This window comes from Anser anser (assembly GCF_964211835.1).
Source record: "Anser anser genome assembly, chromosome: 1".
Taxonomy (NCBI): domain Eukaryota; kingdom Metazoa; phylum Chordata; class Aves; order Anseriformes; family Anatidae; genus Anser; species Anser anser.
Window position 1 is genome coordinate 169776144 of NC_139720.1, and position 288358 is coordinate 170064501.

Here is a 288358-nt window from a genome sequence, read left to right on the forward strand (position 1 = left end):
CTCTGGCTAAAACCATATGAGAAGTTCTGAGTAAAAAAAATATTTTATGAAAATTGTTGGTAAATTAATGCATTGATTTTTGAAAAGTGCAAGATTTTTTTATTACTATTATTATTTTTATTTTTTTGATGGAATTGTGTTCTCCCCTTCTTGACTGTAAAGAGAGACAATTTTTTTCTGAGCATGCTCAGAAAAATCGTTGAAGGGTAGTCATTTTGAAAAAACTTAATAATGGTCTGATCTCATTTAACTAGCAATTGTAAGAAAAGAGTCAGCCCTCTTTTAAGGGCTATTATTTGAGTATCTGATACGCTTATCTGATTTACTGGTTGGTTAACTTGTTTACTATTAATGGTAAATCATAGAATTAGGATTCTAATACCTCATTCTTCAACCATAGGATTGGGTTGGAAGGGACCTTAAAGATCATCTCATTCCAACCTCCCAACCATATGCAGGGACACCTTCCACTAGACCAGGTTGCTCAAAGCCATATCCAACTTGGTCTTGACACTTCCGGGGATGGGGCATCCACAGCTTCTCTGGGCAACCTGTCCCAGTGCCTCACTGGGTAAGAACATAGTGATCTTATGACTGTGGTCGTGTTGTCCATTGTGGAATAGCTCGTCCTTAGGCACGTGGCGCTGGGGGTGTAAGTTGCTGAGCGGGGGAAAAGAGGAAGAAAAATGTGGAACTAACCAAGCTTTGAGACAATGCTGGAGAGACTGTGGCAAGGCTGGTGAAACTTTGTGGCTTGGCTTGTGCCCACAACACTTGCATCTGGAAAAGCAGGCCAAAGGGCAGCAGAGGAAGACAATGAAGTATAAAGTAACAACCCTTGCGGAGCAAGTGCAGCCCCCAACTCAAATAGTGCACATGCGCATTTGTAGACATGCTTATACAACACCAAGAGGAGCCTGGCGGCCCTTGCGACATGTGTTGGACCCACGTGTCAGAACAGCTACCAGGTAGGAGGGATAAAACTGGGACTCCCCCAGAGGAGTGAGACGCACTACCGAGGACAACGTTGCCTCAATGGGGATGCCCGTTCAAGCCGTGTGTCTGCCAGCTCCTTCCTCCAGAAAACCAATGACTGGGAAAAGCACTGTGCTTGTCGGTACCATTGTCATCGCCCTGGGGTCAGTATGTATGTAAATAGCTCATAATAAAGCTTGCTTACTTTATACATATATATATGTATATATCTTGTCTGCTCCTTGCTGAGTGGAACCAATCAGCTTCAGCCCCTGGAATCTAACTAGAACACTCACCACCCACAGAGGAAAGAATTTCTTCCTTATATCTAATCTAAATCTACCCCTTTTTAATGTAAAGCTGTTACTCCTTGTCCTATCACTAGACTCCCTGACAAAGTTCCTCTCCAACTTTCCTGTATGCCCCTTTTAGGTACTGGAAAGTTGCTACAAGGTCTCTCCCAAGCCTTCTCTTCTCCAGGCTGAATAACCCCAACTCTCTCAGCCTCTATTCATAGAAGAGGTGCTCCATCCCTTTGATCATGGCCCTCCTCTGGACTTGTTTTAATGTCCTTCTTGTGCTGGGGGCCCCAGAGCTGAACACAGTACTCCAGGTGGGGTCTCATAAGAGTAGAGTAGAGAGGGAGAATCACGTCCCTTGACCTGCTGGCCACAGTACAGTAAAGATTTCCTGTAATCGATAGTGAGGACATGAAAGGGATATGAAATAATAAAGAGTGGGAAGAGGGGAGAAACACAAGAGAAATTAGGGAGAAGAAATGAAGAGAAACTGATGTGTAAAACATGGGGACCTCTGTAAGGGATGGAAGAAAGGAAATTATTGGATATATGCGTGGATTGGAAGGATATATCCAATGAAGACAAAAAGTTACAATTCATTGTACACATTATCTCCTTTCTGCAAAGTTAATGAAATAAAACCACTGAATTCAATTTACCTGGCCAGATTACTGCAATCTGTGCTGCTCTAGAGCATAAAGAACTGAGCAAGCACCTTCTGACTTTTACCTTCTGTGTTAATCCTACTTAAAAAAAAAAAAAAACAACAAAAGAGAATAATAAAAATAGACTGTTACTCTCTAAATTAGAGCTTTTACTTAGCATTTACTTCTTTGAAACTGATGTCTATGATCATTCTTTATAGAGTTGAACATTTACAGAAAAATACAACCTAAAATGTATTTGCACCTTCAAGATTTGCAAGTGCATAAGAGTAATTGTGAGAAACATCTATGGAAAATTTTATTGGTCTCCAAAAGAAAGTTAAATTTTTAAAGTCTGAGTATGTAAGGAGAAAAGAAGGTGGAAACCCATAAGAAAATAGAGAAAGAAATCTAGTGTCTTTCCTGCTGCTGGTCTTTGCACAATAAATCAATTTTAAAATACAAGATTTCTTCATTTTAGGACAATTGTGTGATAATTACAATATACTTATAATATGAATTTATAATTTACCCTAGCTCATTATCATAGTTCATAAAGAAGATAACCCCCCCAAAAGGAAATATAGATTTATTTTGTCCAAATATTTTGTTTTCTCTCTCTCTCTCTCTCTCTTTCTCTCCCTCTCTCTATCTCTGTCTCTCCACTCATGTTAATTGAATCAGTATTTTAAAAGTTACTAACATGGAAGCTTTATGTCTAACATGATTCTTTTGCCTCCTCTCTGTGTTACACCAATTTTAGTGAAAAGGCAAAAATTATAAGCATTTCTTACACAGTAAAGTTAAAAAATTAATGGCTATATGATTTAAATTAGCAAATTTCCTTAAAATAACTTGTACATTCATTCACCAAACAAGCCACAAAAGGGTTTTATTCACACGTAGTGAATTCTGTACTTTCCTATTTACTGAAGCATAATAACAATAAAATAATTTGCAAATAATTTTTCCAGGCATTTTTAAAATATTATTTAAAAGGTATATTTAGTGTTTTGCTTACACTTCCATAAAGTATTCTATTGTTCAACAGCCTGTAGATCAATTTCATTCTTCTTTTAATAACATAAATTGCTTTTACTTATTTTTTGCCATAGAAATAAAGGGAATTATTGTCTGAGTATTTGATGGAAGCTAAGTTGAGAACAGGATTTCATTTTTTTTAATAAAAATTTGTTTTGTTCCAGCACTTCCAGGCACCAGATTCTCCCAGCTCCAGTCCAATCCAATGGAAAAGCTTAGAACAGAAGGCTGAGTGCAACTTGCTTTGAAGACACTGCTCTGCCATCTTGAAAAATATGGTACAAAGACCTCAAAAATTAAGTAAACTCATGATTTTGAGTCAGTGCTCATGGAAGAAAGATATAAGAGTTTAAGCTCTTCCAGTTCAGGTTTGGAAGTTATTTATAAGGTGAATCTGTACTGACAAACTAATTGCAACATCAGTGATACTGAACTTGTAAAGCGCTTTTGTAGAAAACTTGTTTGCCACTTGAATTGATATCAATAACAGACAGGAGCAAACATTCTAGTAAGTTAATTTGCAAAGGGTTTCATAAGCTTACAGAATGTATTTTGTTAGAAACTTCTGCAACACCTTTTTAAATAACTTTTCTGGAAAGCTGTAATTAATATGACTAGTAAAATCAGTATATTTAAGCAATTAAATGCTCATGCTTCTGATGCAGCATGTCACTAGATGTCACTCTGGATTTCATTATTTGATATTCTGATGATTTCTACTTTTTTATGCCTTTCTATCTGCGTCTACTTTCCACAACAAACTTGAATAGACAATGCAAAATGTGCATGAATAACAGAATTGCTGACTGAATGTCAATTTTCTAGTGTGTGACTTCTATTGATCACTCATTATTGACATGAAGGTCTCTAGTGTCTCTGCCTTCCTCTTTAAACTCTTTCTCAGCTAAAATTTCCAAGCAACAAAATCAGAAGGCCTTGAAGAACGGAATGATACAGGTCTCTCAGGATGTTTTACAGAGTACTTTGACCTCAGGAAGGCATCAGAGGTACTTTTTATAAAGACTCAACAACTGCTTGGAATAAAAATTTAAACACTGGGAAAAAGAACCTCCTACTTAAATCAAACAGCTTTCATTGACACTTTTTTGGTGTAACTATAACTGACTGCTTTTGGCAAACATAAGGACTTTTTTGAAACAGTTTTTAAAATGTATACATTTCCCTTCCTTGTAGCCAATGAAATATAAATAACATTTTCCCGGTGATGAATGACATGTAGTACAGTATTCTATGATCATGATTCCAGGATTTTATTTCTTTTAGCTTTGTATACATTAATTAAGTATACACAATCAGGGCTGAGTGCAGAGACAGCTAAATAAACAAATGACACTGTAGAAAGGTCTTTCTGCATACTAATCATATCCTACATCTGCAAGCAAAAGCTCTATAAATCGATTTGCTCTTTCACATCAAAAGACAAACAGTGAGGCAAGTCAGCAGTTCCTTTGTCAAAGTCACAGAGATTGCTGTTCTTCACAAATGCATTTCTACAGAGCTGGATTCAACCATTTGATGATTAGCATTATTGGCAACTCTTCAAAGAAGATTCATCAAGTAATTTGCAATTGGATTGGTTGCCATTTTTGTGATTCTAGCCCATGAAATTGAACAAAAAATGATTGACATTTGAATTCTTACTTGGAGGACAAAGTGAACTAGCATAAGAAAAAGAAGCAATCATATTCCCAAGAGGTTGGGAAGCTTCTGTGATGTGTCTGGTGATTCCCTTGTGGACCAGATCAGATATGTCTGAAAATAAAACAAATTGGCACAGTAGAGGCAAGCAGAAATATAAAGATTCCTGTGAATACAAGAAGAAATAATTAGTTTTTTGTTTGTTTGTTTGTTTTTAATATATCAATTTATAAATCTGGATGGATGTGCTAATGTATCCCCTCTAAACATTCCATTTATTCATGTTTGAAAAAAATCTCTAAGAATGAAGGAAACTCAGTCTGTCAATTCACATGTTTGGGGTACAAGAACTGAGTTCTCTGCTATCTGCAGGATCCCATCAGATATGTGTCGCAAAATGAAAGAATAAGACAACATATTTTTGCATGCAAGTAAATAACATAGCTATGTGAGAAACTGTGAAGTGATGTGATCAAGTGCAGAATTTATGCAGCCCTCGATAGCCTTACTTGTTCACAGTTTCCCAGTTTACTAAACTAACACCAAAAAGTAAAATAAAATGAAATAAAATAAAATAAAATCCAAGAAAACCCTCACTAAAGACTTTTTTCCCTTCAATTTTACCATTAGAAATTATGAATCAAATCTCTCTCTCTGCCTTGACAAAATTACAAAGATGTTTGTCTAACTACTTGGGGTGTACTTTTGTCTGAGTCAGGGGGAGGACAGAACTTACTACAGAAAGGTGTGGATGGAAAAAAGAAGTTTAAATGAGCTCATTTGCTGATCACTCCATAGCTCTTTTCTCCAGGATATTTATAATATGTTTTGATTGTTTTGTTTTGTTGTTTTGTTTTGTTATGATGAAACTCATATTTAAGTAGCTTCATTTTTAAATAGCTTTTCTCTACAATGCTTTGATCTCTAATGCCTATAGATATTTTCAGGCAGACTGACCCTTCAGCTACCTATTTATACTGCATAAGCTCAGATAAATCTACTTCATACATAGCTATGAAAGCTGAAACTTGCAGAAGACTTGTTCTAATATCCAAATTCTCTAATTCTGCAATGTAAATAATTCTACAGAACAGAGAATGAGTACTTTTGCATCAAGGTTGTGACCTAGATAAGATGAGATAGGATAATAAACCCCAATATAAGGTAGAAAAATGGGACAATTAACTGGGAAAGCTGTTAAATGACAGTCAAGCAATTTAAATTATTTTCCACATTTTCATTTACTTTATTTTGGGGGTAAGTTTGGGATTCTTCCTGTCAGGTCTTCCTTTTTTCTCTTTGTTTCTTTTCAGAAAAAAAAGTCACCCAGCCCAAGTCAATTCCCTAATTGTGACTTTTAACAGAAGTAGACCTCCATCATCCAGAATTACTGACCCACAGATAGAGGCTGAATTTTTAAATCATGTTACCATGATAAGCAAATGCAAACTGCCTTTCCAAACATATTTGTTGAGTAATAGTAATGAAAAAATTGCTTCTCACATGTGGGAATAGTGCTCTACAGAACATATAACACATAGTAATTGAATTTCAGAAAGCTTTGTGGTTACGTTGTCCAGGATTAATTTGTCTCAAGTGTCTCTAAGTGAAGGATGGATTTTGAAGATGGCTGGATTCCCTACACATAGGATGCAGGGGCATCATAGTCTGACTCTGTTGGAAGCAGTCATTAAAATCTGTCTCTTGAAATCTCAATAGCTGACAGTATGAACAAGGATATACTACTAACTGTCTGGAGTGTAATGGCTACCTATCTAGATTGTAATACCTATTGTAGTAAATATTTTGCTTCATGATAAGATTAATAGTAACTGTCTGGTATTGTGTGAAGTCATACAAACAGCTAAGGGTGTTAACTACCTCTCCCACACTCAGGTGTTTAAGTGAGGTACTATGGCTAGGAACACGGTACCCCTAGATCCTGCCTGTCATCAGATGGGAGGATGATGGGAAGACAGAGGCTCTATTAAAGGATGAAGGGAGATAATCAGAGTTGAAACTCTGGTGATAGGGTAAAGATATTCCAAATACTCTCTAAGGGCAAACTACACCACACTCGTTTCTGTGAATGCGTGTGTATGTGTATGTGTATGGTAACTGCAAAGTAATCAAGTTGAGACAGATATCTGACATTGGTCATTTTTTTTAAATGTCTGTCCATAGTACAATGGGACATATGTTATACCCTAAAGAAGCTGATACCAGTTTTCTCCCTATCAAATTTCTGTCTCTCTTGCAAGTCATGTTATAACATTAATGGTGATAGTATTTCCCAAAGCAAAAACCCAAATCTGTCATCTTAATGAAATATGCCAAATTTGAATTGGATGGAAATGCAAAAGAAAACTAAATAAAAAAAATAATTCAGGCAGAAACTGTCCTTCTTTATGAGTGAAATCCAACAAAATCCATTCTTGCATTAAATTCTTTGAAGAAACTCAGCAACACTAAAAATTCAGAGTCTGCCACAGTGAGTAAATTCCAACTTTTTCACAGGAAACCTTACTTAAGGCTGAGTAAACAAAATAATCAGCACCACTACCTGATATAGTTATCCTAATAGCTTTTATCTTTGTGCCACTATGAGGTCCCCCTGCAACAACAACAACAATAATAATAATATAACAAATATAAATTCTTAGAGAGCTATGGCTATCATATTAAAGCCTTATGTGAAGTAGTTGAATGCAACTTCCACTGAGATGAATACGTCAGTCCCTAAATCAAATTTGGTCCATTGTAACAGGCTATGTATAAAAAATTAGAGCAACATGCAGAGAAACTGGAGACCTCAGAATTACCATCTTAGTTAGTCTGAGGAAAATTGTGTGTGGAGTATTTGACAGAATGCTGATTCCTCTATGTGCTTTAAATGTTTCATGCATTCTTGGTGGGTGCTATTCAATCATATATCTTCAAAAGAAGATTCATCACCTTGGAGATCCAGGTTTTGTGTAATGGTATATGAGCTCTTACAAAGTATCATCCTCAGTGTTCAGAAACCTAGTTCTTTGAGTATTATATCTCCAAATTATACTAGCATTAGAGAGAGATTGTTTTTACGAGCGGAAGTCAGGATATCACTCATATTAATTGGCTAGGTCATAAAGCTGTGAATTGATGAAACTAACTACCGTTCTAAGGGGAATACTATCGTAATGGATTTTAAGAAGACATCTGATTCTGGGGATTATGTTAGCCAGAGCTGACTATTCATTCAGTACCTGCTCAGAGATTAGTGCTATGTGTTTTCCTAACTACAGCAGTGCTAGCCATTTTCTATGCTGTCTTTGTAGTCTTTACAAACTCTGGACAATATTTGCCAATCATATGCAAAGCGTTGGGCCATATGAGTTACAAATGCTAACCAGCTAGAATATCCTTTGCAGTTGTGGCAGTTCACTTTCAAAAACATGTCCAGTTTTCTTGGGGCTCAGAGAGAAACAGAAATCTGCACAGTATGTAGCATTCACCACGGAAATACATAATTTCAGATCCCTGGGGCCAGTCATGAAGAATTTAGCTTTCCCACACTGCACAGGTGAAATATGAGGCAGTTTGAAATTGAAACACAAGTAATGTGCTGTTGAGGTCCGAAGAAACTAGGATTAGCTGTGCTAGAGCAGGGAATCTGCTAGTTAGTGATTAAAACTAGAAAGGCTATTTATGTATGAAATAGCTATTAGATAAAATATTTAAAGAGTGGTTGAGTGGCTACTTATTGGATTAGATTTATGTCACCTCTTTCAGACATCTTGAACACCTGTTACTGGTGGTCACCTAGCTTCAAATGAAGATCGTGTTTCCATTTGGACAAATGTATCCAACATACGGGCACTTCCTGACTAGATGGAGGTGTGGTATACCTCTCTAACTCAAAAATTTCACTTTTTGATAAAGATTCTATTTCCTGGGGAAAAAAATAAATAAAATGAACAACTGGAAAAGTTCCTTCCTTCCTTCCTTCCTTCCTTCCTTCCTTCCTTCCTTCCTTCCTTCCTTCCTTCCTTCCTTCCTTCCTTCCTTCCTTCCTTCCTTCCTTCCTTCCTTCCTTCCTTCCTTCCTTCCTTCCTTCCTTCCTTCCTTCCTTCCTTCCTTCCTTCCTTCCTTCCTTCCTTCCCTTCTAATATCCTTCCTTCCTAACTTTCTTACTCCATTCCTTCCTAACATCCTAACATCCTTCTCTCCCTCTCTCTCCCCCCGCCCCCCCGCCAACCCCCGCCTCTTTGCCAGAACTCTCCATTGGTCTTCAGCTTTTCCTTTGAATAGACATTTAACCCTGAGACACTAGAAGATGTTAACCTAGGAACCCACAGTCATTTATTTCTGTTTGCTGTCTGCTGGGCATTGCAATGTTTACTAATCAGGTGTGGTGTTAATTCATTTTCTAAATAAAAGGTGTAGTCCTTCAGAAAGAACCATCATAACTGATGTTATTGACTGTAATAGAGCTAATGGTTCTGAGTACCAGAATTATCCTTCTCAACTATTGCTTGAACTATGCCAGGAGTAGCAGTTCTGTTCTTGATTAGGATAACAAGAAACCATGAAAACAGTAAAATAAGTGAGCTGGCTTATTCAAATTAATGTTTCAAATCTGAGATTAGTGTCTTAAGTTTACTCCACTGTAGACAGACATTTGTGTTCTTACAACTGAGCATGTTCAAAGAACGACTGCAAATCATCAAGTGTTGAAACTTGGGGCATACCCATGAGAGATGAAGTGGCTGGTATGATGCCTCTTGAGTCAAGGAATGGAGCGCTATAGTTTATGTGCTTATACATTTTTATGCACTGGAGTTGACTCTGACTCTTTAATTTTTAACATGCCAGTTAAGTGTAAACATCTTAAATAGCTGTCTTCAACTGCAACCCATTGATTTATCTTCTACTGATGAATGGAGCTGTTTAACAAAAATGCTGGAAAAATAAAAGTTTCAAAATTAAAAAAAAAGTAACTTGAATCTTCTTATGGAGCTACTGTAATGGGCAAAATTAGTCTCTCCTCACCACCACTTTAAATATATGGGGCCTTCAGAGAGTACTTTCCTATTGTAGTATTCCCAAAGCAAGCAAGCAAACAAACAAACCTGCACAATTGTTCAAAAGAAAAGTTAAATCAAAGACTCTATTCTTCCTATTGTTAACTTAAGGTGGTAGACTCTCATTACAATAACAAAGGAAACTATCTGAAAATACTTAGTATAAGAATACCTGTCTTTCTAGCACTTGTGCTGAAACATGCCTAATTATTCTAGTAGAGACAATTTTGCTAGGGGGTCAGAAATTCGATTAGTAAGCATGCATAAAGATGTGCTTCTCTCTTTCCCCCTTAAGTTCTCTGCTCAAATGTTTGTGAATACCTGTTTCTGTAACATAAGTATTGACACAAATTTCTTCATTAAATATAAAATAATACTGGACTAGATCTGTATCAATACTGTAGCTCACAAAAAACAGTGTCAGAAAATGTCTATTTCAGCTGAGAATAATACATTTATCTATGACAAACAGATTTATCTAATGTCTTTTGTTTGTATTTTGATTTTTTGTTACTTCAAAACAAGTTTTCTTTTAAGGGTTCTAGTTGATTGAGGCAGTTTATCACTTAGCATATATTGTCAGGTGTTGAGACAAGGTATAACACTAAAGTATTTGTATTGCTCTTTCTTGATAGCAAAGTCATTATCTGTTATATTATATATTATTTGTTATATAAATGATATTAGTATGCCATTTCTGGAAGTAGCTAAGAAATTATGGGTAGATCGGTACTGGAAATTTTAACTGATAAATATACCATTATATTCATATATGATTTGTAAATGTAGTATATGTAGTATAGGATTTTAATGTAGTAAATGTAGTAAATTATAATTAATGTAGTAAATGTAGTATATGATTTTTCAATGTAGTATAATATTATTGATAAGAGTTATCCTATATTTTAATAATAATAATAATCTTTTAATATTTTAATAATAATAATAATCTTTTATAAACTGCATTTAGGCAATGGAGAAAAATTTGGTAACAGCTTGACTTCTTCCTTCCAACTGAGGCAAATATGAGTTATTAGAGCTTTTTCACTGAAAGTATAAGAAAATATGCTTTTATGCCATAGTTAGTAAAAATAGCTTTTCTACTTACAATTTTGGAACTCTTTTAAAAGTTTCAATTTCTTCTTTTCTTCAGGTAAATGAAGATTGCTTTGAAATAACAAAGATCGGAGAAGAATATATTGTATATCAAATTTATATTTCTACTTTCAGGGTTTGCTCCATATCTATCTTTAAAGTTCATTGTGTTTTTTAGCTTTATATATAGCATTTGACACACTGGGTATGATGAGCAGTTCATCTGGTCTAATAGCCTGTCTCCAACAGTGACTGATATGTTTTAGAAGAAACTTCAGGAAACCATTTAAGAGACAACAGTAGAACTGAATAACCTGGAAGTTGCAGCTTCTTTTTGGTTTGTTTGTGCCTTGAGGCATGCCTGTTTGTTTCTTCCTGTAGATGGTCGTTTTATGCTCAGAAGAGGCTATACACAAGTCACCATTTCAAAGAGTTAAAATTGAACACCAGAAATATTATCCTCTGCCCTCCAAAAAAACTAAGAATTTTCTGAAGAAGGTGTTTTTATTTTTTTTAATCTCCTATATAACAGAGACTAAGAAATACATGCTGTATAATGGAAACTAGTAGAAGACTCATCTGTTTCTTCATAGAAAATTCAGTGGTCAGGAGATGTCATTACAGTACAAGGCAGTGCATTGTTTCTTCAAATAAGTTAGTTGTATAAAACTGTCTGTCTCTTTAGCCATTTTATCATTTCCGTCTCTTTACCCTTGTGTTGCTGTATTCATTTATCATCACTTTCTTCACTCCCTGAGACTTCAGGATTTTTCTTTTCACTCACAAAATGTCTTCATCATTTCTCTGTTAGTCTTTAACATCTAGCAATTGTTTTCCTACCCTCTTTCTGTCATTATAATGAACAGAAGCATACTTTAGCTGCACATAGATCAAATCTATTAGAGTCTTGTTTTGAAAGTATTTTGAAAGCCACTGCAGAAAGGCTACTAAGTGTTAAAACAGATTTTTTAACCTTCACAGAGCTTACCACATGCACAACTTTCACACCCCGCTCACTTCATTCACTAACAAAATTGTACCCTTGTTGCATATTTTCCTTTTATAGTCTTTAAGGGGAAAGAATCTATCACCATAAATCTTAAATATCTCAAAAATTACAAATAAAAAATACATAAATATATGTAACAGATGCACAATTGCCTCCTGGGATGCATGTACTACGCATACAGAACTATCATAACATCCCTCACACAATCACATTCTTTCCTCTTCTCACTGTCTTTGCACCTCTCAATTTGACAATGCACTTGATTGCAATATAGATACTCAAATGTAACTAATCCTATAAAAAACGTATTTACCAAATTTGGAATGTACTTATTTGTATAAATACAGGATCAAATAAATCCACCCAGGCTAGAAAAAAGCAGTAACCACATAAATGCAATTTCCTTTACTTTTTAGCCAATTTATTGAAAATAGTATTCCAAATGTTGACAAAGAATAGTCTTCTGGACAAATGAGTACTCCATATGGTACAATTTTATAGTTTTGTTAATATTATATCTTTACTTTTAAAGAAGATCAAAATAAATGAAATGTTATTTTTATCACAATAAATCTGTTTTAGATTGCCAATAATATAGTAAGGGTTCACATTCAGATGTTGATATCATTCTGGAGTGAATTTCCATTGCAAGGCTTTGGGGGGGGGGGGGGGCAGGGTAGCTTCTGAGAGAAGAGTCCAGAAGCTGCCCGACGTCAGATGAGGGACAGTTTCAGCTGGCTCCAAAGGGCCCCACCGCTGACCAGAGCCAAGCCAATAGGTGATGTTATTTGTGCCTCTGTGAGAGCAGATTTAAGAAAGGGGAAAATAAATAAATAAATACATAAAAGAAACCTGCAGTACAACAGCAACTGGGAGAGTAAGGAGTGAGAACCAGGCCTGCAGCCCCCAAGGTCAGTGCAGCAGGAGGGCAGGAGGTGCTCCAGGCAGGCAGCAGCAGTTCCCCTGCGGCCTGTGGAGAGGCCCCTGGTGGAGCAGGCTGTCCCCCTGCAGCCCACGGGTCCCACACGGAGCAGATCTCCACGCTGCAGCCCGTGGAGGAGCCCCCGGTGGAGCAGGTGGATGTGGCCTGGAGGAGGCTGCGGCCCATGGAGAGCCCCCGCAGGAGCAGGCCCCGGGCCGGAGCTGCAGCCCGTGGAGAGGAGCCCACGCAGGAGCAGGGGGCCTGGGGGGAGCTGCCGCCCGTGGGGGACCCGTGCTGGAGCAGTTTGCTCCTGGGGGATGGACCCTGTGGTACGGAGCCGTGTGGGAGCAGTTCTTGAAGAGCTGCTGCCTGTGGGCAGCCCCCGCAGGCTCAGTTCGGGAAGGACGGCATCCCGTGGGAGGGACCCCATGCTAGAACAGGGGCAGAGAGGGACCGTGAAGGAGCGGCAGAGACAAAAAGCGTTAGGGAGTGACTGCAGCCCCCATTCCCGTTCTCCTGTGCCACTCGCGCTGGGGGGTGAGTAGAAAGGGGTGGAGGGTGTTTTGGAAGGTGTTTTAGAAGGTGTTTTTTAGTTTGTTTTCTTTGTTTCTTACTTCTCTAGCTTGCTAGTAATAGGTAATAAATTTCTCTAATCTCCCTGTGTTGAGTCTGTTTTGCCTGTGACGATAATTGTTGAGTGATCTCCCTGTCCTTATCTCTACCCTTGAGCCCTTTCCATCATATTTTCTCCCCCTTTCCCTTTGAAGAGGGGGAGTGAGAGAGCATTTGTGGTGGAGCTCAGCTGCCCACCTGAGTAAAATCACCACACACTCAAAGTCCTAAACATTTTGGATGAAATCTACTAGATTTTCTTCCAAATGCAGAGCATTTTTTTTTAATTTATTTTATTTATTTTTTATTATTATTTTTCCCTAGTTCAGGAGCAAATTGTTTTGGATATTTCTTCTACTCAGCACTGATAACCTCTGCTCAACACTGGTAAGCTGAGCATGGAATACTGTCTCTAGAGACATGGAGCTACTGGACAGTGTCCAATGGAGGGCCATTAACATGAGGGAGGGACTGGAGCACCTCTCCTGTAAGGAAAGGTGAAAAGAGCTGGGACTCTTCAGCCTAGAGAAAAGAGGGCTGAGGGGGATATCTCATCAACACGTATAAATACCTGAAGGGAGGGTGCCAAAGCCAAGTGAAAAGAGACAGGCTCTTTTCAGTGGTGCCCAGTGACAGGACAAGAGGCAATAGGTGCAAATTGAAACACTTGAGATTCCATCTGAACATCAGGAAACACTTCTTTTTTACAACGAAGGTGACAATATTGGCCCAAAGAGGTGGTAGTGTCCATTCCTGGAGTTGTTTAAAAGTCATCTGGATGTTGTCCTGGGTGGCCCTGCTTGAGCAGGGAGGTCAGATCAGGTGATTTCCAGAGGTTCCTTCCAGCTTCAGTCTTTCAGTGATTCTGGAATATTCCAGTACACAGAACCACATACCTTTATAAAAACAATGGGGAAATAGAGTTTCTCTGTTAAGGAAAAAAAAGTGATGCTGTTCTGTTACATCTCTAGAATCACTTAAAAATGCTGCCTGTTTGACGTTAAACATGAATATCATTTTTAAGTTACAAATCTGCTTTTCAATTGCCTCTTGGAAGCTAATTTTATTTGATAAAAATTCATACTCTATGTGTGAATGCAGAAAAAAAGATACATGGAATATAAACACCGATAAATAAGAAATGGTGAAGTGCAATTCCTGTAAGTGTGCGAGGAGTTTCAAACCCTGTGTGAATAAAGAGAACCAGAGAACAATATACTTGTGTACAGAGTTGGAGGTAGTGCTTCCAGAGTATAGTCTTCTGTTGCTGTATACATACGTGATTATTTCTTCTCTCCTTGTACTGTTTTGATATTTGTATCACAGTGGGTTTAACAGTGGCCAAGACACAGAAAGAGATTTTTGCTGACCAATACCCAGAAAGTAATGTTTTAGGTGTTTTCCTGAAACTGACGTTGCAAGTATGAACTAGATATGTAGTTTTCCCAGCTACTTAAGAAATTTGGATGCTTTTGCTACTTATGTTAGCTTGTATGTAGAGTTTGGGAGCTCCCTAAATCACCCCGTGTCCTACCCCGAAGTGTTTCTGAAGACTGTATCTAGGTTTCTATGGTCATGTATCACAAATGGAGAACAGCCTTAACCTAAAATTATGAATAAACTGTTAATGGCTCTTCTACTTGCTGGTCCCTAAACTGTAGTTTTGATCATGGATACTTTTATTGTCTTTTAAAAGCAGTCTGTGATACTAATGCTTCCCCTTTTTAAGTAGATCAGTTGTCTAAGAGGTGAGAGGTTGAGGTGAATCCCCATCAGCTTGGTAGAAGTCAAACACGTCCAAAAGGAGCCCCCTGGTAATAAAGTAGATTTGCAATATGTAGAGGGCTTCCCAGCTTCATACAATGAATAGACAGTGGAGCAATCAAGAATGCAGAAATCAGAAAGATGAAGAGCAAGTAAAGAGGACCAAAGGAGGCTTTGGACCTCTTGATGCAGACTTTTCTCTGTTGCAAGGTAACTAAGTAGATAATGTCTAGTAGTATCATTACTACATTGAAATTGCCTGTTGGCATTGAATTTTAATATACAGGGAGTGTCTTTGAGGACATTTCCTTTTTCAGTTAGCAGAAGTGACCACAAAGTTAATGTTTTACTTTAAAAACCAAAATAAAATGTATTGATTTGATGATCTTGGCTAGCACCTAATAAATGAAACAAGTTGCTTTGGGCTTTGGCAAACTCTCAGATGGATGGTCAAAGATTTTTAATGTCTTATGGGTTAAATGCTTCGTTAAAGTCTACTACATTAGGTAGGATATTGCACATCACTAAGTGAATAGTAGATGAGCAATAACTAAAATTATTCAATAATTTCAGGAGGTAAATATATCACTTCTTTTATGACTTTTTATTTCATTTCTCTGTGTCAGACAAAATGACTAAATGACTGTCTCTGTTCTGGCAAATTAATGTTCGTCATGAGAAACACAGGTACTGTCCTCAATATTTTTGTTTTTAATTGTAATAGATTTCTAAAGATATGTATGAGTAAAATGATTTTGAGAACAATTCTATTTTTAATAAGTATAGACACACATTGCAACTGTCCATATCAGAGGCATTGATACAATGTTAACAAAAATGTGTGGAGAAATTATAATAATTTTCACAAACCATTTCTAAGTAATTTTTCATTTTTGTATTATATTATGTATATAATAATGTGTACTGAATTCAGATTAACTGTGTTTAACATTGCAACTCTTCTTCTGCCATACCTTTCTTTCTAAGTATGTGATATGAACCATGACATTACAATCTTAACGCTGTAACAAGAATGAGTTATGTTTGTACTATTTCCCATTCTCATTATATTCGTTGTCATACAATGAATTAATGTTGTGCCATTCTCTGTTCTCATTACAATCTTCTCCTTATGAATGGGGCATCAGAATTTTAATGTCTTTTGTAATCTTTGAGTTATAGGAGTGTGTTACACTACTATGACCTTGTTAATATTTTGCTTGGTGATAGTCTAGCCACACATTGCTGCATGTAAGGAAGCAGGTGAGGTTACGCTGAGCAACCAGTCACGTGGTTTTGACAGAGGCTGAGTCAAAGAGTTCCACTAACCTGTAGTAAAGCCCAGGGACTTGCATGCATTACTGCTGCTCCCAAAGGCAGCTGACCTCAACAAAAACTGTTCATTTCCTTCCCAAATATGAAGCAAATGTCAGTATTTCAGCTTCTGCAAATTGGGAAGCACTTATAAGAACGGTAATGTGCAAGTGTATACTTTTTTTCTGATTTTTTTTTGTTCTCCCTTTACTTTTATGGTTTCCAGTTTTAAAATTTGCTGTGTGTATTGCTCCATATCCAAAAAGATATTGAGGCTTCTAAATTTCTGTTGTTCTTACATTCAAAGTAGTTGGAAGTTAAGACTTTTAACTCTTTTCTGGCTGCTGCACTGAGCATGTGTATGAAATTTAGAAAGCTTAATAAATGAGTGTACATACAATTCCTGTTTTCCACTGCTTCAACCTGGAAGTAGAATATATCCACTTTCAATTCTGTGTGCTTACAGTTAAATTTCTGAACATTTTCAGTTAGGTATATGAACAGCTTCGTGTCTTTTTAGAGGATCTCACTTGACATATGTTTGTAGATTATTTTATTTTGTTTCTTTTTTAATAAAAAATATATTTAAATAATAGAATAGTCTGATATGTCAGAACAGAATGCTGAAAAATCAGAGTGTAAATTATAAAAAGGATTCATGTTTATCAAGTATGCTTTTCATGTTAGCTGATTTTTGAAAGCATCTTCCAGTTTACCCAAACTAAATTACATGTATGATAATGAATATGTATTTTCTTTTCTTTTTATTCTTTTTCATCTTATTGTGTAGTAAATACATGTTCATAGCACTAAGAAGTTGCTATAAAAATTGGTTTGTGAGAAAAAATGTAGTTCAGTTAAGAAAATGTTAATACTGCCATGATGAATATGATGACAAGTAAATTGGCATATGTCAATCACTACTGAGTTGGAATAGTACCACCAACTTAGTCTTTTAGGGAGTGTATAATTTTCCACTTAACAGAAAAGTAACTATAAACAACAAATAGTGTTTCACTTAGGTGCTGCTGAAACCCATAACTACTAGATCAAAACCCACCCATCATTCTGAGATACATAGGTAGGTTGCTTTTGTTGTGAAACTGTCATTAAGAATTATGCAAAATTACTATGACCCTGTAGGGACTGTGGGAATGGGAACACTTAATGGAGCCTGAGAACTTAGCAGCACGTGACGGCAAAAGGTATAACACATGTAATTCCTTACCTGTTGTATAGTTTTACTTTCTGTCCTGGGGTGGTAGTGGAGTAGTATAAGAAGCCCAGGTCAGCCTTGGTTCATACACTCAGCTTTTTAATTGTAATTATTTATATATATTTTTTTGAACTCATTACCATGCTTTCTCAGAGTCTCACAGATTTAAAATTAATTTATCCCTATAATATTCCCAGTAAGGGGTATATTATATCCCTATAATATACCCAGTAAGGTAAAGAAATAGGTTACAGCTGGAAAACTGAACATAGATAAAATTATTCACCTGAATTGTCCTAGTACCAATACCATTAACTTTGTCTCTTTACACCTAGTTAGGTGCATGAAGGAAAAATCTGTTTGTTTTATTTCTGTTTGTTTGTTTGTTTTATTTACTTGAATTGATGAATTCAAAATCATACTCTCTAGAACATTCTTGGTACTGTATCCTTCCTTCTTCCTTTTCTTATACAGATTTTTATTTTTATTTTTATTTTTTTTGCTTAATACTAAAATCAGTTCAATAGTTGGTTGTATTAACTTGGCTAAGAGTTGGGATTCAATATTACATGTGTAATAGTTCAAAATATATGTGAAAGCTATGGCCAAAACCGAAGTAGAGCACTGAAATGCCAAAGCAAAGGCTACTTCCGCATCCTGAAGTCTGTCCTTTTCCATAAGGGTTTTATTTACATGATTGATGACCTTTTCTTTCTGATGTCTTTTTTCATCTGGCCTTTCTGAACTGTTACAGAAAAAAAATAAATGTGTTTTTTTAAGATAGGGGTATGAAGCACAAAAATATGTATAAACAAGAATTTGTTGCCAGCTGTCAGAAGGCTGGGCTGATTGAAGGAAAAGACCTAACCCAAGGTACATGGTAAGATATTGCACATCCTGGATGACATTATCTAACACCCTGTCTGACTGCATCTTGAAAACCTCCAGTGGTGGGGACTCTACCACAAACCTGGGGAGGTTGTTCCAGAGATTGATTTAGCTTCTGTGAAAAATGTATTCTTAGAAAATAAATAAATAAAAAAAAAGAACCAACCAACCACCACCAACAACAAACAGCAGTAGAGGGCAACAAATAGTGATCAGGAGCTTTGGCTCTCAAGTTAATAAACATAGATGTCTGCTGATTTCTGAAAGTGCTAGAATAAGTCCATCAGTATTTAAGATTTAATTGACATGACTACTGGTAAAGCATAGGTTTTACCCATTTCATCTGTTCATCTCAGCCAACTGTATAGCAGCAGAAGGTTCTGAAAGGCTTTGTAAATTATGCAAATATAAACTGTAAATTCTGAGACAGGGAAAAGTCATGGAAGTTCCTTTTGTACTTTTTAGCCTACTTTAGACAACAAGGATTTTCATTGTTTTTATTTTTATTTTTAGTTGTTTCAATTCTGTTCTGAATGCATATATAATACATATGTTAATATGTATAATATTTTAATATATCTGGTAAATATGTACTACATATAAAATTCTAATTTTATTGAAAGACATCAAGCCTTCAGGCTTTCTACCTAATAGTGACATCCAATGGCTACAAGTTCTCTTGTTTCTGATGTTAGCAAAAATTCTCCATCAAGTTCTTATACAAAGATAATTGGCCTAACATTCTCTGTAAGAGAAAGTTCTCATGAAAGTAATGAACAAAATGCATCTTTGGTTAGAAGTGCATTAACACTGCACTTCTCAGCATTTTAGGATGTGAACTAAAACAATAGATCTTATTCAGTTGAAATTGTGAGAGGAATTTAGATAAGCAGAAAGTAATTATACAGGTTAGAATCTGGCTGTAACACAGGAGCTGACATCTCCTATCAAGAGGTATGTAATCACATCGCGTGATTTTCTGCAAGAAACACTGTACAGAACAGTGCTAATTTTCAATGCTGTTGTGAACAGCATTTCGCAATATATGTTATTTTCACGACTCCCAGAAAATTGTCTGTAACTGCTTTTAAGACATTTCCCCTAGTGCAGGGATTTTTTTATTTTTTTATTTTTTTGAGAACATGTTCTGAAATGCACTGACAGCCTCTTCAGTGAAAGAGCCAGGATTGTCAGCCATTGATGTGAAAACCTGAATCTGCTTTGACACCCCAGAATAAGCTTCTGGCAATGTTATGTCTTTCTTTTAGATGTTTGGATAAATCACACAGCTCAGAAACTGCATCATATATTATGCCTAAGTTATAAACAAATGCTGCTGAGGTAAGGATATTTCTCAGTCCAATGTACTTCGCTCGCTGTTTTGAATCTCTAGATGTCACTTGGCTGCGTCAGTGAAATGTTTGCTCAAGGCTTGGCTCTGTGTTCCAAGTGGCTTACAGAGATCTTCCATGAGACGCAACCAAGCAGATGCCTGTATTACTGCTAATTCCCTTCTTAAGCACCTGCACTTCTCTACCTACAGACAGTGTTTGCAGCAGCTGCTGATCCAAAGGAGATGCATTATAAAAAGAGTGAAGAATTTATGTCAGTCACAGGTGTTGCTCTCTCTATAACCGCAGTAAGGCTTATGATCATGACAGGTGAGGACTTTCTTTCCCAATGTCTGTCCTCATACAACACCTGCAGTAATCACTGTGGATTCCTTACTTAATGTGGCTTGTGGTTACTGGCAACTGACCGGGACTAAAACAGGAGATTCACTTAGGTATAATGGTACTCTTGAAATATTCACAAACTTTGCAACAAGCTTACCCCTCTACCTAACTTTTTCACTTGCTCATTTGGACCACCAAATGCACCGTGCCTCTTTTTTTCTTGGGTTCTGCAAGGCCCAAAGCTTCAGTGTCTGCACCTAGTTGGGAACACAGGCTTGCTGGAGAGAGCACTGTGAAAGTCTCACAACAAAAACACTGCTGGAGGATTCCCAAGGAAGCCAACAGGCAATAAAAGAAAGATATATGAAATCTTGTCTTTTCCTCTAGTTTAAGACTGGAACCTGTTTGTAAACTAAATGCTAAGCACAAAACTAGCTTCACCACTCAGACATCTAAGTCTTCCTTTTACATTCTTTTTTCATAGTTATGGTGTTTAAAGTATTTAAAAGTTGGATTTTTCCATGTTTAGTGGAGAGAGCATCTCTGGAAGATGATCCATCTTACCTTGCATGCATGGCATGTGCAGTTAATGTGTTTTGGATTTTTTTCTGTCTATTCACTATTAAAAAAAATATATAGACTAATCTAGTCATGTAGGCTCTAAATTCTAAAATGTTAAAATTAGACCCATTGAAAAGCAACTATGGACAATTAAATTACTACTTACATATATATATTTAAAGTGTTATAGTGCTACCCATGTATAAATAACCATCTGACTGTTAAAACGAGTATTCAGGTTGTAGAGGATCTGTGTTGTTACATGTCTCTGCTATAAGATGCTGAAACTCACTTCTCCCACTCAGGTGATATTCACCACCCATGCTTGTGTGAAATCCATTGCAGCTGACACTTAAAAGATATCAAACATTAAATTGCTTAGGAAGTGGGGTACTGCCTAAAAACATTATTTCTCCAAGTCTACATCATACCATAACCACTAATGATGCAAAACACACTAACTACAATTTTTCCCTAACAAAAGAAAGCAAAATGTTTATTATCTTAATTTCTATTTCATACTTTGGTTTAAGCAGTGTTACTTTTTTCACTTCTTCATGATTTAATATTTCCATTTGATTGCCAGATGCTCTACTTCCAGAAGACAGGCAAGTCAGGAAAAGAATGAGAATTACAAAGGTGAATTAATGAATGCTGATGCTCATCTGGAAGATAGAATCACAGCCATCTACCACTTTTAATGACTTTGTCCAATGATAGTCGATTTCAAAAGCATGAAAGAACATATTTTTCTTGCAATGTGGAGTTTTGCTGAATGTCGCTGAAATATAATATTTTAAGGTAAATGTCAGGCATAAAAGTTGCCACTTCTGTATTCAACCCATTCAGTACAGGAAGCATCTAGTTAAAATCAGTATCCAGTCTCTGTCAATAGTAGTGGAAAGAGCTGGATATGTCCAGAGTAAATCTCCTAAGAAATTGATTTATTTCACCTAGCTTGGAAATGTGTATGGGTTGTATCACAGGCTGGAAATGTAATTCTCACTGGATTAAAAATAGAGGCTAAACACCTAAATTTTTGATGAGATACAGTTAAACAACATAAACATTAATCCTATCTGTATCTGTTGTTTGGTTTCATTTGAGAGTAGAGTGGTTCTCAGCCTTGCAAGATAGTTGAAGAATTGGGAAAGGCAAAGGAAACCAAGGCAGGCAAACATCATGTTGATGAGCAAAAGGCATAAGATAGGTACTGAGTTAAGAAATAAGAGACAATAGGTGCAACAAAAGGAAATTAAGAGATCACATATAGAACATTTTAAACTTGGTGACTCCAACAGATATTTTGTCATGGAAAAGGTAATCTTGTTGAGACAACCTACTAAGATAATTGAAGTCCCCAAATAATTAAAAGGCAAATGCTGAAAAAGAACAGAGACATCTAATATTTTTCTTGGCTCTCTAGAAAATGAAAGTTGACTTGGGGCTCGGGCAGGGTAGCATCATCCATTTTCAGATATCCAGCTAAGAACATGAAAATGAAAATGACAGGCTTCCTAAGAAATGCCAGGGAATTTCCAACAACTCAGACACACATGACTATGCTTTATGGAGTATAACTAGCTTTATAGAGTATAGTTAGAATGAGTTCAGGATTTTTAGAAGTTAACTGAAAATAGACCAATATTAATGAATGCAAGTTTTTCTTCCCATACCAGTATGGGTAAGAGAAGGGATAGATTGGCACTGATAACTATAAAAGATAGAAAAAGTTGTGGATAAGAAATCAACCTCCTTGATTTATTTAGGCTTCAATTTAAGCAAATATTTTAAAAAATGTTTCAAGTTTGAGGTTTCTAAGAATACTTTTTATTTGGTTTGGTGTGGTTTGGATTGGTCTGGTTTTGTCTGATTGCAGAAAGAAAATAGGATGGTAGATCTTAAATCAGATCTGATTTTTGCAAGAAGTCACATTGTATTCTGTGTAAGGCTGAAAGAAACAAGAAAGTACAAGAAACAAGAACTTCTTTACGTAAGAAAGTATGGCAGAAGATGGAATTACATTGAATCGAATTGAAGTATTTATATCTGTAAGAAACAGGCAAATTAATTGCATTTATAAATTCTGAAATGATGGGCACAGCTGAAGCATACTGGTATGATTCTCGTAAGTGAAAAGAAAATTGAAGGTATCCCCTCAAGTGGAGAGGTGAAAAAAGAAGATGGTGGACAGTAACATCACAGTAAAAACACAGTACCACTGCCACAGTTTCAGACAAAAAGACTGCTGTGACAGCAACCTTTTTTTTTTTTATAAAGTTATTAACAACCAATAAATAAATAAAAAGATAATAATGATGAACTTCTGCGTTAGCCCACTACACAAAAGACAAAGAATTTAAAACTGCTAGCTTAGCTCTTGTGAGACAGTCGATGACACTTGTAAGAACATAAAAAGGAGAGCTGAAACCAAATACACACAATATGTTCATATTAGTTAGGGAATTTCAAAGGCAACACACAGGGTTTATAAAGTACATTGAGAAAAGATATGCTACAGAGAAAGTAGGTCCACTAATACATGAGGGAAAGATACTTATGTCTTAACAGCCTCCTGTACCTATTCATGAGCATGCAACACTGTAGCTAAATGGGATTAAATATTTATACAGAGAGATATACCTGTTAGCACTGATACAGGGAGGGGATGCAGCTTGCTGTAGTTTATAAATTCCCAATGTTATTAGGGTACAGGTACTGTGTGAGTCTTTATTTATGTATATGAACACCAAGTGAAATTCTATATCCCAGACATAATGCCCCTTTCCCAGGATCATGAATGCTCTTGGGCCCCTACACTCAAAAGATCTCTATTGTGAAAATGAGCTGAATTGTATATTGATATTTACTCAGTGTGAACAGGGTGGTAAAACATGGTGCTGTTATTTCCACTTCCCCTAGATGAGATCACTGTTGGCTGCCTGAGCATCCCCTTTTCTCCAGCCTAAAGTCAGGCAGGTGAGCTTAGATGTGGAGCAGACATGAAGAAGCACTCAGGCAACCACACGGCAGACTTGGCTAGTATGTGGCCACTAAAAGCACAGTAGTCCAACTGGGACTGTGCCTCCCTGCACTAAAACTTCTCTGGAAAAAAACTAAAACCTCTTGGTTGGCACCAGTCTCACCTGGGAGGCAGCAGCTACCAGCTGAGAGGGAAATCCAGGGCCTGCTGCCTTCCTCTGAGACATGTGCCTGCCTGTATCCTAATTTGCAAACAACAGTGGTAGGTTTTTTGAGGTCACGCATGCAGAGTAATCACAGAGAAATATTATAGTGCTATGGAAATAGTCCAAAGGAAAGAAAAGAGAACAGCAGATGAAATGCATGCAAATTTTGGTTTCATATACAAAAAAAAAAAAAAAAAAAAAAAAAAAAAAAAAGCTAGGACCATAATCATGAGAATTACAAGCTAAATGAATGAAAATTATATGTGAGACAACTAATTGATGTTTTGTTTTTTTTTTTTCCTGATATGGGGAAATAGCTTATGGAATACTGGTGGGTTTTAGGTTCATTCTTCTATCTAACCTCTACATTAATAATTTGGAAGAGACAGTAAATGCATTGAGGGGATTAATGACAAGGACAGAAGAGTGATAAAAGGCATCCCAGAGAGATTAGGATAGAAAACAGCAAAGTCAGTTACATGCTGAGCTGGTGTGAATTAGCAAAAGCAAAATAATCTTAAATACCAACACTGAAGGGAAGACAGAAACTAAAAGGATTTTATGTGTGTTGAAGAAGGACATTAAACATGAACTGTGATGTGACAGCCAAAGAATGCCGTCCTAGTTTTGGAGCAAAGCACTTCACCACTGTGTATGAAGATAGTACTCCTTTTCACTAGGACTCTGGTGTGATCCCATCTAAGGCAGTGCATTCCTTCCTGGGTATTTCATTATCAGAATTGCAGTTTGGAAAGAGCCAAGGTAATTAGGTAACAAGCAATTGTTGACACTGGGTGGCGGGGGTGGAAATTAGTAAGCTAAATGTTGGAGACTTGGGTAGCAATGTTTAAAGGAAAAACATAACGTTAAAAATGTCCTGCAACTGCCAAGGACGGAAAAGAATTGGCTGATACAAATCCTGGCACGACTGCACTAAGACTGTGAAAAAAGTAGATAAATGAAGGCAAAAGAACCAGGTATATTTCCTGCCAATTGTCTCTATTAGGCTATCTTCCAAGGGAAGCTTTTTCACTTGGGACATTAAAAAGTGGATTGGACTGAAATCTGTGAGATGTATTGTTTTATATAGCTTAATAAGTGGTTTCTGTCACTAATATGGGCCAAATATATCAAGACTGCATACAGTTCCTGCTGCTATTAGGAGCAGGTATTCAAGCACAGAATGTGTCTCTGTGATTCTTCTGTGGTATTCTTAAGTGATGTGCCCTTGAATTTACCATTTCCTAGAGATCTTTGATCTTTTCAATGGCATGAAACTGGCTGTAGGGATCAGCGAATGCAACATTTCTGAGTGACTTGTATTTAATGTGAAATTTCTAGCTGAGAGTGGGACCATGCTTAAGTATGTGCTGTTTCCAATTCACTGGACTTATTAGCAATTTATAACCTATGTTTGGTTAAGAATGTTCTCAGACACTGTTCTAAAATGTTGTTAATCCTTTTCATTATTGTTTTTAATCATTGTGGGTATATACCTTGTGCCAAGAATAGGCTGGGCGGTTCAGTTTTCTTGCCTGATAGTTTAATAATTCTCTCTTGAATAAGAGAACTTGCTTTCAGAAAGATTTATCAGGTTAGAAAAAGGTTTTGATTTAATATTTGAAGATGGAGTTAGCCTCCTGCTGTGCTTTAAGCATTTGAAAACCTGCTGCAAAGTGGCATTTCAAAGACAGCTTAATATTAAATTCAGTTTGCAATATTCATATCTAATTGTTGTAAGACCCGTTGTTCTGTTAATAAGTGGCAGAATAACAATGTTATTATGTTTGGCTTTCACATGCATTTTTAGACCTTTGTTAAAGGACATTGTTCTTGCAAAGGCTTTCCTCAAAGCAAAGAAAAACATTTACATATACAGTAGATAAACTCCTACAGCTTCAGAGCGGTCCGGGTATTTATCATCTTGTGCAGAACTGATTTGAGTGTTATTCTGCTCAGCTATTCTCAGAGTACACATTGTGTTCTCATTTAAGCATTGGCTAGTTCTGTTATCCAAATGACTGCATTGTGAAAATAAAATATCCAAGAATATGAAATTATATGAATAGGAAAATATGACATCTTTTACAAACAGCATGCAATCTAGTCCTCTGTGTTTTCTTCTACAGCAGAGGTAATGCAATAAAGAATTTTATATGACTTCATCACTGATGTTATTGAGTGATTTAAAACCATTTTCCCATTTCAGCTCAGCTGTTCTGCATTTTTAGAGATTGTTTTTACCAATAGTACTGAAAATATCAAGAGAGCAGTTGCAGGAGTGACACTGGCTACTTGCTTCTGTTGGATGGCTTTTATCTGGCATAAAACTATTAAGCATACAGTCATTATGAATCATTAATAGCCTGACAGCAAAGTTGACTGCAGTGGGAAAATCAAGTCAGTTTTATTATTCATTAAGACATTCCTGAAGGAGCTAACTTTTCACAGGAAGAATAGACAATAGAATTATAATATTTCATACTTATGAATGTAGTCGTGTGTTAAACTACTTTACCTTCTTATAATCAGATTTTTTCAGTTACTTATGCTAATCATTTTGGTAACATTTTTATTGCATGCATTCTCCTTAATTCAAAATCTGTCTTCCAGGATATCGAAGTAATGTCTGAATTTCTTTATAATAGTTACATTATACACACCTCCCCATATTAAATTTTAGTTAGTTTCTCAAAGGAATTTTATAAACTAAAATTAGGCCAAGTATGAGTTTAAATCTAGTCTGAAGACAGTGCTTCACATTATTCTTCACACAAATTTTACTTTCTTTTCAAAATGGAAAAAAAAATCACAGGTTTTGAAAAGGTGTGTAGAGTTGTGATGCAGAAAGAGGTCAGGGAAAAGAATATAAGCTAGTGGTTTGGTATTGAGACCTTTGACTCTCTTTTAATATTTTTTTTTCTTTTTCTTCTCTTTTCATTTTAACCCCCTTTGATATGGGATAGCATCAGTAGCTCTCAAGTTAAACAGTTAACCCTGGAATGAAGTGCTGTAGAGAGATATCAGATTCCAGATCTTCTTAGGGTAAAGTTTGCAAAAGTTTCTCTAAAATTGAACTCAGCATAACTTTCAGAGATACTTTGAATATAGATCCATGAACATAGTCTGTGAGATTATACCAGACTTCAGTTGCCTATATGATGCCCTTTCAGAAAGAAAAAAGAAATAGAAAAAAAGACTTCTGTGCATTTATCCATGTACTCATTTAGCATCCTAATCCCAGTCCCATTTTGCTCTCTTCAGAATACAAATTCCAATACCTCACAAGGCAAGCTAGAAGTCTAATGTATAAATTGTCTTGATATTTCTGGTCATAAGCACAGAAACGAATTTTTCATTTTCTCTTTTCCAAAGAGAACAACATAAAACTTAGTAGATCAGACTCCCCTACATGCACGTGCAGTGTTTTACTCCTAGCTTCTCATTTGGTCCAGTTTCTGAACTTGTCTGAGTTCATATGACATTGCAGCAGAACTTATCTAAAGGGAGCTCTGTCTTAAACATTAACATGACATCTTGGGAAATCCAGTGTTATCACAGAACTATTTAGATTGTTCAAGACTGACATTTAAAGATGTGACCTATGAAAACAATATGATTCAAAACATCACCTGATATAATGTTACATTCAGAGTAATTAGGACTAATGTATCAGGAGTAGTAAATGATGACTATCTGCTTACAAACTTTGGTTTAATCAAAGTGTTGTTAAATAACACTTTAATATTGATAAATCTAGGTAATCCTCTGGTCCATATCATGCTTCCTTCACCAGTGTTCTGAAAAAAACAACACTAAAATTAGGGAAGTGCTACTGAAACAGCATTACAAAAAAGCTAGCACATCTTGAGAACAATCCGTGTCCAAGAAGGTTATGTTTTTTACCATCTAGTCTGTTACTTCAGCTCTTAAGGTCTGATGCAGAGAACTAAATCTTACAGATGACACCATTTGTTGCTTGAGGGTGTTTGGAATGAGAGACAATTCTAAAGGAAGTCTTTCATTCATCCACCTCAAACCGAGATGCTCACATGTGCAGCTTGCTTACTTCCCTCAGACTTCCTTTAGTTTTGGTCTCCAGAGTAACTCTGATAACAGACAGCTATTTCTTCAGTTTTTCATTTTCTTGCTCTTGTATTGCACCATAGAGTTAAATATTCTATTTTGACACTATACGATTTTATATATACTATATTTTACTGTAAGAATATTGTAACAACTTACTAAGAACTTCAGATGCAGATGAGCATTTCAGTGTACTGAGCACTATATGTTAAAATGGCACAAAAATCCCAGTCCCATCAAGTAGGACTTACAAGATATAGATGGATCACACACAGATACTGACAGATAGGGGAATACAAGGAAGCAGTAAGACAATACTGGTAAGTATGATAAGCTGTTTTCTTGAAAATATAACACCGTGTGAACTGGCACCTTTGGTCCACCTCTGAGAATTAAATGAAAGAGAAGATTGTGCAGGGCTTTGGAGATAAAAAGAAATACTTAAACTTTCATTTAATAGAGATGAGGGAGCCATCGAAGAATTCCAAGAGCTGGCCAAAATGATGAGCTAGGTAAATGCAGCACTTTGGAGGGGTAAAAACAGGCCAAGGAAGCATTTGTCAAGATCGATGAAAAGGACTTTTAACTTTGTGTGTGTTAGACAATGAACACCAGCAAAAAAGATGAATGGGTGGAAAAATCTGTATGTAAGAGATATTGTGCAACAAGAAACTGCTAGATCTGTTGAAGAAATTGCTAGAAGGTTAATGATACCTTAGTCATCAATGACATTGGGATTATGGGCCTGAGTGACATATAGGATGCTAGTATTCTTCACAGTGATTAGACAGCAGATAAAAAGGGAGGGATTGCAAGTGAAGAATATAAATGCTATTTCAACCATGTTCTGTCATTGTTCCCTCTGCTTAGGTGAAGAGGCCTCGCTGTCTCTTATGACTTCACAGTGTGCCTCTGACAGCTCATCCAGTACCTTCCATTTAATCATTTGCTTTATTCCTTTCATCTGCATTTTTAAGTAGTACCCATCCCTCCCTTTCCTTTCCCACATTCACGTCAGAAAGCTGCTAAAGTTCTTGACCTCTCAGCTTCTCTTCCCAGCTGACACTTCAAGTCTATTTATTCTTCTCTCACTGTCTCCTCCTGTAAGATTGTAGAAAGTAATTTTAAAGTATTTGCTGTAGTCTATACAATGACTGTTTTTAACAAACTTTCTCCTCTACTCTGACTTGGAAACTTGTTGAGAACTGCTGTGTGCAAGACACAAACGGAGGCACATGATATATAATAATTTGTGGAGCAAAATGTAAAATCCCAGAACAGAATCACCACTTTACTCCTGATGTCATCCAAAGAATCTATAAATCCCAATTTTATATCTGCAATACATAGGTAAAACCTGGACTGTATTTCTTTTTAACATACCTTCATTCTAATCATTGCTTATACTAACAGCAAGTGTCTGAAACTTGACAGCTAGTTTAGCATTAGACAACAATAGAATATTTCATTTCTGTAAGTTTACTTGTTAAAATTCATATTTGCTTGTAACATACTGAGAAAGGCTTTTAATCATTTGCTGTCAAAATGCCAAGAGGGTTTTTACATCAAGAATAGGTGAAGTCAAAAGATTCTTTTTAAATGTTAAAAAAAATATATGTATATATAAGATATATTTTCATACAGTCTGGGAAACACACACACACTAAAATATATAGCTTAAAAAAGAGGGAAGAATGAAACTTAAAGATTTATTTTGCAGATCCGTGGGATTTCACTCCACACACCTTGTGCATGTGTGGTGGGACTGGGGTTGAGCACAGAAGACAGGAAAATTTTCAGGCCTGAGAGGGGAGGAGAGCTTGGAAGGAGGAGCTGCCTGAGATCAGCTCCTGCAGGAATCACATCAGAGAGAATGCAAGTTAGATGGAAACGGGAACTACCAGATGCTGCCAAGCAGGAACAGAGATGAAAGGTCTGTGAAGGACCAGGGAGGAGGGTGAAGGAGAAGGGGAGAACAATGACTTGAAACAGTCCTTGCTGTTGGCAAAACAATCTTCTCCGCAGCATGTTCTCACAACCCTGACTGTTTCTTCACTGCCCCTCAACTGTGATTGTTCTAAGAGCTGTATAGAAAAAGTGGTGAAACTATTTTGTGGTACCTTTATTATTAATAATAATATGTTATCCATTTTTATTTATAGGGCACCCATGCCCAGTAGCCTCTGGGCACATAACAAAATATAACTAAAACACAGCTTAGTTTTAAAAAAGGCAACATGGCCCAATTAATTCCCCAATTAATTAATTTATTCTATATAGCTTTGAATTTTGGTCTAAGGATTTTATGTAGGACATTAAAAAAACGGTTCCACTGACAAGACGAGTAATTATTTTATTGAATGATTTTTCTCAATGCAAAGCTATTAATAGCTGGATCACTAGTGGGGGGCCAAATTCTGCCCTGAGGTAAATCCAGCACCATTTCACTGACTTCAAGGGAATTACTCTTTTACTGGGATCACAACTGGGATGTTAAGTGCCCAGTTATTCATAGTACTGAACTAAATTATTTTTCTTTTCTTTTTTTTTTTTCCTCTCTCTCTCTCCATTTATTTTTTTTTTTACTTTCTTCAAAGGTAGAAGTTAGCTCTAAGTCACAAAAACAAACCTGAAATATATAGGAGGCTATGGGCATATCTTACTCTCTAAGAAAAAGAGGGGGAAAAGTCTCCTTCCCAAATGTCTGAGAAGCATTCACATGCCCCAGCTGTGTCAATGTAGTAGGTTCTAGAAAAACAGCCCAGGCTTGACAAGAACTCAGATATAGTTCATATTGCCAGAAAAAAAAAAGAAAAAAAAAAAAAAAGACATATGAAAGGTAAGAGGACAAAGGAAACGTAAACGTGTTCAAGCATTTAATATTTAATGTACAAAGCTGCACTTCCCTTCCTCTCCTTCCAAACCATAGCTTTTGGGACATTTTTTATGAATATATCATTAAGTATCCTCATTCCTGCAAAGGGAGGAAAGAGCTAGGGAAAGAGGGCTGATCTGCTCCCTCTTCTCTGAGGGAAATTCACACCCATATGCTTTCATGTGCTCTGTTATTTTTAAATAAGGCCTCATTATCAGGTAGCAATAATATTAAGTTTGCCAAAATTTACTTCGTTATTTTGAACATGGATCACTAACATGCTTAGACTAATGCTGGTAACCGAACAGCAGACTGAAAGGGAATTTTTACTTTGTATGTGGTAGTGGACAAGTTGGTAGCATCCTTGAGAGAATGGGATTTAATATTTTTCAGTTGCACAGAGAAGCTCTGTGCCAGTAGTCCTGCCTTTCTCTCATATGAAAATAAACTTGTTCATGGCTCTTTATTTTATTTATTTATTTTTACATCTTAGCAATAACAGAAGGCCTTTTTATTTTCATTGTTAGCATCTTGCTTTCAATCCTTTCCATCTTCCTGCATGCGTTCATAAAACAAAGATCAAAAATAGTCCATGGACCTCCAAAATTCAAATTGGAGTGTAATGCTACACTGAGAAGAAGTGTGATTTAACAACTTGTTAACTTGGGACTAGTAAAATTCATTTTCCAGCATCATTTTAGACTGTTCAGGTGACCTTGAACAAATCCTTCTATCCCTCTTCACTTGGCACTGCAAGGATAACTACAAAAATATTATACAGCTCCAGGGGAAAGAAAATAGCATAACGAAGTAGACAGTAAGCAAATATTTACCAAAAAAAAGGCAACTTAAATTCCGATATATACTCCTTCCTTCCTTCTTATCTCCAATGTTTTAGAAACAGAAGAGCTAGAGAGTACATGAGTTCCTCACATTTTTATAATTAAATGTTATTGATAATTTTATTAAAAATTGACCTTTTATTGGGCAGGTTTAGATCAACATAAAATTAATAAAGAAGTTTTCTTCTTCATTTATTGTTTAAAAGCCACTGTAGATACCATTTTTCAAAATTGAACTGAAGAAAAATTTGCCAGCACTAATGAATTTACATTAAAACAAGCAAAAAAATAAACAAACAAAAAGAGAAGTGTATTTTTTCAGTACAAAAAACCTAAAGTAACCATCAAAACTACAAATTTGTAGAATGCAAACTATATTAAAACAAAACAAGAGTTCTAGAATCTCATTAGCAATGAGTCCAGTCATTATTTAACTGTAAATCAGGACAGCAGAATCCATATTCCATCCATTGTGGGCTGAATATAGTCTGCAATGTATTTCATTACAGTCCATAGTGGTATCAATTCAGAAGAGTTATTGCGTCAGAACATTAGCATGTATTAATATGTAGCTCACCTAAACTGTTTAGAAGGCCTATCAATGGTTATCAAGGGACAAGCCACCCTTGACATAAATAATAGATACGAAGGGAAAAATCCATCGTTTGAGTAAATGTAAAAATCACATACGGGGTGTGCCACAGTTACTACACAATACTTGCAATCCAAATAAAGTGTTGTGTTGCATGGGGACTGTGAGGCTTGCTGGGATGCATTTGTTGCCAATTAATTTTACAGGAAAAAACAAACTAATTTTACAGGAAAGAGTATTACGATATTTGTGCAGATATGTGCACATATGTGCACATATTGTGCAGATATTTGTGCAGAATGTGATACATTGTGCAGAATTTTTGCAGAATTTTTGCTAACTCACTCTGGAATATGTGCTGTGATGTTCTATAACATATTTGACACGTGGTGTGGAACATGTTGATGCTCCTGAGTTTTTAATTTATTTATTTTTAATACCTACATTGTGAAACCTTTGATGCACAACCAGTTAAATTAGTTCTTCAAGTGTTGGGGCGTTAATACTGTGATTTTCAAGAAGGAATTCTATGTGTTACAAAATGAGTATTGTTTGTATGCTACACAATTGGTTTGCAAATGATACTGTAAATATGTACTAGAATTGAAGATAATAGTATTTTACTACCCCAGAAAGTAATTAATATATTTTTGTGTATGTGTGTGTGTGTGTGTGTTTGTGTGTGTGTGGTTGTTTTACTGTTTATTGACGCAGAGGTAAATGCCCAAACTTGTTACTAAGATGACTGTCAGTGATTAGTTGGGAATCTCAAATAAAAAGTTTTAGTATCACAATACATTTTCTCTTTTTTCATTTTTATTAAATTTCTTTCAGTTGCTTATTGTGAAGAATTCTGTTTAAGGAAATATATGGATCTGGGTTGGCTACCAAGAATTTGGGATCGTTAATGTATTTTTTCCCTCTGGAGTCAACTCACTTTCTGATGAGACTCCACTTTCGTGGAGTTGAATTTCCTGAAACAAGTCACTTGAATGCCTAACTCCTATATACCTTGAGTGCTTAAAGATAAGAGGCATGTTGGTAGTGTTATCACCGATTATCAACCATACTTGAATACAATGTCACACTTTTGAGTCATTCCCTAAATGACAGTCTCAAAATATCAACTTTTCGCTGCAATGCGTCTGTCACTACTCAGTCTCACATCTTGTCAATAAATAAAGTTTTTTGAGACACCAGTAAACTATATAATCTGATGGACTATCTTCTAATTTGGATGGGTACCCGTGTAACTTTTTATACAGGAATTAAGACAGAGATCAGCCAAGGATGTCCTGCCTGACTAGTCTTGCTACACCACAGGTGGTGATCACATATATGGGTTGTGGCAAACATGATTATGGTAGGCATCAGTGATCTTACTCTTGGGAATCAGTGCTCATAAGATAACAGAAGCATGATTCAATCTAGAACTTGCATGCATTTAACATATATCACTGGAAGACATTCTCAGAACTGATCTTGGCATTTCTTGTGCTTGACTGAACTCAGAAGATTTTTATTTTTTATTTTTTTTTAGCATCTAAAAACTTTACACATCTATCCAAAAACTCTTTGGTAGTCTTAGAATATAGAAGTGGAGTTGGTAGAGACAAAATACCAAAATACTGTATCATCAGTGCCAAATGTGAGAGGAAAGATTTGATTTCCTAATGACAGCTGTGAATGATACCTATTCAGTTCCTCAGGGTTCCCTTCCTTTCACTACTGCTCAGAAAGGATGCAGTCTTCTGTACTTTCTGTGGCACACCTGCTGACTTTGTGTAAAAAATCTGTATTATTTAAAACACCAAAGATGTCTTTGGCCATGTATATTTAGTCATTTGAATAGGCACCTGCATCTTTCCTGTAGTGTCATTCATAGGATAGATTCTCAAACTTAAGCTTTCTATACATGAAGTACTGTCTTCAGGATAATGTCTACACATATGGACACCAACTTGTGGTATGAGTATTCAGCAACTTTTTCTGTATGCACAGCAAAATTTATCATTGTTTATGAATTTGAACACCTTGATTTTTTTATTTATATATATATATTTTTTTTTTTTCCTACAAACAGTTTTAAGGACAATACTCAGAAATCAGGAGGAGTAGCAATTATGAAAGCTAAGTTTTCAATACAGGTATCTGTCTATAAATCTTTGCTTCTACTTTGGAAAATCATTATGAAAGGATTTAAAAACTGATGAATATGTAACTTTATTGTAAGCATATTAATAAAATAATGCAAATTTTCAGGATCAAACAGGAATTTATGTAGTGTTCTCCAAAATGTACTATCTAAAGTATTAGCCAATAAACCACGAACTAGGCAAAGTTCACAATGAAGGTGACTTCTCTTTAAAGTGAAATATGTTGTCAGCACAAATATGTGGATTTTGGAACCTGAAGAACAAGTTTTCATTTCTTTCATTTGTGGATAACAACAAAAGAACTAGTTCATCTTTAATTTTTGAAAGATGAAAAACAAACCATGACAACCACTCATGGTACATAAATAGAACATCAATGATAAATTATAAAACAGATAATTTTCTTTAGTGAATAATGAACAACAAATGCTGAAAAATTAACCATTCCATTTTATGTTAGTAGAAAAATTAAGAGCATACCAAACTAAGTTTCCTTGTTTGAAGGGCAGAAAATGAATAATAATTTTGACCTCCAAAGTAATAATGAGTTCTGGGTTAATTTGTAGTGTACTTGTCCAGTGAAATTAAGGAAATGTGAATAATGAATATTCTACTGATTTTTTTCTGAACTTCTAATTGGACTAGAAATTTGTTTGCTTCTAGAGTTTAGCTGTGTTCTTTTAAAGGTATAAACTTATTTGGAAATTCAAACATACATTGCATTATTTAGTTTGAAGCTTGAAGAACACTCTTATACAGAGGAAGAGCTATGGAAACTAAAGGAATGTATCACTATGAATACGCATATGTATCATCACATTGTAAGGTTGTGCATACTTCAGGTATGTGTACCTTAAATGATTTTATGTTTGATGCATGTGTGCAAATTACTGTTAAAGAATTTGCACTTCTAAAATATTTTTCTTTTTAGCTTATGGGTTATATTTCACTTAAACAACAATCAATACACTGCATTTCAATGATATGATTTTGGTCTATGAAGTCTGCATCAGTTTTGTCTCTTTACACAGTGATAGTATTGTAATCAATATAACCTGGTGATATGTGGCCTATGTTCTGAAAGCATATATCCATATCCATTCCAAAACACAGCTTTGCTTATCGAAGGAGACAATTTCTATAATACACACACACATATACATGAATAATTTATTTTTGTGCTTAGTTTGCTACTTCTGTACATTCCTGTTTAAGCACGTTTGAAGAAAAAGAATCAAAAAAATCTCTTCATCTCTTCCAGAGAACTGTGGTTTCTGAAGAGGAAGAAGAGGGACACAAATTCTTCCGTGGCCTAGTGGACAACCTTGTGCCATTTTTTTTTCAGAAGCTCTTTATATATTCCCACTGAGGGTTCTACTACTAAAGCAATGCCCCAGTATGCAAGTATGTCCAGAAACTGTGGGAACTTGCAGTTTCAAAAACCTTTCGTGTTTCATAATGCCTTACAGATATTACAAAGTTTTTTGAACCAATGTCAGGGGTCAGCTAAAACATCATTTATCACTGATGAAGCATTCAATAATTTTCAGCAGAATGATTGAAGTGATATTTTAAAATTATTTATTTTTCCCTCTTTCCCCTTCACCTCCTTTTTGTCGAAAATGATATTTAGTTTTCATGATTTTTATCAGATGCCACCTCAAAAAAAAAAAAAAGACTGAACAGAAGATAAACACAATTTCTCTCTCTCTCTCTCTTTTTTTTTTTTTTTTTTTTCCCTGAGCTGGCCACTTCATTATTTATAAACTTTATCTGTGAATAAAACCATTAATGTTACCTGGTACTAAGTGGCCTACATAGTTGCAGTTCTGTCTTAAATAAAGCAGACCTTGAAAACCCATGGGTTTTAAACACCCGTGATATGAGTGCAGGCTGAACGGAAATGAGGCTTTCAATTCCATGCCAGTTTTTCAGCTCTATCTTTTTTCTTTAGAAACCATCTAACTGCCTGGTAGCTATTTTACTACTATCAGCCTTGTCCTGATAAGATAACAAGCTAGCTTCCTCACATAAGTTTGAGAGAGCTAAACAAAGAAGCTCCCTCAAATATCTGTGGTTCAAGTCACTATCATCATGGTAGTGTGGTTTACATGGTTTACTACCATCTAAGTTCATCAACTTAAGTTTTGTCTATATTGGAAACTCATCCAGCATTGCTTCCCACTGAAGTCTGTGGTTACATCGCCATGGTCATTCTGGTGCAGTATGGAGGCTGATCCCACAAATATCCCCACTTACTATGCTTGGGTCCATTTGTAACATGGAATGATGTGAATAAGACAGATACTTTTCAGAGGAAACTTAGCCACAAGCTCTGTGGCAGTGCATACCAAATACACTCTTTAGATAGGCACATGGTGAGGAGATACAGTCAAGGTCTTCAGTTTAAGCCATATCTAAATGAGAAAATCCTGAATTTCAAATAGGGAGGACGTAAAGATCCCAGCAAAAACTGCTCTGATCTACTTAACCACTCCTATTATGCTGAACTCTTGGCTAAAACAAAGGAAAAGGGAGTTTTGACAAGTTTCATCTGATGACAATTTTATATCTGAAGCCAAACAAATGGTCATTTAAAGAAATTATAATAGTTTTAAAATTAAATTATTAGTTAAATGATATGAAATAAATTTGTTTTGGACCTAACAAAAAAAAGGCATGTGCTCAAAAACACAGATGTTTTGAGAATGTCACTGATTTCTATTCTGCATAAATTGGAAATCCTGTCCTTTATTCAATTTCCTTAGGGACCATACAGGTTCATTATATATATGTACATGACTCCTAAATGGTAGGGGAAATTTTTAATATTTTAAACTTTTATTTTTATATTTTTATTTTTTAATATTTTAACTTTTTAATATTTTCCTGTTGATATATATTATTTTATTCTTCCTTCAACAGCCTGCCTAAGGCTTACTGTCATGAAAAACTGTGTCCTAGTGTACGTGTAGAGTCACCCACGTCTCTCTCCGTAGTGACTGTTGCTTTTTTTCATGGTCACTTGTAGCGTTCATCCATTCACAGTACTGAAATGCAGTGCTGTAAAGATCCTCAGAGTGGAGCTCAACCACAGCCTACCAGAAATGCAGGCTCAGGCATCAGCACCTTGGTGCAAGGTCATTTTAATTCCTTCCCTCTGTTTTTCTCTTTCTGTTTTATCCCAACGGGAATTCAACAATACAATCTTGAGTGGAGTGTTCAGACTATACCATTAACTTATTGAGTAACTGCACCTGCTTTTAAACTTTAATGATGCATTTTTAATATGATAAATGTCTTATACTTCAATGGTTTTATATGCAGGTCGAATAAACTATGAGTTTTGTTACTCTTCAAATATTACTTTCCAAAGAACAGCCATTGTATAGCTCCTGTGGTTGCACATGTGTCTGGTAGTCTGAAAATGTACCAGTGAATGCAAGCTACTTTTGACTGCAAATGGGTAGGTTTTTTTTTTTTTTTTGAGAGCAATATTACCTAGAATAATTATAGAGAATCAGAGTATTCAGTTTGTGTAGCCATTGGAGAAGGGAGAGAAGGGGTTTTTGTTGGTTGATTACAGCAGGATTCAGTAAAGAATTTTGCAACATTTTGTTTATACTGAGCTGCTGGAATACATTTGTTGTGCACATTAGGTTTTCTTGTCCTAGACAGATTCTAAAGGAAGAGTTTGAAAACTATCAAAAAAAAAAAAATTTTATAGACAGAAGCAAGTGGCTACAGTGAATAATAAAATATCTGCCTTTTAATGTAAATGCCAAGTAGACTTGATCACTAAAATACTGAGATTCAAGACAAAAATATAGAGTTTTGCTCAGGAAATCCAAGTGTATGAAACAAAATATTAAAATATTTGCTATTTCAAGTGAAATGTACCTGGCTTGGGAAATATTCCCAAATAATTTTACTGAATGGCTTGTACTTTTACTACAGAACAAATACACTTCAGCACAATTTTCTCCACCCTACCTTGTCAGATTTATTTGTGCTGACCTAGAATACTTCTGCGTGGTTAAAATGAGTTGTTTGGACTTTATGCTGATTCTCAATTGTTAATTCTCTTTAAAGACGTTTAATAAATGTGCCACAGGGATAAAAGTGTTTACTTCTGGACACTTATCTTCAAGGAATTAAACTGAGACCAGAAGTTCAATCTTGTTTTAGTCTAATGAGTTCCAGTTGTTGTGTTTTGGTATGTTTTAATAAGATTAATTATCCTTTGCCTAGGCTAATTCTTTCCTTCATTCCAGTGGCTAACATGGAATGGACAGTCACTGTATTACCTGAGCAAGAGATAGTATCTTGTATACAAATATTATCCAGCTGGCAAAGAACTGATGTTACTAGTTTACACCAGCCTCCAGGCAGAAATGGAGTCAAACATCTGTCACATTGCAGCAATTTTCATCTGGCTAATGGTCTGTTGGCTCTTTATGCCAACTAGTGTAACCACAGCTTACTTTAAAGTATTTCAGACTTCTGCAAGATTATTTTCAGAACTAAAGGGTCTTAAACAGGTCTTAGTTATTGCCCTTCCACTATTCTCTATCAGTAATTGATATAATGGAAAATACTTCAACAGTAGTAGTAAGATTTCCCTTCCCTCCCTTCCCCTCCCCTCCCCTCCCCTCCCCTCCCCTCCCCTCCCCTCCCCTCCCCTCCCCTCCCCTCCCCTCCCCTCCCCTCCCCTCCCCTCCCCTTCCCTTCCCTTCCCTTCCCTTCCCTTCCCTTCCCTTCCCTTCCCTTCCCTTCCCTTCCCTTCCCTTCCCTTCCCTTCCCTTCCCTTCCCTTCCCTTCCCTTCCCTTCCCTTCCCTTCCCTTCCCTTCCCTTCCCTTCCCTTCCCTTTCTTTAGAATAGATATAAAATCCCTGCTAAAAAAATATCTGAATTCATGTATGTCTCCAGTGGCTGAACATTTGGCAGAGGTTGCATTTAACTTTCTTTTAAAGCCTACAAGACTAATCGTCTCCTGAGTCAAAGCATAAGAGTGATTACAAATGCAGCCCATTTGGTTACCATCAAGCTCTTCATAAGAATAAGGTCAGATGTATCCTTCCTGAAGGATGGCTGACAACAAAATTGCACTCAGTGACACTGATTCTTTCCAGGACCTTGGTCATACCCTATCCCTCATTCCTCTGTCTGTAAATGATGCTTTCCTACTGAGGCTTAAAGAGTTACCCCTTAGTATTTGAGCTGTAAACACAAATGCTACCAAAACCTGCAAATTTCTCTAAGTTTAATTCTTAAATTCTCTAAGTTTAATTTAACTAATTAAGCTTAATTCTAAATAAGAGCATGAGCAACTTGCAATAGCAGCTGGTCTGGTCTATCTATGATATTGGATTAATTCCCTTTATAAAATGTTCACGGAAATTGTGAACTTGAAGACTGCATGTAGATCGGAAAAAAATGTGGGCCTGTTTTTGTTCCCAAGAGTTACTCAGTGAAACTTTTCATTAGGAAAACTGAAACTAGATTTCACAATCCAGTTCAAGCTACCTTCTTGCAGGGTTGGAATAAATTAATTTGGCCAAGACAATCTGTGAAATTAACACAGAATTCCTTCCTTCAAAAGTTTGGATGCGATATATGTCTGTTTTCATCAGACAGCCTTTATATTTTCACACTACTAATGAATGAGTGCTTAATTGCCACAGTGAAGCTGTCTGGGGTTACTTCCCAGCAGAGTCTCTTGCCAAGGCTAGCTGGAATTCTGCGTGTATTCTACAGCTGATTAATGGAGGTTTCTGGTGTTAAACATAAATAAATAAGAACCCCCCACACCAGGAAGTGTGGAGTTCAAGCAATGCATAGTGCCACCCTGAAGTCAAACAATTTTCTTCAAATTAGAAAACTTGACAGTGGATCAATACAGTATCTCCTGATATATCCATAGGAAATGGCCAGCTGTGATCAACCTAACTGGTTACCAAGTATCACCATTTTCCCACAGAAAAGCAATTGAAATAGCTTTTCCCTGACATTAAGAAATCAGTATGTGTTTATTATTATTATTATTATTATTATTATTATTTTCCACTAGACAGTCTTGAAGTGCCACTTTAGAGTAATATGGACATTATGGACATCTTTTTTATGCTTTTTTTTTTTTCCTGTTTCATGGAAACAAGAACTGTTCAGTCTGATTTCTCCCCCAAATTTTTTTTGCTCTTAAACATTTAAAGCTTGAGAAATTCTTTTTGATGTGGCCACAAGACACTTACATAAAACACTCTAGCATTACATACCTCTGTTCTCAACTAGATTCAACTCCATTATTTTTCCTGCATTATATTAACCCTGGATATCCTTAGATTTTGTCTGGTAGGAGTCATCTGTTTACTGAGATATTCTACTTGTTCGATATAAAAATGTTTTCAGTTTTGATATTAGGTAGGCCCTTTAAATGTTATCTATGCCAAGGAAGAAACAAATAGAATGTGCTCTGAAACATGTCCTTTGTATGTGGATTAGAGGAATATATCATATACACAACAATTTTAAAGATAACATCTGCCTATGAGATTTACTGATGAAGTTGGTGGTGGATTTCAGTGTATGACCAAGAGAAGATACGATGTTCTAGTACAAGTGCTGATTTCTTCCTGACTTACACAAATGAACTGCAGAAGTATGTTATGTTAGTACAACATCAATGATATTACAAAGAGAAATGTTCTGCTATGAGATATAAACTATAAAATTTATCAGTTGATTGGATATGTCTGCTGGTTTTAGGCAAAGTGAGAAGCTTTAATTTCCAAAGGAAAAATTTGCCAGAATTCTTGAACATGGCCATTCTGAGCTATTTTTGAGGCCTGTTTTCTGCAAGACGAGAAGTTTATTATAGTTCCCCTTATTATAAGCCAAATGAATTTCTCTTTTTTCCCAAATTGGAAAGTAGTGGTTTAAAGATTCATCCTACAAGCTGCTACTTTGTGTAAATATAAAACAGCTGGAATTTACAGAACTAGGCCTAAAACTACTCTCTGCTTTCATGGCTTGTCAGTTGGCTAAATTGTTTTAAACTTTTATTTGACAAATTTTGCTAGACAGTCTGACAGCCTTCTAGGTGGGAGGGAGATGCTCAGGACTTTCTGCACCATAGAGCATTCAAACCCTGGGATGTACACTGGGAGGCATCTGTATTTCTGAGTAAGAAAGACCGGGAGGGATCCCTTGCCAAATAATGCAGGATGACTGACATCCATACTGCTAGCTCTGTCTCAGACTTGCTGTGCCTATAGTATGCAGCACTGAGGGTGTGTGAGTGTATGTCTCTGTTCAAAGTATGTAAAATTATGTTAAATCTTTGTGATGGCTCTCTACAATGGTATTTGCATCAAAAAAAAAGGGGGGGGGGATCATGTATCATGTTTCAAGGGGCAAGGCCTGTTGAGATGGTGCTGGAAGACTAGGAAAGATGGAAGGAGCTGAACCTGATGCAGATTTGACCATTATGCCTTTTGCAAGTAGTCACTGTTGAAATGTCCCCAGAAGGACTGTGGTGCTTTTACTCAGGTGGGCATCCGAGTTCTACCACAGCCACTCTCTCACTCCCCCTCCTCAAAGTGGAAGGGGGAGAAAATACGACACAAAGGGCTAAAGGGTTGAGATAAGGACGGGGATATCGCTCAACAATTATCGTAGCAGGCAAAACAGACTCAGAGTAGGGAGATAGTAAGATTTATTACCTATTACTAACAAGCTAGAGAAGTGAGAAAGAAAGGAAAGAAACCAAAAATGCCTTCCCCCCACCCACCCTCTTCCACCTCATCCCCCCGAGCAGTGCAAGGGAACAGGGGAACAGGGGTTATGGTCAGTCTATAGCACTTCATCTCTGCCACTCCTTCTCGGTCACTCTTGTCCCCTGTGCTGTGGGGTCCCTCCCACGGGATGCAGTCCTTGCTGAACTGATCCTGCATGGGCTTCAGGAACTCTTCAGGAACTGCTCTTCAGGAACTCTTCAGGAACTGCTCCAGATATGGGTCCGTACGACGGGGTCCATCTGTCAGGAGCAAACTGCTCCAGCCTGGATCCCCCACGGGCAGCAGCTCCTGCCAGGTCACCTGCTCCTGTGTGGGCTACAGGTCCACCCTGGAATCGGCTCTGGCGGGGGTCTTCCACAGGCCGCAGCCTCCGTCGGTGCAGGTCCACCTGCTCCACCGTGGTCTCCTCCACGGGCTGCAGGGTGGAACCCTGCTCCACCGTGGTACTCCATGGGCTGCAGGGGGACAGCCTGCTTCACCATGGTCCTCACCACAGGCCGCAGGGGACTTCTGCTCCGGTGCCTGGAGCACCTCTCCCCCTCCTTCTTCACTGACCTTGGCGCCTGCAAGGCTGTTCCTCACTCCTCTCACTCTCCCAGCTGCTGTGTAGTAGGGTTTTTTTGTTTGTTTGTTTGTTTTTGTTTTTGTTTGTTTGTTTGTCTGTTTTTTCCCCCTTTCTTAAATATGTTCTCACAGAGGCGCAAACAACATCACTTATTGGCTCGGCTCTGGTCAGCAGTGGGGCCCTTACCAAACATGGGGCAGCTTCTAGATCCTTCTCACAGAAGCCACCCCTATGGCCCCCTGCTACCAAAACCTTGCCACATAAATCCACTACAGGGACCCAAGCTTTGTCTGAGAGATCTAGTTAAAGTTGTGCATAGCCATGTCAGGGGAGAGCTAACAATTACATGGAGTGGCTGGTAAGCATTCAAATTGTTTTCTTTCTCTTCTTTTGTTTTACAATATAAATATTTTCTCCAGCCTGTGGTGATTCTGAGGTTGCCCAGATATTGCAGCCTATCAGCCATGCTCTCTGCACCCTTGCGGTCAATCAGTGAACACAGGTGCAAAACCTGCAAGATATTATTTTTAGAATCAGCATGTGCTGATTATCAGCATGTGCTTATGCAACAATATGCTTATCAGAATTTCTCATTCATAGGGAATTTGGAGATTTGCAGTTCTTTAGACTGGAATAATAATAATAAATTATCATGAAGTGGAAACTGCTTTCAAACAAATCTCAAAAATATGGGGGAGATTTCCCATCTATCTATCTTTATTAAGAAACTATAGTTTTATAACATTAATCTAAAAATTTAAAGGCAGGAATGTAGGACTTGGCCTTTGAAGTTATATTTACATAGGGTGTTTAGTCATATGGCTTATCACATTGACTCAGTCTTACTTGTGAGACACAGAGGTTTCAGGGCTGCTCTGTTGCTTTACATACACATCTATGGAACCACGAAGTCACAGAATATCCTGAGTTTGAAGGGACTACGAGGATCATGAAGTCCAATTCTTGGGTCCACCCAGGACCACCCAAAAATCAGACTGTGTGTCTGAAAGTGTTGTCCAAACACTTCTTGAACTCCATCAGGCTCAGTGTTGTGATCTCTTCCCCGTAGAGCCTGTTCTGTACCCAACCACCCACTCAGTGAAGAACCTTTCCCTAACACCCAGCCTGACCCTCCCCTGTCCCAGCTCCATGCCGTCCCCTCAGGTCCTGTCGCTGTCCCCAGAGAGCAGAGCTCAGCGCCTGCCCCTCCGCTCCCCTCGTGAGGGAGCTGCAGGCCGCCATGAGGCCTCCCCTCAGCCTGCTCTGCTCTGGGCTGGACAAACCAAGTGACTTCCAACTGCTTCTCATATGACTTGTGTACATACTTTTCATCCTTCCTTAGGACACTCTCTGATAGTTTTATGTCCTTTTTTTAAAAATGCAGTGCCCAAAACTGCACACAGTACTCAAGGTGAGGCCACACTAACACAGAGAGGAGTGGGACAATCACTTCCCTTGACCAGCTAGCATTGGCATGCTTGATGCACCCCAGGGTATGGTTGGCCCTCCTGGCTGCCAGGGAATACTATTGACTCACGTTCAACTTTCCATAAACAGAACCCCCAGATCCCTTTCCACAGGGCTGCTCTTCAGCCTCTCATCCCTCAGTGTATACATATATCCAGGGTTGCCCCTTTCTAGGTGCAGAATCCAGCTCTTGCTCTTCTTAAACTTCATACTGTTGGAGATTGCCCAGCTCTAGTTTGGCAAGATCTCTCTGCAAGGCCTTTCTACCCTCAAGGGAGTCAACAGCTCCTCTCAGTTTAGTATCATCTGCAAATTTACTCAAAACACCTTCTAGTCCTACATCCAAGTCATTTATGATAACATTAAAGAGAAGTGGCCCTAAAAAGGAGCCCTGGGGAACCCCAGTAGTGACTGGTCACCAGCCTGATATAGTCCCATTAACTATAACCCTTTGAGCCCATTTACATTTATAAACTCTTGAATTTTCCAGAAAGTGTAAAATTTTAACCTGTTGTATTAACCATTGTTTTATTACCTTCCTTTACACATATTTAAAAGTGACCTTTTGCTGAGTCTCTGCATGTAAGCATGCCTCCTGTTGTGATCAACTTTTACTGTAATTTGAACTGGGATAAACAATGAATAATGTCAGATGAGATTACTTCATGCATAAATGAAATTCAAATTTTGCAACTTAAAATACCGGGTATTTTCAGAAAATCACCTGGCTTCTTTTTATGTTTTTGATGCTACTTTTGGGATTCACCTCCATTTACATTTGCTAAAAGCCTCGGGTCTACCTACAATGAAGGAAGAGGATAGGTGCTTCTGGAAGGTGATTTGTTCCAGCCTAAGGTAGGTGTCTGTGATAGGTTGGATTTACCTAATAGTAGTGTCTGTCTCTTCACAGGCTAATGAAGGAGTGGTGGTTCTCAACTTTTGATCTGGGAAAGGAAAATAAAAAAGTGAGCCTATTGCCAGCAGAATTGCTGACATGAGGATTCATACTGCTTTTGGAAAATTTGTGAGATCCACAAGCTGAAAAAAGTTGAAAACTGTAAATGGAGTCTGAGTGACACACTAAGACATAAGACCTGCATTTGAAGTTGTAAATATAATGGGAAATACTGATTTATATCCAATTGCTATAACTTGTTGTTTCTCTGTGAAGAATTAAGGATGGACTTTTGGGAAAAGTAAAATATTGAGAATCCATTGTGAGCTTTTTGCTGAAAATAGATGGGATATTGAGGAGATCTTCACTTGTTATACAAGTAAATGGTCTATAAGTCATTTTGGTCTTGCTGGGACTTTTGCCAGTACAATACATCATTATTTTTAATTAAAATACTAGTACTACCCAAAAGCACTAGAGCCATTATTTCTTTTCATTTTCCATCAAAAATTTCAAAAAAATATTGTCCTTGTCAATTGAAAATGTTACTTTGACTGAAGCAGGGCCATAATTTTGTCCCTGATATCGTCCCTACAAGAAGAGAGAATGTTTCACACATGTTGTATATACATGTATTTACATATATGCCTACATATTTTTAATAAGATGGATTCAGAACAATTATCTTATTTACCATGGATTGTTTCCTTTTTATGCAAGAGTTATGGAATGTTTATTTCCATAAACTCACTCCTTAAACAAATAATTTATAAAGCACTGTGTCTTAGGAACTGTGTTATGATTAGTTTGTTTAGGCACAACAGTTTTTGTAACTGCCACTGTGCATTCAGTTTCTTATGTTTACTTGAGACAGCAAACTGCTAACTACCTGCAAATGCTAGCAACTTCATACAATTTGTTTTGGCAAAAGGTCACCATGCAGAACATTTTCTGTAAGATGTGGCAAGTCAGATTTCATACATGCTATCCTCACTGGAGCTGAAGCTCAGGTTTGTTATTTCTATAATACCCGTCAAAGCTACAGCAGCAGAGACAGATATGCTAGTCAGGTTGCTCTATTCTTTCACTATTTAAGTTTACTTCATTTAATTTCTAATCTTGTTAAAGTCCTGTGTAGCTCCTACAGCTAAAGTAGGTCTGATCACAGGAAGAGAACTTTAAGTTAGATTTTAATCTCAGAGCAATTCCACCAACTAAAGTAAATATATTTACTTTTATGTAAATGAGTTCAGATTCAGACTCTTATTGTTTGTTTTTATTTTTGGAACGAAAATTTAGCAGTTCACATGGCTATCAAATAGTCCTTCTTTTATCACTACATCACTGCAGAAGCAAATGTTGTTTTCTCTTCTCTGTTGTTATGGCAGCATATTTTTCAATATATTATATTAATCTGTTTCCTGCACATTTCACTGTTTTTGTTTTTATTTTTGTTGTTGTTGTTTTGTTTTGTTTTGTTTTTCCTCATAAAAACCTTATAGATAACTTGTATGTCCAGCTTCAGGTAAATCAGATTAAAGAGATGAATGCCTTGAACTGCATCTAAAAGTATCCAGATGCTGTTACTGAAAAGATGACATTTTCTAATTCTCATGTTCTTTCTTCAGACTTCATTCCCCAATATTTTTGCTTTGTTCCCCATTACCTTCACTAACAATATACTCCTTTTGAGTTACAGTTCTTGATGAGCCAAAATTCTCTACCTAGTAACACACAGACAAAAAATTTATTTTCTTTCGCCTAGTGTAGTAGTCTTTTCTACTGACTTAAATGTGGATCTAAGGTAGAGACCTCCTCAGTATTTCTGTTGGAATTGTCCTTTTTTTGGTGTAATTTGTAATTGAGATGAAAAACAAGAGACTGAAAAATGACTTTTGGGCAGTTGATTAAACTTTTCACCCTCTTAGTAGCAGAGCTAAATTTTAGACATTTCAGAGAATGCCTTGCTGTGCACAGTCACATAAAGACACCAAGAACCATATCTGAGTCCAAAATAGCCCATAATCCATTGGATTACAGTACCTCCCTGGCATCAAGAAAAATGATGTTCATTTTTAGTTTACAGTGAAAGATGAATGATTTAAACCCAACAGCAGTAAGGTTTTGTGCTTTGCTGTTTCACATGGAATTGAAGATTTTTTTTGTGTGCACATATTTAAAGGAAGAGCATGGATTAGGTCAGTATTCTGATAGTGATGCTGCAACATTTATACTCATGAGTAACTGAATGTATGTTTAAGTAGCATGACAACATTCACAGTCATTCTTTTTTATGTCTCGTATTTCAGTTACAGAACAATTTACTCTACCAAATAAATATTTAAGCTGGAAAGTAGAGGACATTCGCTTCCACAGTAGCCTCATACCTTCTGGTTAGGACTATATCTAGGAAAAGCTACTTTGAACCAAGGTTGGCAAACTTTAATCAAGCTACCCTTTTGTCCTTGTCATGGGATCATAACCCTACTCCCATTCATAAATGGTCGTTACCACTTCCTGTCTGATTTTTTTTTCCTTCATACAAAGCCAGCTAGCTTGGCATTTCATTCAGCTGAGGAAATGAAAAAATGTTTGAAGGAATCAAGAGACAGGGAGAAGAATTAGGTGGAAGAGGAAGGAGGAGGGCTTATAAGTGTTTTGGCCAATGACAGAATAAATGTTCACATAAGTAGGAAGCCCACTTCAGGAGATTTTGTCACTCCTTCAGCTTCTCTTTCCATTCCAAGTCCTGTCAGACTTTAGTCTACTACTCAGGACAACAGATGAACTGTTTGTGTGACACTTCTGTAACTAAGAGAGAAATAAATCCTTTAGGCAGGTGAGAATAATTTATTTTTCTTGTTTTCTTTCAGATTGATTGCCAGTTGTGCTTACAAGGCAAAATAACAGTCCTCACATCGTTATTCTGAATGTCCTCAAATTGAAGTGGTGATTAAGTCTAGTGTCTACCTAGTGAATCCTCTAACCACTAAGCTATAAGATGAAGTGGAGCTTGATACCAGTTGTTTTCAGAAAGAAAATGGCGAGCTGTCCTCACTTCCTTGAAATAAAGGACAGTGACGCTTACTTTCTAAAACAAGTTATCTCTATGGATTCCCAATGGATATAGATGCTTTTCTGGAGCTCCGTGTGATGCACTTACTCCCCAGTAGTCATGCTCATAGCTATTAATTTGAGCTAGAATTCAAGGACCTGACTGTTAAGGTTAAATGACTTCCTCTTATCCAAGAGCAAGAGTACCACAGTACACACACAGTGTGCCAGAATGAGTAAGAATAAGTCAGAATTCAGGTTAGGTCTACTAAATGGCTTCCTTTTTCTCTAGTAACTACATTTCAGAGTGAAATAGCAGTGAAAGCTAAAAATTAAATCCCATTAATGCTGGGAGTTATGGCTGTGCTGTAAGAGCAGCAGAGAAGGTTCAATTGTAGGCTTTTATGAAAACAAAGCTTTTTTTTTTTTTTATGAAAACAAAGGGTGAAGTTTGTATTCTTGCCTCATCAGACCATTTTGTTTCTTCCAGCTTTGTTACTTTATATTTCCATGTCATTCAGAGGAGCATGTTTTATTGGCTGTTAGGAGTCAGAACAGTATGTTCAGTTTTCTCGTGGTCTTGCTCTGTAGGGTAGTCACTTAACAGTTTTCCACTTCCCACTCATAAGATGGGTTACTAGTACTTATTTATAGTAAGAGATATAGCTAAGTTAGGCTGCAAAGTGTTTTGATATTTTTGACTTAAAGGTCCTGCAAAAAATGCAAATTATTATTGTTTCTCTTCTCTTCATCATGACACCTCTTGGCTCCAATTTTACCAACGTATGCTCTTCTGTCTCTCCTTACAATTGTGTTATATTGTTCTCCTTGCTCCCTCCTATCACCTCCTCTTTTCTTCCACATCAAGGAGTCTTTCTCAGTAATAGTTCTGGCATTTGGGCATAAGGAGCATGCCCCACTCAGAAACATAATAATATTAAATCACTATAAAATGCAGTTATCGTCAGTTCAGCTCTGGATGTCATTTGCAAGAGTTCAATAGAATATTCAATAGAGTAGCTGATGATGGGTCTGATTCCTTTCACTAGTGTCAGGCTTACCCCTCTGTAACTCTGTTGCATTCAGCAACATTCCGCTTATTTTAAATGAGTACTAATGGAAGGAGAATCTGTTAGAAAAGAAATACTACTGTAAGAAATAAATGTGAAGATGTGGAAAATTAATAATTTGAGGTGTTTAGGCTCATATACAGCATTTTTACCTCAACCTGAGGTTTCTCATTTACTTGTCTCCACATTGATCTGTTTTCCAGTAGTGAATTTTGCATAGAATACTATTTTACAAAACCAAATTTGCTGTCAGGATTGTGTTTTTGGATGGATAAGCTGAGAAGATCAGATTCCAAATTCAGTGTGTTCTGATCATGTGAAATCATATTTTACTCTGTTGATCATCGATTCTGGCCCAAATATATTTTTTGTTTTATAAGTTCTTTAGTCCAAGATAGTCATTACTTTCATGTCTTCTTTTGATTAGACTCAAAAGGAGAAGAAATTAGTAATAAAAATCAAAAGCTAAAACAACAATCCACTACATAAATATAGTGGAGATTATTAAAGTGTCCGTAGCAGATCGAGTGAGTACTACATCAGTGGGCTGCACATTTTCATTGTTTCATCCAGCCAAAACAATGAACTCTCTGTGGAACTCTGGAGTCTCCAAAGGCCTAGATAAAGTGCATGAGCACTACAGATAAAGCCTGCAGTGCAGGTATAATTACTGGAAACTGGAGAAAGGAGAATTTGCCAGTTTCAGAGACTACTGTAAGCCAATACTTACTGGCAAAACATTTTAACAAACATGGGTGCTGTTAATACAACATATTTCCTGTATCACAGAATCACAGAATCACAGAATCATCTAGGTTGGAAGAGACCTCCAAGATCACCTAGTCCAACCTCTGGCCTAACACTAACAAGTCCTCCACTAAACCATATCACTAAGTTCAACATCTAAACATCTCTTAAAGACCTCCAGGGATGGTGACTCAACCACTTCCCTCGGCAGCCCATACCAATGCCTAACAATCCTTTCAGTAAAGAAGTTCTTCCTAATATCCAACCTAAACCTCCCCTGACGCAACTTTAGCCCATTCCCCCTTGTCCTGTCACCAGGCACGTGGGAGAATTGACCAACCCCCACCTCGCTACAGCCTCCTTTAAGGTACCTATAGAGAGCGATGAGGTCTCCCCTGAGCCTCCTCTTCTCCAGGCTGAACAACCCCAGCTCCCTCAGCCGCTCCTCATAAGACTTGCTCTCCAGACCCCTCACCAGCTTCGTCACCCTTCTGGACTCTCTCGAGTACCTCTATGTCCTTCTTGCAGCGAGGGGCCCAAAACTGAACACAGTACTCGAGGTGCGGCCTCACCAGAGCCGAGTACAGGGGGACAATCACTTCCCTAGCCCTGCTGGCCACACTGCTTCTTATAGAAGCTAGGATGCTGTTGCCCTTCTGGGCCACCTGGGCACACTGCTGGCTCATATTCAGCTGCCTATCAACCAGTACTCCCAGGTCCTTCTCTGCCAGGCAGCTTTCCAACCACTCATCTCCCAGCCTGTAGCTCTGCTTGGGGTTGTTGTGCCCCAGGTGCAGGACCCAGCACTTGGCCTTGTTGAACTTCATACAGTTGACCTCAGCCCATCGGTCCAGCCTATCCAGATCCTCCTGCAGAGCCTTCCTACCCTCGAGCAGATCGACACACGCACCTAACTTGGTGTCATCTGCAAACTTACTGAGAGTGCACTCAATCCCCTCATCCAGGTCATCGATAAAGACATTAAAGAGGACTGGCCCCAGTACTGAGCCCTGGGAGACTCCACTAGTGACCGGCCTCCAACTGGATTTGACTCCATTCACCACAACTCTTTGGGCCCGGCCATCCAGCCAGTTTTTAACCCAACGAAGATTACGCCAGTGCAAGCCAAGAGAAGCCAGTTTTTTGAGGAGAATGCCATGGGAAACAGTGTCAAAAGCCTTACTGAAGTCAAGGTAGACCACATCCACAGCCTTTCCCTCATCCCCTAAGTGGGTCACTTTGTCATAGAAGGAGATCAGGTTTGTCAAGCAGGACCTGCCTTTCATAAACCCATGCTGACTGGGCCTGATCGCCTGGTTGTCCTGTAAATGCCACTTGATGACCCTCAAGATAACCTTCTCCATGAGGTCATGCACTGAGGTCAAACTAACAGGCCTATAGTTCCCCTGGTCTACCCTCCGGCCCTTCTTGTAGATGGGCATCACGTTTGCTAGCCGCCGGTCAACTGGGACCTCCCCTGATAGACAGGACTGCCGATAAATGATGGAAAGCGGCTTGGCCAGCTCCTCCGCCAGTTCGCTCAGTACCCTCGGGTGGATCCCATCCGGCCCCATCGACTTGCGTACATCCAAGTGCTGTAGCAGGTCACCAACCATTTCCTCATGGATAGTGAGGGCCACATCCTGCTCCCCGTCCCCTTCCACCAGCTCAGGGTACTGGGTATCCAGAGAACAATTGGTCTTGCCGCTAAAGACTGAGGCAAAGAAGGCATTAAGCACCTCAGCATTTTCCTCATTTTTTGTAACTAAGTTTCCCCCCGCATCCAGTAAAGGGTGGAAATTCTCCTTAGTCCTCCTTTCTGTGTTGATGTATTCATAAAAACATTTTTTGTTATCTTTAAGGGCAGTAGCCAGATTGAGCTCCAGATGAGCTTTGACCTTTCTAATTTTTTCCCTGCACAGCCTCGCAACATCCTTATAGTCCTCCTGAGTGGCCCACCTTCTTTTCCAAAGATCATAAACCCTCTTTTTTCTCCTAAGCTCGAGCCACAACTCTCTGTTCAGCCAGGCTGGTCTTCCGCGCTGGCTCGTCTTTGGGCACGTGAGGACAGACCTCTCCTGAGCCATTAAGATTTCCTTCTTGAAGAGTGCCCAGCCTTCCCGGACTCCTCTGCCCTTCAGAACCACCTCCCAAGGGACACTGCCAACCAGTGTCCTGAACAGCTCAAAGTCAGCCATCCGGAAGTCCAAGACAGCAGTTTTACTGGTCCCCTTCCTGGCCTCGCCAAGAATAGAGAACTCTACCATTTTGTGGTCACTGCCCAAGACAGCTCCCGACCACCACATCTCCCACCAGTCCGTCACTGTTTGTGAACAGAAGGTCTAGCGGGGCACCTCCCCGGTAGGCTCTCTAACCAGCTGCGTCAGGAAGCTATCTTCCACGCTCTCCAGAAACCTCCTAGACTGCTTTCTCTGGGCTGTGTTGTGCTTCCAGGATATGTCTGGGAAGTTGAAGTCCCCCACGAGAACAAGCACTGACGATTTCACAACTTCTGCCAGCTGCCTGCAGAACTCCTCATCTGTCTCCTCATCCTGGTTTGGCTGTCTATAACAGACGCCCACCAGGACACTTGCCTTGTTGGCCTTCCTGCTGATCCTAACCCATAGGGACTCAACCTTATTCCCAGCCTCAAGTTCCTGAACATCAAAACACTCTCTAATATAGAGAGCCACACCACTACCCCTTCTGTGCTGCCTGTCCCTTCTGAAGAGCCTATAGCCAGACATTGCAGCACTCCAGTCATGAGAGTGGTCCCACCACGTTTCCGTGATGACAACCAAGTCGTAGCCTGCCTGCTGCACGATGGCTTCCAGCTCCTCTTGTTTGTTACCCATGCTGCGTGCATTAGTGTAGATGCACTTCAGTCGGGCCATTGCCTTCTTCCCCGGCTTTGCCATTGTTCCCCCTGGCACAGCTCCAACAAGCCTTATTTCAGCCCCGTCCCCCTTCTTACCTAGTTTAAAGCCCTCTCAATGAACCCTGCCAGCTCCTGGGTTAGAATCTGTTTTCTCCTTAGAGATAGGGACCCGTCTGCGGCCATCAGGCTGGGTGCCGAGTAAAGCACCCCATAGTCAAAAAAAAACAAAATTTCTGTGTTGGCACCAGCCTCTGAGCTATGTGTTAATCAGGTGGGCTTTCCGTGTCCTCTCTGTACCCCTCCCTGCCACTGTAGGGATGGACGAAAACACCACCTGTACTCCCGCTCCATCCACTAACCGTCCCAGTCCCCTAAAGTCCTGTTTGATAGCCTTCAGGCTTCTCTCTTCAATATTATCACTGCCAGCCTGGACTATCAAAAGAGGATAGTAGTCAGAGGGGCGAACCAGGTTGGGAAGCTTCCTGGCAATATCCCTGACGCTGGCCCCAGGGAGGCAGCAGACTTCCCTACGGGTCGGGTCAGGCAGACAAATAGGGCCCTCTGTTTCCCTGAGAAGGGAGTCGCCTACAACGATTACCCTTCTGTCTTTCTTGGTGGAGGCAGTCTTGAGGCATGGAGTCGACTTCCTGTAACATCTTTCCATGAAGATTAGCTTGGAAGCACAGAGGAGCAAGAAAATTCCTGTGTTTAAGTAAATTCCCCTGGGTTTAAGTACAATGTTCACAATAGAGAGGCACTAACTTGGGTATGAATAGTGAGCTAGAGAAGAGGATGTTTGCTAAGTTTGTGTCAACTTATTTCCAACATTTGCTATTTACATAATACTGCTGAAGTTAACTGTCCAATTAAATTTGTCACTGTGATCTCAGTGAAATCACATTTTTTTCACATTAGATATAGGTGTAAACAGCTATAAATTTATTAGTTATTAAAAAACATAAAGAAGCAAACAAAGAAATTAGAATTTGACTAATTTTTGTAACCAAAATACTCAAAACCATCTTCTGGTTTTTAATGAAAGTCTCCTCCTTGGAAGAGCAATAATCAATGTGGACTTGCTTTAAAGAGGTCACACAACTAACTTACTGATTTTTTTAAGACATTACTGTCATGATAGATAGAGAAATTCAATGCATGTACTATACTTAGGTTTTTAAAAAGTATCTGACAAGGTTCTGTACCAGAGATAAACTGCTTAGGTTAAGGCATGGAACAGCAAGAATAACAAAATATGATGATATGATATGGTAATGAACAAAATATTAGTATAATAGCAGAACATAAAAGATAGGTAAAGATGGACTTTTCATCCCATTGAGAAAGAAAGAAGTGGATTAAATATATAAATTAAGAATAAACTTTAAGAGTAGTTATCTAGATCTGCCAAACTGGGTTGATATGCCTGACTAGAAAAGGGAAAACAAACTTTGAATAAATCCAGTTTTGTTCTTACTCCACTTTGTGCAGTGCAGGAGGTGTATAGACCTGCCAAGAGTGGTCACACGGATGGAATTTAGATCTGTTGTCCTTGCCATTATTGGACCAAGGTAGTGTTTATGATGATAGAAGATAAACAGTTATTCAAACAAAGACAAACAAGTTCTCTAAGCTGTCAGTGATTTTAACGCCAGGCAAGCAATGAGTAATAGAGGGGGCTTTCAACTCTCCCTGTGTACCACACAGAGCAACGATAGGCATCAATGCTCTTCTCAGGAGCAAGGAATGAGGAAGAAGCAGTGTGTATGAGTGCTGAACCACCAAAGTCATGATGCAAGCTGTGGGCTGCAAATAAATTGAAATGCAAAATGTGCACACTTACTGGGAAACTTTGTCTGTAGTGTGCATGTGAGATTGTCCTACTCCCCCAAATTCTACTCTGTCACTCCATCTTTGTGCATAGCTTTCTTCTCTATTCTGTATGACAAATATTTTCCTGTTAAAAAAAAAAAAGAAAAAAAAAAGAAATTCTTCAAGCCAAGCAGAAATGCAAAAATGCAGTGTATATTAGGAATAAATGTGAATTAATATTATATATATATTAATGAGTATTATGTTAATGCTCTTCTGATAAGAAGAATTGCATTAAAGTGATTCTGGTAGCATAGTGTAACATTGTATATAGGATAACAATGGGGAAAGAACAAAAAGCATCTGTGATATGTTTGTTTCTGGAGCAAAAATGTGGAAAAAAAAACACAGGGCAGATGTGTTGGTCTGTATAAGACTGCATATTCTTATGTTGTTATTAACTAGTTCTAGGTGGCTGAACTTCCTAAAGTATGCAAATAAAAGTGAAAAGCATTCTGTGAGTACAAATGTGAACAAATAAACAGGAGAATTATTATAAAAGTTGTACTCTCAAAGCTTAATCATGTTATTATTAAACAAAAAAGTTACATTACTGTAACATTAAGAATTAAATTTTAACTGAAAGATTTAGACCAAAGGTTTCTTCAGAAACCTTCACACTATCCCCTTTCATTATGTACAATGTTTTTGCATCAGTCACTGAATAATAATTATTGTCTACTGTAGCTTCAACCCAGCCTATCTGGAATTTCACTACATTGCAGCAGAAATTTAGTTTCTGAATAGGTTGCTCCTCATACATACAGTGATCTACCAGATGCTAAGAGGATACAAAGAAACATGAAGGAGGGTTTAAACCAGTATATGGGAGAGAAACCAGATGTGTGAGTAAAATTATACAGGAACTGTCAAAAATGAAGAAAGAAGTAACCTGAAGAAGCAGATGGGTGGACAAGGTGACAATAATATCAAACAATAAAATAGACAATAAAATGCCAAGAAAAAGAAAAAGAAGAAAAAGAGAGAAAAAGAAAGAGAAAGAGAAAGAGAAAAAGAAAAAGAAAAAGAAAAAGAAAAAGAAAAAGAAAAAGAAAAAGAAAAAGAAAAAGAAAAAGAAAAAGAAAAAGAAAAAGAAAAAGAAAAAGAAAAAGAAAAAGAAAAAGAAAAAGAAAAAGAAAAAGAAAAAGAAAAAGAAAAAGAAAAAGAAAGAAAAGGAAGAGAAAGAGGAAAAAGAAAAAGAAAGAGAAAAAGAAAGAGAAAGAGGAAAAAGAAAAAGAAAGAGAAAAAGAAAAAGAAAAAGAAAAAGAAAAAGAAAAAGAAAAAGAAAAAGAAAAAGAAAAAGAAAAAGAAAAAGAAAAAGAAAAAGAAAAAGGAAAAGAAAAAGAAAAAGAAAAAGAAAAAGAAAAAGAAATAAACAGAAAAAGAAAGAGAAAGAGGAAAAAGAAAGAGAAAGAGAAAGAGAAAGAGAAAGAGAAAGAGAAAAAGAAAAAGAAAAAGAAAAAGAAAAAGAAAAAGAAAAAGAAAAAGAAAAAGAAAAAGAAAAAAAAGAAAAAGAAAAAGAAAAAGAAAAAGAAAAAGAAAAAGAAAAAGAAAAAGAAAAAGAAAAAAAAGAAAAAGAAAAAGAAAAAGAAAAAGAAAAAGAAAAAGAAAAAGAAAAAGAAAAAGAAAAAGAAAAAGAAAAAGAAAAAGAAAAAGAAAAAGAAAAAGAAAAAGAGAAAAAGAAAAAGAAAAGAAAGAAAAAGAAAAAGAAAAAGAAAAAGAAAAAGAAAAAGAAAAAGAAAAAGAAAAAGAAAAAGAAAAAGAAAAAGAAAAAGAAAAAGAAAAAGAAAAAGAAAAAGAAAAAGAAAAAGAAAAAGAAAAAGAAAAAAAAAGAAAAAGAAAAAGAAAAAGAAAAAGAAAAAGAAAAAAGAAAAAGAATGAAAAAAAAAAAAAAAGGAAAAAAAGAAGAAAGGACTCACAATACTTGAAAATATAAAAGGTAAATTTGAAAATAATTTAAAATAATGAGTCACTGTAATTTTTTTTTCTAAGTTGTGTGCATGCACATTCAAGAAGCGTAGCAAAGATAACTATGCTTTAACTATGCAATGATAATAGTTTTGGCTCTGAATTTAGCAGGGTCTCAAACAGATCAATGACAGGTGTATCATTGTATCTGGAGTAATGTATACCTGCAAGATGAAAGGTAAAAACAAATAAATCTTTTTAGGTATTTCTTGGAAAATGAAGCTTAAAGTACATGGAAAATTTAAGACGAGTTATACAAATAAATTGGTGCAAGTTTAATTGATCTATATCATGTCTAAGCAGGTATAGAAGGATTCATGCACAAAACCATACTGATTTTCTTGGTACAGACAATAATGTTATCTTTAACATTCAATTGACATCATGCAGATTTCCTGCATCGATAAGCCGTAGTTAAGCTGATTTTCAGATGTTACTAGTTGACAACAGCTGTATCTAGTTTTTAGTGGACTCTAAGGTTCTACCTACAACATTACAAAATTTTGAATTCATTTATAATTTAGGTACTTTTGCTCAAAATTCTCAATAGCCTTTGGCAGGAATGAAAAAGATACCAGTCTAGAACAGCTTCATTGATACAATGGACTTGAGCTAGGTCTGGTAAATGTTGATACTAAGGCAAGGAGAGTGTTTCAAGAGTTTTTCTGTGGTTCTTTACATCTCATTTGCATGAATTAAACTAATTGACAAAGTACAGAGTACATTAGAGTTCAATCTACTATATCTTTGAAAGGCATAACATCTTCGGGTGACATTAGAAAAGTGAACTGGCTAATGGAAATCCCCTAATTTATAGCACGTTGGGGGCCAGGGAAAATTGCAAAGTGAACACAAACTAGGCAACAACATAAGGGAAAAACAGGAGAAAGGGTGAAAAAAAAGTTGGTTGCTTTCCTTGTTTGCACTGTTCCTACGATTATTTTTAACAGTGACTTCTGAGTTTTGTTATTGTAAAAGAGAGGACAAGCTAGGATTAAATTAGGATAAATAGACTAATAAGAACATGACATCAGTGAAAGAAAAAATAAGGCCTTAAAAAGTTAGTGAAAGTAATTTATTGACAGCCCAGGTAGGCATTGCTAAAAATTTTAATGAATTCTGAGCCTTAGTGTTCACAAAGGAGGACTGGGAACAGATGCCAGAAACAGACATAAATTTTGCAGCAGAGATGGAAAGCATACTGAAGAAACTCAAGATCGTGCCAGAAGAGGTGACCTAAAAATTAGAACATTTAAAGACTGACAAAACTAAAGGACCATAAGGTACACATCTGATGAAGCGTCCCAGAAGAGATTGGAAAACCTTTAGGAAGTTTATTTATAATCTCTTTGGAATTGAAAAGGGCAAAGTAACACATATTTGAGAAGTGATCTAGCTAAAATCTAGAAAGACTGACTTCTAAGATGAAGGGTGAACCAAATACATTAAAAGATAAAGACATTAATTTATTACATAGATTTTCTAAAGCTGTACAAGGCCATGTGTGAATTTAACTATCACTCAAATGTACATTTCTATCTTAAAATCATATGAATGTTTATTTATCTACTAACACTTTCAAGCTTTATGTTTCTTAAGCTCTGTGTTCTTTCTCTGTTAATAAGCTCTATAGTATGACAGGTGATTACTATTAGCATACATAAACAGTGGAGGCTTTACTATGCAGTTCTAAAAATGAGAAGACATTGTAAGCAGTGGATCATATCCTCTGAGAGAGAAAAATCTGTAAGATGTCAAACAACACAATTAACAATGAAATAGAACCGAAAATTACAAAAAAAAAAAAAAAGAGAAAGAGAAAAAAAAAGTAAAAAAGATGAGCCTAAACTGTAAGCTTTGCTCATCCTCTGAAGAAGTCCCACTTTGTATTTGTGATTTTGTGACTGTGGCAGGACTGGGAAGAACAATCCATTCATTTGTAATATACTGCAGTAAGACATGGAAATGAACAATCATTTGGCAAGACTGAGAAAATGCTCATAAATATATATAGCCATATATTCTTATTTTTCTGTGACCATCTAGAAGTTCTTTAGGTATTCCAGAGAGTTATCTATGTCTGTGTTTTGGCTTTTTATTTTTTTATTATTTTTTTTTTTTTTTAACGGCTGAATCTGATATTGACAGGCATTTTCTTTGTAGTCCAGAATCAACTAGGTCTGCATTGTGCACCTGCAGGCTGCTAGAGATGGCTGCAATTTCCAGTCCACAGCTTCAGAGTTGCTTCACACCTTTTCTTCAAAGGCATAAATCTGGACCTGTGTATAATTTGTTAGACCTCAGAAAAGAACAGCTCACCAAAATTTTCAATGATCTCTCATTTTAACAAAGGAATTTCCTATGATATAAGCCTCTAATCCAGAAGTTTCTGAAATTCATTACATTCAACAAAAAGAGACTATGACAAGTGTGGAATTGGAAGATATTTTGCTTAGTTTGCAAAAATAAATAATAAATAAATAAATAAATAAATAAAAATGGGTTGAAAGAATCCAAAATTGTATATGTATATATATATATACGTACATATATATATATATATATATAAAGTTATTTCTTGAGTTCCTAGCAAAGTTTTTTTTTTTCAGAGAGAACCCAAGAGAAGTTTTCTGCAAGCCTGATGATATATAGTACTGGCAGTATGTTACTTTAATGTCGAAAGAATTGACATGTATATTATAAAGGATAGTTATAAGTTCTAACCGTTGTGAACAAGGGAAGTATCAGACAAGTATAAAGCCAAAGTATCACTATTAAGACAGATTTTATTCACCTTATATAGAAGTAACCTGAAATACAGAATGTGCCATAACAGGGTGAAATTTGATGACTGTACAAAACTGGAAAATAAGTCAAAATGAAGGAAGTGGACACTAAAATAAAGAGCAGTTGGGAAGGCTGAGACCAAGGACAGATATATGGTTATGAAATAATACAGAAAAATGTAAGAGAAAGACACTGAAGATTAAAAGATTTTCAATTTTCTAATGGCAATATAGAAAATCTAGGGGTAGTGGAATACATCATGTAAACCTTTGACCCGTTGCTTATATGCAGTAAATTGTAAGAAAGTGAAACTGGAGCTGCATTAGAAGGCTTGTGAAATGTAACTGAGCGGTAATTATTTGACTAATATACAAACGGGGCCAAGAAAAGAGTGTTTTACTGGGCATAAAACCCACAAATAATGAGTTGCAAGTGTTAGATAAGGAAATTCTGATAAGTACTAAATTCTATCCTGGGAGAGATTTTGTTGAGATGAATGGGCTTCTGCATATGTATCCATAAAAAATAAAGATGACATAATCTTCACTTTCACTTGTTTTTAGCTAGCATTCTGATTACTCTAATGAGAAACTCAGGTAGTTCATTACATTGTATCGTTCAATTCAATGAATACAAGTTCATTGGAGTTCAGCTTTTTGGTTAACAAAGGCTTCTCTCAATGCCCAGAAGAAATGGGCTGTCATTTGATAGATGGCTGCAGCCATCCCTATGCCTAATCTCCCCATGCTGTTATTGTTGTACCTTTCTAGTAGGTCTCCCTCCAGGAACAAGCTGTCCAGGGGTATGTTCACTTTTGGGACTGTAGCACCTGGCTATAGATTATCCATGATCTCAGTGTTCTGCTTTCAGTTGGGGCAGCAGCATTGAGATATCTCTGCAGCAGCCAGGAAATTTGTGTCCCCAAAGGCAGAGAAAGATCTGTTTCTCAGCAGCTGGTTCTTCATCTGAAAGTTTCTGGCCTCCTTTTTTTTTTTCTGTAATTGTCCTGGGGCCACACAGCCCCTGAATGGCTTTTCTTTTCATTCCCTAGTCATCTGTGTAGCTTCCCTGAAGTCTTTCTTTATTTCTTCTATCTAGTTTATTGCCCCAATGTTGAATGTGAGGTTTACACTTCTGTTTTATTTCACTGAGATTGTCTGGTGAATTGGTGGGAGTTTGTGATGTTCATACCCCAGTACACTTCCAGTATGAACCCCTATACAAAATAAACCAAAGGCCTGTACGAGAATGTGACTAGTATTCCTGGTTCTTCTTTCTGCCTTCAGATAGCTATTGTTGTTGTGTACACATGGAAGAAACACAGAAAATAAACAAGATAGAAATCCTGGGCTGACTCCAAACCATCCACACTTACCTGCATGTCTCTCACATTCTAAGCATGTGATTTACAAGCAGGTAGTTCAGGGAATTTCAATGAAACCTAATAGACAAAGCAAAGTCATTAGACACACTGAACGCTTTGCAATATTTTTGATGCTTTAAATATAATTAATAAGTTTGGTTAACGGGGTTTTGTGAAATGTTACAGTGGACAAAAAAGAGAAAAAGAATGGATTTTGAGAGAGAGAGAGAGAGAGAGAGAGATTTGCTTTTTATAGTAATTGGGATATAAACACCTAAAATCAGGATTTTGTAGGAAAAGGGCAAGCTAACCTTACTAATGGTGATTACTCACTGTATAATAGAAAAGGAAATAAAAGCTTTTTTATAAAATGTATCAAATCCTAAGAGTGCTGTTAAACTCATTAAAGAAAAAATGAAGTTAGAGAAACTGGTCTTATTTTTTTTCACTCCCAGTAGAGTTCATTTCTACTTCAACAACTAAGCCAAGGTCACATTTAACTCACTTCAATTTCACCCAGTGCACAAGCTAATGTCAATAGTACAGCTGCCATGCAGAGCTAAAGACTGATGGTTAGACAAAGCCATTTACACAAGGCTGGGTCTTTCATCTTCTCTCAGCTAGTGACATAAGAAAGCACTGAGGTTATTCTCAACTAGAGACTAAAACTGGCATATTAGAAAAAATGTTATTCTCCTTAGCTGTCACACAAAGGATCTGAAGAAATGTAGAAATGTTTTTTTCCTTGGTCATCTAGGGAGATCACAAAGTGACTCTAATAGCCTTCACTCTGAAATTTTCACATGGTTTAAGTGATTGCCAAGTCTGATATTTTCCATTTACACTTCATTGCCATCAGAAAAAGAAAAAAATCAATATACCTACCTACTCAAGTGTGTCACAGGATGAGCTTATAAAAGAAGACATCAGTCTTTTTAGGGCATGAAAAATATACTTATTCAAATATATCTTATTTAAAATGACATAAATTGCAGTGGTTAGTCAAGATTCGATTTCCTCTAAAATATAAGACTTAAAATATTCCCTGACTTGCCAAGGAATAAGAATCCTTCAAACTGTTGATATGTACAAATGTACTCGTTTACTGTTGTAAGTTATACCCACTATGGTGTACCAATATTAGTGGCTATACTTATGAATTTTAAAGGGGAGGTGAAACCTAACATCTTTTCACATTTTTTTCTGAGATGGAACAAATAACTGGAACATTGCCAAAACATGGGTGCAATATTTTTGTATTTCAATTTTACTGTGTATAAAAATGAGGTGCCTTAGCTTGTTGGCCCTCATATGATTCCATGTGATGTCACACAGCACTGACAAACTCATACACCCTAAGCAGAGCTTTCTTTCATTCATCTGCTATAGCTGTTACATATCTGCCCTATTAAAGATTTCTAGCAATTTCCCTGCAGCAATATGCAATGCCTTTGTTTTAGATTAGTAAGTATCATAGGTACACTGGAATCTTCTTGTCAGGCAAAGAGATTTGTCTGCTTGACTGTTATCAAGTACATTTGACAAGTGAGAGCCAAATTTGTCCCTGACTGTTTTGCTCTCAATGGAGGCTGAAAGGTCATTATTCACCTTATGATGTCGTTTCAACCCCATTATCTTTTTTACCTTGTTTTAGCACCTTTCTCTGGCAAAGGGAGTGAGCAAGATCTTGAAGATCTGAGATGGTATTTCAAGCTATCTGCCAGCAAGTGCTAAATAATAATGAAATTTGTTTGCTTACAAATTGAGCAATTGAACTTAGGCATTGAACAGGTCACCTCAGTGATTTTTCCCATCTTTGCCTGGTCAGTCAACTAAAAAGGCAGAATTACCAGGGTCAGTCCCAAAACTCTCTCCCCCAAGTGGTAGCACAACATACCAACCATACAGCTACTAGGCCATCCCCCACAGTTACATGTATTTCAAGGTCAATTTATCAATTTAACAGCTTCATCTTCTTAATCACTAAACTTCTGTCTCTTTGAGCTTGTGCTGAAAGACTGTGGCTGCTAATTAAAATGGAGCTTTACTAGCAAGTACACAAATTAGATCCTGTCAGTAAGTTTATTCTAACTATTGGTCATTTCTAAATGCCTTTTTAATCCCCTAATTTTTACATTAAAATTCAAAAGCCTAACAATCTTAATCACCCCTACATCAAATTCATCATTAAGAACAGGAAGCCAGATGGTATAATTTTGATTTACCGGACTTCAGCGTGAATTAATGTACTGAGTGCCGATAATGAATACATCAAACCTGATATTGCAGAAACCTATGAATCTGGCATGTTAAATTAATAACACACTTTGCACAATGAAAGCATGTAAGCTCATATAAAACTGAGGAGTAATGGTCCCTTTTATTTTAAATGGTCTTTATTAGCCTGCAGTTTTGACTCTTTGAAAAAAAAAAAAAAAAGATGAACATTGTTCTTAAGAAAGTTCTGTCAATTTCATATCTTTTCTTCATCATGAAAGCATGAAGTGAAATATAAATAAAAATCCATTTGATAATAAAATTTTTTGTTGAGAAGGATATACTGGAGGAGAAAGATCTCCAGTGACTTGACTAAATCCATTCAGTTTATGCTGAAATTATGGGTAAAAATTGACTGGCATGATGGAATTCACTTAGCTGTAGATGTTGTAGTACAACCTTGTTTATGGCGTGGGATAGTTACTAACCACACGGCCCGCAGCAGATTTTTTCTTTTATCCTTTCCTTTCTAATATGTATTTGTTCTTGCTCCAATAAACCTTAGCATTTTCTGGTGAATAACATTTTGTTGGAAAGGAGAGTCAGTAATTGGTTTATACTTAAAAAAAAAAAAAAAGAATAATCGAACACTCAGAAACAGTTGCTATAAAAATACTGTATAATGGTGGTCTATGTCTACCGTGTATTCTGGTATAATGGTATTCTACCATTAGCTGGCTATTATACAACATGGAGATGGTGTGAGGATTAGAATTTTTGAAACAAAATGGATTGATCACAATTTTAAATATTCCAAACCTTGTGAGTAGCTTAAGTTCTAGCAAGAGAGGTTACATGAAAATACTTACAAAGGTATAATTTTAAATATACTTAGTGCAAATCAAAAATATGTCAGTCATTACATAGTCTGGTGGACCTAAAAATAAAAAGATGCAATGTAATTCCTGTTCAGACCAAAGACAAAATTGCCTGTCACTTTAGTGACAGCAGGATTAGGCCTAAACACTTACAAGAGGATCTGCAGTTTCTGTTAAAGATATGTAGTGGTAACAAATAGAAGTAGATTCTCTAATATGAATTTGAGCTCTGAAGTATGTCCGAGTTATATAACTTCTAAATGAAATATAGTTTTCAGCAGTTATATACTGAATGACCTAAAACATACAAACATAGACTGATGGACCATCAGCCAGAAAGGTAGGATGAGAGCAGTCTCTGTTTTGGAAATCACAGACTGTTTGTTATAAAAGCATTTAGAGAATTAGAAAAAGCCTAATCCAGGCCTGAACAGGATAAAGCTGACTGAATAAGTTAACAGGAGCATAAACACTTCCCCAGTTTTATTCTGTCTCTCAATCTCTGCACAGTAAGTGAATGTTTCAACAGTCCCAGCATAGCTGTAGGAAATATATTCAATATAGTGTGGGTAGGATAACATCAAGGAAAATGTTGCAAACCTGAATTAGGTGCTACTTTTCAGCTAGTTCTGCTTATTGCACGAATGTGTTCTTGCACTTAGAACTACAGCATATAATTTGTATTGCTTAGAGATCAACTGCTAAGGCTGATTGAAAAAAAAAAAAAAAAGATGCATTACAGATTGATTGCATTACAGATTTGTCTAGAGAGGATATAAAAAACCTCTTATGCCTCTTCCTTTTATATTTTACTGTTTTTATTCTTCAAAGAAGGAATACTTTACTAATATTTGGGGAGGTTGGGAGGGAGGAGTAAAATGGTGGTTCCCAAAAAAGAAATACATGTTGCAAACCACTCTAGCAACTTGAACAGAATGTCAGTCTTTCCAGGATGAAAATGTTTCTCACTCTTAAATTTATATCAGAAGCTCATTTGACAACCCTATTATAAAATGAATAAATGTAGCTCTGTGTGATTTGTCCATTGTCAACATGTTAACACACTTTATTTGAAGGTAGATTGATGAAGGGTGGCTGAAGGAGTTTACCCTCCTGAGTTAAAGAATAGAAAAGCCTTTTTTCTTAGTATTTTTTTTTCTTAGAAGTTCACAAGAGTAGATATACAATTATCCCCGACTTGCTGATGCAAAGGAACAGAGCATTTAGTTTCTTGTCACTGTCTCTGAAATTCCTAAAGGTACAATTAGCATTTCATTTGACATAATGTTGAAAGGTTCATAGATTGATCTTCCCTAAAATGCAGCAAGAATTTTTTGAAATGCAAATTTTGACATTTATTAACTTTTATTCCAGATCTGTTTATAGACTGTAAAACTGTGCATACATTTAACTCAAAGAAGCTAAAAGGACAATGTTTAGGTGGATACTCTGTGTTACAATAAAAGTCTATTTTATTGTTTCAACAATGAAATTTTTAGTATCAGAGATTTATGATATCAGCACAGCAGTTTTTACTGCATGATTCACAGTGTTTTTATAGATGTATATTCAACAAAACAAGGAGAGAAATTGTACTGCAGTGTTCTCTCTCAGGAGTGCATTTCCCCATTGAAATAATGTCAGCAGTTTTCCACCTTCAAAGCCCTATGTTTTCAAATCAATTAACAATTCTAATTGTGCTGGAACAGTTGTTCACTTAGCTTGGCAAATGGGACAGGAAACATTATTTCCTTTCTTTGCCTAAAACGAAGACTTTAATCTTCTGAACCATATTTAACATATAAAATACACACAACTGAAAAGTTAGGCAGTTTGGAAACTCACTCAATTGTAATTTTTATTTTTTTTTTCTTCAGTGTTCAGGCCTTGGTAGCAGAGTGGAGCAAGGGCACTACAGTTTCCCCTCTGGGTGCCAGCAAACCATCTTAGGATTCATTTTGAATATTTCAAGTGAGATTTGTATCTATCTGGACAGCTGTAAGAGTTATTGCTTTTGCAAGATGGTAAAATAAACACTGATTCTGACCAAACTAGTGATACCAGAATGTAGATCTGTATCGTGTTACACAGGACTGACATCAAGTAAGTAATACAACATACCAGAGCCCAGACTTAAAGGCCAAATTTACATTCCATTTTATTTATATACATATATATAGTGTGCTTGGATAGGAGCATAGCGAAAGAAATAATTACTGTGACTTCATGCAGAGACTAACACTGAACAGTTAAAATAAATGTGCCTGTTTCTTCTGCAAACCTCAAAGTGATTTACCACATGACCAAAATAATATTACTCCATTTAGCAAATGGGACAATCTCATGATAGCATGTAGAATCATGGGACAAACCTTTTTCAGAATTAAGGAAGTCAAGAATCTTGTAGTTGAACATCATGCATAATACTCTACACTAAATGTAATGAGAATCCTTTAACCAAGAAAATGTACGAATATGAATGTAAGGTTATATATTTTCATACAGCACCTTAATTATTCAGAAGTTCATACAAGCAGGAATAATGTATATGGTTCATATCACAAGTAATTTGTACAGATTATCTATATGAATGATCTGGTGAATGTTAACATATGTATATTCACCTTAGTCTTAAACTTGTATAAGAACTTGCCAAGAGTTTGGTCATATTTTGTACATGAAACTCCTGGGTGGTTAGAACATCATTTTTACCACAACTGTAGCTGTGTCTTAGTGCAATCTAAGCTGTCTTCACACGGGCAGCATTGTCCTAGTTCCTGTTTCCAATATGATATTTATTCAGATCAGTTCCAAGAAAGAACAAAGTGTTCATTCCTGTGGTTATTTTTTTTCTTTTACTGATTTTTTTACTGATTTTTTTTTCTTTTTACTGATTTTTTACTGATGACTGTGGAGTCATTTATTTCTCTGCTATTTATTTGTTTACTTGTATGTAGTGCAGTTAGACAGGAGGCCAAAGTAAAAATAGAAGGAAACTTTTAGGATTTTTACTTTTTTACTTTTTAACTTTTTAATTAATTAGGAATCCATGGTCTATGGTTGAACTTACCTTAGTATACATAGATAACTTTATTATTATTATTATTATTATTTTATTTTATTTATTATTATCATTATTTAATTTCCCCCAGGTCTTCCTCTGTTTAACACTAATGCAATTGTTTGGAGTTTGGCACACTGCTGACTAAACTTAATAGATCATTGCTGGGATGGACAATACTTTTATATTGCACAATTTTAATTATTTGCTGATGAGCAAACTCTCTCATTTGTTGCATCTGTTAGATGAATGGCATCATATGAAGATACTCTTTATTGTATTGTCAGGTTTCTGACCCAGAGTCTGAGACTTCACATAAAAGAGAATGGAAGCTAGATGAAGCTAGTGTCACTCTGGGGTGGTGAGGAAAAGGTTGTGAAAAATGGGTGGATAATGGTCAGTACCTATCGGCCATTCATGAAATGATAATAATATTTGGCATGGATTAAGTTCCTTTGTCTGCTTTATCAACATACTCTTCTCTGCATAGCTTGATATCAATTCCCTATTTTGTAAATGATGAATTAAGCCAGACATTATTCAGTGTGTTTAGTCACTGTGACTACAGCATCTAAATTCAAGAAAGCCTGTCTGCCATCCAAGGCTGCCAAATCTTCACTTTTTCTGTCCTCTCAGTGGTGATGAGTAGTCATAACATCTAAACTAGGTAATGATAGGAGACAATATTAATGTGATTTACTCAATGATTTTGTCTAAACTGATAACAGAGATTACAGTAGAATACAGATATGTGTGTGTGCTACTACAGATTCACAGACATGTTTTACCCTGGGTGACTATACTTTTGGAGCAGTACTAGTCGCAAGACTAGACTTAAGCAACATATACGGAGATTTAGGAGGAAATATGATCAAAGCAGCACTCTTAGAAATATTTGTTGCTCACTGGGCATCTTAATCACTTTCTAGGAACAGCAGGAGGCCCATTATCAAGCCCTAGTTTCTGCCTAATATTCCTTTCATTTGAGAAATGGAGCCTCTATTTAAGTTTCCTTGGGGCTCCACTCTGAGTTTTCATACTGATTTTGTCTAAGCACTACCAAGCTTCTCACAGAATACCAGAGGATTGTCTTTTTGACTGGCTAGAGCATTCATACAGGCAGTTCCTCTTCCTTCATACCCTTCTGGGAGAACACTCTGGTCACTAGGACTGTAACATTCGCAAATCTGAGTGTGAATGTTTAGAGCACCTATTTCAACGGGAGAGACCTGGGTTTCTTGCCCCTGACTGCAGTTCCATCGCTGAGTTTTAAATTAAACTATTGTAGGCTAATATGCCAAAATGCCAGATATTGTTGGAGACAGAACATAGAAGCAGCCCTCCTCACTGGGCTTTCTAGAAAGCTATACTCCCACCTTACTTTTTCCTTCTGGCCCAATGAATCTCAAATCCACCTTGGTGTAGTATGGAAATATCTTATAAACAAGTAAAAATGAAAGCTGTTTGTTCCAGCGTATATTTAGCTTTGAAGACTGAAGCTTCTACAACAGACATTTTTTAAAGTTTTTGTCCCAAAAGCTTCTTTTTTCTCCATTTCAGGCAGATGGTGTAATACAATATATTATCCCTTCTTACCAGCCTTGCCTCTTTCTTGCAAACTTTCTTATGGAGGGTGAACAATGCTCCTTCCTCCCATGCAATACTCCTGTGCTCCTAAACAAAAGATAACGGCAGAGCAGGCTTCAGCACTGAATCCTTACTGCCTCTTAACTCTTAGCTTACACCACATTTATGCTGCCTGCAGGGTAAATCTACTCCAGAGGAAACTTCTCTTAAGGAGTATAAAATCTGCCAGTTGGAGACTTGAGGCCTCACAGCCAGGCCTTGGTCTTTGGTACCCCTTTTTTTTGCCAGTATATACACACTCAGGCTACAGTGCTCTACTGTGAGAAATGGGTTTGAGAAGTGTGATATGCAGATAGCTACACAAAGCTACCTTTTTCTTTGAATTGGAGGAAAAGGCATTGCTAAATTCTTTGAAAGAAGAGAAATGAGAGCTTTTCTTCATAAATCAGTTCTGAGCTGTGGATTCTTAGCTGGCAAAATACTTTTCCAAAGCTCACAGTGAGACATCTCAACTTGAGGATGATATTGGACTTAGTTGAGTTTTGTCATTAGTGTTTCTCACTTAACCATCTTCAGTTGTTCTTGGTGCCATTCAGATACTCCTCTTCTATTATGCAAGTGTCTTAGGTACCTAATACAATGTTAAACTCTGCTCTGGAGTCACTGCTAAAATTTAGAAACCACAATACCTGTCTCTGTCCTTTAATACATATAACCTTGTTGAAGTCTGACCCTGAGTAGGTCTCTTTGACCCGGAAGCAACTGCTTTTATAGAATCTGCCTCTCATTTGCACCTCTGGAGAAGAACAAGCGGTTCCTTTCTGGTTTGCTTCAAGGTTTATTCACTTTATTATCAATTCTCAAATGCCTGTGAGAAGATCATCTCAGTTATGGATTATGTGTCATGCTTAAAAAAGCACAATTTTTTTTTCTGACTTCTTCTCATGATTATATTCTCATTCTTAAAATGTACATATATTAAAAAGAATATGTTAGTGCTTACAGTACATGTGCTTTGAGTTATCTGTGCTTAACTTTATTCAGTTATGTTGTTCCCTCCTCTCTCACTACTCTTGACAGTCTTGACAGTACTTATGCTTGAAACCTGCTCCTGTAGAGTTAAGGGTTTTTTTTCCTCTCCTCTCCTCTCCTGTCCTCTCCTCTCCTGTCCTCTCCTGTCCTGTCCTCTCCTCTCCTGTCCTGTCCTCTCCTGTCCTGTCCTCTCCTCTCCTGTCCTCTCCTCTCCTGTCCTGTCCTGTCCTCTCCTCTCCTGTCCTGTCCTGTCCTGTCCTGTCCTGTCCTCTCCTCTCCTCTCCTCTCCTCTCCTCTCCTCTCCTCTCCTCTCCTCTCCTCTCCTCTCCTCTCCTCTCCTCTCCTCTCCTCTCCTCTCCTCTCCTCTCCTCTCCTCTCCTCTCCTCTCCTCTCCTCTCCTCTCCTCTCCTCTCCTCTCCTCTCCTCTCCTCTCCTCTCCCTCTCCTCTCCTCTCCCTCTCCTCTCCTCTCCCTCTCCTCTCCTCTCCCTCTCCTCTCCTCTTCCTCTCCTCTCCTCACTTCTCTTTCTTTCTCTTTTTCTCTTTCTTTTTCTCTTCTCTTCTCCCCTCTAATACCTACAACACTGTAAAACACTCATCATGAATTTGGGATGCCTTATTCTTGACCACTCTTGTCTATTCAGCCTGTAAGTCATTCCTGCTATTCCCTTTTTCCTATTCTTTGTACCTGTGAGCCATTTATTTCTTTTGATGAAAAGTTTTATTGATATTGTCTTGGTTAGATATCTGAGCTTTTTGAGTCTTGTTTTAGTGTTTTTAGTGTTTTGTACAGTAGTAATTGTATAGCACTTAAATATTTTAGGAACCAGAGAGATGATTAAAATAAATAAAATTGTGTGGTATGAAATGTTATCCTACTTTGTTTTTCTTCATATATTTTGGTTTACTTAATTAATAGCTCGCATTTTTTCAACTGATATTTGTTAGGTATATAGTGTAATAATAATTTCTGGATTTCTATACTGAATGTTCTTTCTTTTTATACAAATTATTGTATGACGCTTATTCCAACTAAGTTGATTATTTTTCCTGTCATTTATTTATTATAGTTCAATGTAACTGTGATTACAGTTCATAATGAGAACATGCTTATTGATCTTATTTTAATCCTTCAGTTTTATCTAAAATATAGAATTTTAAAAAGTGATTGTTTTCCCTTCTGCTACCAATGCTTATTGCCAAAGTCTTATCTAATGGAAATATTTCATCATCTTTTATGGAATTTTAGTCATTTAACATCAATTTAACAATTGCATTTCTGGACCTCATGCACAATTATGCAAGTGCCTTTAATATTCTGATAAAAAAGATCAACTGTTCAGGGGAATGTTGCATGAAGCTTAATAGAACCTGTCCACCTTTTGTCTGACTTGTTCTTTCAGATGAACTACAACGGTTGCTTGGATGATGATGATGTTAGTTATTAGATTAGAGCAACAACAAAAGAAAAATATTGAAAACCTGTGATTAGGTATATAATAAATGTTTTGAATCCAGTTGAACCTAACAGATATTTTACTTAACTAGAATGTAATTTATTGTATGATTATGACAAATGTGAAAGCTTTTTCATTATTATTATTTTCTTTATTTTTCCAACATATTAAAATACATAGTAGTTTTTGTGATTCAATATTCTTACTGCATATGCTACAGGACATTAGTGCAACAAAAATCATAAAGCCTCAGGGCCATCAAACAGGACTATAGGGGGCTGGGACGATTGGTGGAGGGAGCGGGAGTGCAGGTGGTGTTTTCGTCTATCCCTACGGGGGAAGGGAGAGGCACGGAGAGGACACGGAAAGCTCATGTGGTTAATAGGTGGCTCAGAGGCTGGTGCCAGCATAGAAATTTTGGGTTTTTTCACCATGGGGAGCTTTACTCGGCACCCGGCCTGATGGCCCCAGATGGGTCTCTATCTCCAAGGGGAAAACAGATCCTAGGCCAGGAGCTGGCGGGGCTCATAGAGAGAGCTTTAAACTAGGTAAGAAGGGGGACGGGGCTCAAACAAGGCTTGTTGGAGCTGTGCCGGGGGAAACAATGGCTAGGCCGGGGAAGAAGGCGATGGCCCAGCTGAAGTGCATCTACACTAATGCACGCAGCATGGGTAACAAACAGGAGGAGCTGGAAGCCATTGTGCAGCAGGCAGGCTACGACTTGGTTGCCATCACGGAGACGTGGTGGGACCGCTCCCACGACTGGAGTGCTGCAATGCCTGGCTATCGGCTCTTCAGGAGGGACAGGCAGCACAGAAGGGGTGGTGGCGTGGCTCTCTACATTAGAGAATCTTTTGATGTTGTGGAACTCCAGGCTGGGAATGATAAGGTTGAATCCCTGTGGGTTAGGATCCGTGGGAAGGCCGGCAAGGCTAGCATCCTGGTGGGGGTCTGCTATAGACCGCCGAACCAGGATGAGGAGACGGATGAGGAGTTTTATAGGCAACTGACAGAAGTTGCAAAATCGTCGGCGCTTGTCCTCGTGGGGGACTTCAACTTCCCGGACATATCCTGGAAACACAACACGGCACAGAGAAAGCAGTCTAGGAGGTTTCTGGAGAGCGTGGGAGATAGCTTCCTGACGCAGCTGGTCAGTGAACCTACCAGGGGTGGTGCCCCGCTAGACCTTCTCTTCACAAACAGAGAAGGACTGGTGGGAGATGTGGTGGTCGGAAGCTGTCTGGGGCAGAGTGACCACGAAATGGTAGAGTTCTCTATTCTTGGTGAGGCCAGGAAGGGGACCAGTAAAACTGCTGTCTTGGACTTCCGGAGGGCTGACTTTGAGCTGCTCAGGACGCTGGTTGGCCGAGTCCCTTGGGAGGCGGTTCTGAAGGGCAGAGGAGTCCAGGAAGGCTGGGCGCTCCTCAAGAAGGAAATCGTGATGGCACAGGAGCGGTCTGTCCCCACGTGCCCAAAGATGAGCCGGCGTGGAAGAAGACCGGCCTGGCTCAACAGAGAGTTGCGGCTGGAGCTTAGCAGAAAAAAGAGGGTTTATAATCTTTGGAAAAAAAGGCGGGCCACTGAGGAGGACTACAAGGATGTAGCGAGGCTGTGCAGGGAGAAAATTAGAAAGGCCAAAGCTCATCTGGAGCTCAATCTGGCTACTGCCGTTAAAGACAACAAAAAATCCTTTTACAAATACATCAACGCGAAACGGAGGACTAGGGAGAATCTCCATCCTTTACTGGATGTGAGGGGAAACCTAGTTACTAAGGATGAGGAAAAGGCTGAGGTGCTTAATGCCGCCTTTGCCTCAGTCTTTAGCGGCAATACCGGTTGTTCTCTGGATACCCAGTGCCCTGAGCTGGTGGAAGGGGATGGGGAGCAGGATGTGGCCTTCGCTATCCATGAGGAAATGGTTGGCGACCTGCTACGGAGCTTGGATGTGCGCAAGTCGATGGGGCCGGATGGGATCCACCCAAGGGTACTGAGAGAACTGGCGGAGGAGCTGGCCGAGCCGCTTTCCATCATTTATCGGCAGTCCTGGCTATCGGGGGAGGTCCCGGTTGACTGGCGGCTAGCCAATGTGACGCCCATCTATAAGAAGGGCCGGAGGGCAGACCCGGGGAACTATAGGCCTGTCAGTTTGACCTCAGTGCCGGGGAAGCTCATGGAGCAGATTGAGGGTCATCACGCGGCACTTGCAGGGCAAGCAGGCGATCAGGCCCAGTCAGCATGGGTTTATGAAAGGCAGGTCCTGCTTGACGAACCTGATCTCCTTCTATGACCAAGTGACGCGCTTGGTGGATGAGGGGAAGGCTGTGGACGTGGTCTACCTTGACCTCAGTAAGGCTTTTGACACCGTTCCCCACAACATTCTCCTCAAGAAACTGGTTGCTCGGGGCTTGGACTGGCGTACGCTTTGCTGGGTTAGAAACTGGCTGGATGGCCGGGCCCAGAGAGTTGTGGTGAATGGAGTCAAATCTGGTTGGAGGCCGGTCACTAGTGGAGTCCCCCAGGGCTCGGTACTGGGGCCGGTCCTCTTTAATATCTTTATCGATGATCTGGATGAGGGCGTCCAGTGCACCCTCAGTAAGTTTGCAGATGACACCAAGCTAAGTGCGTGTGTCGATCTGCTCGAGGGCAGGAAGGCTCTGCAGGAGGATCTGGATAGGCTGGAGCGATGGGCTGAGGTCAACTGCATGAAGTTCAACAAGGCCAAGTGCCGGGTCCTGCACCTGGGCTGCAACAACCCCAAGCAGAGCTACAGGCTGGGAGATGAGTGGCTGGAAAGCTGCCTGGCCGAGAAGGACCTGGGAGTATTGGTGGATAGTCGGCTGAATATGAGCCAGCAGTGTGCTCAGGTGGCCAAGAAGGCCAACAGCATCCTGGCCTGTATAAGAAGCAGTGTGGCCAGCAGGTCTAGGGAAGTGATTGTGCCCCTGTACTCGGCTCTGGTGAGGCCGCACCTCGAGTACTGTGTTCAGTTTTGGGCCCCTCGCTACAGGAAGGACATGGACGTGCTCGAGCGAGTCCAGAGAAGGGCGACCAAGCTGGTGAGGGGTCTGGAGAACAAGTCTTACGAGGAGCGGCTGAGGGAGCTGGGCTTGTTCAGCCTGGAGAAGAGGAGGCTCAGGGGCGACCTCGTCGCTCTCTATAGGTACCTGAAAAGAGGCTGTAGAGAGGTGGGGGTTGGTCTATTCTCCCACGTGCCTAGTGACAGGACGAGGGGGAATGGGCTAAAGTTGCGACAGGGGAGTTTTAGGTTGGATGTTAGGAAGTACTTCTTTACCGAACGGGTTATTAAGCATTGGAACGGGCTGCCCAGGGAGGTGGTGGAGTCACCATCCCTGGAGGTCTTTAAAAGACGTTTAGATGTAGAGCTTAGGGATATGGTTTAGTGGAGTACTTAGTGTTAGGTCGGAGGTTGGACTCGATGATCTTGAGGTCTCTTCCAACCTAGAGAAATCTGTGAATCTGTGAATCTGTGAATAAATATACATTAAATATACATAAAATATACAAACACATTCAGTATCATATCTAAGAATACAGACTTGAAATTCTGGCACCAAGGTTTGGTACAGTTCACCCTGTACAAAACAGGAACCACTACACATTATTTGAAGTCAATTAATTTGATTTTCATTTAAAAAGTACCCTGAATACCATCATAAAACATTTTTCATTTTACCCATTTTAATGGTTGAAAAACTGAGGTAGAATGTTACAGTAAACTTGTGTCAGCTACTGTCCCAAGAGAAGTGCCCAAAGGAGGTGAGCAACTGGTTTTGATAGTATATTTTCAGCATTGGAATTTCCATTCAAGAGCTCTACAGCTAGCTCAGCAGCATCTTCCAAGTTTCCAGTTTCCCATGATCCCTTTATTGGGCTTTTGCAAAGGCTTTTGTGAGACCAAAGGCCGTGTTTGTGAGAAATATTGATATCTGCAGGAGGATTTTTTGGTTGAATTACTTTCATGATTATTAATTCTGTTATTTAACAAGTATGTTCAGATGCACATAGGGAATTTGATCAGTAGCTTGTACTAAAAAGATTAAACATTCACCAATATTTTCATTTACTATTATTAATCATGCAGAATGTTAATCATACAATTATGATATGTAAAACTTTAAATGTCAATAAATAAAAATGTAATTTCAGTACTTTATTACATTATGAGGGTGAGGGCTGTGGGTGTCATGATTGTTATATAATTCTGCAGGGGACAGGGGGAAGTGAGGAGAGAAGCAGGTGAAGGTTGGAGAACCAGACAATTTGGCTGGAAGACCTTCACTCTGAAGTGTTGCTTTCTGGATTACCTCTACATTACACGTTGCTGAATTAGACTGTGAGCCAACAAATAGGCACACGCTTCCCTTCTTTTATCTTCAAAAACTGACTGAATTGCAGGTGTTTTCAGAAGTAAACATTCTCAGGGACCTTTTTATCATGAAAATGCTGAGACTTTGTTACTATTTTTTATTATTTTGTTCATTTTTCATATGCACCATGAGTGCTAAAAAATGTAGTATTACAGAAAAGAGTTATGAGAAAACTTATGAATTTGTTGAATATGTTAAATTGCCTTTTCCAGTTTTATTGAGTGCAATTGTGTACCGTCTTCCTCCATTTTGGGCACCTGTTACTGCCAAAGCATTTCTGTATGTATATATATATAAAATAAGGCCATATATAACGATTCATTACTGAATTATTGTGTAGTATAGGAGTGCAGAAACTTTGCATCTGTCAGTTCTGGCTGATTTTCAAAATCATGTGGAAGTGTCAAAAAAATGACTTGCCAGTCTGTGCTAGTGATTAAGGTTCCACTCAAACTCTTCAGTGATTTTTAAAAAGGTGTTTATCCTTGAAGGGTTATTTCTGTATGAATCTGTCTATCTCACACCTAGCATGTGAAAAGTTTACTGTCTAAATGAGAGATAAAATGATAGCTCCAATGACAGTAGCACAGCACTGTCCATTTTGTGGTTAGTTTGAAATCACATAGGGTGAAATACTGGGCCTATTGAAGTCAGTATGAATTTTGTCATAGATTTTCAACCTAAATTATTTTGTTAGATTAGCTGTATCTACAGGTGACTGGTATTATAACAGTTGGGTTCTTTTTCCTGGGACCAAGCTGTTCCCTGAGGGAACAATTCACATTTCCTAATAAGTGCCTAAATGATATGCCCAGGCTGGAATTCCTAAATTCTGTATAGGTCATGGAGAGAGAGGTGGGATCCATGGTCCTTTCAAGAGGGTGATTCAGAACATCTACATTAACCTCTTTTTTCAAAGTGCCCTTTGAAGAAACCTGTTTCTCTTCTTGTTTTTTGAACATACAGAGGGCCTGGGAAGATCACAAACCTCAGTTAGGTGCTGAGTTTAGACCATAGAAATAGTATGTACGGTCAGGACATTTTGTCTGTCTACTGGGGAATGTCACATCTGTGAAGAGGTGAGCAGGCATTTCATTACCCTTTCAGCTTGAAAGTAGGATTAGTGAATTTTCTCAGTAAAGGCTGAGAAATTCATTTCCCTGAGAGACAGAAAGACCTGGAAGAGCTAAATGAATGTTGGTATCTTCTTCTACACACCATTTCTTTACTTGGCAGTCTGAAGGAAGCCATGATATTAAGCTCAGTGTTATGCTTGGAATCAGAGCTGCTGGGGCTGGCAGGGCCTCTTATCCTATTGTGCATTGAAGACATTCTATTAAATACATTTTGGAGTATGCATTTAAAATAAAGACAGTTATACCAGTTACATAGTTATAACAGATGAGTGTTTACCTAGCCTACTACTGTCTAAGCAGACCTAACACAGTATATGATGACTAAGAGTTGCTGCACATACTAAGGTCCCTTCAACTAACTGTGTCCAGAGGCATTTAAAATCAGTATTCACATAAAGCATACATCTCTGCAAATGCAGTCGGTATGCTGTAGGAAGCATAGCCTCTTGGAAGTCAACAGTGGCTTTCAAACACTGACATTACGTAGTACATGTAGGAATTCTCCACAGATCACAGTTAAGAACGGCTTGTGGGGCTTAACATTGGGTAATCATATTTTAGTTGCAGAAAGGCAAGCAAAGCCATGAATCTTTTCTATCTTCTACATTCCTCTATGCTGGGCAAGAGTTATGTATTTACAAGAACAAGTAAATGTGGCGACACTGGGTAAAATCAAGCTTGCTCTGAATAACAGAATGGTCCTTCTCTTGAGCAGGACCAACACATTGTCTAGCAGGTTTAGATACTTGCATAATGAATCCTTCATGGGACTTGATCTTGAAGGTGTTGATTATCTCCTACATGTCAGGACTAACTCCCTTTTCCTGCTCAATAGAGGTTTGGGGGTTGTAGTTTCTTTTATATATATATTTATTTATTTATTATTACTAGTAAGGAATGTCTTTCCTGGATCTTCACTCTGATGGGAAGGAATGAGCTACATGTATCATCAAGATATAAAATCAAGAACATATGAGCTGAAAGAAATAAAGGATTTTGGCCATCGCTTGCTCCAAACCATGTTGACTCACATGGGTTGTGTCTGATTACTGTCTTTTTAGCTGCATGCATTTTGTTTCCTTGGGCTGTGTTCTGATTTCTAAAATCTGGTGTATCTTCTGCAGCACTTATTTCAGGGTTTTGTGGGAGAATGGTTTGGTCAGATTTATGCTGACATTCTTTCTCCATATATTAAATGGTATAAAATTAAATCAAGTAAAATCTTTTTTATTAGGACAATTTATTTATTTTTTTTTAATTATCTCACCTGTAGTGTAGACTTTAACCATGTTCTAGACACAAATACCAAAAATCATTCAAAGTCTCTGCTTACAATTTTCCTTTAGAAGATGTGCTGATTATACCTGACTTGTTTTTCTATGTCACTGCAAAGACAAAGCAAATGCTGATTAAAGCAATTAAAACTTTCCTTTGTTTGTGGAAAGAGATGTATTCAGATATGGCTTTTTTCTTTGTAGACATCTTAATAAGCACCAGCAGATTGAAATGAAATCTGTCATCAGTTATATTTTCTCTTAGAATAACTGTCTACTTCACATACATATTAAGGAAGATTTGTTACCGAAGCTTCCTTATATGTTTTCTATTTGTTGTTGTAAAATAGTAAATGTTGAAATAACACTAGATCTATCAAACTGATAATATAATGCAATACATCTGACAGCTGAAGAGAGGAAAAAATGTAATGACTTACTTATGTAGTATTTGGAGTACTGCATTTTTTTGTTGTTATGGTTTTCTTCAAAAACACAACTGTGCTGTTTGGGTGTCTGCCACCATGGAAGGATATAAAGCATTATTGTGGATGGAGAATTCAGCTTTACAGAATATAAATTAACTGCCGTGTAAATATAAACATCAATTAAGTTCTGTCACTTGTTAAATATTTATTTACTAAAATGATTTAAGCAGAAAGGCTTGCTGAGGAGAAAATTGTCTGCTTCTATCTATGCAGTGCTTGTTCGCCTTAGGAGCCTGCTTTGTTTCTATTGTTTCCTTATTTATAATCTCTTATGTGTGATTGCACAGGTTGCTATTTCAAGCAGCTGAAAATTTAAGGTGCATTTCTCACCAACGTTGAGCAGAATTAAGTGACTCCCATTAATACTAATGGAAATTAAACATAAATACCTTCTTGCATTAGTGGATAAGTGGACTCCCTTTTTCTAAGGTGATGCAGACTTCATCTGTGCAGCTGGAACACGGTTGTGCATAACAAGATCAGTGAAGTACTCAAATGCAGAGGGGAAAAATAAAACATCTGCAATGTATTTAGTCTTCTATTTTGATTATCTCATCACAATAAATTGTCAATAGCTTTAGAATAAACTCCCAATAGCTTGCAGAGGATGGTTAGGTTTACACAAACTCATGGGGAAACATTGTTAAGTTTACACTCCTGGCTAGAAGATATGTGAAGGGATAGTTATGACGCTCAGTGGTCCCCAATTCTTTCTCATATTAACATTATTCAAAAGTGGGTTTCTTTTCTCTTCTATTGTCATAAAATAAGAACATCAGAATAAAGTCTTATGAAATAGAAGTAACGGAACGAGTAATTTATATCTCAAAAATATCCACATAATCATTTTTATTTCCCAAAAGAATAATTCTCTTACCCTCATTTGATCTCTGTGTTATGCTGGATCCCATATTTATCTGACTCAGGCAAATGAGAATTATTTCAATGAAAACCTAGCTATTCTTAACAAATGGCTATAAAAATTCAGAAAAATCCTATTCCTGTTCCACAAATAAAGATTGACTGGAAGCAAATGTGGTCCCACAATTAAACCTTCTGGTTTATGGTTCAACTTTATTTCAGGCTGGGTTTAAACTATACAATGCTTCCATCTGTGGTATAAAAATGTTTGAGTTCAACTACACAGAAATAAGAAGACACTGGGAAGTTCAGAACAAGCATTAAAATATAATATCACATGTGCAGAAAACCATCTCTTTGGAGCCATGTAGAAATTTTAAAAGGCAAATCAAATTTCTTAAGATTTATTTGATTTCAATACTAGATTTTTACCTGTTCCTAGATTTACTTTCAGGAAGTCTTGTCAGATCTTCTTAAGCACAACTAATCGTCCACAGAGAACCAAATTGGTCAATACAAACCACACCAAAGACTCTAAAAAATCATTGTTAAAAGTGTCCAAGAGGTAGGTTCCTAATTGCCATAAATACTAATTCCCAAAAGTTCTTTTTGCATCCCTATCTAAATTTTCAATAATGATAGCAATCACACAAACCATTTCAAAATCCTAATCAAATGTCTTCTCAGTGCATTCATAAAATGAAATGCTGATGCAGCACATTCCATATAATTGAGATACACTTAAACTAGGAAGTCCGCTTAATCAGGATGTCTCCCTGGGAACAATTTAAGTCCAATGATAGTTAATGGCAATGACTACTGCTTAATGGGGATGGTAATTCTGCTTAATTGAGATTTCTTCCAGTGATGTAGTAGTTCATAGCTATACACTTTTAAATAACTGAGACTAATTTTGTTATGTTTTATGTTTTACTAAATGTATTTTAAGTAAATGTGATGAATTGCATGGAATAACATTTGAAAACTGTTAGTCTGATGCAAACAAGGTCTTATAGTATTTTAAAATCTATCTGTGGCAAAATACGCAAAGCAGGAGATATGCTAGAGAATATTACATCTGAAAACTGTTGTGTTAAAGAAAATGAAAAATTTGGCCTGTGTTTCTTTTCTGTGAAATTACTAGCATAGGTAGTCTTAGTGGTAGAGGGCTTCAGAGCTCAGTTTTTTATCTAGATTAGTGTCTTCTCAAGCTTCCACTGTCAAAAACTGGGGACCAAACAAGTGGGAAGTACAACCTAACAATAGGGCCATAAGAGTAAGCACAAAAAGCAGTAGATACTGCATATCCATCATGCACATATCACGAAGGGCAAGAGGAGAGATCCCTGGGGTGTCTTTATTAGTGTTATATAACAGTGTTATATATAGTGTTATAGTGTTATATAGTGTTGTATAACAAGATCTTCTCGTATATGAGAATTGGCATGGAAGAAAGCAGGAAGGAACATGTTTAACATATAGCTATTCAGTGAAGACTGGAGTGCAACAGAAAGGGGATCAACCACATGAAAAACAGAGAGGGTAAAAAAACCTCCAAGGTGGATGTGAAAGAGAGACAATGTAAGTGAGGAAGGGGGTCCAAATCCTACTCAAGACTACTCACATCTTTAACTATGTCTTGGAAAAGAAGAAGAATGCAATGTGGCCTTCATGGGTACCTAATCTAGCAGCTACATGGAACTGTTAATGAATTGCATATTTGATCTGTATGAATAGCCACATCATCTATGCTATGACATAAGTTCATTTTAAAAAGGTGGGCCAGATTATTATCATTGTACAAACAGCTGAGGAACAGAGCTGTAAATGTTTAAGAAGACTACTGTGCACACCAAAGATTTCTGGCAGTGGTATCCAGAGCAGTATTTGGGATGTGGAACCACATAGACTTTTGTTAGAGCAACTCAGCCATAGGACACATTTGTAAAACAAGGAAGTTCAGTAAAATTCTGAGCAGATTAGGTGAAGCAACAGGCTATTATTATGAAAAGGAAAGCTTAGGAGGACATAACATTGAACAAGGGCTTCTCTCTGGGGAGCAGCTAGACATCAACATTGCAGTAGGAGTTACTGATTTTGAAAAAGTCCTTTTTCTACAGTGGACAGTGGACTCTGTATGTTGATGAAACATTGCACAGATGTGACAGTTGATAAGTGTTTTCATCAGCTTTAAATTTAACTTGTGTAAACCTTTTAAAAGCATTTGAGTAAATGTAGTGCATTTGCGACATTAAGATTGTGTGGCTAAGGAAGTTATAATGCTGTCACATTTCACAACACTGTCTGCCTATAGCTCTGCAAATAGTGCTCAGTTCTCATCTTCAGCATCTTTTCCATCTCTTGCTCTATCCCATGCTGAAACTGCAGGTCATGCAAAATTTAGTGTGGTGGTTTTATGATGTGCAGAATAACAAAGAAACTACCTATGGTCTTTAAAGAAGTAAAACCAGGAACATGTTCCCTTCTTCTTTCTTTCTTCATGCTTAATAACACAATTCCTTCCACTGTTTCTTATTTGATAGCTGCAGCACAAATTCTAAGAAGTGGAATTTAAAATATGATACTCTGTCAAGCCTACAAAAATCCTGAATAATCTGTAGCAAATCTACAACTTCCGTATCATCAGCAGAGGAAGGTGGTTCAGACTTGTTGAACCCTAGTTATTATAGGCTTGAACAACTCCTGATATAGAAGAGAGATATGCATGATTATGCAGGCAAGCACAAGTTAAGTAAGGCTGACTCCTGCTCACTGCAAATCTAATTGACAATTTTGTTGCCCTTCTCTGACTATTTAAGAAGAGTAGTGAGGTCAATGGTAATGACATGTCTCATGGTTGGAAAATGCCACCCGCTTGGTTTCTTTTTACAAGGCATTGATTTCAAACTTCTAAACTCAGCTTTGTTACAAGGAAAGAAGATTTTAAAAAGCCTTGCTGAGTTAATTTTCTGCTTGTGAAAGGTGACTCTTACTGACAACTGCAGAGACTGGAATGCCCTGTTTTCACAGAGTAGGTGCTGTGTTCTTCCTTTCAGTATTATGATGGGAGTTCAGTGCCCTCTTCCTCATGTTTATCTATTTACTTCAACCTTGATCTTGGGGGGTTATTCCTAAACTAAGCATTTCTGCATCTTGGCTGATTCTGGAGACTTACAAATTAGGGTCCCAATTAATGACATTAACCAAGATGGTAACAGATTTTTCAACATTGCTCATTTTGAAGAAATAATGATATAATTTTATTGTTATTGTTGTGTGCATCATATTATGATTAACAAAAGCAAAGCAGAGACAGAAATAGGACAGAAGTGATACAGTAAAGCCTTCCATCTGTGTAAACAATTCTCAAAACTAACACACAAATAAATGAGTGTCCTCTTGTCCTACAAGCCAGGAAAGCTCCTTGAATTCATACAGTATAAAATACTGTTAAGTAAGAAAGACATTGAAACAGAAACAGTTTCTCTGGTGGGTGCCAAAAAATAGTAGCAACAAAATATGTCAGTTACTCTTCAGCCATTAACAACACTTTCTGGGGAATATTCATTAACTGATTTCTGTATACACTTAATATTTATTAAGAAGTTTACCACCATATGGCTTCAGATGAATAGTTTTTATTCCTAGTTTGCTGAAACTAGACACATGGTTAGGAGTGGCTTAAGAATATTTTGTTGGTATCTAGCAGACATGAAGAAGATAAAAGTTACAGTGTTAATTTTTCCCTAATTAGAATACACTAGCGAAAGAGATTAAACCTTGACATTTTAGTGGTTGTCCTAAACCCAAAATAACTGTGGAGCATAAAGAAATACGACAGCTTCAGAATACCTCTCCCACAGTAAGGTCTAACTGTGTTTGATTCCATGTACTGACACTTTGGATTCAGCTGGCACTCAAGTGAAATTTCTCTATTAAGAACTTCTTTTTCCACCACTGGCTTTTAGCAACCATATAGTGTAGTATTGCTCTTCAAAGAGCTTTAGACAGATTGTGAGCAGAGGTGATGAATCAGTATTGCTTCTAAAAGAGTATATTTTACACATATTTACCTATGTAGAACTGTTTCACTGAAGGTGACATTTAGCTCCAGACTGTACACCTACATTTAGGTGTGCAAAGATAGTTGGTTATGTGTAAGCAAAGTGTCTGTCAAAGCAGTTGATGAAATCTAGAAAGTGGTCAAAAGTAAAGGGTCAATTTGTTTGGCCAAACAGAAGTGTCTAGTATTATCTGAGATGCCTCAGAGTATCTGAGATGGACATATGTACTGTCAGATAAGGCACAGAACGTATAGAAAACATATACTCTCCTGGAGTGTCAGTTAGACACTGCACAAAGAAGTTAAGTAATTTTAAATAATACTAGACATTTCTGTTTTGGCAACAAAGTAGAGCCATTTTAAGGGGAGTTCTAGGCCTTTTGAGTAGTACTTCATTGCCTACAAGAAGAATTCGGACAAATGCCTCAAATAAAGACACCTACATTTAGACAGATAAATTGAAATGTACACTGTCTGTAGCTAAATTCCATGTTGGATGTCTGAAATTTAGCTAGAAATGCCTAATTCTCATGCACTGGATCTCACCCTTATGGTCTATGAGCAGTTTAGAACAGCTGCAGTTGAGCAAATACTTGCACTAGAAAAAAAGAGAAATGCAAGAAGAGAGACGGCCTTTCAGCTTTGCTCCTTGGTCATGGTATAAACTATAATTTTGACCTCTCCTAAGGACTTGCAGAAGTAAAACTTTTACTTTTTGTTTGCTCTCTGTATCACATTCAGTAATCCCATACTTCATCTGTAGTTGGTGGAAATGCTGTAGGTACTGCCAAAAATGATTCCTTTTGTAGATGGGCTGAGCTCTCACATGGTGAAGTCTGCCTCTCCCCATTTTATAATAAATATATATATATATATATATATTAATAGTATCCTTGCCTAACACCTTACAGTTCAGTGATAAGAGAATTCATCAAAGATGTGAGTGACTTGGAATCTAGGCTTCCTCTATCTTATTTCAAATAAGGAATTGGATCTTTCGGATGAGAGCATGAACTACTGTCTGGGACAGTGGATATGTAAATGTTCGGTACAAGTAGAACAACTTTGGTAAGTGATACCTAGAACAATGCATGCCAACCTGGGAAATCAAAGATTTGGATTCACTTCCCATTCTGCACATACAGTGGAATACAATCCAAGCTTGGGTTCGAATGTCATTACCTCCCTCTGATAGGGATTTGCACTAGACCTAGTCCTATAAAATAAGTCTGGATTGGTCAGCAAAGTGAGCAGGTCTGCGGGTTTTCTCACCATGACAGAGAGCTCAGTGACTTCCGCATGTGGGTAGTTATGTGTATGGTCAGCAGAAGAAATTTAGGCAGAATGGGAAAGGTGTATGTCATACAGAAAACCTGTTCATGGACTGCTGACACCCCAGCTCTCCTTCAGGGCTAGAAGCAATAAAGACTCATCAATACAGCACGGAGACTGGACTAATGATACCCTGTTTGGAGAACCCTGCCTTGCCCTCCAATAGGAAGATTTTGTTCTCACCAAATCTTTGGGTCCTTCCAGAATAAGCTGTCACATGGGCAAGAATTTGGGGATCTATACATCAGGATTAGTTACCAAACCTTGGATATGGTTTAAATACCAAGGTTGCAGGGAGATAAACACAGGTGTTTTAACAGTGCACTAATTCCCTACTGAATCACTTCTCTCTACCCTGTGCCTTTTGGAGCACATTTGTAGGTGCTAAGAAATTTATATTAATAAACATACTTGCAAAATTTCCTGAATAAAGCACTTCACATCTTGCTTTCAGTAAACAGAGGTGCTTATCTGCACAGCCATGGGGAAAGAACTGTGACTCAGAAGAACAGATTCCTTTGGACCCCTGTTTTTGATACAGTTTTTTACAGTTCAAACAAACATTCCCAGTTCACAACCAGTAAAACACTAAGAAGACACAGCAGCTTTTCTACCTGTTCCCAGTTAGTCCCACCCTGGCACCGTAATTTGTCTACTTCCACTGAATGAGAAATCTAACTTTATTTTAGCATTGTTGAAAAAATAACAAATGATAGACAAGGTTTCATTGTAATGCTTAACACTGATGAAGATGGTCTCCTGTGGGTATTGGACAAATTAACAAATGTTTAATCGAAAGACAGAGAGAATGTATACATGCCCATAAGCATCTAGGAAAACATAGGTGCCTTCAGGGTTATGTGCCAGGTGAGGAGGGGCTACCCTATTATTCTATAGCATAATTGAATGCTTATTTTATATCTGCAGCTCTGCCAACTCTTCTTGTACTTAAAACCCCAGCCCTGAGTTCATCTGTATATGCTCAGATTTCATTTTAAACAGTAAAAGGAAGTTTCTAGCATCACAATTGAAAGGAAAGCTTGAAATCAAGAACTATAAAGACCCAAAACAAAAAAAAGAGATAGAATTAAATTGTGTGTGTGTGTATGTACATTGTTTATAAATGTAAATATACTTACACATGCACACGTACTTTTAACTAACTGGTTATTAACATGATCTTGGTTTTCTTTACGGTTTAGCTCATGATCTTTTAGAGTATGTATTGGTAAACCTGTGTCTATCAATTTCTGGTACAGAGTTATAAATGTAGATATCGCTGGTTGATTAATGTACTTCAACATATATAATAATTAAACATTACCTTAAATCATTCTCCAAACTGCAAATCCCTAATGGGATAGAGAGATATGGTTTTGATTTTACTAATGTGAACATCAAAACCTGTAGGATTGCCTGTATTATAAAAAGAAACTAAAGTCTCCTCGTTGGAATCTCTAAGAACCTCATTGAACTTCAGCAAATAAAACCTAGGCTGTGCATTTACTAAAATGAAAAATATATAGTCTACACACATTATTTTATTGTTTAAATGGTTCTCATTCATGTTTCATTTCAATAATATTTCCCCAGCTTGTAAAGCTTATGTTACATTGAGCTCCTCTTTAAATTCACAATGCATAAAACTGCCAGGTGGCCTAATAACAGAGCGCATTAACAGATTGAACTATAAATCAGATGGTTGTGTTCACATACTGTAAAAACACCACCATTTTCTTTCAGATCTGAGTTTGTACACAGATTCCTCAGAGAGCATGATTGCTCTCAAATATTAAAAAAGCCCATATAGCTAAACTTTAACATTAAGATTGATTTTATATTTGAAACATAAAATTGTTCTCTTCAATGCTACCAGAAAATGGAAAATGTGCACAAAATATGATTTAGTGCTATACTAAATAGCATACTAAATGATACTCCCATGTCAAAACCATACTGTGACAGAAATGAAAAAAAAAAAAAAAGGAAAAAAAAGGAAAGAATTTGAATGAATACTCATAATCTGTTTTTACTGATTTCACAGTAAGAATATGACTCCAAACTAAAAGTACAACTCTCAGCCTTTGTTACTATGTGAAAAATACCTGACCTAGAAGAACTGAACCCCTTGAAAAAGCATCGACAACAATCATAGATTAAGACCATTCCTGAGAGGGGTATATGAAAATAGTTTCTGATTAATGCATTCTCTGATATCCTAAAATAAACTCTTGAGTAAGCTTCATTTTTATTTTCCCTACTAAACATAGTGAATATATTTTCATGGGACTAGAAACAGAAAGGGTTTCTGAAATACTATTCTCCTTACACACCAAAAATCTTATTCTACCATTCTACCAGTAAGTGAGGAACACTGACGAACTCTGAAAAAGATAAAATTTTATTTCAGAAACCTTTAGTAATAAGTTTTATCTGTATAGGAATAGGACATTATCTGTATATTTGTATATATACATATCTTCTTTCCACATTTGTATATATATTTTTAAACAGAAATGATATTTTCCTGATATTTTTTATGTTTGGAGGAGACAAATGGATGATAAGAAACAGTTTAGGTACATAAAATCATAGGATAGTTCATATACAAAGGGAGCTAAGGAAGTCGTTTAGTCCAATCTTCTGCTCAAAACAACTTCAGCTTCAGTGAGCTCAAACCAGTTTACTCAGGTCTTTATGCAGTTTGGTTGGCTTCAAGATACTGGATTCTTCTACTACCATTTCTCATCATTTACTGTTATTATTATTATTACTATGATACATTAGTTACTAAATGATTCACATTTATGTGCCAGCCATGTGAGATACCTCTTTCAAGAGAAAATATTTAGAAAAATATAGAAACCACAGTCTCATTCAGTAAAAGAAAATTATTTTCAAGTGAGTAAAACCTATAAATCTATACCCCAGAGAATCTCATGAAGCAGAAATTTGTCAGAAGTAGGGCACCAGAAAATAAATAATGACCATTCAAATAGTGATGAAATAGCTGCTCAGGATGTTAAGAAAGAGTCCAACATTTTCCTCTATGTAGAGGGACTATCTTTCCACATGCCTGGATAAGACATAGCAAAGACCGAGTACAAATGAAAAAAAAAAAAAGTTAATAATGTTGGTGTGGTTTTTAGAGAAGTAGTTTCTATAGATTTTTAATGTTTAGTTTTTTGTGTGTGATCTCTGGGTCAAAGACTATTGATAAAATTTTAAAAACACTCAAACTACTTAATATTTTCATTTTTGAAAGCACTAAATATCCCAGATTCTATGCTTTTTCAATGTTACCTTAGAAGTTATAGCTTTTTTGTTTGGTTTTTTTTGTTTGTTTGTTTGTTTTGTTTGTTTGTTTGTTTGTTTGTTTGTTTGTTTTGGGGGGGGTGGCTTTCAGGACAGAGAATGGCATGAAAAATAAGACAGGAAATTGTTTGGAAATATCTGATAAGTTTGGTCCGTATTTGAAGAGTATCCAGTGCTATATATTTTTACAACCCCTGAAATGCTGCCTCAAATTATTTTTAAGTTTTTCAGAAGATGTTTCTCTTCAGAATATTTGTATCCTTCTGATGTTTTCCACAATGTATAAAAGTGCATTGCCATGATAAAGGTCGAATCAACCCCCAAAACTAACAGCATTAAACAAAGTTGAAACTCCTTTATTTGTGCTTCTATGTAAAAGATTATTCTAGACAAAATGAAGTTTATATTTTTTCACCCTTGTGTCAGGTCAGAGCTGGGATCCATGTCACCTCACCTGAAACACCTAAAGAATATTTTCTCAAGATAGATTTACACAATCAAATAACTGATCTTCATAGTTCACTCTTGGGTCTCAGTTCCCTGGATATTTACTTTAGTTCACTTCTGAATATGTTTTTTGTTCACCATCTAGTTCTTTCCAAACTAAAACTGGAATACTTTTAGAGATAGTTTTTGATGGGATTGATCCCGAAAGATAGGCAAGACAAGACTGAGCCAGGCTTGGCTCTCTTTGCCATGTAGAGTTCCACAGCTATTCCTGAAACACTACCTTACACCCTTCTTCCAGGCCTCAAGGTATGAAATGGAGCCTGAGTTTTGTGTTATAAACACATCACGTGGTAACCTGCAACACAGGTTTCATATTGTTTCAAACTTTCTGAAATAGATAAAACAAAAGAGACAGATAATGTTTTAGGTTCACAGGAGAAACACACAAGGATAAGGGTCACTCATTACCGAGCACAATGTTTTGTGGATGGAGACAAGCTGCTTCAGATGAGTCAGTTTGAGCAGTGTAAAATGAAACCTATTGTGCCACTTGGCCTCAATAAATAAGTTTGCTAATAGATTCCTTGGGATTGGACATGGTCATTGTTAGGAATATGTGTAGTACTGGTCTAAGTTAGTGACTCTGGCTTTCCTTTTACTCAGTGGACCATATGCTGACTAGCTGAGACTAGTGGAGATTTAGGGCAGCCCAACTACGGCTGGGCATGCAGGGCCCCCTACTCGGTTCTGCCAGCAGCACTAAGAGGCAGGAGCCCTGGGAACAGGGAGCATATGGAGGAGCTCCGAGGCCCCTTGGTCCCCAGCCCTGCTCCTCCAGCCCTGACCCTCCCTCTCTAAGGGACCACTCACCCTCACCTGGGGTCCTGACCACCCCCAGCACGGGGGCCATCTCTCCCTAACCACTCCTCGCTCCCAAAACTCTGTTGCCTCCTTCATCCTGGTGCACATGGGGAGGTCCTGTGTACCTCGCCCTGCCACAGGCAGGACCCCTGCCCATGGCCTTCTCCAAACTGGGTGTCTCCCTAGCCCTGACATGGCTGCAAGGAGCCCCATGAGGGTTCCAGACTCAGGGAGAGCCTCCCGGATGCATGCCCTGTGGGGAGCCAGTCTTTCTGTGCTTACCGTCCTTAAAGATCATGGAACAGATCCTTCTGGAAGTAATGCCAGAACACATGCAAGACAAGGAGGTGATCCAAGACAGCTAGCACAGCTTCACCAATGGCAAATCATGCCTGACTGATCTAGTGGCCTCCTGTGATGGAGCGACTGCATCAATTGGCAAGAGAAGACCAACAGTTGGCATCTACCTGGATTTCTGCAAGGCCTTTGACACAGTCCCACATGGCATCCTGATCTCCTAATTGGAGAAATATGGTTTTGATGGGTGGACCATTTGGTGGGTAAGGAATTGGCTTGAAGGTCACACCCAGAGAGTGGCAGTCAATGCCTCTACGTCCAGGTGGAGGACTTTGAAAAGTGGTGTCCCTCAGGAGTCTGTCCTGGGACTGGTACTGTTCAATATCTTTATCAACAACATAGACAGTGGGATTTAGTGCAGCCTCAGCAAATTTTCAGATGACGCTAAACTGAGTGGCACAGTTGATACAACAGAACGAAGGGATGCCATCCAAAGGGACCTGGACAAGCTTGAGAATTGGGTCCACATGAACCTAACGAGGTTCAACAAGGCCAAGTGCAAGGTGCTACACCTGCGTTGGGGCAATCCCAGACATGAGTACAGACTGGGAGAAGAATTCATTGAGAGCAGCCCTGCTGAGAAGGACTTGGAGTTCTGGTGGACAAAAGGCTTGACAGGAGCCGGCAGTGCCTGCTTGCAACCCAGAAGGCCAACTACATCCTGGGCTGCATCAACAAAGGAGTGGCCAGCAGGTCAACGGAGGTGATTGTCCCCCTCTACTCTGTCCTTGTGGTGCCCCACTTGGAGTATTGCATCCAGGTCCGGGGCCCCCAGCACAAGAAAGATGTGGACCTGTTACAGTGGGTCCGGAGGTGGGCCGTGAAGATGATCAGGGGGCTGGAGTACCTCTCCTATGAAGAAAGGCTGAGAAAGTTGGGGATGTTCAGCCTGAAGAAGAGAAGGCTCAGGGCAACCTTCTTGCAGCTTTTCAATGCTTAAAGCGGGCGTATAATAAAGATGGAGAGCAACATTTTGCTTTGGCAGAAAATGGCAGGACAAGGGAGAATGGCTTCAAACTAAATGAGGGGAGATTTAGATCAGATGTTAGGAGGAATTCTTCACTGAGAGGGCTCTGAGGCACTGGAACAGGTTTCCTGGAGAAGCTGTGGATACCCCATCCTTGGAGCTATTCGAGACTAGGTTGGACGAGGCCCTGAGCAACCTGATCTAGCGGGTGGCATCCCCAGCCATGGCAGGGGGATTGGAACTAGATGATATTTAAGGTCCCTTCCAACCCAAGCTGTTCTATGGTTCTATGACTCTATGACTTAGGCAATTAAACTATAAATTCCCAAGGTGGATGAGATCAATCTCATCATCAGTGTAAATCATGAAAATATAAGGAGCATGCACGTCATTGTATATGAGAAGAACTTTGGGAATGAAAAAATATATTTACCATTTAAAGAATTATGTAAGTAGTAAAAAGGAGAATGACTTAGGAGCAACAAGTGGGAAATAAGAGATGCAGTAAAGCACAGAATTTCTTGTTTGGGGACTGTTCTTTCACCAAGCTGTTGATTTTCACTCTCTAAACCCAGAAGCTTTATTTAATTTAGAAGTTCTTCCAGTTCTAGTCTCCAGTGTCTTCCTCTATCTAGTTAAGGGCATTTTTATACAAACATTAGATTTTAAATAAGCATCTCCTAATCCACTGTGCTGGCCCAGCTCACAGAGGCACAGGCTCTGTCACAGTGTTTCCTTTTTTCTGACTGATGGGGAAAATGATTAGGGAGCGAGGGTGTGTGTTTATACTATGGATAAACTAAGGTAACACACTAATGCAGAGAAAAGTCATGAAAAAAAATCAACTGTTTTTGTCCAACAGACGCAATCCTACAAAGGAGAAACCAGGAGCTGAAGCAATCTTATTAAATGATCCTAATACAACCACCAATCTGTGAGTTTTGAGTCACGGTTTGTATAGCTACCCCATAGATGCACACCTGCCTGGCAAAGGATTGCAGTTTAAATACTTTTACTCTCACAAGGTCAATTGTGGTTACTGCTCTTGCTGGGACCCTGAAGCATGGGTTGGAACTGCACAAATGAATCAGGTCTCTAATATGAAGTCTTCAGCTCTTTACCATCTGTCTGTATATTGTTTTTGTCTCTCTTTTGGTTTTTAAATATAGAACATTCCCATATAGAAGAAATCAAGGTAAAAAAAAATCCTAGTGTTAGAAGTGGACATTAAAATGAATATATGATAACCTCAGGGTGGTAATATATCCACCGCTGTTACAACTCTTTTTTTTTTCCATTCTTATAACATTTCACACACTTGTTGTTTCTCATTATGATGTGGGAAAACTTTTAGATCCAAAGGTATCTTAAAACATACAGCAGCTGATATTTACAGTTACAAGTGTTGTGAATTGATGCCCTTTAGCACTGCACAACAAGAAAATTAAATAATGATGATCATAAGAAAACTTCGAACAGGGAAACACAGAGGAAAGAAGTTCAATTAATGACTATAGTTTCCAGTTGCTCAAACCTTTATAGAAATTTGCTTCTTTATCTTAATTTCCATTTCCACAGTAAGTATAGGTATTTATCTCAACATACATAACTCGGGAAATTATTTAAAATCAATTTTATATGAATAATCAAAATAACCAGAATCCTCAGAATATGTTGCTGGATAACCATGACATTCAAATGGTAGCTGATGTCCACACATTGTTCTAGGGGAAATATTAACTTTCTGATGTTATTCTGTTCTTAGCACATCTATCTCTCCTTTCAATCTCCCAAAGTCCCTGACCTTTCTTTTATTATCCCTACTTTTCTCTACAGAGCCTGCACTTATTTCTTGATTAAAACAGCTAGGACTGGAGCACACAAGATTTAGAAAATTCCAGTCATAATGGGTATGATGAGTTTGTTGTTTTTCTAAACAAACAAAACATCCATGCAAAAATTAGATTCTAATGATGACACGCTGGGTGTCACAAACAAACAAACAAACAAAATAATGATAATAATAATAATTATAAAACCCACTGTTTTCACACTGGCGATGCCTGTGTGTTGGTTGTTTTTTTTTGTTGTTGTTTCTTTTGCTTAGTGTTTTCAACTAATGCATTTTTGATGTCTAACATTCAATGCAAGTATTTATTCAGCTTCATTTAATTTCTTATTATGTCCCACTCTTTTGTCAATAGTGCATTTGGAAAGCATATTTTCAATGCTCTACACAATAGGATTCTTATTGCTGCAGTCTTGACAGGAATTGGGATATTGATGCCAATTGTAGGTATTGATCTAAATTTGTTTCTTGCCCACACGGAGCCATACAGGCTGTATACAGGATGTTGGTAATAGTGTTATCTTATGCTATACAGTTCTGGGCCAGAATGAGGCTTTTAGTTATTGAACCATAGATCTAATGATCTAGAGCTTATGATGGATTATTATTATTTAATTATTTGTAATTGATATTCATGATTTGCTCTCAAGGAACAATTCAGATTAGGTGTCCCTGCTCGAGCATGGGGTTGGATGGGAGATCCCTTCCAACCTCAATGATTCTGTGATTCTGTGATATAGAGATGTACTCTGATTTGTAGTCAATAAGTCAAATAAGTATGTTTAGGCAATAAATATCCCATTCTTAAGTAAACATTGAAAACAGCTTAGATATATGATGAGAATCATGTCTTGGAATAGTTTCCTCCTTCTGATTATGGGACAAGTGACAGGTAACCAGATCAGATGAACACATTTAAATCTTAGGTGCCTAAGTTAGATAGATAAAACCCACTGAAGTCCCTGGTTTGTATTTCTGTAGCAATGACATGGTGCAGTTCTGATCATTTCTTGGGGCTTCTAGACCTCCTGCAATATAATTAAACAGAATTCAACAGATAAACAAAATAAATGGTAAGATAAAAACAATGACATGACTTTTGAAAGACCAGGTGGAAGGAATAGGCAGTAGTTGAGGCATGAAATAAAATATCCTGGACACATCTTTTCTTTGTCTTTTTACCTCTGGGTGAGACCCTTTTAGTAATAACATTGGAATTTGACTTTCATTCTGGCTCTTTATCAAAGAGTACAATGGCATAAATCTTCTTAGTTTTCCCTTGGACTGTGATTAAAAAAAAAAAAAAAAAAAAAAAGAGTTATTATTTTACATCTGTTTGTCTTTTTCCTGGAAGAGTTTCTTTTATAGAATCATAGAATGCTTTGGGTTGGAAGGGACCTTTAAAGACCACTTACTCCAATCCCCCCAGCAGAGACATCTTTCATTAGACCAGGGTGCTTAAAGCCCCATCCAATCTGAAACATTAAGATAGTGCATCCTGTCTAGTGCTCCATTACAGTATTTGGTAGGATTAGCTTCGGACAGTGTTTAATCTCAAACAGATGAAAAACTGGCACAGATGGCTTTTTGCACCACTGACAGGCAACTTAAGGTTCTTGGTTTTGATTTTTTTTTCCAGTTGTGCATTCCAGTGGGAATGTCTTCATTATTTTTGGGCAGCACATTGTTAATGGCATGTTTGTTTTTTTGTTTGTTTGTTTTTGGTTGTTGTTGTTGTTGTCTTTTGTTTTGTTTGTTTGTTTCAGCATACACTTAGTTACCTTTATTGTGTTTACATGGTTTTCTAGGTTTGAAATTTTTCTATATATTATCATATTAATAGTGGAATCTATGATATTCTGCATGAAGCCTAGTTTCTCATGGTTGAAGTAGAGATTTCAGACTACTATGAAAATGCCATACTAATACTCACTGCATTAGCTTTGATCCAGTAGAGTTTTATACATGATTCTTGCATCACTGCTTCAGCTTGGTGTCTTTCAAGAAGGGAGATGCTAAACTGATGAGTATTTTGAATATTCCTAGGGACAGGTGTTAAAAAAGACAGACTGTCATAGTTTGTTTTTGTTTGTTAACATTTCTTTTTAATTTCTAATAAGCTCTGTTATGATGATTAATAAATTGGCTCCAATGCAAAAGTCTGTAAGAAATTGCTGAATGTATGATAACAACCATTATGACGCACACTGTATCATATCACCCTATTTCTTTCTTTCAAAAGCAATATAGGATGTAACAAAATACAGTCCCTATTTAAAGGTCAATGCAGTAGAAAGTCACTGGAGTCAGACTGGAAAAACTGCACGAGCCAACCTGGCTGAACTTGTTTTGTCTGAATGCTAATCAAATCTGTATCTTCATATAAACTTCTGTGCTTGCTTAGCCTTGTTTTAAAAACAACACCTTCTAGCAGTTGGGATCAGGTCCAATTTTACACAGTTTAAGGTTGAACTATATAAATATTATTTAGCATTAAGATGAAAAGTAGAATTACACTTGTAACACTGAACATATTTATCCCAAAATATTACTCAATAATGTAACCACAACAGTAATCATTTTAATTAAAAATACCTTCTAATCTCTATGTGAATAAGGAAAGAAAATCTCTGCCACAAGTACACATGAATACACAGAATAACAACCATCTTTAGGAAGAAGACAATACAGCTCTATTGTTACTGATTATTCATTGTCTTTAAAGACATAAAAAGCACCCTATATATGGATGAGGAAAAAGGTGTAAAATTTTGGTTTTAATGTCTTTTTGATAATTTCAGTATCTAAGGTTATTAGAAATATATCTTGTGATTAAGAATCTCCGTTTCCTCTAAGTAGGTTGCATTATGGACCAGGACTTGTCAACAAAGCAGCCTCAATGTTTCAGGTTAGATATCTAACCTGAAATTTTAAAGATTGTTCTTTACATTAAAACAAAACAGAAAAACTTTTTATCAAAATGAGATGATCTTAAAATCTGAGTCTAAATGTATTTTCACAGCATTTGGAAAAGTTCAGACATCAAGGTTGCAGTTTAAGCTGCAACCTGGGCTATAACCTGGGCTACAATTGGGCTATAACCAAGTCTGTTTTGTTAACAAGATGGAATCAAACTATTTCTCATTATTCACACAGTGTGAAGAGACATTCAGAACCAAAAGAGTGAAAATTATCTTTCTCTAATAAAGTCCATATAAATTAGAGGTTAGTTGTTAAAACAGTGTGCAGAGTGCATCAGAGGAAGGCCAGGTATTGGGTAGCTAGATTAGGAAAGAAAAGTAACCTTTAAGTCTCTTGTCTTTCATGTTAATAATGTTGAATCCAGTGAGTCCTTCCCAATGTTTTACTTGCAGAGCAAATATTTTCTCATTCAGTTATGGAACCCATGGTGTGATGTCAGCTAACAACACCTTCAATTCCTTTAACTAATGAATAAAGATTATCAGAAAAGTGATGAACTACTACAAAGTTTTAAGGGATGGTGAGACAAACAAGTTTTTACTTGTAGTGCAGAGGTTATCTTCGAGCTTTTTTGATGGTAAGTAAAGAAGTTTGATTCTAGTAGAGGTAGACACATAGAGTAATTACAAGTCTAGGAAAGGTCCCCTGTGGTTTCAGTGAGACAATGTGGTAAAATTCAGCTGACCTGTCTAGAGAATATTTGGGAACTTGTGCTACAGTAAAAGGGAAAATATTCAAGAAAAAAATATTTTTGTTTTCATTTTTGTTATGTTAATAATGCTAAGTAACAACTCAGAGAGAATTTTCAAGTGTTACTGGATTTATCATGCATCTGGCAATTTTGGCAGTATTCAGTTGTATAGTTTCCTTCCTTATAAGGATCTAAATGCAATGATCAATGCACTGGTACACTTGCTGCCTTTAATTGTGACAGATATTCACAGAGGTTTACCTACCTTAACTTAGGAGTCTAATGGTAAAATTATACAATCATAGAATGGTTTGGGTTGGGAGGAACCTTGAAGATCATAAAGTTCCAACCTCCCTGCAGGGACACCTTCTACTACACCAGGCTGCTCAAAGACCCATCCAGCCTGGCCTTGGATAGGGAACCAACCACTTCTTTGGGAAACCCGTACTAGTGCATCATCACCTTCCAAGTAAATAATTTATTCCGAATATCTCATCTAAATCTATCTTATTTTAGTTTAAAGCCACTACACCTTGTCCTATCACTGCACTCCCTCACAATGAGTCCCTCTCCTGCTTTCCTGTAGGCCCCCTTTAGGTACTGGAAGAAGGTCTCCCTGGAGCCTTCTCTTCCTCAGGCTGAACATTCCCAGCTCTCTCAGTCTGTCTTCATAGGAGAGGTGTTCCAGCCCTTTGATCATTTTCATGGCCCTCTGTAACAGGTTCACATCTTTCTTGTGCTGGGGGCCCCAGACCTGGATGTAATACTCCAAGTGGGGCCTCAAAAGGGCAGAGTAGAGGGGGACAATCACCTGTCTTGACCTGCTGATTATACTTCATTTGATGCAGCCCGGGATACAGTTGTTTCTGAATACTGCACATTGCTGCACATTGCCGGCTCGTGTTGAGCTTCTCATCAACCAACTTCTCCAGGTCATTCTCCTCTGAACTGTTCTCAATCCATTCACCACCCAGCCTGTATTTGTGCTTGGGATTACCCCGACCCAGATGCAGGACCTTGCACTTGGTCTCGTGTAACCTCATAAGGTTCACACAGGCCCACCTCTCAAGCCTGCCCAGGTCCCTCTGGATGGCATCCCTTCCCTCCAGCGTGTTGTCCACACCACACAGCTTGTTGTCATCATCAGACTTGCTGAGGGTGAACTCAATCCCACTGCTTATGTCGCCAGCAAAGATGTTAAACAGCACCTGTACTGACCCATGAGGAACACCACTTGTTACTAGTCTCCACCTGGACATTGAGTCATTGATTGCAACTGTTTGAGTGTAACTATCCAGCCAATTCCTTACCCACTGAGTGGTCCATCTGTCAAATCCATGTCTCTCCAATTTAGAGATAAGAATATCACTGGTGGAGACAGTTGCTGCCTCAAATGCTTTACACAAGTCCAGTTAAATGATGTCAGTTCCCCTATCTACCTATGCTGTAACCCTGTTGAAGAAGGCCACCAGATTTGTCAGACACAGTTTGCCACCAGTGAGGCCATGATGGCTGTCACTAATCACCTCCTTATTTTCCTTGTACCTTAACATAGATTCTGGGAGGATCTGCTCCATGATCTTCATGGGCACAGAGGTAAGACTGACTGGCCCGTTGTTCGCCAGGTCTTCCTTTTTTTCCTTTTTGAGTGGTGTGTGTCCGTGTGTGTGTATGTATCCCTTTTTCCAATTACTGGGAACTTCACAAGACCACCACTACTTCTTAAATATGAAAAAGAGTGGTTTAACAGCTACATCTGCCAGCTCCTTTACGACCCTATATCTTATCATGTCCCATGGACTTGTGTACCTTCAGGTTCCTTAGATGGTCTCAAATCTGATCTTCTCCTACAGTTCTTCATTCTCCCAGTCCCTTTGCCTTTGCCTTCTGAGACTTGGTATGTGTGGCTAAAAGGAAATCCATTTTTGCCTGACTTCCTCTTTGTTGGGATGCATTGCTCTTGAGCTTGGAGGGGGTGATCCTTGAATATTAATAAGCTTTCTTTGGTGCCTCTTCCCTCCAGGGCTTTCTCCCATGGTACTCTACCAAGCAGATCACTGAAGAGGGCAAAATCTGTTTTCCTGAAGTCCAGGATAATGAGCCTTTTGTGTGCCCTCCTCACTGCCCTCAGGATCCTAAAATCCACCATTTCACGGCCACTGCAGTCAAGGCTGCCTTTCACCTTCACATTCCCCACCAGCACCTCCTTGTTGGTGAGAATGAGGTTCAACACAGCACCTCTTCTCATTGGCTCCTCTATCATTTGGAGAAAAAGTTATCATCATCTCATTCCAGGAATCTCCTGGATTCCCTATGCCCTGCTGTGCTGTCCCTCCAGAAGATATCAGGGTGGTTGAAGGACCACCCTGAGGCCACCATGAGGACCGGGCCAAACATGAACCTGCTCCTATCTGTTTATACGGGGTCTCATCCACTCAGTCTTCCTGGTCAGGTGGCCTGTAGCAGACCCCCACTATAACGTTATCTGTCCCTCTCCTCCCTTTAATCCTGATCCATAAACTCTTGGTCAGCTCCTCATCCATCCCCAGGCCAAGCTCCATGCACTCCAGCTTATCATTGACATAGAAGGCAACACCCCTCCTCGCCTCCCCTGCCTGTCCTTCCTAAGGAGCCTGTATCCTTATGCTCCAGCACTCCAGACATAGGAGCCATCCCATCACATCTCCATAATGCCAATGAGGTCATGGCCCTGCAGGCATGCATACATCTCTAACTCCTCATTTATTCCCCACGCTACAAGATTTAGCATAGAGACATTTAAGTTGGGCCCCTAATGAAGCTGATGGTGTTTGAATTCCTTTGAAACTGGAGTGTTTGAATTCCTTTGTGCTGCTCATCAGGTGCTCTCCTACTGACCCATTATATTTCTCCAGGCTCTGGGCATCTATCACTGACACTGTCATCAAACTGAGAGGAGTGGGATGGACTGAGGTTCCCCTCGCCCAACAATTCTAGCTTAAAACGCTCTTCACCAGCTTAGCAAGCCTTTGACCAAAATGTTCTTCCCATTCTCTGAGAAGTGGACCCCATCTGCTCCCAGCAGACCAGGTTTATCAAAGAGAGTAGCCAAACTCCTGTCTGTGGCACCAGTCCTTGAACAATCTCTTGTTGTGCCAGATTAAAATGGCCTTTTCAAACCGCTTCCATTTGACTGGGAGGATTAATGAAAAAACTATCTGCATTGATGTGTCCTTTACTGCTGCTCCCAGGGCTCTGTAATCCTTCTTGATACACCTCTAATAGCTTATAGTCTAGTAGCCTAGCTACGGCTCTGTGGTCTCCTTGTGAAAAGAGAAAGAAGAATTTGGAAAGAAAATTTAAAAGATGTAGAGGGTGATTCATCTGACTTAAGAACCCCTTTTTGGATTGGAATTTACATCAGCAGGTACTTAACTACTCCATTGACTATAAAAGGAACCCTGGATGAAACTATGAGATTTAAGTATTTGTAGGAATATATGATATTTATTCATGTTCAGATAAATAATATTAGTTAATGTCAAAAAGAAGCAATAAACTACAGTTTGTTCAGTTAATCTGTTGCATCTGTTGATGTCTAGGTCAAATTATTATGTATAATAAAGGTTCTGTTAAGGTGGTAGATGGTTTAAAAAACTGAAGATTAAAATCTGTGAAAAGATTCTGTGGTTTTCCTAAATCAGATGAACTCTTCATTCATCTAAACCCATACTCTAGATCCTGTACCTGTATCCTGTACTTAGTGACACATGCATAAATATGCATACAGTGCTGTTTACCATCATCAGAGGGTAAATGGCTGATCAGTCCATGAGATGAACCAAATTTTATCACTATTTTGTATTTAACAACTTCTGTTAGGCTTTTCCATGTATTAGTTTTTGTGTTAACACCTTTTTCATATCTGTCATCTTTAATATATTACTTTGAATTGTGAGAATATTTCATTTTTATTTGATGTTCCCAAGATTTTTATTGAGAAATAATCAAAATAATCATCTCTTATTCACAAATATTATATGTTTAATTCTCTACAATATTATGATTTTAAATAGCCTTTCTTATTTTCTCTCTGTCAAGTTGGAAATATCTCTTTTTAACCTATTTGTAGCATTTTGAATATGTTCTGCTTCTGATGTCTTTGAAAAAAAAGCTCATCATTAGTTATTTTGGCTTTAATGAGTTGTTCTAAAAAAAAGACCCATAGTTTCATGATGGATTTACATTTGTCTTGCCAAAATTTATTCTTTTTATTTATTTATATATATTTTTTTCATTTATACATCTGGACATGTTTTCCTTTTTTTTGACAGATTTTTTTTTTTTTTTAACTTCTAACATCTCCTTTAATTTGACAGTTAATCAGAGTAAAGCTTTAGTAAATCTTTGTTTTCTCAGTCCTCTTAAAGATTTTTTTGATGAGTATCATACATTTACTCTCTGGTCTTGAAAGACTACTCATACTATCATCAGATTTTTACACTTTTGGCTGCTCCTGCTCCTTTTAATTTTTATTTTTCTTTCTCTTTCTTTTTTTTTTTTTTAAGAAGTTAACTCTTTTTTTTTTTAGAGTGGTGACTTGAAGTTAAACATTACAATGGTTGATTATTTTTGTTTTGTTTTGTCTTGTTTTCAGTCCTACAGAAAAGTTGAATTTGTGGATGATATGGTCCCTATTAGACATGTTTTTCAAAAATAACTGTAACCTCTTTTTTTCTTACATCAGTCTACTTGTTGAAATGTACATATCTTAGCCAATATCCTCATCTACAGATGGTAGTGCCCTGAATCTGCTTTTTCTACAGATTTTCTACAGATTGTTCTATCTCATCAGGCTTTAAAAACAAACAAACATACAAACAAACAAAGTAAAATTATTTAGGAATCAGCTTAAAAGGCAAAGTAAAAATAAACATAAAAACCCAAGAGCCTATATTGTGGTTTAACCCAGCAGACAGCTAAACACCATGCAGCTGTTTGCTCATTCCCCCACCCTGTAGTCATAAAACTTGTGGGTTGAGACAAAGAGAGTTGAATAGGAAAGAAAAAGGAGGTGGAAAAAGAAAAAAAAAAAAGAAAAAAAAGCAACAACAACAACAACAACAACAAAAAGAATACACAAAACAAGTGATGCACAAGGCAATTGCTCACCGCCAGCCAACAGATGCTCAGATAGTCCCCAAGCACAACAGTAGCCTCCTTTGCCAGCTCCCCCCAGCTTTATTGTTGATCATGACACCATACGGTATGGGACATCCCTTTGGCCAGTTTGGGTCAGCTGTCCTCATTCTGACCCTTTCCAGCTTCTTGTGCACCCCTAGCCTCCTCCCTGACAGGGCAGCGTGAGAAGCTGAAAAGTCCTTGGCTCTGTGCAAGCACTGCTCTGCAACAAACTAAAACATCAGTGTGTTATCAGCATTATTTTCCTATTAAATCCAAAACACAGCTCCCTAACAGCCCTTATGAAGAAAATTAACTCTATCCCAGCCAAAACCAGGACAGCCTAACACTCAAAATAAGAACATCCAGAACTGAATGGGAGCTTTGGTGCACAGCTCTTTTAAAACTTGGATTTGTATTACTTTTATAATATTGCACTTTCCAGAATCTCTCTGCTAAACCCATTCAGAGGCTCCAGCACATGTGAAGGGATATATAAGTAATAAGCAATAAGTGAATACGGAAAGATCATTTCCTTTTCCATGCCCTTTTTTTATTTAGTAAGTTCCACTGATATCAATTGTTGATTTAATGTCATGTTCTCCAGAGTTGGAATATTGTCCTTTTTCCTTACAAACAGCTATCCATTTTCATCATTGCAAATGAAACAAATGATCAGTGGGATTAGTAAACTGTAAATTGCATCACATTTTTGTTCAGGACAGATGAAAGACAGTTATTATAATTTGGCATATGTGAGAAATGGAGTCCTTGCCTTTAAATTCGTGGCAGTCCCACCATTATTTCTTATACACCATTGCCTATGTTGGCATTGCAGTTTAGTTATCTTTAAGCGCTCCCAATGCTTAGGTGTCTGGTTTTGTGTGTTAAGAGGGGCTCCTGATTTCCTGCTCCTTGTATATCAGTATTTGAACTTTTTTGTGTGTGTGTGAAATCTTGCTAAAAGCTGTAAAATAAAATACTGCCTCACTTAAACTGCTGTGATTCTATGAAGCACTCCTAAAACCAAGATTCTGCAAGTCTGTGTGTATTACACAGGTACAAAGTTTTTCTAACATCTGGCAAATCTTACTTTTTTATTTATTTTATTTTATTTTATTTTACTTTTATTTTATTTATTTTATTTTATTTTTATTTATTTATTTATTTATTTTTATGATTGGTTAAATAGAGGATGTTTTAATGGTTAAATATTAAGTGAGGAAAAAAAATATGCAAAATTATGTATCCAGACTTTTCCGATTTCTTTTTTTCCTTTCAGAATATCTTAAGCATGCACAATGCCTACATGAATCAATATCAGTTCTTACTTTCCTGTTAAAATTTAGTTTCTTAGATTTTCTCTTGATATTTTTTGATTCACTGTCATATGTTCTTGATGTAATTAAAGGCAACATATCTAATATTAAAAAGATCTATTCAAACATTAATTATTAACTCATGATATCACACAATTTGGTTTAATGCTATATGTCCTAATTTAATCTCTTCTAGATGTATCCTAATTCAATCTCTTCTAATCTAAGTCTTTAATCCAGCTAACCTGATTAAGAATTTGACTAATTCTGTGCATCAGTTATGGATATTTATGCTCATGTTCTGAATATGTTTTTCTTTTTAGAGGTATCATAGCATAAAATGTGCTACTTATTCCCGGTCATTGTTTTCTTTTTCCAATCCTTTACCAAAACCTTTTTTTTTTTTTTTTTTTTTTGTGGGGTACAGTGTGTTGGGTCTGTCTAGGATGGAGTCACCTTTCCCTGCAGCAGCCCACACAGTGCTGTGCTCTGCACTCGTAGCTGGAACAGCACTGGTATCACTCCAGTGTTGTGTCTATTGCTGCATAGTGCTGGCACAGCATCAGGACTCCCTCCAAGCCCCCAAGAGCCAGCAAGCTGGGGGTGGGCAAGTGATGGGGAGGAGACATCACCAGGGCAGCTGACCTGAACCAACCAAAGGGATATTCCGTAGCACCTGATGTCATACTCAGCAATAAAAAGGGGGGGCTGTCATGGGGGAGGGGGCTGTCCTGACCTGAACAACCGCTATGCGTTTTGAGGCCCTGCTTTCCAGGACATGGCCGAACATCGCTCGTTGATGGGAAGTAGAGAATAACTTTTTTTCTTTCTCTCTGTGCTTCCATGTGGCCTTATTGTTTCTTCTGTTTCTTTTCCTCCCCATTCCCTTTCCCTTTAATTAAATCATTCTCATCTCAAACCTCGAGCTCTTTGTGTTGTATTTTCTCCCCCTTCCTCTTTGAGGAGGGGGGGGAGTGAGAGAGTGGTTGTGGTGGAGCTCGGCTGCCCACTAGAGTAAAACCACCACATACAGTAATGAAGATATGTCTGGAAATAATGGAGGAATTCTGCACATGAATTAGCAAAATGAAGTCCACGAAATGAGATCCTGCAACTGAAAGTAATCAAGAATAAATATAAAATTGTGTTGTTTGATTGTTTGTTTTTTAATCAAAATGCACATGTAATCTAAATTAGCATTTTCTGCCTTTTGTTAGCTTGATGACAAAACATTGAAAATTGGTATACTTTTTTGTATAAAATAATAATACTTTTAAAAAACAGCTTTTCAGGATGAAATAACCCATACAAAGTCTAAGATTCAGGATCACATTTCCAATAACGTCATTTTCAAGTCTTCAGCCAGCTTTCTTGAAATGTTGTTAGGAAACACAGAGAGCTAGGTGAGATCACAGAAACACAGAATGGTTAAGGCTGGAAGTGACCTCTGGAGGTCATCTTGATCAACCTCCTTGCTAAAGCAGGGGCAACTAAATGAGGTTGCCCAAGACCACGTCCAGGTGGCTTTTGAGTATCTCTAAAATGGGAGACTCCACAAACTCTCTAGACAACCCGTTCCATTGTACCCACTGCTCTCCCCGCACCCACCAGTCTGGTCATTTCATTGTGGAAGCTTATCAGGTTGGTCAAACATGACTTGTCTTTGGTGAATCCATGCTGACTACTCCTGATGATTTTCTTCTCCTTCATGTGCCTGGAAATGCTTTCCAGGATTAGCTTTTATCACCTTATCACTGAGGTGATGGTGACTGGTCTGTAGTTCCAGTGGGTGGGTCTTCCTTCTCAGCCTTATTGAAGATTGGAGTGACATTTGCTTTTCTTCAGTCTTTGGATACTTCTCCCAGCCATGGTGATGGCTGATCAAAGATTCTCAAGAGTGGCCTTGCAATTACATTTGTCAGCTGTACCAGGGCCCATAGACTTATGCATGTCCAGTTAGGTAAGTATTCCCTGACCTGATCCTCCTCCACCAAGGCTATAGCTTCCTTGCTCCAGCCATTCAACCTGGCCTCTGTGACATGGGATTCCCGAAGGCCAGTTTTGCTACTAAAGACTGAGGCAAAGAAGGTGCCTCAGACTTTCCCCTGTTCTGTGTAATCAAGTTCCATGTCTCATTCAGCAATGGTCTCACATTTTCCTTAGTGTTCTTTTTGCCATTTATGTACATAGAGAAGCCCTTCTTGTTGTCTTTGACATCCCTGTCTAGATTGAATTATATTTGCTCTTTAGCTTTCTTGATTTCATCCATGGATGCTTGGACAGCATTTCTGTATTCCTTCCAGTTTACCTGTCCTGTCTTCCACCTTTTGTGTTTAGTATATGTCTTCTTTTTGTGTTTGAGTTTGTCCAGGAACTCTTTTTTGTCCACACAATCCTCCTGGCATTTTTACCTGGTTTTCTATTCTTTGGGATAAACCTCTCTTGAGCTTGGAAAATGTCATCTATGAATATTAAGCAGCATTCTTGGGCCCCTCTTCTTCCAGGACCTTATCCCATGAGACTCTGCCAAGTAGATCTTTGAAGAGGCCAGAGACTCTAGTTGGGGCAGGATCTCTTCATGCCAGAAGACACCAGCTTCCATCCTCTCACATCTCTGGAGATTACACTTACCTTAACAGCAGGGGTGGAAACTGCCTCTTTCTCTCCTGCAGTTGGGTTCTGAGGCTCTTGAGGCTGTTGTGTCTCAGAGAAGAGTCTGTCTATCTCCTTTTCGTCTTCTCTTATGATGCATAACTTCACTTTCTCCTGTAAATCTTCCACTTTATGGCACAGCTCTTGCAGAACAGGGGACCATCTCACCTGGTATCAGAGAAAGATCATAGTCATTCCCCATCATCTGGGACCTGAAGGGCTGTATTTATCATCTCATGTTCTGCCTGCATCAAATCTCCACCCCAGCAAGGAGAGCTGCCCAGCTCTCCAGCCTGTCCAGGTCTCGCTGAATGGCAGCACAGCCTTCTGGTATGTTGACCACTCCTCCCAGCTTTGTATCATTGGCGTACTTGCTAAGGGTGGACACTATTCCCTCATCAAGGTCATCAATGAAGATGTTGAACAAGACCAGACCCAGCACCAGCCCCTGGGGAACACTGCTAGTCAGAGGTCTCCAGCCGGACTCTGTGCTGCTGATCACCACCCTCTGAGCTCTGCCAGTCAGCCAGTTCTCAACCCACCTTACTTGCTTTCTCAGCTTTGCTAGCAGGATGTCATGGGAGACAGTATCGAAAGCCTTGCTGAAGTCAAGGTAGATGACATCCACTGCTCTCCCCCCATCTTCCCAGCTGGTGATGCCATCGTAGAAGTCAACAAGGTTGGTCGAGCATGATTTCCCCTTGGTGAATCCATGCTGACTATGCATAATCTTCTTCTCTTCCAATTGCTTGGAGATGACATCCAGAACAAATTGTTCCAATACCTTTCCAGGGACAGAGGTGAAACTGACTGGCCTGTAGTAGATTTTCCTTGCCCTTTTTGAAGACTGGAGTGACATTGGCTATCCTCCAGTCTTCAGGCACCTCTCCTGTTCTCCAAGACCTGTCAAAGATGATAGCGGTTGATGAGAGACCTGTCAAAGATGAGAGCGGTTCGGCAATCACCTCTACCACCTTGAACAACACAAAATTCAAATTTCTTTTAAAAGTCTCTCTAAGTCCTAGCAAACTGAAGTTTTTTTTTTACTCATATAACTGAATATGCCAATTATACGTTCCTTTTATGGGAACACAGTACTCTTCTGCATGGCCCAGACTGTCTGTATAATTTATTACATTGTTTGGGCTGCTGATTTGAGGAGGTACATACTGATGAAAAATCAAGACTTTCCTTGTTCAGTACTTTCAAAGTACAGTTCGATCTAACAGAAATGGAACAATTTTCTATTCAGTCTTTCAACAGTAAGAACCTGACCCAGACAAATATCTGTTTAAGCCACATGCAATTGCTAAAGTTTATCCACTTCCATACACTTCCTTTCTGTATGACTTCTCACCATGTTGAGATGCATTTAGTCAGAAATGTAATGTAACAGTAGTTTTATATTGTACTGCAAGTTAGAATAGACACTTCAGGGGATTTGAACAATTCTTTGCATCACTCATAAAATGACAGTTTTCCTGTATCACCACTACAGAGTAGCATCTAATCTATATATTGGTGCATAAAATGTATGCAGAATATCTCTTTCTTGGTGTTAATGACAATACAGTTTCCAAAGGAACTTAAGTGTTACATGAGCAAAGACAGTACCCAGAAGTTAACTTTGTGATATAAACTAATTTTTTTAATTCATTGACTGAAAACATTGACTGTATTGGTAGCGTCATACAGGAACAGACTAAAGTAGGATATAATTTATCAGCAACATATAATCAAATACTTGGTAATTTATTTATAAACAATATAAGACAATAAATTTTTGTTGGATTTTGTTGGGGTTTTGGTTTGGTTTGCCTTTTTTTTTTTTTTTTTGTCCTTAGAAATAAGCTGTAAGACTGATACTGCAACATAGGTTAATTTTAATTTTTCAAATAACTTTAACTGATCTTATGTGACTCTTGTCTGGCATAATATTTCTCAATTACCACCAAGGCATATGTTTTTGCACAGAACATCACAGACCTTGACACACATACCCCTAAGCTTATGAAACATAATTAGTAGCTAATGAAAACAACTGACATATTAAAGAAAAAGAAACTTCTGTAAAAGGAGCTTGCAGCAGAACTAAAAAGTCTACTAAGTCACCCACAAAGTCTCAGGTTGATTATATTAAATAGTTTTGTGATTTACAAGTAAAAGTATGTTTTAGTACATGCAGTGGAGGTGTTTCTATCGTACTTCTCTTGAACAGCTCTTCAATAAAGATTTAATATGTGCTATAATAAAGGAGCTTGTACATGAATTTAATACATTTTATTTTATTGCACTCTACTTTATCTTAACCAGTTTTCATCCTACTTTATCTCAAGTGATGCCTGTAAGCATTAGGATGATAAAATCATTTCAGTGTTGCAAAGCAATTGTTAAGGAGTTCTAAGTATATATATACATTTTCTTTGTCTGTTTCTAGTCATAAAAAAAATAATGATCTCTTGCTGGTTAGATTACACTGTATTGCAGGAGCATAACTAGTTTGCATTGTCAGCTCTATAGAGAAAACCCTGTTCTACTGAAGGCTAATGAATTTATCTTCAACAGCTGTCCAAATTATTTTCTCTCTTGTTATCCAGATAAGAGATTCCTCTTCTGAAATATCACCTCCTTTAACATGTGTCACTTTTTTTGTGTGTATGTTTGTCGGTTTGTTTGTTTTAAAGCATCACATTTCCATAGAACCATAGAACAGCTTGGGTTGGAAGGGACCTTAAATATCATCTAGTTCCAATCCCCCTGCCATGGCTGGGGATGCCACCCGCTAGATCAGGTTGCTCAGGGCCTCGTCCAACCTAGTCTCGAACAGCTCCAAGGATGGGGTATCCACAGCTTCTCCAGGAAACCTGTTCCAGTGCCTCAGAGCCCTCTCAGTGAAGAATTCCTCCTAACATCTGATCTAAATCTCCCCTCATTTAGTTTGAAGCCATTCTCCCTTGTCCTGCCATTTTCTGCCAAAGCAAAATGTTGCTCTCCATCTTTATTATACGCCCGCTTTAAGCATTGAAAAGCTGCAAGAAGGTTGCCCTGAGCCTTCTCTTCTTCAGGCTGAACATCCCCAACTTTCTCAGCCTTTCTTCATAGGAGAGGTACTCCAGCCCCCTGATCATCTTCACGGCCCACCTCCGGACCCACTGTAACAGGTCCACATCTTTCTTGTGCTGGGGGCCCCGGACCTGGATGCAATACTCCAAGTGGGGCACCACAAGGACAGAGTAGAGGGGGACAATCACCTCCGTTGACCTGCTGGCCACTCCTTTGTTGATGCAGCCCAGGATGTAGTTGGCCTTCTGGGTTGCAAGCAGGCACTGCCGGCTCCTGTCAAGCCTTTTGTCCACCAGAACTCCAAGTCCTTCTCAGCAGGGCTGCTCTCAATGAATTCTTCTCCCAGTCTGTACTCATGTCTGGGATTGCCCCAACGCAGGTGTAGCACCTTGCACTTGGCCTTGTTGAACCTCGTTAGGTTCACGTGGACCCAATTCTCAAGCTTGTCCAGGTCCCTTTGGATGGCATCCCTTCGTTCTGTTGTATCAACTGTGCCACTCAGTTTAGTGTCGTCTGAAAGCCCTCATCTACAGGATCAGGGAAACAAGAGACATGACAAGCCTGACTGGCAGTGAAAACTGAGGAAAAGAATTTGTTGAGTACCTTAACCTTCTCCATGTCTGTTGTTATGAGTTCACCCTTCTCATCCATCAAAGGTGGTACGCTCTCCCTGACTTTTCTTTTCTGAGCAATGTCTGTTTAGAATCCCTTCTTGTTATTTTTTGCATCTTTTTTTCAAGCTCAGTTCCATCTATGCCTTGGCTTTCCTGATTTCGTCCTTGCACATATGGGCAGCATCCCTGTGCTCTTCCCAGGCCACATGTCCCTGCTTCCACTCCCCGTGCATTTCTTTCTTGTGCTTCAGTTTGACCAACAGTTCCTTGCTCAGCCATCTTGGTTTTCTGCCCCCCTTCTCGTTTTCTTACACAAGGGAATGGAGAGTTCTTGTGCTCTAAGAAATACACACTTAAAGAGTTGCCAGCTCGGTTCAGTTCCTTTGACCCTGAGGACAGTGTTCCAGAGGATCTCTTCCACTAGGTATTTCAATAGCTTGAAGTTCACTCTTTGGAAGTTCAGGGTCCTGACTTTGCTCTTCATCAGGCCCATATTCCTCAAGATCACAAACTCAACCAGGGTGTGGTCACTGCAGCCCAGACTATCTCCTTAATCTTAACCTCTTTAATGAGTTTGTCTGTGTTGGTGATCTTTCATTTTGCTTTTGTAAGGTCTGCATTTTCCACCTAAATTTTTGGGGGGGCTCTAGATGATTTTCTCTAAAGCTCAATCATATTCTTCTTCTGGTTATTTATGCCTGCAGATGACAATTGTAACTTTTTTCTCTATGTGGCCTTCTCAAATCAGAATCTTTTATATTGGGCATTGTTTTGTTCAGCCTAATTAACAATTTGACATTGGTTACTAGTGGTCTTTGACACCAAGCTTCATTTCAAAATTAGTGTGGCTGCAACTGAAGCTGCCATCTCATTTTCCTTGTCTTCCTTTATTTTTAAGTTCCTATGGATCACAGCTTTCTGCTGTTCTGTTTTGGCACTAGACATTCTCATGTTGTCCACCTACACAGATAAGCAGACTAAATCTCATAGTACCAGTGGTCTTTCTCTTGGTAGTTTCAGATCATCCAACAAAGCTAGCAAAGCTCAGAGATTTTACAGTTACCTTATGCTATATACCCTGAGTAACAACAGTTAACCACAGTAAACCAGAAAGCATTTAAGTTTAATTTGTCCTCTTCGTAGTCTTCATTAAAATGGGTGCTGTTATCATAATCCAGTAAGCTTGTTTAAAGCTAACTGCATGATATTTTAGTCACTCTTGTGGCTACGTGTCAAAATACTTTAAGTGCAAGCAATGTTTTCTTGGTTTAGTTTTACATTGTTCATGATCCATTTTATTTCTCTGTTTCTTAGTGAAAATTCCATACTGGCTTGGCTGTTGTTTTCATTTTATTTATTTACAGCCCACCAGGAAGGAAAACAGAAGCGTTAATATACCATAAGTGCATCTATCTTGATATTTGTGGTCCGAAAAGAATATAGACACTCAAGGTAGTTTAAAAGCGTCTGCCTTAACAAAAGTTCTATGTCAGTTTTGTTTGTTTGTTTGTTTGTTTGTTTTTTGGTCCATGAGAACTGTTGAAATGCTTTAATATATGAATTTCATCTTCATTATATTAATGTGAATTTATTGTGGCAGCACTTTTCAGTATGCTTACCTACTTTGGCAATGGACAAGAGAAATCTGCTTGCCCAGAAAACAGCCTTGTATAACATTGAGGATGAGGTGAAACCATAAGATGCATATAAAATATGACAGATCAATGCAAAATAATTTACTTTCTTAGGACAGTTTTTACAGTTTAGGACAGGGTATATTTACAGACAACCTCACCTTAAGCATAGAAAAAAATCTAACAATTTACTTTCACACTGTGCATTTTAGATTACTTTTGATGCTCAACTTCTTAAAACTTAGGTTTTTAACTTTTGCTTTTTCTGTTGCAGTGTGAAGAAACTGTGCCTGTTTGGGACTTGCGTGCCAAGCTCTCTCTAGTGTATTTGACTTCACTTAAGGTTTGTTAAATCCATACATGTAGTTGTCAACAATTCTGGGCAGAACTGATCAAACAGATACTCATTCTGGGCAACAGAAGGAAACAAATTCTTCCTGGTTCATGCAAGAGTGTGACAAATAATGACCAATATAAATTTGATGCTGCATTTTTATTTTCTTATCCCTTCTACTTTCTGATTGGTTGGTTGATCCATAAAATAATGTATTCATTTTCCCTCAGAGCTAGATGTTCTCTGGGAAGTCTAACTCCTTTGGAACTGGGCTGCCTTTTGAAACAGGCTAAGTAGGCTGTTGTCTATGTCAGAAGAAGAAAAATCATTTTCTTACTTTCTCAAAGAAGTTTGTAAGGCTTATGAAGGGAAAAGAAAAGGAAAAGAAAAAAAAAGAAAAAATGAAAAGAAAATGGAATTTGGTGGAGGAAACCATCCTGTGTTGTTTGTTTGTTTGATTGTTTTTTCTTTAGTGGTAAAGATCAAAATTCTGGGCTCTGTTTTCAATGCTGATCATGCATGCATTTTACCCAATGAGTCTAATGTAAAACGATACCTTAGATTGGAAACCAGTATTCAGACTTTCTACCACTCATAAAAGTAGAATCAAGCTTATTTTTTGTTGCTTTTTGTCTCTACCAACATGGTTAACATCACCATGGAAGTTACGTTATTTAAGATAAAAGTTTATAGAAGGTCACATAAAACATATATATAAATATAGAAAGAAAAATTTAAGCTTAAAGTTTCTTGCTATGTGAATTATTAAAATAACATTGTTATTTTATTTAGCAATTTATGCACTAACTGTGGTCATTATGATATCACAGAGAATACAGAAGATGCATTTCTTATAAGCAGAATACATTATTTAATTATATTCAAGTAGAAAGCTACTGGTCTCTCATTATTGTTAATAATTTACTAAAGCGTTGTCAGAAAACTGCTTTTCAATCTATAAAATATAGTAGGATATGGGGGCTCTGTCCTGCAAGGTTTACAGTTAGAGAAAGGTACAGGAAAGACAAGATTCCCTAAGTACTACAGTAGTAGGTAACTATTTCAGTGTATTTCCCCTGCCTTCAATTTCTGTTGTTATTTTGGTGTGTTTATTAGTGAATTTAGATTAGAAGAGTGATTACAAGAAGCTCTTGAGTAACTTTTCAGGATTTTAGTTTATATAGGATAGTTTTCTCAGTCCTCCAAACTTTTGGCTGTTCTTGATTCTGATAAACATTACGGGTTATTTGTCAACTGAATTAAGAACATAAAAAGGATATGCTTTATGTGAAAGTAGTTGTACTTATATGACAAAAAGACAATGAAGGAGAAGAAATAACTACCCAGGCAGATAGCAGCAGCAGATGGTAATTTCTACTGGGAAATGAATAAAAGGATTCAGAAATTATGTACAGTATTATGGTACTTTTAAAATCCTATGGCAGCACTAACATCTTTCAAAAAATAGAAGTTGAACTATATCTCAATGTTTTAACAGAGACAGGGCTGTTAACTGAAAACAACAAACAGTATATAGATAGCTTTGAATTAGTAATCAACCTGTTTGTCATCTACACCAAACAAATTACTTGCTGGAGAAGGCAACAACTAGCTGCAAAATGGTTGAAACTAAAAGAGAAAATTTGAATGGACATGTACTACACAAACTCTGTTGACGGAAACTCAGCACAATCAGGGACCAGTGCTGGAAGTGTACTATAGAGTCTCTAGGTCACGCTGGCTTTGCTTTGGAAGTAGAACTCCCTCCTCCAAGTTACAGCAGCTCAGGGGCTGATCCGACAAAGAAAACTGTTGTGGAGGCAAGCAGTACACCTGTGAATGGCATAAACAGTGCTAGCAACCTGGCTGCTCATTCTTCTCTCTGCCAAGATTCTCCTTCTCCTTTGATTTTAGTGACAGAGAAAAAGTGTGGCAAAAAGGCTTCAACGCTGACTTTGAAAATACACTTTTTTGGACCAACATGGACTTTTTCAGTACAGGATATACCATCATGAAAAATAAAAGTCACTAAAAGCACATGAAATCTGGCCCTTAAAGAACAATCTTCCCAAGTGTGTGTGATACACCAACTGCCTTGTGTTCTTTTCCCTGTAGTTTACTTGAGGAAAGAAAGTTATAATTAAAACAACTGCTGTGAACATCCTAAACTTTCTGTTGTTCAGAAATATTTCCTGTTAGTTTTCCAAGTTCAGAAATGGTGCTACTCTTATTTGTGATTGCATTGCCATATTCAGGATGTGACATTACCTTGCTCTATTCATTCTCAGTTGTGACCACCTTAAAATACATAATATTCCTAACAAACACAAAAAGAAGGTATAAAAACAATAATTAAAACCTAAAAATCCAGGTCTGACTTTTAGTTCTGATTACAGTGTACCTACACTTTTTACATGTTGGAATGTGTGCCTGAATATTTAATTTACTTTTATTAAAAAAATAATAATAATAAAAAAAAGAAATAACTGTCAAATTCAGTGAATTTACTTCCAATACTGTATTCCTACACATCTTTTTAAAATGATTCTTCATATAGTGAGGACTTGGTTGTTTTATTTTACACTGAAATAATCTTCCATTGCATGAAAATTGTAGTGTTCGTAGTCTCTCAAGTTCAGCTTTAACTTTAACACTGTTCCAGGTACACTAGCTTCACCTCACCTTCTTTGAGGTAGGAGTCATCTCATTGATTGTCTTGAGTAAAAGGAAATGGCTCATGCATCTTTTGTACATTATAACAAATGTCCTTTTGCATTATAATTGAATGGTGATTGTTGTGTTCAATCAATGAGAAAGGTTAAAGGAGCTTCTCTGCCAGCATTTTTAATGGAGAAGTCGATTAAGATTCAGTTTAATCATTCTGGCTGCTTCAGAATTAAAGCAACAAAGACCATCAATGGCACTATAATTACCAGTCTTTCTGTAAGTTTACACTGCTATTTATGCAGCCATAAATTTTGTTATAATGCACAATGTGACCAGGTTAACTTGCTTTGTTTGTAATGCAAAATATTTCCCTTAATTGTACTGTGGATAAGAAATTGTTGTGATGAAGTATATATAATTCAACCTAATAAAAGAAGAAAAAAAAAGTTAAAAGAGTCCTTTTGTAACATCTGACTGAGTTGAATCAGCCTGGTAGCTTGTGTTAAATAGTTTAAAGTCATGGTCTTAACCTTGGGACATTAGAGACATATTTTACTTTATTGAACATGGAGACTAGCATCACTCCCAGGTGAGTAAAAAGGGTCAAATATATTATTCTAATCCCTGTTCCAAACAGAGAAAAGGTCATTATACACTACCTAATGCATGCTGCCAAAGAGTGAAAAATTCACACTGGGGACATGGGTGCAAATTATTTTAGACTTGGCCTTTAAAATGTTACTAAAACGAATGATTAACTGGCTTTGAACAAGAAAAAAATCTTGAAATTGATCTCATTTATTAATTAGTTTGATCTTATAAAGGTCTTACTATAAATAGTTAGAAGACTAGAAATAATTGCTCATTTCAAATAAGAGTGAGGCTATCAAATAAATTTGTTTTCTTGTAACATTAGTACCTGTAAGTATGGTTATCCATTTCATTTACTTTTGCTGAAAGGAAGATGACAACATATCTTGATTTATCCAAGATTTTTACATGTCCAACACTTCAAGCTAATTAGAGGTGGTGTACCATTGTTACTCTTCCTTTTTTTTTTTTCTTTCTTTTCCCTATTTTATACTCTCAAAAGAGACTGAAGTTTTTTTTGTTTTTTTTTTTGTTTTTTTTTTTCTCCACAGAGATGGACTATTTTTGACAAAGCTTCTCACTAACACTTAGAAACACACTTTCTTCGTGCAGAAACACAATCTCCAGAGATGTGACAGTGTAAAAGAGAAAAAGAGTCCTTCAGCCTTCATAGTTAGGAAGAGGGCAAGATTGTTATTTTTATTTTTCCCAAACTCGTATTTTCTTAAAAGCTCAACTTCCCTGAAACAAGTATTGTTTTATTTATTTATTTATTTATTTTATGTTAGCTAGTAAAGCTGTTTGCAAAATTCCATCAATACCAGAAATAGGACTGTATTTTCAGAAGTAGAAAGGGTAGCTTCCATGTGGGGAAGAATTGCAGACCCAGCGTCAACTATAGGCTTCAGAGATTTAAATTGCAAACAACCTAAAATGAAAAAGTCTTTCCTTGGGATTTGAAAAAAAAAATCTGCACTTTTTCTATAATCTTTTGTGATTCTTTATTTTTATTGATAGCATACTTTACATCTTGTAGCTGTCCTTACCTAAAGATGTATTGTGTTGTCCATTAAATTTGTAGCTAGCTGTTGTCTTAGAATAACTTTTCCTTCCTTTTCAGCAGGTCCTAAACTAGTATGAGAGGACTGTCTGACTAAAAGCAGCTATTGAATGTCAATTCAAATAAAATACGACATCACGAGAAAAAAAAAATTGTGTGCAACTTCTGAGCTTCCCATTTGCTACATAATTTATGCTTCTTAGAAAGCTGGGCTTGAAGGTGTAATCAAAGGTATCAATATATACATATCTGGACCTCCTACTGGCTAGAAAACTACATGAACACATGGTAGCAAGATATGGTTCTTTAATGTATATCTGTATCAAGCCAGCTCTTTCAGTAGCAGGAAATTATGAAAAGAGCTAAAGACAATTTAAAAATGTAACTCCTAAAATCTGTCTCCAAAGAGGTAAAGACAAACATGTAAATAAGCTGTTTATGAAACATTCATGTTTGAATTTAAAAGGCATATCAGTATACAGTGAGCATCACTGATATTAAAGTCAGAAGCTTAATCCTCTAAAGAAAACAAAACACATACAGTGCGTAGGCAGCCTGGCACAGTTCCCTCAGGTTTTATACATGTGCGTTAGGGTGCAGAAGCTATACTTAATTTAAAAATAAGATTGACTAATCTATTTGAGTGCTTACTGCCTTGTAAGCAGAGAAAAGAGTAGCGTGCCAGAATGGAAATCATACGGGCCGGGAATTCCCCTTCTGTTGACCACAGAAGGTATAGGCATAATCCATCAAGAACAGAATGCATGCCATACTTTGTTCATTAGCATTTAAAGAGGCTGTTTGGCATCAGACAACAAATACAGTTCTTGCAAGAACTTGGCAGCAGACTGTCAGTTAATGACAATCCACAGCTTTTTCAAGGAAATACTAAATGTTCCCATGGCTATTTCTGAATTCTTTTCAGCATGAAACTTGAAGTGAGGATAACACATTTGTATAATGGTGACCAGCTTCCAAAAGAAAGCATCAGTTCTGAACCTGAAATGAAAACATATTTGTTGGCAACACATCAACAAATTGTGATGGAATAACAGGATATGTGATATCACATATCTTTACATTTATGCATTTCCTAAAATACACCAGTGTACTTAGCATCTCCATAGTCTGCAGTCTGGAATGTACCTTATTCAGGACTTGAATATCAATGCAACCAGTGCGATAACACAAAAAGAGAAAAAAAAAAAAAAACTAAAGCTTTTGTCTTTTTAAGTTAATTATCAACGTGCATTTTTCATTAATTGCTATGTTGTTATCAGTATACCAAATTCCTTTCATTCTCTGTCACAATCTTCACATGTGCTTAGAATCATAGAATGGTTTAGGTTGGAAGGGACCTTAGAGATCATCTAGTTCCAAGCCCCCTGCCATGGGCAGGGAAACCTTCCACTACACCAGGCTGATCAAAGCCCCATCCAACTTGGCCTTAAACACTTCCAGGAATGGGGCATCCACAACTTCTTCGGGCAACCTGTTCCAGTGCCGTACCACCCTCATAGTAAAGAATTTCTTCCAAATATCTAATCTAAATCTACCTTCCTTTAGTTTAAAAACATTACTCCCTGTCCTATCAACACACTCCTTGATAAAATGTCCCTCTCATACTTTCTTGTAGGCCCCCTTTAAGTACTGGAAGGCAACCAATTCCTTATCCACTGAGTGGTCCATCCATCACATCCATGTCTCTACAATTTAGAGACAAAGATATTATGGGGGAGAGTAACAAATGCTTTGCACATGTTCCCTTAAACTAAAAATAAATAAATATTTTTAAGATGGGATCCAATTCCAGTCATAGACAACTAAGTTTCAATTTATATAGGTGAGTCTTTCTATATGAGACATCAATGGGACTCAGTAGCCTAAACATATGTATCTAGTACCGTCTGAGATTCCCTACAGTAGCTGAGACATCCATGGAAGCCTGGCAGCTATGACACAAGATAAATAAGGAATTCATATCCACCAGAATGGCCATGTGGGATGTGTATCTGAGGACATATTGAATAGAATTAAACATCCATGTTAAGGCAGAATAATCACAGAATGGCTTGGATTGGAAGGGACCTAAAAAGATCATCTAGTTCTAACCTCCCTGCCATGGGCAAGGACACCTCCCACAAGATTACATTGCCCAAAGCCCCATCCAACCTGGACTTGAACATGTCCAGGGAGGTGGCAGTGCCTCACCTGTTCCAATGTCTCACCAACAGCACACTGAAGAATTTCTTCCTTTTATATAAAGTCTAAATCTCCCCTCTTTTAATTTAGAACTGTTCTCCCTTGTCCTGTCCTGCTTTCCTTGATAAAGCATCCCTTCTCGTCTTTCCTGTAAGCCCCCTTTCAATACTGGAAGTCTACTATAATGTGTCCCTTTCTCTATAACAGTCTTCTCTTCTTTAAATTAAACAACCCCAACCCTCTCAGCCTGTCTTCATAGGAGAGGTGCTCCAGCCCTCCGATCATCTTCAGAGCCTTCCTCGGGACCTATTCAGATAGGTCCTTGTCTTCTGCTGTGAGCCCCAGAACTGAATACATACTCTAGGTGGGTTTTCACGAGAGCAGAGTAGAGAGGGAGAATCACATCCCTCGACCTACTGGCCATGTTTCTTTCGATGCAGCCCAGGGTACAATTGAGTTTCTGAACTGCAAGCACACATTGTTGGTTCATGTTGAGGTTTTCACCCACCAATACCCTTAAGATGTTCTCCTCAGAGCTGTTCTCAACTCACTCATTGCCTGCCTGTATTCATATTTCCGATTGCCTCAATCCAGGTACAGGACCTTGCACTTGGCCTTGTACTTCATGAGGTTCACATGGGCCCACCTCTCAAGTCTATCAAGGTGTCTCAGATGACATCCCTACAACATGTCACCACACCACTCAGCTTGATGTCATCCACAAACTTGCTAAGGGTAACTCACTCAATCCTACTGTCCATTTCACTGGCAAAGATCTTAAATAATTCCAATCACAATACATACCCCTGTTGCAGAAGGCAACAAAATTTGTAAGGCACAAGTTTCCCCCAGTGAAGCCATGTTGGTTGTCATCAATCACCTCTTTGTTTTTTGTGTGTCTTAGCATAGTTTCCAGGAGGATCTGCTCCATGATCTTGCTTGGCACAGAGGTGAGACTGACAGGCCTGTAGTTCCCAAGGTCTTCTTTTTCTCCCTTTATAAAAATGAGAGTTATATTTTCCTTCTTCCAGTCACTGGGCACTTCATCAGGCTTCCATGACTTTTCAGATATGATGGAGAGGGGCTTAACAACTTCACCTGCCAGTCCCCTCAGGACCCTTGAATGCGTCTATCCCATCAGATTCCATGAACTTGTTCAGCTTCAGGTTCCTGAAATGGTTTCGAACCTGATCTTCTCCTACAGTGGGTAGTTCTTCATTCTCCTAGGCTCTGCCTTTGCTTTCTGGGACTTAGGCTGTGTGGCTAGAGTACTTGCCAGTGAAGACTAAGGCAAAAAAGTCTGAGTACCTCAGCCTTCTCCATGTTGGTTGTAGCCAGGTCTGTTTCAGGGGTGGGTACAGTTTCTTTTGTCTTCCTACCTTGCTCCATGTAATTGAAGAAACCCTTCTTGTTACTTCTTAAATCTCTGGCCAAGTTCAGCTTCAGTTGTGTTTTAGTTTTCCTGATCCCCTCGCTGCACTGCCAGGCTGTATCCTATAATCTTCCCAGCATGTGTATCCCTGCCCCTATCTATGCATTTTGGTTTTGTGTTTTAGTTTGTCCAAGAGGTCCTGACTTAGCCAAGCCAGTCTCCTGCCTCTTCTGCCCTACTTCTTTCATTTTGGGATTGAGAGCTCTTGTGCCCCAAGTGTGTTTAAATATCTCCCAGCTCTCGTTCAGTCCTTTCTCTCTGAAGTCAGTTTCCCAAGGGAACCCTAAACAGCTGAAAGTTTACCTTTCTGAGGTTTAGGATCTTAACCCTAGTTTTTGCCCATCCTGTATCCCTCAAGACTGAAAATTCTACCGGGCATGATCACTGCAGCCCAGGCTACCTCTGTTTGTCACAGAACAAATTACTAAACCCAGATGTAGGCCTAATGCATAGCTGTAATGTTATAAAGTTAGACTGCTTTATAAGTAGTGTATTGTGACCTACTATTGTAAAGGCAGGGACAATTTTCTGTCTCAGATGAATGATTTTGAATTTTAACTTTCTCTCCCAAAAAGGATATAAAACTATTACAGAGTGTCCAAGGGAGGGCTATGAAGATGGTGAAGAGTCTAGAGGGCAAGACGTGAGGAGCAGCTGAGGTCCCTTGGTTTGTTCAGCCCAGAGTAGAGGGGACTGAGGGGAGGCCTCATGGCAGCCTGAAGCTCCCTCACGAGGGGAGCAGAGGGGTAGATGCTGAGCTCTGCTCTCTGGGGACAGCAGCAGAACTTGAGAGAACAGCATGGAGCTGTGACAGGAAGGGTCAGGCTGGATGTGGTGGTTTTACTGTGCTAGGCAGCTGGACACCACAACCGCTCTCTCACTCCCCCTCCTTAGATGAGGAGGGGAAGAAGGAAAGAACAACTCACAGGTTGAGATAAGGATGATTTAATTAAAGGAAAAAAGAAATAATTTAATTATTAATTAATTATTAAGGAAAGATTATTATTAATTAAAAAATTTAACTAAACAATTTAACTAAACAATTAACAATTTAACTAAAGGGGAAAAAAAAAGGGAAAGGGGAAAAGGGAGGGGGAAAGGGAAAACTAAACAAAACAAGTAAAGGTTATGTGGAAGTGCAGAGGAAAGAAATTACTCTCTACTTCCCACAAATGAGCGATGCTTGACCACGGCCTTGAAGCAGGGCCTCAACGCACGTAGCCGGTGTTCACGAGGAGGACAGATGTTTTCAGAAGAGCACCCCCCCCCGCCCCCCCTTCCTTTTTCCACCCTTTATTGCTGAGTGTGACATCATATGGTATGGAATATCCTTTTGTTTGGTTTAGGTCAGCTGCCCTAGTGATGTTCCTTTTCTCACATTTTTGCCCACCCCCTAGGAGGGTTAGAGAGAGTCCTGATGCTGTGCCAGCACTGCTCAGCAGCAGACACGACACTGGTGTGATTCCACTGCTATTTTAGCTACAAGTGCAGAGCACAGCACTGTATGGGCTGCTGCAGGGAGAGTTAACATCCCAGCCAGACCCAGTACACTGGATGTTAGGAAAAGGTTCTTCACTGAGAAGGTAGTCAGGCACTGGAACAGGCTCCCAGGGAAGTGGTCACAACACCAAGAAAACCAAGCCTGACAGAGTTCAAGAAATGATTGCACAATGCTCCCAGACATATGCTTTGATTTTTGGTTGGTTTTGGTTTGATTTGTGGAGCCAGGATTTGGACTCAATGGTCCTTGTGGGTCCCTTCCTACTCAGGATATTTTATGATTCTATGACTCCATGATTCTAAGCTTCAAGATTTCAATATAAATTTTTTTGTTTTGTTTTAAATTTCTACAACTTCATATTTAGCCTGCAGGGGCTGAAGTCCGGTTGCTAGTAACAGTGAGCTTCAGGAAGACTGAAAAACAGTTGTTGGGCTGAGGGTACTGGCTGGTGTGATTCCTAATGACCAGTCCAAAAGTCTAATGAGACTGGAAGAATGAGGAAAAGGTAAGTACTTAGGAGGCCTAGAAAGAGATGCTTTGTTTAAAGAACCACAGCTCCTATAGCAAGTGATCACTGGATACTCTGCAAGGTAACTTCTGAATATTCGTAGTTGAAGAAATATATTAAGCAGTAACATAAGCAAGAAAACTGACAAAGGAGTTCTTATTAAGCTTGAATTGTAAGCTGCATTGCTGAAGTTGCATATTGATTGTAAACGGAAAATGTACTATTGTCAGTTTTGAAGATTTCTCTGACAGAATCTTTCCAGGGACACTATCGATAAATTATATTTGCACACACTTGAAGATACTTTTACATTTCAGTAGTTGTGGAAAAGAAAAAAGTCTGAGGGTAATTGAAGTCCAGATCCAACATCCATTAAAATTTTCTATGACAAACTTCATTTACTGCATAGATGATTTAATAAGTATACACTTTTGTCCTACAACACATGGACTTCATTGCTAAAGAGGGATGATATTTTACTGAATCTATTCAGTAATCTTCTCTCCTTCCACATTTTCTACAACATAAATATGGATTACTCACAGTTCAGAATGTATGTTGACTGTGAAATTAAAAACTGATTGTAGGAGATACTAGTATAACCTTTCTAGTTGGTCTGCTTCATGCAGCAGAGTAGTCGAGGTAGCATTTTCACTTGTTGGAAGCCGGAATATAACTAAGAATCATCATTATATACACCAACATTTAGATTACTGGTATGATATATTTTAGTCTGCTACTTTTTTCTGATTATGTTAATTGTGCTAGTCAGGTTTATCTACCACATGCTACAATCACACTTTCATTTTGCTATAGAGAAAACTCCTGTGGAGACCCACACTGCAGCAGCTATAGGACAGGATGCTCCAACTGAGAATTTAGAATCCCTATCAGCTCACAAGGTAAGACAAGTGTTCTACTACTGCATGAGAAGCCGTGCCACTACAGCAACAAAGCAGAAAGAAAGTCATAGCAAAGTCATAGCGGAGAAAATATGATGTATGGGTTACTCAGCCAGCACTTAAATGGAAGTTAACTGGGCTAGGATTTGTTCCTGATTCCACTACAGACTTCCTGTGCTGTCTTCGTAAACTGATAGTTTTCCTTCTATCTCACAAAAATAGCAGATCTTCCCTTCTGCACACAGGTGTGGAGAATAAAGATTTTAAAGACAGTGAGACACTTAGAAGTTACAATACTTCAGACCATGGATACTGATAACATAGAAAGACATCATGTACAATGCAAAAAAAAAAAAAAAAAAAAAAGCAATTAGAAATTTAGAGGTAACGTGCTCAAATCTATCCAGACAGAAATAGAGTGTCTCATTTGGAATGAGATGTTCTGCTCCGTTGCTCTCCACTGACTATAAAGAAACTGCAGTCAGACCTCAGATCTAGACATATACGCTTAGATGAATCCAGCCCTCAGACTGTAAGAGGAGATTGAGCTTTCTGTTGCCTTTCTGCAACATTTTGTTACTGCAAGGTTTCTTGTAAGTCAGCTTGCTGAGTAATGTGAGACCTGGTAAGACCTCAGTCTTGAGCAACATTTTAAACTCTGGACTGTGGAATTTGAGGATCTGTAGAGAGGAGTTTGGGAGAGGTATATTTGCCTTCATATGTTGGCAGTCAGAAAAAGCAGCACTGATAAGTTAACTTGTTATGGAATTAATGAAGTTCTATATGTATATATACATCCCTTTTAGCCCATGCCATTCACAATAAAATCATCCTTTCATGTTAATAAGAGTCCAATCGTGCACACATTGAAGTAAAAAAGAGTTGAAGTATATTATGTAGAATGATTGGCAATCATAGGCTGAGGTAGACTGATCATCCAATTAAATCATAGAATATTAAAAAGGTCAAAGTAATATACAGCTAGTCTAATTAATAGACAATGAAATAAAATTCTGATTCTCACACTCTTGAATATAAGCCCAGTCCTGAAAACAAATGACCTACTTTATTTATGAAATCAGTTCCTTTGACTTCAGGGTACTTCATAAGGGCATGTGGATCCTTGCCTATAGATTACCTTGAAGAATAAGTGCCTAAGTCTCTAGTTCTTCTATCCTGTCCAGGTAGTTTTACTAAAATATTTATTTTCTTTTTCGTTCTTTATCTGTATCTTACAAGGAAGCTCATATCATCCTTTTTGTCTTCATGAACAGTAGATAAAGATTCAGCCCTTTAAAACTTCATTAATATGTTGTCCTAATGATATCAAAGGTATAGTATAATTCAAACGTCAGTTCTATGTCTGTCTTCTGTGGTTTATGTGGATTTCTATTAATATTTAATTTGGTTCATTACCTAATTTATTGTGTGTTGGTTAAAGGAATTCGAAGACAGAGGTGCTGTGTTAGCATAAAAGTCTCCTCACACTGAAGCAGGAACCAAATATGATGCATGCACAATAATGCTGGGACTTTGTTTATAATAAACATTTTAAATGACTGATTTTTTCTCATAAATACTCTAAGTAGGATGATCTATGAGATTTCTAATTTATTCTTGTTTAAAATTTAACCATGCTTTTTTAAAGCATATCAATTTTGTTAATACCATGTAATTAAAACATGTCAGTGCACAGCAAGTTTTAGTCTAAATTAATGACTATGAGAATTATTTTAATTAAATAACCAATTATAGAAAAATCGCAAGCATGAGAGCTGACATTTAAATGAATTTCATTTAAATTGCTTCTTAACATTGTCCCATCTAGGACACTAATGCAAAATGAACTATTGTATCAACATAGATTATCACTATTTTTGTATGCACATAATGTATTCATATTCAATCACTGGAACAGAGATGAATATTTTGTATTGATCTGAAATGTCTATGAACAAAATACAACAGAATAAGCTGAAGCACAAACAAAAATCTCTTGTAGCTCTGTGACACAGTACAGCTGTATTTCTCTTGCTTGCACAAATATTTCATATTTCCATTCTTCATACACTTATAAATTTCCCATTTGATTGAAAGTGAATTTCTAAAATTACTTTGAATTCAAATGATGTTGAAATTCTAGCTCTCCTATAAACACACGTGTAGAATCATGATGGGCTATTCAGTTTTCATCCTTTCAGATTTAAAGGGAAAAAAAAATCTTCTGTTAGAAGCATTTGCTGAAATGTATCTTGCTCACTTTTAACTGGAAAGTAAGAATGGCTTACATAGTTAACCATATTATTCTGCACTGCACAAATCGTTACTGCATTTGTCTAACAATCACAGTCAATTTAGTTAGATGCATGGTGCAAACAGTGCCAGGAAACTCCTAAAGCTATTTTCAAAAAATGACTAACAGTATAATACATTGCAAATCTGTTCTTCTCTACTGTAGCTTTAAAGATGTCACAGGAAAAGGGGGAAAAAAAGGCTTCTGCATTTTTGTTCATTGATTAACCAGTAATGTTATGTATAAATAATGTATCTGACAGTATGGCAGCCCACTTGGGATATTGTGCCATTTACTACAAAATAGGATGCAACATGCGGCTGAGCAGCAAGAACAAATTAAACATCTTTCCTTGGTAACTTTAGCATTTTTATTAGGTGATAAACATCACAGTGAGAAGAAAAGCAGATGTAGATATTTCAGCAATATTAACCTTAATCTAAAGCTATCTATAGGCACGAAATAATATTTATACATTCCTAAAAAATGCTTAAATTGTGTCCAAAATATGCTGTACTGATCTCCTTATATTTTATGGGACTCCCATGGAAAACAGTTGATATGATCATGGTGTAAAACCAGGATTTTTTCCAGAATACTATAACTAAATTCAGTGAAGTGTTATGTACAATCTTATCTTGTTAACTCGTAACATAGGGATATCACTGCAATATGTACTGTAGAGCATATGCAATGTTAATATAGGTGAGTATTTTAAAACTATTGCCCTCATCAAGTGTTGGTATTCTAAGTCTAATTAAATGATTATAACTAAAAATTTCACAGGCTTTCTGTGTTTAGGTTCCAAAATGTTAATGAAAAGATTTTATCAGTAGAATATTAAATTCCTTTAAAAGCTATGATTATATCATTTTGAAAGTTACCTAAAACAGCTCAAAGTGTCTTGGGTCACTGAAAATACTTTAAATGAAATCAATGAGACCCCTAAGAAAAGCCATAGAAATTGCAAGGTAAAGAATGATTATATTGTAAAGTAAGGAAAAAAAATGCAAAGGATATTTATTACATCTGATGAAGTATGGCTTCACAAGCGTATATTTATTGGTATGTTCACACTAGATCAGTTTTCATAAAATTATTTTCCACCCCAGGCAAGTACCTGTATTCACTGATTTTGATAGAAAAAAATAATAATAATTAATTTTACTGAAATAAAAACTTTTAACATCAGTATTGTATAATTATTAATTTTGAATTACCACTAATAAATGCATAGTAATGGTATTTATATTCTCAAATTAATCCAGAGGAGTTAGATAGCCAAACCTTAATGAAAATCAATATGAGTTTTTAGCCCAAGCCCCTTAGCCTGCTGTGGTATTTCCAATAATTGCATTAAATACCGTTAAATGGAACAATTAAGTATTATTTAACATGATTCAATACCATACACCTTGAATTTGTAACTATCATTTCAAAATCACATGATCACTACATCTTTCTGTGTATTGAGCTAAATACCCAATTTAGACTCTCTGTTCATTGTCCTCTTTACAAACAGCAAAAGCTGTAGCAGTTTATTTCACATCTACACAATAATTAATCTAATATCCCCTCATATTTAATAGTTACAATGGTTAATGTTTATACCTGAGGTAATTCCCATTGCACAGTGAGGAAGATTATCCACTTGATTAAAAATAAATCTTTTCACCCCTGCACTTGATACTGTACCTCCCTGGGGAAGCTGACCATAATTCTTGCTTGCTGTACCTCATTCTACAAATGATGAGCCCATTTTCCATGGCCAATACAGAATGTAGCACTGGGGTTTAAACAGGACAGTAACTGAATGACTTTTCTATACCAACTCCATCTGGAAACAAATCCCAGTTATTTACTTACTTGTTGCCATTAAAACCCAATGGCTGCCATGTATTTCCCAATATTATGGCCCATGAGATGATACAATTAGTATTTTTATCTCAAAACAAGGAATAACTTCAGCTGGAGCAGAAATAATGAGAAGCAACAAATAGAAAATGGTTGCTGAAAGACTATTATACAGTTTCAGGTACTGAGATACCTGGAACAGGAAAGACCAGATAGCAGGGACTGAAGGGCCCAACAGCATGAGATTGATTCAGGTATCCAAAGGAGATAAGCACCTAAATTGACATCCACAACAGCTGGCATGTTTAGGCACCTCAATCCCATGCTATGCATCTCTGTGAATACTGATCCAAAAGCAGCACAGGTGACTAAGCATGTTAGGAAGTAATCATTAGTCTGCAAGCAAGCTCCTAATTGTGACTAAACAGTGCTGCAAAATTCCAAATGGTTTGTTGTACCTGGCTGCATATATTTAATTTTCCATTGTGTTAGACTAGAGATGCTACACCACGTCAAATGGACTCATGTATAAATTGTTTCAAAGGAAAGACAGCTTCCTTCTCAACTGATAGAAACCCTGTGAGTCATATCTGTCTGCTTCAGAAACAATTGTGTTTTGACTTTGACTTGTAAATTCTTTTATTTTATTTTTTTTTCCCTGCCTAGTAGACCCAATAGCTCTGGGGGAGTAAGCTGGATTCTAGTCAGGCATGTATGTCATCAGTGAAGATATTCTATCTCCAAATTTCCCGCTGGAATGCCAAATGCTGCCTTTATTTGCACCTTCACAATCCCACTGGAGACAAGGTGTCTACTCAATTGTAATAATCTGGCCTGAGAGAACTCTACTGTTGGCAGTGACTTTCAGATCCCAGAAAAAGGTTTTCATGTCTGGCAGTTAAAAAGAAAAACATTTTTGTGCTTAATTTGAGTAAAATTGATAGAAATTCACAGAGATAAAACAAATAAAGAACTCTATCGTGTTTTTGCAACATTTCTTTTCAGAACTAGAGCTCCTCCCTCATCAAAAAAAAAAAAAAAAAAAAAAAACAGCTCTGTAAATCACCTCAGGATGAACATTTGTCACGTGGTGATTTTTAAATCTTTATGATTTGTACTTTATGTAAGCTTTTGAAAGTATTAAGAAAACTATGTATTGTGCTGCTATATACTCATCCAGAAAATTATGTTTGCCCACTGAAAGAAGAACTTAATCTTAATAACAGATGAGAAAACTTTCATAATTTTCCATTATAGTTGACTATTATGGTAACAAATTAGAACAGATTTTCTGTTGAATAAAAGTGACCTCCTCAGTTTTATTACCCAGCTCTGCTATAAGTTCACATATACTGCAGCAGGTGGATGCTATGTAAAAGTTAAACAGAGAAAGTACTAACAGCATTAACTTCTGCATGGGATTCTTACATTTAATAGTTTAGACCACAATGGACAGAATTTCATGTACTTGTGCACTTCTGCATAAGTGCCAGGTGGTAGGTAGATATGCAGTGATTTTAAATGAGAAAGCTTGACAATCTTGATAACCTCTAAAGGATGCCCGAACTAAACAGTGAGCACCAGTGTTCAGGTTCATCTTATGGAGACCGAAGATTGACAAGGGCAGTTTTATGGTTATATTTGAGCTATATTTGAGTTTGTGAGGGGAAAAAAAATCTTGCTATCTCAATTTATATGCTATTCAGCTGATGTTACCTACATATTCACTGCTAAAACACTACTGCCTTGGCAGTTGTAACTGTCTACTATAGTATCCACAATACTTTGAACAGATTTTTAGTCAGTCATTCAGGGAGCAATTTCATAATTTATGGGTGAGGTGGAGAATAGACTTTAGTAAGGTACCCAGAACTAATACAGACAACTGAAGTGATAATGGGAAATATAAAAGATACTTATGTAAGTTCTCTCAAAGCTCTTAGGAAAGCGTGCTTTGTTTTAAAATGGAATTTGTCTACATTCAGGTTTCAGCTATATGATCTTTTTTCCATCTCTCCTGCTATATTAAGAATCCTCTACTTGCAAAGGTCTCTTCAACTTATGAGGAACATGCCCATTACATTCATGCTGAGTTTTACTCTTCTAGAGAAATAAAACAGCTTGAGATTTTTAAGTTTACCACTGTTTTACTTCTCTTTTGTAGCTCCCCTCAGATCTCTCAGATTGTTATTGCAACTGTAAAATGTAACAGCAAAACTGGACATTGTACTCCTCTATTATGCATTTTGTAATGAAGAAAAAAGTCTTCCCTCTTGTTGTCTGCCTGTTGAAATATTTGGGGATTGCAAGCTCACACAAAGTTCATAATAACTTCTCTCCCTCATCTGGAAATTACTGTCTTGTCTTCCTGAAACATGACTGCTCATTGTGTACATGATCCTGTTTTGTTGCAATATGGAGTAAAATACATTCATTTGGGTCAATTACTGTCTTCTGGCTGAGGCACAACTATTTTTCAGCTGTTCCGATGAGGTCACAGAAAATTATATTAAAAACTCTCAGATAAACCATCACACTGGATGGCAGCAATTGGTTGGTTTTCTTCTTTAATATCTAAATCATATCAGTCATTGGACACTGTTTTCTTTTAGGTGTGAGCTTTCTACTCTATTTCTAGATGGCAAGTTTGCATTTGACTCCACTAGACAGAATTTGCTCTGTAGGAAATGATTAATATACTATGTAATCTTACAACAGTGTTTATATTATTACTGTCACTAGTAATATGTATAGATATATAGACTACTATACAGAGAACATACGGCAGAAGTATGGGGCTAAGTGCAGTAGAAAACATACACCTTTTACTGCTCCCATCTCAGTTAATGTTGAATTATTATTAATTTATTCATTATTATTGTATTAATTCCTTTTTCCTTTCAAATGTTGGAAGGAATAAGAATCCTGCCAAGAAAAGTTTAAACAATGAGAGCCAGATTCTGACCTAATTATTTATTCACACTAAGTAAGGGTACTTGACTGTTAACTTGAACACATATTTTCATCTTAAGTGAAGACCTTGACAGAAAATTAAAAATTAAAGATTTTTCAGGATATAACTATATATTATATAACTATATGTTATAAAAATATTCTTGTAGCCTTTCCCACCTATCTGGATACCCAAAGCATAGATAAGTAGTAAGCAGTAGTCACTTCCAGGTGGAAATTCCAACTTTACCTTTTAGGGCTGAATTATCCTCTGGATTATGACTATCATTTTCCATTTATGCTACTAGTAGCCTCTAGCTAGCTTCCCAGAATCATACAGGATAAAACCAGACTCCCATGCTTAAACTTGAAAATTTTTCGTAGGTAGCTGAAAAATATATATATATATATATTTGTATGTGTTGTGTTTTTTATATATATATATTTATATTTTAGCTTAACAACAACAAGAATACATATTTAAAAGAAATTTTATTAATAATCCTAGAACAATCTTATATGGTTAAGGTAATGCAGTCTCTGACAAAAATAAATGAAATGCCCGCAATTTCCACAGAAACTATTAACTTCCACTAGCAATGATTTTTGACAGTAAAGATACTTGTTATGGATGCAGAAATACAAAGCAGGGTTGCAGCTCTTCCCATTGGTAATAAAGTATTCCATAAATAAACATTTGCTCTGTTTCTTTTTTAGCAAAATTACCTTTACTGCTTGCATAGATTTTCCAATATATAGGTCAATCTGTCCTAACCTTTTCTGAAGGAAAGTGAGAAATGTTCCCTATGAACAAGATAAGACTTACTGTGTCTAACAGCACTATTTGCAAACACCAAAGAGTAGCAGATTCAAAAACTGCAATATAAAGCTATCAATTAATTTTGTTGTAACTGTATGCACCTGTGAACAACTGCTTAATTAAAGAGGCAAACAGAAATATCTCACAATAATGCTTCAAATTACTTGCATTTATGTGACTCAATTAGTTGGAGTGGATAAATACAATTGGAAAGCTGCCATACGGACTTCTGGAAATAAAAAAAAAGATAGAACTGCAGAGATACAAAACCAAATGGGAGGATTTAGGCAGATAAAAACAGATTATTCTCAGAGGTTCATAGGCCTATACAAATAGAGAAGATAAGAGAAAAAGATTCTGTGTAAATATATATAAATATCTATCATGGTTTTGTCTGGAACAGAGTTAATTTTCTTCATAGAGGCTCACACAATGTTGTGTTTTGGATTTTTGATGAAAATAATGGTGATAACACACTGATGTTTTAGCTGTTGCAGAGCAATGCTTACACAGAGCCAAGGACTCTTCAGCTTCTCAAACACTGCCCTGCCAGTGAGGGGGCTGGGAGTGCACTAGGAGCTGGGCAGGGGGACAGAACTGGGACAGCTGGCCCAAACTGGCCAAAGGGATATGCCATAGCATATAGTGTCATGCTCACCAATAAAAGCTGGGGTAAAGAAGGGGGGGGATGGGGGGGGGGGGGATGAGGGGATGAACGGATGGATAGACATTGGTAGTGATGGTGTCTGTCCTCCCAAGAAATCATTACACATGATGAGCCCTGCTTTCCTGGAAGTGGCTGAACCCCTGCCTGACGATGGGAAGTAGCGGATTAATTCCTTGTTCTGCTTTGCTTACACCCACAGCTTTTGCTTTACCCAGTAAACCATCTTTATCTCAACCTGTGAGTTCTCTCACTTTTACCTCTCTGATAATCTCTCCCATCCCACCTGGGGAGAGTGAGCAAGCAGCTGTGTGGTGCTCAGCTGCCTGCTCAGGCTAAACCACAATAGGTCATTTACTGACACAGAGTTACTCTTTCAAAGACAGTAACATTAAGGGAATTGCCTGTTTTGGGCAGCGTACTCGTGGGCCCCTTTTCTGTCCTCTATTTCCCATCACAAAGCAGATATAGAACAAGTGGACCAGGATTTTGGGGAATTAAACTAATCTAGAAGTTCTCCACAAGCATACCAATTGTGCTTCATCCTCTGAGACCAGACTAGAGAGAGGCAAAAGCGAAAGAATGTGAGTTGTGTATGGTACAGACACTAGATCCTTAGCACTGTATGTCTTAATCGAGTGTTTCTCTTGCTTTTCGCTGTTTCCTAACATAGGAATAGCCTAAGTCATCTAAAATTACACCAGACAGAGAAGGCCCTTGAATTCCTTCTTCCATTTTCATAAGCCTGTTTTGGGATAAGATTTAGCCCTATATATGTGTAAATCTGTTACTGAAAATGTCTTTTTCTCATCTTCATATTTAGTTCAGTGTTTTTCAGTATCATCTAGAAATGTCAAAGGGGATCAGAAAGGAGAGAGATTACACTTTAAAATGCTTCAAAATGTAGGGTTCAAAATCTATTTTAGATATTTTTAAAATAACAGTCTTTTCTCAGCTCCACTTCCCACACATTCTCTTCCTTAAAGAGTGGTCGAATATTCTTGATTTTGTATGTGAGTCAATGATTTGTACAGGTACATTGTAACTTAAGTGGGAATATTCTTCCAGGTGTAGCAGGGAACAGATGGACAGAGCGGAGGAGATAACAGGACTGGCTGATAAATAAACATTAATAATAATAATAATTAATAATAATAATATAATAAATGAAATGTTTATTTTCTGTAGGAACAATTATTTTTAAGCCAGTTACCATTTTTGGACTTATATTCAACAAAGTGATCAGGTTGTTTTATTTTTTTTTCCTCTCTCTTTGGAATACCTACACATTAGTTTACAACACGCTGGTTTTCAATATTCAAATACATTCACAAGTTTCTCTCTTCAAAATTTTGAGAAGTTAACACTGAAATGAATTTTATTAAGACACAATGATTCATGGGTTAAAAGAATATCTGTTCATTGGAGGTAGAAGGGCACCAAGGGTAGAAGTTTCATTACTCTGTTCTTACAATCACTTTTGATTCCCCTCTATTTTCCACTTTTTTTTTCTTTTTTTTTTTTTTTTGTAACTATAACCTGAAGATCATCATAATAGCTTTTTTTTTCATAAGGTCATAAAATATTCATATCTGACCCTATGTTTACTTCCCTTTCCCAAAAAGCAAACATGTAGGTAAAAGCACAGGATACAAATGCATTTGTTAGACAACCCAATCTGGCTCTAAAATCTACCTGCGACCTAGAAGACAAAACTCCTCACACTTCTAATTGAAGGCAACTACCCAGCTGACAGGCAAATATGCTTCAGAGAGCTCTTTTGCTGCTGTGATGATAGCATCTTGAGGTTGTTCCCAGGTGAAGGGAAGGGAGGTAAAAGTGAGAGTCAGAGAGTGTGACAGTTGTTCATCTATCTTGGAAACACTGAGGACCTTGGAAATATGAATTAAATTAGGCTATGTTTTCATGAATACATTAATCTAACTTAAGTATAAGAAGCTGCTAAAGGAGATGATCACTCCATCCTTCTCTCTGTTGTCTCTTAATACCTTTTCCCTTGTGCCAACAGGTGAGGTCGTATGTTTACTTTGTAAACTAATCCAGAAACTGATTCAACAATCAACCTCTCAAATATTAACACTTTTCAGTATCAGTTCCTTTTGTTTAAATATTAATGGAGAGTTGGGGGTAGGAGGGGCCAAATATATAGACAGAGGAAAAGTTGAGAAAATTGCCACTGAAAGTGATAACTTCCAGGCTTAGATCATCTCAATGCTGTTGGTAAACCACAGCCTTATTCACCCACAGGGCTTTGAATGCAGCTCTGACTCAACAGTACTGAGCCAACAATGTACTTTATGGGCAATGATGATATTGCCCTATGATATCATGAAAGAAAGTTGTCACTTTCAGCAATTGATGCAGTTCTTATGTCTGAGAAAACTGATGCAAACTGCAGTGCAATTGTGATAGCACTGAGCATTTTAAAACGGGAGAAAAAAGAGCTTATTTTAAATGATTAAGGCTAAAAAATCCCATGTCTTTCTTTTTTTTTCTCTCTCTTTCTTCTGAAGGAGTCAGGCTTCATAGTTATTAAATTAACTGAGGTTGCTTCTGCCCAAGCATATTTTAAGTAAATCTAAAGATAAGGGAGATATTTCTAATCAAAATAATGTTCCATAAAAATGGAATACAACTTCCTAACTATTTTACAGTGGCAGGTGTCTGTTTTTTTTTTTTCTTTTTTTCTTTTTTTTTCTCCTTGCTAGGTAAGTATGTACTTCACATCAGTAACAAAGCAGAACTCCCATTTCAAAAAAAAATATAATTTAAAAATGTTCATCTCTGTCTTCCAACATGGTATTTGTTACCTTTGGTTAGCTCCTCATGGTCAATGTAACTGTGAAGACATCTGCATACTATCTGTACAAATGGTAACCAAAGTGATGAGAGGCATCATAGGATTGCACAGTCTTGACATGGTAACCCATGAGAGCTCTGTAACATGTCATTGTGGCTATAAGTGCAGAGTTCAGGGAGGATTTTGAACTCATAGGACAATGACCCTGTCTGATATCTCATTTGTGCTCCAGAGTAATCCCTAGGGACTGAAATGATACTATATTACTTCATTTCATTTTTTTTCTATATGTCCTCAGCCCAGTTCTGGTGTCTGAACATCCAGGAATAATGATGAGTACAATGAATATGTCTTTAGGGTGAAGGTTGTGCTTGGTTCAAAAGTCTTGAAATTGATCTTCTTTCTCTTTCTCTCTCTTCTTCTTCTTCCTCCTTCCTTTCCTTTCCTTTCCTTTCCTTTCCTTTCCTTTCCTTTCCTTTCCTTTCCTTTCCTTTCCTTTCCTTTCCTTTCCTTTCCTTTCCTTTCCTTTCCTTTCCTTTCCTTTCCTTTCCTTTCCTTTCCTTTCCTTTCCTTTCCTTTCCTTTCCTTCCCTTTCCTTCCCTTTCCTTCCCTTTCCTTCCCTTTCCTTCCCTTTCCTTCCCTTCCCTTCCCTTCCCTTCCCTTCCCTTCCCTTCCCTTCCCTTCCCTTCCCTTCCCTTCCCTTCCCTTCCCTTCCCTTCCCTTCCCTTCCCTCCCCTCCCCTCCCCTCCCCTCCCCTCCCCTCCCCTCCCCTCCCCTCCCCTCCCCTCCCCCTCCCCCTCCCCCTCCCCCTCGCCCTCCCCCTCGCCCTCCCCCTCGCCCTTCCCTTTCCCCTTCCTCTCTTTCTCTCTTTCTACCATAAATAAATTAGAATTTCTGCAAGAACTTTTCACATACTCCCATCATTTATTGGTTCAACTAAATATTAAGTCTTCTGCCCAAAATCTATTTTAAATGGCATCATTATACTAGAGGTGGATACATGTCAGAGCAATAAATGAAAAATGCATAGCAAACTTCTCAGTTCCTCAAGAAAGGCCTCTGTTAATTTTCCCCTCAAGTGCTAAGTAAAAATGTAGTTTGAATAGATCTGGCAATACAAAAAAATCTTAATTAAGACAGTTCAGCTGCAATGTACATTTTTCAAGAATATTTTCATTTCTTTTTATAAAATAGTACTTCAGACTAAGTTTTGAAATTGAAAATCAGTTTTGAATGGCAAAATATTGTTTGTTCAATGTTCTGTTTCCAGAAAGTTTTTGTGTTACAAGGGCATTTCACCATTATTCTCCCCAATTTCTTCATCTGAATAAAAAAGAAGGAGAACAAAAAAACCTTGATGTGTTGTCATGCTGTGATGGGATATGTTTTTTGAAGTCTTTGCATTGCCTTATTTGTCTTTATTATTTAAATGCCTGGTTTAAATTTATATGATGAATTGAAGTCTGGGGGGCGTACCCATATTAACTGTAATCCAGCCAGCACTTTGGAGTTTGCTGCTACCCATATTACTTTTGATTTGTGTGGCAAATCTCCAGGTTTGAAGTTTCATTGCAAGTGCCTGAAATCGGAGTAGGATGAGCGTTGTTATTTTCATTGTTTGGAAAACAAAAATGTACCTCTGATAATTTTTGTCTTTGATTACTGCTTCTTCAAAGGATTTAAAACAGAATGAAAGCCTTTGAAAATTTTAGAGATGAAGAGACATGAGAGTTATTCTGTATGCACCAGATAAACAGATGTCTTAGCTTTCAAACTAAACCCAGAAAATATAATCACAAACTTCATCAGAAGCAGATAACAATCTAGGTGCACAGTACTTTACATTTTACTAATGTGCAGTGGGAGAAATAATAATACTACTTCCTTCACTTGTCTAAATATTTGTTTCAGACTAACAGCTCAAAAAACATGTTGGTAATAGCAAACAAAATATGATAAATTCCTTTGAGGGTAAAATATTCTCAGCATAATGTCATTATAAGCACAAGTAAACACACTGAAAAGTATTTGCATGTAAGTAAGACACTCATAACGCTGAAGGTCTTAAATTGTGAATTCCCAAATTAATAGGTATCAGATGTCATGAGTGCTTTTCATCCTGTAGTAGAGTCTCATTGAAAAGTCCCAATAAACTTAAATTGAAGTTGTAATCATTCTGAGGATGGCTACATGACAGGACCCATTCATAGTATGTAGAAAAATGCCTGTTTGGAAGTATGTAAAACAGTTTAGAAATAGCTGATGATGTGTTTTACTAAGCCAACTTCTGCAAAATAACTTCCATTATACCCTAAAATATGGTCAGCTTTAAATAACCCACAGAAGAATCATATAAGAAATGTAGGCTTCTTGTATTCCTCTTGGTTCCATACACTTAGGATGTTAAACCAGTGCATACACCTTAGCTGTAGATAATGGGGAGGGTAGTGAAAGCCACAGAACCTGACTAAATTGAGCAGAAAAAAGCCTAAAGGGATTCAGATTCATTTTATGGTTTCCTTCCACCAAAAGGAACAAAGTGATTTCTATAATTCCAAGACAAGTTCAAATGCGTTACCTCCATTTATGAAACGACATGCTCCCACGTCAGAAAACCAGTTTACTCTAAAATGAAGGCAAGATAAAGTATGAATAAGACACCAGCACATTGCTTTGGGCAAGCTTCTCTGATGCCCCCCTATGTATCAGACATATTTTTCTTGAAATGGGTCCTTGTGGTTACATGTCTATTTTCACATGTGTATTTTTGGTTTGAATGCTCCGAAAGGATGTGATGACTTCTATTGCCATCAGCAAGATTAATGGTTTTATAACAAAACTGAGGGAAAAGCCTGAGGACAGTGAGGGTACTTGAGAATCAAAAGCCTTCTGGGACAATGTTGGAGGACTGCTGAGGGATAAGGGATAAAGAAGGGATAAAACATGGTGTGGTTTAGATGTTCAGGAAAGATCCATTGAGTGAATTACTCTCAGACAGATGCTTAGTCTTTGTCTTTGGTAGAACTAGTTGTAGTGCAATGTGTGAATGATCACTTGTCCAGCTCTTCGCTTGCATCTTTTGTTTTCCAGTAAATATGTATCTTTAGCCCTGATTCTGACCTTGATTTTCAGTCATGTAATCTAAGCAAAAGTCTAATTGCATTCATATCAATAGAGGAAAACAACTGCTATAAGTCAGAGCCCTACACTACATTTAGTCTGCTGTCATGTCTCAGTGTATTCAAGATTATTTTGATTCATAAAATAAATAAATCAGAAATTTTATAACGCAAATTATATCAGGTGTAGGCACAAAACTGAACAATAAAGTTCTTTTTATGCTATCCTCCATGCCCTGTTTTCTGTTTGTTCTTCTTTTTTTGTTAGTATTCGTGTGTTCTGATTTACTTCTGACTCCCCGTAGATCCCACTGTCTGGTTCCTTTTGACACCAGCTTGGTCTAACATCAGTTGAATATAAAACTGAATTCTTAAGGGAGACCTTTTACAGTTAAAATAGCTAAACTTCATTTTAAGACTTTTTTTTTGTTTTGTTGTTGTTGTTTTGTTGTTGTTGTCATATTTTTTCTTAAGTTTTAGTGGTTTTGTTTGTTTGTTTGTTTTCAAGCAAATCTCCAGCCTGTATATAGAGAGGAATGGTAACAAATAACTATGCATATAAATTCCTAGTTATCGAAAATGAAACTATTATAGCAACATAAAAATCAATGTTTGTCTAATTATTTTCCGCAGGCAGTACAGTACATTGCAACACAGTTTCTCATTAGATTAAATCAAAATTGTTCTTAAATACCATTTTACCAGCTGTTACTAAATAAAGGGTGAAACAAACAGTTTGTAGTATCGTATATGTAGCTTTCTTGCACACATCTTTGCCACCATTACAACAGCTGTATACAATGTTTAAAAGAAATAAACACCCTCAATGGTTATTATTCAGGTTTATTGAAATTCACCTCTCCTCCACTAAAGTACCATCCTATGTTTGTGCTAGTATAAAGCGAACCCACTTCCAGCAAAAATACATCAAAAATTATAAACTAATTCTTACATTTTATTTCTTTTCAATAATTAAAAAAGTGGTGTAAATATTCTTACAAGCAGTCACACTTCTTAAATAATTACTTAGGAGGACAGCTTCATATTTATTTATTTATTTTCATAAATACAAATGCAATATAATATACATAGAGACTGCTAGCGTATATTGCATGTATGTCAGAAACATATGTAGAAGTCTGTGAAGCTTGGGCCCTCTTGAGTTTCTCGGTTCTGTGACTCCCTCAACTAATCTCAGCCTTTTCGGCATATTTATACTTGTTCCCTGATTTCACAGGGGCTTCTGTGAGCTGCAAATAGCAGAAACAGCCCAACCTGCTGCAAAATGACAATGTGGCTGTTGTCTGCTTCAGCTTAGAAGGCAATATAATTGTGCAGCCACAGGAGGGGCATCCCATCAGTTTAAGAAAATCTCAGCCACAGGACAAGTTGAAGATTTTCTTCTATGTGCTAATTCCAGAACTAAACATGGAAACATGGATTCATCTTCTTGCTTTGTCTAGTTTTGCTTTCCTGTTTGTAAAGTAAGGATAATAATACTTTAGCTTCTTCCAAAGGTCCCGGTCTCCTTCCCCCCTCCCCTTCTGGAATAAAGAGATGACTAGAAGGGAGGTGAGGGGTAGAAATCTATTAAAACCAGAGAGCTGAGGAGGAAGGAAACATAAGAAAAGCAGAGACCAGAGCAACAGGGGAGGTTCGTTTGCCAAAGAAAGAACATCAGGCAGAAACATTCTGCTTGTAAAAGAAATTAGCATAACTGATGAGAAAAAATGAAACCTTAAAGAAATATGAAAAAAAAAATGAAGAAAGGGATATTGAGTAGAATGGACTGGGTTTTACACAATCAAATAAATGAAGAAGAAGAACAATGTTTTTTGCAAACTCTTCCACATTTGATGACTAACAGAATCACAGATTGCCTTGCAAAAATAGCAGTTTATGGTACAGAGAACATTATCAGCTAAGGTTGTGGGTGAAATCTTGGCCCTGATGAAGCTGAAGCCATAATTTTCTTTACCTGCAGTGGACCTATGATTTGTCCTCTGGGAACTGGGAATTCTCATAAGAAAATTAGCTGTTTAAATTAAACTAAATTAATTAGGAGCTCAATGTGGAAAGGTATTTGAATATGCATGAAAAAAATACTTAATTTGGCAAAAACATAAGAAGCAAAACAAATAAAAATTGAGCATTTAACTCAAAATAGGTTTTGATGTGAAAGTATTATTATTTTAAAATTAAGATCATTTACATAATAACATATATTTAAGCAACATTCTATAAAAATAAATAAGACAAGTTTCCTGCCCTGGAGAGACTTCATTTTTTAAAAAAATAAAAATAAAAAGACAAATAAATATAATGCAAGTTAAAACAGGTTTGAGAAAAAAAAAAAAAAGAAATAGCATGTATAAAATCAAAATATATATATAGATGGTAGAAAACTGAAAAACAAGTAGAAATATAATTTAGTAACTATGTTAGGTTACAAACAATTCCACTTGTGCAAAATTGTGCAGAAAATCCCTGTTCTTTATTTAAATTTCAAGTGCACTGGTGTCTCTGTAACTTGTATCACATGAGATAAATAATTATTAATATATTTAAAATTTTACCAACCCATCTAAGCTTACAAAATATTTTGAGATAACCTCTTTTATTTCTCTCCTGGTAGAATCATTTTTCTTAAATAATACTTTTGAAGCTTACAAGAAAAGCTGATTCTTACACGAATAAATTATCTTATACTCCATCCTGGGCAGTGGTTTTCTGTATGGGTACCAAATATTTGTATGCTTTTAAATTTCAAAATGTTCTTTTTTATTGAGTATTGAGATCTTTCAATTGATTTACCTTTCTAATCGCTAGGAAGATAACTTGTATACCTCTCCTCCTGACCTGGAAGACAAGCAGGCATAAGAAGGTGGAGACTGAAACAAGCTAAACAGTTTGAACATTACATATACAGTGGAAAAGGAAAGTAGAAGGCTGCCAGATCTTTAGATCATATGAGACTTTCTCCAAATGTAAAGCTTTGTGAAGTGGATTAATCCAGGCCAGAGGGTAGGCTGAAAGTTCAGAATGAAGGCAGATTATGATTTAATGAATGGCTGAACCAACAGAGGGGAAGACACGTGAAACCATTACATACCAGTGAGGAATTTATAATAAAATACTTCCATTAATTTAACTTGCAGACGAACTGGTTAGTGATAGATATAGCTTTTTGTACAACTGAACCCATATGCTTCTGGTATTATACCAAATTACTTTAAAATATTATTTATATAATGTAAAAAGAAATAGTCTTTGAAAGATTAATAGCTTCAAGCAGTGGCTTGATTCAGCATAAACAGAGAATATTTAGGTAATTTCACTGCACATTCATACTTCACAGAATTTATTTATCTATTTATTATCATTCTTGATGTCTCAAGATTCTTCCTTTACGCTAAATCATCTGCAACATTAAGCCTCACATTCTCAGCTACTGGATTTTTGGTGATGGTATTGCCATTTCAGTGTAGGGCACTCTTGAACAAAATCATACTGCAAAATTGTTTTACAACTGTACTTTAAATACTACCATTACAGTGATATAAATTATGCCTTTGCACTAGGTGAAAGATAATAAAAAATAATAATGGTTAAGAGATATTGAAGACATAAGGAGCATAGTGTTGAGTAATATTTCACTCCCTCCTCCTTCCCCCCCCCCCAAAAAAAAAAAAAAATCAATTTCAGAATATTTGTGGCGGTAAATATGCTAAAACAGAAAAGTGATTATGTAGGTCCTCTGCTTCAAAATAATAATAAAAAAAATCTGTATCTTCACATTTATCTTCTCAAAAGTAGAACGGCTGGATCTGGTAAGAAATAATGTTACACTTATTCTGCAGTCAGTGTACCCTTACTTTCACTATTTCAAATCCAGTCTCCTTTATCCTCTAATGCCTCTCTGTCAACCTGATCCTTATGCTTGTAATACCTTTCTTATTCCTAAGTGTATTCTTATTATCAATATCAAACTAGTAGTGTAATGAAAATAAAGAATTGCAAAGTTATCTAATTAAACCAACATATTTCACTGCAAGTCCTGCAAGTAAGGTGGCCCTACTTGGAAATTTTGTGGTTTGTAGTCCTCAGTACAATTTGCCATTATACTCTTGACTGCAGTATTTTCTTGATTGGTTTGTTCAATGAAGGTGATTAACACCATAGGCTTGCAGCACGTCTATTTAATGTTTAATAAATAAATAAATAAACAACAACAAAAAGAAAACATGCTTCATAGTATTACACTCGTGTACATTCCAGCCCTTATTTAAGCATAGTTAATGTCATACTTCTTTAGCAGAAACATTTCTGGTTTGTTTTGTTATTCAGACTTTCAAAAATCAGTTTTGTCACAGCAGAGGAATCTGATTCTGAGAGGAAGCTTTCTACTTCTTTTATTTTTTGTTTTAACATTGTCTCGGAGAACAACTTTTTAGTTTGTATTCTAATTAGACACTCCTGAAGATCAAGAATTAGAGAGTTTGCTTTATCTTGAAACAGCTGGGTTCCCAGCTGGGTTTGTGTAATGACTTCACTAATTTCCTTTCTTTTAATGTGTTTGTTTTCTATTGGTTAGATGCATTGTTTGGAGTTAAAGTTCCTTTGTAAACAGTACTGCTTCCGCTGTTTTAGTTATCCTGAAGTAGATTCTATAGCTCTGATTTATGAGCTACCCTATTTTATCCAAGTGCTTTATGATAACATGTAATCATTTTTAGGTTTTCTAGCTTTTCAGCTGCTGTTTAGTTTTCAGGGATTTGAAAAGCATTCTTCCATGATATCATTAGGAGTTAACAGAATGTTTTCATATATAATAAAGTATCTTTAGGCTAATTTGCTAGGAACTTTAGCACCCTCATTAGTAGCTTTCTGTGTATGGCTTTACAATTTTATACATTTGTTTTTCAGAAATCCTGTCTTCTGAGTAAGGGGACTTTGTGTTTGGGGTTCAGAAAACATGATGGTTTAAACGTCTGAGCAAAGCAACACAGTAAAATTGTAAGGTTCTCAGATTGTCCTTAAAATTTCTCTTTTTATGAAATTGTGTTTTTACTGCACTCCACACCAGAACTGGCTACATTATATGTTTTTGTATTTGTTGATCATTAGCAATGCCATAAGTTTTGCAAGGATAAGCTTTTACTAGTGTTTGTGGGGTTTTTTGTTTGGTTTGGGTTGTTTATTTGTTTTGTTTGTTTGTTTGTTTTCTTTGCAGGTGTCTGTCAGAGCAGAAATGTCTGCTTTTGAAAAGAAGGTTCCTTTTTCCTCCGTAGAGCTTGAATCTGCAGCTTGAATATTACCCTGCAAAATACTTCAGAATGCTCTCCAGATTTATTTTTTAACCATGTTAATTAAAGTTACTATTCTCATTTCACAGAAGGGAATACTGAAAGAACAAAAACAGTGTTTTGCTAAGTAAATAGGAAAACTCTAAAGGTCTTTTTTTCTTGCTTTTCTTCTTTGGTACTTTATTTTGCCCCCTCTTTTTCCTCTCACACAATACGTCAGGATTCAGGCAATTGCACATATTTACCTTTTAAGTAATTTGTATTATTTGGTCTCCAGGAGAGCTCCATCTTTTTCCCTGAAGTCAGAGAAGAATTCAGAGAAGACAATGAATGGAAAAGAAAGAATTTCAGGGACCTGCTGACATTTCTTAAGCCACAATCAAAACAGCAGGTCTGAAATGCCTTTCAGAAAGAAGTACATAACGCAAGTACACTGAGGCAGGATTACAGCCCTTTTGCTGAGAAATGTCCCTCATCCCTACCCACAACAATGCAGACAGCTACTCGCCTCTTAATATCACAGGCAGAGATGGACAAATGTGGAAGAAGGTTGATTTTAACACTGCCTAGGTGAAAATTGTTTATACTCAGGTTTGAAGAAAAGTCCAGGCACTTTTTGTGGTTTTGTCACTATCAGCTTGTTGCTGTCTGTTCCAAACTTCAACTGCCCTTCAGCTGCCCTTGCTTTTTTTCTTACTTCTTCCCCCATATGCCAACACTCAGCTTTCAATTTTGATCTGATGAAGGTAGATTTTTACCTGAAGAAGTTATTTTTGACTGGACACAAAGCAAAGCTGGGGAAAATCCCAAGACAAATAAAAATCCCTGTCATCCTTTTGTGGAACAAGCACAAAGGCCAGATTTTGAATTGACTTAATTTAAATTCTGTGGACCATGAGTATGCTGAATCTCATGTGTCACTCTGGAAAGTTGACTGATTTCTCATAGCTACTATTTATATAATAACTTTATAGTAAAGTTTTTAGAGATCCCTCATGGCAATGTACTCTGCTACTGTATTAAATAAGTTTATCTGGAGATTATCAAAAACTCAAGAGTGAAATCATAGAGCTCCTTAATATACACTGCAGCCAACTATATTAAGTACAGAAACACTTTTTCTCCCACATAAACCATATTTCTAAATGTTTAGAGTGGTATGTAATCATAGTGGCTACTGTAAAAGGCAGAATTCTCCTGTGAGGTATTAATGTTCTATTTATAAATTATTGTTTTCTAAAATGCACAGTAGTAATTATGTTTGTTCACAAAAAACAGATGTTCTTGTTTCAGGGTGGGGCTCTTCTGTTTTGTTTCTTTCCAAGAAAAAAAAAAAATCAGCCTATGAAGCAATAATGCTATCTTAGGCAAGAAGGTGCAACCATTTCTTCGCACAGACGCATTCAGTTTTCATTTACCTGCTTTATGGACTAGCTATACTGTGAATTGACACAACTAAGTCTGACTCTGCTAAGAGACAGCATGGATCCAGCTGGATCTATTAGCTCAGACACAACTGCAAACATGGTTAACCTGCTACCAAAGCCAGATTAGATCAAAAAATAGTAAAGCTGCTTTCATTTGGCAGAAGGAAACAAACTCTGATGATTTAAGCTGGTTCTGTGCTGGCCAGAATAGATGTTTCAACAGTTTGTACCCGAAATTAGAGGTAGAAGGTAGAGTGATAGACAACTGTATAAAGTTTGCTAGTGTTAATGTGAGTACATGAGAGTATTTGGTATATCTGCACTGCTAAATTAACCAAAGACTGAAGAGGATGCTTCAGTGCTGATCCTTCTTCATCCACACTGTTTAATTGCTAGTTTATTTCCTGGCATTGTTTATAAGGTTTTAAGATTGGTATTAAAAAAAAAAAAAAAAAGAAAAAAAAAAGGTCCTTTAGACCATGAGAGCACAGCTGATCACTTCAACCTGGCCCTTGGGTCATGCCCAGGCTGACTTTTATTTAGCAGTAGCCACTGCTTTATTACTCCCCTTAACTCAAGTTCAGCACAGCTGTGACAACCTGAGCTGGCTCTTGTAAAAAAGGATTCAAGCCTCATCTTCCAGAACAGTGCCCCTTTATCACTCCTGTTAAATTGTTTGGTGTCTAAAATAGTGCACTGAGTTAGTAAGAGTAAGTCAGTAAGACTACTTAGCTTTGTGGTTGGGACTCTGTCCTCATGGGAAAAAGATGTGTATCTGAGGTTATATTTTAAAAAATAGAAGATATTACATTGTATAGTATGTATAGAGTTTGTAACTTAAATGAGCTCTGAAAAAGGAAGGAATGCCTTGGAGACTCAACAAGAGAGTACCTAATTTCTAAGTGTTCTTTAAACACAATCTATGTGATAATGGGAACAGACTTGCCAAGTTTCATACTTACGTACTGTTGCTGTTTATGCAAGGCATTTTTACATTTTTGACTCCCCCCTCCATCAGTTTGAGTTGGATTTTTGCTGTCTGAGAATATGTATTTGTACAATCACTAGACATTAGTGTATTGTTTCAAATGCATGTCTCCATAGTTACTGTTTACAGTATCTTCTGCTTAGACTCTTGCGTCAATAAGCTTCTGCATTTGAAAATAATGTTTCTATTTTTCAGAGAAAAAGATTCCTCTCCACGCAGCTTGCTGAGTAGTTAAATATTTAGGCTGATATCTTTGGCCATCTAAAAATTAGGCATCTATCAAGACATATCTCTTCAACTGTCTAAATGTGGTCACATAGTCTAAACTGGTTACCTAGGCTCCCTCTATAAACAATGGAGAGAAATAGTTGCAAAAATGATTCATTCAAGTTATTTTAGATGGTTACCTTAAGAAGTCTGGAATAAGATCCAAGTAGAGATGAACGCATACACCTCCTCTCACAAGTGGCATCTAATTTTTTCATATCAAGAAACCAAAGCTGTGAAAGTTTTAACTGCGCAGGCTCTAAAATAATGTTTATCAAATATAGTCCTTACAGATGGCCCAAGCCCAGCAGACCTCAGAGGTGGAGCAGTATTCAGAATTTCCCAGCCCTCTGTATGACGTTGTAAAATGAAGATGTTTCTGTCATTCTTATTACCTAGATGAAAACAAAAAGATTAGGAAAAAAATTAGTAGATAAATATTTCTCTGATTTTTGTCATTATTTTTTTCTTGTAGACTAAGAGCTCTCTGAAAAATAATTTCCAGCTGATATTAATTTATGTAATAGATCTAGAATGCTATAATACTTCTGAAAAGTAAAACTAATATCAGAACTCTCTCTGTCTCCTTGTTCTTTCTTTGCATTTGCCCCATGACATGTCCTATATCTGGCATATTGTATAGCTGGCATAAATGATAGTTGTCATCGTGGCTCAGTGACTTCTCCAGAACAAACTGATCTAATAATTTTTATTTCTATTTCTGTTCATTTTGTGGCTGTTCCTCTTAGGAGGAGACTCTCCATTAGATTGAATTACACTGTCTCAGAGACTTGTGGGCTTACTAAACTGGAAAACAGTTTAAAGAATAAAAAGGTTGCCTATTGTGTTGGGTCTTCTCCACTTCCTCTAGGCCCAATGACATAATCTCTTGAATATTTTGAAATTCAGAACATACAGCATTCATTTTCTCCCAAAGCATGTAACTGTTCTGAGACAAGCACACCTCAGAGGCCATCTTATTAGAACACTGAAAAAGCTAATGCACTGAAAAACTAGCAGAAATAAAGTAAGAGAGCAGGGAATAACATCCTTGTGAATCATACAGAATAATCTTTCTATTTAATATATCCACTAACGAATAACAGCCCTTTCTCAAGGACCGGTTTGCACTGTCATGAAAATATTTTATAATGTGGTTCCACTATCAAAACCTGCTTGTGGATCTGCAACACTGAAAAACCCTCACCTACCTGATCTCTGTCTATGGCACATAGCCAAAGTCCTCAAGAGACTATGTAATGTATTTTGTACAGGAAAAAAATCAGAAAATTTTGACAATACATTTGTGATTGCTCTGTTACAATGTAAAATAGGTTTTCAGGAGGTATCATTCTAAAACACAAAAAGACCATACATGGGTCAAAATGCAAAACTCTTATTTGGAATATATTTTCAACCACCACTGTTTCCATGAAACATGAGGAAAAAAAATCAGAACCTAAAATGGCCCAAACCTGAAATGAAGAAGAACGCGTACTAAGGACACTAGTTATTAGATAAAATAAAGAAGTATCTATAGTATCAAGCACTTCTGAATGAGTGCTTTAGTGAGCTGTCGATAGAGTCAGACTTTATTATATCCTCTGTCTCTGTTGCAGTAAATCTTAAATTCATTACTGCATGGTAACATACCTCCAGCGGGGAGGGTTCTAGGTCACAATTTCCATGCATTGCATTGCACCAGTGTATGAAATTTGGCTTTACCTCTTCTATCCGTTCTTCTTTGGCATGAGAAAGCAATTGGATTAGGTCTCCCTTTTCCTAGTCAGGTGCTTTCACCTTTTCTATCTCTCTTGTTATTTTCAAAAGAAAACAGTGTTAAAATCAAGTCCATGCCATGTGTATTTTACCTAGATTTATAATTTTTTTTTATATATGTATATTTTAGCTTTATGGAAATGTTAAAAAGAACATCTATCCCCAGTTTTCCTAAATATATTAGGATAATATGGATAATTAGGATATCAGGAAATGTGTTTTTTTAAGTGATTTTTACTTGAAGCTATTTAGAGGTCCATTAGCACAGCTTAGTCTAGAATATGTGGCTTCCAAACTCCAAGTCTTACGGCATTTTTGCCTCTTCAGGGTATCTGGTCAATCAAACAATTAGCCCAAAGCTGCACTGTGTTTTTTAAGTGAGATGGGACTAGAATCCTTTTACCATGTTCACAAACCTAATCTTGATATACTAAACTCTCTCTCCACAGGACATCATTGTTAACAATGCAAAAACTCAAGTTCATTTTAAACATCATCTGTCTTAAAGCAAATAACAAATAGCTCTTTCCTAGCTTCCTAACTAAAAGTTTACTGGAAATGTTGCAGAATACAGCCACGTAGTATCTTTGAACACATGCTTTATGTTAGAGCATATAGGCTGCAACATTTTTCACTGTTCTGTGTTAAATCATGCATTCAGTTGTTTCCATTTATACCGCATCAAAGCAGTTGAAATCCAATTGAAAAGTTTCTTTAGACAGCCATTGTGCAGGAACATGATGTCAATATTAATAAAGGCTGAATTTCCCCTTGGCTCACTTCTTACAGATAAGCTTTTCAATAATACACTGCTTGCACCAAAGGTCTGATGGGACTGGGAATAGTAAAAAACACTAATAAAAGAATGTTGAATGTTTTTATATTAAATTTCCCCACAGGCAAACTGAAAAGCCTACTTAGAGTACGCCAATCAACATGGCGCTTATTAAATGTAACAAGGGTCCTGTTACAACAGATTTTTAAAGCCCCTAAATATGAATTAGAAAATAAAGACAAAAGACAATTACAGATGTATTTCTAGATTGAAGCCCTGGACACCTCACCTGACACTTACTAACATGACATTATGTTTGATCTTCAAAAAGACTCCATTTTTATCAGCCTACAGCTATATTTTACTACCGTTATTTATTGCAGTTAAGGATTTTATCTTTTTCTTTTCCAGTCTTTTAATGTGCATTTCTATGTTTGATAAAAAATACTGCAATTATTTAGAAATAAGTGAAGTCAGTAAATAGGGTAAAATGCCTACATAACTTTGAGTTGAGTAATATAAGGAAAATGAAATCATGTGAGCAAAAGTGATGATCACAGTTTGACCAATTAGAACAAACACTCATGATTTCTAATCAAACATGGATGACCGATCACCTGAAAAACATTTCATTCTGAGGATTACATCTGTTTCACGAAAGCTCATCTCTTACACCTGAATTTAAGCAATATTTTCACCCTGTCAAGGTAGTGACAAATATATTAAATCTGTCTGTCTTCTGAGATTGCGAACTCCAATCTGAGATTTTGCCTTGGGCACAGCAATAAAAAATAAATTCAATTATTAAGAATAGGTTGTTTTTGTTGTTTGTTTGTTTGTTTTTTCCTTTTCTGCAGATGGAAAGAGAAAGGAAAAAGGTTGCAGGACCTTTTGCAGGACTGTAGTTTGTCTTTAAGCAACTGGCTTAATCTAAATAACTGTGAAGCATTTAAACCTCCATGAAACTGACACAATTCCTGTAATATTTCTGGTATTTATATTAATCAGTATGTATTAATTTGGAAAATTAGGTGCATTTTATTAAATAAAACAGAAAATGAGATTTTTATTTAATCCCTGTTAATTTTAAATATTTTGTTCAAAGCTGTACCATAACATACATAAGAAAGCACAAGGCTATGGTTATCAAAGTCTGTTCTGTGAACTCAGTAGTTTGTTAAGTTTGTCACATGAAAAAGTAAATGTCATTTAAAAATGCTGACAACACACTAAATATGTTCCCATCACATTTTGATGAGCCTGCACTGAACTCCATTGGGATCTTTCAGTTGATTTACTATTTATGTTGAATCATATGCTAAACAAACAACTGCTGTCTATGTCACAAAGTTACACAATTATTAACAGGACAAAAGGTGGTGTTTGTCTTAAAATGTTAATCCAGGCTGTGAAATATTTTGAAACCTTAGGTTAGGACAGCTTTATATTTTCTGTGGCCCATAGCTCTAAAATCTATACAATAACATCTTGCACCTATGGATAAATTCTGAAATAGACAGAAATAGGTGCTGTAGCTTCCTAGATGACTTAAGAGTTGATAAATGTTTGAGTTACTGCTCTAATTTCTGTATTTTATTTTAAGAATAATATGCACATTTTAATCATAATTTACTTAAGAAGTTGCAGAGACATTCTGCCAGGTTTGTTTTATTTGTTTGTTTGTTTGTTTTTCTGTAGACTTGCAGAGTCAAATTTGCATGTATGATCTTTGTAATGCTGCTAGAGAGAAATATTTCCAATTGTTGTATTACAGGAAAAAAAATATTTCCCATACACACACTAGAGAATGAACACTATTGATATCAGCCAATATCAGATATTCCTCAGTGTAACAGCTAGCAAACTTATTCACCATCTACCAATAGAATCAGGAAGAAGTTATTCTATTTTACATGTAAATTTGAAATTAATTTGCATGTGATAGAATATTCAGTCTATAGCTTGCATGAAGTAATCGTAATTTCATTCTGTCTATTACATGGAGATATTAACAAAAACAAACCACTAAAGGTTGAAGGAGGTGATTCTCCCCCTCTACTCTGCTCTCATGAAACCTCACCTGGATCTCTGGGGCCTGCAGAATAGTAAAAACATGGACCTGTAAAGTGGGTTCAGAGGAGGGCCACAAAGATAATCAAAGTGCTGGAACACTTCTGCTACAAAAATAGGCTGAGGGAGTTGGGATTGTTCAACCTGGAGAAGAGAAGGCTTCAGAGAGACCTTAAGCCTCCCAGTACTTAAAGGGAGCCTACAGGGAAGACAGGGAGGGAGTTCAATTAAACGCACTATATTTCTGCATGGAGGATCCTGAGATCTTCTACTGATCAGAACTGGCTGTATCTCTAGTATTAATCCAGAAGGATCATAGAAAGGCTCAGAACAGTTTTGTTTACTTGTTTGTTTGTTTGTTTAGTTAGTTAGCTAGTTTGTTTTTTAATCTACATAGGTACATTGTATGATTTGCCTGGCTGCAAACACTAAGGCAGTAATTTAGGGCAAGTCTAGTACTTCTGTGCAGTGTTCAGAGGGCTATGTTTCCTTCTCCAAATAACATTTTCAGATTTTCCAGGAAAATTGATTTTCCAAGAAAATTGAAAATCTCACCTCTTGGAGAGGATAAAATGTGAGTTGACAAACTCGTTGGTATTTGGATGAAATAGGTATTCAAGATAGACAGCGGTCTAACACAGACTGTTAGGATTTTAGTCAAAATTCTGGAGCACCTTTGGAATGGAAAGAGTAGGGAGACAGCTCTGTCTTGAATTTATAATCTTTCTCTGTCAATGTTCCTACTTTATGGTGTTCAGATGCCCAAACAAGTTTGCCTTAAATATGTTGAGGGTTTTTTGTTTGCTGATGCTTAATTTCCGTGGAAATCCTAAATCAATTTTAACTGTAATCAAAGCAAAAGTAGGAATTTAGGATTTTCAAAGCCAAGAAAAAGGGCTATATTAGGAATACTTAACCAAAATGTAAGATAAACTTTTCAAGTGAGTGGGATGTCCTAGTTCTCTGTTACTATAGCAACCAGCTAATTATTCAATTTCTTCCTCCCCTGCCCTTGTGTGCAGGGAAACTTTCTTTTTTTGCATATAGGATCTATTCACCATGCAGGAACTATGTAGAGTTGGCATAATGGTTTGGTGGTTCCAGCTTTTTGTTCTGAACTATTTTTGCCAACTAAAGTTTCACTTCAATCTTCACAGTAAAGCAAATCACAGGGTTGCAGATGAAACAGTCAAATCATTTTCTTTAGGGACCAAATGCCCAGAATGCTTTTTAAGACAGTACCTGAACTAATAATGGAAATGACAATGATGTACCTCCTGATTTTACACAGAACTTCATTTCACTTCACGTTTGCAAAATCACTGATTGGCTTGAAACTGGTGGCTATGTGCCATTTTCAAAGATTTCTTTATAATTCTACTGCCTTGAGGACTTTAGGAGTTAGTATAATCAGAAAAAGCATTACTAATTATTTTATTTTATTTATTTATTTAAGTTTGAGAGTTTGCTTATACATTTACTCACTTTTTGGGGAAAAAAAAATCACCCTTTTACTCTCTGGCATGCATGTAGTGGAGGAAAGAAAAGGTGTTAGTACATTAGTGGACTCAACTTTCTCTGGCAATTAGCTGTTTTTTGTTATCTGCACAAAAATATTGCCTGGTACAGTATAGCAGGCTACCTGTTATGGCAGCGGAATCTACATGGCATAGCATTTGGCCCTGCTGCTTTGCACTTTTCAAGACTCCCTTGAGAAAAGAGTGCAGATGTTCTTAATGAGATATATTTGGCATCCTGTGTATACAAAAGGAAACAGAGAACTATGCAGTTTCCTGCTATCAATCAACAAGCAGTCCTGATAAAGCTACTGCAGAGAGATTGGCTTGCTCAGGCCTGCTTAATGTCATGGAAATACAAGCCATTTTATCACTGACTCATTGTGAGCGTCTCTTTAGAGGTCTTTTGGGACAAGACTTTTTATTTCTTTAATATTTTACAGCTAAACTTTATGAATATAATCAGATTTCTACTTAATCAGCTGTTGTGTTGACAGTTTTCATTTATTTTACTACTTGTTTTAAATCTTAGACACTGCACAATATGACGAATAAATGTAAAAATTACACCTACTTAGACTAATTTAGAATTTAACATAAAATTTAGTAGTTTTCATAAATAAGTTCAAAATTATCTATCAGAAACAAGGGATTGCCATTCCTGTTCGTTAACTGGAAGTTCATATGCTTAACTGAGGGGTAGATGAGGAAAAGGAAAGGGAATCTTGACTGAAAAACTCCCTTTTTTTCCTCCTCCAGGTTTCTGCTAATGGAAAGAGAAAGGGAAGAGCAGATAGATATCTTATTTATATATAAGACCAATGTTTTTTGGACAACATCCCTCCTACTCAGATATCAGTGTGAAGTGAGAAAAAAAAATGTTCATTTGACTGTTTAACGGCATTGTCTCTACTCAGAAACCACTACCAAAACTTAAAGTGATAGCATAAAGTAGTGGTGGAAAAGGCTAAGCCATCTTTTACTTGTTGAAAATGTGTATGCTTATATATACTCTTCGTCAAATCAAGATATTCAATCTTTCTATCTCTATTCAATTCCACACAGTGATACGGTGCCCTCTTTTACCTGGATGACCTATTTTTTCCATAGTGGGCTCTAGTTTCAGATCAGGGACGGAGAAGTAAATGTCCTCCTTAGAAGTTTACCTCAGATTTTTGTTTTTACTTCACCAGTCTTTCTTATAATGTGTTCCTGTGGTTTTGCTGGGTGAGATGATACTTAGTTTAAGAATATCATGCTAAGTTAGTGACATTTCCTTGAAGTTGTCTGCCTCCATGTACAGATAATGGAATGTTTCATCAGCTTCCCCACAGGAAATGAATCTTAACTTTTAACCTCGTTCTGTATGTGTGTGTGTTTTCCTGCTAGGACAAAGCAAAAAAAAAAAACACCAAACAAACAAACAAAAAAAAAACATCTTTCAAGTGCTTATTCAGTCTAAATATTATCTTGTCTTTCTGAAAAGTTTCACAACTTTCAGCTTCACAGAATCCAGACATGAAAGTAAAAAGGGTCTGACAACATTTGGGGGAGGAAAGACAATAACTGTTTCATGCTGCTCTTGCACAGAGGTGAAAAGTAATATCATGTTGAGTATATCACTAACTCTGCAGATAGCTTCAAGTGCTGCTTTTGGCTAAATGAATAGCAAACGAAATATCTACAAAAATATAACATAGGTATTGCTGTATCATTAGCAGCTTTCTGATACAAATGGAACTCCAGAAACAAAGGGAACAATTTGATTGATAAGAAGCTAATATAATTCAGAAGGTAACATACCTGCAATATAGACATGTCTTTGGTACATGATGACATATTTTATGACATATAGATTCTATCAGCGCGGGTCTTCCAATCAAACCAATATATTTTAAAATCTTTGCCATAGGTTAAAGAGAAGTCAGTGGTTCAGTGAAGAGATTACTGATGAGATTGTATGTATATTGGTGAGACTAGGTTACCAGAGTAGTTTCTTATAACCTTTAATCTATTGATCCAAGGATTTATGCAGTCATAGATGATTCAAAAAACATAAATTGCATTTACTCAGATGAGACATACTTATTCCTAGATAAGTGCAAGTGCACTTAAAATGGCTTAAATTAAAAATCCCTTTGGTCGGTTTATTTCATGTTTGCGCTGAACTGAAGTTATTCCATAACAGTGAATGAAAGTCATTATTACAGACTTAAAGTTGTCTTGATGGATTTCTCCCCCTCTTTCTCCATTGAAACATTGTATTTTTTTTTCTCCAGGTATATTATTTTCATTGATGAATTGATAGAAGCTACAACTGGACCTGTAATCCCACATGCTACAATTCTGGGCAAGAGAGAGAACAGTCATGTGGTTTGAGAGTATTGATATTTAGGTGTTCTGTTCCCATCTTGTTTTTAATAATTCTGTGTTTATAGAAACATTCTTATTATTCATCTGGGTTTTGACACTATAGCTAGCTACAGTATCTTTATCAAAAAACAAGGTATTAATTAATGACATCTAGTCACTAACTCTATAGGATGCATCTTTCTTCCCATGTTTTAATTTCTGTATTAGAAAACTTATTTTGTTACTTGTTTCAGTAAATTTTGCAGTGTCTTATTTAGTCTGATTTTTTATTTCTTGGTTTATAATTCTTCACCTCTTAGGAGTTTTAATAATTTTTCTGTTTTTGCCTCAGCATTTTGCTATCTGCATTTTCTTGACATCCCTCTTAACATAGATATTCATGTCAGTATGTCAAGACCATCTTTTTCCAAATTCATCCCCCTTCCCAAAGAATACCAAGTGTCCTCTCCATTTTTGTTCCTTAACTCTCTAGACCAATTGATTCTACCAAAATTTTACTGAGTTTTATTCAGAAGAATTCTCCTAATGAAATCCATAACTTGTTTTAAAATCACAGAATTACAGAATGGTTTGCCATTCTATGTCTTGGGTAGTGATACTTTCAATTAGACCAGGTTACCCAAAATCCCATCCAACCTGGCCTACACTTCCAGGGATAGGGCATCCACAATTTCTCTGGGCAACCTGTTCCAGTAGCTCACCACCCTCATAGTGTAGAATTTCTTCCTTATATCAAATTTAAGCCTATCCTCTTTTAATTTAAAAACATTACCCCTTGTCCTGTCACCGTACGCCCTGATGAAGAGCTCCCCTCCCTCATCTTAACTGTAGGCCCTCTTTCAATACTAGAAGGCCACTGTAAGGTCACCCCAAGCCTTCTCATATTTATGTTAAACAACCTCAACCCCTCAGCCTGTGTTCATAGGAGAGGTACTCCAGCCCTCTGATCATCTTTGTGGCCCTCGTCTGGACCTGCTCTAACAGGTCCATGTCTTTCCTATTCTGCAGGGCCCAGAGCTCCAGGTGAGGTCTCATGAGAGCAGAGTAGAGGGGGAGAATCATCTCCCTAGAACGGCTAGCTACAATTCTGTTGATGCAGCCCATAATATGACTGGATTTCTGGGCTGCAAGTGCACAGCCAAAAACTGTGCATACTACATGCAGAACAGAAAGATGCCAGTAACATTAAGAATGGAAGCTTGCAATGGCAAGGACTAGCAGAAGGAAGAGACTTCCCCTGAAGCCTGAGGAGCCTTTGCAGAACTGCTTTATTGCAGACTGAAGAGGAAAGATCCGTCACATCAGGTGAAACACTGGCGTTGACTAAGACAGACTACTCTTCTCCATTTAACAACAAGCGCAACCAAGAAAAGATGATCAGTGACAGTCGTAGGTGACTTTCTTCTGAGAGGTAAAGAGCCACCCATTTGCAGACTTGACCCACTCTCAAGAGTGCTTTGTTGCTTACTATGGGCTCATATTAGGGACATTGGCAAGAAACTACCAAGCCTTGTACAGCCCAAACATTACCACCCACTGCTACTACTTCATGTTGGCACCAATGACACAGTCAAGAGAAAACAGGCATATCATGAATGACTTCAGAGCCCTTGGAGCAGAGGTAAGAGTCTGGAGCACGCATGTTCTTCTCTTCAATCCTATCATTTGAAAAGGCATTGAAAGGACCAGTCAAACCCAATGGATCAATGCATGGCTGCAGGACTGGTGTTATAGACAGGGATTTGGCTTTTTAGACCATGGGACTCTCTTTGTGAAACCTAGTCTCCTGGGGTCAGGTGGGGTCCATCTGTCAGAGGAGGGAATGAGCATCTTCAGCTACAGGCTTGCCAAGCTCGTGAAGAAAGCTTTAAACTAATGCTATTGGAGGAGGGGAGCATTGAAGGTAGTGTCAGCAGTGGCTGCCCAAAGATAGTAAAAGCAGCAGAGGTTAGTGGGAGAGCACCCTGGGAGAGAATCCTGGCTACAATTGGTGTTCCCCAGGCCTCAGTCTTGGGACCAGTTTTGTTTAACCTTTTTATCAACGATCTTGATTAGGGGATCAAGTGCACCCTCAGTAAGTCTGCAGACAATATCAAGTTGGGAAGGAGATTTGATCTGCTTTAGGGTAAGAAGACTCCATGGAGGGATCTGGATAGGCTGGTTCAATGGGCTGAGGCCAACTGTATGGCATTCAACAAAGCTAAATACTGGGTGCTACACTTGGGTCACAACAACACAGTGCAGCAATGTAAGCTCAGAGAAGAGAAATAGCTCAGCAGAAAAGGACCTGGGGATGTTGTTCAACAGCCATCAGAACATGAACTGGTTAGACATCAGGAAGAATTTCTTCACATAAAGAGTGGTTAGGCATTGGAACTGGCTGTCCCATGAAGTGGTAGAGTCACCATCCTTGGGAATATTTAAGAGATCTGTAGATGTAGTGCTTAGCAACATGGTTTAGTGGTGGATTTGGTAGTGTTAGGTGATGATTGGACTTGATCTTATGAGTCTTTTCCAACCTAAATGATTCTATAATTCTGTGATGGCTGGCTCCTGTCAAGCTTTACATCTACCTGTACCTCCAAGTCCTCCTCCATAGTCCTGTTCTCTATCCATTCATTGCCTAGCCTGCATTCATATTTGGAATTGCCCTGCCCCAGGTGCAGGACTTTGCACTTGGTCTTGTTGAACTGCATGACGTTCACACAGGCCCACCTGTCACTTGCTGAGGGTGCAGTCAATCCTACTGTCCATATTGTCAACAAAGATGTTAAATAATTCTGGTCCCAGTACAGATCCCTGAGGAACACCACTTGTCACTGACCTCCATCTGGACATAGAACTGTTGACTGCAACTCTTTTAAGTGCAACCGTCTAGGCAAATTCTTTATCTACAGAGTGATCCATCCATCAAATTTGCATCTCTTCATTTTAGAGACAAGGTTGTCACATGGGACAGTGACAAATGTTTTACACAAGTCCAGGTAGATGATGTCAGTTGCTCTCTCCTTATCGACCAATGCTTCAGCCCTGTTGTAGAAGGCTACCAAATTTGTCAGGCATGATTTACCCTTAGTGAAGCCATGCTGGCTGTCCCTTATGACCTCTTTGTTTTCCATGTGCCTTAGCATAGTTTCCAGGAGGATCTGCTCCATGATCTTTCTGGGCACAGAGGTGAGACTGACTGGCCTGTAGTTCCCAAGGTCTTCCTTTTTTCCCTTTTTAAAAATGGCGGTTATGTTTCCCCTCTTCCAGTCACGTGAAACTTCATCAGACTGCCATGAATTTTCAAATATGATGGAGAGGGGCTTACCAACTTCATCTGCCAGTTCCCTCAGGACCTTTGGATGCATCTCATCAGGTCCAATGGACTTGTTCACCTTCAGGTTCCTTAGATGGTCTCAGACCTGATCTTCTCCTACAGTGGGTGACACTTCATTCTCCCAGTCCACTCCCTTTGCCTACTGTGTCTTGTGTGGTAAATGCATGATAACTGAACATCTCACAGAAATTTCAGTTGGAAACTGGAGTGCTTGGTATGCAACCAGATTTACTCTACAATGTTTCCTCAACTGATTTCCAGATCAGATATAGACTGATCTGTGCTGCTGTAGTCAAAAAATAAAAAATAAATAAAGATCACGAGACAAATAGGTAGTTCTTTTGAAGACTTTGCCTTCTATGTTAGGCTCAGTTTGTCATTTTATATAATGTTATTTTATAACAATGTCCAAGTGAGATGTTAAGACGGAAGTTGCTATAGGAATATAAGGTATTAATAGTAATTGCACTTTTATTGATAGTATGATTCTCCATTTGTCAAAAGAGGATTAATGGTGTTAAAGCAAATTCCATACTATTCTAATATGCATACCAGATACATCAGTTTTCTCTTGCTTCTTTGGTCTTTTTTGTGTCATTTTGTTGGTTTCTATTTTTCTACCTTTTCCTGGGATTAAGCTGAATATATTAAGCACTTTAGAAAATAAACATTCATGTACATTTCTTCCACCATGGTGCTATTCCCCAGTCACTGCTAAGAACTGTGATTTATCTTTGGAAATTAAACACCTAATGAAAATATTATGTTTTCCAGTAATGTAAGATAACATATGTAACTATCTAAACATGGACCAGATGAGACATATCTTAGAGAAACAAGAAACGGGAATGAAAAAAAAAGGTAGATTTGTTGATTAGTTTTCTATTTTTCAGAAATGTATGGTGACATTCTGAACATGGAGGTCAACATCAAAATATTCTTACGTTCACTGATGATGCATTACAGACAAAATTTAACGGTAACATTTGATTTACTCCAATAAGACAAAAATATACTAATGTGAGTATTAATAACCCATTCAGAAATAATCTGAAGATGCTCTCCTGTGAAAGCTGGAGGAAACAAATGTGGTCATAAAATGTATGTTATGGTCTCTTGTGCAGGAGAACTGTCTTCATTATTAATATCAGAAAGCGTGCAAATCTCAAACATTTTTAGAAGCTGGTCTTCTGATGTTCATGATTGTCAGGACATATTTTTCTGTTTGAACTTGAAGTTTATCTGCATGAAGCCAGTTCCCAGAATATTTTTGGTGAATTATCAACCATTGAAATTAAAGAAACAAATTCTTATTTTAAAAGTTATTCTATCTGTATGTATTAAAAAACGTTAAAAAAAAAAGTCATTAAAATTTTAGAGCTCTGTTCTAAGTGATACACAATTGACACATTGAGCAAGAGACAAGAAGAGCACTGGAGTCATTTCTGTTCGAACTATACTGACAGACAGGCTAGGTAACCCCAGAACAGAAAACAACCGAAGGCAGTGGTGTAAAATTGCTGCCTTTCTATGGAAGTGTTTCCACAACTAAGGTAATTCTGTTACACAAATGTTAGTTATATTATCCTTCAACTATTTTCAAAAAAATAGACTAGCCTTAATAGACTGATATGAAGCTTGGGATCTATTCTTCACATAAAACTATACATCTTTCACATCTTTCAACTGCCCTGACCTCGGGGTAGATCCTCTTGGCTAAGTAGGAGATGAACAGCAAATTGGATTTCAATATCACAATTTGGAATGCAAAAGCTTACATTTTAACTAAATCCCTCTTTGGTCACTAATGTCCTTATTAGGTTATGGCCCTGCATATACTGGACAATTAGAGCCATGAATTAGATAAACTGCTTTTTCTAACTACTGTAAAAAGATTTAGGTTTTGGGTGACTAATTGCAGAACCAAGTACGCACAGTTTACTATGAGCTATTTGTCAGGTTTCCAGAGTTCTACCACTTTACAACCATTCTTTCTGGGGGAAAAAATGCAGAAGGAATTATTCAGTATGTAAAAGTATGTTTTTCACTCTCTATTGATTCCATCTGATTTTATATGAATAGCCATACTTTCTAATTAAAGAAAGTGACAACTGTTACAGTGTTCTCATATGTGCCAATGCATCTTAGATCTACATGATTTGAAATTTAAAGTATTCACAACATTAAACTTTGCTTATCTTTTTGTAACAGCAGGAAAAAATACTTTGAAAAAAAATTAGTACAGAAAGGACATAGTTGCACATTTTCCATTCCTAGTAAGTGACTAATCAGTAATTCATTCACTTCTTTAATATTAATAGTTAAAAGATTAATCATGATGAACTAACTTATTATTAGTGTCCACGTTATACGTGCATCCATAGATATGGATCTCAATATGGCAATTAACTAATGTACCATTATTTTAAAGTTAATTATTGTAACATTAGAAGTAACTATGAAGAGGGGATTCAGGATTTTTTCTATTTTTTTTTTCTTTAAAAACAATTTTGTATTTTCTCATATTAGAAAACGATACAGGGAAAGAAAAAGCATGGATTGGAGCTACTTCATTTTATTTTCCCAGTTTCATCCATTTTAGGTTTGTGCTAATAATTTTTTAAATGACAAACACCATAGCCTAATCTTTCTACCTAGAACAGCTGTCAACTCTGAAAATGAATAGTTCTCAACTTCTTCAAAGTTGTTATGAACAAAATAAATTAAAAAAAAAAAATCAAAATTATATTATTATACTGCCTCCCAAACTAGAATGTTGCAGTGGAAGGATACAGGCGCTTTAGGAAGGCCAAGTTGGAAAGACAAGGGAAGTTGCCCTCTGTGTGACAGTGTAGTGGGTTTACATGGCAAGGTTTGGGTAGCTATAGGGGTGGCTTCTGCAAGAAGAATCCAAAAGCTACCCCATGTTTGATAAGGGGCCTGCCGCTGGCCAGAGCTGAGCCAGTAAGTGATGTTGTTTGTGCCTCTGGGAGAGCAGATTTAAGAACGGGGTGGGGGGGGGGGGGCGGAACACAACACAGCGGAACTGCTGCTGAACAGCAGGTGGGAGAGAGAGGAGTGAGAACCAGCCCTGCAGACCCAAGATCAGTGCAGAAGGAGGGCAGGAGGTGCTCCAGACACCAAGACACCAGAGCACAAGTTCCCCTGTGGCCTGTGGAGAGGCCTTTGGTGGAGCAGGCTGTCCCCCTGCAGCCCATGGTGAACCACGGTGAAGCAGATCTCCACGCTGCAGCCCATGGAGAAGCCCCCAGTGGAGCAGGTGGATTTGCTCTGAAGGAGGCTGCAGCCTATGGAGAACCACTGCCAGAGCAGATTCCGGGCTGGACCTGTAGCCCACGGAGACGACGCAGCAGCAGGTGACCTGGCAGGAGCTGCTGCCCATAGGGACCTCACTTGGGAGCAGGGGAAGAGAGTGACTGAGAAGGAGTAGCGGAGACAAAGTACTATAGACTGACCACAGCCCCCATTCTCCGATTCCTCTGCACCGCTGGGGGGGGAGGAGGTGGAAGAGGGTGGAGGGTGGGATCGTGTTTTTGGTTTCTTTCCGTTGTTTCTCACTTCTCTAGCTTGTTAGTAATAGGCAATAAATTTTACTATGTCCCTACTCTGAGTCTGTTTTGCCCTTCAAAATAATTGTTAAGCGATCTTCCCATCCTTACCTCAAACCTTGAGCCCTTTGAATCATATTTTCTCCCCAGTTCCCTTTGAGGAGGGAGAGTGAGAGAGTGGTTGTGGTAGAGGTCGGCCGCCCACCCGAGTAAAACCACCACAAACAGAGCAGCTGGAGTGCACGGGGCTCTGCCTGGGGATGGATGGGGAGCTGACAGAGAATATATGTGATAAGATGAAAGGGAGGAGAGGTAAAGGTGACATTATAGTGGGTATCTGCTATAGGCCACATGAGTAGGCAGGACTAATAGATGAGGCCCTCTACAGACAGATAGGAGCAACCTCATGTTCACAAATCTTGGTCCTCATGGGGGACTTCAACCACCTTAGATTTTCTGTTGGAGACAGCACATGAGGGCACAGGCAATACAGTAGGTTTCTATAGTGTGTTAATGATAACATCCTCCTCCATGTGACAAAGGAGCCAATAAGGAGAGGTGTTCTGCTGGACCTCATTCTCACCAACAAGGACAGGCTGGTGGGGAATGTGAAGGTGAGAGGCAGCCTTGGCTGCACTGACCATGAGATGGTGGAGTTCAGGATTCTGAGAGCAAGAAGGAGAGTGAAAAGGAAGCTCACAAACCTGAGCTTCAGAAGAGTAGACTTTGGCCTCTTTAAAGATCTGCTTGGAAGAGCCCCATGGGATAAGGCCTCGGAGGGAAGAGGAGCCCAAGAATGCTGGCTAGTATTCAGAAGTCACTTCCTCCAAGCTCAAGAGAGGGCCATACCAAGAAATAGGAAATCAGGTAAAAATGCCAGGAGGATTGTGTGGACAAAAAAGAATTCCTGGACAAACTCAAACACAAATAGAAGGCATATGCTAAACACAAAAGAAGGTGGAAGACAGGACGGGTAAACTGGAAGGAATACAGAAATGCTGTCCAAGCATCCACGGATGAAATCAGGAAAGCAAATGTAATTCAGTCTAGTCAGGGATGTCAGCAAGAAGAGCTTCTATATGTACATAAATGACAAAAGGAACACTAAGGAAAATGTGAGACCATTGCTGAATGAGACATGGAACCTGATTACACAGAAAAGGGGAAAGGCTGAGACACCTTCTTTGCCTCAGTCTTTAGTAGCAAAACTGGCCTTCAGGAATCCCACATCACAGTTGCCAGGCTGACTGGCTGGAGCAATAAAAATGTAGCCTTGGTGGAGGAGGATCAGGTCAGGGAATACTTACCAAACTGGATATGCATAAGTCCTGCGGCCCTGATAGGATGCACCCAAGAGTGCTGAGATAGCTGGCAAATGTCATTGCAAGGCCGCTTTTGATAATCTTTGATCAGTCATCACCATGGCTGGGAGAAGTGCCCAAAGACGGAAGAAAAGCAAATGTCACTCCAATCTTCAAGACCGGGGTCAATGCTGGTTCCAGCCCTATATCCTTAATTTTTAATCCGTAGAACTTTAATTTTGCACCACCTTTTTAAATAAATCTAATTGATTTGTGGTCTGGCTTTGTCATCCTGTTTAAAATTTCATTTGATTTTTTTTTCAAAACAGTTTGATGTGTAGACTTTGGTAAAAAGATACCTCTGAATAAAATAAGCAGTACTTCAAGCTGCTTGCAAATAATATTTTCTACTCTGGTCCAGAAGGCTGCTAGACCACAAACTGAGACCAGTGGGATTTAAACCTTGTTTAGGTACTTTCCTAAATAATTTTCATTTATCGTCACAGCAAAATGGGAAAAAAAAAATCTTAACTTTGAAACAAAAATAAATTGTGATACCAATATTTCAGTGAAATTTCCTTTTTTATGTTTTTGAAATTAGTTGCATTTAACACAATAGGATCTCTTGAAGTCATCCTTGAAACTCCTAATGTTGATGCTTAAAGAATTTAAGAATTTAGAGGAATATTTAAAATCTAAAAGATTTCTAAAAGACCATGCTGGTAAACATTTCCATACTCACATATTAAATATGACATAGAAAACTTGTCAAGGGAAGTATCTATATCAAAGATTACATCAACCAACTTTTGAAGAAAAAAAAAATCCCCATCTGACAGTTGTGATGATACTGATCAGTAACCAAAACTGCAGACTGTTGGCTGATGCTGAAGTTAAATGTGTATGACAGAAATAGCACCAGTGATGGATGGCTTTGGATCTGCTGAACTGACAAAATGCTACAATGCTTAGGATGCTTAGTTGACAGTAAAACAAGCAACATAGGGACATGATATTTGAAGTCTTTACATGACATAATATGAAATGATGGTCAGGACTGAACTTTGACTATTTGACATTAACATTGTTAATTTATATGTAAGAATTTGTCTACCAGTGTTGTGATACAGGTCATCTGTTGAAATATCAACATGGAGTACAAAATAACATATTGAAGTCAAACCTGATGCAGCTACACAAATTTCTGAAAACTCATACTTTTGCGCAAGCAACTAAGTACTTATTTGTGCTTATATGTGTCATCCTCTCTAGATTTCATTTCAAAAGTAGGTGTTATTAAGGAAGTCATGTCACACATACTCAGGGGACACTTAAATTCATGTTATAATTCCTTTTTTTCTACCTTCACATAAATTAGAGGATATGAAAAGGAAACAAACAAAAAAAAAAAAAACAGATAAGCCAGGCAAAAAAAGCTGGCAGCTCATAGAACATCATGAAGTGTGCAGGTTACTTTCATACACTGTCACAATTTCTGTCCATCCTTAGTGTTTCCATTCTCTCAGTACTACATAGCTGCCTATGAAACTTTTTCCCATTACATTATGTACACAACTATGAGGTCTCGGTAACTTCTTAAACTGCAGCAAACTCCCGATGCTTGTTCCGGTACAGAATCAGCACAATCGGTGTTACCTGCATGATCATTGACTGTAATGGTAAATCACTGTCACTATGAAAGCCTAGTCAATAGTATAATCTTATTTGGATTTCATCATTTATTTTTTGGCATCAGTCTACTATTTGTCACTCTAATATCCTACCTCTGTTCTGAAGAATGAGATTCACTCACACAACTTTAGCTGGAGTTAAAGGACAAAATTGCCTATACTTTGTCCAAAGTAAACAGAGGCAGACATGTCCAGAAGATTCAATCCTTCTCACTTAGGCATCTACCTTAGAATGCAATAAGTTGCTTCTGGAGATGCCTAGCTCACTCTTCAAGACCTGAAACCTATTTGATTGAAAATCACTGTAAATAATTTTACTTAATATTTATTTTCTACCAAGCAGCCAAATTTTTTTTTCTCATTCCTACATAGGTATAAAAATGGGTGTTAGATTCAGATTTTTATTTCTTCATCATATTTCTGAATATTTTTATTATGCTTATATTTCAGTGGTTAATCTGTACCCTTCCCAAATTTCATGGTGGGATTTGTAGCTGTCATCCTTACCCTAATGCTGATTAAAATTAGCAAGAAGCAGTTCTGACCTATTGATTGCAAAAAGAAACTGAATGAAGATATATACTGTTCAGTAGGTGTAAGGACTGGTAGTGCTGATAGTACAAGTGAGGAAATTAATTTTTAAGTTTAAATCTCAGCTTTTGAAAGAAAAACAAAGAAAAAAGTTCAAAGAGCAAAGCAATAGGAACTACAGATCATTCTTTCAAGTATTAGATGGAAAAAGGAGGTGAAAGAAGAGAAAGGGAGATCAGTAATAGGAAAACTAATAGAAAAACAGATCCAATGTGCCTGAATTGATTTTTGTGATTACCGTTTATTAAAATGCAGTGGATACAGATTATCTTCCTTTCAAATGCTCCGTATTTATTATTGCTTCATTTGCCTTGAAATGATAACTGCAGGCACTTAAATAAATGGATTCCAACATTGCCTAGTCTCATTGTACCATCCTTGCCTATGATAACTACCCCTATAGAAATGTTATTTTGAAACTTCTTCAAGCAATGCATCTCTATTAATCACAAAATCTTTCTTTGCATGTCTTCTGAAGTACTTGTACTGCCTACATTTTATTTCTTATCCTAATGATAGGAGAGTATTTTGTAGTGTGAAAAAAATGCTGTTCTTTTGGAAACAAGTTTTACTATGATTTTTCTTTTGCATAATTTGTAATTTGAATTTGGCATTCTAAGGAATTATGGGATTACAGGCTATGCCATAGAGTTCATAGGTGATCTTTTGCCTAAATTCATCTAGGTTATGGCCATCTAAATAAATTAAAGGTGACCTGGCACATTCCTGGGAACTGAGGCCCTCTGGCATGGAATGTCTATATCTATGCTAATAAGATTTATTTATTTATTTTTTTTCCGTGGGCAGGCTATTCATTTGCAAACTGTCTATTCAGAATGGTCCCTAAAATTACAGAATCACAGAATCACAAAATGATTGAGGTTGGAAGGGATCTCTGGAAGTAAAACCCCCTGCTCAAGCAGGGACAGCTAGAGCAGGTTGCCTAGGACCAGGTCCACATGGCCTTTGAAGATCTCCAAGGAAGAAGACAAGATCTCCAAGGAAGAGACTCCACAGCTTCTCTGGGCATCCTATTCCAATGGTCCATCACCTACACAGCAAAGAAGTGCTTCTTGATGTTGAAAGAGAACCTCTTGTGTTCCAGACTGTGTCCATCACTTCTTGTTCTATCAGTATGCATCACTGAAAACAGCCTGGCTCCATCTTCTTTGCACCGTCCCTTCAGGTATTTACAGACATTGATAAGATGCCTCTTGAAGTGCACTTCTTCTAGGCCTACCGGTCCAAATGGTCTCAGCCTCTCCTCATAGGACAGATGCTCCAGTCCCTTGAACATCTTGGTGTTCCACCACTGGACTCTTTCCAATATGTTCAGATCTCTAACTATCTAACCCCAAACCATAACCATAGAATCATAGAATCATAAAAGTTGGAAAAGACCCCCAAAATCATCTGGTCCGACCATTTTTATAGTGTACTAGTTGGATAGCCAAAATCTTGTCAGAAACTACTCTAACAGTGTGTAGGAACATTTCCAGGTGCTTCTTAATTTACTATTAGAGGCATATGTTTAAAATTCGTGCACCAATTTTCTGAAGTTTTCATGATACAGATGGGTATATATTACAATTCTAAGAAATTATATGAAATGAAAGATAGGTATGTAAATGCCTATGAAAAGCTCACTAACTGCCTTGTTGCATAGCCTAATTGCATCTTTAGATGGTTATATGCACTTTAAAATGTCTGCCTGTAAAATACAACTTATTGTTCCTCCCTTGTTTGTCTTGCAGCTCTTGGAGAATGACTACACTGGAGTCAGTAGCTATGGGATAGAAATCCACGTGCTTATGCAGACTCCGAGTCAGGTTTTACAGACAATGCTGAGCTCTGTACTACAGTGATACACCAGTTAGTCTATTTAAAGCTTACATAGGTATGTCTGTGGGTGGCTTTAATGATAATTTTTATCATACCTATAGAATCAGAATTGACTCTCTAGGGTAAAGAATGTAGGTACAATTCCTTTATTCACACAAACTATGAATTTATAGTACAGCACCTATTGTGTTAGAATTATTCTCTCCCATCTGTAAAGCAGTTTTTTATTTCACATGGTTATGGAATACTGAGTGTTGCTATTGACTAAATACTTTCAATAAGTTAATTGCAGGTGTAAATCCACTTAGAAAAGCCTACAGTGTCTGTTTGGAAATTTCCCATTTTTTAATCACAATTTAAATATTATCATCTTTCACCAGCAAGAGCTAAAAACAACCTTTCATTTTTAGTAATAATCCCATAATTGCTGTATTGTTATAATCTGTATTTTTGCTATGTATGAAGGTTTTTTGTTTTTTCTCTAATAAATTATACTTATTCATAATTTATTTAAAAAGTTCCTTTGCTCTAATTATAGTTCTAAAAGTGTTTTTCCTTACATGTTCCCACCCTTATGACTTCAAATTCTTAATTCAGGAATGCGGTTAGACTACTTCTCTGAAGGCTTGAAAAGCACTGAGGAATGCCTGATGGGTATATCAAATACCAGAGTTTGATATATGAATTAAGATATGTAGAGAGATCTCCATAATGAACACAAATACCATTGACCTCCCTTTCAGAGTGAACTATCATGCTTACAAACTTCTTATGGTTGTACAGTTGCATTTTTTTGAAGTAGTAATTTCATAATTCTCAAAGATACTTCACTAGCTACTCTATAACAGCATAAAAATACCATGGAGTGTCTTTATTAGATAGGAATAGGTATATGATTTTACAAAGTAGTTGGCAGTTTTTTGTTGTTGTTGTTGTTTTTTCAAATTAGAAAGAAAAAAAATAAACACGCAAATTCGCTATAAAAACAGAAATGAAGTAATGCTGTGTACCTTCTCCTTCTTACTAGTACAGACCATTTCCCGTGCACATTGTCCATGGCAATGCCAGTCTTACTGTTTTCAAGCTCTTCAGTAATTCTGTCTTTCTCTTCCTTCTGCATATAAAAAGTAAGATGGCATTGGGCATTTTTCTTACTTCCTATGTGCCAGTTCAGGGTATACGTTATCAAAAATGTTCAGAACTCAAGTGCTTAGTTTACAGGACTATCAGAGTGAAGAATGGTGCAGCTGTAGTACTTAGAATGAGCAACCATGTTGTGTCCATACCATGTAGTACTTTCTTTCAGAGTTCCTCTGGGCCTCACGCAGTGTTTCTGTTGGTCTGTCACTAAGCAGTATATTTTGGGTCTTGGCAACTTAAACTGTTTGAAACTGTGCAAGGGCTTTGATGCAGCTCAGCAAAGAGGTTGTAATTCCTTAACAGGAATCTGAGGAAATGGTGTTGAGCATTGTGGTATATAGCATGAGAGGATCTAGAGGATCTAGAGGATGCAAGGTTTTCCAGGGTAAAGCTGAAGCACATCTGTGGCTGGAGAGAGCTACATATGAGACTGTCTTTTGGGAGAAATCCTTGAGATTAAATATCCCCTCATCTCTGCTTAGGTATTGTTTTGAAAAGAGCTAGTCAGAGCAGTCCAGAAGACAGACAACGAGCTAACAGCTAACAGTGAAGACAGAGTGGAGACATCATTTATTCAAGTTTTTGTCCTAGATCTGTTTTGCTTAGTAAGTAGCCATACATCTTAGACTGCAAGTGCAGGGTCAAGCATTAAATACTGGGACCAAGCTAGTATTCTTTGCCAATAATATTTCAGTGAAGGTCTGCATTTGAACTCTGAAATCTGTCTAAGGAGAAAGATGTGGCTTACTCACCTGTCAGAATGCTCCCAGGCCTGCTTCTGTTCTGTGAATAAGGTCAGTGATGCTGTGCTGAGTCCTCCACTGTTTTCTATCAGCTCTTGCAGCAATGTTACATCATTAATGTTAGACCGGCCCTTCCTAAAAGGCCTGACATCATGTAAAACAGTGGTTGTTGAGATATGAAGGATGCCTGCAGTTAGTCTGAGAGCAATAGTGATCTTGCAACATTTGAATTACAGGGTACTTGGATGAGCAATGTAAATGTGTAAAGTCAGGTGTCAGGGTATGTCATGCTTTTAATACATAGGGGAGGACAATTTTCTCTCATATATGACTCAGAAAAACAAAAAGAGGTACTACCCAAAGTTCATACAATCTGATACACATTTATCAGCTGTACTGACTGTATTAGGCTTGCATTCTCATAGCTCCTAGGAAACTAAGACTAGAGAAATATGCCACAGGGAATTATTTCTTTGAATTAACAAAGTCTCGAAGTCCTTTTTTTGTTGTTGTTTTGGAAAAGGTTTGTTTGCTTTTGTTTGCTTGGTTGGTTGGTTTTGTTTATTTGTTTGTTTTCTTGTTGTTGCTTTTTGTTGTTGTACCAAGAGATATACAGCCAATCTATTCAGCCTAAGTAATTCCACAAAGAGGAAAAAAGGATCAAGGAAACAAAGGAATCAGTGATTGACTCAAAAAGTTCATTGTATTTAATGCCTTTTTTTTTTTTATGATGATTCTAGGAAATATTGTCCTGTAAAAATAGTTCTTTGTTTGCATTTCCTTTCAGAAAAGAAGTGTTTTAGTTACACTTGGGTGTCCTTTTTAAACAACAACAACAATCTTTTCTACAATTCCCAATTGCTTGCTCTTCTCTTTCTAACACTAAGCTATTTGTCTTTTGTTAAATAAAAACCTAGGTCTGTGAGAACTACTTTAAAATAAACAAAACCCACAATATACACCTGACAAGCTTTGCATGGTATGTGTTGTAAGCAAATCCAACCATATGCAAACACCTGAACCTCATTTTGAAGTTCTCAAAGGTCATTTAAATGAATGCACAATTAAGGTATTTTTATGAGTTTGATTATATCTCTCTTGCGTATGTTTTTGAGGACTGAAGAAGGGGGTCATAAAATATTGCTTCAAAGATAATTCCCTAGCAATTCTGGGAATGTCATCATAGCGTTTACAACAAATGAGTAATGGAGAAGAAGAAAAATGGCAATGTAAGCAACTTGGAACATAAATTTAATTTAAAACTGATAGTTTATGAGTTCTTCAACCACGTTTGAATGGCCAAAGGAAGGAATCCTTATCTATTTCTTATCAGTATTTTGCCTGTGTTTGTGATCTGTGGTGTAAATTCCTTAGGGCAAGTATGTTTGTGTATTGGCTAGTACTGTAATAATTTACTCTGGATTTAGAGCATTCAAGTAATGTTTTTAAGCAAAAATAATAATGTAGTCCTACCTTGATATAGACAGATATGTACAATTGGGTTTACCCCAAAATAAAAATACATGTTCTGTGTAATGTCTAACTAATAATTGCTTCTAAATTATAGCACAGTTTTCTCTGTATCAATCTCTTCTTCCATCCTATTTTAAAGAGGTTTGTTTTTAATGATGATTGGGAGGGCTTTTTGCAAGGCACCAGAATGAACACTTTCATAATGTCATAACGCCCTATATTTATTTATTTATTTATTTATTTATTTATGGAGGGGTATGTTGGCAGCAAGATTCCACTGATTAAAAGTATCTGTTTAAAATTGGTCAGATAAATACTGCGCTAAATATGGATAAATTTTCACTGTAAGTACAAGAGATACTGGTGTAACTATTCACACTGAAATAAAATCACATGAATCCCAACTTTCCTGGCTGTTTGAAGAGGAAAAGAAACTTCCATTTATATTTTGACCTTACTACTATGTAGTAATTTCTTATGAAAATGTTCTTCTCCATTTAAAATGCAAACACACATTCACAGTGTGTTGCAAATTATTCTTTTAAAGTATCATTATAACAAAATGTTCTGCAAACACTGCATATCCACACAGGAGGACAGCACACAGTCATTAGTTTACCGTCACTTTTCCCCTTCTATTACTGAATTCCAGATATTTTGTATGGACAAAAGTCTTAGAAAATACGAATTATAATGAACTCTGCTTCATTTCTAAAACATTCAGATTTCTTCCTGATTTAAAAAAAAAAAAAAAAGTGAAATGTGGTAGTTTGTTGTAAAACACGGTCTGAGTTGCAGTCTTATGCTCAAAAAGAGATACGTTCTCGTCTTACATGCCTAGCATGTACTGAGTATCTATTAAAGTGCTTAACAGCTCACATCAGGTGACAAGTTCTGAGTTCTGCCTCCAAGAACGCCTGTGTATTTTACATTAATACTCCACTTTCTTTATTTGGATATTTCTTCACTCAATAAAGAATAAGAAGGAAAACTCCTCTCTGGGTACATTCCTTCCTTCTGAAATCAATGACAGGTTTGAAGCCCAAACTGGAGTTAGGAGCTGAAACAATCTGTTTTAACCTACATAACAGAGGAGCATCAGAATAAAAAAGAAATAAATAAATAATAAAAAAAAGTCCTAATTATTCATGAAAGTTGGGGTCTTAGAATTAGGTATCTGTTGCAACTCTTAGGTTCAGAATGGAAAAAAAAAAAAAAAAAAAAAAAAAAAGGAAAGCTCCTGTCTATCTTGCTGTAGAAATACTTTGTTGTAACTGAGTCCTAAGTTTCTTCCTGGGAACTGTGTGTTCCAAGATTGCTTTAGTTCTTAGGCCAGGCAAACAGGTTTGAGTGGACTATAAATCTAAAAAATTCTAGCTATTATAGGGGAGGATTACACTGTCTGAAATTGCAGCAGGATATTATAATTTAGTGGTCCTAATGTTACAGAATTCTTTTGTATGCTTGTTGCTCCCTACATGTTAACTCTCTTACTGAATGCAGGGAATTAATAGTTGCATGAATTCCTAAAACTTTGTACAGACATCAGAAATAGCATGAATGAGTAATTTATTTCTTCTGGTATAGTACTTAGGAGTTTGGTTGTTGTTGGGTTTTTGTTGTTGGTTGATTGGCTGGTTTTTGGTGTTTACCATCCTTTGCAGAAAATTAATAATATTAATTATAATATTAAATTTGGATATGTCTTCTAATAACATGATTTTATACTTCCATATATTTAAATGTTCTTAGTTTGGCTTTATTTGTTCATTTCCTCTGTTTTTATTAAAAGAATTTTCCATATTCTTTAATGTTGTCTTTTTCAAAAGCTGAAAAATCATGTCTGGCTTCTGACAGTAATTATGTTCCCAATGGATCTTTCTCAAATTTTCAATTTCATCATGAGGTGGGATTTTTCATTCATTTATGTTTTTAAAATTTCAGAATAGTAGTAAATAAAATGCTAACAACATTTCATTTAACATTCATTTTGTGTAGGTTTTAACAGCTTTGTTGAGCTTTGTGGAACTTACAGAACGGTTTAGATTGGAAGGTACCTTAAAGATCACTTAATTCCAGCCCTCATGCCATGGGCAGGGACAAATGGAGTTCTTCCTAGTGACAGAATAGTAGGGAACCTTGAAATAAAATAGTCTAGGGTAACAACTACTTAAAAAAAAAAAAAAAAGTGAACAAATTGAAAAGCAGAATTTAAAACCCAAACAGAACTGTAACTGTGTCAATGTAAAAAGATCATGTTTGTCATTTTTCAGTCTATTTTCATATGGCAGATTTTAGGTTGAAAGAATTTTGCTCTATCCTAATCCTGGAAATGAATCAAGAAGAGTTTTCCCTTAGATTCTGTATGGCTGAACTTTTGGTTATTGTACATTATCGTTTATAAAACAGGTGCTCTAAACTATGCTTTTGATGTCTTTGCATTTTAAAATTCTATGGAAGAGGAAATATTTTATCTACCTCTGACTGGTTTTATGTAAATATCTTTACTGTTTACATATACACACAACGTAGTCACAAGATTCATTGTAACTGCAAGATTGGGCTGGATTATGAGGTTGTCTAGCAAGTCTCTACTTATCATGAAATACACTGAAGACAATTGTCTTATAGAGAAGTATGCAAACTATAATGAGGTCCAAGAGGAGAGATAAAGAAGGAGAAAATGCAAGCAGCCTTTGCATTCAATCTTCTTGTATTGTGGAAAAGAAAAAGCAGAAGGTACTGGAGGTTTAGTAGCTAGGAAGGAATTTAAGGTGGTTGTTTTTGTTGTTGTTGTTGGTTGTTGTTGTTGTTGTTTTTTAGGGGTGGTTTGTTTTTTTTTTTTTTTTGAGAATATTGGATTATATCAAGGCCATGGAGAGGACTTTTTATTTCAGACACATAGCTCCTCAAAGGAAGGCAAAGAAACTTCTTGTCTTTTGTGTGGGTGACAGGAAAAGAAAGATTAAAAATGGAATAGGAAGGCATCAATGAAGAAAATGTAGATCAAATCAGAACCTCAAGAACAAATCAAAACAATGACCAAAAGGATGAAGAAAATACATTTTTTTCTGTTGCTTATATGTTGAGGTAACAAGCAAGAAGAAATGGAAATTCTCATTGAAAGGAAGAAATTTAGCACAACTGAACCAAATGAAAGCTGTTAGAATGGTTCATATAATTGGAATACTTAAATCATTGGTTGAAACCTGTTTGAGAGGGGTAAAATAGACAAAAGAGAAAGATGCTATGATATTGGCACCCCAGAATCAAAAGACATTGAACACAAGAGGCATGGGTCTGTTCTCAGATATCTGTGACTGGGAGGCACAGAAAAATCTGCTTTCTGGGATTTTCTGTAATGTGTGGAGGGAAGAGAAAAAAAAAATAATATCGTCATGGAGAATTTCATTTTGGAAGGCTTGTATAAAAGAATTTCAAACACTGGAATAAGTTTGCCAGAAAGGTAGTGGAATCTCCATCCTCAGAGATATTTAAAGCTCAAGTGGGCATAGTCTTTGGAAACCTGCTCTTGGTGATATTGCTTTGAGCAAGGGGACTGGACTAGGTGATCTCCAGAGATGCCTTCTGATCTCAGCTACCATGTGATTCTGTGAAAATCGATGAAATCCAGCAGTTCAAAGTTACTACTAATAAAAGCTTAATAACCAAACATGATAGAGGAAGTGGAAATGACAGAAGCACCTGGATACACAGTCTTGTAGCATAATAACGCATATAATATAAGTGAGACACCTATAGAATATTATTTCAAAAGCAGGAAACAATACATTAAAAGGTACGAATGCCTGCATCTCTAGTAGATATGGGAAAGTATTAGTATTATTTTACATGCATAAATCAGTTTTGGTCCTATTTAAGGAAAATAACCGCAGTGCACAGAACTCTTAAAACAAGATTAGCTTTGCTAAAACTGACTAAGTTTTCTATTAAAAATGCCAACAGAATAAGCTCTACCATGGGAAAACCCAAAGCTAAAGAAAATAGACATAAATTCAGTTTGGAAATATGGATCAGACTTGTAACCAGTGTAAAGATAAAAGAATAAAGATTTCTTTTTTTTAAAAAAAAAAGGAAAACAGCTAATGTGTTATTTGTGGTATTTGCTGGCAATAGCATGGGCCTGGACCTCAGGACTCCCTTTCAGTAACTAAATATACAGGGAACATCGGAACCGTGAAACAAAATACACTGTCACTGTAATATCCAGCAAAAGACAATTTTACTTTGGATGTGAGTATGATGGGTAAAAATGGCTTAAACACTGGGCTGGTTTAGAAACTTCTTATTTTGGCTTAAGCTTGTTTATTATTTCTTATTATGGTAAGTTTTTTGACATACATGCAGGTAGGCAAGGACAAGACCAAACAGCAATATATATATGCTGAATTTTTGCAAAAAAAATATTTTCACAAAATTGAGTATGAGCACAGCTCACAGCATAAAAGCAGAGAAAATTAATTAAACTAAAAAATATTTAACAATTTTATATTATATCAGAATCTAATCTATTAGAAGACCAAAATCTAATTTATTAGAAGGCCAAAATATTTTGTTTCTACAGTGAATAAAGAATAACTTTGGATAATTTTGGCTAGCTGGAAAAAATAAGGTAATATATTATAAATAATACAAAATAATTATAATTCTTAACATAATTTTATATAGGCAAAATAATATGGGATGAGAACATTAATGTGGCAAAAATATTGTTTTATTGCTACATGGAGGTAATAAAATTGTTGAAAATCATGACAAAAACCCTACAAAACCTGTACTTCCAGTTTCACACCTTTGGGGCTGACATGCTAGAAAAGCAAGAACACTTAGGTGAAAGAATTTCTTAATCACAGAGACTTTATTCTCAAAAAAGTTCAGAAGCCACAAGTCTTTGAGAAAAACATTATTTGAAGATCTGTTGTCCATCACTGTAACTTTGTGCTTTCTGAGAATTTTGTTGATATTCCAGACTGGGATGAGTCCTCATGAAACTTGCTTACCCTGCTTCTGTGTAACAACAGGCTGATGTAATCTCAGCCCTGATCTAAGAAACTCTGGCCTCCATGATGCTAAATATTGAGTTAAATATTTTTCTTACTGAAATCATTCTGATTTACAAAGAATGTACACAGAAGTTCTATTACTCCAAACACAGTACAATTAAACAACAGGAGAGCATTTCCTTTCTCACAGTTCTATGCCAGCTTTCCAGACAGCATATCACTTAAAAAGCTCTCCCTGTTTTGTTTCTTTCATGACTACTGTGTTTTTCTTTGTTTTAATTTTCTCTTGGTTCTATTTTTTTGGCTTGTCTTTCAGCTTTTTCTCTCTTATAGATGCAGGTCTACATGCAAATCAGTTACATTCCCTTGAATTTGTATGCAGTGTAATCATGGGGTGATAACTTTTACTGTTTAATTATAAGGAAGATGTTAAATTGCTTCCTCATGTTTCCCTGTATTTCCATATTTTGCCATATTTCCATATTTAGCATCTCCTTTGACCTCAAGGACCTCTGTTGTTGCCCATATGTCAAAAATGCTTGGTCAAAGTTTCCTAATTTCAACATATATTGCAAGATTAATAAGCAAATGGTACTTTAAGCAAAGAATAGAACATCACTCTTTTTTCTAGTCAAATAATGTTTTCATATATAGGTGGCAAGAACCAGGAATTAGAAGAAGTTATTCAACATTCTCACATGCTTTAGTAAATACCAAAACATTTTTGATATATTACTTTACTGACATAAAGATTGGCAGAGTAGCACATAATTATGAAGACCAGAAACTTATAAAGAAAATTTGGATTGCTTGGCAAGCTGAACCCATTCAAGTTACATGCAAAATTATGCATCTAGGTCACATCTAAACTGTAGAAAACTATATTCTGGAAATCAGTAGCTCAGGAAACAATGAGAGGTGTCATAATATCATAGTTTCCTGCATGATAACATGACAAAAAGAATTGTTTTAGCTTTTTAAAGATACAAACAGGCAAAGTGATATTTAGGTCCAAAAAGATTATAGTGTTCAAATTAGGTATCAGTCTGAGAACGCAGCTCATACTTTTACCATAGAACGATTAACCAGAAGAACAAAACAGCAACAGCAGTAGTTAATTTTTTTTATTTTTATTATTTTTTGTCATCTAAAAATTTAAGACAACATGGCTCACTCAAAATATGATTTCTTCAAACACCAGGTTTCTATAATTAAACTAAATAGAATAATTAATAAAATAGTTAATAATAAGGTTATCAAAAGGTTATAAAGATTGTGATAAGGTTATAAAGTTAACATTTTCAACTTCTGTAAAGAAAACTTATTGATTTTGAAAACTTCTGGGTTCAGCCTGGTACGCTGAGAACAAATGTATGAAAGGCTCAGTCATAAGGTGGTGGCCATGTTGTGAACAAATATTTCTACTCTCATTTCTATAAACCCCGTGATCTACTTAGCTAGTATAATCATAGGGTAGTGCAGTCACTGGGGACAGGCATGTTATCCAGTTGAGGTAAAGCTCCTGAAGGGCTTAGGTGGGAGTTTGGCTGAGTATTCTGTATAAAAGTGGAAAAGGATTATAAAACAATGCAATATGTACCTGAATGCAGAAAAGAAATATATGTTTTTTTCTTTTTTCCATGATTAGGAGTTGTAGATGTCCTTCACAGCATTGTAAGTCACCACTGCCTACCTAGCCAATCCTACACATGTAAGGGAATAGTAGTGATGACATTATCATGCTTATCCAGCACCCATCAGGCATGTCAGCAGCCTGAAATACATAATTTCTGGACGGTGATAATGTTCTCTTCTGAACACATCGATATGACTGTATCTTTCTTTTGTTTGAATTGATCCAATTTTTTTTTCTAGTTTAAAGAGGGAAAAGGGAAAGGGAAAGGGAAAGGGAAAGGGAAAGGGAAAGGGAAAGGGAAAGGGAAAGGGAAAGGGAAAGGGAAAGGGAAAGGGAAAGGGAAAGGAAAAGGGAAAGGGAAAGGAAAAGGAAAAGGGAAAGGGAAAGGAAAAGGAAAAGGAAAAGGAAAAGGAAAAGGAAAAGGAAAAGGAAAAGGAAAAGGAAAAGGAAAAGGAAAAGGAAGAGGAAGAGGAAAAGGAAGAGGAAAAGGAAAAGGAAAAGGAAAAGGAAAAGGAAAAGGAAAAGGAAAAGGAAAAGGAAAAGGAAAAGGAAAAGGAAAAGGAAAAGGAAAAGGAAAAGGAAAAGGAAAAGGAAAAGGAAAAGGAAAAGGAGGTGTAAGTGATGTACACTCTTTTGATGTGAGGGGGATATATCCCACTTCAATGAGGTGTTTAATCCCAAGGAAGGTGTTCTGTCTCTAGACCCAAAATATTTTAGTGTTTTTCCTACTCTGAATGCCACAACTCTTTTAGAAGTCTGTATGTTAATTTACTGATGTACCAGAATTGTGTCAGTATTAAATATTATTGGGGATAAAAGAAAAAAAAAAGCACTACAACTAGTTAATTTTGACATAATATGAAATAAACTGTTATACTTTCATAGTTTTATAGCTACAAAGTATTGCTGACATTTTTTTAAAAAAATTAAACTCACGAAGCAGATGTCCTGTGGGAACAATCTGTTATGGTCTGGCAGCAGATTCTCTTTCACTGGCTTGAGATATTGTAACTGAAACATGTACATTAAGTTTAACTATATATGTAATTATGGTAAATAGTGTTTTATCACATTTCTACTTATTAAATATCCTCTCAAGATTTAACTATTCAATCTCTTTGTACTGCTGCTCATTGCTCTACCACTATTGTACCACTATCTTTTATACTACATACTATATAATACCTCATTTTAACAATATTTTCCAGTCTTTGTATTGCTATAGAATCTTTATGTAAAATGTTATCATCTTTATATGAATAGATATTTCTAAATCATGCTTTTTAAGAAGAAAAGCTTAATGGCTAAACTTGATTAGAAACTGTAAAGTTGGTGGTTATGCTTCAGACATCTTCATTGGTCATTAAAATCATCAACCTCAGAATCACACACAACAGATATGGGGCAAATTAAATACTTAACATCTATAGAAGACAGGTATCAGAGCAGAAGTTGTCAATGTGAAGAGAGACTAAAGTTCAAGTGTAACCTTTCAAAGAGGTGGTCTATGCTTTACTCAGCATAGGAGGGACTTCTCAATTTAGAACTATTCAGGAGAGGTCAGATTTTTCTTGCAAATAGCTTGCTGGGGGATGGATGAAAATATACACCCTTTTAGCTAAAGCAGTGACCATGGACAAAACAGATCCATTTTAACTGAAATGAGGAAAGAGGAACTAGGCATGGTTTATCTAATCGTAACTAGGGTAAGATAAGGGAGGTCTGAGGACTTTGTTGGCATGTAGAACTTGGCATTAGTATACCTAGACTGTAAATACCATCATATTTTGGAGTATGACTGTCACTATATGGTTTCTACATTGTCTGCACTGCAGTACGTGGTCCCAGGGTTGGCATATCCTTCCCCAAAATCAGCACTATAGAATCATCAGAGAATCCTCAAATGGTCTGGATTCAAAGGCACCCTTCAGGATCATCTAGTTCCAGTTTTCCTGCCATGGGCAGGGACACCTCCCACCAGAGCAGGTTGCTCAAAGCCCCATCCAACCTGGCCTTGAACACTTCCAGGGATAGGGCATCCACAGCATCTCTGGGCAACCTGTTCCGGTGCCTCACCACCCTCTGAGTAAAGAATCTCTTCTGAATATCTAATCTAAATCTACTCTCTTTTAGTTTAAAGCCATTACTCCTTTGCCTATCACTAAGGTCTCTGACAAAAAGTCCCTCTCCTGCTTTCTTTTAGGCCCCCTTTAACAGCAGTATTATTTAACATCAGTAGTATTAACACCAGACTGACCCACAAAATTTCATAAGAAATGTCAGAATCTGGAGTTCCTCAGTACAGCACAGGCAGAGCGTTGCTTGTGTTTGCTGCTTCCATGGACTGTGTATTATCACTTTCATGCATCTTGCCTCACATTGCAGTAAAGTTGAAACTAAAAAAGGAAATATTTATTTAGTGAGATTTAGGTCAGGCTTTTAATTACTGTAAATGGCTACAACCAAACCATGTAAAATGCAATCCTAGTTGATACTAGAGCTTCCTAATTACTTAGCTCATCTTATCTAGAATTCCTAAAATATCCCTCAGCCTTTACAACTGTGAATCCTAAAGCCTGTAGAGCATGGGTTTTCAAATATCCATTTCAGACACAACTTTCATTGTTTTTTCTTTTAGTTTTGAGTGCCAGTGACCTCTTTCTCACAGGGTAATCTCAATACCCCATCAGCTCCAGCTTTATATTTCTTTTGTGTCTTTTTCTGTCATCATAGAATTGTATTCTAGGTTATAAAACAGTCTAATTTTTCCTTAATTACTTGCATCTCCACTGTAAACTTTGGAAACAAATAAAAATGACCTCGATCATTCTAAATGAATCCAGTTCTCTTTACTTACATCACTGGCCTAACAAACTGTGAGCTATATAAATCCCTGGCTCTGGGTGCTCCATGTATTTAGAGACTATTACTCTTTTGTTCCTATTTAGCCCACTGGCTTATCTTCCTCCACCAATCCTGGTTGTTTAGCTCAGTGGTTTGCAAACTGTGGTGCACAGAACCCCAGGGTTTCTCCACAAACTATTTCCAAAGGGTCTGTGAAAAGTAATTATGGAAAACAAGCCTATCATTTTGTGTGCTGGCTTTAATTTGCTAGCTAAGGATCCCATAATTTCAGTGGACCTTTTTTTAGGGAAATTATGTTTTTAAAAAGCCTTATTGAAGTTACTTATACTTTACATTAAACATTATGCAAAACGTGTTATTTTTTTTTCTGTTAATCTTATTATCTCTTGGACTTTACTAATTTTGTGTAAAGATTATACATAATGTACTGATAATGAAGGTGGCAGTCTCAAGAATAAGTTGCTTTTCACAGTCATACTTAACAAAAAGTATCCACCAAAAACAATTCCACATTCCTCTATTGGGACTATTTTGCATCTAATTATAATTCCATCTGAACTGCTAATAAATATAGTTTTGTAAATAGTTCTTAGATACCTATTTGTTCATATCCCAGATAATTTGAGTTCTCAGGCATGTGCCTACTTTATTTACTATCTAGTCTTTTCTTAATAAATTGTTTGTAATAAAATCTTTGTACTTTCGTACACATCTTTAGTCCTGGTAAATTATACTGGCAAGCCTCTAAATGTGTCATGATACATCTCAAAAGAATAAATTACATAAAGTTTTTTAAAAATGAATTTAACCATTATGCATAATTGCTTAAAGTTGCATACTCCTTTCAGCCTTCATTTGACCTGTTATGAGAAGACATATATTGAAATAGTTCCAGAATTGGAGGTTACCCAAAGCTGAGCACAAGAGTTGAGAAAAAGAGAGAGAAAAAGAGAGAGAGAGAAAGAAAGTTTAAATTTGGTGAATTAGAAAAATCAGTAACATTGTCCATATCCACTGGAATACATTTAATTCTCATAAGTGCTGAGTTGTGAAACATCTTTATAGTAAAATTCATATCAGTATAGTTGCAGCTTCACACTATGGAGAAAACAGCAAGGTCTCAACCAAGCTATGAGTATGTCAGAGAACAGTCTCTCTGACCACATATCTGATCACATATGCTGAAAGTCTGTTTTATTTTTTCTCTACTCCATAAGCAAATCTTGTCCTGTACTTTGAAACAGGAGCTATTTTACCATGGGAGATTTAATACAGTATTTGAATGTTCCTTAGAAAATTTTAGACATAACCAGAAACCTCTTCTCTGCAGTCTCCTCAATATATGCCCCAATACAAAAGTGGCAAAATGTGGGTCATGTTTACTTGTGGCAACAGAGACCAGGACAGGCTTTCAATCAAGCCTGTGATAGTCATCCCTGACAAGAACTTTTTGCCCTCTGAAATTTGCCTTCTCCAAGGCTAAATAATTTTTAAAACTGCCAGCTTTGACACCTGGGCTCTGCTGCTTCAAACCATGGGTTGTGCTAACTTTGCAATTAAGGTTCTTATGCTGCAGGAGTTGTCAATTAATGCTAAGTAGTTTTGTAAGACACTGACATCCCAAAAGTAATAGTATTTTGGCTTGACAGGTTTTGATAGGGAGGTGGCAGCCCTGTTTAGCTTGTCTGTTTCCTAATTCTTATTGCTCCAGGGAGAATGGTGGTAAAGACTGTCTTCATGGCAGGACTGGGTATACTGTATTCTACTTTCTTTTACTAGTAGTAAATGATTAGGGTCCTAGATTTTGAATAGTATTTTTATCTTTCAGATATAAATTATTCCACAAATTGAAATAATTCAATTGTTTCTCTGGTTTCTAGATAACTTTTTCTTGACTTGAACATTCCCAAGAAGTTAGTGACTGTAGCACTAGGTTATAGCCTGAATAGGCATACAGAAAGAAAAGCAAGAACTTCTTTTGCTTTCCCACAGTTTTAACTAGTACATTTTCTACATTTCCCCTAGTAGGGAAAAATAAATAAGGTTTTATAGGAAACATTAATTTCATTTGGCTTCTTTCAATTTAGAATTGAATTAGTGAGAGTTCTCACTGAATTTATTTGTAAGTAATTCAGATCTCCCTGCTGGTATGGTTCTGCAAAATTTGGTCATGCATATTATCTACAGAATACACACATACATACACATATATCATAGAATCATAGAATGGTTTGGGTTGGAAGGGACCTTAAAAATCACCTAGTTCCAACTCCCCTGCCATGGGCAGGGACACCTCCCACCAGACCAGGTTGCTCAAAGCCCCATCCAACCTGGCCTTGAACACTTCCAGGGATAGGGCATCCACAGCATCTCTGGGCAACCTGTTCCGGTGCCTCACCACCCTCTGAGTAAAGAATCTCTTCTGAATATCTAATCTAAATCTACTCTCTTTTAGTTTAAAGCCATTATTCCTTTGCCTGTCACTAAGGTCTCTGACAGAAAGTCCCTCTCCTACTTTCCTGTATGCCCCTTTTAGGTACTGAAAGTTTGTTATAAGGTCTCTCCATATATTTGTGTGTGTTCTGAAAGTTGTGCTTGCTAAAACTAAGGGAAAAAGTAACAAGTTCTAATGATTTTGCAGGCAAGTATCTTAAGATTTCTGAATATTAAAACAAACAGTATTTTGAAAAATAAGGCTTTCATCTTGTCGTATTAGCTATAGCAAGACATTTCAAGACAAGCAGATGATTACTTCCTTTAATAGAAATTTCTGTAGTGAAAGGTACTGCAGAGCCGTCATATAACATCTTTGATTTTCTAACCTTGTTTTAATGACAGAAAGTACAGTTACCATTTCCCTTCAGACAAAGGAATATATACATAATATAGGGAGTTAAAACTATTGCATACACTACTCTGCTCAGATTGTGAAAATGAGGACAACAAAGGTTTTATTTAAAAAAAAGTTTAAGTGCAATAGAATATAATAGCAAATGATAAATATTCTTTAAAATTTTAAGCTGTCTTGTAATATTTTATAACAAGGATAAAACCTGATGCATAATTCCACCAATCAGTTTTAAACTTTTAAACAAAATGTTGACTGTTAGCAAAAGATAAACCAATAACTTGTTATTTAATTAAGTTCATCCTTCCAACTAGTCATACGGAACTTACTAAAGCTATTGCAGAAAATATTGTATGCCTATATGGCAAAAGCAACAAGAGATTAGTCTGTTTTTTATTACTATCTTCATATGAGTCTAACAAGAAAACCTCAACAGTTTTTTATCAGACTCATAATCCATTTGAGTTATTCAAGATGACTTGCAGGAAACAGAAACATTTTTTTCCTCTGCAAAACAATTTTTCTAACTTAGCTCCTAAACATACTGTTTCTAATTCTTGCACTATTTGTATGATTTTGTAAACTGTACTCATTGGTTTGTGCCTCAAACAATACTCAACATATCTTATTATATGACTGTTGTTCTTATTATTCTTATTACAGCATCATAAGACACATTTTAACTTCTTAAGTACATTAAAAACCTAGCCTGACTTCACTGAGGTCCTGTAAGAAAGATAGATATTTAAACGTACTTATTATGGAGTTTATGAGTATCTTGTATTTTACATATGCATTATTGTACTACAAGGTTAATTGCTTTTATTAATCTTTTTGTAAAACCATGTTTTCCCTTATATTAAAAATAAGTCATCATATATTCATTTCCATTAGTACATCACAGAAACAGAACTTTAGGCTTCTTAAAAGACTAATTAATATCTGTTTGCATATTTCCATGGCCATTGTTGCTAAAAGCACCAAATAAACAACAAATGCTTTCACAGATGTTTAAAAAGGGATGTAATTGTATATCAAATTATTTAGGTTTTAGTGTATTTTCCCTGGAACCCGAGTGGTAGACTTTCTCATTTTTATTTTATTTTATTTTATTTTATTTTATTTTATTTTATTTTATTTTATTTTATTTTATTTTATTTTATTTTATTTTATTTTATTTTATTTTATTTTATTTTATTTTATTTTATTTTTTTAATAGAGATTTTCCTGCTTCACAGAAATTCCAGGATTTCGGAAGGCATATTTAAGTTAAAATATGCAGTCTTGAGATACGAAGTCTGTATTTCCTGTTTCTCTGACACAATAAACATTGTCTACAGTGAATAAACATTTTTACTGGAAGAGGCTTGGAGAATTGAATGACCACTTTTGTCATCATGGTAAATCCTGGAAGGGAAATGCCCAGACCAAATACCACCAGGAAAAAAGTTAATTGTCAGAAAATATTTATGAGTTGTTCTGTCATTTCTCCGACAGTTTGGCTCAGATCAGTTTTTGTGAATAGGAAGCTGTAACTTCAAAACTAGGTGGGAATGATTTCAAACTAAGTGTGTCCTTAGAAAATGTTTACACTGCTGTAATATGGCTAGTTGAATCTCATTTCTCTGTGCAGCAACACTTCTAAGGTTTCAGTACTTCTTATTTTATATTCTCCCCTCCCCACCCCACCCCGAAGAGGCATTTCTAGATTATGGTTTTGGAGAAGAAAGAAAAAAGAGCCATCTTAGTGTTCAGCTTCGTAATATAGGTAAACTGATTTAATTGCTGGACTCTACTGAAGGTGGGGGTGGCAAAGACACATTTCATTTTCCCACTTTCTGCTTCTTTTTCCCATCTCCTTTTTCTCAGTATTTACTGGACACTTCAGTGATCTGCATCAGGGAGTTGGACTGGCAGAAAATTAACCCTATTGAAAAGGAAACAGAACAGAGGGCAGACAGCGGGATGGGGGAGAGAGGGGAGGGAGTGAGGGAAGAAAGGAAGGAAGGAAGGAAGGAAGGAAGGAAGGAAGGAAGGAAGGAAGGAAGGAAGGAAGGAAGGAAGGAAGGAAGGAAGGAAGGAAGGAAGGAAGGAAGGAAGGAAGGAAGGAAGGAAGGAAGGAAGGAAGGAAAATCTCAAGAGGGCATGATAGCTCTTGAGATGATTCACTGCCTTAACTGAATTAATCCAGTTGTTAGTTAAGTAGGCAAGTGGAGCAGATATGGTGGAAGAGGCAGGACTGTTGGTGGGAGCTTATAAGACATGTTTTGAAGCCATAGATATTAAAGTGGCTTAGCTACAGTGCGCAGGGTCTTGGGGAGAAGATAGTTCGGGTCACTGCTGCGCATGTCCAAAAGCCTGAGGAGGCTACTATTTCACTTCCTATGTGATCAACTCTGTGCTGTGTCTAGCTCTGTGTTGCACTGAGGTTGAAGGCAGGACTCACCTCGGTCTGTGAGACGTTGCCCAGCAGCCTGGCTTGCTATCACCCCCCTCCGCTCCACCTTAATGTATTGTCTACCTTGGAAAGTCTTTTGCTATCTCCACAAAACTGAATTTTATCACTGTCAGTGACAAGGAAAAACAAAGTAAGTGATGTTGTTCCTTGACATTGAAAGAGTACACATTTTACTTTGCCTCCACTGCTGAGAAGCCTGGACCTGATTTTGAACAAACACAATTATACTGATTTGGAATGAAAAGATATTTAAAGCTCTTTTGACACAGCATCACAAAGGGAAAGGGTCAGACTTTCCTAGATTTGAAAATGTTCACCTCTTTCCTTTCCATTGCCATTTGTGAGAGAGAGTTGAGAGAACCTCTAATGCTAATGATCACCAAGGAACTCTCTTTGTTAAGATTTCCATAATGCATACTTCTGAGGTGTCTATGTCATGATGTGATTCCTTCTGCCAGCTCAAGCGTGTCATCTATCCGTGTTCAGAGGCAGAAATCAATGGTAAAGCATGCTGAGTGAGTATAATAGAGGCATTCTTAGCCTCCAAAATTGCTGAGAGCTCACCCATTGTTGAGCCACTGAAGAAGAGTCCAGTCAAAAAAAACTCTACAAAGTATCTGGCAACTGAGACTTTTCTCTTTTCTTCCATTAACTCATTAACTTTGAAAAGCAGCAAGGGACGGAACAGAAGATATACCTGGGTGAAGAAGTGCTTTTCTTTTTTTTTTTTTTAGTAAAAGAATAAGTCAGGAATATGAACTACTGCAATGTATCGTGCTCTAACCTTCTGCCAGCTTCCTTGCCTGATGTCACAAAGGCCAAGTGAACTTTAAAACGTGGTGAAATAATGTGCCTTTATTTGCTAATATGTAAACTGCAATGGAATGTGTAGCACATTATTTCAACCACCACAGAAACTAATATTAATTGCAAATAACACTGAAAGTATGTGAATCAAAGTTTATTCTAGTCTGACTCAGGAAGCAAAGGAATTCTGTTCACAATATGAGTCTTTGTTTCCCTTACAGCAAAACGTACTTGCATTAGTCATTTATGGTATTAAGAAACATTGATAATTGCCTTTTATAGTTTTTCAAGCATCACAATTTAGTACACCTATAATTGAAAATCTGGATTTTGCAATCAAAAAGTAGAATACAGAGAGTGTTGCTATGCAAAAGTGAAGAATTTCCTCTTTCTTTAGCTTATTAATTTTCAAATATTGCTTTAGGGCTTGTTGTGATAGTTCTTTACAAGGTAGTAAATATATAACTAAACAGACTGTCTAGGCCGAAAACTAATTACCATTAGAAACTGAAGCATTTGGGCTTGTTATTTCTGCAAATCAAACAACTCGGAATACAATCTCCATATTAAATAAAATGCTCAGTGAACCATGAAGCTCTTCACAAATCTGGACCATGTTTTAAGGAACTCTTTATTTAGTTATTTTTGTATGCATGTTGTTGCATGCAGAATAATTGGAGTATTAAAATATATATTTTTTTATATTAGAGGGTGGGGAGGAAAATGAAAAGATGGCTTTGGAAATTTTTAAAAGTTACCAGCTATGAAATAAATGTCAAATAGAAAGTGTATACCTGAAAGTTAAAGTTTTTACATGTGTACAGAAATGATAATGGGGAAACATACTGTGTTCGCTATATTACAACGGCTTACTTCTCTGAACTTGCTTTCATTCCTATGTGATAGAATCATAGAATGGTTTGGGTTGGAAGGGACCTTAGTTCCAATCCCCTGCCATAGGCAGGAGCACCTTCCGCTAGACCAGTTGCTCAAAGCCCCACCTAAGCTGGCTTTAAACACTCCCAGGGAGGGAGCATCCCATGGACAGATGCCATAAGCTATAATAAAGAATATATGTTATGTGCGTCTCAGAACTACAATGAAGTGTAACATGTTAACATTTCTAAAGCCTTTCCAGAATATGTCTAATAATTAATAAAGATCTTAAGAATAAAAATAGGCAGTTTCTCTCCAAAATGTAGTGTTTTATTTTCAGAGCTGAGTTTATTTACAAACAATAGCCAAAGAGCAAACAACACGTATGTAAATGAAAGACCTTTTTGTCCAAAAATTAGAGAGAAAAGGACAAAAAAAAGAAGCCACAAAGAAAGTGACTAAAAATATAAACATCCCACATCAGTAAAGCATATAAGGGGTGAGGGCAAAAGTAAGGCTGTTTTTTTTGGAATCATTCTTCAAACTAATTGCCTGATATGCTGCCTATGTTTCTGTCAAAAAACATGAAAGGAAAGCGCTGACTGATTATAGATATTGGAATATCAAATTAGGATATACAGTCTGAAATATATGAAAAGAATAAACTACACATATAATAAGGTTGCATTCTTATCAGGGATTTCTGGTGATGATATAAGCCATGTAAGGCAGCTCAAGTACTTTCACACAGTAGCTGTCATCTGATAGCTGAAATAAAATATAACTTGATGTACAAAAAAAATAAAAGGGGAAAAAAGTCAAAATGAGAAAACAGCTTTAGATACTCACAAAGATAGACAACAGTATAGAATTGTCTGAAATCTTGTGGCTGTAATCATGGTTCAGCTCAGTATGTTTGACCATCAAAGACTGATAAATTATATCAGTTGCTTTGTAGCACCTATAACGGTTAAGAAATTAAAACTAAATATATAAGCTCTTCTTTTCATATACTCCATCCCACATGCCTTTATCCAAGCACAGTGATTTGTTTGTTTGGCTTTGTTGGAGTCTAATTAAGATTGAGACTTGATGAGAGCTCATTGAAAAGAATTCATTCTGGATATAAGAAAGGAGGAATACTTGTTGAAGAAAAATAATTGGAGGACTGCACGGAGGGATTATCTCTTTTGACTAAAGTCATATACTCACCTTCTATTACAGGGTTTCTAGACTGAATATTTCTTGAATCTTTAGCTGTTTCAAAATGTTTGGATAGGAAATTGTAAGTGCTATAATTATGGGAAATGCATTCTGTGTTCATTATACAAGATAAGAAGTTTAATCTCTGTTTGAAGCAAAAACTTGACTTAGCTATCAAGTGTTCATAAAACCTCTCCATTCCTTCTTTTTCTGTTCCTCTTTTCCCCAAAAAGAGCTTCAGTCTCTGGGAACTGAAGGCCAGATTCCCAAAGCACTAACATACAGTAACTCTTAGACACAGATTTTCATCACCCATTAGCCCTCACTGGGGGTGAAGATCTCATCCAAAAATATACAGAAAGACCAAGCTAGCTCATCAACGTCAGAGACAGGGCAATCTCATTACTGCGTAAATTACAGCAGTATAGAATTTTAAAACATCTCACGGAAAAAAAAATAAAAAAATCTAACAAACCCCAGATCATTTGATGGGATTAAAAGAAGATAAAAACAAACAAAGTAAAAAGGTCAAGCAAACAGACTTGAGGATGGCATCAGTAATCAAAGAATACAAGCTATTGCTTGATATGTTTATCTGAAAAATATGTATAGTTATAGTGATTGGCATATTATAATACCCAATTCTCCTGGGTCTGTCTTGACTTTTTAATTTGCATTTTGTTTTGTAATTTATAGCATCATTTAAAAAGTCTGACTAAGTGATAAACATTTATATACTTATATATATATAGTATCACTTACGAAATTGGAAAGCACAATTCCTTTTATCCTGTAAACTTTCCTAAACTGATACTAAAATATCTTTTAAATATCACAGTTTGAAGTTATAAAAAAAAAAAAACTCTAAAGATGAATCAAATGTATGCATTGACAAGTTAAAATGAAGAATAATGGAATAATAATAGTTTTTTCAGTCACTTTTCAATTACCTTTGATATTCATCTTTCATTCTGTTATTTTTAGATAATATTTTGTTTAGGAATCACTTGATGTTAGAAGTGGTCAGTATAAAATGCTGTATGTGATGGGTCTGGGCATAAGTAGAATGAATATTAACTGAGTTTACTTTAGTAGAGAGTTAATCTTTTTGTTGGCATATTAATATTTAGCTTCTAGTCCTTTAGGGTATGGTTTGCAAAGATGTTTTTAAATATTGGAATTTTTTTAAATGTTTATTCTAATAAAACCACAAAGAAAATATATTTCCTGCTTGAAACAAACCCTTTTCGGAATGCCAGGACTCACAAGGATGCATGACTGGATTTAGTGACAGCTGATGTCTGTACAGTGGATGTTTAATAAATGGAGACATTTTATACCAAGTTTTTCAGATTAATATTTTTCCAGTAGTGACATATGTATTGGGAAAAAAAAATCTTTTCAAAATGAGGTCACTGCTTTAAAAATGTAAGAAACATTGTCAAATTTAAAATGCTCTTTTAGAAAAGACTTCAGTAACTGCACATTAAGAGTGCCTTAATGTCAAGCAAAACATCTGCTTCAGCAGAGGAAATGGAAAGTTAATACTACAGATAAGCAAAGAAGGTTTTGAAAAAAAAATAAAAAGAACTGCTCTAAACCTTACCCCAAAACCATATGAATTCCTCTTTGATCTAGTTAGTTCAAATGGAACAAATAACTCCCTCTTCCAATTAGCTACATATCCTCTATCCCTATTAGCTTTCTTTCCTCACACTGTTTTTCACCAGATTTCTTGGCTTGATCTTTATTCTACCATGGAAAGGAGAAAACTGAACCCAGTGTGCACTGTGACCTGGCCCCACATATCCCCATGGCAAGTTTAATGTATCCATAAGGCAGAGTGATCTCTTGCTTAAGGAGTCTGTAACTCCAGATACTACCTGCCCTACTACTGCCATGTGATCTTGGAGATCTCAGTTGTCATACTTACTGCCTAACAGCCACATGTCTCCACAAGGGAAGACATTGAATTAGCTGAGTAAGTCATATCCCCTTTACACTGCTGTAAGTATATACCGGGAGCTTTTCCCCACCCATGTGTGAGTCCAATCTTTCATTCCACAATATGCCCCAAAATTTGTTTATGTAAACCTGAGAGTATGCTTGTATATAAACAGTATACCTCAGATCCACATTAGAAATAAATAGAATTAGAAATAAATCTAGCCATTGTACTCTGTCAGTATCCTTCAAAAAATTAATTGGGTGAAAGTGATTGTTTTGTTGCCTTCTGCGTTTGCATTACTAAGGCTTCCCTTGGATTTAAAGATTTGTGGTTGGTCCTGGGTTGGCTGAATCCAAATATAAGAACACAGAAACTGCAAATTCAAGTCAATGCACTTAGCACAGTGAGGCTTGCTGGACCTGCATGGAATACTTGGCTAGCTAACAACAAGGAAAAAGTACCATGGAAGGAATAGAAGTATAAAACTAGGATCGAACAATTGCAAATGAAGAAAAAACACAGATGTTTCCATCTCCACCAAAGGAAATACATTAGAGTATGGGAAATATGATTTTGACAAGAGAACAAGAAAGTAAGAGAAAACAGAGGGAAAGAGACAGAAGGAAAGTGCAGAACTGCAGGACAAAAAGGGCTTTCTAAGAGTACATAAGAACTGTAAACTTAGAGAACCAGTATATATATATTGATCAATTCTTTCTAGATCATTTTCATATTTGACATTTGTCTAAAGACAAAGTAAATAGCACAAATTTCTACAAAATTCTGTTCAAGTGTAAAAGCAAAATATAATTTCTTAAAACTATTTTCCATGCTTAAGCCTAGCACAAACTAGCTAAGTATCAGCTTGCATCAGAGGCAGAAGACTACCTAATCTATTGCTGTAAAGGTTATGGAATTCCAGCCACTAAAATAAAAGACCAAACCAATGATAAGACCTTTGCATTTACAATTATACAAATATATATAACACTATAGTTAAAATGCAAGTACACGTCTCATACACTGTGGATTATTAAACCCAATTTCACTTGGATTGGAAATTCATAACATGCTTTCTTCAGCTATTGGGTTTCCAAATGAGGTCATATAATGTGAAATGGATTTTTTATATAATCAAGTACTTAAAAGCTGCATTATATATATTCTAGATTGTTTGGTTCTTTAGAATCAATTATATTCTAAAAGTTGCTGTATAAGAAAACACTTAAACACTTTATGCACTGTATAGTGCACTTGTTGCTATGTAAAAATAATAATAGAGGTAAAAAGTCATTGCAGACTTTAGCTAAGATCTCTATTTTTTTTTTCATGTTAACTTTCACATTAACATGAAGTAGCTATAGAGTTTCTTCAGCAAAAGCCAGTTCATAGTTCTGAGTCGCAGTTACTGTTGATACTGCTATAAGTGTATCAACAGAGACACCTGGGAACAGTGGCCAACCTGCTGCCTTGAAAACTTAGAGATGGCATGCCAATAACACTTGAAAACAATACTGACAAGTTTTCTAACAGATTTTTTTCCTGTCTGCAATGGTAGTATTCAGTCAGAGGTTAAGTAACCTGAATACAGGCATCATCTACCTGTAGGCAACTATGTGCACAAGGAAGTACAGCAGTAGCCTGATCTCTAATGGATAGTTTATTTGAAATTTTGTGGTTTATCTCTCCTGGCCTTCAGGTTCTACACTAAGAGGTCATGTGTTTCCTATAGCTCTTGTGTGGTATCTACAAGCCAATGTCTTAAATGTCCTAGGGCACACAATATGGTAGTAGGTCTGTAAATAGAACAATAAAATTACACCCTAGGCATCTAAACTTCCATTGTAGCCAGCAGAGGTAGAGACCAGGATTCAGCTGTGGAAGCACATGTGTCTAGGATTATTTCAGTAGCAATAAGCTATCCCACCTGTCATCCTTTTACTTCTCTGGAGGGACACAGTCACATATCATATGTGCCATGAAGGTATCTTAGATGTCATGCAGAATCTCAGATGGTATTAGGTATATCATGTTTACATAAGTGAATTGTGCCCTTACTCAGTGGAGTCAGTGGAGTACAAAAAGAACCAATAAAATTTAAGGCATGAATTCAGCTGCCTACATTGGCACCTAATGCCATCTGAAACATCCCCAGATATTTCAAATATCCATGTAAAGTGGGCAAATACAACAGATCTGAAAGATTAATTCTTCTCTGGAAAAGCACTGAGGGCTAAATGGATATGGACATCTTGAATGTGCATAGCTGAATGAAACCCTTCTGAGAAAGCTAAATATCTGTAGGTGACTTGGTTGTGTCAACTGTATTGCCTAAAATGAGATCCTAAATGCATGTCTCACTTATTGATGTCTATATTTAGTTATCTTTCAGTTGAGATTCCACAAAATAGACATTGTGCTTACTGTAGTTCAAAACTGGTGTATGTAACAGATACTGAACAGCCCTCTTCCTGAAACCACATGAAGAAGATCTCCTGTTTGGCTCCTACACTTCTATCATGTATAAAATAATCAAAACTGGAGGGTGTGAGCTGTGGTTTCTGTAAAATTCTACATATCATTGATTGTCTTATGTACTTTAAAAAGAAACTAGAAAAGGTAATGATTTCTGGAACTTGCCAAATAACATCTGGTGTCTGATACATTGTTTTCCATTTACACGATTTCACAGGGAAAAAAAAAAAGATTAAAAAAAAAAAGTTGACCTCAACTGCATCATCTGAAAACAGGTCTCATATCTAACATGCAACAGCATGCCAGGTAGCAGATGTCAGCAATGACTACAACCCTTGCTCTGCAATCGAATCACAGCAGAAATACTAAAAGTATTTGACTCTCCTCTCTGATGAAACTGATAAATGTGCTTGATGATATCTGGGAAGGCAGAGAGGAAAAGGCTTTTTGAATAACAGAAATAAAACACCATGAGTAGGATACACTGAAAAGGTCATCTCACTGACTTCAACTGGAGAGAACTCGTGCTTTCATTCATCACAGCAAAAATCATTTCCTGTGTGATACAACCCACCAGTAAGTACACACATCTTATAGAAGCAGACAAATTCTGTTTGATAAATAAAAGAGTAGGTAAACTATTTTCCTTTAAACTATACTCTTGGTCTACAAGATGAGTCAAGAGCACTGGATGAATCAAGAGAGCGAGAAAGAGAGAAAGAGAAAGAGAAAGAGAAAGAGAAAGAGAAAGAGAAAGAGAAAGAGAAAGAGAAAGAGAAAGAGAAAGAGAAAGAGAAAGAGAAAGAGAAAGAGAAAGAGAAAGAGAAAGAGAAAGAGAAAGAGAAAGAGAAAGAGAAAGAGAAAGAGAAAGAGAAAGAGAAAGAGAAAGAGGGAGGAGAGAACAAGAGAAAGAAAGAAAGAGAGAGAGAGAAAGAGAGAGAGAGAGAGAGAAAGAAAGAAAGAAAGAGAAAGAAAGAAAGAAAGAAAAAAAGAAAGAAACAAAGAAAAAGAAAGGAAAGAAGGAAGGAAGGAGAGGAAGGAAGGAAGGAAGGAAGGAAGGAAGGAAGGAAGGAAGGAAGGAAGGAAGGAAGGAAGGAAGGAAGGAAGGAAGGAAGGAAGGAAGGAAGGAAGGAAGGAAGGAAGGAAGGAAGGAAGAAAACATCTTGATCCAAAAATTTAAGCTACACCAAAACAAGTTTTCCTGAAACTTTTATGATGAAAGGTAACTAGTGACATATTGATGAACAAAAATATCACAGAAATAGAAATACTTATCTAATAAGGAATTTTTGGCTAAATTAGTTATTTTGCTCTCCTAACCTGATACCTTAATTCTGAAAGTTCACAAACTTCTATGTCCTTAACATACTACTCTATTACATTTTGATAAGTAAGGGAAAATAACAGTGAAGAAATGAATGAATAGGTAAAGGATTACAGGAATATTTTATAAAGCACCTATGAATCAGCCTTCTTAAAACTCAATTCCTGTTTATGCTCACCAAAATCACGGTTCTATATAATTATGTAATATATAGTAGGAGACTACCTTAACTCTAGAAATCTCAGTGGAAGGGCCGGAAGAAGGACAGTCTAGATCCAGTCTGAAATTAGAAGACTTTTCTTGATCTATATAAAATTACCTAAAATATAGTTCTTATTTTGTCAATTCCAAACCATATCTACAACATTTAAAATATACAACACAAATGTTTATTTCCATTAAGAAATAAAAATGTAGCAACTCTATCATTTGCTTTGCCTTCTAAGTAGATCAAAAGATAAGTAGATCAGAGAAGTGAATAAAGACATACAAATCCACATTTTGTAGGTACAATACAAAAGATTGGTGACTGCAAATCAAAATAGATGCTAAGAATACTAAATAGAGTACTCTGAAACAATACATTTAAGAATCTCAAGTGGTTCTGGCACTAATTATGTTGCTTGAAGGCTCTTATGTATGAAGGAAATTATTAAAACTAGTCACGAACTTAAAGTTATCGGCAAATGTGTTAAGCACCAGTGCTTAGTCACATTGCGACACTTCAAGTGAAACTGAAAGTGAATTTGATTTTTTAATTTTTTTTTTACATTTCACAAGGGACTATATATATGTGTGTGTGTGTGTGTGTGTGAAATCAGCAGACTTTTGTAATATGTACGAGTCTTAAATATCTAAGCAAAATAAAGCTGATAGTGAATCTCAGAGGCATAAGATGCAGAAGAAAGCTTACATTAAGTAGGCTTTCTCACCTTAAGCTTTCTTCCTATTTTGTCTGGATATGTAGACTGTTTATTCTCAAACTCTTGAACATTTGGCAGGAAATGGACAATACTGTAGAAAAATTCCAAAGGAAATTCTATATATTACTGAGATCTGCATAATGATGAGATTGATGGAACATCCTTCAAATAGTAAAAACAGTTGCCCAAAAGGAGTATTTAGGTTTTGAAGAAGATTGAAATTTAAGACAGAGCACTCTGTTAAGGATGTGAAGTGAATGCGTGCTATTTAAGGAATGCAAAAGGAAAAGATGTTGAAATCAATATGGAACATCAGACAGAGAGTAGTAATCTGCCTTTCATATCTATTTGACCAGTTTCTAAACCACTGAAACATAACACAGCTTTGTCGACTTAGGAGAAGCTGGAAATTCATAACAGCTAGGGATTCAGATCTTTGTACAATTTAATGTGTTTTGTTTAAATTACATAAGCGAGGAGAAGGCTTGGCTGCTAGTTACAAGTAAAAGGGGGCAAGTAAAGGAATGGCAATAATAAAAAGATAGAAATATAGACAAAAATAAATAACTATATAGTAATTGCTCTGTAGTATTTGTTATGCTAAATACTCTTGATCCTCTGTAGCTAGGGAGTTGAGCAAGATGACTAATCCAATAACGATGCAGTCAGAAGGCATTAGAAGTATTCACTATATTAACAAAAGCTGGAATTACTTTAAATGCATAAATATATCGCAGGCACATGCATACTTACATGGTTAGTTAGGGATACTGTGATAGAAGTGTCCAAAGTTTAGTATGATAGTTAATGCATCATCTTAAGAATTGGCTATGCAATGGGAATATAAATTAACTGTTATTGATTCGCTCATCTGTTGTGTAAAACTCCAAAGTCACTATGTATACCTAAGAAACAGAAATACATCCAACTTAGTCAGACACTAATATGTTTGTGGTCATCACTGCAACAAACACAAAATGAAGAGCAGATTTAATCATTTTAAAACCATCTAACTTATGTCCAAACCCATATGACTTTACAAAACTTTTGTCACTGTACAGACAATGAGAAGAAAAATATAATTAAACTAAGAAAAGTTGGGCAAAAAAACCCATTACAAATACTTTGCAATGATTGACCAGTAAAATTGAAGCAATTATCCAAGCCCTAGACTTCAGTAAGACCTTTGACACTGTTTCCCACAGCATTCTCCTGAAGAAGCTGGCTGCTTATGGCTTGGACAGGCATACCCTCCATTGGATTAAAAGCTGGCTGAGTGGCCATAGGTTGATATCTGCCTGAATATGAGCCAGCAGTGTGCTGATGTGGCCAAGAAATCCAACAGCATCCTGGCTTGTGTCAGAAATAGTGTGGCCAGCAGGACTGGGGAAGTGAGTGTCCTTCTGTACTTGGCTCCGGTGAGGCTGTACCTTAAGTAATGTGTTTGGTTTTGGACCCCTCACTATAAGGACATTGAGGTGCTAGATCAGGTCCAAAGCAGGGCAACAAAGCTGGTGAAGGGTCTAGAGAACATCTTATGAGAAGTGGCTGAGGGAAATGGGGTTCTTTAGCTTGGAGAAGAGAAGACTCAGGGAGACCTTATTGTACTTTTCAATTATCTTAAAGGAGGTTGTAGTGTGGTGGGGATCGGGTTCTCCTCCCAAGCACCAGGTGATAAGATGAGTGTAAATGGCCTCAAGTTGCACCAGGGGAGATTTAGGTTGGATATTAGGAGAAAATTCTTTATTGAAAGGTTTGTGCAACATTGGGATAGACTGCCCAGGGAAGTGGTTGAATCACCATCCCTGGAGGTCTTCAAGAAACATGTAGATGCAGAACTTACTAGCACGGTTTAGTAGTATACTTTAGTGCTAGGTTAAAGGTTAGACTAGATGATCTTAGAGGTCTTTTCCAACCTGAATGATTCTATGATTCTATGAAAACGCACTCTTAAGTAATGTTGAATAACCAATGGTGAATGGGCCAGCTCTCATGTGCAAATTTACTCAAGTGTATGAATTTTTCAGGATTGGGACCAAGCGATATAATGCTAGACGACAGACCCCAAAGACAGTTGGCAGCTATTTAGGAAAAATCCCAGAGGCCACAGTATCAAGCAGATAGCTGAGTAAAATTAATAAAACTGTATTAATGGCAGATTAAATATATATATATAGTAGATGTTGCAAAATATCATTTTGCTTTTACAGTTTGTATGATCTAAAACTGGAAGGAAAGGGTCAAACAAACTACAGTAACAGGAAATAGGCCATATTTGATTTGTGTTCTACAGAATGCTCTAACAATCTTAATAAATAAATAAATAAATAAATAAATAAACAGAAAACAAATCACATATTAAGACTTATTGAGATTTACCATAGTTTTTTCCAAGTCAAGGTTGATCATGGCTGTTTAAAAATAGACAGAAAAACTTCAGACTTCAAGGAAGAATTTAAAATATTAACAAGTGACAGCAAATAAACAATAGCACAGTAAAGAACAAAATGATTACAAATAAAATGGTGTTTCATGAATTTAAGAATAGTCAAATTATAAACAAAGAAACTGGGTACATAGTCTAAAGGGAGGACAATGTATTTTACAGTCCACTTGTGAGGGAGGCCTCAGTCTCAGATCACACAGGATTATTTCACAAATTCAAATTAAGGTTTTTCGTTCAGGTTTTCTGAATCTTTGTACTAAACATGCATGCTTCTTTTCAGTGACTGCATAAGGAACTCAGACTTCTATCTCTGATATATAAACAAAGCATCTAAAGATAGGTTCTGTGAGTACTGTCTGGAAGCAGCTACTATAGAATAAATCTGAGGAACTGGCAACTTCTAGCTGGAAAGCCAAAAAAAAAAAAAAAAAAAGGGTTAAAAGTATAATGCTTGAAATATGTAGCTTTTCCAGAATTAAATCTATCTTCAAAAATTGCAGTAGTACCTTTGTAACTGCAAATGCAGACTAATAAAAGGAACAGGAAAAAGGAACAATACAATAAACCAGAAGAATCTAGTTTGTGTGTTTAGACATAGGCTACTTGTCTAGGCTAGCAAAAGGAAAAAATAGCCTTAGATGTTTGTTCTGTGTATAGCGGAATGGTTGGATAGTGACAAGAAAGATTTTAAAGAGAGCTGCTCTGAGGTTACCTTCATATTTCAGGACAGTCATTTAAATACAGCAATGGAATTTTATTATAGATGAAATAATTAAGTGTGGTAAAATGGTCTCTACTCTTCAGATCTTACATGTAGATTTGCCTAATGCCAGGAAAAATATTGTCATGAAAATTTGACCTGTGAGTGATATTCACATAGTATGCCAGCACCTACAAGCACTTCTCCATTGAGTTAGGATCCTAACTTTTGTCCTCTGAGTTGCATTATCTTTGGTTGTGAGAGAAGGAATGCCCACCTATGTGTCAGATTTGATTCACAGAGTAAGCAAGGAGATACGAGGAGGGAATATCAAAAACCCACAAATATCCATAATTTCAGTAATTCCTGAAACATTTAGTTATGTAGACAGATTTGGAAGTATGTATGCCCTGAATATCAAAAAGTAATGTGCTGAAATTAACTCACTTTAAAAAGGAGACTGGGAGGTTCAATATTACTCTACAGATTTAAACAAAAGCTGTTACCGTCTTATATATTAATTAAAGCAAAAGATAGTATTAATATGACTCTTACAAGGTCCAAAATATGGCACCTCTCCCTTATACCAGTATTTCCAATAGAGGGTAAAGAAAGGAAAAGATTCTCTTTTTCCAAAATCCGTGACTAGGAAAGGCAGTGTCTGAGGTTCTCCCTTTCATTCTACACTAGTTTTGAAAGCCAGCCAGTCAGTCTTGATATTATGACCTAGGAAAACAGAACCTTTTTAGTTATGCAGACTACAAAAAATCTCAAACACTGGAAAAAAAAAAAAGTAGGTTTTAAACCTTATTATCCTTTACTTTTCCACAAATTGCCAAAACCCACCCTTCTCTTTACAGTCATATGCAGTAACTAATTTGACTGCAGATTTACAGTTCTGGACTAACACTGATCTTCACTTTCTACGCTACGGTTGAGTCTAGGTTTTCATAGTAATCCACACAAATTCAATACACAGAAATTCAACTACTAGAATCAGTTTCTCTTTCTTCTCTGATTTTCTGGTAAAGATGAAAGGAGTCTAACTCACAAACTGAAGGGTTTTTCCCACTCCATATTACAGTTCATTACATAGTAATGCAGGTTATTATGCGTTAGTAACTTTATTGTAAAAGCATACATATCTATAGATGTAAAAATAAAAGTAGAAGGTAGAATACCAGGCAGAAAATCAAAATAGCAAGAACTGTGGGTCAAGTAATATATTATAAAAGTAGGACCTAGAAAAAACTAATGATAAGCAATGAACCAAAACTAGTGTCATATTCTCTGCCTTTCTCTGAGCTGGCATTAGCTGCCATTATAAATTGAGGAAAGAATTCCCTAAAGGATTGCAAATAGCCACTAGAGATCCTGCACACTAGCTAAGATGTGTCTGTGGGCTTGCTAACAAAAACAATTTCTTAGCAAGCAATATACTAACCCCATGGGGCTGTTAATGAATCTGCTTTGTGGTAAACTTTTTAGGAGTACATGCTACAGAGACATTTTTTATGCATGATGCTTTCTGAAGCCTCTTATTTCTGTAAAGTTCCTTTAACTTTATTTCTCTATTTTATTCAGGAGACTTCTGCAGTTCATTTCTCACCACAGTACACATTTAATATTGATGCATCTCTTTACAAAACTGCTAACTGTTATCTACACTTGAGAGCATAATTTTCAGCTGTATTTTAATGTGGATTTTCTCACGTTTGCAATCCTTAATTTATACATAATATTCATTTTGTAGCATTTCTCCAAGAGCCAGACTGCTGAGAAATTATTCTTTTCTGCTGCTTTCTGTCTGATTAGAACTCCAGCTACCCATCATCATTTACAGCCTCTCCCCTACAGAGGGCACCTTTGCCTTATTGGAATTGCTTCTACAAAAGAGATCCTCGGTGGTTATCAGAGAAATAACTGAGCTTTAAAAAAAGATAAGATTTTTCACAGATGCAAGGACCTTGTTTGCCTAGTCTTTTCAATTAGCCACATTTTGTACTACAATTCATAAATGAGTAATAGCAATGTTACATTCTATGCTATTACAGTCTCCACCAAGAAGAGGTGAGATGAACTGGAGATTGCTGGGTTTACTTCAGAGGCCAATGAGATGAAAGCATGAGCGTAAGTTTTTGTTTGTTTGTTTGTTTTGTTTTTACACCAGTAATTATGGGTTTTGTCATTAAAATCTTTCCGAGTTGCACAGTAAAAACATTGGCCATGGGAAAAAAAGTCACAGACAGAAAGTCTTGTCCATCTTCCAAATATATCTTACTAACAGACCTTTAATTACTAACTGTTATCTGAAAGCCGTTCAAGTGGAATAAAATAAGGTTTTACTTTCTTTTGTAGAGTTAAGCCTTCAAAACTGATTCTAAAATTCTTATTTGGGGGAAAAAAAATCAATTGACTGCAAGACTGAGCCCCAAACTAATTTTCTTCCTGATTTTTTTGGTGTGCTACTATTTATGAAGTGTCATGTATATCATTCATTGTATCTGCTAGTTCTGAATAAAATTAGCAGTACCTTTATGTTCAATATTGTTTTTCAGCTCAATCTGTAAAACAGTCTTCCTTTACAAGCCGTTTCACTAATGTGTTAAGACAGGTGCAAACGTCATTGATTTGTAAATGGCAAAGTGAAAATTCTGAAGAATAAAGAAAAATCTTTTCTCTGTCATTTTATATGTCTGACTATTCAAAACAAGCTATGGCTATAAAAAGGAGTGCAAGTCATTGCATTTATGTGACTCCCAAACAGGTCAGTACTGTGCTAGTTCATATTAACTGGGGGGAAATACACAAATACATGCATCTGTCCCTTTGTGTAAAGTTTTATGGTGTTCCTATCAATAAAAATTACAAGTAGCCTTGTAAATTCAGCAGCAGTCAACTTGTTGCAAGAAGAATCTAACTTCCCTGGTCTGATTTCTGGGACTGATACTGGTCATTTGTAAAGAATCTAACACAAAACCCAGCAAGGAATGTGCCCAGCCTTCCCTAACATTTCTCCAGAAGACTTGTATAGAAAATGCATTCATGTTTACATTTTCAGCTTCAAATACCCAGCACAAAAGCACAAGAGCACAAAAACCTGAATCTCTTGTCCAGGCTGCTAAATTAATTAAGCAGGCCATGTATTTGTGAGTAATACTTTAATGCCATTGGTATTTATTTATTTATTTGTTTATTTAGGGATTATTTTAGCGAGTTAATCCCGTGTTATAATTTTACTTCCTTTTTATTTTCAAATTATAGGCTAAGGCTGAATTCCTCACTATTAAGGCAAAGTTTTGTTTTGTTTTGTTTTGTTTTGTTTTAATTAATTAATTTCTAATAGCAATGTTGGATATATAATGAATACAAGACCAAGACCTTGTACCTATAAAAGTGACCAGTATTAGTATGTGCTTCGAGACAGTTACTGTAATATAAAACAGTTGAACATTTGCACTAGTAAATTAAACACTGCCAGCTACATTCCCAGGTCTATACTGTAAAACTGTTCAAAAGACCCCCAACACACTTTAAGGTTGCTTTAAATAACATCCCCCAAAACAATTTCTAGGTACAGTTTGAGGAAGATGGATGCTGCATATTCCTGAGACCCTGCCCAGCTGGCAGGCTGGTGCCACTACCCTCCTTTGGAAGGAAGAAGAGTTTACAAGTACACATATGTGCTAGTTGGCTTTATTGCTTAGGAACATTCCCAAGCAAGTTTAATTTCCTGGCATAAATGTAGCCTCTGAATCTATATTTACTGCAGCCATTATATATCACTGTATTTAAAAGTACTCAGCTATTGGCCCTTGTAAATTGTGCACTGAGTTCTCAGTTTATATCAGCAGGAAACAAAACACTCAAGAAAACTCTTTTCTTGATTATATATACTGTCATATGCATTATTTTCATTGTAATTGTTTCAGCTTCATAGTAAAAAATAAAACTTAAAGCTGTTAAGAAAATGTTTGTTTTGAATATAACTTGATGGTTGTAGATAGAACAGCTTCAAGCAGAAAGTAAAAGCCGTGGACTATTTCTTAACAGCCTCTAAGTTACAAAGGAGCCACAGTTTCAAAGAAGGCACAAAGTGGAGTGCAAAAGGTTTTCATTATTGAAGATTATGTGTATATGCATGAGGTACAACCTGATATTGATAGAGAAGAGTCTGAACAGACCAACATCAACAGTGTGTCTGAATTCAGCCCTTGCAACCTGTCTTTTCTCACACAACATTTACCTGAGAAGTATGAAAGTCTACTTGGAGGTCTTTCTCTTGGTAGTAGTGTATTGTTCTCCTGGACTAAAATCTCCAAAGAAGAAACTTCACCACTGCAAACTTCGTATTTGATTGCTTATGCCCACTGCTACCATCTGGGAAACATAGGTTACTTCTTTTGTTCTGTGGGAAACATAGAAGTTGTGTTTTTGAAAACAAGTTTCCCAGTGTGCAAGTGACCTGCTTAACTGGTTATTAGCCATAAACCAGAATGCAAATACAGACGCAGAAGCAAATACTCTCATTTCAACTTTACCTTGTCTGAAGCCCCAGTTGTGTGAATGTGGACCCAAGCAAACACAGTTTGTGATTAGGAACGAATTCTCTCTTCAACAAGACAGTAACACCGAGATTTGGACTGCCATCTACATGCCCAGCAAAGGAAGCCTGCACACTCAGGTAATTGCACCAAAATGAGCTAAGGCATTGAGGCATCTACTAAGTCATACGACGATTAGCAGCATGAGTATGAGATAGTTGCTCTATCCCTCCTCACGTGTGAAAATGGAGTAATCCTTAAGTGCCTGAGAGTGATCATCAGATTGAAGGGCATAATTAAGCAAAAGCACTACAATTATTTTTTTTTTCTAACCATCTAGATTAAAGCAACTTAGGTGGTAGATGCTCTTTTTTTTCCTTTCTTTCTTTTCTTTCTTTTCTTTCTTTCTTTCTTTCTTTCTTTCTTTCTTTCTTTCTTTCTTTCTTTCTTTCTTTCTTTCTTTCTTTCTCTTTCTTTTTCTTTCTTTCTTTCTTTCTTTCTTTCTTTCTTTCTTTCTTTCTTTCTTTCTTTCTTTCTTTCTTTCTTTCTTTCTTTCTTTCTTTCTTTCTTTCTTTTTTCCTGCTTTGAAGTTTATATTTTAAGTTTATACTCATATGTTTAAGAGCAAAAGCTTAGTAAAAATATTTTGTGTCAATAAAAGTATATTACTGGAATTCTCCTTCTTCTAGACTTTTACAGTTTTCTCAAATTCACTTCTTGTTCAAATGTATTCACTTATTTTCCCCCAAAATTCCCCTTGCTTTTCAGAATATAAAAATCAAAAGCTTTTTTCCATTTTTAATTCTTTTTGGTACTTTTGTGACACAACTTCTTTCATTCTAGAGTTGAGTACCTACCTATAAATATACAGCCATACCTAAACATAAGAATGTATTGAGGAATTGTTGTCTTCATAAGTCTATTTTTATTGGACAAATATTTCAAAAAATTTACTTTGTATAAGTACTCAAATACATAAGCTTGAAGTCCAGTATTCATAACAATAAAATCCAATTGCATATAAATCACTGAGCACTGAGGAGGAACAACCAATGGTGAATTTCTGTTATTTATAAATTTAAACAAATAGTCATAAGAAAATTATTTTTTTCCATTATCCATAAAATCAGCAGCATATATTTTCAGGGAACTTATTTTGGCCATACTATCCTTATTATGCCTATCATAAAAATATACAAAATTTTGTTACAAAAAATACGTACCTGTGCCAACTATATTCCCATTTTAAAATAAATGCTTTTTCTTTTTTCCCCCAAAAAATGTGGAAATAGAGACCTCAGGACCTCCTGCAAGATATTTCCAAGCACTTTGATATTCAGTGACTTCCATTTTTGTGGTTCTGTATGGCAAATTTTTGGAACAAAGAAATATTTGAGCATGTATTTTGGTGCATTGTTATTGTTATTATTATTATTATTAATGCACAAATGCATAGCTGCAATAAAGAGGAAAAGATGTAACTGTCAGATAAAGAGAGAGAAAGAGAGGAGACATGGGTTAATCCTGGCCCTCCTTTCGTCATCCACCAGATGTTTTTGTACATTGAGCCCAAGTTATTCTAGAATGTATCTGGAGTTTTCCTTCTTGGCTAACCAATTTCTGAAGACATTGTAGTATCTGAAGAAGTTCGTACAATGTGAACCAACTCTTTTCTGAAAGCTTTCAAAGACAGAAGATGAAAGAAGATGGCACCTATTCGTGACCCCGTGTGTGGGTTACAATACAAAGGTGCAAAATATTTACGTTTTACCATTTTGGGAATGCTGCCTGGGAAATGATATTACTCTGGATGCTATTGTAATTGCTTGGCTCTGGCTGGAAACATTATTGAGTAATAATAGCCCACAACAAACAATAAGCAGCAAACAAGAAACGAGACGTTCAATGCCACTATGAAAGTGTGTCTTGAACTTATCTACTCAGTATCTTCCACCCAGACAAGAGGGCTGTGTGCTGCCTTTCTTGCATAGTCCATTCTCATGTCTGAAGCAAGGAGAACAGACAGTTCCACCTCCACCCCTCCCCCCCCAAAAAAAAAAAAAAAAAGTAAATGCTGTCCATTTTACAGACCTGAAAAACAAACATTTGAGGGGAAAAAAAAAAAAAAAAAGGCCTAACTGAAACATCTTACATCTTGCAGAATTTCTCTAGTTTTGGATGTCAGGTGGATATGCAAAACTCACTGAAGGTATCTTACAATGTTTGTGTTTCCCATGTTTAAGTCTTTACAGCTGGGAAGCCCCTCCAATTGCTTTCACAATGACAGTGTCAAGGTGCTGTCTGTGAAACACTTGCTCCCTTCTCCCACACCTCCTCAAACTGAGGGTGGTTAGTGAGAAGAGAAGAAGATGAGGGAAACAAAAAAATGGCAAATAATGTTTTTTCCAATTTTGCTTTTTCTAAGCTTACAGTTACAAAGCGAGAAAACAAATCCTACTTAATCAAGGACTAGCTTAAGCCTATTTTTGGTCCGAATCACATTCCTTTGTGCTGTGCCCGTTGTGCCCGCGTTTTCCCTGGGGACGTTTTGCCCTGCAGGGAGCGGAGCGCTCGCCGCGCAGCTCGGCTCCCTGGCGCACAAGGGCGCTAGTGGGCGCTGCGAATTTTGTTAAATTTCTCTCAGCAACGCTATTCCACATTGCATCCACCCGAGCATTGGAGGGAAGGGGGGCAACATATATAAAAGGCTCCGTCTGAGTGTGCAATCTACAGGCAGTTGCTTTTTATGTTTCTTCGCTTTACTGGAGCTGAGCTGGGACAGGTCACTGGACAGGCAGGCACCAGGCAAGCAAGCAAATTACAGTTGATTTTTTTTTCTTTTTTATTAATGCAGGACATCGCAAAGCACCACCCTGCATTACCGCTCAGGGCTCAGAAATCAGGTGCCACACAAAACATCCGTAGAGTCCACAGGAAACACAGCTGTCGAAAGAGCTGTACGTGCCACATTAAAGCTGAGTTTCTTTTGGCATGCTTGGCAACATAACTTTGTTTTGTCTAGGCTGGGTTGGAAGTGGGGGGGCCGCACTTGGCTTTTTTTTTTTTTCTCAACTGACACGTTTCTCTGCTGTTATTTAACATGGACAGGATCTCTTTAGTATTGTTGCAAGAAACGTGTAATAATAATAATAATAATAATAATAATAAAAGCAACAACTCGGCACATTACCCAAGCCTACTTAGCAACTTTCAGACTTTGTTCCTCCGCTTTGTTATCTAAATACAGTAGACGGAAACGGCAGATAACTCTCCCATGCAAATGAAGACAACAGTTGCTCGCCCACTCTCCGCTTAGGATACTGGAAGATGCCCTGTTTTCCCTAAAGCAGCTTTTTCCCCAGTAGCCTTCTCCATGCAAGTCGTGAGTGCATTGTCCTCTGACAGCTGATTCTTATCGTTCCGGTGGGGGTATTGTGTTTCAGCTCGTGGCACTGGAAAACATTGCAACTTTCTTTGAAGTTAAATGGCTTCATTTTGTTTCCATGTATGAATAACTCTGCCGAAGAACGAGAGTGACCCAAAGCCGACCCACTTACAAAGCCGTCCAAGCAACCTGTTCGAGCTTTGCAAAAGAAGGTCCTCGCAGAGCAGCAGGCGGGCGGGCGGGCGGGGGGGGGGAGGGGGGGGGCTCCTCAGCCCGTCTAAGTTGCATTGTAATTAAATTTTATTTTATCCTACCGAGGCATGCAAAATATCGAGCAAAATACAAGTTTAAGTAATTTGTTTGTATTCTTATCTGTAGGAGTTGGAAATTAACAGCCCCACTAGTTTACTGTTAAGCCTGGAGAGAGAGAGATTGCTTTGCAAACATTACAGTTATTATGTCTGCAGTTGGTACTCTTTGTATAAATTATTGATCAGCCATCTTATTTTCCTTTCTGCTTAATGGATATTATAGCATAGCCGTTTACACGCTATAGTTAAGGTTGTGTCAGCACTTCCATTTATAACATCCCCCTCTTACCAAGAGTTTATAACTCGCTATAAAATTCCGCTCTGGGCTGAAACTTTTCAAGCAAGGGCTCAGACCTTTAAAGGTCCTTTCTCCCAACCCACCAAAGAACAATTGGAAATGCGTGGCTGCTTTTTTTTTTTTTTTTTTTTTTTCAAATATATGAATAAAAAAGGTAACCCCCACCCCCAGTGTTTTTCATTCGCTTGGGTGACTTAGGGAGGAAGAGGCTGCGTTTCTCTGGCTGCCAGCTCGCTTATATTAAAAAAAAAGAGCCCGGTGCGCATGTATTATTATTATTGTTATTAAGGGAAACAATTAGCGTGAGAGCTGCTGCCGGAGGCTCGGCGAGCCCTGCGAGCCGCCGCCCTCCGCCCCGCCGAGCGCGGGGGCCCGATCCGGTGGTGCTGAGCCCCGCGGCGGGGGCGAGTGGGCGCGGGGGTGCCGGGCAGGGCACCGGGCAGGAAAAGCGCCTCCCTGGTACCGGCTGCGATGGTGGCACACAGCGGAAACCCGGGAATGTTTAAATACCGGGCCGATGCTCCAGCGTCTTTCTTTCGATTAGGGTGGGTTGGGGACTAGGGATGGAGTGGCTGGGTGAAATAATCCTGGAAGGGGGAGGACATAGGAAAGGTCATTTCGGATTCTGTCCCCACTACAACAGTTTAATGGCAGGGGCTTTGTACTTCATAATTATTGCTCTGAGCGCCTTTTCCTACCTGTTGGTAGGTAAATTAACACGTTGGACTGAGGACCTCTAATGAGAGCACGAGTGTAACTCAAACATTACAGAGGGCTCTCCGTCTATTCCAGTCCTAATTTAATTCATGCAGGGAAGTTGGTTATAATTTCCTTGTCGCTCCTGCAGCTTTCTGCATTGGCTGCCAGTTGCAATGTGAACGTGAGCAGGCAGTGCCCAGTCACCTGCTCCACTCGTTCCCAGCCAGACCGAGAAGGGAACCTGACCCGCTTCACCATTTGGCTCTGGTAACTGCAATGTGACCGAGAGCCTCAAATCCACACGAGGGTTATTTGAGCTGCTGACTTTGAAACGTATTCTCTGGAGTCAGAAGAGAGACTTAAGAAAAAAAATAATAACAACAATTTCTAAATAAGCAAGAAGCTTAATTGGAGTTTGGTATTTGCAATTTGCATATATGCGCGTGTGCGCGTTTTGGGGTATGTTCTGTACATGTCGGGCGCAGGGGAGGAGGGAGGGACGGGCTGAGAACGTTCCCAAGCCGTCGGTTATTGCCTCTCTCAGTACAGCGCGTCCTTGGTCAGAGCATCAGCTAGCATCACCGGAGATAACACTCATTTCTCGTGAGGATGAAGGGGGAGAATAGAAGGATACCCTCTGGGGCCAAAGCCTGCCCTCTGACGCAGGCGGTGAACATCCCCGGAGCCAGTGAGATGCCTCGCGGGAGCAAAGCCGGCAAAAGATGCTCTGGCGCTAAAGCGATTGGGTTAGCCAGGGGGTAGCAAGCTGCCAAGCCCCGACCGATTCCTCTCCCAGTCCCGTGCTGGGGATGTGCAGTCGCTGCTTTCAACTTTCCAGCCGAGATATACATATTAAACAATTAACCCAGGTGGCAGTTTGCTCCCAGCTTCTCGTTTTTTGAAAACTTTTTAAAGTTTAGTGTTTTTTTTTTTTTTTGTTTTTTTTTTTTTAAGAATGCACCATACGCAAATACAAACTGCAGTAAACAGAATGGGAAAGCAATCTCGCCATGCATTCTAGACTTTTTATGATATATGGTGGACTGTTCAGAAGTGTATGCTATTGTTAAAGCTGTTTGTGCCGGGTGTGCTAATGCACTCTTTGATTGAGTGAATTAGCAGTCATAACAATCTGGCAGTCTGGCCATAGAAGTGTGCTCAAATTGATTTGTGTTATGGCTGGACTGGAAAATCTAGTGTTAGTTGTTTTTTGCCCTGGGGCATTGTTTGTACCAAACTCCACTTTTCATTTAATTTTCCAATAGATTTTGAAAGACCAAAAGGTTTGAGATCAACGTTTGCTGCACTTTATTATTATTCAGTTATTAAAAATATCCTATGAGTAATTTCAGATTCCCCAAAACCTTGCTTTCAATTAGAGTAAACATAATTAGCGTGACGTCGTGCTTGGAATGGTAAATCTCCCTTTGTATCTATTAAGCATGTTATCTACTTGTCCTGTCACTGAAAGGAATCCAGTTTGTATTTGTATTGGACAAGGTCTGTGCTAATTTGACTATAATGCAACAATTAGAAAAACAGCACTGCAGTATCCAGTTTCTTATTACTGGTACAACACTTAACATCAATCTCAACTGTATTCACTGTGTTTTCAATGTTTAGTAAATATCTTGGTGGAAGGGCAAAAAAGGGATCCCAGTTCACAGGCTCGCATTTCTATGGTTTTATTTTCCTGAACGATGCAGGGGGGATTCGGTATGAGGTCCCTCCTTCTTTCTCAGTCTTCCATCAAAATAACAGGTAGCTCCTCAAAGGAGAACTACTGCTTAAGACCCTAGGGATTAACAGTAAAACAGAACTTACCTTCTCTTTGCCTGTGCTTGCTCCTTTCTTAGAGTCTTATGCTTGGCAGTCATTTGCCAGAATTATAATGCAGCATGATTAAACCTAAAACATTACTCTACTGATCACACAGAAAGCTTTGTGAAATCATTTAGTTTCTTCTCTTCAGAAATCAGTGAACAAAGTAGGTCACTGGATGAGGATAAGACAAGATACAAGAGAGAAATGCATTTCTTAGGGAAATAAATTCAAAAGCAATAAAGAAAAAAAATATTTCAAATGAACTTGACATGGTAATACACAATTCATTCTCACCAGGTGCCTATCTTCTGTATTCATCCCCTCCCCCCGGTCCATTCCTTCACACACGTTCAAAAGACAAGTATTTATCTTTTTTTTTTTTCCTCCTCTGAATGAATTTAAATCTTTAATTATCAATTATAACTGAAGAAAGGGGAGGGAACTGATGTACTGTCCTATCTCCTGTCAGTCGGTTACTCAGATTCCTTAAAATGCAACAGCTAAAATGCATTTTCTAATTGCATTTTACTCTTTACAGCTGCCCTCAAAAATTGTAATTTAATACAATAGTGAACCCCGTATCAGGTTTTTTTTTTTTGAGTAATAAATTACAATCACTGTCAATACATCTTACTGCTTTAACATACATTTTATTATAAGGAAATTGTCAAAAGAAAAAAGAGAGAGAGACAGAGAAACAGAGCGAATACCTGCCCTGAACAGTTATATGAGCAGAACAGAAGCCCTGCTTCAAACAATATTCCAGGAAAGAAATTAAAGACTTCTTAATTAGTGCAGCAATTAAGCTTTCTTGGTCGCATTTTAATCAGCTCAGGCCCTATCAAAGGACAAACAGAACGATTTGCAGGTCTTTGAATTTTAAACAGTCTTATTGATTTCAGCACCATAAGTCTTCACTTGACACAGGGAGAATTTTCAAATATCAGTTACAGTAATTTGAGTTTTGCTGATATCAACACAGGGACAAAAACAAAAACGCCCAACAATACAATTACATGAAAGGGTCAGCAAGTAATAGAAATGCAATCTAAAAAAAAAAAAAATTACAAAGAGCCACCTCAGGATTTGTTGGTGTGTTACGTGTGTGTGTGAGTGTTTATGTGATTTTAAATAAATCCAGTCACTCGCATAATCATTAGAAATATTTAACAAGCAAGAAGCTTCGAGGAGTCTGGAACCCTTTCATAAATCTCTTATTTCCCTAGGTTTCTAATCCCATTGTTTCACTCAAAAGGTGGTTAACCCAAATCTGTGGTAGTAAACCCTTTCAAACTACATTTTCTTTCTATTGTGTTGAACCATGATGGATGTATGTCCGTGAGGGCACACAACAAGAAGAACATAAGGGCTGGTGTGCATCACGTTGTAGGGAAGGTAGACAATAAATGAAATGGTAAGTTTTCTAAGTAAGAGTTCACTCAGATGTTGAAGTGCCAATATCACATGTGTCTGGCTCTATCCTGATCTTCTCAAGGATTTGTTTTATATCTTCACAACATGTAAGAGAAGGTGAGATGCAAAACAACAGTTGAAGCAAAGAAGACATGAACTGAGCTGGTTTGCTACAACTGAAAACAGAGCATTGGTTTTCAGGGTATTCCAAGTTTTATGTCAACACTAGATCCTGCCACTGAAGTTGTATAAACTCCTCTGAAAAAATGTTCTGAGAAACATCTGAAAAAGTGTTGAAGAAGTGTTCTGCACTATTGTGTGTACATGAGATTTCATAATGAAAGCTACTTTGTATTTTCGTGGGTTTATTTGCCAATTTAAAAGGTTTTAGTGTAGGATAGCTAAAATTTCATGATCAAATGACATCCTCTGCGGTATTAAAACACAAACGGCCTTCCATTGAAGTTGAAGTACTACCAGCAAGAAGACATATGAGAATGTTTTACATCTGATAGCATGGAAATTCCCCTCCACAGAATTAATACAGCTGAGATTATCCACTCAGTAGATGTGTCATCCCATGAGTCATATCTCACATAATAATACACATTAAGAAAAAAAAAAAAAAAGCTATGGAGCTATGGGCAGATACATGCACCACCATTAATTAAGCACACAGCTCATCCTTTTGAAACTGGAAAAATTTTACCCACGTTATTTTCGCACATGCCCAACTGTATGAATGAACATTCCTTCGCCCCTTCAGAGCGTGAAGTGCCCTCGAGAGGAACCGGCGCGGAGCTCTCGTCTCTCCCGACCGACCCTCGCCTGGCACGCAGGCGAGCCGCCCAAAGTGCCCCGATTCCCCTTAAAAACTCCATCCCAAACTTTGGAGGCGGGCAGGGAGCTCTGAGACCGCGGGGCCTCAGGGCCGGGCTGAGGGACTGCGCATGTGTGGGCAAGCGCCGCAGCTCATGTTCCGCGCTACCTGGCGCAGGCAGCGCCGCCGCTGCGCGGCACTGCGCGGCCACCTGTTGCGCGCCGCGCCTCGCTCCGAAGTGACTCCGGCGTCGCTCCGGCCACGCTCTCCACCAGCCCCCCCATCTCCCCGCGGCGGATGCGATCGCCAGACTCGGTCCCCCATGTCCCCCCCTAGATGTCGCCGCGCTGCGCTTTTTTTTTGCGTGGGGGCTGCGCGCCCCGCTGCCGCCTTCCCCCCGCGCAACAAAGGCGCTGCTGCCGCCGGACCCTCAGCTGTTGTGGGCTCGGGAGGACGACAAGAGTGACAAGGACAAACCCGTCCGGAGCCTCCCACTTTGGTCCGCCGCTGCCCCCGGCCCCCGCCGGAGCGGCCGCAAGGTGTGCGGGCAGCGCACCGCTCCCGACGGCTTCAGGGGAAGCCGGAGACTCCGGCGTTCCCCAACAAAGTGTGTTGACAAGCCACTGCTGGAAAGGGCTGGGAAAATTACATCTCGTCTCTGGTGGGGTGAAATATGAAACATGTAATCTAACGGTTCCTGAAGGGGGGAGGGCGGGGGGAGGGGAGGAAGAGGGACTTCTCTCCCTCTCCCTCTGTTTCCCTGCTCCGGGTTCCTGGTTGGATAATTTGGGTTAATACTAGTGAGTGAGCCTTTTGCTGCTTCAAAGGGTATTTCAAGTTGCCGGAGCTCCTCCCCTCCGCACCGTGTGACAACAACAACTCGTCCAGAGAGCGAGCGAGCGGCGAGCGGCGGCGGCAGCCTGCACTTCCCAGCTCATTTTCTCTCTGTCATTCCCCTCTCAATCTTTGATCAATGTACTTGCCAGAGAGAACCGAAGTCCTTCAAACCTCCTCCTTTTCACCTTCGTCTTTAACGTGGTGCTAGAGCAAGGACCACAAAAAGAAACTGCCCTCCCCCCTCCCCTCGGCCCCAGCCCCGCCGCCCGGAGCGGACTTCTCCTCCTCCTCCTCCTCCGTCCCCACTTGCGGGACACTTTGTGCGTTTCTCTCTCTCACTCTGCCCCCTGCTCTCTCGCTCGCCGCAGCACCTGATCCGGGGTTATTCCCCCCTTCTTCTCCCCCCTCCTCCCTTCTCCTTTCCTCTCCTTTTTTTTTTTTTTTTTTATATTTTTTAAAATTTTTCCCCTTTCCCCCGCGTGTGTGTGTGGGAACTTTCCCCCCTCCCCCTGCCCCCCTCCACCGTATATGTGACCATGGCCGTACCGGCTGCTTTGATCCCTCCGACCCAGCTGGTCCCCCCTCAGCCTCCGGTCTCAACTTCTGCCGCCTGCACCACCACCACCACCACCTCCTCCTCGGCGGCGGCGGCCACCTCCTCTCCGTCTCCGTCCATCGCTCCCCCGCCGGCCGCTTCGGGGACAAACCTATTCCGGCCGGAGCCCATCGCAGCGGCGGCGGCCACAGTCACCTCCACCACCACCACCACCGGCGGCGGTAACGGCGGCGGCGGCGGCAGCCCCAGCCTGGGCACCGGCACCGGCACCACCGGCAGCAGCAGCGGCAGCAGCAGCAGCAGCGGCAGCAGCACCTCCGCTCCCAATGCCAGCGCGGCCAGCGTGGCCAGCAGCCTGCCCGGCAAGCCCGTGTACTCGACCCCGTCCCCGGTGGAGAACACCCCCCAAAATAACGAGTGCAAGATGGTGGATCTGAGGGGGGCCAAAGTGGCCTCCTTCACCGTGGAGGGCTGCGAGCTCATCTGCCTGCCCCAGGCTTTCGACCTCTTCCTGAAGCACTTGGTGGGGGGCTTGCACACGGTCTACACCAAGCTGAAGCGGCTGGAGATCACGCCCGTGGTCTGCAACGTGGAGCAGGTCCGCATCCTGCGGGGGCTGGGGGCCATCCAGCCCGGGGTCAACCGCTGCAAACTCATCTCCAGGAAGGATTTCGAGACCCTCTACAACGACTGCACCAACGCCAGGTAACCGCCGCAAGGCACACGCACACCCCGAGACACCCCCCCCCGTCCCATTATCCCCCCCCTCCAGCCGCCGCCCCCGTCCCACCCCCACGCCACCGCTCACTCCGGGGGGGGCGGGGGGGGGGGGCGTCCTGCGGCCCCATGCCGTCACCCCCCCTTTTTTCCCCCATTCCCCCCAGCCCTGGCACCCCACAAGCCTGCTCCGCACCCGGCCGCGCTGCTTCTTGGTGGGACGGGGAGAGAGGAGAAAAGGGTGTTTCTGCCCCCTTCCCTTCGTGCCGTGCAACTGTCGCCCTGTCATTGTCCCCTTCACCCCCCCACATCCTCTGCCCCCCCCCCGCTGGGGCGGCCGGGGACTGCGCAGCGCACCGCGCAGTTCACGCGGGGGGGCGGAGGGGCCGCCGGGCCGCGCGGGGCCGGGGAAGGCGGCAGCATGGCCCCCCAAAGTGTTTTCTGACTCGCCCCCTCCTCAAGTTCAGCCCTTTAAAACGCACAGCCCTGGGAGAAGACGGCCTGAAGGGCGCACGGGGGCGGGCGGGGAGCGGTCCTGGGTTTGGGGTCGTGTGTGTGTGTGGAGGGGGCGATCTTGGGTTTCACGTCAATCGTTGCCTTCCGGGGCACTTCCCGGGCTGAGGGCCCTATCGGGGGGGGGATGGAGGCCACTCGGCCATCAGCCGTTGTCACGCATCCCAAAGGGCACGTGCACTTTTGTATAGGGCTAGGGGGCAGTTGCCACATGGCGAGAGGGGAGGGAGAGGAGGAGAGAGGGCGGGAAGGCGCCGAGGAGGCGCTTTTTTAGTTTTTTTGGTGGTCGGGCTGCCCCCCCCCGCCCCCCCCCGGGGGGGCTCGGGTCCCCCGGAGCAGGTGCGAGCAGCGCCCGGCGCCCCGGAGCCGGCCGGAGATGGGGGTGGCGGGGGGAAGCAGGAGGTTTTCTGGGGGTCATTTGGGCAGGCTGAGTCGTGGCACCTCGCAGCGTGAGGCGGGCGCGCAGGTTACGCGCACGCCGCCGCGCTGCCCGGCCCTCGCACCCCGCGGGTCGGGGGGAGGAGAAGGAGGAAGAAGAGGAGGATGAGGGAAGCCCCAAACTCGACAACGGCCGGGGAGAAGGAGCTGGCGAAAAAGGAAATTCCTGCTGCGAGAGCTGCCTGCTTTGCAAGCGGGGGCTAAAGAGTGGGGCTGGTGTCTCGCCATCTGTAGGTTACAGGGTTTGGGGCGGCTCGATCAGGAAAAGGGGTCGCAGAAGTGTTGTGACCCGGAGAGCTGAGCCCCCCAGTTCGCCGGGGGCTGGGGGCTGGCTCCGGTTTAGGGGTGCTGGGAACTTTACACAGCAGGGAGGACTCTCCAGTGAGGAGTATGCAGACAAAGTCTCGATGCTACTTTCAGTATGCACAAACAGGCAGACCCTGCTCGTTTCGCTTTCTCATCTTCGGATTTCAAGGTGCAGCAACAGCCAGCACATGGAGAATTAACCCCGTGTGATTCCGTGCTCGTTGCCTTTGCTAATGGCCGGGTGGGACATTCCCTTCTTCCCCCCCGACTGAGGGTAGCTGGGACTCCTTAGCATTGAGCCAGGCAGAGCAAAGCACTTACTCTGTTGCTAGACTGATGGCTCAGGTTTCTGGTTTTTGGGGCAGCAGGACAAAACATCCTGGAGTAACTTCCAAGCTCTGACATAAATGTAACTGCATCGGTAACCCTGCGTTGTTTCATGTGGAAGCAACATGGATCTTAAGAGATGCCTCTGTGTGGCGTCTAACTTGTAAAACCTCTGCAGGAGTTCAAGATTTGGTTCTTAAAACAAAGTGACACCAGTTCTAGTTTGCCATGCTCATATCATGCGAGATGTAATTTCAACACATAAAATTAAAAAATAGATCTTTTTTTTTTGGGGGGGGGGGAGTGGGGCAGGGTGGAATACAGGGACACCAGTTCCTGGACTTGGCAGGGTTATGCAAGGGTTTGGCAGACTGGTTGTAACACGGGTTGATCATGTCAAGAGTACAAAATCGGCCGTGTTTCAACTGTTTCTGAGGTCTGCTGTGTTATCATCCAGCACAGTAGAAATTACAGCAGTGTGTTGAGAAGTGGATAGGGTTTGACCCTTAAAAAGCGTAATTGTAGTAGATGTATTTATGCATCCATTAAGCAAATAACTTAATGGAAAGGATTTACAATAGGTATGCAAAATGTATTATTACAGTATAGACAAATAAAGCAAAGTGGGTCAGTGAGTTTTGGTCAAAATGGATGATACCATTGGAACATAAAACTGTATTTACTTTCAGGGTTTCCCCTCCGATACATTTCATTCTGATTCTTTCCTCACAATTTAATTATTTTTAATTATATCTGACTGTACAGTACTTATGTAGGATATTTTCGTCTACTTGGTTTAGTGATTTACGTGACCTTTCCAGACTCTCAGTTACTGCATACACTATCTGGGTGATGTCTTTCTGTATCCTGGGTGGACACTTGCTGTTGAGATGGGAGCTGTAAGAGCCAACTCCATCCTAGCGGCTAAATTGTTATACTCATCAGATTCAAAAATTTCGAACCAGCAACTTATCACTGTTATATTTGTCTCATAATCAGCTGATGCACTTGAATACACTAATCCCTTTTTAGAAAGCTTCATCAAGGTTAATACGTTATTTAATCAAAAAAGGCATCCAAATAAAGCCATTACTTTGTTCTTTAAATGGATTGAATCGTTAGTTGCCAGTTGCTGTGGAAATAATTTGTAATAACTTATTTTGAGATAGAAAAGTTTTAGATGTGTTTCACCAAAATGATGCATTTTAACTGTGATATTGCTATTTTAAAAAATCAATAAAACAAAAATCAATAAAACACCAAGGGATTTTCTATTGAATGCTTAATGTGGAGGTCTGTAAAGTGAATTGGTTTCTGTGTTTATTTGTGATACTACTAATAATAACATGATACTAAAGGACCTTTTTCTAAATTAGGCTTCTGTATCAGTTCACTGGAAAAACAGTCTTCCGTTATGGAAGATGACTTTTCTTTTCTGGTCATACTGACCTTTGCTTTTATTTTCCCCATAAAAAAAGCATTGGTCACCAAACAGAAATCCAGGAAATAGCAAACTGTGCATTTAGCCTACATTATGATTAAACGGTTTGACATTAATGGGATGCTAGAAAGCCACATGCCAAACAAATAGGAGAAATGCAAAGGCAAAACATGAAAAATATTTAAAACTATTAGACCCCAATCGAGTCAGGTTTCTTGAATGTGTACGTGAAACAGAGTAGCGAACTGTTCACTGGATGTCACCTGCGTAGGATTAATGACCTGGAAGCTATTGATCCCAGATTGTTCTGGTCTCTTGTGTTTCAAGTACTTGTTGTGGAATTTTTCCATGCTGGTCCCTTCCTGGAGTTTTCCCAGACTTAGACTGGCTTTGGATCGTGCCCATTAAAAACTAAAAGCGTGCCTTCTTCTGACCTCCCTCCTGTGGCCAGGATATGTTAATCTTTGCTGACATTTGAAGATGATTTGAATGAGTTCATTGACATTCATACTTAAAACAGAGAATTATTTGCACTGTTTGAAAGCTGTTTACAAATTTTGGAGAACAACCCAATTGACTTTGAGTGCAGAGGGGAAAGATGCTGGAGATAAAACAGTTCTCTCCAAAGCCTGGTTTACACTGACTGCAGTTAAACAGTCTCTCTTTGCTAGATTCTGCTTCTCTCAAATTATGTGGACCTGGCATGTACTTGTTTACTGAATACTGCACACTCGCATAGTTTTTCTCCTATTTGTATTAATTAAAGGAGTATCTCACCCAGATAGGCTGGTACAGATCATAGATGTTTTAAACAGGTCAGCAAGTGCAGCTGCAAATAATTTCAAATATATCCTATCTGTGGTTTATATTGATGACCTCCCTTGCCACAGATTAGTAAAATATAATCAGCAGAAATATGGTAGGTTTTACAAGCAAAGAAGACTTCTGGAAGGCCAGAGGATAAATTGTAGTAACTATAAAGAAGGAGTAAAAGCTTCGGAGGTGGCTTCTTCAGGCTTAAAAACCCCTAAAAGACTCCAGCCGCCTGCAGTAACAGAACTTTAATACCTATCTCATGGCATTTATTTATTGGTAAATATTATAAATTAGAAGCTGAGATCTTTGGAGCATAATTACTACAACAGAACAGACTATTTATCCCTTTAATCTGATACTTAGTTGCTGGCATTAGCCCAGTATCTGATACTTGAGGAAGGGAACATTTCTCCCCAGTGAATGTTCGCAGTCCATTGTGCAATGCTACGTGTGCTGTTCGTGTGCAGGGCTGGGAAGGGCTGGTGGTGATGGGCACAGAGAAATTTCTTCCTGGTTGATTCACCTTTCTTTTTCTTTTCTTTCTTTTTTATTTCATTTATTTATTTATTTATTGTGAAGTATTTAATTTGATTAACTCCTCCTTTGTCTTATAGCTATTGATAGTGATTTTTTTAAAGAAATCTTATACTATAGTTTATATACAAGTGCACAGTTTCGTTGTCAATTTTGCATCAGTGTTACTTAAGAGAACGGACTGTATGAAAGCACAGTGAAATATACCTGCCAGCAAATAAGTTTTCTATTTCCACAAGCTCTCTCTACCTCTGCCCGAATACTAAGTTCACTTTTAGGCCTCTGCTCCCTTTTTGGGGCTGCACACGTAATGAGTGAGGCTCTTCGGCCTGTCCGGAGCGCTTGATTTTCACTCTCCTGATGTCTGCTGAAGGGAAGAGTGCTGGTGAAAATGTTACCAGTGCAACTTGTGATGCTTGTTTGTTGAACTCGCCGAGCCTTCCCTTGCGCTCAGCACCAGCCCTCGCCGTCGTCAGGGGCGCGGACGGGCGCACCCGCGGAAAATGCCCCCTGTTGGCAGCACCCGCAGTCGGCCTCTGGAGCTGCTGCTTCTCAGCAATTGATCAGCACAGCCGGAAGTAATGTCCTTTACTAGTTGCGTGCCTAAGATTTTGCAATCTGGAGTGTATTCTGGATGCTTGTTGCAAATGGTAATGCTTGTTTGACTGCCTTTTAGGACTTTTTCTGTTTTCTCCTGCTGCTAGATTATTCCGTGCGGCTGGTTTTGCCCATCACTGGGATTCATCATCTGAAGTGAATTGCATGTGAAGCACACAATTCTCGTACACTATATTGAATTTGAATATTTTCCGTTTGGACTACATCATAGATGTATTAAATTATTACTGCAATCTCTGCTGGCCTGGTACAGGTAAATCTCTTTCAGCCTGTGTAGTATCACCACTTCGTGAAAGAGCTTTACAAGTTCAGCTGTAAAAATGCATCTCTGGCTGCAGGATAGTACAGTGAGTTAGTAGTCAGAAACTACTGACTTTTCTCAAAATTTTATGAGCCAGCAAACCAAGGGTCCAAAACAACTGCAACGTCTGTCTGTTTTTAAGAAACAGGACTAGATTTAGATCCCTTTTGTTCTTTTATAAGTTAAATATGTTTTGTTTTAAAAATAGCATTTGGGGCATCTGCTTTGCATTACAAGTTAATGCCGTTCGTTGTTTTAAAATAGTTATTAACCTTTTGCAAATTATGTACTGCACATGAACAGTAATTTTTTCAATAATCTTTAAATGTGCATACTGTAACAGCGCCATAATGTGGACTGACATAATATGAAATGACAGTAAATTTTTAGTTGCTTAAATATGTATTTAAATGGTAGAGCTGAAGAGTCATCTGCAAAAAGCTATTACGATCCAGAGAGTTAATTCATATATAGATAATTTCTCCAGTGTGCATTAAGGAAGAATTTTTCTTTTTTCCATTATCACTTAAATTATTTTCAAATATCCTGAAGCATAAACCAAAATCTTTATATTTAAAATCAAGGTATGTCTGTGACTTGAAGTGATAATATCCAGTTTGCTTCAAGAACTAACTTTACCCTTAACTCACTATGTTCTGCTTATTTATCTGGTACAGTGCTCAGCTGGGGACATCTTGTAACAACTGCTGACGTTTCATTTCTTAAGCAGTGCAGAATATTGAAGTGTAATCTATTAAATATGGATTTTTTATCATTAACTGAATTCTGTGATACTATGTTTTAAAACATTACATTTTTTTTTTTAATGGAACAAAAAGAAAAAGAGTAGTAGTGTGTTTTCCACAGCATAAAGTGTAAAAATGCTGACACTGAATTTCATGAGAGTAAGGATCAGTTTTGAGCATTTCAAATTTTTTACTCTAAACCACAGATATTGATGAGCTGCAAAACTGCACTGGGGAGGGATAACTCTGTAAATATTGTATACTTATATTCTCTCCTGTGAATTTCCTCTGGTCTCTTCGGACTAAAAGGACTCTGAGTGGCAGTTCAGGATATACTCACCAAAACTATTGAAAGTGCCTGTAAGTGTTGTGATTGAGGAAATGGATCACAAACTGTATTTCAATTCATGTTGCTTTAAATGATGTTTTGTGATAATTACATTTACAGTCAACATCTTTCTGCAGCAGGTGTGTGAATATATACAATACCATTTGCAGAACCGAATGGAGAGATACTGTAAATCGCGTGTATCTGAGCAATTCATTAAGAACAAAATAGAAACTTTCTAAAACAGTCACAAATTGTTTTTTAATATTCTTAATGTTTATGATTTTGATTTAATAAAGCTGGCTAAAGTTTTTATTGTTACCCGTGTGAGCAGTACCTACGTAACTTTCTGTTCATTTTTCCTTTTAAAAGTACCCTGTTGATTGCAAAACTAATTTACAGTAGATATTTTCATTGCATCCTGTATAATTTTCATCTTCCTTATGAAGAAGAAAATTATTTAAGTATGAAAAAAGAAATATATATATATTGTTATAAATATCAAACAGTGAGATTTCATGTCTTTTGAAAATCTAAAATTATCTATAGTTCAGAAACAGGTGTAATGAAAATTTCCTGGTTCACCATGTCACATTAGCTAGATCCCTTTTTACGTTAAGATAAGAGCATGTTATAATCAAAAAATTTTATGCATCCTTAGACTTTACAGAATTATTCTCTAAAGCAGACAAATGCGTAAATTCTGCTATGTTCCTTTTGATATAAAATAAGCTTGGATTCAAGCTAGGCTTTCAAACTAGTTTTCTTATTCACTTATTTAGTTATTACGATTTTAGGTAATACTAAAAATACTGAGAAAAATATCTTTAACTATTAGACATGTATCTTTTTTCTTTAATGTGTTATTTAAAATGTAGGACTAACTGAGGGAATACATAGATATGCTAATAGACTACCTTGCTGACAACTTAAAATAATAGAGATACATAGTGGAGTTGAATGGAGCTGGGGAGAAAGGGCAAGGAAGGAGTAAATGGGGCTGTTGCAAAAATTTGAGCATAATTGACAGGCATATATTTATTGCATTACAACGTCATGATTCAAGTTCGTAACTGAATAATGTTCATGTTAGAGCACTTGTTAATAATGTTGTACTGAGAACACGTAATAGGCATTTTAGATTTGGCCAGAAAAGCTGTTGTTCAGAACATTTTTCAGAATATGCTTGTATATACAAATTGTTGTATGATAGAAATTATTTTTAAAATCTTTTACTTTTGGGAAATGCTTTGATTTTTCATCTTACATAAAAGAATTGTAAGAGATCAAAAAGAAATTAGCAGTGAAAAGTAAACTATAAAGGGAACAGGCAATATATATTTGATTAGTATTTAATTACATCTTTTGTAACCTTGATTTCATGTTGTTCTTATACTTACTAATGACTTAGGTTTATTTTTTTAATAGTGGAACTAGATCACAATTTTTACTGATAGGTCAAAAAAAAAAAAAAGAGTTCTCAGATTATAGGTACTGTATTTTAAAGAGATGTATTAGCAATAGATTACATTTATATCTGATAAACCTAGGCAGGGTATATTAATAGTTTTAGTGTTCTTTAAAAGACATTACTAAAACTTTTTTTTTTTTAATTATACTTTTTTTTTTTTTAATTTAGTCAAAATATAAACTTAATGTTTATTATATGTATATATTTGTACTAGTGTTATCTGTCTTTATGAAGTACACGATGTTTCCAGTCTCCTGGTCTGCTGTAAAAAAAACTTTCTATATTGGAGAAGGTCACCTGTAGGAATTACCTATTTACATTAAAAGAAAAATGCTGTGGTTTTAAAACATATGCCTACCTTTAAGAATGTGGATAGTCCTGTTGCTTTCAATGGACTACATATATCTTTCAAAGCAAGCAAATGTTAATATATTTGGAAGTTTTTCTGTGAAAGAATCAATTCATATATTTGGTAGAAAGCTCTCTTACTATATACTGTCTTACATTTGCACAGACAGTTTGAAAGCATTAAAAATGCTTTAGATTTAGTGTCCTATAAATTACACTTGTTGCAGAGAATAGTAAAATGGAGATTCATTTTGCATTTTTAAACATTTTTTATGAGTATTGCATTCTTTTGTATTAAATAATTTTAGGAAATCAGGCTGATGTCTTGGTATGAATATCAGAATTTGTATCAGTATAAGTATCAGAATCATGGCTTTATAACCCCTGCTGGGATTTTTTGTATTCATTTTTGTAGAACAGAAAAAGCCTATCTCGTTTTAAGGGGATGGGCAGTTAGAGATGTGTGCCCGTGGCTGTGACTTTTAATGTTTTAGTTCTTATAGTCACTGATGGTTTAGTGGGAAGGAAATTAAACCATTTTCCAATTGCTTTCGGTTTCCTTAAATTTCTGCTTAAAACAACAACAAAAAGATGGGGTGGGTGAGTACAAGTGAAATTAAGCATATAGTAGACCGATACAAATGAAAAGTCATGTGTTCTCACTCCCTTGTATTAATTAGTTAATTGATTAATTAATTAATTAATTAATTATTTTTTCCTCTTGTTAGAACACTTGCTACAGTTTAGATTATATGTAGGACTTTACTTTTGCTCATGATGTGTAGGACTTTATTATTTCTCTGCATCTGTATTTGCCACTCTGCTGCAAATTTATATGTATATTGTTCTAATTCAAAGAAGGACTAGTTTTCTTCTTCTCTTCTCTTCTCTTCTCTTCTCTTCTCTTCTCTTCTCTTCTCTTCTCTTCTCTTCTCTTCTCTTCTCTTCTCTTCTCTTCTCTTCTCTTCTCTTCTCTTCTCTTCTCTTCTCTTCTCTTCTCTTCTCTCTTCTCTTCTCTTCTCTTCTCTTCTCTTCTCTCTCTCTTCTCTTCTCTTCTCTTCTCTTCTCTTCTCTTCTCTTCTCTTCTCTTCTCTTCTCTTCTCTTCTCTTCTCTTCTCTTCTCTTCTCTTCTCTTCTCTTCTCTTCTCTTCTCTTCTCTTCTCTTCTCTTCTCTTCTCTTCTCTTCTCTTCTCTTCTCTTCTCTTCTCTTCTCTTCTCTTCTCTTCTCTTCTCTTCTCTTCTCCTCTCCTCTCCTCTCCTCTCCTCTCCTCTCCTCTCCTCTCCTCTCCCCTCCCCTCCCCTCCCCTCCCCTCCCCTCCCCTCTTCCCTTATCCCTTCCCTGCCCTTCCCTGCCCTCGCCCCTCGCCCTTCCCATCATAGCTTTTAATAGGCCTGATTAGAATAAAAACATAGAATATTAATAAATTATTTTTCTTATACTATCATCTATTATAGATTGTTTATGATTCTACCGATTCTCTCCAAAATTACATTGATACTAAAATATGATGTTGAAAACAAAGATAGTAGTAGAAAATGAAGCTCCTATTACAATAATTTACAGTTTAAAGTTTAACTATGTAAAAAGAACATTTTTGATAAACTATGAGGAAAATGTTTTAGAAATACTAATTTAACATCACATAGCTGTTTCAGGAGCATATATCAAATTGTTATTTAAAGGAGTCATAAGATTTCCTATACGGGTCATCGGTGAGGTGTTTAGTAGAGATGTTTGGGTATAGCCACAGCTTTTGGATTGGCTTGATGCCACCTCAAGGTCCAACAGGTGGGATGTGGCTGAGAATTAATAACTTTTCACAGATTTTTCCTTTCAGACTTTCTGTAGCATTGTCTCACTGGAGTGGAGGAAAGGGTGGAATTTGTCTTCAGTAGAAGCCCAGCTCCATACCATGTAGATCTCAGATTTACACATGCTGGGAGAGCCATTTGCTTAAAGACCCTGAATTTCTTGTCTGCTACCCTTCCTCTTGCATCTGTAGTTAAAAGCTCCCCCAGTGTCTGTCCCTGTGGGGGAGGTTCCTGTGGAGGTCAGTCTGTCTGTGGGCTGAGGTGGGGCAGTCCTTTGTGTCTACTGTCCTTTTGTGTGTGTGTGGACTTACAGGCATACATTTAGAAGATGTGGAACTGACCAAGAGACCCTTTTACATAGGCTGGGGAAGTCTTAATAGAGCTGAAATGACCATAGTCCGTTACAGGGTGATTTGTGTTGCTCAGCTGCATGGTCAAAATCAACCCAGTATCATTCCGGCCTCATTGCAGAGAGGTTTGGACTCTAGTACACATTGCATGGGACATAATATTAAACACAGTGATCTGAGGTTGTTACTGAAGGAGTGGAATCTCCCTAGCATTTAGTTCTGCTGCTGAGGCTTTGCTATTGTGGGTCTGCCAAGTACACATTTTGTCTTTCCAAGTGACCCCTTAGGTGATCTTGTCTTGTGGCATCTTATTTTGCATATTTTATTAGTGAAATTAGAATAATACAGTTATATCGTGAGAGGTAATAAAATAATCATTATGAAATGCTTTGTGAAACATACATGTATTCACAAATATTCAAAAGTATGACTACATGTGTAAAACATTGAGACACTGAAGAAGAAAGATGTTGTCAGTTAAAACTACTGGCACAATTATGTGATAAGGTTGCCTGTTCTTTTACTTGGTGTGCCAGTTGCTGAAAGAAAGATATTTATTTTTAGAGATGAAAAAAGCAAGCATTTTCATCAGCTTAAATGGAAAGAACCAACTAGTTGTAAATATTGTTTTGTGGAATCTTGTTTCACCCATGCAAGTGTTTTTCTTTATGGAAGGTGTGCTGTAATCGGGTTGAATATATCTTTCCAGCTCAACTAATCATTTCCTCTCACAATACCAGAATGCATGCAGATTTGAACTTGTAGCCAGGAAAAAGTGCTGCCATGCTTCAAATTGCCAAACGACCTCAAGGGACAGAAACTTGACCTGGTTTTATGAAACCATAGAATTACATTTATACAAGTTACCCCATGGGAAAGAAATGAACTGATCCCAATTCATTTCTAAATACTGGGGCCTTATGGGTCACATTTGAGTTCTTCCCTACACCCACTTTTCTACTAAATTTTTCTAAGGACATTTTTAGAAACTTACTTTACGTGAGGTATGGGTCATGTGCCGAATATTTAAGAGTTCAGTGTTCTAATTCTTTAAAATGTCTAATAGTTTCTCAATATAATTAAGCTGCAAAAAGTTTGAATTGTAGACTTTGTTCAACGCGGGCTAATTTCTCAAACAGTGAGCTCTCTGCTGGCTTTAGTAACTTAATCTTTGTTTTCCTGCATGTGAATTGCAAACAAAGTCCCAGTGGCTACAGTCAGTATGTGTTGTATGGTCTATAGATAAGAGATTGACTCTGCAGCTGGATGATTGAGCTGCTCATCTGGGACTTGGGACAAGGTGGCTCAAGGTTCAAAAAGGCTTACCCAATGAGATGATTTACAAGAAGACAACTTCCTCCAAACTGCCCCTTGGTCAAAATGACCCTCAGTCAAATTAAACATATCAGATATGAAAACTCTGTGTTCAGGCCTCCTCTATGAATCAATCAAGGTAACAAGTAGGTGTTACCATGACCTTTCAGTACTTTGGTGTGAGCTAGAAGTCTAGATACTCTAGCTGGGTGAGTGCTTACCCCACTCCGTGAGCTGATAGAGTGTTTAAGGTGTCTGAGTGTACCTGCCAGTGTAGCACCAGTTTTGAGTACACAGACTGAGCTGAAACAGTGAGCCCCTAAGGCCAGGGAAAGGATCCTTAATACTTCTGAATATGTATGCTTAAACTATATTCTTATACGGTTACATCAGAATTAGAATTAACTTGCATTTTGATTTATTTAACAAACTGAGTGCTCCGTTCAGCTAAAGTTTGCCTTGGCAGTTACTGTCCCACAGAGGCTCTACAAACCTTCCAGGCTCCACTTCCACATTCTCATGGAAACTATTTCCTATTCTCAGGCAAATCTTCCCCATCCTTGAAAGACACTTTCAGTACTGAAATTGGCATTAAGTTCCTGCATAAGTCTACCTATTTCTAGTGAATGAGTGACAGATTTGGATACTATTCATCTAGTATAGATTGCTTTTTTTCTTTATGTACCATCTTAACACTTTAGATCGACTAAACAGTTCAGCTGATGATCCCTAACTCTATACTTTTTATCTTTCAATGTAGATAAGGCAGAATAGCCTTTTGGTTGGAAATGCTGCTCCCACTTTCACCTAATCCTGAGTTTTTAGTCATTTCTGGCTTTAGCAAAAAGGATTGGAAGAGGAGAAATGGGAATAGGAGTATATCACATCAAATAAGATGATATTTGTTTACTAGATTTGTTTGCTTTTCCCACTGGTGAATTTTCCAGAACAATTTGTATTAAGCTATTCATTACTTTGCTGGTCTGGGTATCCAGACTGTTTCATGAGGCATCATATGACTGTTATTCACATCCTTTGCTTCACTTGACTGGCGGAGTGAAGGGCAGGTCTTCTAAATGGTAATTACTTATCAGCATTATGTATTTATTATAAATGTGTACATAATGTCCTTTTCTAATTCACCTCAAAGAAGTGCTCATATTGATCCATAAGCTCTTTTTTTTTTTTTTTAATCTTTCTCTAAGTCAGCCTTTTGCTTTCAGTGATTCAGTTTTTGTTGATGTCATCAACAAGTTTGACTATCAGCAGCTTAATGCTGATATCCAGAGTGGGTATAGGGGGATTATTATTATTTTTTTTTTCAAAGACATAGAGATGGTTATATTTCTAAACGATTTTTAATAGAAGATAGCGTTTCAATTGCATTCTAGAGGTTAAGTATTTTTCTTCAGTACTTAACTTGGTTATTCCTTTGTAGTTCTGTTGTTCATAAGCTATGTAAGAGATACATTAATTATACTGTATCTAAACTAAATTTAGATCAGACTAGGCTAAGACTTTTGACTTACAAATAAAGTTTTTCATCTGCATTAAAGGCTTTCTGATTTCCATGGTATATAAGGGAAATCTTTAAGATCAACTATAGTAGCAATGAATGCTTCACTGTGATTGAAATGTTTGTCTTAAATTTTCTTTGCATCTAAATTAGAGAGGAAAAAATCCTTTATTATCTGTTGAATCATAAAACAACAACTCAAAATGAAGGAAAAAATTCAGATCTGTGGATTCTGAAATCCAAACAATCCCTTTCTCCTTCCTCTCCATTTTCTCCTCACACAGCAATCTTGATTTTGAAGATATTGAAGATAAAATGTATGATTCTTCTTGGAAGTTCCATTTTATTAGGCATTGTGAAAACTTTAAAATACAGAGGATTCTTGGCCTAGGAAGCAGAGTTGCTAACCCCAACAGCAGCAGTAGGGACAAGGTCCCTGAGGCTATAGGGCAAAGAACATGCTGAAGAGTAACAAAGTGAAGAGACAAAAGTAAAAGGCTGTTTGACAGCATATTAAAGCAAATTTGCCCATTGTTACTATTACACAGCCTTATAAATCTACATGTGTATGATCAAATTTTCATTCTTTGAATTACAAGTGTTTCTTTTCTCTTTGCTCAGTGAGACTGTGTTTAGAGTAGTGTCTGGGAAAGCAAGCAGAAGAAATGTGCTTTGCTTTGGTGTTTGATGTGGGACTGAGATTGTTGCAGCAGAGATGCTAGTTTGCAATTAGGTATTTGTGTTTTTATTATATACCTGAAAGAACGGATTACCTCCATCTCCTTTTATCTCCTCTTTTCTATTGTAGATAAAAGAAGTAGAGATAAAGATATGTAGATAAAATGTTACTATAAGAACACGACTGAGTTTTGCTGATTATTTCTCCACTGAACACTAGCATGCGAATACCAGGTATCGACTGTGCCTCAGCATAGCCTCAGCAAAGAAATAGTTTGTGAGACATAGTTGTTTGAGAAATTTAGTCATATTTGGGAGTTCTCACTTGTGTCTTGTATATTTCTGAGTTTACTTCAGAGGAATATAGCAGAAATTACCATGCTTCTTTGTATTTTTACTTATCACATGCACAGTAATGAATGTAGTTACTATGAAATTGGGTTGCTCACAAAAGTCTTAATCCTGCAAGCAGGAAGAAAACTTCGATTTCTGTAAGGAGTCCTGTTGACTATAGCATCTCAGTTAGACAATTTAGATAAAATTATGCATGTCCTTAAACATTGTCAGTATTGGCACCCACATGGCATACCTAGCAGATTTTTCATATGCAGGAGGAGTTTCATAGATACCAGCAACCAAGTGTGGGAGTGATCAAAGAGCATTGTTTATAACCAAAATGTAAGTTACGGGTTTATGAAACAACTTGTGGATGCTTGGATGCATGTGAAATTTACTGACATGAATAATCTCTCTGATTTAAATGAGAGCATTCAGGTGACTAAAACAAGTCAAACATGGGAATGTTTAGAAGACTGTGACCTTCGAAATGAACAATCATCTTTCAAAGTATTCAAAGGATAGTTATTATAACTTAAACCCAAGAGTTTCTGTTTGAATGTTGAAATAGCTAAGAACACATTTAGGCAATGCACTTGCAAAATCATAATACATTTTAATGACACTGAACAACTGTTCCCCAACTTCCTTGTACTCTTTTTTTTTTTTGGGGGGGGGGGGGGAGTGGGGGAAGGGAAAGGAAGGAGGGTGAGAGAGGGACGATGACAGCGAGGCTGTTTGTTTTTCATGAAAGTTGTTTGTGATTTCAGGTACTCATGGGAAATCTCTTGATCAGATTCACATCTGTTCCTGTCAAAGTGGGTGCTAAGATACCGGTCACCCAGCAACCATGTCCAAGAGGGAATTGGGCCGATAATAACTTCAAAAAGGAATGACAGATGCTAGATTAGGATGAAAGACAAAACGCATGAAAAATGAGCTTGTTAGAATAAAAAAAATTGTTCAAGCACCTTCATGCAAATTAAATGAATATTGAACATTTGCATGCAGTAATTTCTAGTTTTTCTGTTGATTGAGAAGAAATAAAGATGGTACATATAAAATCATAAACGTATTTTTTTTTCCACCGATTAACATACAAAGCAGTATCTTTCTTCTAAAAATGAGATTAGCCACCTGGGTGCTTGGCTGTATCCCACATATGTCACAACATTTTTGTAATGAGTGTGCTTCTGTTGAAGGAACACCTTATCTAATTCTTTGTAGCAAAACAAACAAGGAAGCAACCTTGTATTAATTTTAAAGTACTTTAGGTTAATGTGGTTCTATTTCTTTCTGCTCTGGTTTTCAGAGCTGAATTATTTCCTGCTGTCCTTGAATTCAATCGGTTTAATGTGCATTAATAAAAGATCACATAAGATGAGTTCAGACTAAACACTAAGGTTTCCTATTGACTGGTCAAACAATACGTTTTTAAGGCACAGTGTCAGAGTAACATGATTTTTTTTTTAACCATGCCTATGTATTAAGATAATTTAAATAATCTAATAATTTTATTATTGAAACATTCACATAATGATCAGAATTTGGAAAAGAATGATATAATGTTCCGATTGAGAAAGAATTCAGTGTCTTGGTTTAGCAATGTCTAATGTGGTCACGTACAGAAATTGATTTTCTTCAGAAATTAATTAATTTTTCATATCGCCCTAAGCTGCAGTTAAAAAGAGTGCATACTTGTCTGTTTTTTTCCAGAAATATTGCCTAATCATATTAATACCATTGCCCCAAGGATGAAAAGATAATTGTACAAATGCATTTGGAAATATGTATCACTGAGTATTTATGATTAAATTATGCAAATGACCCAGCTCTCATCCTTTCCAGACCCAGATTGTCTAATTAGGATTGATATGCTGAATAGATGTTCCAGAATTTGAATACAAGCATGTCCAAAGAGCAGAAAATTGGAAATGACAAGGCTGAAATGCTAAGAAAAGTGTCTTTCCCTTTTATACTTTACTAATGTGGTGTTAGCAGTTGCAGTTTTTTCCTTTGGCTATATTGTGTGACTCATGTGTCCTACAAGAAATAAGTCAGGAGAGAAAAATCAACTTTCATAAATAGCATTACTTTGTTCAGGACTTATTTTTCTGTAAAAATCTGCTAGTCATTCCTCTCCACTTTAAAACTTTGTATTCTTGATGTTAAAATAATGATGTATTCCACACAAATTACTTCTTCATTTGGAGCAACTGTTGTTTTTCGCTTGTCTCCAGCTGCTGGTGCTAGATATTTAACTTGTAAGCGTCTCATATATTCAGATGAGATTTATGCACCTAACATTTTTAGGGTTTGGTGTTTTTTTTTTTTTTTTTTTTTTAAGAAGAGAACTGATATCTCATTAAGCTACTTTATGGGCATTCTGAGTTAGAATAATAGCTATCCAGAAGTCTACAGTGTTTAAATCCTTCTTCTTCAGTGAGCTGTTTGTTCATTTATTGCTCTTATAAAGCTGGGAGAAAAGTCTGGTGAGTAGGAAGGAGAAGTACTGAACTGTCAGTACTTCAGCCATTGTTAGCAGCGGGAGTCACTCTGTCTGAACTCTGCTGGCTCCTGCTTCCCATCTGCAGGATGATGGATTGCTATGTTTAATACATTTCAGCTTTTGTCTGTCATAGTGTAGATAGACAGCACTATCAATGATTTCAACACTGATTAGAGCACTGGTTTTAGCCATTGCTATTGGCCAGGCACCTCCCAGGAATGTTTGATGTAGTAAGTCATTGGCACCCTTGCTATGCAAATGCCCAGCTAACTATAGACTGGTTTCAAACACCTACAAAAGACTGCTGGGAATTACTAAACCCACATAGCCACTCTGATTTGAGACAAGCCTGAGAACACTTTGGTACCAAATGTAACTACTCACCCAGAGTAGTCCCCAGCCCAGAGATAAACGGTTTGTGCTTTTAATAGCCCCAGCACAGGCTCTGTTTGCAGCACTGCGTTCCAGGGGGTGTGATGTCAGCAGCGCTCTGCCCATCTGCACTTAAGTGTTTCGCTACTGGTGATATGGTAGGAGTGCAAGGGTTGCGTTGAAGCAATAAGATATGACATGACATGTGTCGTACAAGGATTTGCTCAGCCATGGGTGCTTTGTGATTCACAAGTCTACGGGCTGAATGATTTCAACCACCAGAGAAGTCGCTGTATACCAGCACAACATATGCCCTGGATTATCTACTAATAATTATAAAAATGGTGCAGTGGACACAGGAATTGAAAAAAAAAATCATATTATAGGCATCATTTCAAAGAAGGCGGTAATACATATATTATTTTCATCATTTGCATATTCATTTTGCACTCAGAATAAATGATATGTGAAACTTAGTATTGTATTGGAAACAAATAATTATGCTTTCTAGAGCATATAACACTAGCTTTCAAAGATGCTTGACCCAGTTTTCTTGATTTGGACCACTGCCCACCATGACAGGCCATGCTGAGGATAACTTCCACTTCATTTTGAACTGTGGGAGGAAGGGAAGTTAAATCTAAAGATACTAATCATCCTTGATTTATCTTTGTTAGTAGAGATTTTAATTTAGAGAACTGGAATAATAAGGATGAACAACTAATAAAAAACAGTATAACAAAAGTGGAGAAAAAGCCAGTTATAAATGTGTTTTGTTTATTCCTACTCACTTTATATTCATTCTGTGATTCTATCCATTTTTACTATTCTGTAATTTGGCTGTGGCATTATTTGCTTTTTAAAATTTTCTTCACCTTTGGTTCAACTTCCATGGTTCTTCTTATAGGCAATGATTTGTAATTTCTCAGATGTGCTTGCAGGAAATCTAAGCTCCACAGCATAGTCATGGATGCCATTTTTATTCCTTTTTAAGATGATCCAGGCAGTGGCAATGCTCACAGGGAGGAGTGTTCATGCTAATTAAAAGCTTGGGTTTACCTTTCAAAAAATGTTGGCAATTTGCCTGGGAGAAAATTCTGTCTTCAGTCACCATTTTTAATCTACTTGGCTGTTTGGAGTTATCTTCACTTTAAGAGTTTTAAAAGTTGCCTGGATGTTTAAGTAGGTTCTTTGACATCATTCCTAAGTGCTTACTTGCCATATATGATGATGATCGGAGGATCTAAGGGCTTTGCAGAAAGGAGTATCAGTAATAAGGAGGGCACAATCTTGACATTACAGCTGCCAGCTTTTCTTGATTTAGTCTCCTTTCGTTAGCAATGGCTACACAGTGGTGAAACATAAACTTAAGGAGTACTTTACAAATGAAATAAAAGTAAAAAATAAAGATTCTTAGCTTATTAAAACTTTCTTGATTTTTTTCTCTGTTAAAGTAAAGGACATTTGGCTAGAGATACTGAAAGGAGCTGTTCTGGTGACACCAGCAGAGATCAATAGCTGGAATATTCATATATGCCCAGTGAGGAAATAACGGCAAATAGAAAATTAATGAAAAACAAGAACGAAATAAATCCATATATTAGTAGGTGATGTATTAATAAATGTATCATATAAATGTGATGGGTAGAGGAATCAGATAAACTGTTCTTTACTCAGATAAACAATCTCTGTTGTTTATTGTCTTTCTATAGAAGCAACACTGTGCTTTTAGAGCCTTTTTTGGTAGCAGTGCTGGTTTGGAGAATTTGGCCCCTCTTCTGTTTTTTACAGGCACACAATCACATTCCTGGACAGCTGTGCTTCTACAACTGTATGACCATTTTCTGCACATGATCAAGTCTAGGTTAAAAGTGCTCACCAGTTACACCCCCTCAAACACTTTTTACACTATTATTTTTATTAACCCTGATCTTTTGGGGAAGACAGTTCACCACATGTTTTCATCAGCAGTTGTGCTGTTTTAGCTGAACGGGCAACAGTGACAGAAATGAATAATGGTGGGAGGGAGGGAACTATGCCTTCATGTTTATGTATGATAGTCCTGCATGCCATGAAATTGTCCTGCATCCTAACGACAGCATCATGATCCTAGCCCTGGAAATTAACCACTGATTACACAACAGTTTTAACACTATATTTAAAAGGAGAAAACAGGAGTGGGATCAGCGCTAATGAAGGGAGATGTAAAATCCGTAAAAGAAAAATGCATGAATGCAGTGAAAGCCATGTTCCTTTCTCTTGGAAATCTGCTTTACTACGTCTTGGCACATTGGTCTGCTGTTTATTGTAGAACAAATATGGTCGGTCTCTGGGGTACAGCATGATTTTGGCCTTTGGATGCTCACCCTAGCCATGTTCTGATTGCTTGTAAAGATAAGGCTTGGGTGTGCACCATCTTCCATGCCCTGGTTATCTGCCTTGTACACAGAGATGAAGCCCAGTTGTTCCAATAAATCCCTTGGCCTGTGCGAAGCAGTGCCAAGAGAAGGAACCCTGCAATTTAGGCAAAACCAGAGAAGACTCTGATGATTGAGTGAAGTGGAGAGAAAACCCAAAATTATTCTGCTTTTTTTGGACTGTCATCACTCACACACCTCTTGTGTTCTTTGGGGATTTTTTTCCTTCTCTACCTCCATCATAATGGAGTATATATTAATATAGAGAACATTGCCTGTAGCAGTGCAGGCACTGACAGCATCACTCAGACCTCTGGGTTCTGATATGGTACCAAACTACTGACAACTATTTTAATTGCAAGCACTTACTTTGCAGGAGCACTGCCCAATGATAATGGTGAGGGAAGTATTCATCTACCTGTAAGAAGACCTAGACTATGACAACCTGTACGTGTCTCACAAGCTATCTAGACTACATTAGTGTGAACTTCTATATGAACATTCCTATTCTGTTATTGCCTAGAACATGGTTATTTAGAGCAGAAAGTCTGTTGTTTTATTTTAAACACCAATTGATTTCTTCGGCAGTTTTTTTTGCAGACATGCTGGAAAAAAACGTCTGAAGCTACCAAATCCTCGTCTACACAGGACCAGTGGGAAACTTCAAATTTCCCTGGGTAGGCATGATTTTAGCAAAACTTCCTCTGCTCAGAACGGTCTGACTTCACTGTAAAGTGGGCTCCACTGTGCTAATCCTTTTGGAATGCAGCAATTATCACCTACCATATAGGTGTTAAGTGCTGAATTTCAAAGGGATTATCACTTTCCTCCTTTAGTGGCTAAGTAAGAAGAGAAAAGTTCTTAGTACTTCTAAAGGGGAGGAAAGAAGAAAAAAGAAATCTCTCTTGTTTTCTTCCTGTGGTCTCCTTCAATCTGGCAAAAGATAAGCAAGCTGGGTTTTGCTACAGCTAGTTACTTTGGATTTGATCTTTAAGAATTATAAAGGCATTTATTTCCCATCCCCCTGAAGTACCATCATTTCTGAAAAGAGGTAAATACAACAGCCGTTCAGAATGAAAACTGGAAGTTCTGTAGGTGGACAAAATTATATAGGAAAACCAAAGTTCTTTATATCTTTATAGTATGTTTTCATCAGCAATCGGGAGGCTTTCATCAAGTTAAGTACATAATAGTACTTTACATCTTCAACAATTTATAGTTTTTCCAGTCTAAAAATGTAATTGATGGTTTTATTGATGTTGCAGACAGAGCAGTAGAAATTATCCTGACTATTTTTATGCATATTCTCTTTCCAAGTACATTTTCTTCAACTGACATAGAAGTATTTTGTTCTTTCACTAGCACAATACAGATAATATTAATTTCACGTGGTTGTTGGATAAGGTGGGATCAGCGTCCCTGATTTTTTTTTTCCTTTTCATTCCTAAGAATCTCTTATATGACTACTTTTGTAAGTGTTTTCTTCTATAAATCTTCAATGAAAAGTTTTCTGTGAACATAATGGACAATGCAAGATGACAGTTGTGGATTGTCTATTTTTTGTTTGTTCGTTTGTTTTAGAATTGGGGTTCCCCAGTTTAGTCTGCTCAAGCTTTGTCAAAGACTTAGGGCTATATTAAAGCCAAAACCAGCAGCAGGCATGCCTCTGTCCGTATCTCCTTTGTTATGTACACTGATTCACTCCTCAGTGCTGGCACCTAGGCATTTTTTTTCTGAGTTCCACTTTCTTCTTCATCTCATGGCATTCAAATGTCCTTGCTGCCATTATGGATTCATGCAGCATAGGCAATTTTGAAGTGTATTCAGTTTTTAGATCTGGTATTCTTTTTTTTTTTTTTTTCTTTACTTATGAGTGTGAAAAAAAGAGCGGGGGGGGGAGGGGGGAAGGGGGGAGAAGTGTAAATTGATTGCGTAGGTATGAATGTGTGCACTTAAGTGTATCGCTGAGGTATACTCTTAATACAAAAGCCAGAGGATTAGTTGCCCGGCACAATCAGTATCTCTGAGTCTTTGCCTGTTCAGACTACTTTTCTTTAGAAATAAGTTAGAGTTGACAGCCAAGTCTCCAGAGTTTGGTAGTTTGCTGATGTGAACTAAATGGGGAGAACATTTAGAGAGAGGGCATTCACATCTGTAGAAGAATTTAAGATGTTGTAAGGGACAGAAGTTGTTAGTAGCGGAGTTTTGTGGGCGGAGAGGACTGCCTTGTGAAGTTTTCTTTTGTGAGGTTGCAAAATAAACAAAAGGGGCAACTAGAGAAGGAAGTAGCATTTGGAACTGGATTGATGATGCTGAATAGGAGTTCATATTGGGGAAGGGATGTAGAATATCAGATTGTAAGACTGGCTTCTAGTCTATTACTTTTATGTGCACTATCACTTTATTGGGATGAAGAGTGATAACTTCTGTCAGAAATGTTTGGTCTAGAGCTGGCTTTCTTGCAGCTAAGAATTTTCAAAATTTTAGTGCTGGAAAATGGGTTAAAAGACATTGCAGTTTTTTCACATTCAAATAACAGAAGTTCATGAATTGCAGAATTAAGTTGCATCACAGTGTTTAGCTAGCGTTTTTCCAGTGATTGACTCAGAACATTTCAATAAATGTTGAAATTTTTCTTCTATTAAACAAATAACATACATAGTGCTCAAAATACAAGATACTATACTAGTATATCTTGGTGCTGGTAGGATTAGTTCCTATTATAAAAATGTGTAAGATACATGCAATCCATTTTATGAAGAGAAGACAAAAAATTGCATTTCAGTTCTAAAGCTGACAATGTTTTCTTAGGAATAACCATCTTATTAACTGTAAGACAATTTGGTGGAAGAACATATTCTGCTAAACTTAGGAAGTTGTAAAAATGAGTATTCTTAATTTTTAATGAATTTCTGAAATATTAATTCATTTAGTCAATTTTTGATGTTAGTAATATTTTGTAGACTTTATGGGGTATTTTGAACCATAAGAGCTTAACTGCTTAACTTTCTGTATCAAGATAATAATATATATCACCAAATGACCACTGTGAAGAGAAGGTACTTTGTGTTGTTGGAAGTGATGTTCGTTCAAGTCTAATGTGCGTGCAAAGAACTCAGTATTTATGTAGATAAGTGGCTCAATGCCAAGAGTCACGGAATCATAAAGGTTGGAAAAGAGTCATTGTAAAACACATGCCTATTTCAGGAAGTCAGGAGCACACTCCCATTATAGGGTATCTGATTATTTGTCTTGTGAATTCTGGCATTTTCCATAATTTGATTTCATCATAATTTGCGTAAATCTTATATGGAATTCTATGCTGGAGAAGTAACTTTACAACTTCTGGATTTAAAAATAAAAAAAATAAAATAAAAGGGTCTTTTTAAAGCAGCACTTTATTGCCATTTGTTTTGCTGCCTCTTTAGTGTAATGATCCCAATAGCAAAGAACTACAGCTCCTTCTTTGTCAGCAGGATTTATGATAATGTCTTGCAGTTTTTTGTAAGTTATGTAACACACACTGCTCCTCCTTTGTTATATGGTGAAATTTAGTAGGTTGTTATAATAGTTTGATTGATTTTTTTTTTCCTTTGACATTTGTCTACAATGAAATCTAGTGTCTGAAATTTACTAGGAGGAGCAATCAAGAGGAGTGTCTTTTGTTTGAATTTTTGAAGATGTCAGGAGGTTTAGGAATATTTGTGATAAGTCTTTTGTTTTGTGAAGGCTAGAATTGGGTATGCAATGCTTTGTGAAAAGTGTTGAGCATTGCTCTATCTTTTAAAATCATCAGCACATTTCTTAACAGGGGCAACTACTGTTTTTTCATATGTTCCTGAACATTCAGCGGCACTTAGTGGTTCCTTTGTATTGTTGTTGAAAAAGTAATAATGTTTTAAACACTCTGCTACACTGGACACCTAGAATGAAGATTGCTTTGATTAATGTTATACACTGAAATTGGAGGCAATGCCAAGATGGCTACAGAATTAAGTGAGACCAGATTTTACTCTACTGTCTGGAACAGATAGTTTCTTTACAAAGACACCATTTTTAACCATTAACCATTTTCTAAAGCACTCAGCACTTGTTGTACAGTGATAATTTTGAGAGTAAAAGAATTAGCAGATAGAATCTTTACTTTTTGACATTTTTAACTGAAGTGTTAAAGTTTATTTTTTCATAACTCTTCAGAGTAGATAGGAAAGAGTCAACCAGAAATGTCTGAACAATTCAGGTTCCATTTTGCAAGGGATCTGAAATATAGGCTAGTGCAAATTTTACATGTTTTTAGGATATTTTATAGATTGTTTTCTGATATCATTTTGATTACTTGCTTAGGTATGGACAACATGACCTCTATCTGATGATTCTGGGATAGTATTTTCGAAAAATATGCCATTAAGTCTGTAACTGCTATGTGTACACTTCCCTGGGATTTCATGGATGTAACTGAGAAGTCTATGTCTGAATTTTCTAGCGTTACTTTTCTGACAGGTGAAAATTAAGACACTACCTGCAAAACTGCTCTTTAGAAGCTTTCACAGAAAAACTATTCTTGTTTGTTAATTTCAACATATCCTGTCAGGGACCTTGACTATTCTATGTATAGGTTAATCAGTGAGTGAAATTATTAAATATGTTAATAAAAAGTCCAAATATTGGACTTTTGGACTGTAGACATAATCAAAATTTTTACTGCCTTGCACCTCCCAAAGTTACATTTTTCTCTTTGAATACAGAATTGTCTTTACCGATTTAGCATTTGCCGTGGCTTGGAAGCAAAGACCTCATCTGAAAGCTTGGAGATCGGACCTTTGACTTTTGAGTTGGACTGCATAAAAATAACTGTTGAGCTGTTATAATCTATATTTCATTACCAAAGTTCTTTAGTTTGTTGCTGTTGTTTTAACTTAAAGTACATCTAGGCAACCATTTAAACTCTTTCTGTATACACATACAGAATTATCAGGGAAGGAGATTTAAGTCACTGAAGTGATCGTTGTTATCTTTCATCACTACCGTTTTTATTACGATTATTATTTTATTATCAATATTCTGAGATGATGATTCATGCTTTGGAACAGTGACATATTTATATATTAATAACATATTTGTGACTAATGACTAAATAGTAAAGACTACATTTTCTTTCCCTCTGTTTCTCGTGAAGACATTCTGTTTTCTGTTCAGTTTTTTGAATGTATTGGTCTTTGAAATGATTCTTAGGACCATGAAGACCATCATATTCATGAGATTTATCAGATCTCCACATAAATGGAGCTAAGATAATATGATAAAAGTAATTCTGTACTTGGTTTTGGCACAAGCAGTGCACTCAGACATATGTGGAAACCTGAAACAGATGAATGGAGGGGCATGGGTGATAGAGGTAGAAATTATGTATATGGGGTATTTAGATTAAGTCTTTTGACTATCATGTTCCTGTGACAGTAGATGCATAAAATATCAATATGAACAGATTTTCAGTTTCTAAGCTTCATGTATGTTTTAGTGTATAGTGTATGAATGCAGAAGCTTCTTTGTTGACCATTCTGCATTGAACTAATATACTCAAAGTCCTACAAGGTTAATTTTGTTTGTTCGTTTGTTTTTCTTATCTGAGGTGGCAAACTAAGTGTCAGAACTGAAAACTGTAAGAATCACAGTTATTTCAGATTTCAGGTCACATAATGGTTTTGGCTGTATTCGTGGCCAACTGTTGAATATGTTGAAATGTTATAAAAATGATAAGCATTAAATCTGTGCTACAATTTAGTAAATACTTCTTTAGTTTCATGATTGTACTTGGAAATCTGGTTAATATTTAGATTGCTATTTTCAATGCAATCTTTTTTCACCACTACAGATCTGTGCCCACAGACCCGTTAATGAAATAGTCTGTAATCAAATGCTTCTTTTTATTTTGAGCATAATTATATTGTATTTTAGTTACTGCTCTGGAAAGTTCTCATATTTGCAAGTCAGTTTCCAGAAGAATAGATTCATGTCTAGATGAGCTTGTATTCGAGGCTTCTACTAGTTTCAAAGAATTTTATTAGAGTTGTGTCTGTAGTAGCTATTTTTTGTAAGACTTTGAAATGCTTTTGTCTTATCAAGTGCCATTCTCTGCAATCTTTTAAGCCATTCGAAATGGAGCATGCGGTTTAGATCAGCTAAGATGAATTTCCTTATATCATTCAGTGTTCCTGTGAATCTTAAAATATTGTGCACTCTGCCTTTTGCGGTTCTTTCACCATTTTTTTCTCAAGATTATCAGAACAGAAATAATAGCTTCCATCCATTCTTAAAGATGTTGGAGTTCAAATATTGAAGCAGTTCAAAAGGGAATTTATGTATGCACATGCGTAATCATTAATGCCAAAATATTCCCCTTAAAAGTTTAGAGAGGAGCTCCAAATATTTTCCTGCATGTTAATTCAGATCATAGGAAATGCAAAATAAAATAGGACAATTCCTTTTCCAAGGTAAAAATCATTTTCCCTAATAAGGTTCTGAACTATGAAAAATTTTAATTGATAATTTCTAGAACATGTACTGTATTTTTTTTGTACAAATATTGGATTTAATATCTCTCTTCTGCTTTATGCCTTTTTCCACATTATAGCAGTATGCTAAAATCACTATAACCCTTCCTTTATAGAGGCTGGCTTATTTAGGGCAAGTTGTACATAGCTGCGTGTTATACTTGATTATACAGTGTAGCGTGTAGGAAAGGCACCTTAGAGTAATATTCGCTTTGAAGGTACAGTAAAGGCACATACTGTATTTCTAAATACTTCCACAAACTGTTTCCATATTTCAAATTCCATTTGTTCAGTTTTCTAATTTTGTTTCTGTATATGCATCTTGTCATAGACAACAACCTATCAGTGTGACTTTTTCACTAACTTTAAAAAGCTAGCTCAGTTCTCTTGCTCAGGGAATTTCATAATTCTCTAATTATTCATTATTCTCTATTCTACATAGTTTCTTTGGAGATGATATTCCTTTTAAGAAACTGGTGAAATGACTTTGAAAATGAACCTATAAACAGGGCACTGGATGTTCTGCAATCATGAAAAGCACTGAGAATCACTAATGAGTGAACAAGTCAGGAAAGAAATGTTGAGGCCTTTACACAACCTTAGACCTTTAATGCCAGGAGAAATATATACATGTGTGCGTGCGTGTGTGTGTAAAATAATCTGTCTGCATAGTACAGGGCTGGAATTTCTGCTTCAGGTTGCTTCAAATACTTTAGAAGAAAAATCAACCTTTTTCTCAAATTTAAAGTAATAGGAATTCTTCAACATCCCACTCTGTCTAGTTTCTACCATATCTTTTTTTTCATTTGTTTGTTTTCTTCCACATTTGCTTACTACATGCTTATTAACTGCTTACATTATTAAAATTCTGTTTCCTGTGAAAACCTTTCAGATCTTCACTCCTGCTCTTTGATAAGTTAAATAACTTCAGCTCATTAAATCTTTCACTGATTATTTTTTTTTCCCCAGTCCTTTCTTCTTTGAGATGCTCATCATGAATAACATTTATTTTGCCCTTTTTTGTACTTGCACAGCCTATTTGTTTTTGGTAAGCTACGGTTTTGTTTAGGAGAACTGTATAGAAGTAACAAACAAAAATTTGGCACAGCAAACTGAACTTAGTTTAAAATCCTGTTGCTGCTCAAATGTGGGTAGAAATCTTGCAGAATAGGTGAAGTTTTCCTGGGTTAGCAGAAGGAAAGAGTGGCGAAAACAGAACTCTCAGGTGAGCAAACATTTGTCTTAATACTCCCAGAAACCAGGCCTTTTCAGTAAGAAGATGATATTTTTCAAGTTATTGCTCTGAGGAAGACTGTGGTTTTAAAGTCTGTATTTATTCAGGCAGGGAGCTTTTAAAATATTGTGTACTCTGTGGAGAGACTTGGAGGATTTCTCTTCTTCCAAAAAGTTGGGTCCAATGACATGAGAGTAATTATAAGAATGGCACTTTTAATGAAAAATCTATTTTAGGAGTGTTTTGAGTAGTTCCTGTTTCCAGAGTAAAAAGGGACACGACTGGAGGTACCGACATTAAGTTCAGACAATGTCAGACTTGCCTGGCCTGATCCTTTAACTATAGTACACTCATGCTTGTGACTTTGTACTTTGTATTAGTACAATATCTTGTGACTTTTCAGGATCAGACACTATTGAAGACAGCTGTTCAAAAGGAAAAAAAAAAAAAACTCCTCAATCTTTAGTCTGCTAGCAAAGAGGTCTATTAAGTGTTAAACAGTGTGAGATAAAATACATGATTAAGAACTATTGACTACAGGGAGAGAAATCCAACAACTAATCGAGATTGTTGAATCAAGCTCAAGAAACAGTCCAATAATAGAACATTTTCTGAAATTAATGGGAAAAAGGTATGAAAACATCTGACTAACACGTAACATCCTCAAATAACAAACCAGATATAGCCTGTAAACAAACTACAGGAAAGGTCAGGCATAGACTAAGCAAAATGTTTATGTGATTCAGATATGTTTATGATGACACAGTTATCTTAAAATATATTAATATTATATTTGTTAATATTTGTAACTTTTATAGTGGATTAAAGAATTAAAATTATCATTAACTTTCTGTTTTGTTTATATGGGTTCATACCAGTATTTATTATTTTTTGACATGTTGGCTTTTTTTAAGAACAGTGGAGACTCTTGTGACATTTCTGAGATGTAGGAGCTAACAGGGAAAGGATTATAACAGTAAAACAGTCAGATTTGTATCTCTGAGTTTTGGTCCATTAATGGTGTCATTTGAGAGGGGCTGTTTATTCATCTGTATGTAGAGTCTGACCTGGCTAATGGCAACCATAAAGGTAAGAGTTTTCAAATGGAAAGCTTTTTTTTTTTTTTTTGTATTATGCCTGTTTTTGTGTGAACAAGAAATTTCCTCCTTCATTCCATGTTATTTGTGAAATATAAATCTTGGCTGTTTGTTTATTCTGGAATAACTAAACTCAATTTGCTTCATATTTGCTTATCACTACCTTGAGTTGCACTACCATGTTGCTTTTTGATAGCATATCTGTTGATGAACAGCAGTAAACCGTGTAGGAAAATAGTGTTCTCAGCCCAGGTAGCTGTTTAAGCTCTTGTAGTGCAGGTCTTATCCCTGATAAAACATAATTGTTACTGATTCATTTACTGAGTGTCCTAGCAGAATTAATAGTTATTAGAGTCGCTTGTGCACTTTGGAGGAATGCTGTATTGAGATTCTCAGTGGGGTTTATAGAAGAGCTTTAGTTCCAGGTTCAGCCTTGAAATGGACACAGTTATTTGAATAAAAGCAATCTAAACAGTGCAGTAGAAAAGAGGATAAAGCTTATGCTTTATTTTATTTTATTTTATTTTATTTTTATCAACTGACAGCTTTAAGCTCATGGCAAGATTCTTGAAGTTGTTTTTTGGGGGACAAAACAAGCCATTTTTTTGAGACACCCTTATAATCTATCTGATGAATAGTTTCAAAAAAAAATTAAGAAAGAATTTGGGGGTTTTGAGGAAAGTTTCTTTGAAGTCTGGGTTTTGTAATTACTTGAAGAGCCAGTTCACCTGTAGATAATCGGAGAAGTGAGTCAGATGCAGGACAAGTCTGCTTTCCCACTCTTGAAAAACATGAAAGTTTGTGGTCCTTCTGAAAATTAGACTATTGTATTTCATGCTTCTAGTTTCATGTGAAGAATGTGCACTGGGGGATCAAGAATTATAGATCAAGAATTAGTGATAAATTGAAAAAAAAACAAAAGCCACTGTTATGGCATGTTTTTGTAGCAGAAGGTAAGTGTTTGTTTTGCTGGTTTTGTTCTAACCAACATCTGTAAGAAGAGCAGTGAAGATCTGGCAGTGTGGTCTAGCAGCTAGAGTAGTGTCCCTTTAAAAGCCTGCACCAGGCTTTACAGTTTCCAGTTCCTGATGAAGGCAATGCAGCAGTGTCTTCACTAATATTCTCACCTATGCTAACTAAATTAAAAGTGAGATGAATGCTCTGATATAACCACATTTTCATTTTATGTAGATGAAGACAGGCTGCAACACATTTTTGCTAGACAAGGTTAAGAGCTCTCTGCTGTCCCTGAACAACAATGTTCTAATTAAACAAGAGTATGGTAAGCAGGTTGTTTCCTTGCTCAGACCAACTGAAAATGAATCCTTTTTTTTTTTTTTTCCTTCCCCATTTGGAAGGATTTGTTTCCAGGCAGACAAGTCATCTGAAGTGTCTCGCTACATGGCACAAATTCAAGTTACCTATGTGGAGGAAAGGTTGGCAGTGCATGGCTTGGGATGGAAGGAAGAGAGAATGTTGTAAATCAGTGGCCTCAACATACAAGAGCTTAAGCTGAGGTTAGAGCACTTTTAGCCACTATATTTCAGTTATTATTTTTATTATTATTATTACTTTTAATAAAAGGGAGTGGGAGGGGAGGAGAAAAAGAGTTAGTAGAACGGCAATGCTGAACATATTCTCTTAGATCTAATGAACACATAACAACTTTTGCTGCAATGAATTAGTCAGAAATGAAGAGGTAGCTGATAATAAATCTTCAGACAACGTGGGAAAATATCAGTTGAGAAAATCAAGTAAACTAGGCATATGAGGTTCCAATTTCCAGATAGATAACATGGAAAAGTAGGCTAGGTAATTGGTATTTATCCTTTAACCTGCAGCTTCTGTAATTTGCTGGGTAAAGAAAGATAGGTTGCAGTAGTAAAAAGCAAATAAACAACCACCACAGGCAATGATTACCAGTTATTTCTCATTTCAATAATGGCAAAGTTTCAACATAACTCAAACCAACATATTGAGGTGCAGTAGAATCATGTGATGAAGCAAGCTGCTTTAAGCCATATGAACTGTATTAAAGAACCTTCCAAAATGCATAAGGTGGAGACATGTTTTGAAGCATGTCAGGAGTTGATATCTCCAGGAGCGCTATAATTTTGTGTCTCTCACTTAACACATTGTTGATTTCTGCATCACTCTTTGCTTTTCCTTAATAGGGAATCAAGCCAGGAGAAGACACTGATCATGACCTATATTTCCTAGAATGTTTTTTTCCTCATTAAGCTGGTATTTGTAGAATGTGTAGAAAGTTATATTGTGTAGAACAAAGCTGTCAGCATTTTTAGATAGCTGTTCATACAACACATTCCCTTACTCACTCCCACAGTTCACTCATGTACGAAAATATTTACCCACAGTTACTTGGCTGGAACCATAGCTGGAAGGCCAGCTCAGATTGTATACTCACAAGTGGAAGGCTGTACTGGTGCTTCAGTGGCTTCCAGGCTCTGAGTTGTATTCTGTCAGGTTATGTTTAATTTTGTAGTCTTTCCCTGTGTATGGTTTGGTTGATAGTCGGCTGAATATGAGCCAGCAGTGTGCCCAGGTGGCCAAGAAGGCCAACAGCATCCTGGCCTGCATAAGAAGCAGTGTGGCCAGCAGGTCTAGGGAAGTGATTGTGCCCCTGTACTCGGCTCTGGTGAGGCCGCACCTCGAGTACTGTGTTCAGTTTTGGGCCCCTCGCTACAGGAAGGACATGGACGTGCTCGAGCGAGCCCAGAGAAGGGCGACCAAGCTGGTGAGGGGTCTGGAGAACAAGTCTTACGAGGAGCTGCTGAGGGAGCTGGGCTTGTTCAGCCTGGAGAAGAGGAGGCTCAGGGGCGACCTTATCGCTCTCTACAGTTACCTTAAAGGAGGCTGTAAAGAGGTGGGGGTTGGTCTGTTCTCCTACGTGCCTGGTGACAGGACGAGGGGGAATGGGCGAAAGTTGCGACAGGGGAGTTTTAGGTTGGATGTTAGGAAGTACTTCTTTACCGAAAGGGTTATTAAGCATTGGAATGGGCTGCCCAGGGAGGTGGTGGAGTCACCATCCCTGGAGGTCTTTAAAAGACGTTTAGATGTAGAACTTAGCGATATGGTTTAGTGGAGTACTTAGTGTTAGGTCGGAGGTTGGACTCGATGATCTTGAGGTCTCTTCCAACCTAGAAATCTGTGATACTGTGATACTGTGATACTGTATAGCAACTGCCAGCCAATTTGTAGGCCAAATTGCAAGAGCCTGTTGTTGATGCCAGTGGCTTGCTTGGTGATGTTGGTGGCCCAGACAGAAATCGCAGCTTCTTGGTGTCCTAAGTGTATGATTTTTTGGATTCAGCAGGCCCACCAGTCTCTGGAGCTTGTGAACCTTATGTGCTATATTCTTTCAGCATGTATTTTTCCACTCTTTGGCTTGTTATTTTCTGTTAACTACCTCTCCATCCAAAACTACAGATACTTCCAGAATGCACTCATACACACTCACATAGAAAAAAACTTTTCTAACATCTAGTTTGCCTGATGATTAAAAGTAAAATAAAGTAAAAGGAGGCAGAATATATTTTACACTTACTCCTTGTTCCTTTAAGTATGCAAATTATTCTAAAATAGCATGACATCACTAATTTTGTTTTTATTTTTGTAAAAAGTTAGTAACAGAAAGATGATGGATAATAATGATTAATTTCATGAATGACAGTTATGGAACATAGATAGACAGTCTGATTTACAAAATATAGGCCACTATCTATTCTCATGTTTTGATTTCAATTTCCAGTCAGTTGTGTTCTCCGTGTCAGGAAAACCTTTTTTCGGATGTTATTTTCAGAAATGAACTAGGACAGTGGCTCCATGTTACTGTTCACCTGGCAGTTATGTAATAGATTCCTTTCCCTATTCCCGCCAATGGTTCTGTCCTATGAGTTGCATTGATTTAATTATTTCTTTAGCTGTCTAAACTGTTTCTGTGAAATGATCATATTAAAAAAAAAAAAAAGACTTTTTTTTTTCATTTCATTTCATGCATTTTATTTTGGAATGCAGCCAACAAATAGTTGAACTAGCATGATTTATAGCAAGGGACAGGAACCTTTAGAGTAGTGAGAACTGGAGTTGAACGGAAGGAATGATGGAGAAATAAACAGAAAACCTCTTACATTTGATATGCTACTGACAGAATAATGGCATGTAACAACAGCTTAAATGTCTAAAATACCTCAGAAGGTGTGCAGAACAAATGTTTATGACATGCTTTCTTATTCTTCACCTTCAGAGTAATAACAAATTTGTGGTTACTATCACATTGATGTTTATCGTTACGAAGTGGCAGGCATCAGGTGGAGACTGAAAATCTTAACAGCTCCTAATATTTTAAACATTTGTGATAATGAGTGAGAAAGAATTAAATGTGCTGTAGTTAAAAAAAATATTTTATGGAAAAACTCACAGAGTCCCTTTTTCTTCACTTCTTTCAGCTGCTGAATGTCACATTCGCCATCCATTCATTTTGAAAATATGGGTATATTTGTCCAAATAAAAACGTTACTTTAAAAGCACAGTTAAATAAAAATTTATGACTAATTTTATTGTATAGTACGGTAAAAATCCAGGGTTAAGTATCTGAAGGAATATCTTTAAGTTACATGGGGAAGATACTCCAGTCACTTGGTTTAGATCAACAAGTTAAATTACTTGGATGTAGGGAAGTTACTTTCAAGTAAGCTAACATATCATTTTAATGCACCAGCTACACCAAATTAACTTGCTGTTTGGAACTGTAGGACATGATTGAATTGCATAAACACAGGCATCTAGATGCATTTGAAAGGCCCTGGGGTCTGTCTGTTTTACAGCTGCCATTCAGAGGAGTGTAAGTCTTTTTGGAGGTCCTTTGTCAAGTCTGCCAGCCCGTCCGCATCTCTTGGATACTCTGGGGCATCACAGGTAGCACTAGGCTCCTATATTCAGACAGCTGATCAAACTCCTAGGGAAGATTTCAACTCTGGATTCCGACACCTAGATTTAGTAAATGGAGGTTTAGTCGATACAGTCAAAGGAAGACACATTATTCCAAAGTAGACACCTACATTTGCTCAGCTGAATGGCTTTCTAGACTTCTTTGATTGTATTGACAAGATCTCCTTTGACAATAAAGGAAGCTTAGATAACTGCATTTTAGACATCTGATTTTAGACACTCCCCCTTAACATACAGTAGATGTGAAGCAGCTTAATATACTTTTAAAGCAGCATGATTGGGAGTAAATTTCAGTCCTTTAACCTCAGATCAGTAAATTTGTTGTTGTTGTTGTTTGTTTTTTAATGTAAGCTACACTACCTTTATAGTCAAATAGAAGGGGATGGGCAGCTCCAGAAAAGCTATTAGCATTGTTTTAAAGCGTATGGTAGTCAAGATGAATCGCTTTCTAGAGGTGCCAGTCTTTATTCCTTTGCCTATAGGAAGAGTCTTGATCACTAGTTTAGATTTAGACAGCTACTATGTGCGTTAAGTTAGGGGCAAATAATCTTAGATTAAATGAGTCACAATTTATTTGTCTAAACATAGACATCAAGTGCCACTTCAGATGTTCCAGTGTTTAAGAACATCCAGTGTTAGACACCTGTAAAGTGCTGGCAGATATGACAAGCAACTTTCAGATGGTTTCTTCTTAGAAGCCATCAGGGTACCCCAAAGAGACTAAAATAACTTCAGATGCCTGTTCAGGCAACTGAATACAATCTTACATGTCTGTATGCAGATTTATCCAAAATATGAAATGTATTGTAAAGGCATGCTCTTTTTCTGAAATAGCTTTCCTGGACAGGTACACCTACATATAATTTCTTCCGACTTAAAATACAGCTCTGTCTATATTGCCCCTGTAGTTGAAATGTTTTGAAAGCATTGTTTTGACTATATTAAGGTCATTTCTCCATCATTGAAATTACTGGTCATAAGTGGAACACAGCATCTATTTAACGGCATGCAGCCACATTTGGAGGTACAGGGAATAATATGTACATATTTATTTATGTATTTATTTATTTATTTAATCCAGAATACACTGGGTGGAAAACTGTGGATGAACTTAATATAATTTGCCTATTATTATCAGACCAGGCTATTGGGACTGACATTCAGGCTTTAGTGACAAATGCTTCAATACAAAAGCATATACTTCCAGTGCAGTCTGAGATGGTGATTAATCTTATAGATTTTTTTTAAAAACTATATGTGTATAAAATATTTTTGTTAATGTTTTGCATGTGGAAGAGAAACAATATATTTTTTCTTGTCGTTACTTTTTGTTTTGTTTTTAATTAGTGGCAAATAAAATAAAGAGTGCTTAAGATGTGAAATTATTCCTGGCTTTCCTATTCGGTTCTTTGGTTGTCCTTCTAAAGTAGGATTCATTAGTAAGTATTCATGACTGCAGATTGGGAATGCTTTTTGTAGTTTGTGGAGTGAATGGATAATCCTCTCCCTGCCCTTCCGTGATACATTGCGATGTGAAGAGCCTAGTTAGAAATGGTTCAATATATGTGTATTTATATTAGCAGCTCCTACTGATTCTTATGTTGCAATCATAGAAATATGCACTTTCCTTACAACCACATTTTCTGTATTTATCAGACATTCTGCTTTCCAGCCCCTCTTTTATCCAATGCCCTTGCTGGTTCACGCTGGTTTTCAGCGTTCACTTTTGAGACTTTCTTGTTACCAAAAAGAGCACGACTTGGAAACATGGAGTAAGTATGTATTACTTAGAACAAACTGGAAGAATGATTGAGAAATGTGTGGACTGCCAAACTAACTTTATCCTAAGGGACTTATCACCATTTTACTTGATTTTTTTTTTTCCTGAGATTTTGTTCATCTTATTAAACAAGTCCTTAGAGGAGTGAAACAGTAGGTTACCTCCTTGAGAGCAAAGGACAGCCTGACTTATTTGCTACAATTATCAATTTGTCCTTATCTTCATGAAGTGAAATACTTTTTTTTTTTTAATCCTTCTGAAACAGCTGACAATAATGAATAAAACAATAAAGAAGACTTGGTGTTAACCAAGTCTAAACTAAGTCAAACCTAAGTCTGTTTAATTTTTAAATATCACGTACAATTTTGTGTAGATTGCACGTTATTTGTTTCTCCTAAACCAGGTGAAAAAACTGTCAGGCACAAGTGACTGAAATGTTCTATTTTGTTTCGTCTTTATGATAATATTGAACAGTTAAATTCTCAGTTAAAAAAAAAAAGTTTAGCTACTGTCTATCACATGAAAAAAGTCTGTTGAAATTTTGTGCATAATTCAATTTATTATATTTACACATAGTTTTCTAATATTATTTCAAGTGATAGTCACCTAATTTGTACTTCTATTGAAAATTGGTTTGAAATGCTATTAACTTGAATAGGGAAAGATAGGACATAGTACTATGTGGATCAGCTGGACTACGTGGATCTATGTGGAGCTATAAAAGAGAATCCTGCAACATCTAATTCAACACAATTTTTGCCATTTTAACATTTCAAGTTCTAATTATGACTAAATTGAAACTTCTGTTACGGATAGTAGGATCAGAAGAGCATCAGCTTCTATTCAGATACTATCCAAAGTAGCAATACCAGGGAATCCAGGCTGCACAGGGTAGGACTTAGACCAGTTTGCTGAATTCCTAGCATAACATGGGCAACTGAGGGGGAGATGGTGGCTATTATAATCATAAACTTTCACCTCAGGTTATACAGGGATATTCTGTCTAGGGGTCATAAAAAAGTCACTGTTCAGCTCTAAATAAATTATCTTTAATGATTAATTTTTGAATGTGTAAATTAAATGAATGTTAACCTATTTTAGGAAAAGCTTAAAAATGTATACATACTTCAAGCATTTTTTTTAAATGCTGCAGTCTGAAATTTGCAAAGAAGAAGCAGGAAATGAAGTTTGTTTTTTTTTTTTTTTTAATTATACTGTTAAAAATATTTGTTGATAGCAACATTAGTAATGCTTTCCATTAGATTGGGTGAAATAAGCATATGCCAGACAACTGTTTCCTTCATAGAGCAAGTATGCTGAGGGAGGTGAAACTTCAAAAATATTTTCTCAAAGCAGGTTTACTTACCAAACAAGAAAATTGCATATTTAGTTTACCATTTATGGAAATTGCCTTCTTTAGATTTTCTGCTGCAATGAATGTACATTATCTGCTTCTCCCTCTCTCTCTCTTTTTTTTTTTTTTTCTTGCTTAAAAAATCTTTTATAGAAATTTCTCAAAAAATGCATTTGATTCACATATGGAATATTTTCAGCTTTACTTATGAGAACTGTTAATGTCTGGATCCAAAATATTTTGTTTCTGAGGTGGAAAAACATATTTGATAAAAAGATTGCAGCATGATGTTTAGTCAGTAGTAGTTTGATAGCTTTAGAATAAAGAGTATTACTTCTGTCATTAAGAGATCCACTTCATTATTTTCCTATTTAGTTGTCTTCTCTGGGTTAGGCATCAGACTAATGAGAATTTTGCAGAGCGGTCCTTTTCTGTGTAAACACCAACCACATAAATGCTTTCAATGGTGTGTGTGTGTGTGTGTTACCCCACACAAGAAATGCATGCAGAGATAATACATAGTCTGAAAAATACTTATGTGCTGACAGTTAACCAACAGTGTTGTCACAGCAGGAAGACATCAGTTGAAGAAACAGATAGTGACCTCAAAAAAAAAAAAAAAAAAAAAGGCTCTGGTCAGCAGTGTGGACAGGGTTTCACAAGATTATAAATCACCCCAGGGTCGCTGTGTTCCCACCATAAAGAGAGCACGGTTGTTTTATTGTAATCTAATAAGTGATGGGAGCAAAGGACATCTCCAGTGTGTGTGTTTGGAAAAAAAAAAAAATCTTGATTACAGTTTCAAAACTATACAGTTTCCCGTGCCATTGAAGTGCAGATTATGGGGGTTAAGGCCATTTTAGGATTGGATTACCTTTTTATAGCTGTATGTTATTCCCTTGTTCATGAATCAGAAAGTACTTAAATTAAACTGAACATTTGGGAGTAATACTAATAGGGAGCGTGGTAGTAGAAAATTAATCACTATTTAGTGTTAGATGGCTAGCCAAGTAAGTCTTTGTTTTCAAGGCTTTTTTTCAGTGATTGAAATACCCACCTTAATGAACTGATGAGAAATTATATTTGGTAGTTCCTTTTATTTTTCAAAAAGATTGTTGTGGTGATTCATGCAAAAGGAAGTCAGTAGGAATGTATTTTTAATGTCTGTTTTAATCCAGTTATTCACACTTTAATTTTGGAGTTTATTCTGTATTGGATAAGATTAGGCTGAAGAAATTTTTGTTGTCTTACATCTTAGGGTTACAGATTTGATAAATCTTAAGATTTTGGGTAACAACCTTGACATGCATAAATAAGAGACAGAAAAGGGATTTCCTTTCTTACCTTTCCAACATTTTCCATTTTAATCCTCAGATTCTTTTAATGTTTTTGGGATAGCACTTCTGTCTCTATTTATTTATTTTTTCTCAAGAAGCTTATTATATGTTTGAAGCAAACTTACAAAGTGAGTGGCTCCAGAAATGAAGAGGTAAGAAGATGCTCAGCTTCACGTTCTGAAGAAACTGAAAACTGGATGCAGAAGATGGTAAAATGCTTCAGCATTTTTACATTTCAACATTTACCCTGTGTTTGTGTCTACACGCCTCTTTGCTTTCTCAATTCAGGGAAGCTATCAGCTAGCTACCTGTTTTGGTACCTACTGCCTAGGTGCTAGCCAACCATTAGGGGCCTCTAAAAGGTGTATTCTGTCCTCCTGCTAAGCACTTGGGAGAAAACAAATAGGAAAGAGAAGCTGAGTAGGCCTTCATATATCTTCCAGACCGTACTCCTTAGACCTGAATAACTTCTGTTCTTCTGTTTCTCTTGATGGCCATATTTAAAAACGAAAAACAAAACAAGCAAACAAACAAAAAAGATTTTCTTCCTTGGGTGTTTCTTTCCTTGGTATGCACTAAATTTATGTATGCTTTCCTCCTGCACCCACAAAAAGACTTGGGAAAAGAATAGGCCTAGCACGTTAGGAGAATCTCTAAAGCAAGAAGGTTCAGGAACCGGCTGCCTCCTCAGACTACTCATTTTCGCCATGGCATCAATTTGACTTTCTTATGCTGACATCCAGTTCTGTGTTTAAAAAAAAAAAATCATAATTCTCAGAGTTAGGATTAGGTTTAAAAAAAAATAAAAAATTACAGACCAACTTCTGTGTCAATACCCAGGAAAAAATATTTTGAATAAACTTTCTTTTCTGCTGACATTTTGGAAAAAACAAACAAACAAACTTCAACATTATTTTAATAATTCGTTATAGCATAAGTAACATTGCTGTATTTTTTTCTGAAAGGAATGTATATATATTTTTAATGCTGTTGTATTTCAGAGTGACTATTAGTCTATTTGAGTTATCATAAAGACAAAATTACACAAATTTTAACCTGTTAATGGTATTTGTATTTCAGATTTTTATTTCCCTTCTCCTGTACGTCAGGATACACAGTAGGATCACAGTAACTCCTGAGATGTGCTCTGTCAGATCTGGGCAATTTACCAAATTTTGACTTCTAGGAAGCAGACTGGTATCATGAGAAGAACTGGAGTGCAGGTGGCCGCTTGCTTCACAATTAATTTTGCATTTCAGATTTCCAAACTTGAATGGATGGAAAGGTTTTTGTTTGTTTGCTTGTTTTGCTATGGCTCACAAACTTCGTGTTTTTACAACCTGTTCAGTGTAGTAGTATTTCCAAAAGACAACAGTATATTAACTGCTTTCTTCATTCAAATACATCAACCAATTGCGCAACAGTTCCTGTTTGGTTTCTTGAACAAAACACGTGTTAGTTTTCTTCAGGTTGCACTGGATATTGATGATAATGAAGATGATGATTTGTACTTAGAATCATAAGGCGAACCTTTGGTCCATTCCATCTCACTTGTCTATCATCGTTCCCATGTTATCCCATGATTCTCAACCCGTCAGCTGTTAATATAGGCAACTCTCACCCTGCATCTAATAGGACTGACAGAATCTCCTACTGCTGCTATCAGTGTCAGTCCTTTAATTGAAAATGGGGCATGATTGATGGCTTATGCAGGTTCTACTTCCCATTGGACGGAAAGCTTTGCCTGCTTGACTTTCCCAGCATATTTTTGGTAAAGAGAATAAACTACCAGAGTAATTACTATACCAAACCCAACAAGGTGTACGTTTGAAGTTCCTGTCTTACATTAGAAACACAAAACTCTTACTGATATTGCAACAAAACATCCCAAAATATAAAGAAAGGGAAACATCATTGTAGACCTAACTTCACTTCTGCTCTATATATCCATTCTCCAATTATATAACATATTCTCTAAGATCCTCCAAAGTATCAGTCAGGTAAGTTCAATTATTTATTTATTTATTTATTTTGACACAGTTCAGCCCAGAGATTTGCTGTTTTTGCTTGATGGATACATTAAAAAAAATAGTGCATTTCTATCAGACTATGGTATGGAGAACTGAGTTGATCAGAAACAGTCTTTGCATAAAAATAGTCTCAGGATTCATGAGATTCTGTAGTGGAAAGAAGCATCATCCTATTCTGTTACAGATAACAACAGTGCTAGTTCCCACATAAGTCAACCTATACTTGTTATTATTAGAAGAAGGGAATGAGTGAGTTGTTTAACATACAATGTTTTACTACTGGCAAAATTGCTTATGCTCTGAGTAAACTACAGAGTGCAAATGCCAGGGTGATTTTTGTTGCTGTTGTTGAAGATATAAGGTAGATTGGTTAAGGTAGAGAAACAAATGTAGTTGCATTGATTTATCACTTGTGACATTAGCGTGTACTATACTGTTCTCCTGGAAACAAAATGGTTGCACCTGAGGACAGTGATATAAACACTACTTTGATTATTTGAAACAAACCATTAGGCTTTGATGAAAGAACCATTACTTTAGTAGACCTTGTACAGAGAGCGTGCTTAGAGATAATGGATGAGCAGCCTGCAAATTGCTTGCTTGGAATTTAAAGAAGTCACATGTTTGTTTGAACTTCATGGCATAAACAGATATCTAACATGAACAAGACAAGCTAATGGTATACTTACCATTTAGGTGAAAACACACTATTGCAAACTTTACTTTCAATACTTTAAATACTGCATTTTAGTGTGCTGAAAAAAAGTCAATTCCCTATGGAGCTGTAATGTATATATGTAGATTAGAACTATATGCAATATACACATTTCTGTATACATGTTTTTGTATACATATTTGTATTGAAATGCTGTTTGGTTTTATGTATTTAATTTGCTGCATGTTTCATAACGAAAATAATTATTTTGCAGTATAACTTAATTAAAATGGTTCCAAAAGCTCTTATATGTGTGCATATTTAACGAAAGAAGTACAAAATATATTCAAAATATTTGTGTTTGTTCTGTGGCAGATTTTCTTCAGTGTCTCTTAAATGATTATTTTTATTTATTTATTTATTTTGTGTTTGGTGCCTTAGTTACAATTGGTCTTTTTGATCATTCCTTGGCTGTGAAATGATTTAATTCCCTTTTTACTTCTATATCAACCACAGTCCATAACTTTTTGTGTGTACTCTCAGGTATTCTTTTGAGATAAACCAGGTACTTTCCTCTGAAACAAAACCCAGCTGTACTTCAGGTGATAGTCCACTCTGGGAACTGTTTCCAAAAGGCACTACAGAGAGGACAGCACTACGTTTGTTTCCTTCTTTTTTGGACGATTCTTAAATGTTATCCCAGAAAATGCTCCACTTTCTAGTACTTCCGGGTACACTCATGGTATTTCCTAGATAACGCAGCACATACCTTACACATCTACTGCAATTTGGTGATAGAGGAAAATTTACTAGACTTCCCACCAGTAGTATTTGTACTTGCAGTGTTCAAACTATCTTGGAGCGGTGGAATTTGTTAATCCAAATATGCCTCCACAGTGCAGAACTCTACATCTGAACCAACAAACGATGGTTTTTGTCTTGATGGTCAAGGAACTGTATACTTATAACTAACAGTATAACTGTAGTTATATAGTTATATAAAACAGTATAACTAAGGAACCCTATACTATAGCTAAGATGTTATTCGCTTCATTGTAAAGATGTTCAAAACTGACAAAATGAAGCAAACTGTGGAAGTTCCTGTGTTACACCATTGATTATGAAAGAAGCATATAGGACAACTCTACCACATGGGTATTTCTACATTGCAGATATCTAAATGTAAGTGAAAGGAAGGCACCCCATTTGTCAATACAGTGTAAGGGAGAAAGCTAAAAATTACACGATAAATTCATAGGCCCATAATGTGTCTTGTTTGTAATAGTTACCTGATGGTGCAGACAGTGCTGCCAATTTCTGCAAATTATCTTTATCTGCTCTTTTTTTTATTATTTTTTTACAATGAAGATTATTATTAATTAACTAATCTGTTAATTGCAAGCATTATCAGTAAAAACGCCAGACTGGAGCAGGGCCTGCCTTAGTGTTCCCCCAAATAACAGTCTAGCCTTAACTGCTTTTGGAGATGGAAACATAAACAAAAATTGAGAAGATAACTCTAAGCCTGGGTGACGACCAAGGACACGTAGAGCCTGAATGATTTACTTTTGCATTATGGTAGTCACATCCCAGGATCCTGTTTTGTGTGACAAGTCAACAAGCAGTAAAGAATACAACACTTGAATATATGACTGCTTTTCTTGTTTAATTTCAGGGGAAAAAAATAATGAGAATACTGGCTGCTGTATATAGATCATGTACTGATTACATAATACTGAGGATAGAGAATAGTGGGCTCTGTGTCCATAATCCACATACTGCCAGGTATGAGAATATGAGTCCTGTTTTTTAGTTCTGTAGACAGTTTCTTGATCTATTAAAGTGCTTCTCCAAAGCATAAGCATAAACATGGTATCATAGTCTAAGCTTCTCTGTGCTGTGTATTTTGAAGTGGCTGCATTATCCTTCAAACCTGTAGAGTGCTCAGTATTTAGACATAAACATTGCAATCAGGTTACATTTTGTTAAACAAATATTTATCCTGCTTAACTATTTTTAACTTTTTATGGACCTGTTAAGTGTCATAAAACCATTAATTGATTGTCCTTGAACAACTTTTTCTCTTGAAGTTTGTGTATTTAGTTACCATTCCCTTGCTCAAGCATTTTGTGCTTGATCTAATACATTTTATTAGAGGTAATGAATTGAGAGCAAACTTTAATCTGCTATGGATGCATCCTCTGAACTGTGTTACAGTTATAATATATCTTACAAGCTTCTGTCCTGATTATGGACACATTACCAAGCTGCTGTAGGGCTTTTTAATTGTATCAAGTACTTTTTTTTCTAAGTTAGGTTCATTTAAATATTTATTTTTAAAATGCTGTTACATATACAACTGGTATATCAAGAGTCTTTATGAATAGATTTATGCAAATGCATACAAGGATGTAAACCAGTAAAATGGCTTAATAGTTTAATAATCCATAAATCAGGAATTTTTTTGAAAAAGAACTTTCCAGTTTCTAAGCCTGAATTCATATTAGTGATTGTAGTTCATTAAATTAGTTGTTTTCTGTTTTTATGAGCAGCAGATTTTTTTATACAAACTTGATCCAAATAATCTTCTAAATTTTGTTTCACTTTGTGGTAAATCATGAACACAGTATCAATAGTGGGATCATTTTATTCCAAAGCAAAATGCTGTGTATGGAAGAATAAATGATAGAGAGAGGATTTTGACTCCTATTCCTGCTCAGTTTAAGTTAATCACTTGTCTTTTTATGAGATCCTTCATTGCTTGATAGCCCTCTGAAGTTCCATTCTGAGCTTTTAGTATCATTATGTGCATGCTGCTTGGATATGACCCATAATATTTTTTTTTTCTCACAAAGTTTGCTAACTCTCATCAAATGAGTATTCTGTGATTGTGACAAACTTAAGCAGTTTTTAAAGATAAGTTTTGTTTTTACAGCTTGAAAAAATCATTGCCCATTTTAATCAGAACAAAAAATTCAAATCCTGTTCTGCTCAGGAAGTGGGAAAAAATAAGCTAAACATGGCAGCAACAAGGCTTGCTGTTTCTGATGTTTGTAGTTTCAATTAATGGCAAGGTATTTAGCTGATTAAGAAGTGAATATGCACAGAAATAATTATTTTCACACATACAGCAAATGTATATGTGGATTAAAGCAATCCTGCAGTTGCATGTCTTCTCACTTGAGACAGGAATTTTGTCATGTTTCTTTAAGGGCCGAAAGATAAGCTATTCAGTTAACTAATTCTTTATTTTCTATCTTACAACTTTGAGGCTGATTTTTTTTTCTGTGTCTTTTTGTGAGTTTCTTTTACTTAGACCATTGTCCTGCAAAAAAATTAAAAATAGATAGCATTGCTTTGTAACTTGTTCTCAAATACTGTCTGAGGTAGGATTCGTTAGTCCAGATTTAGGTATCCACTATTCAGAAACATCATATTTGAGCTTGCTTTATGCTGAGTGGAAAAAAGTGGGCGCTTCTCAGACCTATTTGAAATGACCACCGAAGATGATTCATGCCTGGAATTGCCCATTTCTCTCCATCAACTGGAAAATGTATCAAGGGTGTCTAGTGTAGGGGCAGGGGTGTACAGCAGGTCAGATATTTCCCAATTCTTGGATATGGCATTAGTGTATAATGTGATTCCAACAGATTGGGGCATTATTTGGTGTGGCTTATTTGTTGTGCAAGGAGAACAAGTTCTGTTTGAAGTCTCAAAGAAATCTAATCTTCTGCTTTCTTCTTCCTGGAAAATATGCTTGAAAATAATAAAGTAATGCCACCTTCTTTCAAAATATTGTCATGCCAGTGGACTGTTAGCCATTTAATCTATAGAAAAAGTTTTTCAGGAGGAGCTTTCCCTCTCCCAGCCCCAAAATATAGTGTCTAAACTGACAAGTTAATTTCAGATTCAGCTGTGATTGAGCACATGCCATTTTTACATGTTTTACATAACTAAAATAGAGCTGTCTTTAGAAATCTGTATATTAGGGAAATGAGCTCTAATCAGGGAAAGCTTTCTTCATAAGTGGATATATTAATATAATTTTTACTTTTTTTTTCAAACATATAGCACTTAAAATTATATTAGGAAACTTACAGAATTATTACTACATGGCTTATAGCAGCATATAGGAAATAATGGAAATCATAATTCTGTTATTTTCCCTAATAGATAACCACTGATATTATATCAGTTGCATAATCATCTTCAGTCTCAAACATCTGCCTTTTATCTGAGTATTATTTTTTAAAGATGAAAGAAAATAAGCTTCCCTGAGCTTTACAGGTATGAGATAGTGTTAAGTTTGAGAACTTTCATTTTATATTTGTTTAGAGTAGGAGTGAACATGATCACCCCAGATTATTTTTAGTAAAAATAATAAGCAGAAAGTTAAAGTTTAGGATTCTTACTAAGGAATGCTTATCCATTCCTTACTATGCAAACCAAAATGTAGTGTTTTTCTTACTTAGAATCTGAAAACAAAGGTTATAAAGCATGCAGAACTTGGTAAAACAAAATTTTTACGAATTACTTTCTATTCATGTGATTACAGAATAGAATCAAACCGTTGGTGGTGGTCCAAAATATAGTTTGTATGAGAAAAATAAGTAAAGATGTAGACTTTTTGCTTCTGGGATGTTTCAAAACATTATTATTATTATTATTATTATTATTATTATTATACCAATTTTAATAATTAACAATATTATTAATATTATCAATAATAATATTTTTAAAGATTAAAGAACAATGAACAGAATTATCTTTTTACTATGGCTCTTGTAATTATAGTAAGAATGTGGAAAAAAAATCTTACTTTTCTTTAGTTTGACCATGTATTTCTGCTGCCATATAGGAAAAAGTTAAACTGAATTAGCAGATCTTTTGGATTTGATGGCTGGGTTAAATGGTATTCAGAAGAGTATCACTGCAGACCCGTTAAGTCTTGAGCATTGCATGGGGAATTCAGACAGCAGACTTTCACTTTATGTTTCTCTGTGATTGTCTCTGTAGCTTTTTAGTTTCTGTGCTGCTCTTTGTAGATGATGGGTGATGCTTTAAAAGGATTTCTAATAAAAGGCATGTGCGTTTATGGCCATTTGACCACATGCAGTGTTGCGCCATGTAATGGAAAACAGATAAACACACAATTTTTTACCATTAATTAGAATATAACACAAACAAGCTGTATCCGGCATGAAATAATTTAGTATGAGAAAAAATAGAAGGGGATAAATAACATCACTTACATGGCTTTGATACCATATGAGTCATGAAGGCATTGTTCTCGCTCCTGAAACCCAGAGATCTAAGTGAATCCTATAAAACAAAACAAAACAAAATATTCTGTGTACTTATATCCTTCTTTCACATAGCATATCCATCTAGGTGGTCAAACTATCATTTGCAAGCCTGACTAGCTTTTTTTTTTTTTGTATCCCATGCCCAGTTAGGAAGCATCTGGGCTTAATATTTTTTTCCTGTTACCTTTGTCTGTTAATAGGAATGGTTTACTAGATGTTTTTTGAGTAACTGTAGTACACTAAACCTTAGAGTGGCTAAATTTGCTTTCTAGATCAAGTCAGATGCATTAGTAGCTATCTTTGCTAAGCCATGAATGTAGACAAACAACAGGTGTTTCTTTCATGACCAACAAAACCTTGATGTTCACTGCTTTTATGCAGTTCCTACTGTATTTGTATATATAAATAATAGTCTTGTGTACATGTACAGTACAGACATACATATAGTTTATGTATTATGAGATTATATCTTTTTCAAATATAACGTAGAGTGAGTAAAGTCTTATGAATTTCAAGGATGGAATCTTACTCTTTCAAGACTAGAGAAAAGTATTAATGTTTATACTGGTATTGATGCATTCCCTTCCCTCAGATGTAGATGCATGCACAGAACAGATTTTTGGTAGGTCATACTGGAAACCCTGAGAAAAGGCTTAATCTGTAGCTGAGGTAGTCATCCCCTTGTATTGAAATAAGGAATAAACACATCCAGAGCACTATTCATCTGCTCCTAATGTGAATATTTAAAATAGATCACATGAATTACGCCTTAAAAGTTCCTGTTCCTCTCAGCTGAATTTTAGGAATGATTTGCTCAGGTGGAGATGCTTACACTTTAGACATCTAAGTTAGGTCAGATGAATCTGATCAAAACAATTTACTATGCAAGTGTGCTTCAAAGAATGGTGTAAAGTATGTGGCCTGTTAGACTTACATATTTGGGACAGAAATTGCACAGAGCTGTGGGAAAAAAAAGAAAAAAAAAGTTAGAAACTCACAGAGCAAGGAGAATAAAACTGATGAGGAGCTGAGACATGTAAACATAACCTTAGTGCTTCATATAATTTGAAAGCTTTCCCAAAGATATCAAGGATATCTTCATACAGATGTCCACTGATGCATTATGGTAAGCATAGTAGTTAACATTCAACAGAGTTAACATCCAATATAATAACTGCTTTACAGTAAAAAATTAATTGGTGAATGGTGTTAAGGAGTGTTAATGCAATTCAAATAAAAATGTATTTAAGAGCCTGAGGTAAGTGTCTAGGATGTAAAAAAAGCCATTTGAATTTAAGCATTTATACTTTTTCTTCCAAAAATCACTTTTCTCATAGGAAAGCAGATATTACTGTTAAAGTTTTGCTTTCCAGGTGTTTTTCCCTTGCTTAGAAAATTCTCCAGTATTTAAAGAATAAGTTATTTTATTTCAACAAAACCCAGTGAAATATATAGTTACAAACTTGCACATAATTCCTGTGTAATATTAGAACCTCCACGTTAAGGAAAAAGCATGAGAGTTAAAATTCTTAAGAATGTACCTTCTTGACAACAACAACAACAAAAAAAATCAATGGATTTGCTCATATTAATGAGGATTTGCAAAACAGGCTGTTTTTTATATCTTTTCTATAAGCATAGCAAAATATATTGTAAGTGTTGGCTAAATAAAAAATATTTTTAGACTGCCCTACATTTGATTGTGTGATAAAAAAAAATAATTTGGTTCAGGAAAGACATATCAAGATGTAGCATTGATTCTAGACATCAGGTTGAACACTGAGATGTTTTTAGATGTGTGTCTAGTGCTTCCTTTTATAGATACTGTTAACACTTTTTGAAAATGTATTATTTCCCGCAGAGGGTGTCTGTAAGAGAGTGAATATGGCATACTAGTACATCATGTTACAGAGTTATTCTAGGTAAGGTGATAATACTGAATAACGATGTGAAGTTTTTCAGCTTTTTTGTTTCAGTTGAAATCTGGATTTACTGGAATGTTTCAAAGTCCAAAAAACCCTCTCTCTTCTACTTGAACAGTCTTGCTCTAAGGAATATGTGGACATTAGCATAAAGGTTGCACATGTTATACAAAGTGTAATTAAAGAAGCTTTGATCCCCCAAATGTCAACTAGCTTGCTAAGTGTCATAACAAAGTGTCAAGCATCTGGTATACAGTTAATTTGTAGTCATTAACTGCATATTGTTGATGTGACAGTTTGTTAGCAAAGCAAGCTTGACAGTTTGCATTTTGTTATTGATTGACACCTACAGACCTCCCCACCCGTTCAGTTTACATTCCTTATGAGGGTTCCTCAGGTTGCACTTTTGCTTTTAACTAATTAGTTTAGTTACTTTGTCCAGTATGTTAAAAAGGACTGAATGTTTATAGGGAGATAAAGACTCCTCATTTGATAGCAAGCGAGTTTCTCGAGAGTCTATCTTCAATGTTAGTAATCAGTTTTAGAAATTTGTTTTAATGCTATTGATAATCTGTACCTTGCATTAACATATATCATCAAAAGCACCTATTCACATGTACGTTTACACAGAATCTACTTATAATCTAGACTGTGCAATCTTTTTTTCTAGTTGAGTAGGAATGTGACTTAGGAAAAACCTAGAAGAAGGCCTTTCTACTGAGTTCCATTTTGTATTACACAACATAGACACATTTTAGTCTGTATAGCTTGTTAAATATTCAATAGCCTTTTGCATTATTTTGAAAGCTGGAATTAATTAAAATAATTAAACTGCTTTTTGGTTTTGGTTCCAATTTCCTCTGCCCCCTGTATCATACAAAGACAATCTATCAATGAACTGAGCATGCTAATGAGCAGCAATAAATAGAATGCAACTATTTTTATATCCAGAGAAGAATTTATGTGTATTTTTTATAATGGATGATGAAAGTGGGTTATGAAGAGAAGTTATATAAGGAATATTGATTCAAATTAGTTCTGTTTTGATGTTTTTCAGACACTTTCACAAATTTCTGAATGTTGTTTTCTAAATTAATTCCAGTTGCACCAGTTGCAATTTTAAAGTTCATACTTATGACTAAAGAGAGGAATACCAAGGAAATCCTTACTTATTGATTCACTCTATTTATTATTAGTCTTCAGATATTGAATCTTATCACACATTCCACAAGAAGTGGATTGGATTAAATTTCTTCCAGAGCCTGCTACTATTGTTTGGACTGATGCCAACATGGTCTTGGAAGTTAGAGACAAAGCTTTGCTCAGATCCATAAACTAAGCACACTTAAGTCTGCAATGATGGTAGTCCTCATACTCATTCTGCAAGGTGTTTCTGGTACTTGCTTCTGGAAGTATGCTAGCTAGGTAATTTTCATGTTATGTGTCATTTGCATATATGAGTAATAGAACTCATTTTTCCATCAGTACACCTTTTTCATGCCATGCAAGAATTATACATAGATTGGACAAATTTAAATTTAAGATTTTGCCTAAAAGTTTAGATTTTGTTCTTTTTTATTATTTTTTAAATTATTTTTTAGACCATTAGTCTTCACAATTCCTGTGGATTATGGCTTTTCAGTCTTTTTGTTTTATTTAGACTTAATCTAACAAAAATATTCCAGATTTCATGATCTGTGATGAAGTGCCATATATCAGTGCATGAAAGACAGCAAGTACTTGAGTAAGTACTTACTCAAGTATCACTGATATCAGTGATATCACAGAGCTGACTGTGGATCATAGATATGTATAGAGATACCTATATCTATATTTTTTGTTTTTATTTTTTTAATATGGCAAGGCAATGTAGTATAATATGTATTGAGTGTTTGAATAAATGGGAAAGGAGTAACAAAAAGGATACATTTCTTTGTGCTTACAGAATGCCTCTGTGGTGTTCTGAAAAGATTCTTCATCCACCACTGTTAGTGGTGCATGATGCTGAGGGACAAGTTGAGTGGAGAACACTGAACTTTTCTGTACATAGGAAGTATGAGCAGCTATCACCTTTCTGACACGATCAAAATGTGAAATGATGGTGATGTTTTGAGGCAACAGCAAAATTCCCATTGTCCTTTTTTTGGCTAGTATTTTGTGTTGGTTTCCAAGGAAAGGACAGCATATAAAACTGCTTAGTGGTACTAAAGTTAGGAGCTGATTTTCTCCTTTAGTGATTTTTCTTGCAGAAGGAATTTCTTCAAACTGCATAAGGAACAGTAATCTGCTTAGTACTCTGACAATTTAAGAAGGATATGTAAAAGCATAAATAACAGAGAACGGTAGAGTATTTTTCCTTAGTGAACAATGAATTAAGAGAATTGTGGAACACTAAGAACAAAACATTCTTAAATTCTTTCTGAAAGAACTTTATTAAAGAAAACATAAACTGTTTAGGTGGACTTGCTTCCTTTGTACTAATTCCTTCATGCTTGATGTACCGAGAGAATTCACATAATCTAAAATGGGGAAGATAGCTTATTGCTGTATTCTTATATGAATAACATTTAAAAAAAATCTTTATTCTTTAGAGGTGTTATGCTTTCTTTTCTGTACCTTTTTGAAATTTCAGAAGACAATTGGCTATGTATATTAGAGCTTCTCAAGATGGCTGAAAATTATTAAGCCAGCAAAGACTTATGGTATTGCCAGAGACTATTTTTTTAACGTAGATTTCTTAGTCAGAAATGATTTCTTGATTATGTTAAACAGTAAGATGCTAGATTCAGGCTCTAGCAGCCTAGATAGCATGAGTGCTCTGACAGTCCAGAAATAGCAGTTCTTAAACATAAGTTATTTATCTTTTACTGTGAATTTTAAATTGGTTTAATGGAAAATTTAGCATTTTCCCTGCATACGAAAAAAAAAAAATCTTATTCCACTCCCATTCACATTAGTAGAATGTGGTCCAGGTTTTACTTGGAATAGCTGAAGAAAGCAATTTTGACTATCCGCTCTCATATACTGTGCTGATGTTGCTTCTGTGGAGGCTGTTCTACTTGCTGCCGGTTCAACCTCTATGAAATGTTAGGTGTTGGTAAATGTTAGCACAAGTGTTAGCAAAACAGTATCCTTACTGACTATCTTTTATAATTTTCATGAACAACAGGATGGCAGTTGTATCTTATAAGGAGATCCCGCTTGAGAAGGCTTGTTTAAGTGAGAAGCTGCGTTTTATAATGCATTTTAGCTTAGTATTTAACTGAGCATGAGTGTAATGCTTGGGGACAGTTTTGTAGCTCGTATAACTTAACAAAATTTCATTGCAGTCAGTGCACCTATTATAGATTATACCAACTGAGAATCTGCACTAATTTTTTTATATAGGGATGCTGAACACCTCTTTCTGTGAGTGATTGCTTTTATTTTGTCAGAAACGTTATCCCACTTCTCATTCCTTTATATCTGTAGTTATTTAGTTCTCAAACTTTCCATTTCTTGTGGGTAGTTATTTTAAATATTTTTAATAAATTATTAGATCTTAGACTACATTTGACAGTAGACATTTGAAACTCTCTGTCCTGAAATCTAAGACAGAGTTCTTTAAAAATGATTGGATGAAAATGGTTCTTTTTTGTCTTGTTTTGCTTTTAGGAAACAAATATTCATTTATATATCCTTTAGTAATACTAAAATAGGGAGACGTGAACTTTTCCTTCCTTTTTTTTTTTTTTTTTGCTTGCTTTATGAAGAAGTTTGATACTGTTCAGAAAGCTTATTCCTAGGTGCTTTTAGGCAAGCGCTTCTTGCCCTCGTAAATACTTTAGGCCATGTATATGTTTTTAGCTTGGTTTCTTAAAGAAACAAAACCTATTCATTTCCCTGTTTCTTCTGTAGGCCTCATCTCTCACAAAATGTGTGCTTATGTTAATCTAGGAAAGGCATGGGAATAGGGCATTCATTCCATTGAAAATATTCATCACCGGCACAAAAAAGGCCTGAAAGGACATAAAAAGGGGAATGACTCAAGTTCCCCTACAACTGCTTTTCTTTGGATTTCCCCTTATACAGTCAAAGAGAACCCAGAAAATCTCCAAACTCCAGACCACTCACTTGCCGATAAAGATAATTAATCCTTCTTTTTGGAGTAAATCAGATCCCTGCTTAGGTAGCACGAAAATCCTGCTAGCAGATGTGGAACATGAGCTTTGCACTTTCCTAGATTACTGTACTTTCTAGAAGAGATGGTTCATGCTACTGATGAAGATTACCTACACAGAAGAGCAGTGTCCACTTCAGGGAAGGCTTCCTTCAGTGAGTACCGCAACACTGAATTGAGTAGTGAGAGGTAACTGAGAAAGAAAAGAAAAATGACATCTGTGTCAGGTTCAGGTCCCTTGATGTTGAGCATTGACCAAACAGTGGTAACCTTGCTGACAGTAAGCAGGATTGGGCCTATATATTGGTGTCTGCGAAACTAATGACTTCATTACTTGTTTGCTGTTTCTTGTTCCAAGACTGGGTGAGACCAAAAGGCCCAATTACACAGAACTCAGAGAGCCAAACATTGGAAAATGTCCATTAAGAAGCAGCAGCTGGGAATCCAGATTTACTGCTGCTGTGTATGAAGTTGTTGCATTATAAATTTAAATTTATAATCATAAAATCATAACATTTGCATTATAAATATAAATTTAAGTTGATTTGCAGTGAGGACAAAGAATTGGCTTGAATTTTTGCAGATTTAACTAGGCCTAGAAGCTAAATCAGTATTCAGATCTTGATACTACTTAAATATGAGTTATCTATTCCAGCTAGCTAATATACCTTCTCCTCACCCCTGATAAATGTACCGTAAATCTTCTGCCAGGAAAAAGATATGCTTTGCAAGTCAGACCTGGTATTAAACAAGACGCTGATGCTTATTCCAAAACATTTACAGGCAATGGAATACTCTGACACCTCTTTCTCCCAAGAAGATTCTTCTGAAACTTTTTTCCCTGGGTAACTTCTGGTGCAGAGTTTACTTAAAACCACAAAGTTAATATACAATACCACCATTAACATTCTCTTTCATCACCTCCACATCATCTCTTCTGCTTGAACTCAAGCAGAGATGCCCCTCCTCCCTTTGAGAAGAGAAAATAAAACTAAATTATATCCATTACCAAGTGCCAAGCCAGGTATTTGCACCATTCTCTCAGGTATAGTTCTCTTTCATGAAGTCAAAAAAAGTACTTTCTCATGCCATTGTTGAGGAGACCACCATTCACAGAACCATTCACAAGTTTGTGAGTTATAATTTTATTAATGAATTTCAAATAATTATCCTTGTAAGTGATGAATAATTTGGATAGTTCCTTCACGCAGCTATGGACAATGTAAAATGCAAAATGTTTAGGTCCTGTGAGAATATCTGCACATTTTTATTTCTTCAACATCATGAAGAATGATTCCAATTAGACCTCTGCTGTTAGGCAAGAAAATGGTAGCTCAGTTATTTTGATACTAAACTGATGAAATCTTTTGACAATTTTATAGGGAATCTGATGATAGTCCCTTAAGACCTAAGCGTCTTACAGAAGAAAATTGTTGTGAGGGTGTCGGGGTGTTTGTTCACTGTGCACCATTTCCATCTTTGCTTCTTTCTCACTTCCTGAGAAAATAAAGTGACTATTAATTGACTGGTTAGCTTATACAAAATCCTGCCCACATACCCACCTCTGGATTGTGGATAAAGATAATGGAGGAAAACACAATGGCTGATGTAGTTGCATAAAATGTCTACTGGATTATTTAGGAGGGGTTATAAAATGAATTTGGCAGATAAAAGGCTAGAATCTCATCTGGCATGCATTGACATGGATCCATTGACTAAATGAAGCCCTTTTAAGGTAAAACAGCTGAGAATCTGGCATAAATTCATAAACAGAGCTGAGAAGTATGTCATTTTTCTTTCAATTACACCCTTTTTTTCTTTCTATTTTAAGTAGTGGCGATTTTTGATTTTCTTCCACATACCTGTTGGTTTGATTAACTGTGTGAAATCCTATGCCATGAGTGTTTTTTTTTCTTTAAATTAGAAAATAATAAATTCTGAGCTTGATTACCAGTTTTTTTTTTTTTCACAAAATGCCTTGCTCCAGGAAAAACAAAAACAAAAACACAACTCCCCCCCCCAGAATCTCTCATGTTTCTGTTTGCTTTTGTTTTTCATCATATTTTTTATTTGCATACTTACTGCTGAATTACCAACATTATTTTAGCTTTCTTGCTAATCAAATATGGATTATCACAAAGTAATTTACAAATCAAAGTGACTAAGAAAGAATTCATATTTTGTTAAAACACAGCTAATATTCCTCTTCTTTTTCCTTCTAAATAAATGTAGAAGGTACATACATTCACCCAGGCTATTTTGAAAAACCTTTCTGGATGTAGTAGAAAAGCTGATTTGTATGCATGAACTCTCATTCTTGTGTTTGTGCTAGCTTTAAGTAGCAACACAGCTTTTAAGTTTTAAGTTCTGCAATTAAAATTTACCCTTTCTACTGAGAGGATTGAGTGACAGTTTTTTTTTGATTTACTTTAGACAGTTTAGACAAATTATATTTAAAACCACATAAAGATGCAAGATGCATTTCCTGACTGTAAGAAGGTCAATATGTCTTAGGCATATTTGCTGAAAGTTTTACTTTGAATAGCTAATGATATTTTTCTACTGTATTGCAGAGAAATACTAAGATGCTACCAAGAGTTTGCCTGTCAGTCTCCTCCCAGGAATCAGTTTTCTTGAAAACCATGACTAAAAAGACCTTGAAGAGTTTAGATAATACACTTTCCATTGTATAAAGTTATGTCAATAACGTTTGATTCATTAAGACTCCAAAAGCAACATATGTAGAAAATACATATGTCTTCAGGGTATTTTCATATTTATAAACTAGATAAATGACATTCAAGAAGTATGGTTATATGATCAAGGACTTTTGAGACAGATAAGGTAGAATTCATACTACAGAATTTTATAAGTGGTGTATGATGATACAAAGGAATTAGTACAGTGTTAACTGACTTCAAATTTTATTAACTGTATGTTAACTGCTGATATGCAAAAAAAAAAAGTAGTTCCTCAAAGTGGTTGCAAAATTGTGTTAAAATAATTTATTTAAGTTCATGTACTCTTATCTGCTTACGGTAACACAAACCATTGAATATTCCTTAATCAGTATCTGCATGAATGTATCTTTTAGAAACTTGTCCAGTCATGATTTCAGAAGTTCTATTAAGTATATTAGTACAAACTGACAATTTTATCAGTAATCAAAAAAAAGGTGTATTTATAATCTGAATTTTAGATCCATTTTTTTTAAAGTACACTTAAACTCTTTCCTAGGTGAAAAAAAAATAATCCTATTTTTATTTGCTATTATTTCTGTCTCACTTACATCACTGTTGTTTCTAGAAGTCCTCACCATGGACCATTGCACCTACTCAGTACAGACCAAGGAGTCCTTGGTCTACGTGTAAGCAAAAGACAACAGATGAATGCTGCCATATGGAGTATATGCAAATGAGATAACATTGATCAACATGATAAGCATGCTGTGACTCTTAAACTATACATAAACTGTTTTTACAGTTTGCAGACAACTTCTTCACATTCCTATTTTAGGTCTTCTACCAAATACATATACTTCATGGTCACAGCTGCAATAATAGTAATGAAAAGTTTAATAGAGAACCTCCAAGCAGTCAAGAATAATTTACATTATTAAAAAAAGAGTCATGTATGGCAGATGTCTTTAAAAGTATACACTTTAAATTACATAGCATTACATAATACAATATAGTCTTGTGTGTACTTAAAATATTTTGTTTGTTTGTTTGAACGATACATGATTTTAAAGCTTTGATTCCTTTATTTTTGAAGAAATGCTAGTAGTGTATAGCAGTCAATCAGGATTGAACACAAATGTGTTCAGGCCTGTTTTTGCAATATGCATGACTATGTTTCATGCTATAAAAATTAAACTGTTCAAATTTTAAGTGATTACTGCAAATCAAGAAGAAAATCATTTATAAAACAAACATTAGGGCATTTGAAGTGTGACCTGAGGAAAACAACATTTATATTTTTAGAGTGATTCCTGTGGTTTCATAAAAAATAAGTTTGTAAAAACTTACATTTTATATTAGCCTTATTTGCTAACGTATATTTGATTCTAAATATATACAAATTTTATTCTGGTTTGGATACGAGAAGGTGACATGAGGGTGGAAAACAAGGTGAACACATATAGAATTCACTTCTCATTCATCTGGGTTAGTCTTATCTTAATGTTTAAATGTATCCTACTGCAGCAACATATGATGTTGTTTTCCATGTTTTGCTCTAGATAGGAGCTCAGTATTTTTAGGAAGCTGGTAATCATCATGAACTTAGCTTACATACTCTGAATGATGATTTGAAACATCATTCCTCTCCTTAATACTTTTCAAAACTGTATAACCCGTTAAAATTTTTAATTATGAGGCGGCCCTAGTGTTGCCAAACTGAGCGTCTCTTCTCTATTACAGATATTCAATACCCATGGGAAATAAGTTGGTCATTTTGGCATATTTAGTAGTTATCCTGACACTGAAACTGTCTCGGTTCAAGAAGTAAACTGAAGATTGAATGAGCATAGGATTAAATTCCATTTTATTTTTTGGTGAGACTAGAAATGGGATTTGAACATTTTTTCATGAAGGCTGAAATGTCCCAGTGTTCAGTCTTCTTTCACAAAATGATTGGCCAACCTTTGGTGAAGTCTTAAACTAAACCCAACCTTCTAGAATAAAAGATGCTTTCCAGCAACAAAAATAATAGAATAGGTTTTGGTTTGCTTCCTTCACTAGCCAAAGCGTGAGTAAAGGAAGTGTATGTTAGGGAGAGCATGGTGAGAAGAGGAATACAAATAGATCAAGTCTCCCTGTGGGATTAGTTCAGTGATGAAGTGGTGCCTTCTTTCTTTCACTAGAAGAAAAGCTGCTTTACAAGTGTTAAGTTAATGTAAGTGTTAATGTTTGTTTAGGAGACTAGAAGGAGACTCTGCTTGGGGGTATCAGAATGAATAAAAGATCTTTAATATGAAAATAGGGGAAAACATAAAAAATGCAGCTGTAATAAATCAGGAATCAGCATAGAGTAGGTATGCTCATATGTAGGAATTCGGTGTTTAAAAAAACCACTGAGTACTAACACTAGCACCTCCAAGTTTTTAAAGCATATTCAGGAGATTTAAAAATGTTCCTTGGACAAAGCATTTCATATACTTAGAAGTAGAATTATTTTTCATTATTGTTTTGACTTTAACCTCTGATAAATGGAAGCAATCATCTGCTCTTATTTATTGCATTTCTGAAAATATTAGGTGTGGGTTTTTTAATATGGCAGTTAGGCAATAAAGTTGCTTTACAGGACACCAAAATATCATTCTGTAAAAATACTACACATGGTTTATATTCAAGTTCTTCATTGTTCAAAATTCAATTTTCTTCCACCCTCACATATTATGCTGATGGTGTTGACTTTAAGGGGTACATTTTCAAAGTATTTTCTTCAGGATTTATAGCTAAATAACTCCCATTAATTTTAATGGTAAATGTGTGGCTAAATCCTGTATACTGTTTTTGAAAAATGTGTCCCTAAGGTTATTGTTTTACACACTTCTGTGTAGATCCAGCAATCAAAGTTTACATTTTTCAGCTGTTTTATATAATACACATGAAAGTATAACATATATAATAATGTAAAACAGATTGTGGTCTAAAGATATAGGATTTTCAAAAAATCTGTTTATATATTTTCTGAAAAAATATAGCAATATACGTTGCAGTCAGTTTCACCTTGTATATTTTATGCAAATCAAGTTTACTGCTGTTTTGTTTAGTATTCTTGTCTTGTCTCTGTAAATATATATTCAGTTAGGTAGTTCCGTCATACCTGCCATTATCTGTAAATTCAACAACAAGTAACCTTTAAAATAACAAATTCTCCTATTTTTCATTAAAATGTTGAGTTAATTATGTATTGTATTCTATTCACAATAATATTTATAATGTTTCTGTGGTAATCTTAGCTTTCATTATTCACAAATGCCTGTGGCATCTATGAGTTATTAAGGCCTTCTTCTTTTGTGGTATAAACATGCTTTCCTCCTTCAATGAACATCCGTGTGGCTTGTACTAATATAAAAATCATCATCTTGTTTTCCTCTCCAGAAGAAAAAAAATTTGCACAAAAGATATTATCATCACCCTGTGCAGTTACCATGTGGGTTTTTTTACTTCTTAATCATAATAAATACAGCGTCTGGAGGAATTTTCTTTCAGATAGGCAGCAACTAGCATGGCAAACAATATATGTTGCTTTAGCTGACTGTATATTAACTTTTTTTGTTGTTGTTGCAATCGAAAAAAAAAAGTTCAATGAACTGAGTAAATGTGATAATCTAATTGGCCATGTTGCCTGGCCCAAAGTATTCTAATATGGTTAAAAAGTACATTCTGGTAAAAATAAATAAATGAATTAGAAACTGAATTTCAGTTCCTTTTGGACTAAAAATGATAGCAAATGGGGAGGTAAAAAAAAAGGATGGTAGATATTTACTAAAAACCACAGACAATATGAAAGGATTAAAAAGCTTTAATCAGACAGAAAAAAAGGCTTTGGCTACTTGATTAGGGCTGATTTCCACCATCTGCTTATACTTACTGAGGATCTAGCCCTGACTGAACGCTAATTTGTGCACTTCCTAGAAATTGAAATCTCTCAGCAAGCAAATTAACAAGAGCAGGGATTCAGCAATAATGGAGCTCCTCGGCTTTTGTTTCCCTCTGACAGATGGACAGAGTGCGCTCAAATTGAATTCAGCTTTAATTGCATTGTGCCATTTAAAATTTTATCTGCTCCACAGATTTTGTTTACAGGTTTCAGGATTCCAAACCTTTGGATTTTTTTTTTTATTTTTTTCAGCCTTGGGTGAAATAAAGAGCACTATAATTCTGTGTGACTAGTAGGTGTTCATTACCACTCTTTGCCCTGAAGGGTGGCGTGCTGAAAAAAGGCAAAGAATTCTATTTTCAAGCCTTAAATTGATGGGTAGAGAAGTACAATTTTTCTCACTGTAAATGCTCTCTTATTGAGTATCTCTTCATAAATAGAAATACTTTTAGAACGTAGGCCAAAAAGTAAGATGTGTTAGAGCTGCTTTGATTTTCTGCGTTTATTACCGCATCACAAACTTTCGTCAGCTGTGAATTCTGTTGTCTAGAGTTATAAACTTTTTGTGTTGTAGAGATAGATGTTAACCAAATAAATAATCACATTTTAAAATTCATTTCTACCTTTCTCCCAACTAAAGGTTGGTCAGATGAACAGGCTAATGAGAAACTGTTCCTTTTGGAAGAGGTGTGAAATATTTCTAAATATTTTATTTGGGCTCGAAACAGTCCTGTGATATCAACATTAGAAATGCTTTTGTTACAAAATTGCTTGTCAGTCTGTGAGCTCTTCTGCATAATTCTGTGGCTTGGTTGATACTCAACTGTGGTGCTTGTGATAGTGAAACAGAGATCTCAGAATTTGAATCAACCATTGTAATGGATTTGTATTTCTACTTCAGCAAAGACTGATGACTGTGCATTGCCGCCAGAAATATGAGTTCCATACTGTGACACACTTTATGCAAATGTTCTTTGTATTTTATTTTTGCTTAACATCTGCAGTTAGGATTGCTGAATGACAGGAAGCACTGGAAACTCATGTTACTTCTTTGTACAGAAGTACAAACGAGTTTCATATGCCTACAAGCTGGTCATTCTAGAGCTGTGTTCTTAACTTAAAAAAACACCACAGTTCCCAGTGGGAACTGTGATATGATAAATGTGTTTTATGAGGTAAATTTCATAGTCATGGATGAAATTTTCAAAATCTGAGGGTAAAAGAAGAGCTATCTTACCTTTCTTAGCATTGTGAAATAAATTTATTTTATAGCTCCCTATTTCTCTCCCCGCTCTCCCTCTCCTCTCTCATTTTCTCTCTTTTTCAATAAAGAAGACAATAATAGAAAATATATTTATTAGTAAATCAGTTATTTACATTTATGGGTGCTAATCAAAGTGTTTAAAGATTCTGACAGGGAAAGAATCCTCCTCTTCTCCTCTCCCTCCATACAAGAAAGTGATGATAATGGCAAAAGGGAAGATTTTGTAAAAACTTACTCATGTAATCTTATATCCCAGACAGACAAGTATTGGAAGCTAAACTGTATTCCATTACTTTGGAAGGTCACTTGAGAGGAAAGCCAGTATTGATACAGATTCCTGCTTGGTGCTGCTTGATTTGGATACAGTTTGGGTTAGAGATGATCTTTGTGAGGATTTTTAAAAAACAGTGACGTGCCGGGAGCCCTTAATGCTTTTACGGCACTTCAAATGGTTTCTTTCAGGCACTAGACATAATATTGAGAGTCTTAGGCAGATCTGGCAAGGAATTGTCTTGATAAATTCAAAAGAAAAATCCTACTCAATTCAGTGAGGCCAAGATTTTGTCCATGAACTACAGATGTCTGTCCTGGTTTCAGCAGCTGATAGCAATCTCAGATGGATTTTGCGATCCTTCAAGGGCACTGAATTTTCTTATTTAAAGAATAAGAGACTGCACAATATAGAGATGGAGTGAGTAATAAGACCCTCACATTTCTGTCCTTGGGCATTTAGAAAGAGTTAAAGTGAGAATTATAAAATTCCATTTTAATATTTGTTATATTTTCCCAGTCTTTTATGATTTGAGTTAATAAAATCTTGAGAAATCTTCTGAGGAATTATCTGGTTTTGACCTGTAAAGAAGTTTTCAGGACAGCTTTCTGTGCTTCTCTGGTATAGATTGAGTGCTTAGCAAATGTAGTAATATATATATATTTTTTATTTTTCATTAATATTTTGTACTATGCTAACACGCAAAAGCACTAGTCAGGTGCTGGAAGTGTATTATTTGTTGGTGTACAGATAAACTGTTGCTCTTTCGAAGAAACAGCTAAGGTAATACAAAACAATATAAATGGATTTTGAGACTCAGAGCATAGAAGGTATTAAGAAACCTTAACAGAGATTATTTCTTTACATACTAAGTGTTTTATGAGTTCTTTGCTCTCTGCATGTCTTCTCTCTATTGCGTTGTCCTTAGCAGTAAAAATGCAAATAGGTAGAAGTGATAAAATACCTTGTGGCTGAGGTAAGAAGAACCTTAGTGTACATCAAAGTACTTTGTGTTGTACTGTAATTGGAAGCTGATGAGTTTGTCTTTTGCCAAGTTCAGGAATGAAGGAGTCAATTGGATTTTTGCCATTGTCGTCAGTGGGAACAAGATCATGCCTATTCTGCCTTAATCAGTTATGATGAGAGAGATTTATAGGTAGTAAGTATATACACGACAGTTTCCAGCTCAGTGAGTTTACACTTACTGCTATGAGATTTTTGGCTAATTCCCTAGGTCCTCCCATCAATTTCTTTTCTTAGGTCAGCTGTGCTATATTCTGTGGGATTTTAAGTAGAAGGACTAAATACCCCCTATGGTGGCTTAATTGTTCTTAAAATAAGACAGATTTCATTTACCAGCTTGGGTTTTTGAAGGGAATCAAGGAACTGTTAGTATTGGTGTTGGAATCCACTATTTCTAGGGACCAATATCTTATCGGTTTTTTGATACAGGCTATTAGACCTTTCATGTTTCACACGATTACAGCTGCCTTGATTTGTGTCCTGTCTCTATACATTAAGTAGCCAAGATTTGGTGTTAGTACTTGGGTTTTAGAATGAATATCTACAATGTTCCTTCAAGTAACTTAGTTTACCAAGAAAAAGCACAAAATCCTTTTTCTCCCTCAAAGTGGAAGAAAATCCAGAGACTAGAGATGTGTTGTTATGCGTATGTCACTTTCACAAATACTTATATGCTAGTCTTTAGTAAAGGCTTATCGATGAAAATATGCTTGACTTCATGAGCAACATGCAGAATGTAGGTTCCATATGTGAAGATGTTCATTTTACCCTAAAAGGGAATTTAAGAGTAGAGCTGTAGGCTGTGAGTGAGTGCACTAGCCCACAGATATGATCATAAAATATTACATAATTTTGTATGACATGATGGTTCAGTTTGAATGAGAGACCTTTATAACACTGATTACCTGGCCAGTTGTCTTATGTGTGTCTGTGACAGGTGTGTTGTTGAGGGTTTCAAATCCTGTGGCTAAATGAGCTGAAACTTGCCATCTCATTCTCCAAATACCACAATCTCTGCAGTATTCCAGATAAGGTGGCTTACAAAAACCTTAACAAAAACAAAACACACCAACTAGCCAACCAACCAAAATCACCACCACCACCACCACCAAAAGACACAAACTTTTTTTTTTTTAATTATTTTTTAAACAACTACTCATGGCAAATCTTGAGAGGAATTTAAAGCATTTAGCATATGTTAGATGCTCTCCTAGCATGCCAGTTTAGTTCAGGTCTTTAGACAGGAACTGGGATCCTTTATACTTAAGACTGGACATTTCTAAATGTATTACGCACTGAATATCTCTAAAGATTGACTTTAACTGAGATGTTTTGCCCTCCCACAACTGGAATGAATCTTAACATATGTGCATTCAGGAAACCAGTGAAAGTAAAATAATAAGGCATCTATGAGATTAGGGATTTAAAGGACTAATTTCTGTTTTAGGGAAGTCCTCACTTTAACAGCTTTTGAATTTACATTGGAATTCTGTCCAAATCGCCTCTCAAGTTTTGAGTCAAATGACTTGATACATTTTTAAATGTATTTCTTTTCAACATGAATACTTCAGTGACTGTTAGAAGCCTGGCTTTATTAAAAATATTCCTAATATTAGGGAAGTTTGGGAAGTCTTATTTTCTCATGGTATTTGTTTATTTTCTAAATAGGAAAGCAAAGGAAGAATTGCCTAAATCCATTTAGGTGATTAGGAAATTATAATTAAAAGCAACTGTGCCTTGTATGCTGGCATTTTTGCTTATCCTTCTGTTGAAAAGATTGATTATACTGAATTAAAGTTACTTGGTTGATTTTTTTTTTGTTTGTTTGGTTTTTTTTTCACACACACACAAAACCAAAACCACCACCACCAACAACAAAACAAATAAAAAAGCATTTCAATATATAATTAAGTAGTGATGTATTGTGTTATTTTTTGCCAAGTATTTTTACATCTTGAAATCAAAGTAGGTATTTAAATGTCACTCTTTTTAACCACAAACATCTGCTTTTATCGTGTTGTTAGTCTTGGTCACTTGTTGTTAATTAAGATTTCAGACATAGAGTTGCCAATCAACATACTAAATGTACCTCTCTCTTCTGTTTTCACAAGCAGGCACCAGGAGATTCAACACAGTAGTTGATAGCTGGTATGCGATATCTGTCTCCTGGTTTATAGCCTGGTACAATAATGTCATTGCCCCATGTGGCAAATGGTGTAAGCTATTGTAAAACTGTTTGTCTATGTGATTAAGACATTGCAGCAGTATGCAGCACCAGCCAATTACTTTTTTAATTTAATTATAGCAGAAAAAAGAGAATAGCATAATAGAAATTCTTGTCATAGGGAATATGTAAAATGTAAATTGAAGAGCCATGAAAATTTCATGGATTGGCAGGCTGATTTGTTCTTATTTTCAACGTGTTATGAAGACTGAGTTTTTTAAATGCAATAAAACAAGACATAGCAGTGTTTAGTAATTACTTAGTTCTACATCAAAATAATTATATACAGTATGTGTTTGCAATCCACTCTGCTGTATGTGAATGTAAAAATGAACACTTCAGGGCCCATATCAATTTTGTCTTTTAGACAGTGTAAATAAAGCTGAATCTTCAACTTTCAAATTAAAACTGATAACCTTGGGCAATCAGGGCTTTTATAAAGAAGGGGAAAAAACTTTAGCTTGCCTCAGAACAGGTTGTGTCTCTGGAATGCTTCTGGGACTAAAGAGATCAATTAAGTGTGTATAAACAAACAGTTGGAAAAAAGCTACTAAAACAACAGAGGAGAAAGCTCTCTATTGGGCTCCAGGGGCCTGGGGGAGCGAAGTTTCATTAACTGGATCTGAAGTCCTATGGCCTTCTATAAACAGGCATTAATTAAAGAATGTAAAAAATAAAGTTTCAGACCTTGCAATATGTTAATGATCATATGATTCAGGGCCTGGGAAGGAGAGGAGCAGCAGAGGTCATAAAATAAGCATGAAGCATTTAATATGAGTGCTTGGCAGGGATTTCTGCAAATTAGTTGGTTATTTGCTGGTCCAAAGCAAATTAAGGTGATTTTGCTTCACTTGCTAATTTTTTATGTGCATGCTTGGCAAAATGTTTTTCACAAATGGATGAAGGTTATTGTTAATGGCATAATGAGAAATATTAACATATTTAAATAAACCAGTGTATTCTGACATAGGCCACAAGCACACACTTTTACACATTTTTAAATATACCTTATTCTGTAGAACAGCAAAAACATTTCGGATGAAGTTCCTAAAAGAGCTTGTGTCATTTGTAGTATCATTGTTATACACTGTATTATTTAAATCCACCTAACACCTGAAACTTTATGTAAAATGACATTATCCTTCTGAAACATTAAATGAAGACTTACAAGTTAACACTGATATCTTAGACAAATTATTTTTCTTATATTGAAGAAAATCTTCCAAATTAACATAATTAACAAACTATTATGTTATCACTGCTGATTAAGTTCATTATTATTTCTAGGAAATTAAAAATTTTTTGAACATGTGGAAGCATAAATATATTGCATGTCCATTTCTTCCTCTCCACACAGCTGTAAAATCAAATCAGGAACAAATTTTGTGTGTTTCTTTTTTGGTATTATAAATAAATGAAAATGGTGGGTGCTCACTTCCAGCAGTAGTTACTGTCAAGAAAACAAAGCAAAACAAAAAGGGCAAAGAAAATGACAGGAATTGACTATTCTTAATTCTGGGTAATGAGATTCTAACTATAACTTGTTTAAGTAGGACATTTTTTGTCACTTGTATTCTTTCATTTTGTCTGTTCAGTCATACGCACTACTAGTTTATTTTTGGCATCTGATTACTCCCTTTATTTGCATATTTCTTTATTTCCATTGCCTAATAGATTAAGAAAGGAAAGTACTTGAGGAACTGTTTAACACTTAGATTGAGCAAGCTCTGTATCTTTAAATTCTCTGAAGTTAAGAGGTGGATGTGGCAACAGTTTATAGTAGAGGGAGGTAGTATGAGTAGGAAGCTACTATTGACATTGTTCTGTTGCAGCAATTTTAGATGGACAAATTGCAGTTGAGAAAATTTCATGACTCGGTAAAATGAGCAATGATGACATCTGTGGATGCAGGTCTGTTCATATCTTTGCAGAGCCTTTAGGGAAATAAATATCTCGGAACATTCGGTGAAGTGAAGCTCACTCAATAAATCAACCTGACACAATAACACTTCTGGCACATGAGCTCTACTTCTCCTCAGCACCACCTACCCCTCTGTGTTCCTGTGCTACCAAATGGTGTCTCCCCACAGGCCTCTAAATCAAATCAGAGCACACAAATACAGTGAGAATTTATTGGGAATTGGTTTTGTTCGGCAAAAACATTACTTATTAGATGAACTGAAATGATAAATTTTGACCCTTTAAGCACTGAGTAAATTCACACACCTTTCATAAGCAGAAAATGGAAGATAAAGTTTATGCTAACTTGCACAAGATAAATAAATGCAAAGACAAGTTTACGATCTGGTTTGTCAAAGTGAATATGTAAGTTCCCCAAATGAGATAAGTTAGCTTTTGAACTTTTTAAATTAGTATCTCTATTTATGAAATAAAATTAGAATGTAATAAATTATAGCTGTAGGAATACTAAACTTGACACCCTGTTGCATTGTGGCAGTAGAACACTCTAGAAGGAGTGTATCAACTAATTCATGGTCAGTTGCTGTTCTTATATAATAAAATTCAAACATATAATTTCCATGAACTGAATCTCATGTGTGTAAAATAGTGTGTTATATCCACTGATTAGAGTTATTTGGAGCAGATAGCAAAAAGGAAGCCTTCAATGCTTTTTCTCCTTTATTTTAGAGGATTAAAATAAATGAAATAGGGCTCAGTAAATAATTTTGATAAAAGTGTATTGCTTGGCTGGGAAAAAAAATGTCTGTGGTATGTTATATGTTAGTTTTGTTTTGGAAAGAAAGAGTACTATTAAAAATTACAGACATTTTCTGGAGAAGTTGCAAAATTGCATTTTCATGAACTTAAACATACAGCTATTTGTGCATGTATAAAATTATATAACTATCATATATATACACACATAAAATATGGAGAATTGCATTAGATAACATTCTTATTTCACTGTGACTAATTTCTGTTGTTAAACTCTCAATGCATTAGGTAAACTTAAATTCAAACAAGCAGTTACCTAAAATGGCAGGGATTGTATGTAGACAGGACTTTATTGTGCTGCTGTTTTGCCCTCAATCAAAAAAATCTAATATACTTTTCCATGATTATCTAATTAATAAGATTTCTTTCTAATTAGGTTGAAATTGTAACATTTCACGATTGTCCCCTTACTACACAAGACACTTCTTACAATACCTGTGATCTGGGGAATATGAAATATCTGTTCCTGAGGGAACTGTGGCAACCTTAGATTGTAAAACTGGAACATCTGATGGATTTCTGATAGAAATGCCAAATGCTACTTTAGAGAAGTGGATTTAAATCTAACATTAACCAGTCTGAACAGTATTTTATATCCTATCAAGTTAATAAAATGCAGAGATAAGACTATTTTTTTTCTTTTAAATTTAATTGTGAACCCAGTAGAATGGGTTGAAGCCAATGGACTTGGTCTTTGTATTTTTCTGAAGATCTTAAGTTCTGATAACTCATTTGTTTAAACTGAGACAGAAGTTGTTTATAGATTTGTTTTATTTTTACAAATTATGATGTCTGTTGCTTTTCCTTCAAACTTTCTTTCCAGTAAAAAAAAAAAAAGAAAAAAGAAAAAGAAACGCTGGAAAATGTGTCTTTTATTTCAACACAGTTCTGGCAGAACACCAAACTTTTCCTTACATCAGTTTTCCAGCTTTAAATGCATTAAAGCAATATGAGCTGTGCAGCCCACTGAGTGGAATTTAGTTGTATTGTTTATACTATTACAGATTGTTTCTGTATCTGGAGAAGAAGTATAGTGATACCAAGGCTTGTCTAGCCCAGACAGTTTTGTTACTTAAGGATAATTTTGCAAAGCCTCTATTCTTCTGTGTGGCATGAATGCAGCTGTGTTGGTTTCAAGGTGACAAAATAATCCAAGTTTTACATCAGGAGCCATTGTTCCTTTGTCAGTGTGAATTCTTACATCTCACTGAGATTGGTGTTTAATCCTGAGCATGCTCCTATTTTGGTGCAAGATTGAGGTAAAAAATAGTTATCGTGCACTGTCACGTAGACATATTCTTCAGAAATGGTAACCCAATTGACGATGATTTTGTGAATGTGTGTTAGGTACAGGATAATTTTGATAAAATATTGATAATGAACAATAGAGATTCTAACCGTAACCATCTCAGTTGCACTTGCTTGTGTAAACCAGAGTTCCACTGATGAACGAGTATTTGTCTTGAGATTGGTTTGATTTTCTTTTTTGTCCTGAAATAGAAAAGAAATATTGTACTACTTCACAAATATAGAAACGCATAAACAAAATATGGTTGTGCAGGATCAGACTGTGAAGCTAGTTTTTTGGGGGAGTGTGCGTGTGTCTATGTGTATGTAGCATTGCTGAGATGCCAACTCCTTACAGGAGCAAGGACTTCAATTTGGTCCATCTTGTTCTCTCAGGCCACGTGTTCCCTGATGCAGAAGGTCATTTAGTCAAATTGTGTGGAAGGATTTTTAAAGGGTCTGGTTATCTGTGTGACTACAGAAAAATTTATAGGCATGTGTGTTAAAATGGAAGTGATCCAATCCAATACTTCAGGGTATAAAATTGCAATGATTAGGGTTCTGGAAGGAATTTCTGCCATGCATGGTGTTACAGAGCTGACTCTGCCCTAAGTTACTGAAACTTTTTGGAGGCTCTGGGAATTTCCTGGTGGTACCAGGGTGATACTACTTCAAATAGCACCAAAAATGTGGAGAACTTTTAACTTTATAAATCTGCCTACCTGTGTTAGCTGCCATTTGTTGTAAATAGGCTCGACATAAGCTAGCACTACTGTCAGTGCTAGTTGGACCATAAATTGTATAGAAGTATTTTCGGATATAAATTATTCTATGATTACATGATTTTGAGGAGTTTTGTTAGTGTTCTTTTGCTAGGATACTGTATAATGGGGATATCAACATGAGGCCATGCAAAAGAAAAATTCCACATAATCCCATCACATCTAAAATGTGTTATTTTCTGTTTCTTTCTTTTCTGTCTTTGAAGTACATGATGATCATATTTCATACCTCATAAATTATTTTGCTGCATTGGTCATTCAACCAAACTTCCTATTGAGACAACTTTGGCTTTTAAAGTTCAGTTAAAATTTCATTGCTTATAAATGTTTATTATGTTTTCCTTATTGAACCTCTCATGCCCATAGAAAGCAAATCTTTTTATTTTTATTTTTTTTCCTTTTGGAAAAAAAAAAAACACTTTACAAGTTAAGCAAGAATTTTCTATGGAATGGTGAAATTGTCCTCCCTAGCCCGTCTTCAGAATTCCAGAGAGAGTGTCCTGTTACCATTTTCATATCTGGGACACTAAACTTGGTCAGACACCTATCATCCTGAGAGAGACCTTAAGTATGAAATAAAACTATCTTCAGAATGACTAAAAGGTATAGCCTGAACCAAGGAGCTCCATTTGTTTTTCTTTTACACTGTTTAAAAAAAAAAAAAAAAAGTCTGTTTCAAATCCTATTTGTCCCTTATCTCTGTTTGTTCAGTTGTTTTTAATATCACGTACTGAAAGAATTTCAATAGCTGTTTCACCATGAAGTCATTTGTTATCCTTCAGCAGGCCTTTGCCTGCTGAATTGTAAAGCAGCCTCGACTATTTGCATCCTCCAGATGGAGCAGCATATAAACACTCCCAGATATTTCTGGTAAGTATGAAAAAAATATCTTATTTGTCCTTTCTGTGAATAAATAAGAGAATGTCAAATTTTATAGACTAATAAATTTGTATGCCGGCACTGACATTGAATCTCTCATGGCCTGCAATGTCACAGACCCTGAGAAACACATTTTTTTTTTTTTATTTTCAAATGTATACTAAGTCAAATAGAAGCTCAATAAAAAGCCAGGGAATTTGATTGCATTGTTTATGTCTGCCCAGTAGTCTAATTCAGTTGCAATTTGCTATGAGGAAATACAATTTACATTTTTCTCAGGCTTATTGCATAAGCAATCACTCACATATACATGCATGAGTGTATGTGAAGGAGAACTCAAATAATGGGTTAAAATGTCATTTAATAATATATTCTAATGTTTGTTTTTTATAACAAACAAAAAACTTTTCTGTATTACAGTATGTTGTCCTAGCTACTGAAAAATAATTTGAATCTTATCATTATTAATATTTTTTATTCTTCTCATATTTACAATGTATCCTAAATCTTAATTGTTTTGTGATACAAATGTATATACCAAGTATCATCACATGCAGCAGTTCCAGGCATTACTGTAAGTCTACATTTTACATTCTGTTTCAGTTCCTAAAATTAATTGCAATGAGAATTTTAATTTATGTATTTCTAATTTTAAACAGAACACACAATAGAATAGCTTGTAATGCTCATGCTCATCTAAATAATGAAGTCTGACAGTATCCTCTGTGACAGAGTAATAGGCTTTTTGTATCTGCTAGTTTTCATAGTTTATTTTTCAGTTTCTTTCTAAATTAGATCCAGAGTTCTTGAAACAATAAAAATATACACAGGACATAAAAAACAATGAATGTAGAAAGTGTTAGGGATTGAATTTAATTCACTGTATTTACACATGATAAAATTCTCCTTGACTGAATGCCTACTGATTATTTTCTGAACTGTTTGATTTTTCAAAACAAAGTTATAATAAGTCATACGCAATATTTATCTTGCTTCATTAGTGCAGTTATACAGAAATTAGTGCAATTCACTTGAGTTTTCTAACACCAATCTAATTCCTTGAAAATTAACTTTACTTAGTAGGTTTTTGCCTAACTGAAGTGAAATGTTTAAAATCAATGTTTGAGTGTTTCTTGAAATAGTGCTTAGTAGCAACAGCTCATCAGAGGAGATGGAAGGGACACTGTTGTATCCTGCATTTTCTCTGTAATGGTTACTGGACAATTTTTTTCATTCAGGATATGCTGCTGCTGTATTTATGGAAAGAGTTGCAGAAGGTATGCAGTTTGGATGTAAACATACAAAAAAGGATTTTTTAATGCAATTCAGTTTTCTTGATAATGATCGTTGATTTTCAGTGATTTAAGTTTGTCCTTTGTATCTGTGTATTCATGTAAATAGAAAGGAAATAAGCTATATATTAAAAGGTCAGGCCTGAAATATTGCCTGTCTTAAAAGGTTTTCACGTGGAACAAAATGAAGTCCTACAAATGTTGCAAGCCTTTTTGCAGATAAAACCCGTTTACTTAAATAGTTTTTCCAAAGCAACAACTTCAGTATTTGTTTTATCGTCACTATAAGATAACATAATTATTGTTACTTTGATAACAACAAAACTATGACATAGAGCACAATATTGTCTGGCTTTTTTTTTTTTCTCCTCTGGTATTACCAGTTTTGTTTTTAAACACAACGTACTCTTGATAAACAGTTAAACAGTCAATTAATTACAAATGGTTCAAAAGAGGGAAGCTGTTGGAGAAAAAAAAAAAAGATTGAAATTTGGCATATTGTGCTGTATCAGGACTGTAGCTGAAAAAAAAATGGGGCATTTTGAGGATGAGGCTGGGAAGATGAAACGGATTCAATAGATTGCTTTCCAATGACACTGGGGTACCTTTGGGAGAATCTGATTTTAATGCCCAAAACAGTGTTATCTTTCATTTTGCAAAGTGGGCAGCAGGTATGGAAAGAACCCAGGACAGTACAGTTCTTGTGACAGTTACTCTGCTCATTATCACCCAGACTAGTCTCACAGTGGGATTCATCTCACCATCTTTGGTCATCTAGAATTTAGTCATCTAGTCTCAGCTGGTCATCTGGACTCTCTAAGGTCACGGACTCTATCTTTAGTGGAGAGAGACACTGTCAAGATTGTTGTAAGACAGTTGCAATGAATTGCTCTCTGGGGGTGCTTTTCTCTGTCTTCCTCCCTCTCTTTCTCTCTATTTGTAGACTGTAGAGTGAACTTAATTGACTAACTTGGACCAAATGCTTAGGATTCTCATGGATTTTACCCTAAACGTCTATTGGAAGCTGGTTGGCTGGGTGCCCTTGGTGAGGGTAAATTGTCATTTGGGCGTGCCTGTCAATTAAGTTGAAAGGGATTGCAGGCAGCTAACTTATTAGGGATAAAACAAGAGTTTCTAAAAAAAATGAATATTACATAAGACACACAACTCTTGACTGAGTACATTTACCTACACGTTCAATTTTTTTAATGGAGTCAGAACTGAACAAAGTGTTGTGTTTGCTAAATCCAAGAAATATCTTCAGGACTTCTCACCAGAATGAAAACATTTATTTTTCCAGTGTTCTTTTTGCTGATTTTGAAGTACATTTGATTAACTTCAGTACTTTCACTGAAGCTTCATTTTTCTTTCTCTTCTCAACATGCAAGTTTTCTTTTTCCAGGTCATATGTAGTCATTGTTTAATACATATGGGTCTAAGCAAAATGAATAAGACTGGTGAAGTTTGTCACAATGAGCCATTTAAAAACTGTCAAACTATGCTACATACTTGTCATAGTTTTCCTGAGTTCTATATCAGGACTAGGAAATCTTCAAAGATTTAAAAATGGGCAATATGTACTAATTTTGAGATACAGAAAAACTTGACATAAAGGACTACTACTTTTCTGGGTGATTGGTATCCCCAAAGGAAATGGAAGGTTGGACTAACTGAGGATCATGCAGACCTGCATAGTGAGCTGATGCACTGAAAACTGTATGGTGATTTCATGCATGTCTGGAAGCAGTTGTAATTATCCATGTCATCAACACACGTGTTTATTTAAATGAGGGTGGTGTGAACCACAATTAAAAGTATATTTTGAAAGTAGGACAGAGGGCTGCTTTTATTGAGATCTTAGTAAAACTTCCCCTGACTTCAGTAAGATCAGGAATAGTTGCATTCACATTAAATACGTGAGATAGCAATTATCATATTTTTTGCATTATGTATTTGAACACATAACTGACTTGCATGTCTTTCTTAGCATCAATGAGCTAGACTCACATCACAGTGCTAGCTGTACTTAAAGATCTTAGTTTTATGTTTCTGAAAATGTCATCTATTCCTTCAATCACATGTAAACCCCCTGTAATCTCTTTTTAATGTAAGCGCGCTGGAGTTTTCCCTTTTGTTTGCTGCCCTTGCATTATTTACTTTGATCCGCTGTGAGAAAATCTGAAAGTGTGTTGTCCTAAACGCTAGCATCTCACCAACAAGATTTGAGGCCTTGTACTTCACATTGAAGAAAAAGGCTCTTGTGTGAAGACGCAGGTTTTGTTTAGTTCTCTGTCCCTGGTGGGAGCCTTAATTGCATTTTCTCTCTCACACAGTGGCTGGCTAAGGAGTGCCTGCCTTCCCTGCTGATGCTGGAGTTTTCAAGCTCTATTACTCTGTGACAGAGAAAATTCCTTGGTCCAAGAAGAAAAGGCTCAGATTAAAAATAAAAAATAAAAAATAAATAAATAAAAAAAAGTGTTTAAGTATTGTCAGTTTACCATGTGTGGTAAACAGGACAAACAATAGACTTGCTTAATCTTCTTCCCCACTCTCTGAGACTCCTATACAAGTTTTGTATGACCTACTTTATAGAAATCACATCATATTGAGAATGTTAAATATTATGGAAAGTATACTTCCCTAGGGCAAATAAATTAGACTTCTTGCGAAAAGTGGTAAACAGAAATTTTTAAATGCCTTGTGTTCTCTTAATCTGTGCCAGCCCATTCTAATGCATATTTTATAACCTTTAACTGGAGTTAAAACAAAGTAGAAGTCCCCAATTCATATTTTTAAATTCTATTTCATTTACACTCGGAAAATCTTTGAGATTTTAGATGTTACAAATAAATATTTAATATCCAAGCACAGCTGTGACAGATTTTTTGATAAAGTAGATTTTCTGATCTTAGCAACAGATTCTAAGTCACAGTTAAGGGCTTATTTCCACTGAAAGTTGCAGTGCACGGGACAGGCATATCTAGAACAGCTTGAAATTGTGTGGAGAATTGAGGACTATGTCATTTTAACTTGTGTGAACGTGCTGCTGGATAGAAGCATGCTAATAGTCAAGGAAGCTTGTATATTTTTAGTAGTCTTATGCATGCATGTGTATATGACAGCTTGGTGATTTTTGCACTTTGATCTGTGAATTCATGTCCCACTTAAAAATTCTGTATTTTGGAAGGAAAAAAAAAGAAAAAAAATGAATGCCTTCTTATGCTAGAGGGAAAAAAAAACTTTTTTTTTTTTTAATCTGATATTTTGGCATGTTCTTCATTCATCTCTTGTTGCCAATGGTGAAACAAGGATGTCACAGGTAGGATGTTTTTTTTTTGTCCTATTACTGTTCAAATGTAAAAACTTTTTATGTGGAAGAAGCTTTTGCCTCACATGCCATGTTCTCCTCACCTAAGGATTTGAGTCTACCAAACTCATGTTCTGGAATGACTAAAATAAGTACTTATATTTATAATCTCTGATATTATAAACTTGACAACAAACCATCAGATACTTTGAGCAAAATCTTATTCAAATTTTGGATAGCAAATTTTGACTTTGGATAGCCCAAAATATCACTGCCTGCTAATGATGTTTCTGGTGTTGCCCAGATGATATACTTACTTTGTACTTTTCACTGATGGGCTTTTGTTTCTCTGTTTGTTTTTCTAAGATGTTTATTTTAATTCCTCAACATGATTTATCTTAAATAATTATCTCACTCCTTACTGTACATCTTCACAGTAGAGATCACCCAGGGTGTTTTTGATAAATAGCTCTCGGGTGTGAGCCTGAGACTGATGAAAGAATTCTGAGCTGGGGAGTGGGAAGAAGGGCCAAGCTCTGGAATTCACTTATGTGATTAGTCTCACAGAACTTGAATTTGTTTGGTATGTTACAAGATTTATTTACTTGAGGTTTTATGGGAGAAAGTAAATATCTCCTGTGATTTGTCGTGAATCTGTTTTGGCAAAGAGGGGTGTTTTAAAGTCCTCTATCTAAAGAGATGCCTAGAAAAATAGTAGAAGAATCCAGTTTCAGAAGTTGTTCTGGAAGGGGCAGACTAATTGCACTTTTCTTCATTTGCAAACCTACTCAGATGATGGGTAAATAGGTTTTTCTGCACATAGGTATCTGTTGTCATAGTGGTCTCAGGGCAGATGTTAATAACACTTGATAAAAATGCCTAAAACATCTTGATGACTTACACTTCTTCAGATAGTATTCAGAAGATGTGTAAGACAGTTGTCTGCTTTGTTTACTGAAAATACATTGTAATAGGTCTGAAATAGTGTATTATTCATATATGGTTTTCAGAATGTACAAAAAGACCAATTGAATAATGTTCCATTGCATGAGGGGAAAAATGGTATTCTTTTTTAGTAATTCCAGTCATTGCGAAATATACACATTGTAGAAGAATATACTTAGGTCTTTCTCCTCTCAATTTTCTGGTTTCAAACACAATGTGGTTCACTTAGTCCTTCAGCCTTCCTCTGCCTCCATCATGTCATGCTTGTGTCCCCTCTCAAGACATAAGGCATTTATCCCTTACTTCAGTGAATATGTAAAACTGTGTTACATTTTGAAGGTTTGAACAATCATTTTCACTGAGGCTTTAAATCAGTCCTAAAATACTCACAAAAATAGCTTATTATGTAGATCATTTTGTCTTCCAAAAGTGTTTTTAACAGTCTTAAGTTCAATCTGACTGAAGGAAGATTACTTAGTCTTGTATGAAGTATTTCTCAATGATGTTTAAAAAAAACAAAACAAAAAAACAACCACAAAACCCTATTCCTTTGCATCTATGCTTTTCGAAAACAAAAAATAGCTTGATGTACTTGCTCTCACAGTTAACTCATTTTAAATAGAATTTTTTTTTTTTTCAGTATCAATGTCATTTGCATTGCTAAGGCTTATAAGGCCCCAGAAATTTGCCTGGAGTAGGTATGAAGAAGAGTATTAAAAGGAATTCTGTTTCTCAGGTGGATCACATGCATTTGCATTTTTAATAAATATTTTAGTTTTATTGTATTTTTTTATTTTGAGAAATTTAATCTGAACAATAGATTCTTAATTTTCTGTTATATTAGCAAACACTGTAGCCTAGATGCTTGTTTATTCATCAGATGGAAATTATACTGGATCAGAGTTTAGAATTTTATTCCACTTCTGCTATGTAGGTGAATTCCATCTTTTTCCTTGTTGAGAGCCCACGTCCTGAACATCAAATGCAGTTGCAAAAATCAGAATCAAAAAGATGGTCAAACACAGTTTTGCAGTGTTGGAATGGAAAATGTTGCATGGGAAACTGGCTGTATACCAATAAGAAGCATTCTCGTAAAGTGTTGAGACATTCTGCAGCTTCATTGTTTCTTTGCTCTTTATTTAAAGGTAGATGAGTCTTCACATTCCTTGTTGTGAGCAAAAGCAAGTATGTTTGAGATTAACTGAAGCATTCAGGTAAACAGAGATAATATTTTTAGGAAGCACCTAAAAGTGAAGGTGAGGTAACATTCATGAGCAGCTCAGCACTTAAATAGTGGAATGGTGACCATATATTTTGAACAATATAGATCTGGAAACCTTTCTAGTAAGGTGGATTTATAAGTCACATGACAGTAAGGGAATCAGGTTGAATCTTTTCCACCCCATTTTTACAAAAAATCCAAGAATATTTGGGTGAATATGGATATGTGATGAGTGTGCTTATAATAATAATTAAAATAATAGTAAAAATGTAAATAGTAAAATAGTAAATAGTAAAAAATGTCTTAAGTCAGTACCTATTGCCTGTTTACTTGTAAGCAAGTGACTAACCCAATCTCAGTTTCGCTCTCCGTTCACCTAATTACTTGTTGGAAAGGCTATAATTTAGTAAGAAGAGAAAAAAGACGTGGCTTGACACCTCTCCTCTTAAATGTGGGTGGAACTCAGACTGAGGGTAAATGTCTGTTGCTCTTTTTCCTTGTACTACCTTATTTTGATTCTAGTTTTAAGTGTTAACCTTTGAAGACTACCTTTGCTGATATCATCTCTTTGTTTCTGCTGAGTCAGTCTACCAGCTTATAAAATTTATGTATACAGAAACTCATGTAACCAAAGGCAGTGTTCTGTTCTAATTGAATTCAGTGGCAGATCTCTCAATGATTTGATTAGTTCATTGAAGATCTTGTTGTATAAAGCAGCATCTTTCACTTTTTGTAAAAGAAATTCTTGCAAACCTTTTATTTTTCTGCTTGGTTTGGCAGCTTGCATCTATGTAAGGAAATATGGCACATTCATGTAGCAATATGCAATAGGAGTTGATTGTCTATGTCCAGCAGGGTATTTTTTTCCTAAGGAGTATAAGTAGATATAACATCTAGTCATTTTTTGCATAGGTAGATTACAAGTCTTTAAGGGGAGAATGTTTTTAATACATATGTGAAAGGCCTTTCAAGCCCAGAGAAACTGTAGATGCTCCATCCTTGGAAGTGTTCAAGGCCAGGCTAGATGAGGCTTTGAGCAACCTGGTCTAGTGGGAGGTGTACCTGCCTATGACGGGGGGTTGAAACTAGATGATCTTTAAAGTTCCTTCCAACCCAAACCATCCTATGATTCTAGCTGAGTTATGTTATCATATTTTTAATAGTGAATGAAAAAATCCA

General features: G+C 36.8%; 1 protein-coding gene and 4 long non-coding RNA genes across 16 annotated transcripts in view; 4 read left to right on the forward strand and 1 right to left on the reverse strand.

Annotated features, from left to right (window-relative positions):
* The first annotated feature begins 12460 nt into the window (after positions 1-12460).
* On the forward strand, positions 12461-21654 carry LOC310893063. The gene is made up of 3 exons (XR_014578677.1): positions 12461-13244; positions 20045-20162; positions 21325-21654. It is a non-coding gene; the product is annotated as an uncharacterized lncRNA (long non-coding RNA).
* Positions 21655-24735: 3081 nt separating this feature from the next.
* On the forward strand, positions 24736-121789 carry LOC310893061. The gene is made up of 5 exons (XR_014578675.1): positions 24736-24903; positions 34405-34468; positions 35739-37943; positions 110898-110966; positions 121735-121789. It is a non-coding gene; the product is annotated as an uncharacterized lncRNA (long non-coding RNA).
* Positions 92278-167122, reverse strand: LOC310893062. The gene is made up of 5 exons (XR_014578676.1): positions 167054-167122; positions 144645-144726; positions 101333-101574; positions 94442-94550; positions 92278-93536 (listed from the first exon to the last, which is right to left on the reverse strand). It is a non-coding gene; the product is annotated as an uncharacterized lncRNA (long non-coding RNA).
* LOC310893060 lies at positions 140095-142782 on the forward strand. The gene is made up of 3 exons (XR_014578674.1): positions 140095-141065; positions 141270-141359; positions 141577-142782. It is a non-coding gene; the product is annotated as an uncharacterized lncRNA (long non-coding RNA).
* A 37750-nt stretch (positions 167123-204872) lies between the features above and the next one.
* DACH1 (dachshund family transcription factor 1) overlaps positions 204873-288358 on the forward strand; it is a 384976-nt gene continuing 301490 nt past the window's right edge. For 2 of the 12 annotated variants that reach the window (XM_083842837.1, XM_083842836.1), the window contains exon 1: positions 204876-211442. In XM_083842837.1, the coding sequence (XP_083698963.1) occupies positions 210718-211442 (725 nt within the window). In that variant the 5' untranslated portion in view covers positions 204876-210717. Of the gene's footprint in view, positions 211443-288358 lie in introns of all 12 variants that reach the window. The other 10 variants (XM_083842834.1, XM_083842833.1, XM_083842839.1 and 7 more) reach the window with 9 other exon arrangements.